General features: G+C 41.3%; 29 protein-coding genes and 2 non-coding genes across 56 annotated transcripts; 11 read left to right on the forward strand and 20 right to left on the reverse strand.

Annotated features, from left to right (window-relative positions):
• Window positions 1-2,764: 2,764 nt before the first annotated feature.
• LOC114432249 (uncharacterized) lies at window positions 2,765-4,710 on the reverse strand. The gene is made up of 6 exons (XM_028400143.1): window positions 4,543-4,710; window positions 3,733-3,889; window positions 3,491-3,627; window positions 3,288-3,413; window positions 2,877-3,207; window positions 2,765-2,772 (listed from the first exon to the last, which is right to left on the reverse strand). The coding sequence occupies exons 1-6, from the start codon at window positions 4,603-4,605 to the stop codon at window positions 2,765-2,767; spliced, it is 822 nt and encodes a 273-aa protein (XP_028255944.1). The 5' UTR covers window positions 4,606-4,710.
• Window positions 4,711-5,539: 829 nt separating this feature from the next.
• nup153 (nucleoporin 153) lies at window positions 5,540-18,443 on the reverse strand. 2 transcript variants are annotated; one of them, XM_028398258.1, is made up of 22 exons: window positions 18,315-18,443; window positions 15,618-15,837; window positions 15,207-15,482; window positions 14,894-15,033; window positions 13,948-14,076; window positions 13,663-13,779; window positions 13,530-13,571; window positions 13,354-13,407; window positions 12,630-12,770; window positions 12,399-12,451; window positions 11,597-11,732; window positions 11,323-11,490; window positions 11,110-11,208; window positions 10,939-11,023; window positions 10,527-10,628; window positions 9,798-10,430; window positions 9,469-9,645; window positions 8,392-9,327; window positions 7,899-8,306; window positions 7,555-7,773; window positions 7,299-7,479; window positions 5,540-7,164 (listed from the first exon to the last, which is right to left on the reverse strand). In XM_028398258.1, exons 1-22 carry the CDS (start codon window positions 18,441-18,443, stop codon window positions 7,077-7,079), a joined length of 4,533 nt encoding a protein of 1,510 aa, XP_028254059.1. In that variant the 3' UTR covers window positions 5,540-7,076. The 2 variants fall into 2 exon arrangements, with proteins under 2 accessions (XP_028254059.1, XP_028254064.1); XM_028398263.1 differs by having other exon boundaries at window positions 15,618-15,840; window positions 18,315-18,433.
• Window positions 18,444-19,330: 887 nt separating this feature from the next.
• LOC114432545 (phosphatidylserine synthase 1-like) lies at window positions 19,331-24,863 on the reverse strand. Of its 3 annotated transcripts, none has more exons than XM_028400611.1 (14): window positions 24,829-24,863; window positions 24,551-24,749; window positions 24,373-24,464; window positions 23,696-23,740; window positions 23,485-23,609; window positions 23,160-23,318; window positions 22,548-22,699; window positions 22,187-22,328; window positions 21,982-22,094; window positions 21,700-21,765; window positions 21,136-21,235; window positions 20,844-20,903; window positions 20,613-20,691; window positions 19,331-20,525 (listed from the first exon to the last, which is right to left on the reverse strand). In XM_028400611.1, exons 2-14 carry the CDS (start codon window positions 24,727-24,729, stop codon window positions 20,428-20,430), a joined length of 1,410 nt encoding a protein of 469 aa, XP_028256412.1. In that variant the 5' UTR covers window positions 24,730-24,749; window positions 24,829-24,863; the 3' UTR covers window positions 19,331-20,427. The 3 variants fall into 3 exon arrangements, with proteins under 3 accessions (XP_028256412.1, XP_028256414.1, XP_028256411.1); XM_028400613.1 differs by having other exon boundaries at window positions 24,842-24,861; XM_028400610.1 differs by having other exon boundaries at window positions 24,551-24,835.
• A 223-nt stretch (window positions 24,864-25,086) lies between these two features.
• Window positions 25,087-27,736, forward strand: mterf3 (mitochondrial transcription termination factor 3). The gene is made up of 8 exons (XM_028399291.1): window positions 25,087-25,157; window positions 25,563-25,912; window positions 26,018-26,170; window positions 26,261-26,450; window positions 26,661-26,808; window positions 26,909-26,980; window positions 27,060-27,221; window positions 27,320-27,736. Exons 2-8 carry the CDS (start codon window positions 25,570-25,572, stop codon window positions 27,512-27,514), a joined length of 1,263 nt encoding a protein of 420 aa, XP_028255092.1. The 5' UTR covers window positions 25,087-25,157; window positions 25,563-25,569; the 3' UTR covers window positions 27,515-27,736.
• A 268-nt stretch (window positions 27,737-28,004) lies between these two features.
• Window positions 28,005-29,410, forward strand: uqcrb (ubiquinol-cytochrome c reductase binding protein). The gene is made up of 4 exons (XM_028399496.1): window positions 28,005-28,077; window positions 28,734-28,802; window positions 28,955-29,121; window positions 29,207-29,410. The coding sequence occupies exons 1-4, from the start codon at window positions 28,005-28,007 to the stop codon at window positions 29,282-29,284; spliced, it is 387 nt and encodes a 128-aa protein (XP_028255297.1). The 3' UTR covers window positions 29,285-29,410.
• On the reverse strand, window positions 29,401-32,256 carry lrrc14b (leucine rich repeat containing 14B). Its single transcript, XM_028399493.1, has 3 exons — window positions 31,782-32,256; window positions 31,024-31,652; window positions 29,401-30,552 (listed from the first exon to the last, which is right to left on the reverse strand). Exons 1-3 carry the CDS (start codon window positions 32,055-32,057, stop codon window positions 29,874-29,876), a joined length of 1,584 nt encoding a protein of 527 aa, XP_028255294.1. The 5' UTR covers window positions 32,058-32,256; the 3' UTR covers window positions 29,401-29,873.
• LOC114431839 (protein naked cuticle homolog 2) lies at window positions 32,143-36,756 on the reverse strand. Of its 2 annotated transcripts, none has more exons than XM_028399495.1 (10): window positions 36,612-36,756; window positions 36,502-36,528; window positions 36,356-36,429; window positions 34,183-34,237; window positions 33,884-33,954; window positions 33,684-33,782; window positions 33,466-33,601; window positions 33,249-33,377; window positions 32,666-33,150; window positions 32,143-32,276 (listed from the first exon to the last, which is right to left on the reverse strand). In XM_028399495.1, the coding sequence occupies exons 1-9, from the start codon at window positions 36,634-36,636 to the stop codon at window positions 32,693-32,695; spliced, it is 1,074 nt and encodes a 357-aa protein (XP_028255296.1). In that variant the 5' UTR covers window positions 36,637-36,756; the 3' UTR covers window positions 32,143-32,276; window positions 32,666-32,692. The 2 variants fall into 2 exon arrangements, with proteins under 2 accessions (XP_028255296.1, XP_028255295.1); XM_028399494.1 differs by having other exon boundaries at window positions 33,884-33,969.
• A 593-nt stretch (window positions 36,757-37,349) lies between these two features.
• gatad1 (GATA zinc finger domain containing 1) lies at window positions 37,350-39,796 on the reverse strand. 2 transcript variants are annotated; one of them, XM_028400241.1, is made up of 6 exons: window positions 39,672-39,796; window positions 38,999-39,186; window positions 38,389-38,511; window positions 38,251-38,310; window positions 37,951-38,134; window positions 37,350-37,766 (listed from the first exon to the last, which is right to left on the reverse strand). In XM_028400241.1, exons 2-6 carry the CDS (start codon window positions 39,176-39,178, stop codon window positions 37,576-37,578), a joined length of 738 nt encoding a protein of 245 aa, XP_028256042.1. In that variant the 5' UTR covers window positions 39,179-39,186; window positions 39,672-39,796; the 3' UTR covers window positions 37,350-37,575. The 2 variants fall into 2 exon arrangements, with proteins under 2 accessions (XP_028256042.1, XP_028256041.1); XM_028400240.1 differs by lacking the exon at window positions 39,672-39,796 and adding an exon at window positions 39,254-39,456.
• chrac1 (chromatin accessibility complex subunit 1) lies at window positions 39,762-41,563 on the forward strand. Its single transcript, XM_028400245.1, has 3 exons — window positions 39,762-39,996; window positions 40,161-40,287; window positions 40,672-41,563. The coding sequence occupies exons 1-3, from the start codon at window positions 39,838-39,840 to the stop codon at window positions 40,749-40,751; spliced, it is 366 nt and encodes a 121-aa protein (XP_028256046.1). The 5' UTR covers window positions 39,762-39,837; the 3' UTR covers window positions 40,752-41,563.
• LOC114432315 (uncharacterized) lies at window positions 41,462-44,214 on the reverse strand. Of its 2 annotated transcripts, none has more exons than XM_028400242.1 (3): window positions 43,833-44,214; window positions 42,865-43,407; window positions 41,462-42,072 (listed from the first exon to the last, which is right to left on the reverse strand). In XM_028400242.1, the coding sequence occupies exons 2-3, from the start codon at window positions 43,398-43,400 to the stop codon at window positions 41,931-41,933; spliced, it is 678 nt and encodes a 225-aa protein (XP_028256043.1). In that variant the 5' UTR covers window positions 43,401-43,407; window positions 43,833-44,214; the 3' UTR covers window positions 41,462-41,930. The 2 variants fall into 2 exon arrangements, with proteins under 2 accessions (XP_028256043.1, XP_028256044.1); XM_028400243.1 differs by having other exon boundaries at window positions 42,865-43,411.
• Window positions 44,215-45,227: 1,013 nt separating this feature from the next.
• pip4p2 (phosphatidylinositol-4,5-bisphosphate 4-phosphatase 2) lies at window positions 45,228-52,762 on the forward strand. Of its 3 annotated transcripts, none has more exons than XM_028397584.1 (8): window positions 45,228-45,457; window positions 48,171-48,319; window positions 48,651-48,757; window positions 48,924-49,047; window positions 49,477-49,551; window positions 50,032-50,084; window positions 51,265-51,355; window positions 51,428-52,762. In XM_028397584.1, exons 1-8 carry the CDS (start codon window positions 45,352-45,354, stop codon window positions 51,569-51,571), a joined length of 849 nt encoding a protein of 282 aa, XP_028253385.1. In that variant the 5' UTR covers window positions 45,228-45,351; the 3' UTR covers window positions 51,572-52,762. The 3 variants fall into 3 exon arrangements, with proteins under 3 accessions (XP_028253385.1, XP_028253392.1, XP_028253398.1); XM_028397591.1 differs by having other exon boundaries at window positions 48,195-48,319; XM_028397597.1 differs by lacking the exon at window positions 49,477-49,551.
• A 978-nt stretch (window positions 52,763-53,740) lies between these two features.
• Window positions 53,741-70,226, reverse strand: necab1 (N-terminal EF-hand calcium binding protein 1). Its single transcript, XM_028399483.1, has 13 exons — window positions 70,104-70,226; window positions 68,729-68,753; window positions 67,069-67,177; window positions 65,852-65,877; window positions 65,485-65,582; window positions 61,045-61,181; window positions 58,645-58,766; window positions 57,958-58,034; window positions 57,373-57,420; window positions 55,984-56,096; window positions 55,187-55,264; window positions 54,574-54,665; window positions 53,741-54,144 (listed from the first exon to the last, which is right to left on the reverse strand). Exons 1-13 carry the CDS (start codon window positions 70,191-70,193, stop codon window positions 54,116-54,118), a joined length of 1,044 nt encoding a protein of 347 aa, XP_028255284.1. The 5' UTR covers window positions 70,194-70,226; the 3' UTR covers window positions 53,741-54,115.
• Window positions 70,227-72,931: 2,705 nt separating this feature from the next.
• LOC114432494 (focal adhesion kinase 1-like) lies at window positions 72,932-112,996 on the reverse strand. 11 transcript variants are annotated; one of them, XM_028400537.1, is made up of 36 exons: window positions 112,829-112,996; window positions 100,698-100,724; window positions 96,939-97,183; window positions 95,973-96,142; window positions 95,267-95,354; window positions 94,985-95,064; window positions 94,609-94,671; window positions 92,815-92,869; window positions 89,880-90,020; window positions 89,628-89,705; window positions 89,415-89,522; window positions 88,939-89,056; window positions 88,766-88,796; window positions 87,913-87,977; window positions 87,563-87,649; window positions 85,931-85,948; window positions 83,903-83,959; window positions 83,019-83,039; window positions 81,328-81,425; window positions 81,165-81,249; window positions 80,969-81,069; window positions 80,755-80,870; window positions 80,585-80,685; window positions 80,236-80,325; window positions 79,937-80,141; window positions 79,704-79,815; window positions 79,517-79,591; window positions 78,353-78,460; window positions 78,001-78,105; window positions 76,062-76,124; window positions 75,515-75,554; window positions 75,126-75,229; window positions 73,819-73,974; window positions 73,644-73,724; window positions 73,457-73,542; window positions 72,932-73,370 (listed from the first exon to the last, which is right to left on the reverse strand). In XM_028400537.1, exons 3-36 carry the CDS (start codon window positions 97,137-97,139, stop codon window positions 73,244-73,246), a joined length of 3,234 nt encoding a protein of 1,077 aa, XP_028256338.1. In that variant the 5' UTR covers window positions 97,140-97,183; window positions 100,698-100,724; window positions 112,829-112,996; the 3' UTR covers window positions 72,932-73,243. The 11 variants fall into 11 exon arrangements, with proteins under 11 accessions (XP_028256338.1, XP_028256339.1, XP_028256331.1 ...); XM_028400538.1 differs by lacking the exon at window positions 100,698-100,724; XM_028400530.1 differs by lacking the exons at window positions 100,698-100,724; window positions 112,829-112,996 and adding an exon at window positions 97,960-98,813.
• Window positions 112,997-113,908: 912 nt separating this feature from the next.
• Window positions 113,909-113,980, reverse strand: trnah-gug (transfer RNA histidin (anticodon GUG)). Its single transcript has one exon. It is a non-coding gene; the product is annotated as a tRNA-His (tRNA).
• A 249-nt stretch (window positions 113,981-114,229) lies between these two features.
• On the reverse strand, window positions 114,230-114,301 carry trnah-gug (transfer RNA histidin (anticodon GUG)). Its single transcript has one exon. It is a non-coding gene; the product is annotated as a tRNA-His (tRNA).
• A 433-nt stretch (window positions 114,302-114,734) lies between these two features.
• Window positions 114,735-129,876, forward strand: dennd3a (DENN/MADD domain containing 3a). Of its 4 annotated transcripts, none has more exons than XM_028420304.1 (30): window positions 114,735-114,955; window positions 117,309-117,422; window positions 117,514-117,669; window positions 117,780-117,915; window positions 119,131-119,246; window positions 119,328-119,458; window positions 119,584-119,695; window positions 119,779-119,898; window positions 120,007-120,105; window positions 120,187-120,306; window positions 121,244-121,359; window positions 121,455-121,610; window positions 121,723-121,819; window positions 121,917-122,020; window positions 122,551-122,756; window positions 122,829-122,988; window positions 123,138-123,294; window positions 123,503-123,725; window positions 124,696-124,775; window positions 124,928-125,107; window positions 125,205-125,375; window positions 125,783-125,912; window positions 126,206-126,313; window positions 127,301-127,398; window positions 128,531-128,685; window positions 128,807-128,873; window positions 128,984-129,056; window positions 129,142-129,260; window positions 129,353-129,490; window positions 129,645-129,876. In XM_028420304.1, exons 2-30 carry the CDS (start codon window positions 117,342-117,344, stop codon window positions 129,837-129,839), a joined length of 3,804 nt encoding a protein of 1,267 aa, XP_028276105.1. In that variant the 5' UTR covers window positions 114,735-114,955; window positions 117,309-117,341; the 3' UTR covers window positions 129,840-129,876. The 4 variants fall into 4 exon arrangements, with proteins under 4 accessions (XP_028276105.1, XP_028276098.1, XP_028276090.1 ...); XM_028420297.1 differs by having other exon boundaries at window positions 117,326-117,422; XM_028420289.1 differs by having other exon boundaries at window positions 117,337-117,422.
• Window positions 129,877-132,768: 2,892 nt separating this feature from the next.
• On the forward strand, window positions 132,769-168,321 carry slc45a4a (solute carrier family 45 member 4a). The gene is made up of 16 exons (XM_028420325.1): window positions 132,769-132,906; window positions 133,965-134,047; window positions 144,706-145,913; window positions 159,285-159,473; window positions 161,245-161,424; window positions 161,509-161,699; window positions 161,782-161,968; window positions 162,091-162,546; window positions 162,617-162,888; window positions 162,975-163,136; window positions 163,268-163,367; window positions 163,474-163,554; window positions 163,640-163,770; window positions 163,880-163,948; window positions 164,034-164,188; window positions 164,372-168,321. Exons 3-16 carry the CDS (start codon window positions 145,613-145,615, stop codon window positions 164,553-164,555), a joined length of 2,658 nt encoding a protein of 885 aa, XP_028276126.1. The 5' UTR covers window positions 132,769-132,906; window positions 133,965-134,047; window positions 144,706-145,612; the 3' UTR covers window positions 164,556-168,321.
• Window positions 168,322-169,731: 1,410 nt separating this feature from the next.
• On the reverse strand, window positions 169,732-172,531 carry LOC114432138 (G-protein coupled receptor 20). Its single transcript, XM_028399955.1, has 5 exons — window positions 172,326-172,531; window positions 170,996-171,198; window positions 170,652-170,908; window positions 170,438-170,570; window positions 169,732-170,356 (listed from the first exon to the last, which is right to left on the reverse strand). Exons 2-5 carry the CDS (start codon window positions 171,161-171,163, stop codon window positions 169,775-169,777), a joined length of 1,140 nt encoding a protein of 379 aa, XP_028255756.1. The 5' UTR covers window positions 171,164-171,198; window positions 172,326-172,531; the 3' UTR covers window positions 169,732-169,774.
• Window positions 172,532-173,717: 1,186 nt separating this feature from the next.
• LOC114431670 (cilia- and flagella-associated protein 20) lies at window positions 173,718-175,669 on the forward strand. 2 transcript variants are annotated; one of them, XM_028399246.1, is made up of 6 exons: window positions 173,718-173,863; window positions 174,122-174,201; window positions 174,492-174,603; window positions 174,685-174,873; window positions 174,945-175,058; window positions 175,165-175,669. In XM_028399246.1, exons 1-6 carry the CDS (start codon window positions 173,780-173,782, stop codon window positions 175,168-175,170), a joined length of 585 nt encoding a protein of 194 aa, XP_028255047.1. In that variant the 5' UTR covers window positions 173,718-173,779; the 3' UTR covers window positions 175,171-175,669. The 2 variants fall into 2 exon arrangements, with proteins under 2 accessions (XP_028255047.1, XP_028255048.1); XM_028399247.1 differs by having other exon boundaries at window positions 175,168-175,669.
• Window positions 175,670-176,682: 1,013 nt separating this feature from the next.
• On the forward strand, window positions 176,683-191,696 carry LOC114431581 (E3 ubiquitin-protein ligase RNF19A-like). Its single transcript, XM_028399129.1, has 10 exons — window positions 176,683-176,821; window positions 183,724-184,588; window positions 186,468-186,676; window positions 186,833-186,977; window positions 187,089-187,251; window positions 187,366-187,480; window positions 187,599-187,757; window positions 188,494-188,713; window positions 188,789-188,932; window positions 189,095-191,696. The coding sequence occupies exons 2-10, from the start codon at window positions 183,981-183,983 to the stop codon at window positions 189,867-189,869; spliced, it is 2,538 nt and encodes an 845-aa protein (XP_028254930.1). The 5' UTR covers window positions 176,683-176,821; window positions 183,724-183,980; the 3' UTR covers window positions 189,870-191,696.
• A 307-nt stretch (window positions 191,697-192,003) lies between these two features.
• Window positions 192,004-198,048, reverse strand: spag1a (sperm associated antigen 1a). Of its 2 annotated transcripts, XM_028399306.1 has the most exons (8): window positions 197,648-198,048; window positions 196,566-196,665; window positions 196,122-196,274; window positions 195,671-195,828; window positions 194,186-194,327; window positions 193,751-193,877; window positions 193,529-193,666; window positions 192,004-193,450 (listed from the first exon to the last, which is right to left on the reverse strand). In XM_028399306.1, the coding sequence occupies exons 1-8, from the start codon at window positions 197,994-197,996 to the stop codon at window positions 193,445-193,447; spliced, it is 1,173 nt and encodes a 390-aa protein (XP_028255107.1). In that variant the 5' UTR covers window positions 197,997-198,048; the 3' UTR covers window positions 192,004-193,444. The 2 variants fall into 2 exon arrangements, with proteins under 2 accessions (XP_028255107.1, XP_028255106.1); XM_028399305.1 differs by having other exon boundaries at window positions 192,004-193,666.
• Window positions 198,049-199,142: 1,094 nt separating this feature from the next.
• On the reverse strand, window positions 199,143-200,066 carry polr2k (RNA polymerase II, I and III subunit K). Its single transcript, XM_028398614.1, has 4 exons — window positions 199,951-200,066; window positions 199,671-199,738; window positions 199,340-199,432; window positions 199,143-199,249 (listed from the first exon to the last, which is right to left on the reverse strand). Exons 2-4 carry the CDS (start codon window positions 199,729-199,731, stop codon window positions 199,227-199,229), a joined length of 177 nt encoding a protein of 58 aa, XP_028254415.1. The 5' UTR covers window positions 199,732-199,738; window positions 199,951-200,066; the 3' UTR covers window positions 199,143-199,226.
• A 209-nt stretch (window positions 200,067-200,275) lies between these two features.
• On the forward strand, window positions 200,276-205,095 carry stk3 (serine/threonine kinase 3 (STE20 homolog, yeast)). Its single transcript, XM_028398613.1, has 11 exons — window positions 200,276-200,438; window positions 201,146-201,226; window positions 201,314-201,442; window positions 201,640-201,754; window positions 202,072-202,236; window positions 202,365-202,532; window positions 202,641-202,778; window positions 202,876-203,001; window positions 203,083-203,284; window positions 203,407-203,600; window positions 203,757-205,095. The coding sequence occupies exons 1-11, from the start codon at window positions 200,416-200,418 to the stop codon at window positions 203,913-203,915; spliced, it is 1,500 nt and encodes a 499-aa protein (XP_028254414.1). The 5' UTR covers window positions 200,276-200,415; the 3' UTR covers window positions 203,916-205,095.
• Window positions 205,096-206,672: 1,577 nt separating this feature from the next.
• On the forward strand, window positions 206,673-209,692 carry rida (reactive intermediate imine deaminase A). Of its 2 annotated transcripts, none has more exons than XM_028399067.1 (6): window positions 206,673-206,809; window positions 207,430-207,535; window positions 207,788-207,842; window positions 207,938-208,006; window positions 208,921-208,976; window positions 209,427-209,692. In XM_028399067.1, exons 1-6 carry the CDS (start codon window positions 206,682-206,684, stop codon window positions 209,481-209,483), a joined length of 471 nt encoding a protein of 156 aa, XP_028254868.1. In that variant the 5' UTR covers window positions 206,673-206,681; the 3' UTR covers window positions 209,484-209,692. The 2 variants fall into 2 exon arrangements, with proteins under 2 accessions (XP_028254868.1, XP_028254869.1); XM_028399068.1 differs by lacking the exon at window positions 206,673-206,809 and adding an exon at window positions 206,917-207,057 and having other exon boundaries at window positions 209,427-209,578.
• A 199-nt stretch (window positions 209,693-209,891) lies between these two features.
• Window positions 209,892-214,916, reverse strand: LOC114432541 (skin secretory protein xP2). 2 transcript variants are annotated; one of them, XM_028400607.1, is made up of 5 exons: window positions 214,734-214,916; window positions 214,522-214,618; window positions 212,376-212,657; window positions 210,580-210,624; window positions 209,892-210,481 (listed from the first exon to the last, which is right to left on the reverse strand). In XM_028400607.1, exons 2-5 carry the CDS (start codon window positions 214,610-214,612, stop codon window positions 210,468-210,470), a joined length of 432 nt encoding a protein of 143 aa, XP_028256408.1. In that variant the 5' UTR covers window positions 214,613-214,618; window positions 214,734-214,916; the 3' UTR covers window positions 209,892-210,467. The 2 variants fall into 2 exon arrangements, with proteins under 2 accessions (XP_028256408.1, XP_028256407.1); XM_028400606.1 differs by having other exon boundaries at window positions 214,522-214,650.
• Window positions 214,917-215,892: 976 nt separating this feature from the next.
• On the forward strand, window positions 215,893-217,889 carry rpl30 (ribosomal protein L30). Its single transcript, XM_028400608.1, has 5 exons — window positions 215,893-215,989; window positions 216,101-216,148; window positions 216,635-216,780; window positions 216,982-217,112; window positions 217,786-217,889. The coding sequence occupies exons 2-5, from the start codon at window positions 216,128-216,130 to the stop codon at window positions 217,836-217,838; spliced, it is 351 nt and encodes a 116-aa protein (XP_028256409.1). The 5' UTR covers window positions 215,893-215,989; window positions 216,101-216,127; the 3' UTR covers window positions 217,839-217,889.
• A 1,387-nt stretch (window positions 217,890-219,276) lies between these two features.
• Window positions 219,277-228,888, reverse strand: laptm4b (lysosomal protein transmembrane 4 beta). The gene is made up of 7 exons (XM_028398198.1): window positions 228,647-228,888; window positions 227,634-227,751; window positions 226,142-226,215; window positions 225,948-226,070; window positions 225,616-225,714; window positions 223,849-223,944; window positions 219,277-221,459 (listed from the first exon to the last, which is right to left on the reverse strand). Exons 1-7 carry the CDS (start codon window positions 228,737-228,739, stop codon window positions 221,385-221,387), a joined length of 678 nt encoding a protein of 225 aa, XP_028253999.1. The 5' UTR covers window positions 228,740-228,888; the 3' UTR covers window positions 219,277-221,384.
• A 1,576-nt stretch (window positions 228,889-230,464) lies between these two features.
• Window positions 230,465-236,184, reverse strand: mtdha (metadherin a). The gene is made up of 12 exons (XM_028424348.1): window positions 235,790-236,184; window positions 234,862-234,960; window positions 234,617-234,722; window positions 234,281-234,439; window positions 234,151-234,201; window positions 233,812-233,985; window positions 233,538-233,597; window positions 233,349-233,420; window positions 233,107-233,231; window positions 232,911-233,018; window positions 232,695-232,794; window positions 230,465-232,551 (listed from the first exon to the last, which is right to left on the reverse strand). Exons 1-12 carry the CDS (start codon window positions 236,135-236,137, stop codon window positions 232,484-232,486), a joined length of 1,470 nt encoding a protein of 489 aa, XP_028280149.1. The 5' UTR covers window positions 236,138-236,184; the 3' UTR covers window positions 230,465-232,483.
• A 97-nt stretch (window positions 236,185-236,281) lies between these two features.
• Window positions 236,282-239,265, reverse strand: rrm2b (ribonucleotide reductase M2 b). Its single transcript, XM_028424359.1, has 9 exons — window positions 239,087-239,265; window positions 238,434-238,598; window positions 238,082-238,198; window positions 237,869-238,002; window positions 237,643-237,737; window positions 237,401-237,534; window positions 237,077-237,181; window positions 236,808-236,921; window positions 236,282-236,709 (listed from the first exon to the last, which is right to left on the reverse strand). Exons 1-9 carry the CDS (start codon window positions 239,135-239,137, stop codon window positions 236,557-236,559), a joined length of 1,068 nt encoding a protein of 355 aa, XP_028280160.1. The 5' UTR covers window positions 239,138-239,265; the 3' UTR covers window positions 236,282-236,556.
• A 370-nt stretch (window positions 239,266-239,635) lies between these two features.
• On the reverse strand, window positions 239,636-242,750 carry bloc1s4 (biogenesis of lysosomal organelles complex-1, subunit 4, cappuccino). The gene is made up of 5 exons (XM_028424370.1): window positions 242,368-242,750; window positions 241,767-241,838; window positions 241,578-241,679; window positions 241,314-241,448; window positions 239,636-241,200 (listed from the first exon to the last, which is right to left on the reverse strand). The coding sequence occupies exons 1-5, from the start codon at window positions 242,695-242,697 to the stop codon at window positions 241,102-241,104; spliced, it is 738 nt and encodes a 245-aa protein (XP_028280171.1). The 5' UTR covers window positions 242,698-242,750; the 3' UTR covers window positions 239,636-241,101.
• A 1,636-nt stretch (window positions 242,751-244,386) lies between these two features.
• On the reverse strand, window positions 244,387-268,665 carry pard6gb (par-6 family cell polarity regulator gamma b). The gene is made up of 3 exons (XM_028424353.1): window positions 268,337-268,665; window positions 264,539-264,761; window positions 244,387-245,936 (listed from the first exon to the last, which is right to left on the reverse strand). The coding sequence occupies exons 1-3, from the start codon at window positions 268,406-268,408 to the stop codon at window positions 244,888-244,890; spliced, it is 1,344 nt and encodes a 447-aa protein (XP_028280154.1). The 5' UTR covers window positions 268,409-268,665; the 3' UTR covers window positions 244,387-244,887.
• Window positions 268,666-277,695: the final 9,030 nt, after the last annotated feature.

The raw sequence follows: 277,695 nt of genomic DNA on the forward strand, positions 1-277,695 counted from the left end.
TGCCATGTGTCCTGCCCATGGAATTGAATGTCCTAACTCCATTACTCTCTGTCTGAACTGCTGTGGCAACACTAAGGCCTCAACATTGCCTTTACACTGGTAGAGAATACCCCCTTTTACACTATAGGTGGCATCTTCTAAACAGCCTGGGTTGCCCTGTTTAACCCCCTCAACTTCAGTGACTTTCTGAAACCACGGCTGTAAAGTAGGGTCTTGCTTCTGCAATGTACCAACATCTGCTGGAAGATCTACATCTAGTGGTTGACTTGGCTTAGAAATGTCCTCTATACCCTTTTCATATGTGCCGCTCCATTTTTCTCTTCTTCTCTGTGCTTTTGACTTGGGGACCCGAAGTTTCCGTGTCTCTATCTCCTCCCCACAAAATGGCAGCTCCCTAAACAAATCTTCAGAAGCCTGCGCCCTAGTGGTTACCATAACACATGGGTTAGCTGTAGCTGTGTTTGTGTGTAACATTACCGGACCAGCTGCACAAGCAGATCCCATGCCCTCATATTCCAAGCTTCCTAGTTTCTCACTAGTCCCTAACCTTAGCTGGATAGGTTTATCATTGTCTATCTGCTGCAACAAATCCAAAAGAATGGGAACATCATTACCCAAAATGACCGCATATGGCAGTTTTGGAGCTAAAGCTACTGGCAAAAGGAAAGTCTGCCCCCCTGCCGTCAAATAGACATCAGCTGTCGGATACAAATGCTCATCCCCATGTACACAACCTATCTTGGTCTTCTCATCACTCCACTTATTCCTTGGCACTAGTGTGGACAGTACCATTGTTTGAAACCCCCCTGAGTCTAAAAGAGCCATTTCTTGCTGACCATTCACAAGAACTGGTGTGGTGTGAGCTATCTTTTTGACTGCTGGCAGTGTAGCCGGCCTTGGGACTGAACAAAAGAGGGACGGCTTAGTTTGGTTTGTAAGAGGACAAACATACTGAGTATGACCTACACCATTACACAGGTAACATCTTAACTCCTGCTTGGAGGCTTTAAAAGGAGTACTTTTAGCAGCCATTGGCTTATTGTTACTACTTGATGTAAACTGCCTCCCACCAGAAAAAACCCTAGCCTGTGTCTGACCATAGCCCCGATCACCCCCATTGGACTTACTCTTCTGGGCAAAGCTGTTGTCTCGACCAAAGGTGGTGTGTCTAGTTCCTCTTCTGGCAGCAGTGAAAACTTCAGCCAGCTCAGCTGCTTTCTCTGCAGTGTGAGGGTCATGTTCCCGGATCCAAACCTCCAACTCGGGATGCATCATCCTGAGGAACTGTTCCAGAATCATCTTCTCTGACAGCTCTTTCACTGTAGATTTCTCTGGCTTGACCCACTTAGAGAACAAGTCCTTTAGGCGAACATACAGCTCCCGAGGGGTCTCTCCTTGAAGAATTTCCAGGGAACGAAATCTTCGGCGGTAAGTCTCTGCTGTAATTTCATATTTTGCCAATATTGCTGCTTTCACTCTTTCATAATCTTCAGAATCTGCCATGTCCATGAGTACATAAGCACTACGTGCTTTACCTGTCAGCAGAGGGACCAAACGAACAGCCCACTCATCTCTTGGCCACCGACAAACTTGGGCCATTCTTTCAAATGTTGTTAAAAAATGTTCAATATCGTCCTCAGGAGAAAGCGGAAGCAGCTTTGGTTCTCTGCGAGCCGTTGTTTCTCTCTCAGGTCTGATGTTCATCTGGCTTGGCCCCTCGCCTGGTTCCTCCGTTTCACCATCTTCATCCACCATTCCCTCACGTGTGTAGTCTTCTTTCATTTCACGCAACTCCATTTGCATCTGATGGAACTGCTGCTGCATACTCTTCCATCTTTGTTCTTGGCGGGAAAAGTCCTTCTCCATCTGTTGGTCTCGCGCTGCTTGAGACCGAACAAGAGATTTAACCATGCCTGCCAGCTCGTCCAACTTTTCACCTTGGGTGGCCGACGCCATGGCCCCCTGCTCAGTGGGTGCACCTTTGCCCTCACTTTGTTCTTCTTGTTGGTCATTCTTTTTTCCACCTCTTGTCATTTTCCTCCTGATTATGTAGGCCCCAGCTTCTGACACCACTTGTTAGGATGACCGTGTAGCGGCTTGACTTTCCAAGTAGAAGGCTTGAGACATTGGTGGAAGTTAAGTCTAATAAGATATTTATTTCGGCATGTACGGTACAACATCAATCAATTGACCCACATGCTGGGACCCACAGGCAGCATGTGGTCCCAACAGCACACAAAGAAGCCCTCATGAATACAAAATGGCCGCCTTAAATAGTTGACACCACACCTGGAGTCCTCTCCCATTCCCAGATGGGTGATCTCATTCTCCTTCCATTTTACCTTCACCCCACCATACACCTTACCCCAAACACAAAGCAATATATATTTACAATACATAAATGGAATTATTTTTATTAGTTTAAAAGCTAGTTTAAAACTCATCACTGTAATTGTCCCTCAATCAAACACTACAATCCCCCTGCACCTATTTCCTCAATGGACTGGCCCGGAACTATAAATAGCTGCCTGTTCCAAGAGGGACTCTTTTGACCGTCACCCCTGGCCACAACAAAAGGTAAGAGCTCACACATTAGCACTTAAACAATCATTAAAACACACAATCCAATCATTGTACTGCTAATTTAACAATCTATTTCTTTGTGTTTTGCAGATAATGCTTCCACCCAAATCCCACCAGCAAACGCTAAACAACAATAAACAAGTACTCTATGTTGCTGTGTGCTGTGATTTTATTTTATCACTCATCCCACTGCCACAAACAAAAACCATACTCCCTACAAGGGTTAAAGGTGAACCAAAGAGGAATAACTGCTAACAAACACTGATAACGGTAATGAAGAGGCCATTCATTACAGTCCTCCACGTGCTGAAAACTGGAGTCACTCTCCAGCTCCCCTGAGGCTGTGAGGAGCTGCCCTGCTGCAAGCTCCTCCACTTGGGTCGATTCATCTGCACCTTCCCCTCTGTTACTTTTTTCCCTGCCGTCACCTCCAGCCATTCTCACCCACTCTCCTTCCTCACCAGCTTTGCAAACAATCTGTCTGTCAGGACTGACAGGTAACTGCAGCGGCACCACAGGGGTAATGGTTGCATCTTCATCCTCCTCAGTGGTGCAGACAGGAGCGGGGCCACGAATACGTGCAGACTTGACTCTTAAACGTGTTTTGAGCGTATCTTCCTTTGACTGAAAAATCAAGCACGTGAGAGAGAAGACATTAGAAGAAGTATGACAGAGCAGGTGGTTAGTATACACACACACACTACCTTGCGTCTCTCATGAGCGAGCCTCATCTTCTCATCAATCTGTTCTCTGCTGCGGGGAGCTTTTTTGACACTCAGAGACTTAAGTCTGGCAGGGTACCTTCGCCGGAACCCTTCACTGTCATCCAGCTGACACACACACACAATGTTACATATTTTATCATAGCATTGATAATGTGAATGAAGCATGCTAACAAGGTGCCCACCATGATGATGTAGGCCTCTCCTGCGCCACTGCCGGCCTCTCTCTGCCCTTCTGGGATGATTCCCTGCTGACGCAGTTCCTCCAGAATCTCTCTAGCCTTTGGACGGTTCTGTTCTGTGCTGTTTTGCAGCAGCTGACCTGGAGCAGCAGACAGAACATAAACACATTTTAAGACACAGGTTTTCTCTCTCCAGCCTGTGTGGAGCACATCCTCACTGTGCTGTGTTTCTTTGTTCCCCTCACTTTCTGTGACGCTCACTGATGTTAGAGGAGGAAGGTTACTGGGCACTGTGTCGGGTAAGTTGGGGATCTCTGTGTTCTCCATCACCACCCCGCTGTCCGCAGTGCCCTTCGACACAGCAGAGTCCCTACGACCGCTGAGTTTAGTTGTAGTTTCCTCCTGGCAGCACACACACACACACATTATCACAATTTGACAGCATCCTGAATCCCAGACGTGACGTTGTCATGGTGACATCATCATTGTGTTGACATATTGTCATGACTACAGTAACTCAGCACCAACAATGATACACTACAAAGAGATTGAAGTAAATTTTGCCAATTTTTGCTGGTGTAAATGTAGAACCAGAGAAAATCTGTCACTCTTCAGAGGACAGGTATAATTTATATTTAACTAAATCTAACACTAAATTCATTTGTAGTTTTTTTAATTCAGTTAGTCTACAAACATTTTAAGGTTTATTATTAAGTATTAAATTGTTTAATTCAACTTATCCTTTTGTCATGTTTTAAAACATAAATATTAGCACTATGATTTGATCATTTTAAGGGCCATTTATTCACATTTATGTTCCATCCTTTTAAAAACTTAGACTATGTGTGCCGAATTTGCAAAGCCTAAAAAAGGACACATTTTCTGTATATTTCGATATATTCGATTGATTTTATTGATAGTGTTGTATGAGTTAGCAGAAGTTTCTCACTTAGAGTTGCTAGTTTTGGTTAATAATGAATGAGAATCAGCAGCTAAATCATTGGTAGGATACAGTACGTAAATCTCTGTAACACGTCTCCACACACCGAGCCTACCTCCTGCACCTCCGCGCCTACCAGCGGCTCAACCGCCGTGTGCGTCGAGTTTAGGCATCCCATCTTCACCTCACAGCAGCGGTATGAGGTGAGCCCATAAAAAGTCCTCAAACATGCAGTGTAATTAGATTTCTTTCCAAGTGCCTGTTGACCGTGCAGCCCAGCATTCCTTCACTACTCGGACTGTTGTTCGTCTCCATGGACCCGCCTCGTTGCTAAGGGCGCCGTTGCCACAATAAATCTGACGCCGGTTAAAGAGGTGACACCCGGAAGAAGCTCATGGTGTCACTGAGGGCGCCACATGTCACACTAGTGGTCACATTGGTCCACCTTATCAGAGAGCCCTGCTTTTCTGTGTCCTGTCCCCCCAGTCACAAAAACTGCTTTCCCATTTTTGTGCATTAAAAAAACCCTCCTAGCAGTAGGTGTCAAAGCTGCACCAGTGGCCTGTGCTAATGTAGGAGGGGGTGCAATCTGCAGATCTAAAACCAGACCTGCCAAATCATCAAATAATCGACTGAAGACAATCCGCCCAAAACTGCAGTGTAGTTCCTACAAACAGTGAGATCAGACTCTAGACTCTTGAATAAGGGTTACACATGAGAAACAGCACAGCTGACAGTAGCAGTCCCCTGTAATGAGGGCTGCAGTGTCCTGGGGAGGTAGACAACTGATGCATGGCACTTCAGCTCCACCTTCAGGGTGCACCAAGTCCTTCCTCCCTTACTTTTTTAAGCTAAATATGTCCCAACACATCATACCGTGTAAATGCCCGTTTCGAAAATACATTGTCAACTTTCTTATTTTGTTGGTTATGAGTCTTTGACAGGCAGAGGATACACACAGCTCATACTCCTCCTGCAGCCTTGACCAGGATCTACTCCTAATTATCATTGGTGTAAAAAAATAAAATAAAAACCTGCACTCACACAGGTAAGCGGAGAAGGGTGAAAACTTTCATTTTTTTGCCTCAATGATCAGCAAAATCCGAGGAGACTCATTTTTATAGTTTTATTGATGGTAATCACCCATGGTTTTAATTTTATCACTCATCCAGTAATAATCATGGCTTTAAAATTAAACTTACTTCCTTATCATCCAAAGTCGCCCATGTCCATTTAAACACACAATAGAAAAATATATACTTAATACTTTGTACAATACTGGTTTTGGTCCAAACAAAAGTGGATCAGAAAAGCCAATACACCTTTAGTCATTAAAGGCTCTCCAATTTGCATTTAAGCTCCTTTTAAATGGATTCGGGCAACTTTGAATATAGGAATTTACATAATAAATTCTAAAGACAAAAATTCTGAATGCAGAGTTTGTAACACAAAAAAAAAATTCAACTTCACAGATTAAAAAAAAATATCACTATTTACAGGTTTTTATAATAATATTCAAAGGCCAATTATAAGAGAGAGAGACAGATGAAGAGGGAGAGGCAGAGAGAGAAAGGGAGAGTATAAGGAATCAGGTGGAGGGAGGGATAAAGAGGGGGGAGGGGGTGGGGGAGCCACAAAAAGCTGAGTTGTGGAGCGAACCAGAGAGAACTCAAACATGTAACAAGAATCTTGAAACTATGCATTTACAAATTCCTAAAAGGAGTTGAACGAGGGCGCCAGCCTCCGGCCCGGTCCATCCTCCACAGTGCATGGATGCCTTTTCCCCTCTCCCAAACCCTGCCCTCCTTCCTTTCCTTCCTCCCCTGGTTGTTTTTAAACATTCATTTGCTTGCTCACCTGTGGCGACCCTTGCGAGCTGCCCAGGCGATAACTGTCATTTCAGTTTTCATACGCACAGACACGCAACCTCAGCATGTACAAAGAAACCAAACACACCTCAAGTCTGTACATTAGAGCAGGGGAAAAAACACAAGCACTCTGCATTCATCACAAAGATTACACACTCATCCCTGTACATACAGCACGCTGCACTGACACCGTGGCAACATCTCCAATGGCACCTCGAGTCCTGTAAAGTCTCAACAGTTGGCAGGATTACCGCTGGAGATTTACCGCACAGCTCTCACTACCTCTCTGTATATCACAGCTCATAACCTGAACAACCATACTAATTATTAAGTGTACACTCGCAACTCTTTAAATTTGACGTTTTTGCCTTTGTCTTTTTATTACAAAAAGTCATGCCTAAAGTCTAGCAGACATTTGCCGGTGTTGAAAATATAGATATGACCATCTTGCTTAGGTTTCCTGTTGAGCAAGGGACTCTTTGCTTGATTGTTGTTTTCTAAGTCAGTGTCAATGTTGGGTCAACAGTTTTTTAAGATGAAGTCCTGTGGAGCAGTCTCACACATTAACAACTTTGTCTAATTATGAAAACCTCCAAATAACTGGTGAAGCCTACAGTTAAAACCTGCCCACCCTTGCACCCGAAGTGGCCCGAGCCTCAGCCCTCTTGGTAAGTAATTTCAGTGTTTGTCCAGGTGAGACTTTCCAGGACTTCATTCAGCCTTCAGTGGGGATTCAGTCAAGTCAAAGTCAAGTCCAATGTCATACTGAGGCCATGGGGGTCTACTTTCTGCGCCGCACTGCTGTCTTGATCTTCCGCCCGGCAATTGCTTGTTGTCCAGCTGGAGAGGCAGTGAAGGACTTATTTGACCTAGAAAAAAAGCAGATTTCTCATTTAATGAAACAACAAACTGCGTAATACGTAATAGCATACAGATCTGATTACTGGTCCATCGATTAATATCAGACACCTATCACTTTTTGATTGGACAAAAAGCAACATACCCAATATTAAATGTTGGGGTTTGTGAAAAGCTGAAACCTCCGGGTGCTCCTGCCTGAGGTGCAATAGAGGGGTTGGCAGAGGGGGCAGGAGAGGCGGCTGATCCTGCTCCAAAAGTAAACACAGCCTGGGTGTTGTTCGTGGCTCCAAATGCACTGGCTCCACCAAACTGAAAGCCTCCACCTGATTAAAAAAGTTGCATTCAATTACTGAACTCTGCTGTACCTGAAAACAAGACAGGTGAGGAGAGTCACTCACCTGGTGTAGAGTTAGCAGCCGCCCCAAAAACAGGCGTGGAGTTGGCCTGTTGTCCAAAGACGGGGGCAGTGTTGGGTTTTGCTCCGAAGGATGGGGTCTGGGTGGGTGGGGCTGTGAAAGGGGATCCAAAGGAGGATCCGAATGAAGGAGTCTGGTTGGCGCCGAACCCGCCAGAAGGGGCTGAGCTGAAAGCAAATGGTGCAGGAGCTGCAGATGGAGCTGTTAAGAAAAAAAGACAGTGAACATTTTTAAACAAAGATGCTAAGTATTTTAAATCTGTTCATAAATATGTTTTTTTTTTAATAAAATCAGCAGACCGTGGAGTTGCCAGAGCAAACACAAACCTGATGAAGAGGCAGCAGAGGGTGCTGTTGCTCCAAAACTAAAAGAGGGTGGAGCAGCAGCAGCAGCAGGAGGAGCAGCATTAGTAGGAGCCCCAAAGATGAAGGGCTGAGATGGAGCTGGTGCAGGAGCAGAATTCAGAGGAGTCACCGAGGGGGCAGGAGGCTGGCTGTCCTGATTCTGGCCAAAGACGAAGGCTTTATTTGAAGCACTGTCACCAGAGTTTGCAGCAGGCTGACCAAATATGAAAGTGCTGGGAGCTGGAGGAGCTGGAGCCGGTGTTGCACTGCTGTTGGTGGTACCAAACAAACTGGGAGTCGCGGTGGAGGACGATGAGGTGGTGGAGGTGGTGGCATTGGTGGGATTATTGCCCATAAAAGAAAAAGCTGGTTTTGAAGCAGCAGCAGTATCTGTTCAGGGAGAGAGTGTGTTACAGAAATCTGTACAACTCATGTTAATCTTAAATAACATAACAGATAACAACAAATTAAATACCTGTAGCACTTTGTCCAAAAGTAAAGGAGGGCTTTGGAGGCTCTGGAGTAGATGTTTCGCTCTTGTCTGCTGGCTTGCCAAAAGTGAAAGCTGGAGGAGGTTGTTCTGTTGGCGCACTCGGCTTGTTAAAGGAAAAGCCTCCTGAAGCAGCTGGTGCAGGATCAGCATCCTTACTAGCAGCACCAAAGAGGAAAGTAGAGGGAGCTGGAGAGGCAGCTGCTTCCTTCTTTTCCTCTGGTTTTCCAAAAGTAAACGTGGGAGCAGCTGGCTCCTTAGCTGCCTGTAAGGATCCAAACGTAGAGCTCCCTTGTGGTGTAGTGGTTGCTAAACTTGGCTCACCCAGTCTCCCAAATACAGACCCAGTGGTGGTAGTTGTGGTGGTGGTTGAATTGGTGTTTGTTGATGTGGTGTCATTTGATAGTGCACTTTCACTCTTCTCTTGAGAAGAAAGAGGAGGAGTGAAAGTAACAGAGGATGCAGAGGTTGTGGTGATGTCCAATTTTTTGTCTTCAGATTTTGACAATCCAAAGCTGAAGCCACTCTTTGAAGAGTTACTTTCTGTGCTAGATGATCCAGTTCCAAATGCTGTCCCGCTGCTGGCTCCAAACTTAAACCCAGAAACTGCTGCAGGCTGGTCTGCTTTTTTATCATCACCAGAGGCAGCCCCGAATTTAAAGCCCTCAGATGAACTGCCAAATTTGAACCCTGATGGAGCAGCAGTGTCTTTAGAGGTGGCTTCAGATGAGGGGGTTCCAGATGGAAGTCCAAATTTAAATCCACCCGATGAAGAAGATGACGACGACTCAGGGAGCAAACCCCCAAACTTGAAACCTCCAGATCCAGATCCTGAAGTACTATCTGATGTGCCAAACTTAAAGTTAGTAGCGGAGGAACCTAAAGTTGCACCAGTTGAGGACCCAAAAGAAGAACCTAAAGCTGAAGAGGAACAAAAGACAAGAAATTGAGGAAGAGGGAGGAACCAGGTGCATCAACATATTGCCATTATGGTGCCCATGGTCACCACACTTTGTGAAATAGGGGGGGAAATATCAGAAAGCCTCAAAAACAGACAGTTACCTTTGGGTTCCAAGTTAGCTCCAGGCTTAGCTGCCTGACAGGCAACACACTGCATATCAGCAGCCTTATTCTGCACAAGACAGACGTCACACTCCCAGGCTCCCTCTGGCTTCTTGAACTTGTCTCCCAATCCAAACACTGGAGCAGTGCTGGCTAAAGAGGCTCCAGCTGAAGCTCCTGAGAGGCAGATGAAAAAGGAAAGATGTTTACCCCAAATATAATCTTTTAGTGAGTGGCACAGTACAGATATACAGACTGATAAGAATCACAAACCAGGGTTCAACAGTTTGTAAAATAGCAAACATCAATATAAGTCTCAACTTCGTTACCTGGTTTAGCACTTGTGCAGGCCACACACTTTGTGTCCTCTGCCTTGTTCTGTACTAAGCACGTATCACATTCCCAAGAACCTTCAGGTGTTTTAAACTTGTCTCCAAATCCTGTAGAAACGGGGGCTGTAGGTGCTGATACAGTCTTAACAGCCGAGAAGGCAGAAGGAAGAGTCAGTGAGGGTTTAAGTCCTGTCCCAGGTTTGGCTGTTTCACAGGCCACACACTTGACTGCTTCAGGTTTGTTTAGAACAAGACACGTGTCACAATCCCAGGTTCCTGCAGGTTTCGAAAACATTGTGCCAAATCCTGTTGTGGTAGAAGAGGCATTTGTGTTGCTGCTCTCCAACCCAACAGAGGGGGAGGGTGATGGTTTACTGTCCATAGGTTTTAATGAAGATTTGGGCTGTGGGGCCGTACAACAAACACACTTTGCATCTGATGGTTTGTTCTGAACCAGGCAGACATCGCAGGCCCAGCCTGGTGGGGCCTTGAACACACCACCAAACGCTGTTGAAGAAGAGAGAGAAGTGGCGGTTGTAAAGGGGGAGGAAGTGGTAGTGGATTGCGTAGACGTCTGCTGGGGAGTGGTGTCGGGCACTGTGGAAATCTGAGCAACAGGAGAGGCAAAGCCTAGAAAAGACATGCAACAATGAATTTCTAATCCGATTCTTGTAAATTGTATGACCATACAAAACAAGACAAAACAAAGGCCATATTGATTCTAACCAGGTGCTTTAAGAAGATCCAGCACGCTGCCCTGCTTCAGGACCTTGGCTGGTTTGAAAGGTCCATCAAAATCCTCTGTGCTTTTGCTTGCTGCAGGCTTCACTGTAAAAGAAAGACCGGTGTTTCTCATCAATTACCTAGACTGTGGCAGTCATGTCATGTAATTTATGCTGTCAGAGTTTTAAAATACACTGAAAGTATTTTTAGATTTCTATGGTGAACGTGAAAGATCTTTCTCTGCCCAGCCCCTCTTGGCACCAACATGCCTTCTGAAAAGCCTTTTCTCCCCAGCACACTTTAATCAACACCTGACTTATTTTGTCAGTAAAAATGGTCAAAATTTCACAGTCAAATGACTCTCACCAATATCTATTTAAAAAACCAAAAAGGCCAACCGTAACAAGACTTTTACCTGCAGCTGTTATGGGTGACGCCAGCTTTCCATTTGACATGGTGGGACCTAATTTTGCTACAGGTGCACTGAAAGTAAATCCAGCCTGCAAACAAATAAATTTAAATAGTTACCATTAATATAATAGTTGAAGCTGCTCTTTAAGAAGCGCTGGTGTGAAAAAGTACTTACAGAAGGGGAGAAGGAGGGTGGGCTAGCAGCAGTGGCTTTTACTATAGGAGAAGAAAATGTAAAGGGTACACAAGGGGGCGTTGAGGCCTTTGGTGGCTCCTGAAGAATGTATGAAAGAATAAAAGGAACAACATTAACAAATTATTACTTATCTTACTACAAGATGTCTATATAATTATAATAGAGTTGGACATTAGACAGTTTAAAACTGACCTTATTTGTGACTGTTTCCTTTGCAGGAGTTACAGCTGGTATTTTGGGGATGGAGCTAATGGAACTGGAAGTGGTGAGGGGTGGCATGGGAGTGGAGAAGCTGAAGGTGGGAAGGGCAGATGTGTTGATGGGAAGTGAAATGGATGGAAGGTCTGGTACTTCAGCCACCTAAAGTCGAAAAACAAGCACATTTATCACATTATGTATCAATTACAGTGATTGATTATCATACATAATATTAAAAGGATCCATTTCGCAAATACAAAGCTCTCACCTCATCGTCTTCTGGGCGTTTGGAGGAGGGCCGAGCACTGGTCCTCTCTCTCTTCATTTTGCCCCCTCCAGAGCTCACACTGCTGGCTGCCGGTGTGCTGGACAGAGGATAGGCTGGGCCACTGGAACCCATTGTGCTAAAAGGAAGAAGAACAAGCTTTTAATAAGTAGAAATTACCCTGTTTGAAAACAAGTCAAATAAAAAACCTACTGTCTAACCAAGCGGCAACCTTCGGGGCTCAAAGTGGAAGCCCATGCGGAAGTGTCAAAACTTGTAATTCACGCTGCAACAGCTGGGGGTTGGCTCCAAAAGCGAGTAATTTCCCATAGACTCCCATGTTAAAATGGCCGACTTCACAGCAGAAAAAAAAATGTTTACGGCCTGGTACAAAAAACCACTCTGGTCTCAGATGATAGGTTCTCTTCTAGTGTCAATTGTAGGGGGGGGTGAATTTTTTTACAACCCACTCGTTTCAATTGTATTCGGACTTAAAATTACGCATAATTATGGGCGTTGCCGCTTGAGTGACAGACAGTTGATGTATCACAGCGTGAGTTTCCTGCTCCCACGATCGCCCGCCCCCCTAAACCCCGCTCGTGCTCCCCCTCTTTGTCCATATTTGAGAGTTTTGGCGGACGTGACGCTGTCAACATGGCGGCGGTCATCACGTCCCGGAACCTCCCACCGAGCCTCAAAACGGCTCTTCAGAAACAAACGGGTGACGTCACGGAAGCTCTGTCCATAGTTTTTACTGTCAATGTGTCTAACACATAGCAAATCAATTAAAGTAAGTGTGTTTTACCTTTGAGATGGACCTGGGATTGCATCAGGTAATAGTGGTGATTGTCTTCTTGGCTATGGAAATAATGCAGAAATTGTTAGTTCACTATTGGGCAACATTTAACATAGGAGAGTCATCTTAAGATAAGATAAGATAATCCTTTATTAGTCCCCCACAGGAGAAATACACAGTGTTACAGCAGGTAGTGTAAAACAATAAATAAAACGTAATAAATAAAACACTTCTACTGACTGTCTCTTTAACGGTCCTGTCCAAGGTTCGGTTCAGTCCTCCGGGGGTCAAAGTAGGCCTGAAGGACACAGAGCGATTTCCTGACACAGAAGGTGCGACAGGAACTACTAGTTTCTGCACAGGTGGGAGGGCAGGGTCCATCTGAAATTAACAAAAAAATAAGAATGAACTATGGTGGCAGAGCTTCTGAACGTAAACAGAGGTCTGTTATTGGCTCAATAGAAGCAACCTTAAAAAAAATAATCACTAATGGACTTAACCCTGCCAGCATCAAGCACTCATGAAAGCTCTACTTAGATTGTGGGTTCTCTTGTTTTTCTCTTGCATGCCCAGCTGTCACAGCTGGGCATGCCTGCCAGTTATTTCAGAGGTCTAATCCAGGCATAATTTAACAATGGACTACATTTAACACGCTGCACATTAACACACTTTCATGTGCCAAATACATCAGGCAGTTTAGCTACATTTTGCTCCCAAGTGCGTATACACACATGTACAAGAGGGACAGACACAGACACAGAATGTTAAACAGCTGGACAGGACATGAAATGACAGGAAGACAAACCGCAACAAGTGCTGCTTGGTTTGTACAATGACAACACTGTTCACATCACCAAATACACTGGTCAATATTTCAGTTCTGCGTACATAAGCTTTAAGCGATTTGAGGACATGCAACATATGAATATAACTTGGTCACAAGAACACTAAAATCAGTACTCACCCGTTTCTTTTTGGATTGCATATGTGAACCATCAAGACTTATGCCATCTATTGACTGTAAAGAGAACTCATGTGAAAGATGTTTTTTTGGCACATTTGTAGACAGTAGTCTTTTATTATTTTTTGTGTGTTGTACTTTAAAATATGTCAATGCATTAGAGCATTAACATTACTTACTGGTGACAAGTTGGCTGAGGCTGCTGGGATTCTCCTAGCGTCCTGTAAGAGGACAAATATCAATCAATGATTTTCGGTACAAATATGAATTAGCATAGTTTCATGGGAAAATCTGGTATATGTGTGTACTCACAGCCAGTGGGCTCGACATGCGCTCCAGGGACTGCAGGACGCGTCTAGCTGTGGCGCTGGTCAGACCACAGGGCTGAGCACCGGCAGGCTTGGCCTTGATCTGTCTCCTTACTGGGGCCTACATATCAGATGAGCCAATTTAATCTTCAATTACCTGCATGCTAAGTCGCACTGACACTATAATATCAGTGTTGGAAAACAACTGCTTATCTACAAAAATCTCATGACACTAAAAGCATATGTTGGAGAAACAATTAAAGTCAATATTCGATCCTCAGGAGCTCACTTGGTATGGTGTTCCAGGACGAGTACGGGAGCTCCTGACTGAAGCTGCCCCACCATATGTGGTTTTCCCAGGATAGAAAGGTGAATCTCCAAGCTGGCTGGAGTTTAGCACTGTGCTGTGTAACGTTGCCTGAAAGAGAGGGGGATTTATTAAATTATGAGGAGTCCAATTTATTCTTCTTCTGTAGGTGTACAAATTATTTAAGACAATATGTCAATTTACACTCAACAAAAATATAAACGCAACACTTTTGTTTTTGCTCCCATGTTTCATGAGATGACTTGAAGATCTAAACTTCATTCCAGATACACAATATTACCATTCCTCTCAAACATTGTTCACAAATCTGTCTAAATGTGTGGTAGTGAGCACTTCTGCTTTGCTGAGATAATCCATCCCACCTCACAGGTGTGTCACATCAAGATGCTGATCTGACATCATGATTAGTGCACAGGTGTACCTTAAACTGCCCACAATAAAAGGCCACCCTGAAATGTGCAGTTTTGTCTCACAGCAACTGCCAAATTAATTTAGATTAATATTAATCTTAAAAGATCATAAATAAATTAATCTGTTGTGGGAACCCACACACGTTCGTCAAGCACAGACTATTAGGTGTCCCTCTAAATTTTTAACCCCTTCATTGGTAAAATCTAAGCGACACTGCACAGAAAAGTAGGTTTCTTATAATGAACTGAACTGACTTGTTCTACCTGGTAATCTGCAATCAAATGTACAACATCTGATCACACAAGTAACACTGAATAAAAACAAGACAATACATAGTCTGACTGTTCAGAGGTCCTGCAATAACACTATATTAATGACATGCAATAAATAATACAGCACTGTTATTAGCCATATGTAGTTGTACATGAGTTATCAACATTAAAATTATATCCAAAAGAATGAATTAAGTAGCACTGAGAGACAGGCAATTACTCACATTAGAGGAGGTTCCAAAGACAGACAAGTTGAAAGCAGGTTTTTTCAGACCGGACTGTGAAGGCTGTGGTCCAGAGTTTGTTCTGTCAGTCTCAGGGGACCAAAGCTGAGGCAGTGATGCCGTTTTAGAGGTGGGAACATCTGAAAAAGGAGACATTGTAATCATGTTAATTCACTGGTAGCTTCTATAGTGGTCACCTATTAGTATAGGTCTTATACAATTAACACGTGTTGTGTAACATGAGAAATATGTTAGCCATTAGCCTTTAAATGTACAACTTTGTTAGCAAAGACAATGGCTTTTGTTACTTTACCCTTATCAGATGCGCGAGAGGAGAATCCACTTGTGGTGGAGATGTTGTCATCTTCATGCTGTGAGAGGTTGTCTTTGATTTCTTTAACCAAAGAAAACCCTGTGGAAAAGGGTCCAGGAGCTGCGGAGGTTGAGGGAGGAGAAAAGAGGCTGCTGGATGTCCCCAGAGTTGGTGAGGATGCATCTAATGGAGTAAAGTGAAGGTGGGATCGACTAAGAGGCGGTCTTGAGAGTACATACTCCTGAAAGTTCAGAGATGCACGGCTGGTTGACGGCTCTGTGCAAGAGAAAAAGACCACTGGTAAAAATGATAGTACAGTTGATAAAACAAACAATCTGATAATATTTAATTCGAATGCAAAGGAGAGAAATTAAACTGCCAGAGGAGATAAGAAACCAAATGGCTTGTCACCTGTGTTACTGGTGCTTGGCTCTGGGGAGTCACGTCCATCAAGGGGAGGAGGTCCCTCTTCACTGCCATTAGGAGGAGGAGGTGGAGGCTGGCAGTTCTGGTCTGTCCTCTGTACAGCCTCCCCTCCTTCAGGAGCATCTCCATTCTTGAAGTATTTCTGCAGCCAGGAAGGAACGATGCTCTTTACTGTGTCTGTCACTCGACTGATGAGGCCTGTCTGCTGCTGATAAATATGAGAAGGGGAGAGGAAGTCATGAAGAGTGGGATGCAATGAGACGCAAACCTATACTGATAAAACAAAGAACATTCAACTCAAGACATTAGATGTTAAAATATCCCTTCAGGATTGGCACCAAATAAAATTCAGTACATGTAAAACCAAGACAAATAAAACAAATAAAAATAGTAGTTATATTTGTGATTCTCCAAAATAATAAACATAAACTCCACGTGATTAGTAAAATGCAGGATTTAACACAGAACCTTATTTCAAAAAGCGCTACAGCCACACTTGCAACGAGGGGCTATTCATATTCCCCAGTGCAAAACAAAATACAACCTCAGTATGACAGAAACTGGGTCAGGCACTGTGCATGCTTCCATGAAACACTGAGCCAGTGACACTGGTCTACACTGTACTGAAGTCTAATACTGGATGAACTCCAGTTAATAAGGATGGGTCTCATCTCCTATGCCCTGCGCAGACAGGATTCAACTAGATGAGCAATGATGCAATATATGTAAAATATTTGACAGGTTTGTGAAGACAGCTGTAAGTACTACTGTAAAGAGAAATACACCAATGTATTCATGTCATTTTGTTGACGCTGTGTACCCCATCGTAGCTTTCAAGACCTGATAAGAACCATGTGCACCTCTTGCTTCCTGCTAATCTATGATATACACCTGTGGGCCACACAGTACTTTACCCTATGTGGAAATACACACAATTAGTCAAGAACAAATGTAGAAGCCACAATCAGCTATAAGCTACAATCATAACAAATTAAGAGTTGTATCTATTCTATTGAACTGTAAAGCTCTAGTTTTTTGACCAAAGATGCCACTGAAGTTTAGCTTTTAAAAAATTAAAAACAAGAAAAAGGTTTTACTGTCACAATATGCAAATGATCACAGAAGTTCTGAGAGAATGAAGACAGGATTACTGCCAACACTGCATGTCAAATCGAACATTTTTATCTTTCCAGGCAGCAGTATTGTGAAAACTGTGCTGCTGAATTTTTAAACAACTGTAAATAAAATGAGAAGTAATATTGTTTTTTGTAGTCTGAACTTTATTGGAAACTCATTATTTGCTTTTTGTGCATAAAACATATATCCATGACTTGAAAGAGGCACTGTTTAGTTCATATCATAATCTATTAAAACAAAATCTTACAGTATACTCTAGGAATATGTGAATGATGTTAGTGTATTTGTTTGTTGCTGGCATGCACACACTCTCTTCTCATTACAAGGCCGTGTGCAACCGCATGTAAATATATTTTCATAGATAGTGAATGTGATAAATAGTAATGTGTGGTCTGTGAACATCACACATCACTGTGTGCATCACTGCTTAATGTAAGACCTGCATTAAAGTAGAAGGTTCTATTTTTTTTCCAAAATAGCTATTTAAAGGTGTTGGTCAAAATTTATTTTGGAGATGGATGTCAATTAAATCTGTACTGTACCGATAGTCAGATGTTTGTTTGTTTGTACCATTTCTCCAAATAGTGTACACTAGAATTATATCTATCTAATTGGTGACCACTTTTAGACACAACTACCTGCTATCTGAACAACAGGTAGACAGGTAAAAAAAACTCGCTTTAAGAACTGCGTGATAAATCAGTCTGAACCTATAATTAGGCTAACAAACTTACAAGAATTTACCAGAATGTTAAAAGAGATGGCTAAAAGAATCAAAACACGGGCCACATAAAAATACACTTATTGTCCACTGGTACTTTATGGAACATTTATAAAGTCATCAACAGTGATGTCCAAGCGGCAAGTGAATCTACTCAAGCAACCATGTGGGTCCCTGATCAGCCAACGCTTCCTGCGCAATTCAGCTGGCCGAGATTTGGCTAACGGTAGCTAACATCTAAATTGTTTCAGTTTTAGTCCAGCGACACAACATTAAAACGTGTCTGCATAAAAGACGACTACGTGTAGCTCATTGTAGATTAATTTATAAGCAAACGCCCATGTCACTTCTATCCACAACTGTGTGATGCCTAAAGAAGCCAAGACAACACAATGAGTTGCTCGCCGAATGCTAGCTTGGTAGCTTCGCAATAGCTACACTGGCTGATACCTAGAATTCCACTTCCTTGCTCTCCGTTAACTTCACTAACGGCGTGTAATTGGGAGCAGGAAATTGAGCTAACGTTAGCTTTGTGGCTTCTTGTACGTATACTGGGACTTCAACTATTATAGTTTAGCCACTCTAAATGACATGCTTAGCCGAGATTTGACCTGTCAAGTCCGCCTGATTTTGCTTAGCAAAGTTGCTAGCTCATTAGCTTTCCATGGACATGCTAGCAACGCGTGGAGGCCACGAGCGCTAACGGCAGGCCATAAAATGTCACCAACCAAACAATAACATAAGCTGAGGAATTGTAGCACAACAGTCACTGTAACGTCTACGACACTGGCTTTTAACGCACAAAAAACTTTCACTCGATTTACCTGTTTACTCTTGGCGTAAGGTTTAGAGGCGATATGATATCTCCTGCTTCTAATTTTCCCTCCACCCGTGGCCGCCATGGCTCTTTCGTCTGAGTGTCTATCGGTGTTTCGGCGCCGGATAGCTGTCATCCAGCACAGTGGCCACTCACAGAGGAACTCTGGGAAATGTAGTAGCTCAACTTAACAAAGGAGTAGGATTGACCTCTACTTTACCCCGCATGGTGCTAATATTAGGAGTATTTTAGGTCACAGATAATCCTTAAATAGCTAATATATGAGCAACAATCATAGTTTAGTCATTTTAATACAGCTTCATGAGAAAATGAATTAGCAGTTCTTAGATTAATTAGTCAGCCAGCCTGATTCCATCTTTTTAAATGTGAAAATTTCACATTTATTAGTTTGACTCCTGTTCTTCACCCTCTTTTTCTTCTATCTTATTCTTCCGTATGTTTTTTGGCGCAGCGTATCTTCAGCATACATTGACCGATTTCAGCCATTCAACTATCAAAATGTTCATCTCACAAAGGATATTCCGGGTCAACTTCAACATTTTTTCAAAAAATTATAATTTTTCAAATATTAAGCAATTTCTGTGTCATTTTTAACATGGGAGTCTATGAGAGAGCCCTTCATTTTAGTCTTAAAACGCTCATTAGATGCTGCTTTATCAAACTTGTATTCAGAATTTTCTAATTCTGAATCGTTTCCGCACGCCAGGCTCTCAAATTTGGAGTGGTTTTTGAGATCTTCTCTGCTGTTACCATGGTGACAAGCTGACACACAGAGGCATACAAAGCTCTGAATTGCTCTGATTCTCCAGCAATTCAGAGCAATCCTTCACATCAGCATTCAAAGCAATGCTTCAGCTGCAGCAATCAAACTTGCATTTTCTTCAGTAAAAGCCCTTTTCTAGGTTTTTTTTATTACGTTTTCTATAGTATCAGTATTTTTGAAACCAACATTATTGTGACACAGATAGATGTCTCCAGGACAATAAAATACCTTTGAAACGGTCCATGAAAAACTGTTTTATTTACACACGGTCATGTAATGATGTATACAAAAAACAAACACACCAACCCTTTAAATACATACACGAGTAACACCAAAGAAGTGTAACAGAGGTTAAATCACCACACTTTAAACATTTGATAATAAATACAGAACGATCTGCCCTCCAGTGCTGTGCATTTTCAAAGGGCTGGAATCAAGTTAGTGCAAAAGAAGTTTAGTTAATAACACAAACACTATATAAATAAACTACACACTCAACAACATTAAGAACAGCTTATGTGGCCCAGTCACATGCTGCATTATCAATGTCAAGCTTATCACTCTGGATCACTAAGAAACTTTCTTTGCATATGACTGACTATCCTGTGCTATATGTCGCAGTATTCTCTGGTTTGTACACTATACACATACAGTGCAGACAGAATCACATGCACAAGGCACTGTTGGTTTACTTGTTCTGCGTGGCTCTCATTTTAAAAAGACATTTTATTTTACCTAAAAAAAGGCCTTTTTAATTAAAGAAAAGCAGCGTTCTCTTCACCAGTAGTGCAAAAAGTGGTCAGTAATAGCAAATATCATGTAAACCCTAATACAATACATCAATAAGGTTAACAAGTAATCAATTCAAATGAATTCAAATGATCAAAAACACCAAATGCAGCAATAATAATAATAGTTTTTCTTGTAAAGCCCTTAACCTAATAATAAACCTAATTCAAAGACATAACAGTTAAAGAGTTTTTGTGCAAAGTGTCTCAAACTGACCTTACTTACCTACATAGGAAGCAACATTAATTCTCCTGTTAAACGGACTAGACAGGACCATTCTCTCTTTTCAGTGCATCATGATTTGGTCTGTTAAATATCTTTAACACCACAATAAATTCAGACCCCAGTCTTCAGGTCTATAAAGCTTTGGGGTTACGTTGTGTTTTGCCTATGACGTTTAGAACTGGAAAAATTTTGTTGTGATTTTTGGAAAAAGCTTTTTTTTTGCATTTTGGATTCAATAAAATATTAATGCAATGTTAAAGTATTAAGTAAATAACCATATGCTGTCTTCTTTAGAATGCATCATTCTCTCGGTGTCAGCAGTTTACTGTCTCTTTCCTCCGTGGCCGTTCATAAATTTGTTTCTCCCTGAAGCTCTCTTTCTTTTCGTAGGTTGTGAAGTTCTCAGGGAATTGCTCTGAGCTGGGGAGCAGGAAGACATGAAATAAAGCTGTTTAGAATGGAGTTTTATGAAGAGTTGTCACCAGTCTGCCTTGTTATGAGACTGACCTGCAACACCATCTGGGATGAAACCACATGAGTCAACAACACTGCTGTCATTTAGGTCCTCACTCTGCACAGAAATGTTCTGTCAAGAAGGGAGATCAACAGTTAATAAGCTGCACAACATTCAGTAAAAACCACCAACCCTAACTTTACCCTTCACTTTAGGAGTCGAGGTATTGCACATAATGGGTTACTGTCACAAAAGGTATGAAAAGGTTTGAAGCAGCATCTCACCTTCATTTTATATTGCTCATACCACACCATTCCATACAAACACAGAAGTGTGATGAGTGCCTGATGATGAAAAAAAGATAAGTCCAGAACAGGATTTAAAAGTCTGTTTAACTGTTAAAAACATATAGCATAAAACCAGAAAAGCAACTTCTGCTCCATGAGTACCCAGGAATTAATTTGTGGCAGAGATGTATAATGTGCATAGCAAGGAGCAATCAGATCTGTTACCATTTTTACACAGAAAATACATGTGCATAACAGGAATGTATTTGTTGTGGATTGACACACTTACCAGACAGAGCAGCCACAGAAGGACAAAGCGAATTTGTGTCTTGGAAAACAAGTCATGGCCGAATTTCATACAAACAAGAGCCTCCAGGAAAGCAATGGCTCTAAAAAGAAATGCAGGAATAGATCCATACTGTTTGATTTGAACATTTTATCAACAAACTCCTCTATTTAACAATGCCCCCTCTCTTGGTAAAGCCTTTCCTTTGCAATATAGCTTCTCTGTGTATGTAAAGTACTGCAGCTGCATTTCTAAAGGTTACACTGCAGGGATAAACGTCATGCAAGAGAACCGTCTCAATGTTATTTTGAGCTGACAGAAAGTGCTCAACTCGTTGCTATAGCAACTACAGCAGACTGGGGTGTCAGCAGCTTTGTGTGTGAGATGAGGTCAATAACTACATCCTGTTATTAATTTTAATTGACTAGAAACTAGACTATTATGTGAATCAGTCTAACTATGGCGGCTGTTAAAAACTGGGAGGACATTCAGAAAAAAGTTATTAGTTTGTTTTCTAGATCTGTTTATGTGATTTTGTTGTGATAAGAAAAACTAAAATATACATACCCAAACACCCAACACTGCGTGCCAACTCGTTTACACTGAGTGTCTGTCAGGTATGCATAATATTGCCTGAAATAAGAATAAATATAACTGTTACCACCAATGCAAGCATTAAAGGTCACCACAAAGACAAAGCATTTGAAACAACCCACCTCATTTTTACACCAGAGTATTATTTCAACAATTTTTAGGTACTACTACTACCTATTCCTAAAAGTACGTAGTATATCATAGTTACTGCTCCTCACAGGTTGCTCCAATGTGAACTTGAAATCCTGAACATACCGCACTGTGGGTGCAGTGATGATTCCGACAAGCAGGACCCGACACCAGCTAAAAGGATGTGAGGCCTGGAAGATGAAGATGTGCTTGAGGAAGAATGTGTTCAATTCTGTCAGCTGTGGAAATAAAGGAAAAACACGTTGAAGACTCTTTTTGATGGATGTTCTATTATTGTCTTGTTATTTGTCTCAGTCAAAGCAAACACTACCTGCCAGAGGATCATGAAAAGATAGATGCCTGCTAGCCTCTGGAAGGAGGACTTTGGATCAAACCAGCGCACATACGTCCAGCTGGCTGGTGTGAACTGAAGCACAGCTCGCTTTATCTTTCCTGTGGTGGTATGGATTTCCCTAAACAGAGAAAGTACTGTAATCATAAGGATACAGTCACATATCATACATATCAACAGGCATACATCCCTGCCTCACACAAACAGGGACCGTCATCATTAGGGTTGCTAGTTCCACATGTTTTCTGGCACTTTTGAACGTTTCAGAGATATCATCTGATTTTAAAGTTTGACATTTCAAAGTAAAGGAAAAAAAGAGTAAAAGAAATGCCCCACTGACTTGATGCTGGCCCAACGATATGTCCTCATCTCCAGAAAGCGGCAGAGTGTCATACCAAGCCAGATGCCAACTCCATTACACAAAAGTATGTCCAGTATCACCTGATCCCACCAGCACTCAGCAAAGTTTGGCAGAAGGTGCATGAAAAGCAGCTTTGAAAAAAGTGAAAAAATATGTATTTATGAGTAAAAATAGACAAAACAAAAGCAGTAAAAGGTCAGCATAGTTGAAACACTTTGTTTGAGCACAAGCTCTGTGACACAGTCCATTTAGTGATGTGTAAATCTGGTATTAGGCTAAATCCTATAATCTAATCTCTAGAGTCAACAGTAGGCCTGGTTCATGGCAGACACTTTGACTTGTCACATCAGGGAAAGCACAGTGACTCAGAGAGCAATGACAGTCATCACCACATACATAACAATAAACCCCTCTTCTAAGAGGTCAACTGTCACTTAAACTGTGGTTAAATATTCAAAAATGCATCTTATGCCTTTTTCCTAATATTTTTCCTTGACCTCAGTGGAAGGAAGTTTGAAGGCTGGAGCACTGCAAATGTTAATGATGGCAGACCAAGACTGAAATCATCCTACATATACACATGGCTGATACCTCTGTGAGTTCCCAGGTGATGCTGATGGTCCAACACAGGCCGTAGCTGCGGATTAAAAGAGCCTTCATGACCCACCCTGCAAAGTGGGCAAATGCAAAGATGTCGAAGTGGCTCAGGATGCGTTCCCACGTTATCACTGTACAATTTACAGCATATTCCTGCAAGATGGTAACCAAAAGTAAACAAGAACATTATCCAGATATTACTATTATTGTTAACAGACATTTTCATGTAATGAGATTATTTTACAGTTAAGTTACAGTTTTGTTTTGTTTGGCTGTGAAAGCTTTACATCCCTCTGCTGAAGTGTAAAACTATCCATACCATGATATCAGCTTCCCGTTTGGCATAGCGTAGATTTGGGTCCAGCCAATACATGAGAGTCTTCACCTGGTCCCAGTTAAGAAAAATGAGGAAGACCAGAAACAAGAAGTAGATCACACTGAGACCTACAACAAGGTAGGCCAAAGTGAGTGAAGATAAAGACAAGTAAAAACCGCTTCCAAGGAGAAAGGGTACTGCTTTAAGCACTCACCAAACACCATTCGCCATATTGCAGGGTGTGGCCTGGTGAAGGGTCCTGAGGAAGAAAACATCTTAAGTCAAAAGGAAATAAGCAAACTACTGTCAAGATTTTTAAATCACTTGATTGGATCCATCACAAATAATAACTCTCAAAACATGTACGACACACACACATTACATACGAGTAAACACATTTTTAAGGAGAGCCTCAAACACACAAATAACAGATAAACAGATAAAAAATTTAAAAAAAAAAACAAACAATATAGCTGCAAGCAAAGCACTGCCGAGCAATGAGCTCCCTTCCTGTTTGGTGGCTTCACCATAAAACTTGAGTAAAATATGTGGCCTGTAAAAAACTAGTTTCAGTTTTGACAGAATGCAACATGGCGGCCAAATTATTATGCTGACATGAAAGGTTGGGAGGAGGAAAAGGGGACTATGAACAGTATGATGAGAACTTGGAATTCAGTTTTAACCCAAACACATCATGAGAAATAAGCCAAAACACAGTTTTCAATCTAAATATAGCACCACCTAGTGGTCAAAGTGTACCAGATTTGTTGTGGCCCACAGTTGTGTGGTGTCTAATAAAAGTAAACAACTGATATGATGAACAACACTGACTGAGTCAGAACTTAATCACACTTAATTTAGTGAAGGATTGTGTGTAGTTACATAGCATACCATTAGGAAAGGCCAGGACGCTGATGACCAAGAAGAAGGAGACAACCACCAACAGACCGACTCGCAGGTTGTTGTCCGACTGCTGGTCGTTTCTGTCCGAATACATATTTTCACGTGTTAACAAAGGAAACCCCTCACAAAAAAGTAATAGTAACGAACACAAAACTATTTCATTTACCTGGTGAAGGCAAAGTACATGAGGCTGAGCACAGTGACGGTGAGCAGAGTGATAGTGTGGGGCTTGTAGAATAAATCAATACAGATATCCTCCACTTGTTGCTCGTTTATCATTCGGAAATGTAACTTATAGTTGGCGTCATCCCTCCGCGGTGCTGGAACACGAGCAGCCCCTGCCATGATGCTGCTGTGTGCTGCTTCTGTCAAAAAAAAAAAAATACTGCTGAAAATGTACAATAAAAGTACACGTAAAAGGTCTTAAATCTAAAAGACAACAACTTTATGTGCGGACCAGTCGGACAGCAGGAACAGGAACTTTGACGGTGGGCGGAACCACTAAGATTCAGGGGGGTGTTTTAATACTAACATAAGTGTTGCAGTATCTAGCAAAGCAGGTGTTGTAGACTACAGGCCATATATATTAGCTTTATTCCCCTTAGATTATTCAGTCAGTAAAAAAACCTCCATGTTCATTAGAATATTAAAGCTAATATTACAGTTTTGATGGTACATCCCATACAGTGACGTCGCGCATGCGCCTGTAATGTGCACGTGAAGGTTGACGATAATGGAGCTGTGTTGATGTGATAAAACTTTGATTCTCAACTGTGAGTAAAATTTTAACTCTTCAACAGTTATGTGCTAGTTTCTGTGTGCGTGGGTTAAACAGACGTGTTAACTTGCTAGCGCTTAATGTTGCGTCTGGGTTACGCTAGCATCTTGTATGGTGACAGTTCAGTCACTTTTATGTTTACGTTTTATTTAGCCTAGCTAGCTAATGACAAATGGGAATCCCTTTCTAGATTTGGGACTTTGGAGCTTCACGTTTCCCCTTTCTCTACGCTACACACTACAGCTGAAATACTGTGAATTAACACTGCGATGGCAAATTAGCTATTTGTACCTAATGCTATCGTTTTGTCAGGACGACTAACCGATAATAGATAAACCTTATTATGAATGAATGATAATGACTACGACCTGTCTGGTTTGTTTTGTATTTATTTTTACAGAATAACTATGGCCTCTACCTGTGCGCAGCTGTGTCTGAGATGCAGAATTCCTTTATGCTCCAAGGCAGTGACCAGGAGTTTGCAGAATTGCACTCAAGCTCAACATTATAATACAGTGTCAAAGGTACCAACCAAAATCAGAGGTGGATTATTTGTCAGAGGATCTCACATAACACTTCAAGCAAGACGAGGATGGAAACAACAGATGTGCTACTATGACGTGACAGCTAAATATCTGACAACTGAGGCTCAGGAAAATAAGTTTACAAATGAGTTGTCAAGAAGAGATGTTGCATCTTTGATGGCAACCGGAGATGCTGTACCACTCACTGAAAATCAGACGTCATTAGGTAGATATGGTTTGCTGTTCTTATTGAACATTCCTCCAGGGTACTGGATATATTGCTTTTGCTGTGAGTGTTATTTACTCAGTTTGTGCTTTTTCCACATTGCAGATTTGGATGCTGCTGGTGAATTTTCAGCCTTAGAGGAGATTAGCGATGAAGAGGCTGTGAGCATATTTGTTTCCTCAGACATACCTCCAGTGTCCATCTCACTCAGAGACTATGTTGACAAATCTGAGACACTTAGCAAGCTGGTACAACTAGGTAATCTGTTGGAGAGAACATTCTGTTTATATTTCACTCACACTTTACCCAAGTCATTTTTAATCATTCAACATTTTCATTTTACTGCAGGGGTGAGTCTGTGGAAGCTTGAAAAAAGGGCCAATGTAGGCTCCATGCTGCTAAGACTTGACTTCAATACAGATGTGGCCCCACGGCTGATGTTTCTTAAAGGCATTGGGGTGGAGGACTCTCGCCTTGGCTATATAATCTCTCACAACCCTTTCATTCTCACAGAGACTTTGGAAAACCTACAAACCAGGTAGTAAGAGGGACTGTCAGTATCAATATAATATAATAATTGTGTTATATTAGCTAAATTTTGTTATTCTAAGATTGTCAGTCATCCAGGTCATTTTCATTCATAAGGTTGAAGTCTGAAGCTCCTCGTCAATTCAGAACTGATGAGTGTGATCTGCAGTTGCACTTGCTATGCGACTGGCTTCACGGTGTTGTCTGTTGTTTGTAATAGGGTGAACTACCTCAAGTCAAAAAAGTTCAGTTCTGAGACTGTTGCATCCATGGTGTCTAGAGCTCCTTATCTGCTCAACTTCAGTGTGAAAAGGCTGGACAACAGACTGGGTTTTTACCAGGACCAACTCAGCCTCAGTGCTGCAAATGTGAGTAATTGTTAGAGAACATGTCACTGGACAGCTGAGCCATGTTTGAGTCCTAGTATAATAGTGTTTTTGATAAGGCTGATTTTCTATCTCTCCTCAGACGCGGAATGTTGTAGCTCGTCTTCCCAGGCTACTGTGTGGCAGTTTGGAACCTGTTAAAGAAAATCTGAAGGTATTCAAAGACAGAAAAATCATTAACAAGCATTGTTCGAGGTGCAGTGATAAATATGTTTGGTACATTTATTTTACAGATGTGTGAAATAGAGTTTGGCTTTAAGAAAAATGAGGTCCAGCACATTGTTAAAGCAGTCCCCAAAGTGCTGACTGCCAATAAAAGGAAACTAATCCAGATATTTGACTTCCTCCACAACACCATGAAGGTGCCCCACTACCTGATCACCAAGTTTCCACAGGTATGTTTTTAGATGTTTCTTTAACCAATTTAGGATGAATATATCTTTTTGTTCACAAGAAGAATTATGAGTCTAATATATGATTAATGTTCTCACAGGTCCTCAATAGTAAGTACTTGCGTATCAAAGAGCGCCATATGTTCCTTGAATATCTTGGAAAAGCTCAGTATGACCCAGCACTACCCAACTACATCTCTCTGGACCGCTTGGTGTCTTTACCAGATGAGATATTCTGCACTGAGGTGGCCCTGGCCACAGTGGAAGACTTCTGTTTGTTTCAAAAGACACTTTAAATCTTTAAGAAGGAATCAAAAAGGACTTCAGAAAAGATGTGGTCATGTACATGGGATATATACCATAATGTCACATATATGCAGATAGTAAAGTCTTTACATGCAGGTATCAACTGAAAGAAAATGTTAACGTTTAATGCTTTGTATTAAAATAAATGTGCATAATATATATCTTGTCTTGATTTTTTTTACAGAACAATGGGAATAAAGATGAGTTTGATATTTACTTATTATGTACTTACAAATTTAATTGCAAAAAATGTATTAAATTAAACATTGAGATGAAATAAACACACAAAACAATAAGCATATGCAGTGTGATGTACGATGATGTGCTTGTCTTAATATTAAATCACATTCCTGGTTGAACATTTAAAATAGCTAGTTGTTGATTTTCTTTCTTTGTTTTTTTTTTTTAAATATTAGATTTCATGTTTTCATATTGATTGACACGTCCGCGTTTTCCAGAGGTTACGTATGCATTTGCTCGATGACCCCTATTCTCATAACCCACAATCCACTGCGCTCACTCTCAGTGATAAACATGGCGTCGAGGGCACCAGGTAAATGAGCATTGCTTTTTGCTGATATTTCTTCAGACAAACTTACTAAATGTATTGTTATATGGCGTTGGAGCCACTCATTGTGTATTGTAGGTTGTTACATTATGTTGTGTTTATTTTCCTTACCTGAATATGCCTTTTGAAGCGTTTGACTTGTGTGTCCTCCAGTGTCCCTATGCTAACGGTTGCTATCGGAAGCTATACGGCTAACGTTAGCTTAGTCCTTACTATCGGTGCTAATCACGTTAAAATAAAATGAGATGTGGTACAGCCAGAAAGTCGTTTAACATCGTTGTATATGATGACATATTTCCTTGTGTGTAGTAACCAACTGTCAATCGTGCCAGCTATTTTTTGGCTTTAAATAATACATGTTTGATATGGCTATCAGCTAGCTAACGTATGCGCCTTGCTTTAAAGGTTGTTCCATTTCATTTCAATGCGATTTCAATGCGTTATCTCAGATTAATGTATTGTTTGTTATAGGAGGTATTTAACTCGGTTAATCCTAGGTTGACCACCTCTTCATGGGAAGAAAGCGTTTATCATAGTTACAATAACACAGTACTGTACTTTCCTTACGTCAGTGATTGGTTTGTATTTCCCTAAAATCAAGGCTGTGCTGATGGTATGTGTGTTTTATGACATGTTCACAGTGGCAACAGGCAGGCTCCTGCTTGGGTTCCGCAAATGGTATTACAACCTGTGTGGCTTCAACAAGCTTGGTAAGACTTAAGACACTGGTTAAGATAACTCAGATATGTTACCAGTTTAGAAGCTACTACAGTAATGACAATGTCAATAGAAAACACAGTGAAATGTTTTGGATCATATATGCAGGTCACTAAGATTAGTATATGTGTTTTTTTTATTGCAGGATTAATGCGGGATGATACCCTGTATGAGGATCAAGATGTGAAGGAGGCCCTGAGGAGGCTTCCAGAGCATGCTTACAATGACAGGATGTTCAGGATCAAGAGAGCCTTAGATCTTTCTATGAAGCAGCAGATTCTTCCTAAAGACCAGTGGACAAAATATGATGAGGTATATTCTATGTGCAGATTTGAGTTACAATTTTAATTTACTCTAAATTCAGTTCTTGACATCAGTTTTTTTCTGTTATATTTAGGATGTCCAATACCTGACACCGTATTTGGATGAGGTGGTCCGTGAAAGGAAAGAAAGAGAGGAGTGGATGAAGAAGTAGACAGTTCTGAGTCGCAGCTTTTAATCTTGTCTTGGGTTGGTGCATGGTCGTCCCCTGGTGTAATATTTAAAATATGAAGTTACCTGTATCAGAGTGCTCATTAAAAAAAATGTACATTTTCAAAGATCTGGAAGTATCACTTTTTATGTCATATACAGGTTTGAAGGCATTGGTATGACAAGAGAAAACACATTTTACCTGTTGCAAAGATGCTAATTTTTACAAATCTAATATACATGTATATACAGTTCTAAAACCAGAATATAGACAGGAACATATACAGTAGATGCAGCACATGAAGGACAGTGTTTTAGTCCCCAATGATCACTAAAACTACACCTGTTTGATTTAAGGTTCTATGAGCTGGAAGAAAAGAATGACCCTCTTCATTCACAGTGCTGGTCTTTAATCATAGACCAGTTTGTTAATAAAATATAGCTGACCAATTAAGTGTATTCTAACAACACTTTGCAAGTTTGTCTGCAAAATGCCTTAGAGGACCATGAATATAAACATTTACCTTTGTGTACAAAATCTCAGCTCACACCCTTTTTCTGTCGGCTCATTTATCGTGTGGCAAGAAACCTTTTTACCCATCCTTCTGAGCTTGTGATCTCCTGTTGTCTACATCAGTTATAGTACCAATAAAGTTCCCAATTACATTATTAAAGGACTTCAACATGGACACTCCGAGCTCATTGCTGGTTTCATTAATATCTGGATCATAGGCCCCCATCAGGGGGGTGCACACTTCCACACTTCCTCTACCAGCTCCTTCAAGAATGCTTCTCAGCTGGCTTGTGACATTCTGAAACAACTCCCTGTCATAATGCTGCAGGACTGAATCATCTAGAGGATAAGTGACATCATCAGGGTAGCATTCACGGGGTACAGGTGCCTCTATGTACCTTAACTTTGGAAACCCTGCAGACAGTGTGGAGAATAATCTCCTCAGGGCAACAGAGGTCAGAGGGTTTCCCAGGAGTTTGAGCTCCTTCAGGTTCTGACAGCAAGCCAACGCGTTAGTGAAGGCGTCCATGTGCTCATCCTTAATGTTGCATTCTTCAAGGGCTAGGATAGCCAGTGTTGCTGAACAACGGCTCAGCAGTTTGTGGACAGAGGTGGAGAAAGAGCCAAAGATGTCATGCCCACTGATGTCCAGGTGAACCAGGGCCTCACTGTGGAGGCTGTTGGCCAGGTATGTCATATCCACACGGTTCAGGCAGCAGTTGGCCAGCTCCAAGTACTGTAAGGGTGTGTTGAGGGGGCTGGGTAAAGAAAACAGGAACAAGTATGGGATAACGGAACCACCAGCATTTCAATCAGAATAGAAGTCGTCTTCAGGCAGTCCTGGTTCCAGAAATGCTTACTATAATTCAATTATAAATCATGATAACCAGCTTTGTTGTTTTAGGCTAATGGTCCAGTTCTATTTACATTTGAAGATGGATAAATGTCCAACAAATTTCTGTCTGACTAGCAGCTGTCTATCCTTACACACTGGCACCATGTCAGATATTTTAACAACAAAATATCTTCCATTGTTAAACAAGAGCCTTAAAGCTGGAATGTGCTGTGGCTCTGGTTAAGGTGATTACTCTGAGCTATATTAAAGCTCTTGATGCTGCAATGAACATGTAGTAGTGACATCTGAGCCATCATCAGTATCCATCATCTCCTTTACATAAATACACAGACAAATAAAGGCACTCTTTCCTTGTCGTTGTTTGTGCACTTACTTTAGCAGTCTTCTCAGGTGTCCCGTGAGAGTAGAAAACCCGACATAGAGCTCAGTGAGGTTTCTCAAGTGTGCCAGTAGATTTCCAATTGTGGCCAGCAGATCATCATCATCAGAGCCCAGCCTCCTATAATCCAAAGCCCCAGCTGGCAGAGTTAGAGACTGTAATTTGGGGAATTCCACCCTGGACAGCAGCACCTCCAAGTGAGTGGCCTCCAAGGGAACATTGTGGACTACCTCTAGCTTTGTAATGGACTCAGGTTCTGCCAGGCGGAGGACATAGAACAGCTGCTTGAGAGCGAGAGAGTCAGCCCTAAAGCTAACAAAACGAAGCTTCAGCGGACAGTAGCGAAGGAGCATGAACGCCTGGGCGACCATCTCATAATTGCGACCTGTGACAAAGCCATGCAGATGGATGTCAATGGATATTTCAAAGGCAGACGGGGACACGCTGCTGCCTTGCATAGCCACCATAGTCTCATAGCACATCTGGGTCAGGAGCTGGGTTCTTGCCCATCGACCCAGCGTGGACTGACAGGGGCAGACCTGGCGCTCAATATCCTTAAGTGCAGTCAGGTCCACTGAGTGCAGGATCTTTGCATATGTTCTTGGAGGAGACAGCACGTAGTCCTTAGAAAATGAAGTAATATCATTATTAAGTCTTCTGTGGTGACAATTAACCTTTTTAATACACCTCAAGCACACAATGAAGATTAGGTATAGTGACAATCTTTCATACACTAAACACCAGTCAGGTACCTTTAAGCCAGTCAGAACTGCTTTCAGACAGAGCCGGCAGGTGCAGGAGGTCAGGTCCATCTCACAGTCGATAGTCTTCCCCAGGACTCTTTGTAGGTCAAGCTCAGGAAGAGGCCAGGACTGGACCAAAGCGTGCAGCAGGTCAGCCTGCTCATGGAGGTAGCAGGCTTTGAAGAGAAGTGGGTAGAGGTTAAACGACACACAGCCAAGGTTCTCCAGAGCACTTGACCCTGTCTGGATGAAGCCCTCAGCAGCAAGAAATCGCAGAGACTTCATGTTTGCAGGTTGAGTCCCTGGGGTGTGTTGTTTTTAATTAGAGCTGCTTTCAGACAGCTCTTCGTCAGTGTTTTGTCTCTGTCACTGCTGCTTTGTTGATGTCCTCTGTCGCTGTCTGTCTAGTGTGGCAGGAGCAAGGCATGGGGGTCCCGTGGTAGGTAAGAGGGCTGTGGTTATTAATAGGAACAGCTGTCTCACGTCCTTCGTCGGGCATGGTGTCTATTTGCAAGAGAGATAAGTAGGAACAACATATGAAAGCTGTTAGGCAGCTTTACTACACCACTCAGTGAGGCATACACTACGCACAACCTGACAAATCCAACCATCATCTGAGATATTATCTTTGTGATATTTAGCAAATATTCCAAGAATTCCTCCAGTCTTACTTTTAATTTAGCAAATGTTCCATCAAAACACACAGCATACACCTGCTTGCAATGTATTTTGAGAGGTATGTATCGATCCTTATGTAAACAATGACAACTTTTGTTTATGTTGTTTTATGTTGTGTGTCACTTGCCCATAAGAAATAATTCAAAAGAAATTGAAATATTCCTGGGATGATTTATCTAGTACGACAGCAATGAAGCTGCACCAGCTCCTCTCACCTGTTTCCTATGTCTGTTAATATGCATTTATGAGGGGTGATAGTGGTGATGATGATGGTGATGCTCATGGTGGTGGTGATGCTCATGTCTGTGAGTTGAAGGAACCCCACAGGAAGGCTGAAGGTTAAAAAATATATCCTCGTCTCGCCCTGGAGGGGCCTGGAAGCCTGGATGTCTGAGAGGCAAGGGCGCATCTTGCAGTCTGGAGTGAAGCCTCTTGCTGTGGGAACGCTGCAGGTGACTATGTGAGGCTGGAATGTGACTCTGGGTGGGATGGCACCATGAAGCAGGGTGCTGGCCTTGTAGTCTAAAGGATTTAGACTGTCCTCTGTTCGTCTCTTTCCCTGCTGACATGGACTTGGTTCTGAAGCAGTGTGCAATAGGGCGTCCTCGGGGAGACTGAGAGGACATGCAGTTCTCTCTGAACATCACTGGGTGGTGCTGAGGAGCAGGGGCAGTCTGCCTTGCCTCTTCAGAGGGTGAATCTATAGAAAAATGAGGTAAAGAAAATACACTAGCTTGTTAAATGACATATTTCTTGACTGATAAATACATTGACATTAGCAGAAAGAAAGTTTTATACCGGTACAATCAAACTTGGAGGTAAAGTTTTCAACGCCAGCTAGATCCAGGTAGTGGTTTCTGCGCTCTATGTTTTCACCCACACAGTACAGCCTCCTCACAGTGTGTCCTGCCTGTTCTTTCTCTGCAGCTGTTTGCAGTCAGATTAAACCGGTTAAGCAACCAAGAAATTACATTATGTCTACAGTGATAGAGCCACAGCATCAATGTTATTGAACCTGTTTGTGAGTTCTGGCCAGAGCAAAAAGAGGGGTTTACAACCAGCTTGATCCTTAAGGGTGTGCTGCCACCTTGAAGCTGCTTCACTGAGGTCTCTATAACTTCATACATGGAATGGATCAGACTGGAAATGTCCTGCAAAACATGAACAGACACACTTTATACAAAGACAGTTTAAATGGGTCTAATTTGAACACACAGCACAGTATCAGGCTACCTCCTTTGCGACCTTGCCGGTGTTGTCAAGATTGTACAGCGTGAAGACCCACTCCTGCAGAGACTCATCCTCAAGCACCATGTGGCACACTGTGTCATTCTGTCAATACAATTCATGAATCACACAATGTATGAGTCAACCTTTAGAGAATTTAAAACAACATGTGCTACAATTATGCAAATATACACGTAAACACTCACAGCAGCATGGCTGTTCCTCTTCCTTGTTTGCTTTCTGATCAGGAAGTCTTTTTCTTTGTCAAGCGTCCTCTCTGGTGCCAAAACCACTGAACAAAAATGTGCTTTATAGTTATTATTATTTAGTAGGTTGAAGGTTGGTGAGGATATATTAACTATTTCCTTCTCTCCAGGGGAAGCAGTAGGGTATAACTTGACAAATCAAGCCTTTCATGCCTCTGTATTGTACTAAATTGACAAAAGTACATTCATGTCCACAATAATTGACAGAACAATATCAATATATATGAATCTCTACACACCTTTTAGGTCGCCATTAGGTTCAGGGTTGTTTTTCCTCAATTCTACATACAAGTTCTGTTAAACAAAAGCAAAGTAGTGTAAGTTACACAGGTATGGCACTGAGGAGATTTTTATGTCCCCATGAGTGTGAGGATGGACCTCCAGATGTGAGCCACACTGTTTGAGATCTGTGGATTTGGTTGTGTGTTTCTTGAAATGGAACAGTGAAGCGAAAGAAGCTCCTCTCTATAAACTGCCAACATCTTGACCCTTTCCTTCTGATCAGGTGTAACTGACATGTTCCAGACGTTTAATACGCTCTCTTTAACCATCTGAGTGAAAGGTGCACCAAATAAATGGCAGGTAATAAAAAAATCTAAATGACAAGTGAATACCTGCGAATTATTCAACATGTTTAAAGCCTGTAAATCAGAGTTTCGTGTAACAAACACGAGCTTCTCCCATAGAGGTCCTGAGGTTTAAGGTAATAAAACAACAAATTCTAACCACTGAAAATGTCAGGAAAAAGAAAGCTTTAAGGTGTTGACAGGCTGTATATTTCACTCGTCAGTCAGCTCTCCTCTTGTCCAAGCTTCAAACTACTTCCTTAATAAATCACATTCTTATTTTTGGTTTAGATAAAACTCTTTGTGATAACGCACCAAAACAAAAGAAGACTTAAGTAACAAAACATGTCTGTTTGGTTGTCTCTCTGCCAACTTAAGATGACTGAACACACCCACATAAGTGTGCAAACAACACAGCCAGTGTTTCTAAACACCCTGTTCTCTCCGTCCTCCATGCTTGGCCTGCTGTGGAACTGATGATTGGGCTGATTTCCACTGAAAAAGGGGGTGGGACTTAATGGAAGAGTAATGATGCATGAATTTCTCTGCTTCCTCGTTACACATCACACTTCATAACACTTCAACTGGGTCTTTTATGAGCAAGCTTAAAAGTATTGCTATTATTGCTAAGTGTATTGTAGTATTGTTAAAAACGGATTACACTTAAAGTCTGCCTCCTTTGCAGACAGACAGAAAAAGTCAAATCAAAGTTTTAGGATTGCTTTTACTTCCAAACATGTAACTTTTTAAAACTGTGACACTGTTGCATTTAAACCCTTTAAAGGCCAGACGTCACAGCACAGCAGTGGTGTCATAGAGGATGAAGCTACAGTATATTAGGCTGGAAAATCTAATCGCAGGAAGTGCTCGTGACTTTAATGAGTGCAGACACTCCACCACAGGTCTTTAAACATCTTGGCAGAGGCTTTTTCCAAATGGTAGAACTTTCCAGAACATTCATATAGTGCTGTACAAATATTGTCTCGAGCTTCTGACTTCATCAAGCTCAAAATAACAAGCTGTGCTCGTGCACTTTGAAGAGATCAAACACAAGTAAAATGTTTTACGTGGCAGAATAAGTGCATTTACTTTTCTTGAATGCAACCCTGCGATCCCCCAGCAAACACCTTCACCACAAAACCTGGTCACACAGGTTGAATCAGTACATTTTTTCAGGGTTGTATGTCCCTATGTAGCAGTCATTTGAGCATTAAATGTAATAAAGAAGTTTCTCTTTAAAGTACACAACATGGCTGCTTCATTAATGCCAACAAACTACACATGATGCCATTTAAGCAACATAGCAACTCCAAACACCTCATACCCCCCCCCCCTCCCCTCACCGGCCGTCTGGCTGGAGCAGGAAAGCAGTAACAGATGTTGACTTTTTTTCAGTGCAGTTGGGTATAAAGACCTTGCTGTCTGGACAGGGTGTGTATGTGTGTGTGAGTGTGTGCAATGCACTTCACAGACTTGGAGCTCTCTTTATAGGGATGGAGCAGGAAGGGTGGAAGAATAAATAAACGGCCAATGTCCAAACATCTTTTATGTCTCCTTGATGTGATGTGAGCGAATACTGTTTGTCCCCTGACTTAGACCAGCATGAAGAGGCTGATCATGACTGGGTTTTTAAAAGCTGCCATACTAGAGTAGACCTTTTGGTTCAATATAAATTGAAAAAAAAAGAAGTGTTGTGATGTTATAATTTAGTCCATTTGTTTTACACCTTTGCACAACTTCACACTTTTGCAGTTTTTGCTGGGAAAAGTAAGACCTCATTAATATTTACTATATACTAGGTAATTGCTATATGTATGGGGAAGCAAAACAAAGCCAGCTTCTTTACCTCTGTCAGCTTTGTTTTGTTGCAGCGCTCCATCTCTCTCTGACGGCTCAGCACACCGGAAACCAAACTGTCACCTGCAGAACAGTAAATATGGGAAACGCATACACATTTTAAATTATATACACTACATGTGTTCACTGTCTTACCTTCCGGACTCTGTCTGCGTTTTGAAGCTGCGACAATAAGAGGAAAGAAAACATCAGTGATAAGTTGTAGTTTTATTTTTTTTGAATGTTGATTAAATGTAACATCTCACCATGTTTGGACTGGAAAGCGCCCATAGTTCCATCAATGGGAAATCTTAATGTCCAAATGCGTCCAAACCAGGAAGGAAAATGAAGTTAGTGCGTCCATGTCCCCGTAGACTTCTGCACACAGGAGACTTCACAGAAGTGTTTGACACGGGGATGTTTATCAAAGACCAAAGAGAGAGAGGGAGAGAGAGAGCTCCCTGACACGCACTTCCTGCTTCGGTTGACAAAGCCGCTTAATGTACCTGAAGACAAACAGCGGGTCACAGCTTCGTGTTGTGACATTTACTAAACTTAAGACTACGTATGTATTTTATTTGTTTTCGCATTTACGCACGTATAAATAACACGGTTAGTCTACATTGTAGCAATGGTGGCTAAAACGAGGACTTCCGGTGGCCCCTGAAAGGTGAAACCTTACGTTACTATTACATTAATAGCGCACTAATAATCAGTATCTACAATTGTAACGTTATACTATACTTGTATCGCTGTTACTTCCAATATCACTGCGAGGGGCGCGAAACAAGGTTAACAAAGTACATTAGGAGATCTCACATATATTTTGAAAATAAAAAAAAAATCTGAATGACCACATTCAATGATAAATGTAACATAAGTAATAATAAAATAAACTTTAATTAAAGAGTTCCTGACATACTGTGCTTACAGGTCAGCAGAAAAAACGTTTGGCTTTCAGATTGTTGTCGTAATTCAGCAAATTCATGAAAGAGAATAAGGGATTAGTAGAAAAATGTTTTATTTATTCTGAGATACAAAAGTATGCTGCAGCTGTGTAAACAACTACCTGTGTGAAAAGTTGTCACATCTGTTTTTTTTCTGTATGAAATTACAACTTCACAAGAAAGCAATGACTATAGTTCGCACATTTTTTTTTGTTTTCATAATAATACATAAATGTACATTTAGGGTGTAAAAGTAACAGATAAAGTTCATATTGCAGTCCTGTTAACTGCTGCCGCTGACAGACTCTTTAAAAGTGAGGGCTGGTGTGGGTCCTATGTGGGTCCAGATATAGCCTTTTTCTGGTCGAATGGGGATGGTGGGGAACGGGGAGCTCCGTGACTTGAAGTATTCAGAGGGGGCGTGGCACACAAACTCCAAGTAATCCATTTTTCTGGGCAGATCCTCCTCCGGACCTAATGCAACACACATGATCTTTATATATATTTTTCTATTGCAAGCTTTTTTTAAGACCTGTTTTAAGACCTGTTGTTCCCCTTCAGGGTTAATAAAGCATATCCATCTATCTATCCATGACTGTTAGAGTCAAATCAAACAAATGACATTCAACAAAACATGTGATTCTGCATAACTGCTCACCAACAATGTACGTCCCCGGATCAAAATGGTCCTTTGGACTGGCTTGTGTCGGGATGAGCCAGGTAAGTGCTGCACTCTTTTCACAGTATTGGTCCTGTACAAAGCCGCGGATCTGGGCATAGTATGGCTTCCCATCTTCCTCGTCTGTAACCTTGATAACATCTCCTGTTTGAAAGTACACACCCTGTGGATACAAATAAAACCATGGAGGATGAAAGTCCTATATCCTGAAAAAAAAGCTCCATAAATGCAGAAACCAGACCAGGAAATGTCTTATATTGGATTTTTTTTTAACCATACCTTATAAAATATTGATTCTGAAGAGATGATTGTTGACACTGATTCTGGTGCTTTGATTGGCTGAGGAAAGAAATCATACACAAGGGTTATAATAGCAAAATTAATCAGGCAGAAAATAAATGTGTATCTGTAACTTACATTTTTGAGTTTGAATATGTGTCTTCTTCCCTTTCCTTTTGTTGATACTTTTTTCTCAGATGCAGGAGCTTTGTACTTGGTGCTCCTAAGCCGTGCAGACCTTCTATGGATCTCCTGCTTGGACTACAAACACATTAACATTCATTAGACCAGTAGCAGCTTTGTGTGTGAAGAAACATAAATCATTTGTGTTCCAAATAAATGATTTACTTTTTAATCTGGTATGAAAATATGAAATATTTAGCTCTGCTTGTGCCAGCTACAAAGTCATTCTCCACAGAAAAAAAAAATATACAGAAACATTATGAAGCTGAGCTATTATTAATACTAAGATAAAAGTCATTATAAACTGACAAATGACATTATTGCCCTAGCTAAATATCCCTGTGCTGCTCCAGTGCCTTTAGAAAATACCTAAAACATCCATAATGTGATACAAATCAGAGCAAAGAACCCACACCCCCTTATCACAGTCAAGTCTTAGGCATACTACTGTTGCCCTGAAACGTAAATGTCTGCAGATGCAGCTTGAATCAGTGGAATCTGAGCTGTAATAAGCAACAGCAAAACATACATTCAACACTCAGCTCTAGTTCACAGTGCAACTGACCTGCTTCCCACCGCCATTGCTGGGCTGTGTGTTGGAGGACATGGAGGGTCCTGATGTTCCGCTGCTGCTGCTCTTTCCTGTGCAGTTGTTGCAGAGGATTTCTCCTTGGTTTCCCTTCTTCCACATGGAGGAAGAGTTCGTTTTGCAGACAGCGCAGCATGGTTTCAAACCCAGCGGCATTGTTTTACCTACAAACGACGCGAAGATTGAATGCAGCGTCTAACAATGAGATGAAGCTGCTGCCCCTGTTTTTACCATCAATATCCGAAAGATGTGGCTTCAGAAACAGACACCGAGAGAGATGCTGATATCTGCTTTATAAAAAAGAATTCACAACACTAACTGAGACACAAAATATTTGTGTCAAATACGTAACTGAATAACTACCAATGTTGTTTATTTGTGTAGCCAACTTAACGCCATTGCTAGCGCTACTGCTCTTCTTCTGCGCTGGCGGCTGACATCCGTTCTTCTTCTGTGGTGGCTGTCACCGAAGTCAATTGCCACCACTGGACTGGAGGACACATCTGTTTATTATTAAATCGGATCATATTTTACCATATTTACCTTGTTAAGAAAATACGTTTACTGTATTGGCGATATATTTATACGGGAAACTTGTACTTCTTCTTGTGTTTCATTTATTTGACAACAAACAAAAAGGCTTTATTACCAATTTGATGATTTTTGCGGGCCTCAAAAAGTTCTTCCACTCCAGCAGGTGGCGCTGATGCAGCGTAAAGGCCGCCAAACAGCTTTAACTTTAAGAAGATGAAGAAAAAAATGCGTCACCATTCAAAACAATACTTGAAGTTCCGTCTGTCTGGCGCCGTGTCCACATGACGATGTCTCAAAATAATCCAGACAAAGACGATCAAACCTCGGGTAGCAAAAAGACGATCTCTCTGCCGCTATCCAGGGTTAGGTTGATCATGAAGAGCTCTCCGGATGTCTCCAGCATCAACCAGGACGCTCTCTTCCTCACCACCAAGGCTACAGTAAGCTGCACTTTCATGCGTTCATTGAGCTACGTCGACTTCATTCATCTGTTGCTGCTAATAGGAGTTAGCACTGTTAGCTTAATGGTTAGCTCTAAATGTTCAAGCTCCCGCTTCCGTTTCGGTGTCTCGTAAGTTCTTGACTCTGTCCTGTATTGTTGAAGGAGCTGTTTGTCCAGCACTTGGCTCTGTCCTCGTTCAACAACGGCTCCGGGAAGGAAACCAACTCTCTGTCTTACAGCGACCTGGCTAACACCGCAGAGGAGACCGAGACTTTCCACTTTCTCACAGGTGAGTCCCATCAGTGCCGGGACACACCTGCAGAGACTCACTGCATCCTGTGAAGACGCCCATAAAGACATGCTGAGGCATCAGTGTGAGCTGGAGCTAAAGCTGAGTTATTAGTCATGATGTGTAGTACACACACTTCTCATTACATCACCATATAATTTAACAGCATCACAAACAGCTGCAGCTACAAATTACAAGTATAAACCCCCCAACATTAACTTAACTCTGTAAGGATTTATAGCTTTTGAGGCTGCCCAGGTTTTTATGTTGAATTTTCAGGAGTTTAGCATAAATTGCAGGATGTACCTTACTTTTCCAGGCAAGTTGCAGCCAAACCAGATATTTTTCAATGTCTTGTGCTGTTGTTGTTTTCTTACCTGACAGATATTCTGCCTAAGAAGATCTTAGCTCGTGATTACCTCAAGTCTTTGGAGCAAGTGCAAGACGAAGAAGCTGATATTTAAAAAGGATGCATTTCACCTGTCTGGATAGATGATATGTAAACATGTCCCTCCTATCATGGAGAGCACAGGTACAGGTAGAAGAGACACCCTTTCAGTGCTTTTAAAGACACTGGCAGAGTTCAGCATTAGGACCTGAGAGTAAACCCTCACAGGATTTATGTAAAGACTCAGAGATCAATGTAAAATGCAGATCCATACATATATGATTTGAGTATATTTGTAGTCATTGCACCCTGAGACAAATTGGTTATTCTGTGACCCCTTTATTAATCTGATGTTTAAAGCTGCAAGTCCTGTTATTGCTAGTATGTGGTACCACTATTTAAATTTGGCTAGTACACCTTCACTGCTTTCAAACATGTTCTTGTATCAGTGTCTTCTGCTTGTTCTGCATGCCCTACTGTCAGGAGGAGTGAAGACTTACTCCATGTCAAAGACCAAAACATGGACGTCCATTCCACGAAGTTGGAGCACACATGTCTGCTGACTCATTGTTCCCTTTAAAATATGATCAACTTTATTCTAGAGATGCTGTCACACTTTGAATTCAAAGAAACTGTGTTGATAAGTTATGCATGATACTATTGTTTTTGTTTTTTTAAATTGAGCATTACCTAAATACTTGAAAGTTGTAATTAAAAGTACATATACCTCTGCAAAACAGCTGAAGCCGCTGTGGGTTTCCAAATAAAATTTCACAGTCAGCCTAATAGATGTGAATATTTAATACAGGTGGTTAAAAGGCATCCTTGTCATGTATTTACATAATAACTGGTTTAGATTTGATATTGAAATAAAGATTAATGTTGTATTAAATGTATTCTTCCATTTGTGTGCCCACACAGACATGAAAGTACAATTTATGAATGGTGTGTTACAACAACTTACTTTGTTCCATGCTTCACAAGTGCCTTGCAGTTTAATAAGAGTTTTTAATGTGACCATGAAATGCCCACATGGAACCTATTTGCAAACAGCCAATATAAAATTAACAGCCAAGAAGTCCAGGTTACACATTTAGTTTTAGTATTTGTGCTTTTTGCTTATTAAGGTGCGTATCGGTCAAATGTGTTTTGTCCTCCTGTTATGTATGTAGGATCCTCAGCATGCATGTGTTACCTATGATGTACATACACTGTATAATACGCTTCAGATAAGGGGTTGGTGGGTCCAGCGTTGTCACTGTTGGATGAGTTTGCTTAGTCGAAGCTGCATACTGAGCAGAGTCTTCTCTAATGTTGAAAACTGGCTCTCCAGCTGGTTCACCATGTGTTCTCTGCCATCTATAGCATCCCCTGTGTTGGCAAGATGCCGCTTCATGCTGAATAGGAAACAAAGCAAAGTAAATGTCAGGACTTCTTAAGAAATATCTTATTTTTTACAGAATGTTCCCTCGCTTCCATGACTGTCCAAATGTCCTCACTTCAAAATGGCCTGCAGAGAGTTAAGAGTTAATGCTCTACAATAGTTTCATTGCCAGAGCTGTGGCTCAGCCAGATGTCCCGACAAATGATTGCTGGAAAATACTTGAAATGACTGTGAGGTATTCCCACTCAGGCTGTATATTATGTTTGGGCCAAACAAGCAACACTGATCCAGGATTCCCGAGTCCCTACTAATAATGATTTAGGAGCAGCCCACACAGCTGGTCAGAAACTGATCCAAATGTACCTAAGCAGCTGGAGACTGTGTATTGTGACAGTAAAGTATAGTGGATTACATTTGTATAGAGATATAAGTGTGCCAAATATACCAAACCCTGCATTGTTGAAGAAGAAATGGGGATATAAATACTTATTATCCCCACATAATCAGTCACTGCTCCACTGTTTAGATTGAGGATGGACCTGTGAGCATGAGATCATGGCCTTTTCCTAGTGACAGCTGAGGATCCCATTGTTAAGGGATTATATGAAAATTATTTGGTAAGACAGAGGGGGTCAGACATGGGGAAGTGTATTTTTAGGCAGCCTCTTGGTCCAAACTGCACAAATCAACTCCTGATGTGAGTCAGTGACTCCTAAGATCTACACCATCATACTGAATACTGTCAGACTGTTAGCAGTCTGACAGACTGTTGGACCATCACATGTTACCAAACAGTTTGTCTCACCTTGTAAAAATTCCCTGCTCCTTCCCTTCTCTCCTCTTCTCCTCCAGAGAGACAAACACCGTCTCCATGCTCTGTATAGTCTCCACCACATTCTGGTGGTCTGAGCGGATCCCCTGGACCTCCTCTTTGGCTTGATGGTCATAGGAAACCCCCCCCTCCTCCACCCCACTGGAGGTAGACACAGCCTGCAGGGCAGCCCTATTCTGCAGAATTAACAGACGGGACTTGGCAAACTCCTTGGGACCGGCTATGTTTTCCCAGCAGATCGGAGGGGATGGTGGCAACCAGAAGCGCTGAGTGCAGTTGACTGGTTTTCCTGGGGATTCTGTTATGAAGGGACTGTCAGCAGGGAAGCTGTTGAGCAGGTGCAGGAGCGATGATCCAGAGCCCCACTCCCAGTCCTCTAGATCTGCTTCCCCTGACACTCGCTCAGGAGGGAAAGTAGGAAGAGGTCCTGCAGGTCCTGCATCCTTTGCCTGGGAGAAGACACCCAACAGAAGGCAGAGCCAGACACCGCTCACTGTCCTCTGGAGCATCTCCACACTGGCTGAAACATGGAGTTCTATAAGCATTTAAACAAACCCAACCTTCTACATTTACAATATCATTAGGTACTAAATTACTTCATATCACAAACACGATAAATAAACATAAATAAATAAATAAACATGAAGTTGTACAAACCTTTCAGACGAAAACCTTCAAAATAAAAGCACCTAAAGTGTAGGCTAACAACATGTTCAACCCATACAGCCACTACTTTGTAAAACACGCCCCGTGTTATTCGTAAAAATAAACTGCCCAATTAATTGCATGCGTTTTATTTCTTAGTTTTACCGGAAGTTTGAATTTTGGTAGCTTCGTAATTGCCAGCATAAAGAAGAAGGAAAACTATCACTTTAGTAACTGTGACAAGTCCCAGTAATTTTATTCTAAAAGGTTTGTGTAGTCTGAATAAATGATCTTACCTTGCAAAGAAAACACAGCGACAGGACTGGTGCGTCTGTCAGTGTGTGTGTGTGTGTGTGTGCAGCGACGCTCCTCAGCTGCCTGAAGTCGTCGGAAAAAGTGAGTCGTTGACTGCAGCCTGTTACATGCAATCTGAATCACTTTTTACTGGCCCGGTAACAGCAGAGTCAGGAGCTCAGGAGTTTCTCTCACAGTCTGTGAAGGGAACAAAAAAACTCACCTCAAAGAATAAAAGAGTTAAAGTTCCTACAAGTGCAAATGTATTGATGAGAAAGAAAAAGGTCTGTGGTAAGCCTTTTCCGCGCTAAACTTCTTTTAGGACTTTCTTTCTTTCTTTCTTTCTTTCTTTCTTTCTTTCTACTCTGCAAGGGAAAATCTTTGTGAATGGAGTGGCAGGAGGAGGAGGAGGAGAAGGAGGGGGTGCGATGCTCCTGGTATTTATGAGCCATTTTAGTGTGTCCTAAACAGGATCTTCTATGAGCTGATTTGTACAACCCTCCTTGCACATTCAATTTTCTTTCTTAATTACACGTGAACATTTGGCTCTCTTGGACACACAGATCAGGTTTTTTAAAAGGTACTGAAAGTTTTTAAGAGCAGATAAACGTGAACTTGCTCAGGGCACCATCTGTGTTTATTTAGTGATTATTCTCAATGGCCAGAGAATGGAGTGAGTGTAGCCCAGGGCTTCCACCCTGACATAAGCAGTGAGGAATGATTTTGGCACAAACAACGGAGGGTGTTGTAGTTTGGGGGGAAGAACAGAACAAGATGGACACAACACCAAGCTCGGACCATTTCTGTAAATCTTCTGCGAAGCATGGGACTGTAAATAAATACATTACTGACTTATTATTAACTGTGAGTTAACTATTCATGTTCTAATAATTTAAGGTTTATAAGCTGAATCGGTTTAAACCCTGTTACTATTTTCTTTTTTCTGTTTCAAAATCATTGGAAGTTCTAAACATGTAAATAAATATTAAAAAAAAACAATATATGTTCTATACTGAAAAAATCTTGGACGTAAAATGACGCCAGTATAAATCATAGAAATATCTCTGCAGTGATGCTGCACTGACATCTAGTGGTGACAACTGGAAATTGCAGCTTTTTCTACATCAAAACACTGAAACTTGAGCTTGTTTTGAATCTATATTCTGATTTTTGGGAGATCTAAATGATCGTGTGTTCATGCCTACGTGGGTATAACATATATTTCATATTATATTATATTATATTTCAGTTCATTTTTTTAATTATGATTTAAGCCAAATTCCTTCACACAGCCCTCAGTGTTTATTTGTATACATGATGATGAACACTGCCCAGGCCCCGGGCCATGTATGAGAGGGGCGGGGACCACCGCGGAGCTCCTCCCCCTACAGCCTGCCGTCACTGGGGCTGCTGGACCGGAGAAACTCGGCACCAACAACAACCAGCCGCTGGCTGCTCCTCCGTGCTGAGGCAAGACTCAGTGCAGCCAGGAGCCTCCCGTCAGTCTTCACGGTTAACGACATGGCCTCCGACGGCATGGACGAGCGATCTCCTCTGCTGTCGGGCCCCAACTCGGAGAATGTGACCCCCACTGCTCCCCCGTACCTGCAGGATTCAAGCCCCCGAGGTAAACACACGACACGCAGGAGCCCCGCTGGCTGCACGCAGAATCTTTTTTTAAAAAAAGGGCGTATCGAGTTGTGCGTAAATAAAAACTGCAATAAGGCAAGGGCATCGGTGGAAGAGCAGTCAGCAGCCGAGGGAAAGGTGGAGCTTGCACTGTGAGAACTGGAGCAGTGGGTTAGGAGAGAGGGGCCTACTATAACACCAGTCTGGTTTTAGTGTAGAAACGCAGCTTACATCACGATTCACCGGGGCCTGTAGTGTTCTGGATGAACAGATCAGACCGGTTTAGATGTGATGTGATGATGATGATGTTGATGGAGGAAAGTGAGGCACTGCGGATGAGAAGAGGCGAGCAGGCTTTTGTCCCAGCTGCAAAGCAGGAAAATGCCCAGATGTGCCCTTTGTGGATCAATAACAGGACAGGATTTAAATGGACACTTTGCATGGGAATGGGACTGTAAACAAGTATCCATGTACATGTTGTGCATCTTTCCTGCTGTAGAAAACTGACACAGTTCCCATATTTTGCTTAGTAAACAGCAGAATGTCAGTTACAGTGCATTGATGCAGACACAGCCTGACCCAGGCAGCTACACCTCATCAATCCTTCCAGACTAGAAGGTTCTGTCACGGGTCAGAGCTGAATTCAGTCTGATCAAATTCAGGTTTTCTGTAGCACAAAATGAGACATCCCAGTTTAAAGCTGAGAAATACACTTCACATTTTTTTTTAACTTTAGCCGGTCCTCAGAGAAGTTCCTTTTTTCAGTGTTTCTACAGACACGGACCTGATTCTCCTGTTTCCTGTTTGTCAGAGTTCTGGTCATGAGCTTATATCTTTTCTTTGCAACCCTGCAAATGAATGGCTTCATTTACTGTGTAATAGTCTTTTAAGGAGCCTTCGGGTCAAAAGGCTCATATCAAACAAACAACATAGAAAAACATGAACATATTTGCTGTTCTGATCTAATCTTACAAAATTCATATTTCACCACTGGGATTAGTCATAAAGACTTTAACGCTATTAATCTACGAGGTGACGGCCTGTTTGGATTTGACTGAGTACAGTCAGTATATTTCATGGCCTACTTTCTCCCTCCTCCTCCTTCACTGCAGTCTGGATTATTGGCTAATTCCAGTTGTTGGTCGACAGTCAGCCAATTTGTAAAGTGGATTAATTTGAGCTAAAGACACCAAAAATCTTTCTCTGTCCTAAAACACTGAGATGGTGCTCAGACTAATAATCACTAACCAGATGATTAGGATATATATATTTTGGAGCTTGAATGAGACTCGTCATGGTTCAACACCTGAAAATAGTCCAGACAAATAAACAATTTGAAGAGATTTTCAGTCACATGACACACGGGCAACTGGAAACAAAATGGACAACTCTCCTGAGCAGCTGTTGTCTGCATACCAGCTGTTCAGCCATGCTACTCCTCAGACCACAAGTCCCACAGTCAGTGAGCGTGGTTCCGGATGTGACGGTGGGCTGTGTGTTGTGGTGCTGCTGCTGCTGGTGGTTGTAGTGGAGCGTGTTCTCGTCTTACCTCTGGCTGCTGTATTCAGTTTCAGACATGCATTAGGAGCAGGAGCAGGGCTCTCCAGAGACTTAGCACCAGTGGATGATAACACAGACAGAGGAGGCCTTTTAAATTTAAGCTGTCAATCACAATTTCACATCAACCACTCATTGTTACATTATAGATTGTCAGAGCCCAGTAGAGGATGCACACAGAGTGTCCCCCGTCTTTGGCATGCTGTGGTTGTATTTCTAGCTAGGTGTGTCCAAACGTAGAAGACGGGTGTCCCATCTGTCCCTGTGGTGTCAACTGAGTCAGTCTCTAAATCTCAGAGCCAAACACGTTTACCTGTTGACTTGTCTCATTATCTCACCCTGAGAGAGACGCGAGTGAAGTCAGTATGTTTTCAGATTAGATGACTTCCTTGTGTTTGCCCAGTCCAAAATTATATTCCAATTACAGTTAAATAAATGGTTCAGGGATTAGCACCATAGTATGTGACAGAATGTAAAGTATGCCTGAATACTACTGTAGTAGTAGTAGAGGTAGTGACTGGTCCGAGTCGATTTAGTGTATTAAATCCCTGAAAAATGGAATGCAGACTAAATGCATGAGGTTAAGGTGGGATTAAACAGTACACACAGTCATGTGGCTGCTGTATTTAGTTTTACAGTAGTTCTTTCAGACATAAAATCTGTAAGTCTGTAAATGTTGCTGTTTAATCATGTTGAGTAGGCTTGTTTATGGATCATAAAAAGCTAATCAATGGCAGAGGCATTTTAATCCAGCTATCCAGGCAACTGATGCAACAGTATCCAGGCTAATGCTGTTTATTTAAGTTATTGTCACACTTCCGTATTTTACAAATGGTGTTAAACAGTTTACAGATGTTACTGACTCATGCATGTTGGCAGCAAGTGGATTTCTAAATAGATCCATTGTTTCTTTCTGAAGCCTACAGTGGTGCTTTGACCCCCCAACATAGAGGAGTCACGTGTTGAGCAGTCAGGGCCTGTCATGGGTTTACATACAGTGTGTTCAGCAGCTAAGCTAAGAAAATGCCTTTGAAACTGTCATAGAGCATAAGATCATCTACAGGAAGTCTGTTTATGTAGCTGCTGTATTCCAGATGCATGCCATTAACAGCTGGCTGTGTGTTTTTGTGTGCTTCACCTCTCTCTTCTCAAAGCCGAACTACCTCCTCCTTACACAGCCATCGCCAGCCCTGATGCCGGCGGTGTGCCTGTCATCAACTGCCGTGTATGCCAGTCGCTCATCAACCTGGATGGCAAGCTGCATCAGCACGTGGTCAAGTGCACAGTCTGCAATGAAGCTACAGTAAGTGGAGGCCATCGTTTTAATGCCTGGTGCTGATATCCCTCTCCTCCTCTCTCCTCTCCTCTCCTCTCAGGTCTATAAACTAGCTCCACAACTGAGTGCCACACAACTGACTGACAAATTCAACATGGAGGACAGCATAGATATTTGAAGCTGATGGGAAAACTAATATATATTTCATGGCCTAGATTAATAGCCAGGCTTTGCACAGCACTTTACAACTGTTGTCAGGCCAGCAGAGACCTGATGTCTTACCTGGTAGAGCCTCTCTCTCCAGCTGTACAAAAACAGGCAGTTTCTCTGAACTGATGTTAATATATTTGTTTTTCAGCCTATTAAGAATCCCCCAACAGGGAAGAAGTATGTGAGATGTCCTTGTAACTGCCTGCTCATCTGTAAAGACACGTCCAGGAGGATAGGATGTCCTCGACCAAACTGGTAGGCCCAAAATGATGCGTTTTTTTTTTCCAAAACCAAATGTGAGGCTGAGAGCCAAGTGTCAGCATTGTTGAAAGTTGTAGAAGACAAACAGACAGACACCTTTTTTAGGGCCCCAGAAAGTTTTATAATCCTGTCAGAAACCTTCCATTCCGTCCCTCAACAGCAGACGCATAATCAACCTAAGCCCTGTGATGGTGATCCCAGAGGAGCAACCTGCCCAGCCGGCTCTGCCCATCCAGCCAGAGGGGATGAGAGTGGTCTGCGGTCACTGTGGCAACACCTTCCTGGTTCGTAAAGCTACCAGCACACTGACCAATCACTGTCTTGTTAATGCATAATCGTGTTGCTGTGCTGTTGTTGGTACGTGCATATAGATGATTTTGAGAGCCTCGTCATGTTGTACGATACCTGGAGTGTTGCAGAGTAGTAGTGAGGTCATTGTGTGTTTCACTTGGTCCTGACAGGTGTGTGTTTCTGCATGTTTTCTTTCTTTACCTGACTGTAGTGCGACCACACTGTGCTAACCTGCAGCTTCCTACACTTATGTAGAGGAGTCCCTTCATTATCTTACTTAATTCAGCATTTCAGACAATAAAACGTAAGAAAATGAGGCATAATGAGACCCCCACGGAGAGAGTGACATGTCTTTGCCTTTCTACTGAGTCAGTGTGACTCACATGTTGCCCTCTTTAACATCTGCACGTTGGCATCTGTAGGGCTGTGAGGACGCCAGGTCATCCCAGCCAATGTCTGGTCTCCCCAATGATGGCTCTCCTCCAGCACAACAACAGGTTGAGAAAGCTGGTCGTATTGGTGGACATATTAACAACAGCCTAACCCGCTCCAGTTCAATCCTTATTCACACTGGTGATAATATGACTTTGTGCACATCTGGATTTCAGCAGAGCTGTGTTTTTTTTGCAGCTTGCTTTTTGGAAATATGAATGATATTTTCTGAAGTCAGATGTCACATAGGAACTTTGTTAATTATGCTGATTTGTGTGTGGTGGGTTAAATATTTTGATAACACTGCTTTCTTAACACCAGATGAAACCCCAACTAATGCAAGAATCAAGTTAATACTTAGGTGCTAATGTAGCCACATATCTAAAAACCACAAGAACTGATCATGGAAAATCATCCCCAGCAGTTTTCGGCTGATTGTTGCACAGTGCAGTCAGATAGCTGTGTGTTGCTGTTTGTGGGTTTGTGCAGGTTTCTTAATACTGTAAATTAACAATACACTTTTCTTTTTTTCTGTTCCTTCACAGTGGGTGGAGCTTCGGTTTAACACGCTAGCCAAGTGTCCCCACTGCAAAAAAATGTGAGTTCATCAAATGTTCACAGGTTATGCTACGTTTCTACCTGTAAGCATTGGTTAGCATTTAATAGGAAGTAAATCAGGGATCTTTCTCAGTGGTGTGTCTTTGTGGTGTAATGTGACTCATCATACATGGATTTAAATACTCAGTTGTATCTGCAGGTTTGCTTTTTTTGCTACAATCAGTGTAGTCAGATGCTGAGCTTTAGAGGTCTGGATTTGCAGTTCTCGGAAGGTGAGGGGAGGTGGAGGTAATGGCGGCTAATCTAGACGTGTGACAGGAATTAAAACTTGGCTCACATGTAATGTTAATGGGGAAGGAGGGTCACAGGGTTGAGGAGTGGTGGGAGGCTCGAAGAATGATGTGGACAGTGTCTGCAGCAGGGAGACAGCAGACACTGCCTGTGTCAGGATAACAAGCTGTAACCAAAACATGTCTCTGCACCTGTCTGCATCTATACCTGTGTGCCCGCTCTGATGATTCTCTCTCTCTGTCTTCTCTGTCATCTTTACCCACAAGATTTGCTTCTGTCTCCTCTCCTTTCCTCCATATATTTTCTTCCCCGTCTTTCTGTTTCTCTCCCTTAAAAGAGAGAATTGAGATACGTTTGTATCATGTTATGACCATGATGCTGCAAGAAGAAATGAAACCTCTGGTGTAGTCACACCATGTAAACAGTGAGTGGGGGAACTGTAGAAGCAGGGAGAGACTAGCAGCAGAATGTAAAAAAAATCAGGTGATCCAGCACCCCTAAGCCATCTGAATAACCAGCGATCCCTGAAGAATGCTTGAGTCTCGTCACATGAGAGCCATGTGAGAGCTGAGAGGGGGAGCAAAGTAAAGTTATAGTAAAAAAGAAAAGCTGACGCCAGCCTGCTGCCTGAGGGTGATTTGTAGATGTGTGTTTGTACGGGGCGTGGATGGAGGTCAGGTTCATGGGAGCTGCACTTGTGACAATCCTGCTTTTCATGTGTAACTTGGAAAAGAGAAGTGAGAGTTCTGACTCACAAGATTGTCAGGCTGCACAGGAGTGAGATCAGTGGAATGATGATCAGCATCATTACACATTACCGCTGCTTTACAGAATACAGACACACACAACAGACTGTGATGTCATTCAGCATATTTTTCCTCTAACAGTCTCTGTTCCCACACTGACTTCTTTCTTTCTCCTTCCTGCAGATCCTCTGTTGGCAGTGCGCTCCCTAGGAGGCGCTGTTGTGCTTATATAACTATAGGAATGATCTGCATTTTCATTGGAGTGGGTTTAACAGTAAGTATGTGCTCTGTTGTATTTCACTATTAACGAGGTTGATCCAATAATGATCATAATGTGTATTAACAGGTTGGTACTCGGGACTTTGCCAGTCGTTACAACGCCACCTATGTGTCCTGGGCATTCGCCTACCTGCTGGGTCTCATTTGTCTGATACGAGCTTGCTACTGGGGGGCCATCAAAGTTAGCTACCCGGAGAACAGCTTCGCCTAGAGTGGGAATGTCTTTTGCTGGGCTGGAAGAACAAACTCCACTTTTGGTTTTTCATCTTGTTCTTTATTTCAATCCCTCATGTTCAGTGAAGTGGAACGTCTGGATGGAAGTGTGTGTGTGTGTGCGTACTGGGGGGTGTTTGTGTCTGGAATGTGTCGGACTCACTGAACAAAACTGCTGCCTGTCACTAAATCTGGTCCACAGAGACTGAAATCCTGTCCGGGTTTTTGCCTACAAACAGAATCAGGAACTTTAAAAACTGTGATTTTTTTTCTTGATGAATGCCAAAATGAGTTGGCTCATACGCTGATTAAAATAATAATAGATTAGCAGACTGGTTGGATTCAGTGTTTCTGGGCCAGTTTTGCTGACTGACACGATGGCACCCACTTGATTTTTTTCTCTCGTTACTGACCAGACCAAAATGAGAACCGTTTGCCCCATTGCACTACGATTTTATGCAATTGTATGTGTTGTTTTTGCTGCTAGTAAGTTCAGCTCCAAAAAGCTGCATATTCATACTGTAACCGTTTACCTTTGCCTGTGAACATCGACATAGTATTGCTATATGATTTTAACTCTGGAAATGATCAGTTTTAAATCGTCCTTAAATACCCGTGTGCCAACTTTTGCTGCCCAATATTAGTCAAGAACAGTGTCAGATCAGCAGATCAGAGTGTTTTTTTGTTTTTTTTTTGTGCCATGCCGCTTTAAACTCACTACAGCAATAACCCTTTGAGTCATTTTGAGCCTCCATCCCCGGCCAGAAGGATCCCAGAACACATGGTGACACACGTTTGCATGTTAATGTTCATGTCACTGCTGCAGAGAGATAGCTGAAGGGTACGATGTTCCAGTCTTAGCTCCTTCTGCCTGTGAGTCAGAATGTAAACCTTCCTACCCTGCGCTTAAACTACCGCCGCCACCCTCTGACCTCCTGTGAACTCTGTGCTAGCTAGCATCGCTATACTCAGCTAACTCAGCATCCTGTCTCTTGACCTTGACCAGTGGGCACAGTTTGAACTTCTAACCTTGTTCTGAATGTGATGATAATGAAGCAGAAAATAATATTCAAAAAAACAAAATTACTTTGTACATAGTTCAAATTCAGTTAGTGAGTAGTGAGAGGTGGAAGGAAAAGATGGCTCGTGGGTCTTTTTAAAAATGATAATTTATCAATAAAATGCACAAACTGCCTGTTTTGGTCTTTTTTATTGATCAACAGCTTAAACTCGGGATAAGATTCATGGTGGTGATGGGACTAATTTGTCCGTTTCTCTTTCTGAGAAGCCTGACAACTATATAATATAAGAGCCGTTCCTCAGTTCATGACAAAGCTTGTTTACATGAATATTAGTGTAGTAAGTTCTACTTGTCATACAGCTCAGTGTTAATTGATTTTCTTTCAAGTCAAAATGTGTGGTGTAAAAAGGTCTATTAGAAGCAGGTTAATAACTGTGAATGTTAAAAGAGTTACTGATCAGTCTGATTAAGTGTTTTATGCCAGAGACACTGCAGCAGCATGGCTCAGAGTTGAGTTGCAGGTTTGATTCCTTAGCATTTTAGTGGCTGCTGGAACAACTAGCAGCAGCTTCAGTGCTCCTCTGCGTCCACATGGTGGCACAATCTGCAAACCTAAACCTGTGGTTTGTGCGTTAGAGTGGGGCAGACCAACAGTGAAGAAAAAGCATCCATTATTGATTTTGCTGCTATCATTTTAAAATGATTTCTCATTGAGACTGTAGGAATAAATTAGGGCTTCCATCCCTGATGTTTTTACATCTTAGAATCATCATAAATAATTAAAGCAATAAACAATCAGAGGTGTTACTTATGAGGTATCCTGCTGGTAGAAATAACAGTTATATAACCTGAGAGTACGCAACTTACACAACAATATCATCTTTATTTAAGACGTCTCTTAAGTGGACACATTAAATACAGAAACAACAGAATGTGGATTAATGAGCTCCCAGAGCTGCTACAATTCTATGATTCTCCATGCCACTTTCTCACACACACACACACACACACACACACACACACACACACTGTTGTCTTTGTGAGGATTCTGTAGCTGCTTCACAACTAATGTGAACCCTGATCTGAACCTAATTCTAGCTTAAAGTCTAAATCCAGAAAGTGAGGCCACAGAGTCCTCACTGTCCTACAGTGGTCCTCACAAGGATAGCTGTACAGTTACACACACACACACCTCATGAACTACCGTACTGCCAGTGATGTTACACAAACACAGTGATGGTGTCAGATTATCAGATGGGCTTCATGTCAGATGAGGTCATTGCTTTTAGGATGTCAGAGTGTAAACAAACACATGTGGGCTATTCCAGCTACCACCTAACTATGAAAGAACATAGAGGTCATAAAATCAATACTAATCACCATGACTTCACAAGTTGTGTTGATATTTGTGTGTCTGTATGTGTGTGTGTGCTGCTGTGGTACACTTCCTGATGTGCCGACAGGTGACTGTTTGCTCTTTGCACCCATCAGTGATGATCAGTGAGAGGTGCTAGCCCTCGTTCAGTTGTTGTTGAGGACCCACCAAGAGGCTGCGGAGGAGAGAGGAGAAATAAAAGAAAGACTCACTGAGCATCAAATCAATGAGACTGTGATGATACATGTATTCTCCATCTGCCCTGAGTTCTAAAAGTGACCAATGATGCTTCTTCATCAGCAGGCTCAGTTTTTTCTTTATCCGCTCATTGTAGAAACACTCACATAAAAAGCACAGTGTGACATTTAGATGTTGCAGAAAAAGCTGATTAGAATGTTAAAAAGACGCTCTATGTGTCAGAGGTTTGTTTGTTTGCTGCACCAAAGAGTGTTTAAGTGTGTAAGATCAGATGATCAGACATGCTCGTTATCTGCCAGCCCTCTTCTTTGTGAAGTATTGAAATGCAGCTTTTTGGCTCAGGCACATGTGACGTGAGTCTGTGTTGATCTCCCTTAAATCAGAGTATAGAAGAGGATGATGTTACCAGGAACCAGCATGGTGGTGATGATCTCAGGAGTTTCCAGGAAGTCCACGTTTCCCCTCTGGAAGGTTTTGCTGTAGTTGGTCTGTAGGTGACTGAACAGAAAAAAAGACTCACTTGGCTTCAGTTACCTACTGTTTATAGCTTTTGCTGTTATTTATTTTCATTTATTATATTTAAGACTATAAAAAACCAACGAATTAAAGACAATGTATTCAATCAAAAAACAGAACAAACACTGTAGTTTCTCCCTCACCTACACTAATCCCAGTGTTTTTGCAATCTTGTTATTAGCATCTTGTTTCACACAGATTAACCAGATTATCATGCCATTTTAGCAACATATGAACATTTTCTCTGCGCATAGTAGCTGGTGTGTGATATATTAGGGATATTTTGTGCTGGTCAGGTTGGAGAGGGCGGAATTGGTCAGGATCAATCAGAATTAATAACTGATGAGAATCACACACATGACCTTCTGCCATTTATTCTGCATGTTTTCCTCATTAGTCTAATTCACACAGAGCTGAACTAACACACCCGAACATAATTTTGGATTGATTGTGTGTGTGTGTGTGTATAATCACGATGCATATGTAGCAGGCAAATATCTTACTTCTTCCACACGTTGTTGTGCTCCCAGAATTCATAGAGAATGAAGCGTGATTCATTTGCCAGCCGCTGCACTGCGACGCTGCCAAATGCAAAACAAGAGAGAGCACAAGTCATGCAATTACTAATTAGTGTGCTCCATCTTGTCCCCCCAACAACAGCCTCTCTGACTGAACTGTTTTGCACTGGCTGGCTGTGTGCAGGCATTGTGGAACTGTCAGAAACCACTGTGAGGCTTCATCCTCCAATTAGGATTTTATACAACAGCGGTTTTTATTGGAGGCTTTTAACTTAAAAATGTGATAACAAACATTTAGAGAAATAATTATGACAAAGCATATAAATGTCAAGCTGTCCCTCGGGCTGTGTGCGACAGTTCAATGTGAGAGTCAGCTCTGATTAAGAGTTAAGCACTGAGGGTGACAGAGCTGAGCTGAGATATGTTTCTCTCGAGCCCAGAAGGGAAACAAATGCAAATAATTTTCATATGGTGACACAACATGTTGTGGCCAAATGCAACCCCAGAGTCAGAGCCAACTATTCTCATACAGCTACAACAGTGAAGCTGATTATTTCACTTTTGCTCATAATCTCATGAAGATATATCGATGTGCTAATGATGCTATGTCCTAATTTACAATTATGATTATGATGATTTAACACATATTTTATTCACAAGTAAAAAATTGCATTATGCTAAATTATACAGTAAGGAGTTCTACTTGTAAAGTAGTGTAGTTTGTAAAGTAGAAATACAAATACTGTTTAATACAAAGTGAAAAAGGTAGAATATCAACTGACTGTAAACATCCAGTCTGGGCACAGGCACACTCCATGTACTGTCTGAGTGCCAAACGGAACTCCTCCAGCTCCTCCTCTAGCACTGAGAGCTGCCTCTGCACTATTAGGATGTGCTGTGGAGACAAAACACACAGTCAGAAGGTCAGGTTCTGCTCCTGGTGTGTCTGTTAAATTCTGCTGAAGGGATGTTGCCAGCGGTCTCATGACCCCGCAGATAAAAGTACATCCTTCTTTGGAGGAGGAAAAGTGTGAAAGCCTCCTCTTCTTCAAAGGTGTGAACAGCAGGGAGAAACCTGGTATAATCATGACAATAGACAGGCTGCTAATCATTTCCTCCAGCTGATGAGGAAATGTTGACAGAGGTGGAGTGGATGACGGTAACAGGAAGTGAACGGTCCGCCTGCTGGGTATGGTGTTATAATGAGGGCGAGCCTCCAGAAAATGAATGTAAGTCAGTGTGATGTCCACAATGGTGATGGAATCATGACTCTCTCTCTCTGTGTGTGTGTGTGTGTGTGTGACTGATAAAATGCCTCAGGGCATCTCTCTCAGTGGCTAATTTGAGCGAAAGACACTCACATGCAGCACAGTGTACACACACACACAGTCACACCATCACTCATCAGTCCTGTATTGTGGGTCATTATTGGTTTTCTCAGCATCCCATTTATTCCCAGTGACACTCAGCATTAAGCCAGTTACACATTGATTAATTCACACACAGACTTCTGTTTCAAGTCAGTGAGGAGACATGACAGCGACGAGTAACACACTTACACACCATTTCACTTGAAACACTGCGTAATGACACTCTGAATGTGCACACTGTGACACCCCAACACAAACGAAAATAATGAGTCCACAGGAGGACCGAAGGTTAATTACTGATCGGTCAATTATAAACAAACAGCAGCAGTCGTTTCATAATGAGTTCATTGTTCATGTATCGAAACAACCATCACTCTTCTCCACTCTGTGTTTGAAATCTGTCTTATAGCTTTGAATCATTTTGTTATAAACATCTTATATGTGTAGAAAACAGGTAAGGTTTAATGTGTTTCAATGTGTTTAAACCTGTACACACTGTATGTACAAACACAAAGCCTGGAGGAGACTTACATCATCACTTTTACATAATAAATACGTCCTCTGAATGATTTTCATATAGGATTTTTTTTTGAGCTAATAATAAAAATTGAGGGGTAAACCGAATGATTAGGGATAAAGAGCAAAGGAAGAGACGGGAAAGGGGAAAAAAAACCCTGCTGTTGCTATGACAACCACTGACTGCTATTATCAGTGTGATCTTCCTCTCTTTGTTACGACACTAACAAAGTGGCCAAAACGCAGTGAGGAAACAAACAAGAAAAAAAAAGTCAGTGAACACACCGATTTGCTCTCCAAGACCTCCTCTTCAACAGGCTCCAGACGAATATCCTGCAGGACAACAGGAAGCACACTTTAAAACACTGTGGCACATACCACAACAAGCAGCTGAAAGTCACCACTCAGTTTCCTATCCGGATGATTAAATGCACGATGAAGGGAAATTTAACAACACAAACTGATACTTTTTACAGATTTTGTTCATTGATTTTAAGGGGAAAGAACTTGGCTCACACTCTGTTGTGGACCTCTCGGTTAATTTACAACACATTTTATGCTACATTCAGCACAAACAAACAACAGCTGTGAGAGTCTGTGTGCAGCTGATATTTCCTCTATATGTGCATATGTGTATGTGTTGGCATGTGGGTGGGTGTTGTTGGGCCGAGTTAATTTGTTAATATTATTGTATAATCCACTCACGTTAAATTGTGGTTAATAGATAATAAAAAGAATAATGTAGGAGTAATGTAGGAGTAAGAGCAGGTAGATGGGAGGGTAAAGCAGGTAAAAAATGAGGGAATGCCTGATAGATGAAAGCAGGAAGGAGAGGAGGGAGCAGTAAGGTTAAAGGAAAGGTCAAGTAACCTTTTGTTCTAGACGGTCGATAAGCTTCTGCAGTCTGTTGACCTGAATCATCCACTGGCTGTCTTCTTCATAAACACCTGGAGGAGGGAGAGAGCGAGAGAGCGAGAGAGAGAGAGAGAGAGAAAGAAAGAGAGAACAACAAAGGGGAAGGGATAAAAGGTGCTGCATACTCGACTGTATTTTAAACATTTTCCTCCATCGATTGCATGAAGCTGGTCCTGTAATAGTGCCAGGAGACATTTCAAGGTTTTCTTTCATGTCATACTAAACACTAATCAATTGGAGAGCTTTGAGGCCCCTGATCGAAGTTTATACGGGTGCTGCAGTTATTTCACAGATCTCCTAGCAACCACAGCCTGGAAGCCATCATGAGTGTCTAATGGAGAACTGACAGTTTACCAACAATGGCTGAATACATACAACAAAGTCCACTGACATTTTGTTTGTAGTTTTTATAGACTAAATCTCTGTGAACACTGTAGCGTGTGTACATCCACCAACATCAAACCTCCACCTGGACACCAAAAAAATTCACACGGACACAGCTCCCCACCTCTCCCACACCTGCCTGACTCCCTCCTGACCTCCCGCCCTGTGGAGACAGTCGGACTATGTCAGGCAGCTTTTTTCTGCAGCAACAACAATGATGCGGGAGACATTCAAACTCAGCAGAACATAAAAACCCACCTGAATTAACGAGGCTGAGGAGAGGGTTGTTGGGAGAGAGGCTGCTGTTCCTCTGCAGCCTCCGGTTAGACCGACGACCCGACCACTGGATGGATAAAACCTCTGGTTTTAACGGGCCCTGTCTGAAAAACAAGCAAACAAACAAACAAACAAACAATAACATGATAAATATTTTGATATCTTAATCAAAATCTATCTAAACCATTTTTTCAGGCTAACTGAAGTTCACATTTGTGTCAGCTAAGAAGAAATTGAGCAAACCTGAAGCTGTCCCGACTTATTTTTGTGTGCTGTATTGGGCTGACATTGATGCTAATTCCACTGACAAGGTATGTGCACCCACAGGCTGACATCACCTACAATTTATCTAACTGCTGTCAAGTTGTTCAGTACCGTACTTTGAAGAAACCTCAGGGATGTCTGTGAGGAAGTGTATGTGATCACGCATGACTATATATATATTTATACATATATATCCATACACGAATCAGCATGGTTGTTGAATTCTGATCGAATAGTTAAGTATTTGCTTGATGCCTTCTCCACTGTGAGGAGAATCATCCACAACATGGTGCAATTACAATCTAAAAATCTTTGAAGGCTGTTGCTTTTTTTAAATAACTAACCAGCTTACCCGGAATGATTCATCTAAGACAAACGCGGCTGTGGTTTATGACACAGCTTGTAAGTTATTTTAATTTAAATGCAACCCTTTCACCTCTGAGAGAAGATGCAATGTAATTAATTCACAAGCTGCAGTCTAATTTCCCTGATGCACCGAGGAAGAGGAGGACCTGGAGGGCGGAGGGCCTCTCTCGGCCAACAAGTGAGTCATTTTCTCAGCTTTGTAACAGTTTTAATAAGCAAACTAATAGAGCAAATTCCAGTAACCTTTCTATTGTCATGTTCCTCCTACAGCTTTAATGCTCAACTGAGAGGGAAGAGAAACTACAGTGAGAGGCCAGAATTAGCAGAGGAGGAACTAATGTGCAGGATTCTGGTGCATCAAACAGCACAAAGCTCAAGTTCACATCCTTCACGTGTGCATCCATGTGGGCTCTTTTATGCATTTATAACACTGACCATTTAAAGCCACCAGAGAAACAAGCAGATCTCTGGATATTTGGAAAAACAGTGAGATTGCATTCTGATGCATGGGGGAATTTCTCAAGTGAGAATGATGCTGCTGGAAGAGAAGCTGCTGTGGGAGTGAGGGGCAGTCACACATTGAAATGACATGAGAGGGTAACTGAGAGAGACATTTAGAGGTTAGGGAAGGGGAGAAAGGAAGCGTTTGTGAAGGTCGCTTCGACTCTAAAAAACCCACCATTTCATCATTTCCTTCAGGATAAGAGCAAACATGACACAGCTGCATTTAATGAATGCTTAGACTGAAGTGTCCACATATGGTATCTATGTGAGAAAGACTGGACATTTAAACTGACTTTACACCCATGTGTAAATATCACTGCAGGTAAATGGATTCTGTCTGAGTGAATGTGACCAGAGAAATGTCTTGATGTGTTGAAGTAGGTTAGGTTGACACCAAATTACTGCTCAGAGCTCAGACAGGTGACAGGACGCAAAAAGACTCAGTCATTATCGTCCTTTAAATATACCGTCCTTTAAATGGACACAGCCATTATCCGCAGGGGAGACCCACATACACTTTCACACACACACACACACACCACATATGAAATCTTGTGTGCTGGTGAGTCATCACCACTAATGATCTGAGCGCACCAGGGGCATGTCTGATTTCTAAATGCACACACACACGATGGAGGCCCCTAACAAGAGCCTCAGGTTGAATCATCAGTGGTCCACTCTTTTCACATGGAGGGCAAGCGTATTTCTAATTGTTTGGCACCTGCTGGCTTGTTATAGTAAAGAAATGCAGATTTAGCACAGTCTTTATCGGGCTGGTGAGAACAGGCTGGATTTATAAACCATGTAGGCAATCAGACCGGGACTATAAAGCCAAAACAGAAAGCTGAAAGATGCTAAAATGGAGCGTATCTCATTTTGACATACCAAATTATTATGATCATCATTCTTGTTTTGGGTCTCTTCTTCATTCCTCTCTTTAATATGATCCACTTCGCCCACGTGCCCCCATAGGAAGTGGGCTTACATATTAATAAAATAAATAATGAATCATTCTGTTGGCTCACAGGGAAGAGCAGGTGTTCCTAACAAACATGGGGTAAGAACCTGTGCTGGCACACAAAGCATCATTCGAGTTTAAACTGTGGGATGTAAATTAGTGTGTGTGGTTTGGACTGAATTATTTGACTAGCTGTGAGAACTGTAATTATGTTTGTGGTCGGACAATACATTTTCTTTTTGTGTTTTAAGGACTAATTCTGTGTGTGTGTGTGTGAGGTGTGTTCTTACTTCTCTTGGCGAGTCTGCTCGGCTGTGGTTTCCATGGCGCACTCCAGCGAGCTTTGAAGTGAATGAAGCTGATTGGTTGTCTCCTTTAGCAGGAAGCGGGTCACAAACTGCTCCAGGTGGGTGGACTCCTGATAATCCTGTCAGTCAAGGCAGGGAGGAGGAGGAGGAGGAGGAGGAAGAGGAGGACAAGTTAGAGTAGGAGGAACGATAACAGAGGGTTGAACGAGGAGAGCTGTGACACGTTTCACATGCCAGCTGAGAGTCACTCAATGTCCGGACTTCTTCTGCTAATTAAAATATGCCCACAAGATTGTTCATTTATAAAAAAATGATTACACAACACTGCTGCTGGGAAAAAGGAGAGAAGAAAAGGAGGAGGATGGAGATCCGATCTGCAACAATCCACCAGAATGTTTGTGTTCAATCAATCACAGCAGTCTGATCTGTGCGTTGGCTTCCATTTGGAGTCATGTTTATTTTTTACCTGAGAAATATAATCTTATATTTACTAAGCATTCTTCAGTAGGCGAGTTGTTCCCAGATTCAAACTACCAAACCTTTTTTTCCAAACCTTGGAGAGTCTCACTTTATTTTTTTTAATAATGATGGATGCAAACAGACATCCCTGATAGTTAATGAAAGCATAAGCTAACTCAATTAGCTTAAAGACACTATAGCAGCTGATGGAAGCTGCAGCCATTTGATACGATTGAAACATGGAATAATGTAGCTTTAAATGATGGTGTGACATTTTTGGGCTTTCAAGCTGTGAAAAGGTAACACTAGCTTTTGATTGTCGCAACAGGTGTCTGAATAATTTGCCTGAGATGATGTTTAACCTTCTATAACGTTGAGAAATATTTCAAAAATAACATATCAAGTACATGAGGCAGTTTTTTTGTGAGTCAGTGATGCATTTATTTATGGCAGCCTGTTGTGTTTGTTGGCTGATGGAAAAAAAAGAAATCAAACTGGATGACATTTTGGAGAGATGTCATTTGCTATGACTGGAATGGAGCAGGAGGCCTGAGTGCTGTTTTGGATCTAATCAAAGGGGAGTGAAGGATGCTCGGCACAGCAGAGTTTGCTGTTTGCTCACAGCACCTGCTCCCATAGTTTTCAGCACTGTGGCTGTTTGTACACTCAACGAACAATGAGGGGTTTGAAGGCAAACGCTAATGTGAGTTAGATGAGGGAATAACTAATGCATGAGTGTGTGTGTGTCAGAGCAGAATGGAGGGGAAATGTATTTCTGTCTATGTGTAATTAATGTGTTTTCAAAGGCACAATGAAATGTGTGTGTGATTTTTAAGAATCTGGATTTGTTTATCACACACACGCACTAATTACAGCATGTTGAGCTGCAGCCCTCCTGTGAGAGAGATGAACTCTTAGCAGCTTCTCTAGAATACAGAGCAGATCATTAGTCTCTCTCATCCACTAACATCTCTGACAAAAGTTTGCAATGTAAATTGCTAACACACACACTCTGGTGTTTTCAGTATTGCGTCATATTGTTTGATCCCATGTACGCACACACACACACACACAACTTTGCACATGCATGCGCATTCCCTCAGTGAGAGTGAGTCACGACAAAAATGGTAAAGGTCAGTCTCCAGTGATCTGAGCATAGATTACCTCCTGTAGTCTGCACCTTTGAGTGAGTGTGTGTGTGTGTGTGTGTGTGTGTGTGTGTGTCCATCTCACCACTCCGAAGGCATTTTACACAGCTGAAGGTCTGCCCGGCTTTCCATTTTTTTTGCCTTCCCCTTGATGTTTTATAGTCAGTTGTACAAAAGGTCAAGTGAGTGCTTTGTTGGTGGCCTTGCCCTGTAGTTTTTTAAATCACACCATTTGACTGACTGAACCTGTGCGTGCACACACACCTCAACCCTGCACCGCAGTTACACCTCACACTGCCTGTGTGAAAATGGCTCTACTTTAATAATACTGAAATCCTGATTGGAGGTCACCATCAAAACACTGATGTGGCTGATTATCCCCAAAAAGCTCCAAATGGCCCATGGTCACTGGCAGATTCAACAACATGTCAGGGAATGATCTGCTCTTGGATTTGTTAAATTGTGTTTTTATTTGCAGACGATTCTGCTTTCTATTGTTCTGGAGATGACCTGCAAGAGCTTCTTACAAAAGCATCGACAGAACAAAACAGAATAAATCAAATCAAATTATCTTCAAACATAGTAAAACAAAACATGATATTTACTTATAGACACATTAAGGATTATATAAAATTGATGACAGATGATGTGGTCCTAAAAAGGGTAAGTGAAAATACATTTCTAAAATTGTTAGCAAATGAATTTGGGTTAATGGGTTTATTTAGTTACATTAATATTTTGTGATGTGGCTGAAATAAACTCAATATATCAAATATTTTTGAGCTGGATTCAAAGAGATTTTATTAGCAGTATGTAACCATGGGTCACACATGGGTCCACCACTTTTACCAGAGATAAATAAACATTAAAATAAACAGTATCACTATAATGAGATCCACAGACAGGGGGGTCTCGGTTGAGAGTGCTGCTTGTGGACTGCTGGGAAAATAACAGCTACGGTAAAAATAAGAAGAAGAAAATATGAAGCAGTGCCGACAAGAGGTTTGTTTTCCACCAGGACAACACTTCAGCCCACAAGTGCTGATGGCTGCTTCCCTGTTAATGTGGAGTTTTAGTTCATCTAACACCTGTCAGTGGACTTACAGTGGTTCCCATTGATGGTGATTATGATGTCCACTCTTGCTTGACCATGACCACAGCACTCAGTATTTACAGGTTTAGATGTACCAGCAGCAGCACAGACTGCATCACCTAACCTCGGTTTGATTGTGTTTGTGTAGTTTCAAACCTTGCCTGTGTGGTTCAGGCTCTGAATTAGATGCACAGTCTTGTTCCAGCTCCCCCGCACATGTGCATGGGTATTTGATGCATACATTCATTAGCTTGTGCACGCACCTATCATCTTCCAGCACCAAGACAAAAAGGAACACCTTGCAAAGGCACAGACATGCAGTCAGCCCCCTCACACACATCCACAGCCAGAGACCACCCACTCAAACACAAATGCAGTTCAGCAGCGACGGCTAAGCTTCAGTCAGTGACTAATGCAGCATCTGTTCTCCCCCTTGCTCAGCCAATACTTCATAACAGTCAGAGAAATCTATTGCGTCACACAGTTTCATTTTTTGTGCTATGATGACGCAGTTTTAGGGTCGGAGAAATCTTCACATAACAGTGTTAAGTTATGCTCTTCTCTGCCAGCCAAGTGTAATCATTTCATTTCGAAGTCTCTGCACTTCTTTCTGAGTCTTGTTTTTTTTTTTTAAGTGGGAACTAGAGGTTTGTAAAAGTCCATTTTACATGTTTATACCGCTTCTGCTGTTCCTCCCCTGGCATCACTTACCGCTCACAACTAGTCTCTACGAGAACAGAAAATGATTTGAGGTGCAATTTCATTTTCGCACCTCAGCTCGAGACTTGAGGGCTCTGAAAGATTGCACAGGGGTTGCACAAGTGTCTGCATGTTTCATTTCCCTTCTAGAAATAAAAGGCAGAATTTCAGGCAGGTAAAGTTCACTGCAACCCTTTTTAACCCACAGATGAATATGAACTGGATTCTCTTTAAAATCTCCTCTGTGTTTAGATGTTGGAGCTGGGTGTCATTGTGTGTTACCCCTTTCTGTGTTCATGAAAAGCTACAACTGACAAATGAATGGTGTGACTCCCACACAATGGCCACGACAAGCTGCGCCTGCCTCAGTGCAGATCTGAGGGGCGATTTGAAGCTTCACAGCATGTCATATGTGCCAGATGAGATACTACAGGCAGAGTGCTGCGAAGAGAAAAAGAAGCTCCCTCTGCAGATCTAATAAACCACCTCTCTACCTTCCAACATCCCATTTCTCTTTATTATTTCTCCCATCATTTTTTTCCTGCTCTTCATCTCCGTCTGTTTGGCTTTCTCTCTCCATTGCCACCCTCATCTTCCTCCTTCTGATAACGTTAATGGTACTCGGCTCCAGACAGCACGATCAAGAGGACTTAATACATAATGATCAAAAGCCATGTTTATAATGCAGCCACAATCCATTTAATTTGTCATCAACATTGGCTGCAAGTCCAAAAAGAACTACAACAAGGTTTTGTTCTGCAGGCTTCATCAGCAGCATGGATGAACACACAGGAGTGACTCTGTAGTGGAAATCTGACTAATGGGAGATCTGAGGGAGCACGCTGAGCAGCAGAGGGGCATGCTGGGAGGGTAACGCAGCAAGAAGGGCAAAATCAGCAGTGTTTAAGCATCACATTAGTCAAAGATGAGCTGCCTTTAGATGACTACAAATCTAACACAAAAATCACACACACAAGAAAAATGTCCAGGTTGTTATGAATGAGTGCCATTTGTTCATTTTACCTTCTTTGTTTTGTCCATCGCCTTCAGTATGGACATGTTCAGGTCTTCTAAGGCAGCAAGAACATTCTCATATTCACCAAGATGCTGGGAGAAGTATTCTTCATGACGTCACAGCCAAAAAATAAAAAGGAAACATTTTGTGAGTTGAGTAAGTAGGACAGGGCTGTAGGTGTTTTGTTGAAACAGCACTGGTGTGACACCTCAGTCTCAGAGCCTGTAGGGGTTTGGTCACCGAGCATGTGACCACATGTTGCTTTTCTTATGCTGGGAAAATGTCAAATTAGATTTAAGTCTGTGGCGCACCAGTGAGTGTGTAAGGTAACATTTTAATGTTACAAGTTTTTACATATGCAAAGATTCAACTTACCACAAAGTTCATCCGTATCCACATTGCTGCAAGATAAGACAATAAAGAGTGAGTAACAAAATGATCTCTTCAAGGTTAAAAGGAGGGTGCAGCTTCATCTTTTATCTCTGTGGAAAGACTTCCTGAAAACAATCAATCAGATGTGACGACAAATGGAAGCAAAATGTCTCTTAAATAAGAATATTGAGTTCTTCTTTTTTATGTTTGTGATAGGAAGCAGAGGAATTAACTGTGCACATGTTCCTCTCCACACAAGCTGCAGCAAACAGCAGAAAACACTCAGAGAGCAGAGGTCAGCCCTGAACATCATGGCTCACAGCGTCTTTCCAGTGTGATGTGAAGCTAAAGTGTGACATCTGTTACACTGATTCTTCATAAATGACGATGTCCACATCAGCCTGTGCTGCTTCTTGACTTCTTCCTCAGGCAGACCTCACAGAGTTGTGCCTCATTCTCTGATCAATACAGAACTCAATTTCAGACTTCCATCAACTTAGTGCCTTCTTGTTTCCCCACACAGAGAAGAACACGTTGTTCACTTTGGTTTTAACATGGAGTCATAATTTAACCTACAGTATCATGCATTATTTTGGCAACACTTCTTGACAGTAAACTAGTTTTAGCCTGACAGTTCAACCAGCAAGACTTCAGACCAAAATAAATACATATTTTAAAGGTATATGGCTTGGTATCAGCTATTTCACATCACCTCTGTGTTTTTACTGTAAATGAGTCCACACACCTGAGGCCTGCACAGAGGCAGGAAGGTCAGGAAGTGGTCTGACAAATATCCGTCCAGGTGACGCTCACCGCTGTGCTACTGTAAGTAAAACAAGCTGCAATTCTAAGAATGTTATTTAGCTGAAGTGTCTGCAGTGTTTTGATGGATCACGGTGTGGTTCTTATGATTTTATGTACAAACAGTTCTCATAAGTGGTTTAAACTTACACTGACTCACTGACCACATAACTGCAGCTGAGGACACAGCTGTGTGTGAACACATTTATCTGCATCCTGATTCTGCAGGTGAGGCTCACATTAAAACACAAGTAACCTGGTTCTCCATACATGACACATCGGTGCAAACCACCAGGTCAAAACAGTGGAAAAAACAGCGAGCTATTGTCTTTTTGTTTGAACATTTTAACCATATTTGTCTAGAGCAAAGACGTGTGTGAGGTGAATAAATAGTCTAATGAAATAGTTGATGGACTCACTCTGTGTTGTGGGTATCGATCGTGTGGAAGAGCTCCTTCAGTTCCTCAGCTGTCAGGACTCCATCAGAGAAATAGGATTTGAATTCGTCAAAGGAGAGCTTTCCATCATCTGAGGACGAAGCACAAACCACATCAACCTGACCTCTGGATAAACCTCCTTTGTGTCTGCATGTGTGACACACAGTCTGCATCTTTTTATTATAAAACAAAAAGAATGAACATAAATGAAGATTTTATTCCAGAGATTAAGAGCCTGATGACTTGTGCAGACAGCTCAGCTGCATCTGAAACTGAGCTGAGTCTGCAGAGACATCATGTCCTCCATTAAGACAAGTGAGCAATAACACAAAAACCCTCTGCAGTGGAACACTGTGAGTCTGCACAGCCAGCAGCCCCATTTATTTCATCAGACTAACTTGATTGTAACCTGAAACAATCAATCACGTTCATTCTTTGAAGCTCTGCATGTATGAAATAATCATGAGGGGAAAATAAATTGAACTTCAAAATGTCCTCCTCTGAAATGAAGACAGAAGGACATGTTTTTCACACTGCTCTGCCTCCGGTGGTGCCTCTCTGTTCGTGTGACATGGGGTGGCTGATCTTTAACTCTTCGCTGCTGACCTGCTGTGGTGCTGATGTTCAGTGCAGCTGTCACCTTCCTACAGATGGTGGTGAGCAAGCAGGAGCCACTTCTGGAGGAAACCTCCTCATAAATGGAGTGCACGTTGAGTCGGTGTTGATGAGCTCAGAAATAACCTTGGAACAGACATGTAAGTGCTGCTGTTTGTACACTGAAAACAAACATGTGGGATGTCTGCTTGTCTGCCTGCATGACGAGGCCTCAAATCACAGCGTGGGACGGCTCGTTCATAGATAATGGAGCACGTCAGGCCATATGAATAATGAATTCTGATAGACTATTTTGGGTCATTTATATTAAGGGAACATATGCTGTCATTGGAAGAATGACATCTGTTAATGTTTTGGTCTTAATAAGCTAAGTTTTGTGTTACAGAGAAGACAGGCCAGCAGCTGCACAGAACCCCAGACTGTTCGGGGTCTGGACCCTGAGGGCTGAAAAACATTAGTACAAAGCAATGTGGCAACTGCAGCACGCACACACACACACACACACACACACACACACACACCTCCCTTAAACAACTAATGAAAGATTTACAATAACTATCTGCTGCCACCTTATTGTCTGAGTGTCCAGCAGCTCATTCATTGACTGCAGCACAGTCTAGTTTGCAGCACTCTGTAGCAACTCATGTCTAGGCTCAGTTAGCATCAGGAGACACTTTCTTAGTCCATTGTCCTGCCATTTATATGTTTACAGACTAATAAAATAAAAAGTTAGCATTAGCTTTTCTCATGCAGCAATTCACTTTGAACTTCCAGTTCTGAGCACCTGTCGGTCATTTAGTGCGAACCGCCAAGATAAAAGTGTTTGGAAAAATTTCATATTTTTGAGGTTTTTCCATCATTAATGCTCTGATGCTGAACCTCAGTGGTCACTTTCCTGTTTCCATGGAAACTGAAAAAGTATCAGCAGAGAGTCATGATCAGAATTTCATTGAGAAAGTACATCTGTTTTGGTGCATAAAAAAAGGGGTTTAAGTTCGCAGCAGGAGTGGGATGGCGCAGTGCTTACCGTTCTTATCAGCCCTCCGTAAAATCTGTAAGGAGAAAGGAAAAGGAGATTACACATCATCAAAGTTAAACTCAGAATGTGTGTGTGTGTGTGTGTGGTGATCATTGATCACACTTGCGAAAGCAGTATGTCATTAAATTATTGATGGAGCTGTCCCAGAGTCCGGGGAGATGAAAGGCAGAGCGGGAATGACCACATCAGCTTTTAAAGGCTCGAGCCTCAAAATAGCATCAGCCAACTTGAAATTATTTTACTTTAAGCAGAAACACAAAAAAATTTTGTGGACAAAAAACATAACAGGTAAAAACATAGATTGCTCAACTTGGAGCTCTTGGCCGTCTGCACTGTGCTCTAATTTACATTTTCCCCTCTTCTAATCAGTCTTTGTTTCTCCTTCTGCTGCTAAAGCAATAGATGCCAATCATTAATGCTCTTCCACAACTTGGCCCTCTTTCTGATCTGATCCCTTCATGTATGAAAATCCCTCCTGTGCACATTACATCATTTAAATTCATTTCTTGTCCTAGCAGGATGATGCTTTGTTAATACCTCAGCTCATCATAATGAATCTTTTATGTGTAGTGAATGAAATAAATGAATGAAACTGAGATTTTTTTTTGTTTCTAAACTAACTAAAGGAATTAGTTTGGGAAAGATTGGCACCAAAACAACAGCAGCGTGAATAAAAATAACCTGTTCCAGACTGACAGTCTGCAGTCAGAACATGTTTTAATGCAGGATATGTCAAAAAAAAGAGAAGCAACATTCTGTCAACCAGCTCAACTCCCTGTCACTCAGGGCCAGCAGAGAGAGCACCTGTCAGACAAGCAGACATTTTATTTGGTGGATGCAGGCTCCACTCGTCTCTCCATGTTTTCCATCAAACAGCAAAGGCAACAGGTTCATCTATATATACAGCGCACAGTGAAGGGAAGCATGGAGGAATGAAAGGAAGTAATGATGGTGGTGGATGCAGACAGAAACTGGGACATGCATCAACAGCAAAGGCAGCACATCAGCTGTTATTATATAAACACAGTAAGAATTTTAATCCTTATGCTTTGTGGGAGGGATGTATATATTTCTACAATTCAAATATTTCCTGTGATAAATCAAAGTGCAGTTATCTTTAAAGAGGCAATAAACACTTTGAAAAATAGCATCACGTTGTATTATGTGTCACAGTTTCTGCTCCTACAGGGTGTTTGTGCAGACTGAAGTGATTTCTTCAGGTGTAAATAACAATGTTTCATGTGGTGCATGACGCCGTTTCTCTGATCAATAATTCGCAGCCCATGTGATTAAAACTAATCCTACAAGTTTTTGCAAAAGCAGGAATTCCACTGAATTAAAAGTAAAAGCAGTAAATACTCACATCAATGAAAATGGACATTCCCTTTTTGAGCTCCATCGGAGCGCTGGTCTCCTCCGGCACAGACTGAACCTCATCTGAACAATCCATCATCCACAACGCGGCTTCGGTTGTAAACTGCGGAGGACGGTCTGCGCTGGGAGCTCTTATCTGATCACTGAGCAGTGACACGAAGGAGGACGCGACTTCCGGCCTAAAAGTGTCACAATCCAACCTTTGCTTCACAACAGAAAAAACGATGCAATTATTTCTGTCTGCGTAAAAACATAAAATCTATTATTCCTTATTTTTGCTTCTGTATTTTGAGACTGACAAAAAGTCTGGAATAAAAGCCTGTAAGTATGCTTTTATTTTGACAGACTTCCGGTAGTGGGCTGGCTGTTTTTGTCTGTCTTGATATCAGCTTTAAGACGCACGTGTTTAATTCTCTTATAATTAGACCGCAATCTTTTAAACCTCAGTAATAGATACCATGAATCACCCCTGTATGCGGCTAACATGCAGTGTAATGTTAACTGCCTTTAGTAAAATGTACAAAGGCCAAATAAAAGGTCACTTCAGCTTGAATGACGTGAATCCTTCCTTATGCCCCCCCCCCCATTTCTTTCAGAGCTCTGTCACTGCTTTGCTATAATTTGCCAGTGATAATTAATACGCCTAGCAAAGATATTATATTTGTTATTTCTTCAAAGTCTCAACATAGGCACATTTCAAAATTTAGAAATAATCTAATCTAATCTCTGCACATCTACCAACATATATAAATATATAAAATGTAATTCTATCATAAGATGACACATTTTTACAAACTGACAAATGAAATGAAGAAAGACCAAAGACCAAATAAGCCTTAAGATTTACATAAAAACTATGATTCATATTACATGCTAAATTTATTAATCTGTGCAACAGTTCCATCTAGTGGTGAACTTTGGCAGCACACAAATATAGTTTAAAACTAAAACCACTAATTTTAATCTGAACATGAAATAGAATGAATAATCCAGGGCTTTAATGAGGGGAAGGGTTTTTTTGTACACTATCACTTTAAGGCTTTCTTTACCCACAGCTGACACAGGCAGGCTGTGAGTTCTGACATGAATGTACATATTATCTGCTTTTTTCCCTTCTTTGTGAATTTATACTAAGCATTCTAAAGCAGGGGCAGTCCCCTCCAGGCTTCTATATGAGATGGTTTGTCCTCAAAAATACAGGAGTATATTTATACACATTATTCAACAATAAGCTGTACAGTATGTTCAGCTTTTCAGCAGCAGCTCATATCAGTGAAGGCATTTTATGTCTACTGAGGAACGTTTTCTAAGGTAGTTGTACCTTATATCTGCCTGCATAGCCACTATTTAAAATACTCCACTACATGTACATAATCTTCATGAAAGATCTCACTTACATATAAGTTGATCATTTGCAGCAAACATAAGTCTAGAGGATCAGCACCAGCCTGCCCTGGATTCCTGGGTGCAGTATTTTGAAGATGCCTCCTCCAGGAGGAGCAGGGTGCAGGATGTCCTGCTGATCCACTGTGGAGTGTGAAGCTCCTCCTGGATCTACACCTGCAAAGTTCTCACCAGCTTCACCAGCTCTGTAGGGTAATGGTGTCCTGATACAGAATAATTCTGGATATTGTAAATAACAAATTTAAACAGCTATCAGTGAAATAAGAGACAGAAAAGACAAAAAGTTTTTATACTTCATAATAACAATAATAGTGTTTTATTTGCATGGTTTAGCAACTGTACATGTGTCTCCTTCCTGAGAATACTCCTCACCTCAGGGGGGAGAGGGAAGAGCGAGAGGACCAGAGAGGGAGGCGAGGAAGACAGAGCAAGAGAGAAACAGGTGTCAAGAGAAGAGAGGGAATAGAAAGCTATAAATAACTCCAGTGGAGGGTAGGTAGAGGAAAGATAGGAAGAGGAAGACAGGATGTAGGACTGAGCCAGATTTAAAAAGGAGAAACACAGTTGAATATTTCCTGGGCTTGTAACTGCTCCTGATTTAGAGTTTCATTTCAAACTATGAGGCCGACACTGAGCTGAAATTAAAATGAGAAAATTCCCTGAAACTTCCATTCCTGGCTCGTGCTCTGAGACTACTGTGAGAAATGACAGGTGAGCTGTTGCTAAACAAAGCTGCAGTTAAGCTATTAGAACAAAATGTTCCTGTTCGGTCAAAATGCAGTTTATTTGGCACAGAGAAATGTTAATGTAATTAAAATACCTCCACCTCCGGTCCCTTCCACTCTCCTCCCTCTCCAACACTTAATAACAAATCATGCCTCACTCATGCCTTTTAACGAGTTAAAAATAGAACTTCTTTGTATATTTACTATGTAAGTTAACTTAAAAAGTGGCCTGTGGCAGTTTTTATATACTTTTTCATAAAAAGACATTTTGTTTTTTCTTCAAAATTCTGCTTTCATGCCATCTCTGGGTGCCTGAGATTAAGAAATCTAGAAAGACAAAAAGATGATGTGATGACATTTATGAGCAGCTGTTGATCATTTCTGCTCATATAAACATCAAGAGGAAAACCTACCAGAGACATACTGCAAGAGTCAAGGCTGAACATAGCAATAATAATAATAATAATAATAATTAATGATATAAAAGCATGTTTAAACAACATCATCAAATTCACCCCCCTCTTCCTCCTCATGCTGGCTCTTCAGTTCCAGTTGTTTCATCCTGCATAATAATGGAGAGTAAGTTGTGTGTTTATGTGGCAACCACTGGTGTGTCCATTCACCAAAACACCTGCATCGTCCTTCAAGTGAGCTGCTAGATTTCTTCAGAAAAAGTGAGTAATCTGTGATTTTTTTAAAAAAAAGTGTCTTTGCGGATAAGTGATGAAGAGAAGAGCCATTCTCTGCATACAAAAAGCCAACGAAGCACAAAGACAAAGCAATATGAACAAAAACATGAGTGTTCCAGAGAGAGAGAAAGGTGGGTGTGTGAGGGAGGACCGATTGTTTCAGTCAGTCATGTCAGCTGTCCATCAGCTCCTCAGCTTCTGTCACAAGACCCATTCATCAGTCTCCTAATAGTCACCAGAACCGCAACACTCTCCGCCCCTCTTTCTCCTTCCTGCATCTACAGAAACTTCTGACTTGTTTGGATCCTGGGCTAATGTGGGCGGGTCTGATTGATCATCTTGAGCCGTGATTGGTCGATGACATCCAGTAGGTTCTTGGCATCGACTGCAAGGGCGTGAGCTGCCATCAGCATCTGTTTCTTGTAGTCCTTTTGTAAACTGGAGGACAGAAAACAGTCAGCATGTGATGCAAAAAATAAAACATAGAAACATACAGTGTGCGTGTGATTGTGTGTCCAGTCCACCTTGTCATCACATACTGCTGGGCCAGTTTCATCTTTGCTATCAACTCTGCCAGGTCTGAATTGAGCAGCTTCTGGGCCATTTCAATCTGTGAGGATACACAGACCATCAGCACAGTGATATGATCAGCTCTATACAGGCACTCTCAGTTAGAGGCTACATATAAACTTGTTTTGTGTATTTGTTTACCTCTCTGTGTGTGCTGGCTGGCAGCACAGGAATCGTCTCATCCACTGTTGCTAATAGAGTCCTCAGAGCCAAACCCACCTCCTATCCAAATACACCAACACACCCACATGTTAGGCTGTAGTTTATGACTTTATTATACTTTCCAACCTCTCTTGACAGTTTTAGTGTGTTGTACCTTCACCATGGGGACGTACTCCTCTGGTGCAGCAGGCTGAATCCTGTTGGACATCTCAATCACAGCTTTGACCAGCCCCGTCACATTCTCATACACCTTGTCGTTGGAGCGATCCAAGTTGGCGGTGGGGGGTGGGCTGATCTCCTGAGGCTGCAGCTGTACCAAAGGATTTTTTTGAGTAAATGATTTTATTTTCTACAGAGAATATTTTCACAATTGACTATAGACACGGTGAGTTCTACACTCAGACTGACCACAGCTGTTTGTGCTGCCATGGCTGAGCGTGAGTGGCTGCAGGTTCAAAGACCAGACACTAGGTGGGAGTATTTGCAAACACTAAAACTAGATAACACGTATTTCTACTTACATGCATTTGTCGCTACATATTAGATATGTCTGACATTTCTACATTAAATGAGGAGAGTATAGGAATGTTAGTACATTTATCAGAATCAACCTGCATTAAGTGATTTCTTTAAACCAATACAATACAATACACACAAAACACTGATTTCCTTCTTTAACAATAGTGTGTTTTTTTTCTTTTTTCCTATTGGTCAAACATCACTTAATGCAGATTTAATGAATGCTTTTTTAAAGACTATGGTGCAGAAAGACAGTTACCACAATGACAATGATGTTATTACATATCAGATAAAGTCAAAGGTGACACTCTAACTTTAATTTCTTTTACATAAAAAATGTTTAGTGCCACCCAGATATATCAGGTAGCCATGACTTTTGATGGAAATGAAAACAAAATGTTTTTCCTGTATTGTCAAGTAAAAGAAACTCGACTAAAATTCAGACTTATCGAGCTTCTCTACACATGAAATTGATGGTCACTAATAGGTAACTAACTCTATGATGATAACAGACACACATTGATCAGCTTACCCTCCATGGCTATAGGGAGGATGAGGGGAGGAAAAGGAAGAGGGGAGTTGGGAGGGAGGGAGTGTTGGTTGGATAAATGCAGAAGATCAGGTCAGAAAATGTGGATAAGGAAAAAGAGAAAAGTGGCAAGGTGTTAAAGATGTGATGGATGGACATTAATGGCAAGAAGGAGAGAAGGAGAAGGAGGGGGGGGAGGAACAGAACGTTAGGCCAAAGCCCACCACAGGCAAGGCATGACATGACAGAGCATGCAGCCATCATCACAATACCAATTCAAAGAGTAATGCCACAGCGGGAAACCAGGCATGTTAATTAAAACACAAAGCAGCAGGATTTTAAATGCAAAGGGAGAAAACTGTTCACAGAAATGATCTTTATCAGATACTCTAGACTTGTGTGTTCGTATGTACCTTGACCCCTTCATTGTAGCTGTCTACAGGGCAGAGACTGGCCAGGTTGCCAAGGTGACCAGGAGCTCCAGGGCGTGGTGGTTTCTTAGGAGGGGCCACATGTTCTGTAAAAAGCACCATTGTTACTATGGAGTATCCATACATGTGGAATACACAGCACATTTTAAAAACTATATAGTGTAATTTTTTTTTCTGCACTACTTTCCAAAGCATTGGCTGATCAGCCTGTTAGCATAGCCTGCCCTACCTAATGTACAGACTGTATAGAAGGGAGATCAGGCAGATTCTAACATACACATAACATATATACCCACCTAAATACTATATGTGAAAATGAATTAACAATCCACTGACAACCTCTGTGCATACTACTATAGTGGTTCTCTCACCTGGTTTCCCTACTGGCTGGTAGATATGTTGGCTTCCACCCTGTGTAAAGACACACACGTTAATATTTGTGAATATAACATTGATCCTACAGAAGTAAATGTTATGAAATACTCATTATATTAAGAGATACTGTTGCAGCAATGTCTCTGTTTAACTACAGTCATTGCTGTGGGAATATCATAAGGCTAAAACAGGGATTCTGTCTCAGCTTCAGGATCGTTTACAGTAAATGTGCAGTGCTGCTGGGTTTAAAGTTCCCATGAGTCCTCTGTGGTCAAGTGGCTGGTATGCAGGCAGTGCCCTTCATGGCACACAGACAGAAATACTTTCTCTTCTTCTCCCAGTGTCTGCATTTCCTCTCTGTTTGTCTGAACTTATTCCTGCTGTTTCCCTTTCTAATCTCTTTCTTTCAAAGCATTCCTCCATCCATTCATATCAGTGTCTGACTTGAAACATAAGCCCAACATCCTTGATGCTCAACAAAACCACACGTGGATCTATTTTTATTCTAAATACCAAGAAAATATTCACATGCACAAGACTGACCAGTGCTTGTAGTGTGCCGTCCTCTTTGTCGATGCTTCCTCTGCTGTTTCTGGACTCTGCTTTCTGCAGGGGAAACACAAGCAGACTTAAGTTAGTAGCAAAGTAATAACACAAAACCCAAGAAGAAATTTCTAAAAACACAAATGCAAGTTTCTCCAGGGAGCACCAGCCACCCGTGAGTTACAGAAACAGAAACACCTTAAACACAACATTTAAAGAGAAAACTGTCAACATTAAAGTGTGTTTGCAGAATATAAATTCCACCTGTGACTCCCACCTGTAGAACTCCATCTACACTGTGCCTCAATAATAATGTTACAAAACACTTCATTTGCACTCAGTAACTAACTCCATCTCTCCCTCTGTTTCAGTACCGTTTTGGTGAAGCACGCCTTGAAGAGATGCATCCTGGGAGAATATAGGTTGATGAAGACAGGAGGAGGAATGCAGAGAGTGGAGGCCATCGAAAGAAAGGCAGAGATTAGGACTGAAAGTATAACAAGAAAGAGGAATGGAAGATGGAATTGCTTAAGGCATAGAGAGTCAAAATGGAGTCAGAAAAGAATGGAGTGGGAGGAAAGAATGGAGAAAGTTTTTCCAAAGGAGGAAAAGCTCCACTGAGCCACAGAGACAAAATGCTGGAGAAAAAAGATCCAACTCTCCTCTCTGTTTCTCTCCTTCTGCTGGTTTCTCCCTCCCACTCTTTCCATCTCTGCAGCTCCCTGAGTCTCTCTCTCTCTCAGATGGGTGAGTCCTTGCTCGTTCCTCCCTCTCTACTGCTGCTGCCAATCCCACTTCCTTTCTCCCTCCCTCTGTCCTCATCTGTTACGTTCCTCACCCCTCTTTTCTCTTCAGTTTCACAAGTTAATATTCACTGTTATTCCCTAAAATTATTCTGCAAAAGCACATCTGATTAAAAACTAGAAACTAGAAAAAAAATGTGATCCATAAAAATGTGAAACTTGTTGGACGTGCATAATGGAATATTCCATGCTTATTTAAGTGTACTACAAACATCCTGAAATACTGTCTGTATGCTGAGTGACACTTAAGATGGTGAATTTTTTTGGGATTTGACAGCAAGCTACAATTTACTGCCTTTAAAAATCCATTTTTGTGGTTCAACCATCTGTCATAACTGATGGTCAGTGATATGTGATTGCTCCATTGCTCCATTTTCAGCTGCAAGAACCGTAAAATTATCAGATTAGAGGAGGATCAGCAGAGGATCTGAATTCCCCACACTGTTTGTATGAATTCCTAACATGGTAACAGATCAGAGGAAAGAGTTCACTGGGCAGCAGGCTGTCTTTACTCTATCAGGTGTTAGGAATCTTTTTCTTTTAATGTAAAAATTCACAACGTACTGCGATCAGCTGATTTGTGCATTTCCACAGGTCACTGATAATAAATGAATCAGAAAAGCAGTTTGTCACAGCCCAAACAGAATAATGGGATAAATCACTTGTATGATTTTCCATTATTCTACACTTGGCTCAAAACAAACTAAAAAATGTGCCCATCAAGACAAAACAGAAACAATCTGACCTGAAGAGAGAAGAAAAACAGACTTATTTTGCAATGAGCTCAGTCATACAAACACTGAACTGAGCCAGTTCAATGATCTGAAAAAGTTATTCTGCAGCTCAGCTGGCAACAACAACATGCACTAAATTTATTATACTGAAGGAGTGCTGACATAAAACAATTTTTCAATTTTTCATCTACATATTTTTTCTGTTTTCTGTCTGGTAGCATTTTGAGGGGTTGGTTTAGGTAAGTTAGTGACATTTCTCTGATCACATTTAACCACAAATCTTGTTAGTAACTTCATGATTTTTCTCTATGATGACACAAGCATTTAAGATAATCACATAACACATGTTCTCCAGTTTGCTAACTGTTTGTTTTGTCCTGCATGTGTCTGTTTCTAAATTACCATGAAGCTCTCCTCCTGCTCCAGCCACCGCTGGTCATCCTCCATCTGCTGCTGCTGAATCATCAGCCTCTCCTCCATCATAGCGTGACCCACACATCCACTGTCCTGTAGAAAAAAAAATATTTAATGTGAAGTGATGCTCTTTGATGTTTGACAGCTGTTAACAACCATTGTCAGCCCCTCACCATTGTGAAGGTTAATCCAAACAAAAAGGAAATTACACAAATGTATAGAAAGCTGAGACTTTAGTTAGTGTTAGTTTCACCTGCTAACTGAATAAAACTTGGAATGAAGGATGCAGCTTTGATCTTTGGTTAGAGGTGAAAGCACTGGAGGGCGTGTGTGTGTGTACCTCCATGTTTGGGCTCCACAGTGCAGTATGTTCAGGTCTGTGCTGACTCCAGGAATCAGTAGGAGGGAAGCTGCCTCCTACTCCTCCTACACCACCATGAGCCGATGGCTGGATGTGGACAGATAAAAATGATTTGTGATATAAAAATCACCCTTCCCTTTGTATAGTTGTTTTCCCTGGCATGTGTACCTCACTGCACCATTTACATGACTGGAAGATTTAAGATTTAATCTCCAGATTAATTTATTATATATAATTATTAATTCCAGTATTTGTGATACATGTATATGATTGATAATAGCATGTCTGCTAAGAATTTTAGAGGCCTTTTAAAACTTTGTCTGGTGTGTTATATATTTTTTTACTGATTATATATTCAAGTTGGACCTTAATAGTAGATAGAGTCCTTATAAGGATGAAAGACAGAGAGAAGCTGTGAGAGCCATGCAAGCTGGAGAGTGGCGTTGATTTGTGTAAGTGCAGGAGCGAGCGGCCTTTAGCGCTACAGGAAATGCCTGCTGTCTGCTGGGTTTATGAGCAGAGGAATGACTGAGCTCAATGTCTCGTTTTCTCTGCCTTCACTTTTCTCATCCTGACTTTGACAGCACAACTGTCATGAAAGTTTCTAGGTTGTCCATTATTGTGAAAATAGCACTCACACTCGGGGCGATCAGAGACTGAAACAGTTTTACAGTGATTTTACCAGTATTAATAAATAATTGTTTGTTTTTGAGAATTTTGGTTACATGAAAATGTTCCATTTAATATATTTTCCCCCGCTTTATTGCAGAGCTTAGTTTCTTCACCGGACTTGATGAGCTGTTTTCAGACTTTGTTTTATGTGGATTGTCTGCCCAGGCCCTACCACAGATTTGTTACCAATAGTTCACAGAAATAATAATCACTATAATAGACAATAACAAAAATTAAATTAAATAGTTGATAAGGTACTTCTCTTAATTCGGTACAAGCAGTATTAGGTGTACTTGTTAAGGGATTCTAATTAGGTCAGACTGCTTTCTGAATTCCTTCATCTTTCTCTGCCCCACTGCACAGTGCAGCTGCTTCTACCTAAAGTCAGAGGAAAACACTGCCGAGGCCACGGTGAATGAAAAGGAACAGAGAAGTACAGTTTCCACATTGCTTGAGATGTGTGTGGCTTACCGGGAAGTGGTTGTGCTGGGGGCTGGTAAAGAAGCCTTCACTGGACCGAGGACTGGGGTACCCTGGTCTGCTAGGCTGGAAGCAGAGAGTCAGTTTGTGTAAGTGCCAAACACTTGAATGAAATACAAGAAATAATGAAAAAGTGAAAGAAAAAACATGATCAGCAGTCACAAGTATTAATTCTTACTTTAGGTGGTGCTTCATCAGACCCCCCAGAATCCCAGGAAACTGTGACCTGTCTCCTCATCTCCATCCGGAGTCTCTCCTCCTGTTGAAGCTTCTCTTCCTCCAGTATGGTGCTACAACAGTGACAGACTGACGAGTTAATAATACTGAAGGTAGTGTAGTTCTTTACCTCGACAAGTCAACAATTAAGAAGACAAAGGTAAAATATGACTTGGTATTTTTTTTTTTTTTTACCTGAGTTGTGTTTTGAGTTCAGTAAATCGTGGTCTCTTGCTGGGATCATATGACCAACACTTGGTCATCAAACTATAGAGAGTAGGAGGACACTGGGGGGGCATAGCCAGTCTCTCGCCATTCTCTATCCTGCCAATCACATCGTTGTTTTTCACCCCCTGGAAGGGCTTGATGCCGTACATCAAGATCTCCCACATACAAACACCTACAGAGGACACACACACACAGGCAGAGGTGTTTACTATGAAATGCACCCATGGACACAGTTGAAAGAGAGACAGAAGAAAACCGTTTCTCACCAAACATCCAGACATCACTGGCAGAAGTGAATCTCCTGAAGTTAATAGATTCAGGAGCCATCCATTTGATAGGAAGTTTTCCTTTAGAAGCTGAGACACACAAACAAGGATATATTGAAATTATTACCACTAAAGATTCCCATCATTATTATTCAATATCATTATTAGATTGTTCCTGAATTTAATCCCCAGAAAGGCACAGATTTAGTAACGTTCAGGTCGAACAGGTAACTGAAGTCACCAGTAGATGGTGGTAAAGTACTGGAAACTAAAAACAGAAAAGTGGAGGTCTTGAATGAGTCTGAAATAGTTTTCAGTATCAAAACTGTGCACTGTATATGCAGATTACCTTTGTAGTAGGAGCTGTCCTCCATGTATCGTGACAGACCAAAGTCTCCGAGCATCACACAGTCGACTGAGGATACCAACACATTGCGAGCTGCAATGTCCCTATAAATCAGAAGTTGTGTTAAATTTATCATATAATCTAATCTAACCTTTTTGTGTGTCTGTGTTTACCTGTGTACAAAGCGTTTGCTCTCCAGATAGGCCAGCGCTGTGCTGAGCTGGTAGGCAAACAGAATGAGCGAGGCTAAGTCGAGACTGTACTTCCTCACCTGAAGGAACGAGCGCAGCTAAAGACCCAGAGATACAGAAAAAAAGATTGTTTCAAATCTGTAAGATTCCTGCCTTTGCCAGTAACAGAAAACAATATACACTGCCAGAGGTTTACCTCTCCAAGAGTACAGAGCTCCATAATGATCCACACTGGGTTCTCTGTGATCACACCGATCAGTTTAACAATGTGAGGGTGGTCAAACTGACGCATTGTCACTGCAAGAGAGAAAGAAAAAAAACACACAGAGCATTCATGAAGTGTTGATCTGTGAGGATGGAAGAGTTGACACACAAACAATATGAGGTCTTACATGCTTCTTGCAGGAACTTTTCTCTGACGCTGTCGGAGGTACAGTTCTTACAGGTCTTAATGGCGACATTGAGAGAAGGTTTGTCCTGCATGAAACGGTCCACAAGGTCAGGTTTAAAATCACAAAAACGACATCAAAAGATTTATTGTGTTTTTCTACATACTGGACTGTTGTAGACTCCTTGGTGCACATCGCCAAACTGACCCTCTCCAATGCAGCGACCCAACTCTATCCTGTCCCGCTGGATCTCATAGTCCCGCGCTAAGAGGGAGGATGAGTGAAGAAGAGGGAACATGTGAGATACATACACTGACCTGATGTATTTCATACTCATCACATCTGATGTGCTCTTAATAACATATGAGAGCTGTGAAGCCAGTGTCAAAACCCTCAACACCTCTAACTACAATTACAAGTAATTAACATGCACTCATATACACAAACACACCACATGAAGCAAAAGCATGCACACTAGAATCCCACATATTTCAGCATCTTCCTGTACTTACACAGGGGGAAAAGGAGGCTGTGGGGTCAACATATAAACAAGGAGCCCTTAATAATAAGATTGACTGAGATAAAAACATGATGGACTCAGTGCATGTAAACACCCACATCACTAACGGGGACTGGGTGTGTTGAATAACATACTGATGTGTGCAGATGTACTGAATCTGAACTGTCTTTGTTATGGTGTTTGCCTGCAGTGACCTTTTTATGCTCAGTGAATATATCCCCCACAAAAAAGGAACTTCTAGGTTCCGCATGCTTTGACATTTATGTGTTATCAACATTTCTGCCTTGTTGAAAAGGTCAGCTAACATTTCTGCAGAGGTGTATGAACGTCAGCTGCCAAATAACCCCAGAGACAATGAACTAAAACAAAGTGTAAAAACGGTTCAACGGTTTAAGTAGGAAGATGATCATCAGGTAAATATTCTGTGAAGGTTTATGTATCTCTGAGGCTAAAGAAATAACTGACATTTTCACATCAACCACACACCCAAATAATTTAACAGTACCCAATACACATTCCATTAGAACAGATTTACTGTGATTACTCCAAACTGAAATATACTTGAAGAAATCAATAACTGCTTCAAACATAAAAACACCACAGAACCATAAATCAGGAAGACAAAAAAGACAATGTATCGACAGCATGGTGTCATGAGAACCAAGCCAACAAACAACAAGAAGACTGTGAGGGTTTTATCTTATTAACTAATTAATAATTAAGTTTATTGATTGGCTCTCCATTCCATTTCAGTTCCGTCACCTGAATTCACCTGGATGAACTGTGGCTATAAAAGACCAACATCCACAAATAAAAACAAACACACCATCAGTCTTGAAGTTTTTCTTTGCCAGGTACAAATAGTAACAGAAATGTTCTCACATTTGACTAGATGATTGACAAGTTTGTGGCCAACACAGGCAATAGTTTACAAAGGTCTTGTTACAGGCATGCGCACTTCAGCTTTTAGTCATTATGCAGAAAAATTAATAACTTTTGTGGCATTTTGTGTTAAAGATTCACACATTTATCTAGCTTCTCTTTTTTAACCACTAAGCTAGGAACATAACCTGGAAAATAATCTCTGTCCTCGAAGTCACCACACAGGAGATCATTTAAAGATCAACCACACAATGTGCTATGTTTTCTAAATTTGACTTCTAGCTTTGACCACAAACTTATCAATGGCATGATGGGGGAAGTATACCAAACAGGAAAAACACCTGCTACTACAATTACCCTAGAGACTATATAAATAACAAGAACCTGGAAAAGAAAAACAAAAGCTCAACGCATCTCACTGGGACAGAATGAGAGAGACAGGGAGGGACTTTTACCTTCAACTACTCCATAGCTCACTGTGTTGGCGATGGGAAAAAGAGGAAAAAATAGAGATGAAGAGAGGGGGAGAGCCAGACAGCTGCTTTAAGATTGAAAATAGCTCAACACACACAAACACACGCACACACAAACAGACATACAGCAATAATTGGCTCATATTCCCCTTTATCTGAAGTTCAGTCATAAGTTAGAAAGCAGGCATGTTTTATAGCTTTTACTATTTTACAGCTGCATGCAGTAGACATGTACACACATACAATGTCAGACACAGGGTCGGAAAATATGTCAGAAAGTCTGCTTAGAGGAAGTTGTAGAAAGAAGGAAACAAAAAAAGGCAGAGAGACAAAGAAATAAGGACAGACAGGGAAAGACTGAAAAAGGTTGTGGCAGGAAAAGGAGTCCATTTACAAAGTTGGCCACATAATCAAATACATGAGTACGTTGTACTGGCCAAAACATCCACATTAAAAGTACTGGAACAGAGCCTGAAAGTCACTATTACTTAGAGAAATACAGATTTTGACAAACATGAATACATGAATGAATCTGACAGATGTGATGTGTCTCCATGTACCACATGTGTACAGTATAATTCGTAGCCTCTGGCCAGTGTCTCTGCTGTTTATAGAAAATGGAGAAACTGGCCTGAACTTGATAGCTGCTGCTAAGCTGAGTGTGGTTTAATGTAAATTCTCTGGTTTGTTGTGAGAGTGTGTCTTGGAGAATGTCACATTTCAGATCATTAGGTAGCAAAACTAAATTACCATTTGTCTAAGAACATAAGTATTTTGACGATGATTAACAGAGAAATAAAAGGAGAAGTTGATTTCTTAAAATTAGCCGAGAGGCATCAGGAGGATTGAAAAAAGTGTTGACTTACTGGAGGGCATGGTGTATGTGTCCTCTTCATCAACTATCTCTGCATAGTCATCAGTCTCTGTAACATTCAACAGACACAGAGTAAAAATATAGATAGATAGATAGAAACATACAACAGATTATAAACAATGTAACACATACAATAACACATGCACAGGACTGGATTACCAACTAGATTCCCTGATACACGCTCAAATAGCCAAAAACTAAAGCATAAAGCTAACAGAGCTACCAGAGTTTCAACAACTCCTGCGCAAAGCAACACCCACACAGCTACTCTCTATCCCGCTTCTCTCTCGCTCTCTCTCACACACACACACTTGGCAGAGAGTGTCAGCTGAGCATGTGTTGTGAATATCTGTGTGAAAGCAGCTGGATCGCAGGAGTTACTGCAGCAGAGGACGAGTACAAGAATGGAGACAAAGACAAATAGAAAACAAAAGACGAAAAGGAACGTTAAGTAGTGGAAAAGGTGGAGCGAGATATGCACAGAGAAAAGAGAGAGAGGGAAATATAAAGGCACACTGACATGTAAGCAGATGATAGCACTTAAGATCAAATTTGCTGCACAATCAGACAGAGTCGGCAAAGGAGAGAGCCAGCAGGAAAAAAAAGGAGGGAAGATGGACTGTGTGTATCCTAGCCAGATGGTGGTGTTTAAAATAAAATCAGTGTGCAGACTCAGCTGTTGGAAACAAGAGTCAAACATCTGCTGTCCTGAACACTCTGCTCACAGCTCTGCTCAGGATTCAGACTGTGTGAACGTGTTCCTAAATTTATCAAAAAAAATAAAAATAAATAAAATAAATAAAAAATTTTCTAAACCCTGTGACTGATTCTCTCAGGAATCCAGCTGATGCTAAATAATACACTGAACAACTGTCAATGCAGTTGTACTAGTGCCAAAAGAGATAACAAGACTTTTTAGGAAATGTTTTTTGTTGCTTTCTAGGAGACTTAAGGAGAAAAAAGTGATTTAACCTCTGTCTAAAGATAAAAACCAACACACACTGCTGCTTCTCTTTATGTTCCATTACTGCTGTACATGTGCGATAGCCCAGAGGAGATGAGGTTGGAAAATATTTGTACTAAACCATTGCTATGTGCGATTTATGTTTCACATAAGAGGAAAGAAAAGCTTTTATGGTCTTAATATCCTCATATGAGCTGTAATAAAAACAACAGTTCTGTTTATTCTGTTGCTATTCGAAAAATTATTGGGTTAACAGATCATAAACAGCAGGGTATCACAGCAAAGGAACTCTTTTATACTAGCTTCCCTTTGTTGTTGTTTTTTTAACACTGCAGCTTAATAAAATGACTTCTCCTATGTATAATAAGAAATGTATTTAGGAACATTTGTTAGTTTTTACTGAGAGAAGCCCTGTTTGTATCATTCTACATATTCATGTGGTTTGGGATGTGTTCTAAAGAAATGACCATTTCTAAGTTTGACTAGTCTAACTTTGTCTTCTTCTGCTTTCAGTAGAGTGTGTGTATGTGTGTGTGCAATCTAGCTAGCCCATTATAGCCAGGAATGCACTCGCTCTTGATTCCAGCAAACCTCTCCCTACTCTGCTGTGTGTGTGCATGAATGTATGAGAGTCCATGTGTGTGATTTTGCATGTATGTGTGAGAGAGAGAGAGAGTCGGTTGCAGAGGTTTCCTTTAGGAGAAAAACCACTTAACTTACAAATTCTGCTTCGCAAGGTTAAAAGTTGGTGAAAAACAACTGTAGTGGTTTTTAACTTCCACAATTATCAGGAATAGGCAGACACAAACACACGCAACACGTCTGCCACTCTAGCTACTAAAACAGTCACATAACTACATAACTGCTTACCATAACATTCTATATGATTTAAATCGCACTATAATAACATAATAGAGCACAATGTGCCATTGTTTTGGAAGCAGAAATGCATGCATAAACATCAATCCCCACATGCTACACTTCCCACAAAGCGTGCAGCCTGTTGGTTGAGCAGGACAAGAAAGACATGATAGATAAACAACAGCATAACTTTACCATCCCCACTAAGATCTTCTGCAGGGTCCCGGAGAGCATGCAGGAAACAGGACAGCAGAGGAGGAGGACGGTGAGAGAGAGGGAGAACAACAAGGAGAGAGAGAGAGAGAGAGAGAGCAAAAGAAGGCAGAGCAGACAAGAGAGGGAGAGAGAAGAGAGAGGTTAGAGCATGACAAGCCATGAACAAACATGAAAGATGATGCAGCATCTGCAAAGCCAGTAAGCAAGCAGTTAGTTCAAATCCAAAAAACTTCAATTAATGCAGAGCGGACAGTTTGTCAAAATATGCAAAGCAGTGTTTGAACTCTGGTGTAGTTTGACTGAGGCGGGCTGTGTGCCAAACTGTAAATTTATGTGGGAGTTGAAGAGTTAAAACTGTATATGGTTTGCAGACAGAGGATGCAGCTGTGTTAGCGTAATGGAAACAGGTTTGTTACACTGGATCACCTGATCTCTCATGTCTAGCCAACTTACTTATAGGAGGCTTAGAGTGCAGGAAGGACCACAGATTTTATTGTTTTTGTTCATTTTGGGTCTTTACGAGAACACACAGAGATCCATACTGGAGCTTCAAAGAAGTGCACAGTAAGAAAATTAAATTCTCAAACAGTATGTCAACCATGCCTGCATATCACATTTGGAACCTCCAGCAGAAAAAAAGTTTGGATAGTTGTTTAAGTTCCAGCAAGGAAGCAGCTGCTGTCCAGAACTTTCTCCAAGCAGTCCTCCAAGCTACTGTCGACAGCTGCCAAAGCCACAGATGGAGACGCAAGGTCACCTAGTGTCCCATTTATCAACCAAGTGACACGTAGAAGGTAGCATGTGCTTGTGTTTTCATTAACATGAATCATTCCTAAAGAGCAACTGTTTTCCCAGCTACAGAAATCCATCACTGAGCTGGTAGTGGCTGGTTGCTTGAGGGCTTTAACAAGGCATCTACTTGGTGGTTGAAGCCTGATCTTTTAATGGAACAACAACTTTTTTGAAAACTTACCACACTGCCACAAGCTAAGCCGTGCAATTTTTAATGAACTTACACAACACATTGAAAATAATGATTAAAAATAACCTAACTGTATCTTTAGCAGCAAAACCAATTTTACTCTGGTATCATTATTGATGAATAAACGATGAAACAGGAAAATATATATGTTTAGTAGCCTTTGTCAGCAGGCTGGGTCAACCACACATACGCCTGCTTTTAAGAGAGAGACACCTCTCTGTCTTTTTTATTTGTGTCCCAGAGTTTTTGAGTACTGGTGAATTTTATGCAGCAGCACACAACCTGTTATTGTGGTTAAAATGTGTGTGTCAGACTGAACAAGTGAAAGCAACCAGGCAGTGAGGACAGTTTAGTAGAAAAGAGCATATTTTAAACTGAGGCAGATTGTGATGCAGTAGATAAAAGTGTGCCAAAACTGGACTACAGATCAGTCAAACTCAAATAACACTTAACAGCATACAGTATTGTGGGAGACTTCCTCTGAGGGTATTCTACCCACCATCTGTGTGTCCTTATAGGAAGTGAAGTTATCCAGTAAGCATGATCATCAAATCAGGAATTTTACTCCACCACATCACAATTTTGTGGATATGCTCCTCTACTAACTGTCCAATGAGAGCAAGGGATACCATTGGGTGGTGAATCTGAACAGAAGACAAAGGGGAGGAGGAAACGACGCGCCTTGGTTGGCTTAGGAGGTGTCGATGTCACTAGATCTTCAGCCAATCAGATGGGGAGAAAAGGACCAGAGTGTGAGAGGAGAAAAAACACAAGAGTGAATGGATGTGAGTGAGTGCAGAGGGAGTGGGGAGGAAGTAAACAAAAGAAAACACAACTAGAGAGACAGGGTGGTAGAAACAATCCCAACAGAGGAATGAACAATGAGAAGAAAAAAATGATGGACAGAATGGAAAGACGTGCTCATCTTCCTCCTAAACCATCTGTTCCTTGAACTGATGTGCATGATTTTAAAGCTTACCTGAAACGGAGATCGCTCGCACTCCACTCCTGACTGCTTCTAACTTTTTCTCATTATTAGATAGTCTAAAGAAGAGAAGAGAAGGCAGCAAAGTGGGCATCAGTTACACAGCATTGAAAGGGGTTAACGCTCCAATAAAACAAGAAGAAAATATCAAACTGAATTAATTCCTCCTTGTCAAAGTAAGATCTCATAAAAAGAACAAACAGTGGAAACTGTTTCTCACTTGCAGCTCTTTGAAATGGAAAAAGCACCTCACAGTGACTGTGAACTATTCCTTACTGGTTCTATTATGTCTCTGCCTTTGCCGTGGTCTCTTTTTCTGTGTCAGCTGAGTACTATCTTTACATCTCAGACCACAACGGGCAGAGGGAAAAAAGAGAGAGAGAGAGAGAGAGGCAGAGACTGAGAGAGAGAAAGAGGTGGGGACTACCAGAGTGTTTAAAAACCCTAAGTGGAAAGTATTTGGCTCCTAAACTTATCTCCTTATTTGACCAGCAACACACACACACACACACAGATAGAGGAAGGAAAGAGAGAGAAAGATTTGAGTTGAAATGACCAAAAGTAAGCAAAGCTGTCTGAATTTAAACAACTGACAGTGAAATGAGGACACACTTAGGTCTGTGCTGCAGTTATAGATAAACAAAACACAGTGAACTTTCAGAACTTTTATATTGCAGTTTGCTGATTGCTGATCCTTTTAAAAGCTATTTGTCATGTGGGCATGAAGATAGAATTTTGCACTTTACTGTCACTAAACATATACACTTTTTCGACCCTTTTAAAATTATTGTAAACTCATACATTTTAAGAACTGTGCAATAAGAATTTTATGGAGACGTGCACTTACTTTGGGATGGAAGGCAGCGCTCTCTCTCCCTCTAGAGGACAAAAGCACACAACATATACCAAGTTGTCTTAAATGTATTTTTTCCCCTCAGTAAAAGTACTTGAGTACAAGGAAATATAGAAAAAAAAGATTTTTATTTAAATAAGCGGACAGACTACAGCTTCTTACTTTACCTTTCTGAACTCTGACAATGAAGGAGTGAGTTTCCATGGAGAAAAGACGACAGTAACCATCAATCAAGTCAGCCAAGTTCTCTGCCATTGTTAGCGATGCTGTCGTAACTGTGAGAGGCTGCACACACAAACACAGTGACAAGCCTGTGACAGAGAACCATTGTCTCAAAAGACACCACACACAAACCTAATAGATAAAAACACCGTGGAGGTTTCCATCTGCTTCTTACATGAGGGGAGAACTCATCTCTTGTACACACGACTTGTGCGCAAGTAGAAGTACACATTTGTCATTATACAAAATAAAGCAGCATGACAATTTTGGTCAATCTATTCAGCTATTGTTTTTCCACAGATTACAGTTCAAAGTAACTTTCAAGTTCAAATAAAATTAAAGTCTAATTTTGATAAAGAATATACAACATGACAGTGGAACAATGTTAGAAAAAAACATGTGACAAAAAGTTGAGTAATACCTCAGCAGCTCCAGCTACATTCAGCTGTAGCATGCCTTTTCTGTCCTTCTCCTCCATAGCTGAGTACTGGATGGACTGGACTTGGTTAAAGTTTGCTAGATGGGTAGGCTGCAGACAGTGAAAGGCAACAAGCTTATGAATAAATTATTTTTTAGCTTTGTTGTCAAGCCTGTTATGATCTAATTGGTGGCTGCATTTGTGGAAGAAACTCACCGTGGATCCCTTATCTGTGAGGTAACTGATTCCTTCCTCTGGCCCAATGGCTAACTCTACCTGGATCACCCAGCTGGACTGTTAGGGAGGAGCCAGACACAGGTTAAATGTGGAAAGCAGGAGAAATCGATCCAAAGTGAAATGAAGAAAAAAGAAAAGGAGGAAAGGCTGGGTGCATACATGACCTGATGCTGCCAAAAGGGGTCGCCCTGACACAGTTAACAAAAAAACCTGAGAATTGCAGGAACCTACCCCAAGGGCACATTTGAAGCACTCCTTGTCATAGCGGTAGATTGGCCCAAGTGTCTCCAGGAATTTCAGGATGCACTGCTCATCATTGAGATTGGCCACCTGCTTAAATGTCTGCTGAATCAACTTACGAAGAGTTTTGGCCTGAAGACAAGAGGGAACAAATGACCTCTTAGAATATGTTATCAAGCCGATTCAGCAGAAAATCTCACTGGGACAACAGAGTGGAGGAAGTGTAATAGGAGGGAGGTGTGTGTGTGTGTGTGTGTGTGTGTGTATGAGACTAAATAGACATTGATTGACTAACAGTCCACTCTGCGTCCAGTCAAACTGACATCAGCACTTCATTCTCAGTACAGATCAATATTTTAACAAAGACATGTTGACACTGTTAGTTAGTCAATTAAACATCGAAGAGCCTGCCCATCTATCAATAGTGTATGTAACATGCTCTTCCGAGTGATCTGTGAGGTGCGTTTGTCCTGCTGGCACAACACTCTGTTATGTCACTGGACAGATGGGACAAAAGGGAAAGAAAATCCCTCTCAGAACATTACACTGTCATGTAAAATCCTCACTGAGGATAAAGATGAACATACATATATACTGTACTTAAATACAATCTAGTATAGTACAGTGCAGAAACAACATACACACTAAAACAAACACAGACTTTAGGGACAATCCCTTTCTATAAATATCTAAATATATAGATTAAGATAGAGATTAGAGGGTATTAAGTTCAGTATGGATCATAGATTTATAGTAGACTGCTACAGCACATTAAGGTCATTCGGCACAATTTAAACGAGAAGTTTACCAACTACAACCAAGACTATATAAGGTGTATTGATTTATTGACTCCTCTGAAGTCCTAAAATGTGTTAATTATTTAATCAATTGCTTAACTAGACTTAAGTGTAAACATCACAGTAGCCTGCAATCTACCTATGTGTATGTGTCAACAACAGCACATATAACACTACTGATTACAGAATAAATCTGTTTGAGTGTGTGTGTGTATGTGCTCTTTCCACTCCAGATAGGACGCCTGTTTTAATTCCTAGAATTCCACACACACGTATAAACACACAAACAGGGAAATTATCAGTTTAAACTGTCCACCCTTCCTGAAAGGAAGTACTGAGAGTGGCTTTCGGCTTCCCTGTCGACATGTCCACTGTCACTATAGCAACAGTCTGGACAGTTAAGGCACTCTGTGATTAGTAGAGGCCACTTAACAAGTTTGCAAAATACAATCAATATAATCACAACAGCAAAGGTACAACAGTGGCTGCGTGTATAATTTGTGTCCCTTTTTTGGATTTATAGTGATACGTTTTTTTAATTCCTTCCTTCCCCAGTCCTCACTTTAATATAATGTGACATTTCAATATGGCATTATGACAAACAAGTGCCTTGACTCAAGTTGGGGCTGGCTGTTCAAACTTTGATCTCAGAAGCCACCAAAGGTCAGTTAGACTAAACCTGCTGCCCGGCCTGTCAATATAAATGAACAGACTCTGCTTTTTATTGCAGCTAATTTCAGTCACTGTTTACTACCACAGCCATCTGCTCTGTGTGGTGTGTGTGTGTGTGTTAATGTGTATGACTGTGTGTTTGAGTGAAGTCCACTGAGGGAGAATAATCCCATTAAATGACTACCATTCTCGTTCAGCAGTGTGAACGTAAATGACAGCTGTGCTCTCTCTGCCTTACACACTGACATGTGTGTGTGTGTGTGTGTGTGTGTGTGTGTGTGTGTGTGTGTGTGCGTGTGCGTGTGCGTGTGCGTGCGCCACAGAAAGAGCAGAATAAACGTATGTTTTGCTAACCACCACCAGGCCATATTTCTACTATTTGCTTTGTTTAGCCCCATTAATTTAGATGAGATTGTTACATATTTTATATAACAGATAACAGTTCAGTTCAGACATCTCTAATCAAGTCAGATTCTGAATCTATTGATGTTTGACTGCACATGTGTGTCACAATAAAAATGGCCTTGTGGGACCACATCTCATATGGAGAGAAGAGAAAGAGAGGTGGGCAGCTGATGAGAAGGGAGTCAGCAGAGCTTCACAGACACAAAGGTGGGGAGACAAGGAAGGAGACGCACACTGACACATCCCCCTCCCTCCTTATTGTTAAAAAAGAAAGTGGGTTTAAAGATGACCTGAGGGTCGTACACACACATACAACACCCATACACTAGCATGCAAAAAAACCCAGTCTCCCTTTGCAGAGCATCTGTCTGCCCGCCTGCTGACATCAAGACCTTTTCGGGTCACTGGGCTTTTCACACACACCCTCAGACACATGCACACACACCAAGACCCTGCCCATAAACACGTGCCGTAAATTTATCACTGACACCGTCACTCCTCATTATGCAAACACACTCACCCATTACATACAAATGTACACATCTGCTTGGGAACAAATGTGCTATTCCATTGTGAGTTATTTGCTAAATACTGTTATTAAATATTGATATTGCTTAAACTGACTGAATTACCTTGAAAGATGCATTGTTATCTGAATAAAATCTGTATGAAAATTGAATATGGAGGCAAGCAAAAGAGTATGAAGCAGCTCCTCTTGATAACAACATAATGAATTCCTAATTACCAGCTCTGGTCACACATGGCTAAACAATGACATTAACTTTTGTATTTTGGAGGTGTCTGAATAAAGTCTGGCTTAACTGGTTGCTTATGTTATAACAACTCTTCACATGGAGGTAAGGACAACCCTAGAGCCTGACAACACATCTTGTAACACATCCAGACATTTGAAAACCCTCTCTTGCACTAGGAAGAGCCAATAACACATCACCCTTGTGGTAACAGATGCAAGCAGGTTCTTCATTGTTCATCAACAGGGAAATGTGAATACAGTAGGATAACTCTCTATAGTCACAGGCACTTCATCTCACCTTGACTGAATCCAACAGGTCTTTTGGGAAAAAACGCCTCAAACCAACATCTTTCCTAAAAAGACAAACACAGAGATACAGAAGGAAAACATCAGAATGTTTATTATGGTGAAATTACACTAAGGAATGTTAATTGGCAACTATGGCTGAATTTATCTGATTTGAGCTCTGTATTTTCCCCCTCTCCTGAGATGCAAGAACAACAACTACAGACAGAAACTGTTAGGCAACTGAAGACATGAAACAGAAAGCTGTGACTAAGTGCTGACTACAGAGCACTACTCATCTTTTCCTAAAAGATGGGGTTGAAGAAAAACAGAAAAGGCAGAAAGGATGAGACAGAGAAAGGCAGAGAGGAATACAAAGAGGGGCGACCACAGAATAAAGAAAGATGTGTGGAGCTATTACAGGAAGCTTGCTAATGACTCATAGCCCTCTAGAGAAAAGACCAGTACAGAGGGAGAGGAAGAGTAAAGAGTAAGAGAAAGGCTGGGAGCTTACATCATCGTTTCTGCCTCCTGTTTCTCCCACAAAGGTCAAATCTCAAGTAATTATTGTAGTATCATTATTACAGATGCCAAATGTGTGTGGTCCACAAAGTTGTAAATCCCACAAAAATACAATAAATATTCGTTCTTTATAATCGGATTAAAGATGCGATTATTTCAGTCAAACAAAGGAAAACATTCTAAGTCTTGAGGCTGAGGCTGCTTGTGTGCTACTGTTGACAGTTATTAACACCAACTAAAATCATTAACTATTTCAGACTTGTCTAGCAAAGTATAACTAACATCACAGCAAATTGTTGCAGCCTCACATAATGTGGATTTAAATAAGGATTTTAAACCTCCTGCAGTCCAGCTTAATGCTCTGTATCTAATTACTATATATACTGAGACTACAAGCGTTTTTGATACCTCCCCCTCTCTTGTCTTTATAAATACAAAAACACAAATCTTGCTCTTGAGGAAAGAAGCAATAATATCAGGCACTGATGGTCGACTGTCAACATGCTGTATCAAAGCACTAACAGCACTTTCGCTCTTGTTGGGTTTAAAATATGCATGACACAACATCTTTTTCCAATAAACAGGGAGACGTGCAGCAAAGTAGAGGCAGAAACAAAACAAAAAGGAAGAACAGAACAGGAGGAGAGACAGGACGAAAATAGAGACGTGAGCATGGGGAAGAGATAGACAGACTAAGAATGAAAAAAGAGACAAAGAAATACTAGTGGAAAGACAGGAGGCATTATTCTCAGTTAATTGGAGAGCTCATTATGCTGATGGGCAGAAAGAAAGACTTCATTGGAAAGGGGCAGCTCATTAGAATCAAACCATGCAAGGGCCAAGCCTCATTTAGAGTTTAAATTCTTCATAGACTTCCATCTTTCAGAGAGCACCAAGTGGCACACCACACGGAGAAAACAGGAGTGCTAACATAAGCCGCTTCAACTGTCAGCATCATATTTAAATGAGCACTACAGCCACTTTCACAAAGTTGAGGCAATATCAGAGGGAATGTGAGAAGAGGGTTTGCAGAGAGACACAGGAGTGTCATGAGTCTCTGCGTCTGTTTGATTTTGAGTCACCCACAAATGCAACAACATGTCAAGTTACAGTTGACAGACACGACTGAACTGTAATTTGTGGATGTCAGCAATAGACTTTTAGTCTATTAGTAACTGTGATTGCTGAATAAGATTGTTGTGGTCGCAAGCTGGACAGTACAAATCAGTCTGGCCCCTACCACTATGTAAAGCTGGGACTCTTTGCTTGTAAAGGAAATACTTACTCGAGTAGTTCATAGTTGGATTTCTTGTCCAGGGCGTTTCCTCTCATCTCTTTGAAGAACCGCCTGGAATGGAAACCAGTGGGGCAGAGAGACAAGACACAGAGTGGGGTCAGATCTAATGGCTGCAGACATTAAAATTATATCTACAACAGAAACGGCTGTTGCATTGAATAATGGATAACTGACTAAGAAGCAAGAATTATCAGTGCAGCTGAAGGGCAGACCCAGTTTGTTTCCACTGATGAAGTAAACAACTACAACTGAACATTTAGTTGCAAGCAGAATTATGATATAATTAAAGACATCTACCAAGAAAAATATGGAATCCATTGTAAACAAAATTAATGAATTTGTTTTAGCACTGCAAGCACATCACCTGATCTCTAGACAACCTAGTTTAAGAGCTACATCTTGTTCCACCTGATTCCCAATTTCGGTCATGTAGTCATTCTTCACCTGAAAGACATAAAAACACATCACAGAAATCTGCCTTTTAGAACATGTACTTCAAGTCATCTATCCCACATACAAACACACACACAGTGCCACTGACCTAGATTACCCAAACCCAAACACACTCAGTCCCCTAGCAGTGCCATATGTCTTGGGGCTAGCAGCTGGCAGAAGAGGAAATGTGTGTTTAGGTGTGTGTGTGTACCTGGTGGTAGTAGTAGTTGAGTGTAGGTTTGTCTTCTGTAAACTGCTGCACAAAGCCCTTTGGTAGATACCGGATTCTTAACTCATACCTACAAAGAAAAGGCAGACAAGAGGGAAAGTAAGTAGAGATAAAAAGATAACATAGATGCAAGCATAAGTGAGCAGAAGAAAAGGAAAGTGAGGGAAAAGCACAATATGCAAGAATGCAAATTAGATGAGTGATTGTAAAATGAGTTTAATAGAAGCTGACAGAGTCACAGAGAGAGTTGTTGACTTAGTCAGACAAAGCAGGCATCTGGTTCTCTCCCTCTTTATGTCCACAGTGCAAAAGGTCTATATCTCACAATAGCATTAGCACCAAGACTGCCACAATAAAGATAATATATACTCCAGCATTAAACTACCTAGCTAACGTAGCCACACTGCAACAAACACCCGGCCTCTCATCAGCATACAGCAGACGGGTTGCACTATTTTGCATGAGGCTGTTTACAATAAATCACTTCTACTACTTTAAAGCACAATACCACATACTGCTGAAGCTGGCTGCTTTGTGAACTGCTGACTTAAGTCATGTCTCGCCAAGGCAGTTTAAGAGCCCCTTTGAAACATACTACATACAAGCACCTGCTGCTATCTGAGCTGCAAACTAACTACACTTTAGGAAAACCTGATATCAATTAGTAGGAACACTTGTCTTTTCTTACCTCCACTCCTCATTTAGCCGTGCTTGTTCATATTTCTCTCTGATGCTGGACACACCCAAATCCGGGTGAAGCCAGTGCACTTGGTCTTTTGATTGGCTGTTACTGAGACGCAGGCCGAAACACGAAGTCCAACGCACTTTGTGGATGTCCAGAATTTTCTGTATGATTCCCTGAAGGAAAAGACAGAAGGAAAGTAGACACGTGAAATAGTTTGAAAAGTATTCATTCAGCAGACATTATTTTTTGTTAAGCCAGTGAGGTTAAAATTAATAATATGAAAAAAATAGCCAATCAGTGTAACCTCACTGTGCTACCTACACTAATGTTTATGTCTGGCATTTGATATCAGGTCAATGAGGGCATGCATCCTTGTCTGCGTGTGTGACTTCAAGCAATTTAAATGACGTTCCCACCCAAACAAGTTGACAGACATCATACACACATGCACAGTAATGCTCACAGAACCATGTGTGTGTTACCATGTAAAACGCTAGGGGGTCTGACCTAGATACTGAAGAAGAGCAGGATGAAAGGATAAGAGAGGAGAGGATATCTGCAGTGAGTCCTGTATGACCACTAGGATGTCAGCAGTGTTAGGTAGTTTCTGCACCGTGGCAGTTCATCTAAAAGCAGACTGCTAAGTAAACCTACACATACACAAATATAATGCCCCGAGGTTTATGTATTAGCAGGCAAAATACTCTCATTGTAAATATCCTTCATCAGAGCAGAGAGCAAGGACCTTGAGCTGTGGACAACCATCAAAACATTCAACTCTAAATCAACAGCTGGGTTTAAAGTGCACTATAAGCCTGGGGGGTTTGATATGGACACTAACTAATATTACAGTGAAGGCCATAATGATCTGATATACCATAAGGGTTTCTTACAGTTATTAAATTCCATCACATCAAACAACAAAGACCTACACTTTAAGGCTAAAGGGTATCATCTGTATTTACTTACCCGGACATCAGTTGCATCTCCATATCTGATGTTGGAAGACCAGCAGCTGTTTTCAGTGTTGGTTTCAAAGTGATGGAAGACTTTCAGAACCCTGTCCATGGAGCCTGCCATGGTTCGGTCTGATCCACCTGCGCTAAGCCGTGACTTGGCACCTCCAAGGAGGGCATGATTAAGGTTGGGGTCCAGGTAGGCTGTTGCCATGGTTTTCCCTGCTGACACTGCCGCTGCTAGGTGTCTGTCATATTCTATGAGAAAGAGAGGAGAAAATAATGAGTTCAATCAGAGAGAATTCTGCCCTCTCCCATTTTCTTCTCAGTTACCGGTAACTTTGTACAACAAATATCTATTCTTCTTCTGCGTCATTGTTTGGTAAGATGAAATACAATGAACAATAAGATATTAAAGAGAAATAAAGAGAGAAGTGCAGTAAGGGTCAAGGCTGTTTATGTAAGCACCGTGTCTATAACACAGGGAAGACAATGCTCTACTGGCTGCCATTTTTCCTGAATAAGACATTCTGACATTGACACACTTCCTGGAATTTCATGGTAACTTCATCCGGAAATGCCCAGCAAAAACTACCCTCTCTTTATCACTGTTGTTATGTGTTAGCATAGTAATTCTCTGTGTGTGAGTTGGTTGCCCCCTCCATGTGGTATTTTTCTGCTACCCTTTCTTCCTGTGATTCTCTTCTCACATTTAAAAAAGGAAAATGGATATTTTCTAGTCGGTAATTACACCTGAGAGACTCACACACACATGCAAACATAACTCCAGAGAAAGTCACAGCTACGATAAAAAATGTGCTTCCAAGTTGTGCCAGTTGATGACTATCATATCTTTTATGCCAAAAATGCAGCAAACACTGTCTCACACACACAATTCCTGCAAAGTAGCTTTGGCTGTATACCAACTATGTTCCCATGGAGTCAGATGTCACACTGTGAGGAGTGGCTTCGTGCTACTTGTGTGTGTTTCTGTGTGTGTGTGTGTGTGTGAGTCAAAGAGTTTTCATTCATACCTCTGTCCCAACACATGGGGAAGGGGCTACAGCCACTTGTCACCATGGAAACACATGTCTGTCTTTCCCTATATCTGCCTGCATCGAGGACAGAAATGCAACTCGCAGCTTCACAACCACGCATTGCATGCACACACAGTAACCTTGAAATAAATAGCGATTCTGACACTGAAACTGCAAAGAAAACTCATGCACACATAAACACACACACACACACTGTCCAGCATTTGCCAACAATTACTTCCAGAGGAGTGAAAGCAAAAAAATTCAAAAAGTCAGTTTCTTCAATGTCTGTTGACACTGTGTGTGAAGTATGAAAATTCTCCCGACGTAACATCAACCGAAAAATTCCAACATCCTTTGAAGACTTTTGTCCTGTCCCGTCTTCCTAATCTTTTCCTGTTATCCACAGTAACACAAAATAAAACGGATCCCCAGAGATCTGTTGCTTTCATCCACAAACTTCTGTCCACTTACTCCTCAGTGGCTCCTCTCTGATGAGAACACACTGTTTGTTTTTTGAACGAATTCTGCCCCATGTCTGCACTCCATAGTTACAGAGTTGCCTTGGAAGTGTCAAATAACTGTCGCTTAGGAGACAATTCAGGTTATAGAGTCGGTGTGAAGGGGTGCTCCTCCAGCAGAAAGTTCAAATCCAACTTGTACAAAAGGCGATCCAGAGGACCTTCAGTTAGTTAGTGGTCACACAGAGAGGAAAGACAATTACTGTGCTCAGTGAGAAACAAACAGAAAGCCATCTTCTCTTGGAAACACAACACAAGAAAAGAGATTGAGCAAGAAAAACAAAGGAAACAAAGACAGCGACAGAAATATAGCAAATGTTTCAGGGCGAGAGGGAAAAGGAGGACAGAGCAGCATAACTGAAAGTTGAGTGGGAATGAGAGAGCTCAAGAGAGGGCTGCTGGAGGCGCAGGAGGAGCTAGAAACCATTAATATGCTAATCTGCTCTCTTCTATTCAATGAACACCCCTCCCACTTCTGTTTATGAAGCTGATCTCAGAACAGCCCTGTGATAAAATGATTATTACTGACGCTGTGAGGAGAGGAAAATTAGACCCTCTAAAATTATCTTATATACCAAAAACAAGTACTTAAGAATTGAATATCCTTGATCATTTAGCAAAAAACTAACCAAGATTGAATCACCAGAACATAAACATCCCTTTTTCTGACACAATGTCTTACACCAAAGCTAAAATAACCAAGAATCTCAACTGGCAGCTGCAACCAGTCCTCATTCACATAACAAAGTACCAATCAATCACACATCATACGCCACGTCCATAGACACCCAGGGCAAGCACCCAGGTATTTATCTTTTAGAATCTGTGCAATACCCTCCAACAAAGTGCCACTTTGTAACTCTAACTAGATGCCAGGAACAATTAATCAAACACATATTCATACAGTTGAACACATCCTCAATTAAACAACTCAACCTGATTACTGTAAACACACCAACAATAACCAACACAGAAAAATCGCCAGTTAGCTTCAGACTTAACTGAGCAGGCATGGCGGGTGTTTGAGTGTGCACGTGTGCATTTCCAATAATTTGGGGTCCATCTCAGTCTTTAGTCATTGTTATGAAAATCTGGAGGGAGGAGGGAAGGGGGTTTTGGTGTTTGTGTGTGTGCGCATGCATGTGGGAGTGTACATGTGAGTGTACTATTGAAAGCCTTTTGTCAGAGGACCGGATGTTGCCATGAAAGGGAAGAGCTCTGTGGGTGCAGAGCCAAAGTCTCTCTCTCTCTCTCTCTCACCATTTTGTCCAAAACATATATTTATTTTTGCACAGGAGGGAAGCCCATCATCCACTATTGACTGAGTGCAGATAAAAATTTAAAACAACAGGTAAACCTTAGTTATGCATTAGTTACTTTGATGTGTTTTGCATAAATGAAACCACTGATTATTTTTCTGTTTGTATTTCAACACTTGCCATTGTTGTCATGTTTTATTTAACATGCATTTTGCTTTACTCCAGTCAAAAACAACCAACATTAAAACTTAAAAAACAAACAAACATCTGGCACTGGTTTTACTCTGAAGTGACACCTGAACAGATTCAGTGTTCAAGTAAAAATCCTATAATAATATAGGTAATAATTAGAGGAAGCTAAAACCCTGACAACATGTGAGTATAACAGGCATTGGCCTGATTATTATTAATCTGCAAAGCTAAAGCCAGGCCCCTGGCTACCATGGTACCCTGGCACATTCATTTTCGGAAAGCAACCTCTTTTATACCCTCAGGTTCTTGCTGCTATATTGGGACTCTGTAAGAAACATATTTTGTGTGTGGTATCTGTCTGTATCTATATTGTGAAGATTGTAATTAGTCACTCTTCTATCAGCATCAATAATATTAACATATTATTATAACACAGAGACATCAATTTTGTTGGATTGTTTGAGTATGTTGCCAACATTACTCTATTTGTCAGAATGTCACCATTTCTACATAACATTACTTTTTCAGCTCTTTGTTTTGACTTAAAGTTATTTTTCCTTTTTAGAGATCCAGTGTGTAGGACTCTAGCAGTCACTTAGTCTCTATCCATAATCAAATTGGACTTCAGTTAAAATAACTTGAAGTTTATATAAAACTATTATTTGCTAAACTATTATTGACTTCATATTGTGTCTGTATGAGTGAATGAGGCAGCTAAATGCTGTTGATGGCTGCAGCAGGTGTTTAGGGGTCAGCTCCTCACCTGTGTAGTAGGCAATTCGGGAAATATCTGAAAGACATATAGAGAAAAAAAAATAACAGTTAACTGCTTTGTTTAATTTTGACTGACTGAGCAAAGAAATCAAGTCAAAAACAAAAAAGTAAGCCTAATTTCATTACGCTGCCCAGCAGGTGTCCTTAATTGTGTTACTGGATGCAAATTGAGGCAGAGAGGTCTGGACCTGCTACACAATATGTGTCAAGTTAAATAGATTAAAAATCCATCAATATCCTGCTTTCATGTACACTTTTAACAGGGGTATTGACTTATTTTTCAATCAATATGCCATTGTTACATGAATTGTTCTGACTCCTGATGTATGCTGAAGCTGTATTGTTTAAAAAAAGAGTAATGACACAGAGCAGCCCTATTGTTCAGGTGTTCTGGTCAAGCAGCTGGTAGATGAGGTTAAAACGCTGTGACTTCTGTGGTTTTACACATGGTATTTTAAAGTAGTAAAACATTTTTCTTTTCATTTAGCACCCTTCCAGGAGACGTTTCAGGTAGCAGTGTATGTACTTTTTAAAAAATACCTATGTGAATAGAAATCATGTTTTCAAACACATGTTTTCCTGACTGGGGTGATACTCTACACTAAAATCGATCAAATAGCCCCCAAAATCCCACAGGAAGCTCAGGAGAAGCCCTATGGAACCTGACTCTGACTTAGAGCAGTGATAGTGGTTATCTGTGGGAGGGGGTCAAGAGGATAAGTGCATAAGTGCTTTAGACACCCTGATGTACACACAAATACCGGGCAAGCATGGTCAAGGTGAAATTAAAGCAAAGGTTGCCAACAAAGATGATGTAATGGCAAGAAAAAAAACCCACACACCAAAAATGGAAAAGCTCTCAAGATGATTGATTGTGTGTGAGAGCTATCGACAAATTCTGTGCAACGTGAAACCAGGACATTACAGGGACAAAGTTGACAACTCTGTTGAATTTGCAAGAGTAGTCATTTTTAGACTTTACTGTACTCACAATTCAGCATATTTTTTTTACATTCGTTTGCCCTTAATTGCAAGGACATACATTTCATATGAATCCCCCAGCTGGCTTGCATCATGCTTCCAATGACGTAACCAAGGACAACCATCATTTTATCATTTTATCATCACACTATGTGGCTAAAAGGAACACCAGTAAACTTGATGTGGACCAGTCTACAATGATTGACTCTGCTATAGTGTCTATAATGACATCTAGATAGACCTAAGACCATCTGTCTCTCTTGGACACTCTGAGAGCTCCACTCTGCCTCCATCTGTCTGTCTCTGGTTAGAGTGTAGTTTGAGATCTGCAGCTATATCAATACTGTTGCAGTCTCGACTAAAAACCAAAGGAGACTGTGGTCTTTTCATGACTGAGGCTGATTAGAGAGCACCTGGACAAGAGAGAAAAGCTATTGTATCAAAGATGGTTGCCTCTCACGCACACATAAACACAAATGGTCTTGCCAGTAGATCAGCTATGAGCCCCAAACACCTTCTCAAGCTGTACTCAAGAACAGCACACAAAGGAGAAAGGATTGCTTTTTCAGGTTCATGCATAAATGCTGTTGTATGTTCCACAAATTATTTAGTATACTCCAAAATGAGATCTACTGTAAAAGGGAATTCCTGATATTTTTAAACCTTGGTCCTATCTTGCCATCTTTGTGTATCTAAATAATTAATCGGAACAAAAAAATGTTTTGACATGTGCTTCTCACAGGATGTAAGTCTTTGCAGGAAGATAACACTGTAAATGTGAGTGAGAGTAAGAAGAGTGGAGTGATAGTGAGAGATGAAGAGCAAGAGTTTTGGCTTACTGTAATCTAAAAGATTTAAAATAATGGCTGTAATTGTGCTTTGCAAACACTTTCACAGATGTGAAATGTGAAAAAAAAAACTTGTGGCTAATTGTGCTATAAATAGCTGTTTGTACAATGCATTTTGCAATCTAGTCTGCATATAAAGCTTTTGACCATGATGATTAATGCCAGTGACACATAAATCTTACACTAAGTACACTGGAATCATCCTTTAAGTCTGTATTATGTGTTAGTGAAGTTAGGCCATCTTCTTACAGTGACCTACTACACACAAGCTGCTGTGAAAGAGTTTGAGGAGAATAAATCCAAGTCTATCTGCAAGCCTTATGCCAAAATACATGCCCTCGAAAAATAGATGAAAATAAAATGTGTTTCCACAGTTTTGTTGAATACTGAAACCATCCTCGTGGATTTTTGCGTTGTTAGTAAAGGTAAATATGTTGGACCTTCATCTGAACTGTTACTAAACACAGTAAAACATCATAAACACCAACAGAAAACACACTGTGAGCTGCCAAAACACACATTTACTGACAGATATATCTCACTAGACATGCACACACAGCCACTGTCTCCAAGTTGTGTATAACTGCATGTTACCCCCAAAAAACACAGGGGTTATGTGACTGTAATTGGACTGAACTATCAGCACAGGAGAGAGTCTGCTGTCTAAACTACCAGTGTTAGGTGGGTAGTTACACAGAATCCACAGTCTAAGAGTAAGGTAAAGTAATAGAGGGAAATTAAAACCCTAAAACTGTGTCCGTCTGTTGAAGTTACAAAAAGGTCACACGACTGTGCTACAGTGACAAATGAAACCAGAAGAGAAGTAATAAAAGAAGATTCGCTAAAAATTCGCCTTTGCAAAAACGACATTAAATTAACCTTAAGGTAGCAGTCAACTGTTCTGCCTCAGTGCTCTGTGCCTAATGGTTACACTTCAAGCTGAGCCGGTCCATAGCACAAGTGTGTGCCAATCTGGACAATGGTTTATTACTGGAGCGTGCAGTCTTACAATGCAACAACATAATGCCAAGGCACCAATCACACCTGCCACTCACGTGCGCTTAACACACACAGACTAACTCAAAAAAGACCGCTTTTGTCCTTTTGTAGGTTTTTTTCCAACTGTTCTGACCTTAGATTTCCTTGACTTAATGTTGGCACAAAAAACTAGGACAAGTCCTAGTTTTTCCCATGACATATACTTCTGGTTAGCCTTTTAGCTAAAGGGTCTTCAATCAGAAGCACAGGTGCATTTTCTCATGTTGTTATTTACATTCAGATTAACATCAAACTATTATTCAAACCTGTCATATGCTAAATAAAATGCATTAAACACATACAGATGACGCCTGCTCTCCAGATAACTCCTACATGCATGCAACATAATAAGGTCAAATAAATGCATGACTGCTCATACACATTTATCTGCAAAGCACACACACTGTGACACACACATTCACTCCAGTGCATATCTTTCAGGTGCAGTGATAAAGCTAACAGGCTTACTGAAGCAACACACATGTATCACACTCAGACCAGAAATACTGTGTATAATTCACCTCAGATTTAGGCCGAACAAACTGGAGAGAGCTTAAAAATATTTTTCAAATGATGCCACTCTTTGTGGTCAAAAAAAAAGCTGATCTACCTGACAAAATGAGGAATTACAAAATAAGTTTAAGTTGTGACTTGAGGCATATATTTATACTTGCTTATCCACAGAAAATCAAATGTAACATTAAATATTGAATTGAAGAGCAAACACTGGGGAACCGCTTTACAAGAGTAAAATGAATTCTCAATTCTGATTGAACTAGACTCTTAAATGGTTCAGCTAGGAGCTAGTTGTACTAATGCATCCTAACATGTATAATTAACAGCAGAAAAATAAATAACACACACAAATCCAGTCTTTAACACAAAAAGTACATTATTTAGGGTTTAGAGATAAAGCCTACTGATGAAATGAGAGGTGGGTGCACTGTATGTGTGTGTGTCTGCACTGTATTGAACAGGAAAGGTGCAGGCTTTGGGATATTGTTAAGAAAATTTCATCATCATCCATTATAAGCTTGGGCCAACATATTAAGACACACTGAAATATAGATGATCTAACCCAGAAACAAAACCCTGCTGCAGGGGAATTGGTTCCTGTCCACATTTACACACAGACATATAATGTATGTGTACCCAAATGCACAAACACACGCGCTACACCTACACATAAATGTGGGCTATACTGGGAACTATATTGGGATGCACACTTGTATTCAACCAACCCAATAATTTGACATACGTAACAATCCTACCTCCTACACACACAAAAGTGCACACAGGCGGTGTTAACCCCCTTTGATGCACATGCACACTTGAAGTTGAAGCCTCCTACACACAGGCAACCACGCAAGTCCATCTCCTTTTATACGCCAATATATTCCCTCATTACAAGGGGCAAAACAGAACAGTATAATGCTCCAAATGTTTAGTTATATTAGGGCTTTGAGTAGCCTGCATTCATTATTTTGTCAATTAAAAACTAGTCACTTATTTAATTTTGTCCATACAACCAGTAAGAAGCAACAAAATGAGAGCGATTGAGAGTCTAAAACAAAAATAATGTGTAGTAATCTAATAACAAATTGTTTTGCAAGTGTGTTTCTATGTGTATTTGCCAGTTTGTCACCTTTTTCTGCCTCTCCTCTCCTCATCACCAACACAGTCACTACTGTCACCACTGCTTATTTACACTTTTTCTTATCATGAAAAAATTACTTCATCATGTAAACTTTTAGTCACAGTAATGACATCAAGAAAATAACTACTTTGAACACAGACTGTTCAGAAACTAACACAACTGTTAATAACAAGTATTTTTGACTTTATAGAAAGAAAGAACAACATTACTGATACATGCAGATATGCAGCCACTCATATTAGTAAAGCATAATAAAAGCCTCACCATGGTATAGTCCTTCCATTTATAGTCCCAAACAGGGAGAGGAGAAGAGAAGAGAGAAAAAGAGGAGAAGAGAAGACTAATCCTCTTCTAAAGACTGCTAAATTAGGAAAAGCCAAAATCCCAGGATTCTGTGGTCTTTGGGCTAGCGTTGTGCTACCCAGCTAACTCAATAATGATGTCTAAGGCCGACTTAAGCTTGTAGCCCAGCTTCCTCCTTTCTCTGCTACAACCACTGTGACTACACTGACCCACAGATACACACAGCAGTGCGAGCAGTGGGAGTAGAGTGTAAAACGAGGGAGAGGAGACAGGGAAAGACAAGTAGTAGGCAGCCTATGATCAAGGGGGGAGGGAGAGGAAAGAGAGAAAAGGCGGGGGGAGGAGGAGGAGGGGGGAGGGGTGCCTTTAAGTCCCACAAGAGAGTAATGGGGGGAGAGGGAGGGAGCCAGATGTATATGAGACACAGGAAAGGCAAGTGAGGAAGGAAGGACTTGAGATGGAAAGAAATGATGCAACAACTGCAAGAAGAGAAGTGTGATGAAAGAGGAGCATAATGACAATAACAGAACAATACTACATAAAAATCTGGTAAAATAACAAGGAAATAATGCAGTGGCACAAAAGGCACAGCTGAGAATGACATAACAAGAGGGGGTGAGCCTTTAAACATTGAGCATGTGGGTGTGTGTGTGTGTGTGTGTGTGCTGTGTTGCCTTTGGCTATTCTGTTTCAACGACACAAACGCCCCCCTGAGGAGCTACTCAATTAGTCATAATGTGATGTTCACAACTCAGCACCGTCCCACAGAAATCATCCATCTTTGAGAGAAAAAAAAGATTGAAGACAGTGGGACAGTCAGTTGTTCCACTGACTTTACACACTTAATCCAATTGTAATCTAATCAAAATGCACAGAGATGAGGTGGGGAATAAACCCAACCTCCACTTAATTTAGTGTTTACCAGCCATTTGAGCTTAAATTATCATTTAATACATTAAGAACAAATGGTTGGTTAAAAAAAACAAAAAAATTACAAGTACTAAGATTATATTATAAAGAACAGTGAGGACAAATTTATCTTGCCATGTGTAAAAAATGTTGCTGGAAATGTTGGCAGTTACAAAATGTGCTTTAATTAGAATAGAATAGAATATACTTTATTAATCCCTTTGGGAAGGTCCCTCTGGGAAATTTGGGTACCAGCAGCACTACAACACCGACAGTCAGAGCAAGAGTTAAATAGAATAAAATAGAATAAAATAGAATATAGTGCAGTTAAAAAAAATAAAAGATAATTATACTGTCTTTAATTTATTTCTTAACATTACATCCACTATTTTAACGGTACATTTGTCATGGAAATTCTGAATCTATGAATGAACTGTAGCAGTTTCTCCCTCTCTAATGCAAAAAAAAAACAAAACAAAAAAAAAACACACAACTAGGCAGCCAGACAAGATGAGAGTTGCTCAAGAGTAAAGCAGATTAATGGGCCACTGGATTAGTAGGCCAAGATGTCACACATGCACACAGTCCCTACTGTGACTCATTTGGAAGGTGGGTCTAAGCTCTCTCCCTATATCTCTGCTTCATTCAATGTGAGCATCCTTGCTGCATGAGATGGTGTGATAACATCTCCCCCTAGTGGAAAGTCTGCATGGTCCTCCCTAAACATGTTTACTACTTGTCTGCCTGGCCTCGATGACGACTCTCTACTTAACCATTTCAATTCATATGTTGCACTTCAGGACAGCAAATTATTACACTCCCTAAAGCCATCAAACAACTTTACAGTTTCTCTTGTTTTCTACCTGGCATTTCTCTATGATGATGCTGGAAGAAAACATAACATACATTGAATAAACTCTCATTGAAATGTATGCATCTTATAGTATTTGCAACTAAGACATTATATTTAAACTGTCAAAAACTTCTCTCCAGAGAGAAGACATGCAGACAGCCTCAAAACAATTCTTCAGTGAACCTTTGTTAACCGAGTGCGCCTGCTGGTGAGTAATCACACAGACAGACACATATACATTGACACACAGACAGACACTGTGACATTATACCCACATTTGCCTCTGCACACCAGTCTGGGTGGGTGTGACATCATAGCTATGGCTTGTGTCCAGGTGTTCCACCGCAGATCACTGTGTGTTTCTCGCTGCAATCTATTATGACTGTGTTTTTTTTTGTTTCTGTGAGAGTGTTTGTCTGTGGCTGTGCATGAACCGAGAAAAAGAGATGAGGTCATATAATTGGCCAAGCAGACACTGATGACTGCTTTGGTCTTATTGTTTCTCACTGTTTTTCACTCTTAATAAAATACCTTAGTTGTGCAATGTTGGTTCTTTGTGGGCAGGTTGACCTGGAAACCAGACATTCTATACTTCTGGTACTTCTGAGATGTATGTGAGAAAGAAAAGTGTCTGTTGCTGCAAAGGACAAATCTGTACAACAGATACGTTGAAAGAATGAAAATCTGTAAAAATGTGTAACTGTCCATATTACCTTCTGGTTGGAGATGAAAGAAAAAGGGCACACTACTATAGTAATATATACAATGAAGTTATTGTTTAAAGCTATGTGACCACAATCTTATTAGTATAATCAGTGTCTAATATGCATATGTAGACTTAGCTAAAATGGGATACCTCTGCTAATGTGCAACTGCTTTATACCACAAGCTGGAAGAGCGAGTTATTCATCAGCAACAAAACAGGCCATTCATTAACAAATGCAGGCACACAGCAGGACGTAAGAGAAACCTACCAGGAGTTCTTTTCATTAAACATTCTGCAGACAACACACATACACAAAATGTTCTTCGTCTTTTCTCCACCCAGCTTTCTCCACCTCCCACATCTTTTCTCCCTGTGTCTATACGACAAAGCCCAACAATTACTTCTTTCTCTCTCTCTCTGACTCACTGCAATGTAATTACGCTGACTGTCCCCTCAAACATGGCACACACACAAACAGAGGGAGAGGGGCAACTCATTTACAATCTCTGTGGTTTTAATTGTTCTCTTCTTGACTGCAGTTCAGTCCCTGCTTAGAGAAAGAGAAACAATGGGACAAGAGAATCAACACTGTCATGTTGCTACATTTAAAGAAGGTGCACTGCTTCTTATGTGCACACAGACACATCTTAACACCAGGGAATCACTGCTTGAGTTTCATTCATCACTGGCGCACCAGTGACCTGCATGAGCGAAGGTAGCTCACTGCAAGTGTGTGTGAGCGTGTCCGTCCTTCTGTGTGCATGCCCCAAGAGGGACAAGTCATTAACTATGATGTCATTTCCTGCCATTGTAGCAAGTTCATGTAGCAAGAACATTACACTGCACAATGGCTACTAATGTGCATGTGCGCACACACATAATACTCAACAAAACTATCCCAACTTCAGAAACCTACTACCATGCTCTCTTACACTAAATACATGATGATGTTTTATCACCCCATCAGGGTGAAACAAAATTCAGTAAGTCGGCATCTGGTTGATCCACCTGGCACAGAGTATGTAGTTTCAGGTTATGAAATAGAAGTAAGGATGCACCAGAAGTTTGACAGTTGACAGACTCTATATCACATTACACTGTCCACTGTTGGTAGTTTAATGAACGACTGAATGAATGAATGAAGCAGTTGTCTCTGCTTTGCTAAATGCCAGCCAGCTCTTCCATTAATCTTACTCTCCAATGATCACTCACCAAGAACTACAGCCAACACTACTCTCAATGTTTCTCTCATACTTTTTTGTTGTTGTACTTGTACTTGTATCTGAAGCTTTGTAAACTAAAACTGTTACAATTTGTACATACAGTCACTTCCCTGCTGAGGCAACACATATAAAGAACAGTCACACATCTTTACAAATGCAGGTGTTCATCCATGTCCTGCCAGGCATTATTGTCTTACTGCATACTTTAACCTCGGTTAGCAGACATATAAATGTAACCACAAGACTGCATTGCTAATCCAACTTTTAAAAAGCACAAAGATATTTTAAACTGACAAAACAGAGATACTGTTTATCCAAGTTATCTTGGGTAATCATAGTCATCAACACACAAACAAGCACACACAAAAGACACACATACCAACACACATAAACACCAGTAGAAGCCCGAGTAGTCCTGCTGCTGAGAGGAAGAAGGCGTTTTCCTTTGAGCTCCTGAGGGACACAGCATGTTTTAGGATGTACAATAAGTGCTCCGAGTGTGTGTATGTCCATGAAGGGGTGTGGGGTGTGGGGTCTGCTTCCTGATTGCAGCCAATCTAGATGCAATGGAAATGGATGTTCACTTGTCTGCAAAATGCTCAACACACCCACACTCGTTTTCCTTCACGTGCAGGATGCAAGGGAATACATTCCACAGAAGATGGAAGCTGAGTTTATATACCGGCACTTACACAAACACATACACACACACATGCACACCCACACACAGTGTTAGTCATACATGCAAATAATTTTTTTGGAATTGAACAAAGAACACTAGTTGCTCAGCTAGACTGTTCATTCATGATTTTTTTCCTTCCTGCGGTAAGTTTGCAAATAGCACAACCAGATCTGTGCAGGATGTGAGAAAACAGTGTAGACCTCCAGAGGTGGTTATTTACACAGTAGGTACAATGGACAAATACAGCCACCGTGTATGCCAGACAAAATGGTACAACTTAGGGAAACTGCAGAGAAACATGTTTAGAGTTGCATTTTTCCTTCCAGACAAATTACTTCATTAGGTATCATGAACTCCTCATGACACACACACACACACACTCTTATTCAGGACCTCTACATACCTTTACACACACAGTATGTGTCTGTAATGACTATCACTGGTTAGAGTCAATGAGTCATACCACACACTGACACAATACACTTCTGGCTTTGTTACAATCAGGTCAGAGTTGATAACGGAACAGAACAGAAAAACTAAATGGACCAAAAGTGAGCACACCCTTGCAGGAAAGAAACAGAAACTGTTCTCTGCACTGTAGTGGACGGCTCCTGTAAGATCTCTGAGTGTAGTCAAGTGCTTCTATAAATACAGGCCTCCTGCACTGCTCTGCAATTTACACACACATGCACACACACACACACCACTGCCACGCCTGTATTAGCCTGCTGTAGACCAGCCACAGGAACAGTTGAGTCAGAAAGGTGTAGCAATAACTCTGTGTGATTTGTTTCTACCAGGTGGCTAACATCTATCATAAAGCCCTATCACAGCAACTATTCAGTACTGGAAAACACTAAAAGCATGAGTACTATATAATGGTATTCCCCAGAGCCATCATCAGGTACAGTATGTCTGAAAAAAAGAACGGCTGTGCTGTACCACCACTAGCTTCAGAGAGTCATGAATGGGATGAATATCAAATCAAACCGGCCCCCTATCTAACCTGATTGTGTGTCATCAGTTGTATAAACAGGCAAAATAACCACTAAAAGTGATTGCTGTTGCAGCGAAAGATCACTTTTCATGTGGTGCAGCACACAGTCATGATAAGGCAGCTTAGCAAGTGCAGCTGGAGATTATTGCTGATTCAGAACACTATCATAAAGCTCTTATATATAAGTTGGAACGCACTTATATCTAAATTAATAGGCGAAAATACAACAGACAGCATTTGGAGATATGATTTCTGGACAAGCCACTAATTAAACAAAGCATTAACACTGTGACTTGTAGTGTAGGAAGCAGGACGTCTTCCTGTCAAAACCTTTTGTTTGATCTGGAAAGAGGTTCTTCACATGACAGGAATTTATTGTCAGCCACCTAATAGTGCTTGACAGTAACCAATATAATATTGAGCACTGAAACATGAAGGCAAACCAAAATATATTCTATGATAATTCACAGTCCTGGATAACATTAGTATACAAACCACCACTTCGATTGAAAATGTAATGTGCAGGACTGCACCCCTATTAGAATGCTGTAGGTCTGAAGCCTCAGTGGCCTCAGGGTACTGCAATTCATTAGCATTTTCTTGCATCTGGAATATGAAGTAGAGACAACTCAGAAGCATAGCTCTTTCATGCTTGGCAAAAATGCAAAACAGATCACCCTGCTTCCTATGATTTTATTTGAAAATTATGTTGTACACTAATAGAAATATACCTACTAAAATGTTATCTGCAATACAAGATTAAAGCAAACTGTTACTGCACCAATGATCTTGGTGAGCAGTTTTTAAACAGAAGAAAAAATGAAGAATATACACACGTATATATTATAGTTAATTAGCATGTTTGTCATTTGCAGGTGATTTTACCTTGTAATGTTACAAAGCAGCCAATGGCTGCGTAATCAACAGAGAGCTGGCTGACCTCATCTTGCTTGCTCACTACTGTCATAGCTTGATCGATTGCTTGCACACATATGAAGTTTGCACATGTACATGAGTAAGAGGCTGCTACCGACTGCTGCTGACCTATTAATATAAGTGTTTTAGTATTTAATTTAAAGGCTTTAAGATGCTCCAACATGCAAAGAATATGAAACTACACTGTCAATGTTAGGCTGCCCTATGGAACAATCCATAGTCAAAATTGCTAAAAGACTTTTATCAGTATGGATGAAAAACCAGCAAATGCAAATATTTGACACCTGAAAAGAGTAAAACAAATAAACAGTTGGTCTGGGGACCAATCAATAAATAGACTACTTGATGACTACTCTGACTTGTCTTAATTAAAGTTTGTAGGATGTTTATTCTCTGATCGACTGTATTAATTTAACAGGAAAATGAGAGAGGGCAGACACATCAATTTACTCATCTGATGAGTCATGTGGCCAATAATCATAAATACCTGGGCCGATTACATCGATTTATGAGTGTCTTCAAATCAAATTTGAGAGAGGAAGTGCACTGCTTCCTTAAAGGTAGAAAGTAAGAGTTCAGTAAGTTCAGTTTCAAGGTAACCGATCAGCCATGAATCCGTGAGAGGGAACAAACTAAACACTTGGTGCAGACTTTACGGCTAAATGTAGGTTAATCCGGTGCACTTATTTACCGTAAACTAACGTTAGTCCCCATGCACTCCATGTGACTCTGGCGACGAGTTTTGTGGCAGTAGGTCAGATTCTTTTCAACTATTCCAAGTTACTTAAAGGAAAACTACGTTCCTAGTTATGGTGCTGCGAAGGTATTCTAACTTATCCTGTATTTTTCAATGAATTCGGAGTTAATGTGTCCAAATATTTGAGAGAGGAAACTGCTACTAATGGCTGCAACAGCCAGGACGAACGAACTGCATCCCATAATTTCTTTTAGCTGTTGAAATAATCCCAAAAACACAACATCACTCACGTCGACTTGTTCCAGGTGACGTCCGAGAGGTTTGTGATGACTTTACCGGCGGGAGAGGCGGTTAGCAGTCGTTAAATAATCCGATAATTCACTTGTAGAAGTGGGAGTAGTAACAGAGTATTTTCTCTCTTCTCGCTCCTGCCTATCTCCCCCCTTCTCTCTCTCTCCCTCTCGTCGCCTGTTCCTGCCCCCCCCCCCCCCCCTCTCTCTCCACATCCAGCATTCCAATATGGCTGCTGCAGCGCGAGCGAGCGAGCGAGAGAGAGAGAGAGGGAGGGAGGAAAAGCCTGGCCTCAGGCACAGAGAAGCAGCCCTTGAATGAATGGATGTGTACATACATACTATAATTGTTACGACACTACAGTAGTGTGTGAAGTAGCAGCGTTGTTCTGTTCATCTTATAGTAATTAAACCAATTTATGGGGTTGAAGAAGTAAGATTAGACCTTACATGCAGAAGTATGTAAATATTATTAGCAAACTGTTAGTGTTATTTACACAAGTATCAGCTTTGTAAGTACTACTTCCATGTTACTATAGGATTATTTTTGCTGATGCACTGACATGCTGACAGTATTCAGATATTATAGCTGGCTGAGATGCAGTTTACATTATGTTATGTTTATAATGTTATTATGTTATGTTAATAATTGACTCCATAGGCTACTGTCACTTAAGTAAAGTCTTAAACATGTTATCATTTATTTGTAGGTATTAGGCTACTTTTATATGAACTTACATCTCCAATCGTCAGTGCGTGAATAAAGTTGCAGAAAATGGAAAAGCACAGACGCGGTGTCAAGACGACACCTAGTGGCCACTTCAGTATAATTTGTATGGCTGCATCTGGGCTACATACATAACAGACTGAACAGGAGTTATAAACAGTTGATGCAATTATACAAAGTGATTAAAATTATGCTGTTTATAGATATATGTCTGATTTAGTGTTTTTTTATCTAGATTGCTGATGATACAATCAGTCTGAGTTCTTATACTGCTTAGTGTCTATGCTATATATAAGGATTGTCTCTATACCGATGGTCACTCAAGTGTGAAAATATACATCATTGGAGGAGACTGCCGTGACCCGGATTCGAACCGGGGTTGCTGCGGCCACAACGCAGAGTACTAACCACTATACGATCACGGCTCGCCACTCCTCTCTATGATATGCAGCCGCTCTTAGCACCAAATCACGGCACCATCTAGACAAAGGCCTTCATATATTCTAAAGTGAAATTCAACTTCTAACAGCAGGGCTGGTCTCAGTGTTTTAATCTTTGACTGTGTATTGATGGTTATGCGCCCCTTCGTATCGGTTTCACCAGTAAATTATCAAACTTACTTAAATGACTGACTTATGAATATTACGGTGCAACATTTGGTGCAATATAAAAGCTACCGTGACCCGGATTCGAACCGGGGTTGCTGCGGCCACAACGCAGAGTACTAACCACTATACGATCACGGCCGGCTACCTGTCCGTCTGCCGAACCCATCCTGTCTGAATACATCTGTGGAACAATCTGCAAGAGGCTCAGTTTCAGAGTAATTCATAAACTGCATAAACTCATTAAAATGTATACGCGCATATCGCGTGTTTCAGGTTTGTATGCTTAGCTCATTATTATCAAAGTATCCGCCCACATTATCATAATATACCAACCATCATAAATAATCATAAAAAAAGTTATATAAAAAGAGCAGGTCAAAATTGCCATGACTAGTTATTTTGTCTGATTGTAATATGCCGTAATTCAAATTAAACTCATAGTGGGTGCAGTACACCAACACATACAGGAGATGGCGCCACTGAAGCGCTCAACACAATTCAATCTGACCTGTGAATGAAAAAGCTTTTATTCTGAAAACTGACTACAGGAAGTCAAACAATACAAGTTTGACAGTCCAGCGGTAAACTCGTGTGTGTGTGTGTGTGTGTATGTCAGTAACCTCTGAATCACAGCGTAGGCTACTGTAAAAGCTGGCCGCAAGTGTTGAAGTCGCATCTGTTGATTTTGAGTTTTTAACGTCTTTTTTATAATCGTGAGCTGAAGCTGTGTTAGCGGGACTTGCTAACCTCTCTTCTTAACCGTCAGCGGTGGAAATGAACGAGTAACTTAAGGTCAGTCTTTGAATTTTATCACTCCAGTGCCAAAAGTTTTTGAACATCTAATTTCTAATGATCTGAATGTTTGCAGTTTAAATCTGTTGATTTGCTTTGCTTTGAAAGTCTTTTTTTTACACACATTGAATTTGCATTAAGTAAAAACAACTCAATGTGGTCAAACGCTTTATAATGTCGTGAAAATTAGCACTTTTGCACTGCTCTGATTCGTTTGGACTGTTTTTGATAACTGTAACAACGTCTTTATACATTTGGTGCTCATTTGTTGTGTTTTATAACCTAAACGCCTAAAGTGATAAAAGTAGTCTACATGTCAAGTTGTATAGGAATTTATATGGAATGCAGTCTTTCTAGCACAGTGTTGCTAAGTATAGAAGGCAGAGACTACTCCTGGCTACTACTGCTTTATTGTGTTTACTGCTACAGGTGTGTGTGTGTGTTTTGTTTTTTTGTAACTCTCCCAGGCCAGGCAGCACCTTGTAAACAGTGTCCGGTGCTCATTAAAGAGGCATCTCACCAGTTTTAGGAGTTTATCCCCTTCCTGTGTCCCCAAACAACTCAATAAACACTCCTTGCATGAGTTTGCTTTTTTGCTGGGGTGTAAAGGTAGAGCTATTTAAGATAAAACTATAAATCTATATCGGCTGCAGGGTTTTTTGTATTGCCATGTTGATTCGGGCAAAGAAAATCCTTATTTGTGAAGAAGAGAACTTGCACAAAAACGATGGAGAGTCTTTGACTCTGACTTTTATGCATGGAAAGCATGGTGAAAGTCTGTGCACAACACACCAGGCCTGTCCTGCAGCACTGAAATCACATCCCAACTAGAATCACTCAGTACGTTTTCCTGAAAGTACTTACCGGTACTTAAGTTCCATTCTGGAAGTAATCTTACATAATGTGTTTTCGTTATTTTAAATACGTGTCAAATGCATGTTGAAATTGCTGTCGGCTGCATCAGAGGAGCTTCTTCTTCATCAGATACAGTATGAAGCCAAACTTGTTTGTTAATGGGCCTGGATTTTTGCCTCTCACAGCATGAAATTACCTCCTCAAAGCTACACACCCTAGTCTTAATTATAATGTTGTTAGGTGTATTGATGGTACAATGTTTCCATTTAGTGCTGCTTTTCTACTAAAATCTTACTAAATGCTGTGGGAAATTTTATTCGGTGAATCACTCAAAACATGATGGATTTTCTTTGTTAAAATATTTAAATGAATGTGCAAGAAACTGTCCCGGCAGTTTAAATGTGTCATTTAAGATGATTTAATGCTGGACATATAAACACACTTCCACCAACACAAGTGTTACTAATGTAAAGGTTTTTTTGGAATAAATGACGTAAGTCTTTCCATGACACAGCAGGGTAGTTAGTCAGAGGCTAGAATGGCCTAAAGTGTGTAGAGGAGGAAAAGAAACAAACAGATAGAGATACTAATCAAGAAATGTGAAATAGGAAGGAAAAGAAAGGTGGAGGTGATATGAGACGAGAAAGGGAAAAGCCTTTACACAGAAAGAGCTGCTAAAAAAGAAGGGCCTTTTAATAGCATGCAGTGCACTGGGTTCAACCTGTAGCAGTAACTAATGCAAGTCAGATGTTTATTCTTAGATCTGCCCGACTCATACCAATAGACAGAAGGATGTGCATTTGAGTTTAAGGGAGATAGGTCGCTTAATAAAGCCTTAAATATAGTATCTGAACAGCATGTACCCTGCAGTTCATCCAATTAAAATCAATGGAATTGTTATTTTTCAAACTTTCTAATACCTGTTTAGGCTGCCTATAATTCTTCCAAACCTCGGTCTAGAGAACAATTTATTTGAACTTTATCAGTTGGATCAATGCAGAGGCCTGTGGCAGTATGTCAAAGGAAGGGGGGGGGCAGTAAAAATGTAACTTGGTGTGCTTTGTGGTTTTCACGCTGATGATAAAACTTGGTTTAGCACACCAGTGACCAAACCCTAACATCTGTGTGTGTGATTCACTTGTCTGAATGTGTCTGCATGCGTACAAAGCAGTGTCTACGTGTGACTGCATGCACCTGGAGGAAATTGTGGGGAATCGGTCTGTGCATGTTAAATTTACATATTTGATTACTCAAGCTGTAGTTTCATCATTTACTGAACTCTCAAATTTGGATAAGAAGGATGTTTGGTCTGGGAATCTTTCATTAGTCATAGGAGGTCATTGAACCATTGTGATATTGCCTTCTTCTTCGTCAGTTATTAGCTGCGGTTATTTGTCAGCACAGCAAGAATTTTAACTCTTTAAAACACAAAATGTGTAGTTTTGAGATGTAACACAAAATATAATCAATAAATACCAGTATATTGTGTCATGTAAAGGCACACTGTGTGTGCTTCTTGTGCTTAGGTGTAATGGCTGAACTCCCATCTGGATTGCTGGAGGCATGTGTGGTGGTCGGAGCCCCCAGTGATAAACTTCGAGACGTATGTCAGGTACATACCAGCACAGAAAGAAAGTCAGAGTAACGTGGTCTTTTAATGTTTAACCCTGTGAGTACAGTCATGTTTCTAAACATTTTTGCAGCCTCATCAGCAGAGCAAGTCATTTGAGCTCCCTGTGCTGGAAGCTGAGCTACTACATGTCCATGCCCCACCCTTTGTCTCCAAAGAGACCAACTCCAGTCAAGTGATTGGCCCAGCTTTCAGCCGCGTCCAGAGAAGGAGGAGCTTCATCAAGAAGGTATTTTTCATTTTAAAACTAAATTTAGTTTCTGGGAAAATGTTTAGCTAGATGTATTGTACCACCTGTGAAGAAATAAACTGTGACATTAGTCTCTACTGTTTTTGCAGAAGAGGCGAGATCAGGCTGCAGAAACACTGTCTAATGGAGACGCAACCAATCGTGCTGAAGTGGCATCAGCGACAGAGGACATCAGCGTTCCAAAGGATCTGGATCTCATTGCTTTGCCACAGCTCTGTTTCCCTGGTAAAGTGTGTTTCCTCTGTGACAAATTTTACTTCACTGTGTTATGAAGTGGAGAACACACAAAGCCTACAGTGTAGTAGTATGATCAGATATATAAGATTAGCTACATCTTTCCCTATGTAGAGAAAACTTGACTGGATTAGATTTTTTTACTTGATCTGTTTTACAGGAAGTAAGATTATTATTTTTTAGAGACATTAAAAAACACAATTTGCATATTGTACACTTCTGTGTTGTTGCTCTTAAGCTGCAACACATGATTTGGATGGTAGAGACAACAAGGATTTCCATGTTAACAACTTGTGAGTGCTCTTGTGAAGTAAAATGGGAGAGTTGGTTATGAAAGTATGTTGATGAAGATTCTCAGTCATCCAGGTCATCATACGTAGAGAAAATTGAAGCAAGGCGTCTGGACTTGTAGAGTTTTCTTGAAGACGTTTCGCTGCTCACCCAAGCAGCTTTATCAGTTCTAACTGTTTGGTGGGGAAACGGGGTTTATATGTGGTTACAGACCTCAGTGGGTGGGTCTGGGTAAAACTTAAAAACAATAGCACTAAATGTTTCCATAATTACCTGTCAAAGACAACAATGCGATCAGGGCCTTCCTTTAATCAATGGAGAGGTTGGATGGCGGTGCTTTAGCAGTGGAGAGTGTGGCTGTGACCTTCAAGCGGAGTTGTTCAGCTTCTGTGTCTGTCAGGTTGTTGTTCTTGATGGCTGACTCTGTGGCTGTGATGAGGTCCACCACTGGAATCTGCTCTAGAGAGATGGCAAAGTTGAGTCCTTTGGCCAACACTTCTTTTTTCGGCTGGCTCAGTTGTCTGTCTGAAAGGTTCTTTACCCATTTGTCCTGGGTGCACATACTCACAGCAAGAACAAAGGGCTGTCAACCAGTGCCCCTCTGGCAGTTTCATAGTCGTTAGCCAGTCGTTAGACACGCCTGGCCCAGTTAGCCAGGTAATTATGGAAACATTTAGTGCTATTGTTTTTAAGTTTTACCCAGACCCACCCACTGAGGTCTGTAACCACATATAAACCACGTTTCCCCACCAAACAGTTAGAACTGATGAAGCTGCTTGGATGAGCAGCGAAACGTCTTCAAGAAAACTCTACAAGTCCAGACGCCTTGCTTCAGTCTTCTCTAGGTTATGAAAGTAGCACCTAAGCTCTTTATTAATAAGGGTCTAAGGCTGATAGAAAGTTTTCTTTATCTAGGTGGTCTTCAGTTAGCCAGTGAGCAGCAAGAAGACAGCTATCACTTCCTGGTGTTTACTGACCTGTTTGGCAATCGAACCCACGGAGTTGTTGTGCAGTACTACAGGGCTGTACAGGTACAAACACACAAACAGAAAACACATGTTGACACTAATAAATCAAGATCGTTGTTTCTCATTGGCTCTCTGCTCCATCAGCCTTCTCATGTAGGCTCTGTCCAGAATGGCCACCGGTGGAATTCCACCAAGTCTCGTCTCTATGCACCCTTTGCTGTGTGTATCATCTCTAAATTTCCCTACTACAATGCCCTGAGAGACTGCTTGTCATGGTAATACTTCTGTATGAAATACAGCTCACTGATAACCCATGATGTTGATTGTGATCCACACAGTGTAATCAAATTTAACCCCTTCTTCATACGTCCCTCTTGCCATCCCACCTTCAAACTCTCAGCCTGTTGGTCCAGTTGCGGCCTGCGAGACAGGCTGATGTTGAGGAGACGATCAAAGAGTTTTCAGCCAAGCTGTCCCTGGTGCCTTTACCGCCTCCTGGACAGCTGCATGTGGTCAGAAAGCACTCCTTAATCAAATGTCTCCACCATGTTTCCCCTCTTTGATTCTTACAGTAAAATGTGTTTCTGTATCTTAGTCCTTTAGTCTTCGTCCTCTCCAAGTGGTTCTTCCGTCAAGGGAGGATCAGGACAGCCCAGTTATTGACATCGACCTACATCTACCTTTCCTTTGCTTCACACATACAACACTGCTCCAGGTAATAGACAGTAGAGTTGTATTTAGATTATAAAAACAAGATGAACTCAAAATAGTAAATATATACAGTGTATAGACTATAAAATGAAAGTGTCTTTCTCTACTCCAGGTGTTGTCCGGCCTACTCCAAGAACAGAGGCTGGTCTTCTTTTCATCTGATTGGGCCAGACTAACTCTGGTTGCAGAGAGTCTGCTGTTGTTCCTGCAGGTCGGTGTGGGGAAGCAGTAGTGCAATATTTTTGAAAAAATGCTTGTGCCTTTCTTAATCTGTCTTGTTTTAATTTTTCAGCCTCTGTCCTGGCAACATCCTTATGTTCCTGTTTTGGCAAGAGGAATGTTGGACTTCCTCATGGCTCCGACCGCCTTCCTGATGGGCTGTCACATCAGTCATTTTGAAGAGGTTGCTGCAGTGAGTATACCAGTACAGTTAGAGCTCTAATAGTCAGAACCAGTGGAGTTACTAGAAGGGAGCATGGCTCTTCTGTGACATCTACATCATATATACTACAAGTTCTAATGTGCAGAGTGTGATTTCAGTTGAGTGACATCACATACAGCAAGGACACAGGGGCCATTCATTTTCTGTTGTATTCATCTTTACTCAGCGTCTTACAAAAGCTGAGTTCACATATTTTTACAGTAGCTGCTTGTTTGTCACATTAAGACCTCCTCTGTTAGGCTGCATAGTAATGAATTGTACCCATTGTATTAATAGTGTAGTGACATATTCTGCAATACAGGCTTAAACATTGCAAACACATGCACACCTCCCCATGTCGAGAAAAACTTAGTGGCATGTGTCTGACATAAAGACAAATTATTAATGTACATAAGCTGTGATTGATTTTAAAACAATGTTCATATTTTCTTATATCCTGCTGATACTAAGTAAGTCAGATAAGTAATATTTAAACTTCACAGATATCTAGGCTGCAGCACTGCAGCAAGTACAGGGCAACATTTTCTTGCTTTGTGTAAAGAATTTGCAGGAAAACTGTATGTAAACAGCTTCCAAATTGTATCGGATGAAAATGAAACTAATAATAATATCCCACATCCCATGTTCCACTCCTTTACTGAAGAAGCTTTGAGTTCCTCCAGTGTCTTCTGGAGCAAATTATTCTCAGCAGGGACTTGCACGTATTTAGCCTGAGACTCTTCCCTGCTCTGACTTGCATGTCTAGAGATTGTTGAAGCAGGGTAATGCCTTTTGTTCTGTCACTATTCTCTCCAGCTCAGCTGATGTTAAAGATAACAGCTGGTTCTGACATCTGTCAGGAGAGCAGTTCTTTGGCTATGCAATATTCTACAAGTAATCCTCTGACCTTGGTTCTCCATTTGTATAGGAGACAGAGGACCTAATCCTTGTGAATGTTGATGAAGGGATCATTCAGTCATCATGGTCTGAAACAATAGAGCTACCTGCCATCCCTTTGGCTGCAGCTGAGAGCTTTATTTCAAGGTTAGATACACACACACAACACTGTAAAAGTAGTGTGGAATAGACTTTCAAATAAAGTGCATTTGGTTCCTATATACCTGTGTGTGTGTGTCCAGGGCTGAGTGTCTGCAGTTTCACTATGACTTGGAGCTGTGCCACCTCGGGGCTGCCACCGATGTCAATGCCCTGCGATCCCAGCGCAGAGACTGGCAGAGACACCTTAACAAACAGATACAGAATATTGCTCTGGAACTAGTGGTCAACATTTTCAGGTAGGGCTCAACAAATGCTCACTACAGGGAGCCGTGTGATGCATAAACAGACCAAAGTTCTTGTCTGCTTGCTATTTTTGTACTTCAGTCCATTTTTGTGTCATTTTGTCAGAGGAGTCCAGGACTTTCTAAACCATGAACACAGAGTTTTTAACAGTGAGGAGTTTCTGAGGACAAGGGAGCCAGCAGACCAATCATTTTACAAGAAGGTACACTCACAAAAATTTGCAAACAAAGGTGCAGAAATGTAAACACACACACACAATCTCTGACTCTCTGCTGTGTGTGTCTTGTTGTTATTACCAGGTCTTAGAAACTCATATCTTCCACTCATTCTTGCGAGACAGGCTGAACAGGAAACTGGATGCCTTCAGTCGCATGGAGCAGAACACGCGTAACCATGCATACAGGTAAAATGCTGGCATGATGTCATAACTGAGGGACACAGGTAACCAGGTGAAAAGAAGTGCACAATGGTAAAATAATAGGAGTTTCTATCAAGTATATTTTCATTTAGTGATAACTAATTGAAACACAAAAACATTTTAGCTGTTGGCAGTAGGTTCTTAAATAGTTCTTCATTATTCACCATGAATTGCCGTATTAAATTAACAGGAGAATAATGGTGATGATCGTTTTCCTGTCCTTCCTCTTCTTACACAATAATGGATATTTTATTAGCCAGTGATTCAAGGGACACTACAGAGCGGTTTTACCTGTTAGGTAAGAGCAGGGGAAATCACCACTGACAGAATCTATGAATATTCCTTCAAAGAACTTTGCCCCCTAGAGGATATGTATATCATAATAGTTTTAGTCTGTCAGATAACATAAAGTCACTATGTAACATTGTATTGTCTGTATGTCACAATATGAATTGCCTAGGACTAAAGTTTAACTATTTTAACCCAATTTACCTGTGCTCTCTTTTTCTTTACAGGAATCGTGCCATGACAGAGTCGCCCCGGCGTCCTCCGATGTCTGAACTGACCAGGACGGGTTACAACAGCTGCACCAGTCCACACAACAGACTGAGTAAGAGACTCGGAGCCAGTCTACCAAATCTTGAGCAGCCTGTCAATGAGAGCATGAGTGGTATCAGCTCCAACAGACCAAACTCCCTTAGGAAAATGACTCCTGATATTGGTGAGTACCAGTTAATAAAGGGAAGTAATTTAATGAAGTGCCAATCAATTTCTAATTTTAGTCTCCTTACAGGGTTGAAGTATCTTCAGAAACCAGTGAAGGTTTTCCGTCTCCCAGACTTCCCCCCTCCACTGGCCTATCACTATGTCCAGAACTATTACGCAGACATGGTTGCTCTACTAGGAAAGGCTATTAATGCGATGCCACCTGAAGAATCTGCTTTGCTGGCCAGGTATTATTATTAAAATAGAAAAAATGTCTTCAAAGAAATATGTTTCATGTATTTCATGTAAGTGTTTTAAGTTTGTTTTGATTTCATTTATTGGGCAGTTGCATTACATCAGATGGTAAACTGGACCTTTCATCTGTCTCTCTGTCCAGGTACCATTACCTGCGTGGTTTGGTAAACACAGTGTCCAACAGGCGTCTTGATGCTTTAGAGGACTTCCAGAGTCTTTACAAGACTGATGCAGAAATCTTCCCTTCTCAGATGGTCAAGTCCTTAGTTGACTCCCTTCCAGACAGTGAACGGTTACAGGTCAGTTTAGGTTATCATGAATGGGACACTGCTTTACTCTCCCTCTTTCTGGGCTGGCAAAGATCTGCACAGCACCTTGAATATCATCTGACAAAGAAGTACAATTGTCAGTATCTCATTTTACAGTAGCGAGATACAAAGCTGACGATGCTGCTTATAATTGATTGTTTTTACCAGTGCTGCACCAATAAGTGTTGATAATTAACAGGCAGACAGACGGCCGGAGCTCAAACGTCTCATCAGCCGGCTGAAGCGGGACCAGGAGCGGGAACGGGCCTGCCACGGCAACGGACATGAGGAGGGTAGTGTAAAGCGTTTCCAGCTGCCGAAAACATACATGCAGCTGGAGGATTTTGTAAAATGCGTCCAGGAGTCTGGCATTGTAAAAGACCAAGGGACCATTCATAGACTCTTTGATGCTCTAACTGTAGGTAAGTATTGTACATAAATGTGTTGTATTATATATTTGGAGACAGAGAACCTCTATGCATTATTATAATGCAGATATTATTTAATGTAATTCTATGATCCAATAAATGTAAAAACACAAACGTTGTGAGAGCAGCTTGTGAAGGCTGCCTTGTGTTGCAGTTGTTGGATTCACCTTAGAACACACACACAGTCACAAATGTTTCTGCTTTTCCCCTTCTCTTCTCTTCAACCAGTCAAACATTTATTACCTTGTTTAATCATTACCTTACTCCTTCTTGAAGATTGTGCCAAACAGCTTTGTGGGCATCACTGAACAATCGCTGCCCTTTGACTTGTTGTGTTGTTGGGAAAAAACCCTTACATCCTAAGGGATGTTATAACATGCGAACGTCAAGTTTTCCTTTAAATTTCTGATGTGCTGTGGAGATAGAGAATGTTGATCTTGCTAAGTTATTCTGATAACCATTTCCTGGTTTTACAAAATATTGGCAAGATATTGATGGAGGGCCATTTTAAAGTGGCATGGGTCAGACAGTTACTAACCTACTGATAAGTGTCTAGAATAAAACTAACTAAAGCTTAATTTTTAATATTAAAGAGAAGGGCCCTTTTCTTTAAATTCTAATTGTGACTTTGCCACTGCTTCTCAGTGGCTGGATGGTTGTGTATTTATGGGATGTTGTGCTGGTGTGGACACACACAGCCACTGTATGCAGTCATTGTTGTAATATAGTAAATCCTCCATCTGCTCACTCTACCTGCATGCTGCTTGAAAAGAGAGAAAGGATTTGGCTACAAAGTCAGCTATCTGACATCTAAGAATGTGAGGCAAAGCCGTTCGAAAAGAATGCTCAGTCAAGAATACAATACAAGTTTTGAATTCTCAAGTCATGCAACTCCACATGCTGACACTACAGTAATACAGGATATCCACAACTTTTCCTGAAATAATTTGTGGATTTGTTGCAGGTCATCAAAAGCAGGTTGGGCCGGAGTTGTTCAGAGTGTTTTACACCATCTGGAAGGAGACTGAGGCAGAGGCACAAGAGGTCTGTACTGCACATGGAAGAGAAATGTGGGCCAAAATGATCAGCTACCTATTTACACATGTTGGATCAGGACAGTTTCCTTGATTCAGTTTGTATAATAAATGATTTGCTGCTGCTCTGTTCTGCAGTGATTATTTTTCTTATGAATCCAGGTGTGTCTGCCAGCATCTGTGTTGGAGCACATTGAGGCCAGCGAGTGTGTCTTCAAGCTGTCCTCCTCGGTCAAAACAAGTCGCGGTGTGGGGAAGATTGCCATGACCCAGCGACGGCTCTTCCTGCTAACTGATGGACGTCCAGGATACGTGGAGGTGGCACAATACAGAGATATAGAGGTGAGCTAACAAAAACAAGAGCAGAGTGGTTGTCTTACTAGAACATAAAATGATCAGTCCCCAGTAGTGGTCGTGATCTTCATGTCTTTCCCTCTAGGAGGTGAAAGTGTCCTCAGCTCCCTTCCTGCTCCTGCGCATCCCCAGCCTGAAGATTCGTGTTCGGGGAAGGAAGGAGTCATTTGAGGCCAATTTAAAAACAGAGACTGAACTTTGGAACCTTATGGTCAAAGAAATGTGGGCAGGCCGGACAATAGCTGACCAACACAAGGTAAGGCTGGGATTGTGTGAATGTTTGTATTAATAACTTAAAGATATAAAACCAAACGCTCATTTGGCGAGTTATCATGTGCCTCTTTTACTTAGAATGTGTTTTTAATCCAATTAGAGGCTGCTGTGTGTGTTTTTGTGTTCTGACCTTTGAGAACTTCTGTGACTTTGGTGGGTGTGGTTGAAATTCCAGGCGGACATGAGCTTAAATATACAAAACAAAGACAGTGGGTTTCTGTTTCTGTCTCTCACCTCTCTTGCTCTCTTTTATCAATATAAAATTGTATTTCTCACTTCTTCTTTTTGCCATTTTATAAAGTCAGTCAGATATTATGAGTATTGAGTAAGCTCAAGTTCAGGTTAGATATTTATGATATTTTTAAAATACAGTACAAGCTTTCTCTACAGGACCCTCAGTACATGCAACAGGCCCTGACCAATGCTTTGTTAATGGATGCTGTTGTGGGCAGCCTTCAGAGCAGCAAGGCCATCTACGCTGCCTCGAAACTGGCTCACTCTGACCGCATCAAGATGGAAGGTAGACGAATGATTTTCATGTTATTTATGTGTGACATCATTCACTTTGCCTTGGTTCTAAGTGGTAGATAATACTGCCTTTTCTGACTCACACTAAAACTTTTCTGACTGTGGAGTCTCTTATTTTCATATTAGAGAAACAGATGATTTGGAGACTTTATGAGCCGACCCACCCTTTATGACTCATAGAGCATGCAGAGATTTGTATTGTTGTTTGGGGGTTTTTCTCTGTTTATTTTAGAATTCAATGCCCAAAAAGGTTACTTTCCTGTCATCTCTTTTGCATGTCTCTAGTCCCGATGATGGTTCCCAAGACAACTGCAGAGACTCTCAAGCACAAAATTAACCCTTCACTGGAACTTGCTGCACCTCAGGCTGTTGATGTACTTCTGTACACACCAGGTAATCTTACAAATGTACACACTGTTTGTAAATGCACCATAAATCCAGGCACCATCTCCTGCACATTTTGTGTATTTAAGCAAATATGGAAGACTTGAACCACATAACAAAGGCACCAAATAATAGTAAAAATAGTATATTTTGAGAGAAAAAACATCCAAGATACATTGATGTTGTCATGTACGATTGTAGTGGCTGAACTGACTATCTGTCTTGGAAATTTCACTCACTACTTGTGACTTCAAAACACAGTTGTTTACTGTTGTTTTGCTTTGTGTACAGTCTTTGGGTTTTATTAGGCTGGGCAGACAGACTGGCGCATTACGTGGCAGGAAGCTTAAAAAGAACTACAAAGCCTTGGCCTTTAGTGGACAACCATCTGGGACCACTTAGATACCCAGCTGGTAGCAAACTGACCCCCACGTCTAACACACTCATACTCAGTGATCCACACAAATACGAACAGCTCAGCTCTTCTGCAGCAGCAGTCTGCTCTTTGGGAGTTCTGTTGGTGAAAAGAACAAACCTAGCTATTCAGAACCTCCCTGTACGCCCCTCTCTGACTCTGGCTCTGTCTCTGGTTTGAATATAGGTCACTGAATTGAGTTCCTGGCATAGGGCCATTTCACTCTCCCTCCCTTCTACCCGTCCTCACCACTCCCTTCTCTTTCTGCATTTCTGTCGTTTTTTTTTTAATCTAACACACACCAACGTCCTCCTCTGCTTCTCAGATGAAATACAGGATGTGTGTTTTTAAATAGCGGTGTATACGCTGAAGGAAAGCACAACCGTTAGATGAAGCCTGGGTGGAGTCAGTTTGAACACTACTGTTTGCATACACACTACTGGGTTTTCACTCTGGGGAAACTGTGGTACAAGCCATGGATTTTTTTCTGACTGCCTGTAAAATTACAGAAGAGTAAACACAGGCAGCTGTTGGTCACATGGTTATAAGGTATTGAGAAATGACGTGTGTGTGTGTTTCAGGTCAATTGTGGGTGTCTGTGAGCAAGGGGAAGGTGATGGTGTTTGATGCCTCCAGCTGGTCACTCACACACACTTGTCAAGTTGGGAATGCAAGACTGGTGAGAAAAACAATGTATATTCAAGCACACGCAAAGTATGTGACCAGGGTCCAACAGCTTTTTTTTATGGACAAAAATAATCTCTAAGTAAAATCCAAGGTAACTCAACCCCTTATATTTGTAGCATTACTCTTTTATGTTTATCATCCAATACAAATGGTTGAGCAGATGTTTGCGTTACATCCCTCAACAGATCAGCAGATAAACAGAACATGCATGCCACTGACATCAGATACAGATAAAACAGTTTTCCACAGGTTTATTTTTTGCACTTCAAACATTGCCAGCATTATCTCAAGACTTGCAACCACATGTTTTAGGTAGTATACTCCCTGTTTCTGATCGTTTTCATTCCTTTTCAGACCAAAACAGTTTCTCTGCAAACTTTCACAACAAAATGTAGAGAGTTGAAAGGAGAACGATCTTGGTAGAAAAGGTCACGGATGTGTGAAGTTTTAAGGCTCGTCTTAGAGTGGTGCTAATCACCGACCTCTGCTTCAGGCATTCAGGTCACAGTCACATGAAGTATGTTAACCAATCTGTATGTGTGAGAGAGAGGGAGGGAGAGAGATAATGTGTGTTTTCTTGTCCCAACCACAATATTTGCACACAGTTGACAGCCAAGTCATGTATTAAACATTTTGACCATGCTGCTGTTAGCTTGCAGCAGCACACAGAAAATTCCTCTGATGTTACTCTGTTCAAATTGTGGCATAAACCTTTATTGACAACAGTTTTACAAATTGTTTTGTGTTGGTTGGGGTTGAATCTGTAAAAGGAAAATGTTATTAGAGGTGTGTTTGTTGGATTGTGTGTGTAGTCTATGCCACCTAGTGGAGAATTTAGGCATTGAACAAGAAGTACACTCCTATAAAATATTCTGTATACTTTAATCTCATGCATAACCTGCCTTACCTACTAGCAAACCTTTTATAAATGATATACCAAACTTTCTTAATGGTGATAAAGAGAATTTATTGCACTTAACCTTAAGAATTACCTAATTAACAACTGGTTTATTTTCACATAACATGAAGAAACATTGCTCCATACTTCAGCTAAAACAAGCAAACGTTTAGCTTGTTGATTATCAAAAAAAAATGTTTTCACATGACTCCTGATCTGTGTTCAGAACTGCATGCTAGAAGCTGACAAGGATCAGTTGTGGATGGGCTCTGAGGACTCTGTCATCTACATCATCAGCATGGTGGCGATGGTGTGTAACAGACAGCTGACCGAACACAGGGCAGAGGTCACTGGGCTGGCACTGGAAACGGATAAATACAGGTTTCATTCTTTCTTTTTGTGTTATTCATTTAATCTAATTAATAAATCAATAGTATATAAATTGTTAACAGGAGATATCTACAAAGCATCTTATTATTGTCTTCCCATTGTACCATTTTAGCCAAAAGGTGGCGTACTCCTGCAGTGCAGAGGGAAGCATTATGGTGTGGGATGTTTCAACACTACAGGTCAGTTTAACCTCGCAACATTTTTTTGGATTTCTAAACATATGCTATACTGTTTAAAGGGTAGAAATGTTATTATGTAGTTATTTTAGCTTTAATTTGTTTACCTTTAGGTGAAGAGACAGTTCCGACTCTCGTGCGATCGTCTGCAGTCTGTTTACAGCAGTAATGGAACTCTCTGGTGCTGTAAGTTTCACATTTGCCTGTTATAAAAATAGATGAAAGTAAAAAGGGAAATTAGAGTACACACACCCTTACACTCTTTTTTTAGGCTCCAGAGACAGTATAATGGCCGTGTGGAGGAATGGTTCCTTAAAACAGCGTATGAATTTGCCAGAACAGCATCGAGGATCCACAGCTACATTCAGCTCCATACTGCTCCTGCCTGAGGTATCACACACATGCATGGTTTAACTTGTTCATTTTTGTAGATCGGATTATATAAAAGTTTGACTTTTCCCCCCCTTGTGTGTGTGTTTTAGAGGGAGGAGCTGTGGAGTGTGTGTGTAGAGTCTGGAGAAGTGTGTATTTGGCATATAAAAGACACTACCAAGCCGTTCCACTGCATGGATTTACAGGACTGCACCGGATGTTACTGCATGATTAAAGTTAAAAATCAGGTTAATATACAGTACACAAACACACATACCATTTTAATGAGTGTGAAATGAAATATACATTGTGTTTTAACAGTACCTTTGTTCTTCTTCTAGTGGATTACAAGTGATTTAAGAGGAAATACAGCCACATTACGTGTCCCTTATTTCTCTACAGGTGTGGGTTGGTGGTGTGGGCCGCAGTTCAACCAAAGGGAAGATTTACATCCTGGACACAGAGCGCTACCAGGTCCTGAAGGAGCTTCATGGTCACAGCGACAAGGTGACAGCCCTCTGCTCGGCTGAGGATCGGTATGTCCTTAGTGGAGCTGGAAAACATGATGGAAAGATCGCCATCTGGAAAGTGGAATAGACGGGCCAGGTTTGAGTTCTTTCTGTTGAAACAACTTCTGGACTTCCTGTGGACTGTGAAGGCCCACAGAACAACTTGGAAAATGGAAGGACTGATGTTTGGAAAGAGAAAAGGACCTGTATGTCAGTGATATGAAGGAATCACATGTGAAGCCACATGTTTACATGAAGGATTGCCTACCAGGAAACTTTTGCTACGTGTTAGAACATTGTTTTTGTTTTTTGTGTGTGTGTTTTTTTTTTAAATCAAAATCCAAAGCACCTGGATTTTTAGTTGTAGTTGTATTAGCTGGCAACCTGACCCCAGTGGTGTAAAATGTTGTGAGACTGTGAGTCTCTTCTCCAGCTGTGTTTCTGAGGAGTCACACTACTGTGAAAATAAAACTGTGCTTGGAGATTGCAGCATCACTGTGGGAAAGTCCCGACAGAACGTTAAGAACCATGGCGATGGGAACTGGACTGAAACAGAGGTGTGTGTCAGAACATCTGAAGAAAAACATCTTTAATCCTTTAACAACTGGATTATGTTGAAACACAACAACAACATTTTTACATGATTCCTTTCTTACTGTTTTACCAGTGGTGCTGGCAGTAGTAGGACAATTAGCATTAGCAATTTCACAGATATTGAACATTTGGTTATTTATCATACTAAAGCTTTAAAGTACATATTAAGACATATTTATATATTATACATAAGTTATATTCTCTGCACATTTTCTAATTATATGCTCACAGTACTGTTGTTATTTGTGTTGAGTAAGTGAGAGCAGATGGACTGACATTATTGATTTCTTCCTTTACTAGTCCATGACATAGTCTTGTGTCACTGGGATCATTTTGCATAACTTACTTTTTTTTAATGTACTTATACATTGTATATATCTAGGAGAACATAAACATAAATAATTCCTTTTGATGACAATGCAGGATTTCAATACTTCTATTTATGTTCTTCACCCTGACATTTGTAAGATTTCATGAAACTTTATGTTTACACATTTTTAACCAGAAGTCAATACATTTTTAAACAGCTTGTTGTTCAGTTTGTCTTTATTTTCAAACACTCTTAAGTAATTGCACATCAAGACAGTACTGTAAAATACAGTAGGTACTTTGTGGTGTGCTGAAGCAGTTTTGTAATCTTACAGAATTTATTACCGTGTCAAATTCAATCCCAGAAGTACATGAACATGAGTTTCTCTGATAGAACAACTTATTGTTTTTATGCACTTTCCGGGGTCTGTCAGGAGAGGGCGCTGTTTGACACCAAGAAATGAAAAGTAAAACTGCAGATGAAAGATGACAGTGCAGTTACATAGATAATATAATAGGTTCCAGTTAATTTCATGGGCTAATCAATTAATTCAACCAATGAAGGTCACCTCGACAAGATAAAACAAATTCGGACAAAAACAAACAAGCTGCTTGACTCTTGATTCCCAGCTTGGGCCGCTGGGTGGAAGACATAACAAAGTGTTGGTCCACGCTGCTCATGTGTCTTTGAGCAAAACACTGATTCCCTGCAGGGCGTGCTGCTCTGAGAATGACCTCTCTGTGGGCAGAATAAGGTGTTGTCACATCAAGGTCCCACTGAAAAGCTCTAATGATGTGTGTGTGTGTGTGTGCTGGACATTGTTTTGTAGCATATAGAGCTATAGGCAGCTGTTGATCTCTCTCCATGCTGGCACATTCTGGTGTAAATAGCTGATTTGTTGAGAACTATTTACAGACGGGGATTAATACACATTCACTGATTGTTTACAGAAGCAGCACGGTGTGTGTAGGATGATGCCAATAACTGTTCACCACTTTGTCAAAACAGTCTTTGTCACAACAATGTGAAGTGTTTCTGACAAATGCACATAGATTTACTGCAGATGACATCATTTTAATGCTGAATGTATTTATTGTATTTATTTAGCCTTTATTTAACCAGTAAAATCCCATTGAGATTTAGAACCTCTTTTCAAGGGAGTCCTAGCCAAGACAAGCAGCAGCAAGCACAAAACATGGTTAAAAATGCACAGTAAAAACACAATCAAAAGACAAACCAAATAAAAAGATTAAGTTTACAAACAAATTGTAACAGCTGATCCACAGCAGTAAATCACTGCCATCAGCATCTGACCCATTTAGACCCAGATCACTGATGGATAATTTATAGGAGAGAACCACACGGCACCACCTTGTGGACAGACACAAACCATGTTAATGGTGTTAATTAATGCAATTAAGTGAATCCTATTATAGATAAGTTTTGAACTGTGCTCCGAGAGTCCAGAAAGTGTAAGTCTAGGTTTTAAAATATCATGGTCAGTGTCATACACTTTTGACAAATCAATAAACACGAATGCACATAGCTGTGTCCTGTCAACAACAATAATGTTATTTACACCAAAGAAAGGTCCTAAAAACATATGGCAGTGCAAGTGCATGACAAAAGGATTCTGATTAATCATTACTATAGTACACAAAAGTAGTTCTACAGTACAGGAATGACGAGCATATCGGATCATAAAGATGATACTGAAAGCTAAGAACCTTTGTATCAGACTCCATCAAAATACAAATTACTGTAAGCTTATGATAACACCATGGAGGCAACAGCATATGAGAACAAGAGGCTATACTTATATTCACTTGACATTAGGGGAACAAGGAAGAAGCAGAAGGAAGTTTAGAATGCATCCTTGGTCTTTTGTATTGTAAATTGCATAAAATAATACAGAAAACGTACTAAAACTTTGTTGTATTTCACTACTGCAGCAGCTGTCACATAAAAGTATGAAATTATTTTGACGGCAATATCCCTTTAAAAAGAATTCATCTCCTTTGTATACCACCGCCACGGCGACGCCCCTTTATGCAAATACGCAGTGACGTCAGCGGAAGCCATCGCTACGCTCCCTCTTCCGACAGATATTCCTTTAAAGGCGTATTTAAAGCCCTGGCTTCAGTTGCAGGAGCAGCGGTCAGCCTATGCAACAAAAGCTGCTGCAGAGCCGAGCGACCGTCCGAACGCTCAGACAAAAACACGGAACCAGCGGCTTGACACGGCCGGCGAGGTGAGCTCGGTGCTCGGCTGATATATTAACGACAAGCAGGAACAGATATTGAAGATTTTCTATTCGCTGTTATTCGGCTCCGGCAAACGGAATACACAGCATCTCAGGTTGCTGCTGCAGAGGGAGCAGGAGAGGAGGAGGAGGAGGAGGAGGACCGAGAGACATTTACAGTAGTTTCAGTAGGCCTGTGTCAAAAACAAAAAGAGAGGAGAGGCTGGGGGTGCAGGCAGCAGAGGTTAGGTCAGGTTACATTTAGGTTGTGCTAATTATGAAGTGTGTCTAATTAGCGTTTCTGTAACGTGTTATAACAGGTAAAAAAATAGGCTAAGGCAGGATCGCTGTTGTTGTTTTTGCAGTAGAATAATTTAAATTTCCTTCATCACTACTGGAAGCAGCAGTGTAGCCTACTGTAGCACAGAGAAGACAGTGGGACCAGATCAAAACAATACAGCTACCACTGTGTTTGGGCTTAAAAATAAAGTGTGATTGTCGTCAGTGTGATCAATAATAGTGGTGTGGATGGACTTAAATATCATTATCAGTTGTCTTTTTTCACCTGGATTAAAATTGAAACATAAAAAAGGTAAATATGGCACCATCTGATTTTGCTCTCCTGTTGATGAATCAATGATCCTGAGGTGTCAGAGAACTTATCGTGGGTGTAAGATCACTTTTTATTTACAGAATTAAGAGACCAGTTGATTAATCCAGTATAGTTTGTTTTATGCTTAAAGGCATTAATGTGGAGTCCCATCATATTTCCTCTGCCAGAAAAGAAGAACCAGAAGAGTCACCTTAGATGACGAAACCATCTTCCACAGGCATCCGTTATATATTAAATTAAGTTTCCACATGAGACGGTGTGTGTAAATATTCCTGCAAACCAGCAGTAATTAAGTAGACAGTGTCAATAATGCTGATGTGGGTTGGGATTTATTGGCAACTGCTGATTTATTTGTGTGTTTTTGTGCATGAGAGTGTAAGAGCGCATGTGCGGCTATATTGATTACATTTACAGTATATGCTGATATAGTGTGTGTGTGTTTGTGTGTCCTCAGGTACAGCTACGGGGCTTAAGATTGCAGCCTGGACCAAACAAGAAACGTCTCAGCGACATTTATGAAGCTTTCAAGGCCTTTTGGTGAGTCACACACGCTGCAGCCGCAAGACTTCACTGTGTGTTTGTTTCTTTGCTGTTGGGGTTAGTAAAACTGGAAAGAACGTCTGGAAGAAAAAATAGCCAAAGAAAGATGTAAATAGTCACCAGATGTTCTTCTTTTATTGTGTCCAAAAGTTTAATTCGAGGCAACTGGACTCTAAGATGAACTGGACTCACATGAATAACAACCCTCTTGTTGGTTAGTGGTCAGTTAACGACCAGAGACTGTGTCCGGGCCCTGTGCAGGACTAGTTATCGGCCCATTGTTAGGGTTTGAATGGGGGTGAAACCTGCTAGAAAGGGATGAAAGGACAGAGCTGTAAACAGGTGAGAGTTGATGCCTCAGCCCTCCTCTGTTCAGAGAGGGTTTTTCCAGTTTCACACAGATGGCTTCTTGACTGACTCCTCTTTCAAACCACCTGTCCTCTCTGTCTAGAATGTGGACTTTCTTGTCGTCAAATGAGGGACCACTCTCTTTAAGGTGTAGGTGAACTGCCGAGTCCTGTCCTGAGGAGATCAGAGCATTCCTCACTGCACTGAACTGCATAGACTGCATTGCTCTGTCTTTACCTGAAAAACCAGACTTTGTCTCAGGGTGGAGCTGGGTTTAAAGTGTACTGAAAGTTGATGTGTATTGAACATTCTCAGAAATGCCTGATATATATGGGAAAACATATAGATTGGTCCTGTTCCGATTGGTCTGCTGTTCTTTCTTTTTGCCCGCTTTCACCAGGGTTCAGTAGCCACACATTCTAAAAGCTTTGTTGACTTGTTTTTGCTCCTTGGTTTTTTTTCTCCTGTCTTTCACAGGATATCTGTTGTAGGGCACTGATGACACCCAGCATATGCTTTTATTGTCTTGTATGTTTCTGTTCTGCTGAAAGCCACAATCACCACAAATTCAACTCTTCACCGTGATGTGATCTTAGTCTCGGTTTGGATTAAAAACAGACTGATGGGATGCACACTTCTTCCTTTGTGTCTGTGTCAGCCTCTTGGTTTTTGTTGCGATGCAGTTTGAGTTTCAGTTTGCATGCTGAAGGCCAGCTCAGCTGAAGTGAAAGCACTCGACTTCCCCTTGATGAAATGTTTGCTGACTATCATCTGGTGCTGCTGTGTCAGCAACGGGTTATTACCCACACACACACACATACAGAAAAGTAGCCAGACACAAGTGGTCACATGTAGATAGTCACATGAACATTAATTTGCACAGATGTTACGCAAACAGAGAACCATCCCTATCAGCCACCTACTAATATCTGGCTCTTTGCATGCTGAACTGTTTGTATTTCCATAAACAAACTAATATGCACAGACAGGTGCAGACACAGTGAATGTGTACTTATTCTTATTATACAGTGTAGTCTCGGTGGAGAAGATATTTTGATCAGAAATATGAAGAATTTATGCGATCTTCACTTCTCAGGATCGATGTTGCAGCTTTGGGTTCTGGCTCAAATGTACAGATGGTCCTTAAAAAATGCAAAAATGTCCTGCACCAAAGGGATGATCAAAACATGAAGTGACACTAAAATCTCTAAAGCAATCGAGTATATCCCTATAAAATGGTATAACAGGTGTTCTGATATAGGAAGAATGCAATGAGATCTGTCAACTTTGCAACAGTTGGCACTTTATGTCAACGTTTGTGACGTTTAAACTACATTCATGCTATTCGTGTTTCTGCTCGCCTCTGTTTTGCAGCTTTTCGTTTGTTTAACCAAATTCTGTCACACCAACTTTGTCTTTCTCCTTCTATTACACACACACACTCACACACACACACACACACATAAACAAACAGCAGATCTAGCTTTGTATCCTGAGCCCTGATCCTGTGTCTAGATAACCCACTTCCTACTGGTTTTATACACAAACCTGAGAGGAGAGGGGAAAGAAAGGAGTAAGCTATTATGTTTTCCCACCTATGATCAGAGCGTAAGACTGTTTGTGTGTGTCTGTGTCTCACTTACATCAATAGCCCCTTTTATCTCTACCAGATCTTAGACACACAAACACACATGCAGCCATAAATGCTGATGTGTTTTTTGGACACATAGTATTCCACAGCTGAGGGTTTCCTGGTCTGGTTTTAAATTTTTTTCTGCCTCAACAGGAAAATCAGGCTTTTTACATGTGTGGGCAGGTGTTTACTTTTTAGGTGGCTAAAAAATGTGCTCTACTACTACTAAATTTGGTCTTAGCTCTGCAAAGTAACCATCAGTGACATCTTTTTCAGACAGCAGAGAGCAGAAGAAGCTGCTGGCACTTTGGTGTTGTGGTTTGATTTGCTGGCAGCCATATAAATGTGTAATGAGGGAGAATCTGGAGGCTTGTTTTTGTGTGTGGGGCTTGCATGGCTGGCTGATATTCTGGTGTTGTAGGACAGTTATCAAACTCAATATCAGGTCACTGTACTGTATTTAGCCCTGGCTTTGAGTTGGAGGACTCACACTCTGATACAATCTGCTGGAGAGACCCATCAATAATACAAAACGTCTTCTGAGCTGTTTCTGTCTTCTCTGCTCTCTCTTTTTTCCATTTTACAGATAAACTACAAATTTGGCTCTAAATAACCTCTTCAATTCTATCTTTCTTTCCTCATGTTTCACATTCAAATCTAGTACCCACAAATAGTCATGGATTACTTCATGTACAAACATACCTATGTACCTTTAGCTGTTTTCAGAGCAGTACAATGAGCTGCCAGTGCTTTTGGGTGTGAAATCCTGTTTATAAATCTGTTCTTAATGTGCCCTTGAAGTACCATTCTCCTCCAGCATGCCAAAGCCAGGCACTGTGCAGTAAGGTCTGTGCTGCACCTTACTCATTTCCAGACCACTTGGAGCTGTGGATTATCTTGGCTGGATTCTAATTCAGATTATCTTTAAAACCTTTACTGATGTCAGATGCCTGCTGATGTTTTGACCTACAAAATGTACGAAAAGGTCAGAATTTTCCTTTGGGGCAAGCCAAGTCTGAACTGGGATGGCATGAATAGCTTGAACAAATTTGGCCCCACCACAGCTGTTTGGCTGTTTGGCCTCAGCCTGCATTCTGCCGTTGAACATCTGCCCCTAGAAATGCATTTAAAAGTTTATTTCTCCAAACTTTTCCCAAAGTCATTTAGTCTCTATTTAGTTGAGAGTTTCCCGAGTCACGGTCCCCATCTGTACTGGCTTGAGGACTAAGTGATGCCCCAACCTCTAATTAAATTACTAGATACCTGACAGGCTGCCAGAGATGAGTGGCAGAAAGTCAGATTTGTTTTGTGTGGTGCAATTTCCGTGCCTTTAGTCTTGGTTTGTGAACCACAACACACCACACCGCTTCTCACACACTTATCTGTGTCTACTGTTTGCTGTGTCACAGGACCTGGAGTATCGTGAGCGAGTGCATTTTGGTTATGAAAGTAGGAGTGACTTGATGTTTTGTTCCAACACAGAAAGCAGGCTAATGTGCTTTGATGAGAACTGGTGAATATTTGTTTTTCTCTCATGGATTATCAGCAGTCAGCTAATCGTTCGAGCACTTGACTACCTACAGACAGCACTGTGAAACATGGCTGCACACAGTCCAGTATCTCTGGTGAAGGAAGAGAAACGAGAAGTGGCTGTGTGCCAGTGAAGTCATTAACATTGTTAGTAATACTGCACTCTAAGTAATGGACTTACACACAGACACAAGCTCACTTTGAGCTCATTTGCCTGCAACAGAAGAAGAAAGCTGCCCTAACCTGGGATCCTTTTTAACTTTAAAGTTGATTTGTAACAGAAGCAGACAGACCTTGTAGTGTTACACTGATACTGGATAAACTGGTCACAAACACTGTTCTGAGCCAGCATCATTCCTGATCTGTGTGTTTGTTCAAAAACCGTTTTACATTGCATCATTTTATCAGATTGTGGAACTTAATACAAATGCGTTAGTTATCCCTACCTCTGGAATACCTAATTAAAAAATATCAGACTATTTACAGTATGTGGTGCTTGATTAAAAAATATCATGTCAGTATGGCACAGATCCTGCTGGAATACTTAGACTGATATGTTTCCAATATTCAAATAAACTGTGGTTATGGCTTTAAAACGGTTTTTGTAGGTGTGGTAAGATGTTTGAATTCAGTTTGGTTTGCATGCAACACAAGCTAAATGTGTTCCATGTGCTAGTCTTCTTGCCTGATAGAGAAACAAGCAGATTCATGAGAAAAAACTTGACCTTATTTTAAATCCATTGTAGCAAATAAAGCCAAATTAACCTAGCATCTTTGTCTTCTGGTAAGACATATGTGTCAGAAAGAGAAATGCAAGTCAAGCTGTTTGGTGCTGTGGCATTCAGTTGGTCTTTATCAGCATCAAGCAGTATAGAGTATGGTTGTCTGTGTGTGTGTGTTTGTCAGCACTGCAGTGGAATATTCCATTAGAGGCATGGGCGGGGTCAGAATGTAACATCTTGAGACCCTGAACAGGTCTGAGCAAGCTGTCATTTTTTTGGCTTGCTGTCAAATGTACTGAACTGATGAAGAACAGTAGCTCTGCTCACTGGACAAAAATAGAAAAACAGTTTTTAATCTGTGCAGTAATTTGTGGATTATGTTGTAAATTGAAGTTCCTGGCAAGTTGAGGTTTGAACAGGATGTCATTGAGCAGTTAAATCTTGCAGTTTGAAAGGCAGTTGGTCCCACTGATGGCAAGAATTGAAAATATGTGCCCACACATTACTTTCACCTCCTTGCATGCTCTGTTTTATCTTTTTCTGTCTCCTGTTTGACTTGCAACTCCCTTGTGGATTAAAGCCTCAGGGGGCACACACAGACAAACACACACAGTCACTCCAAAAGGGGGCAGGCCCCCTGGGTCAGAAAGACAGGATGCAGGTGGGGGTGCAGAAATGTGATGTTGGGTAGGGGGTACTGTAGTCAGGAGGCGCACAGACAGAGTTTGAGGTTGTGAGATACAACGGTGTGTGTGTGTGTGTGTGTGTGTGTGTTTGTGTTTGGTGAGGGTGACACAGGAGTAACGTGACTCTGGGGCAGAAGTAGGCCAAGGCTGCTGTCAGCAGCTTGTCAAAGCCTTGTGTATCTAGCTTCAAATATTCAGACCTGCAGGAGATAAGGAAGCTTTTTTGTATTTTATTGTTATTTGTTTCTATGCAAGCTGAAAAAGTTCATAGATCAGCCAATTTCACAAACATAAACAATTAATTTATGAGATACCTGGCATAATGTTGACATCTGTCTAGACATGCCCAGATCAACAGGCCTTAAAATAACAGTGTGTGTTTGTGCTTGTGGACTCGGTGTTGGCAAAGTGTCTGCTCCTTTCAAACATGTAATAATATACAACAAATAAAAATAGTGTGGTGTTGTTATAAAGCTTGGGGCCCCTTCAGTTTGTCTTGTGAGGTGTTATTTTAGCGCAGATGTACTATTTTTACTTTAGCCTGAAACCTCCAGTAGATCGTGCATGTGAGACAAGAAGCCAACTAGCTGAAGGAGCAGGTAGACAGAGTAAAAGCTAAAGAGCAGCGTTCCGCAGCTTTTGTTTCCTAGCTGTGTTAAGTGATTGCAGTGTATGTATATGGGCCAGCCAGAGTGCTAACTAGTCTAGCTAGCTGGGCTATAAATAAACATTAGGATGACTGGGCTATAACTGGCTGCTAAGCTAGCGGGACACAACACAACACACAACACAGCCGTCTCTCCTTTCCTCTGTTCTAACACCATTTGTATATTTGGTGAATCTATTTTCTAGCGCAGCGCCACAAAAAAATACATCAACCCAATTATAGACTGGAAACTCTTAACAATAATGACCTAAAAAACATGTGTTAGTGATGTTACATAATTTAGGTCATATTCGTATTTTATGTTATGTTATTAAATGTATGTGGATGTCAAATACTAAACTGATCAAGTTTTGAATATGCATGTCAATTTATGAGTCTCTGTTTGAACTGATTTATAGAGGAGTTAGAGGAGTCCTGCATTAGCCCAGCTTGTTTTGTGGTACTGAGCTGACCTAGTCTTATATGTGACAATGTCAGTGTTAGTGTCCTCATGTCATTACATGGTGGTGATGATGGGCAAAGGTTAAATTCTATTTTGAGAGAAAGCAGCTGTGAGGTTCAGGTGAAACTGAGATTGGAGCTGGGACGTCAAGAGGATAAAGACTTATCAGTGGGTGGTTCTTATGAATTCTGTTTGTGTGTAGAGGGGGCTCATATGGGAACAGCACTTATATTACGTCATATTCATACCAGCCGGTATAGTGATATAAGCCCCGTGTTATGAGTAAGGGATTTGTCATTGACGCTAATACACGTTGAAACACATGTGCCCCCCCCCCTGTACTCTCTGCACTGCAGCAGCGCTGCACCATAATGCACACACTGTTTACCCCTCTCTCTCTCTCTCTCTCTCTCTCTCTCTCTCTCTCTCTCACTGTCTTGCTCTCTTATCCCTGCCATCTGCTTCCAAAAGCTGGGAATATGGTTATTTTCATGGGAAAGCATCATCTAAGTGGGAAGTGTCTTGTGTGCATCAAAGCTTTTTTTTTACAGCAGCTTCCGTGTGTACATTTCTCCTTTGTGGGATGTAAATATCTCACACTGTTCACGGTGTGACCACAAAGGTGCGCGTGTTTGAGAGTGTACCTTAGAGGGAGGAGTAAAGACTTAAGTGTCTTCGTTTGGCACACTGTGTTGGTAAAAGTCAGAGGAAGACTCAGAGGATTACACACACACATGTACATTGGTCAACACGCACAAAGTTTTACACTCTGTCTACCAACAAAGGTGTTTGTGTTTCTTTCTAACACACATGTCCAGGTAAAATGTTTTTTTATAACAATCAAGATGGGAGTCATCACGATGGTAGCCAAGAAAACTGCAGAGAAGCTTGTTGTAGATGGAAGAAATTTTCCTTAATGTGTTTAAAGTTGTGGGAGTCTCACAACTGTGTCTCATCTTGCAAGTAGTATTTTAATGATTAGACCTAACCAAACGTTATCAAAAGTAGTGAAAAGTGTTTTGACTCTGGGCATAAATCCAAAACTTTGTTAGATCAAAATGTAGACTTGGATAAATTGCACCGTCTGTCACTCAACCCTGACAGCTTATTACCCCAGGGGCAGGATGAACTACAGTGACCTGGCCTCAATTTTTGTGAGTGCTGCAAATAATAAAGACAGGACTCGCCTTTCTCCCTTTGACGTCAGCATATCATTTTTACCTGAAGGCATCTCTTGAGTTTCAACATATACTCAAACCAAATGAAGCAGCCCATCGGGTCATTGGTTTTGTGAAAAATTGTCTTTTGTCTCTCAGCTAGTAACAAAATACTCAGCTCTCTGTATATTTATTGACCGTCTCTTCACAAACATCCATAGGCCCCAGCAATATGTGAACATGATCCTGAAGTCTTCAGCCTTGTAATCTATATCTAACTCTATATGGGTCAGCACTATGTTGTTCTATGTTGCGATCACATGCCTCGCTCAGTGTGTGAAATTCATGTTTGCTGTAATAGTGTTTTTGAGATCCAAACACACACAGTTGATTGTGTCTCTGAAATTCCTCTGAACAGGTTTTGGTTGGGTGTTGATGGTTGATGGTGCCACAGGATGAAGTGACCAGTTTGGATAAAAAAATTGACTGGTATTAGATCAAATCACTTCCTAGTGTCCTCCCCTTTCTAAACTTTTTCCATTGTGACTTTATCAGGTTAGTTGCCCTCAGAATTATCATGGTTTAAATGCATCTAGCAGCAGTCTGTGGTGCAGTGCAGACACTGACGCTTAAGTCACAGTGAGTTTAGTTTATGCTAGATCTGTTCATAACACACAGGCATTTAACATAAAAAACAGAGATTGAGCTCTTAATCATACTTTGTTTTTCTTGCTCACAGAGGATGCCCCCTTACAACTTTATTTTTTTACAGAGGTGATATAAAGAACGTCAATTGGGACATTGGACGTGCAGCTCCTGTCCTTGTGGTTTAAACTTTATGCCCAGATAAGATTTTCTTGGCTTTACATAACTGATAAAATGTTCATATTTTTCATGCCTGAAGTGTCTTTTATAAGGTTACTAAATATTTTACCACTTGTGTCGCTGCTTGCTTTGCCAATTTGCAGCTATGAGTCATATATAGGAAGTCATGTCGCCTGCACGTCAGAGGGGAGATGGTGCTAAAGAAGAAGGTGGATGAAGTGAGAAAGACAGTGCTTGCCGTGTTTTAATGCCGGTGTCACAGGTAATCTGGTCTGTGGCGCAAGAATAAACACTCACTAAAATAGACTGGGTTACGTGTTTAGTGTGTAGGCTACTTGCAGAAGGAGAACCCTGTGTGTGTGTGTGTGTTGATCTGTGAGACACAGGAGATGACAGACTCTTAATTTGTCCATGACCTTGAACTTCACAGGCATCTCCCTTTCCCTCCCTCCTGCTCTCCCTTATCTGTTTTCTATACTGTACTTACTGTTTTCTAACTCTTCCTCCATCTTTTTTATCTTCCTCTAACTCCTCCACCTGTTTTGTGTCCTTCACATTTTACCTCCTCCCCCTCTTCCCCTCACGTGAGATTGTATTTTGTTAATGTTGGCTCCCAGAAACGCTGAGGTGTAACTCTATATAAGCTGAGCTCATGTTACAGACACACACATGCACAAACACACACAGAAACAATAGGGGAGCTGACTGTTGCTACATGTGTGCGGACCTATAATCAGATAGCATTCACTGCTTTGTGTGTGTTTGTGTGTAGTTTACAGCACCGAGAATTGCAGATGCAGGCTAGATAGTGTTGTCAGCTGATGAAAAAGAGATGCACCGACCTTCACGTGTAGTTTTTAGTGTTGTTTGTTTACTTTGACCTATAAATCTAGTCACAAAAATAGATGTGCACATACTTGATGGGTTGCGTTTAAACTCTGTTGTACCGTCAGAGCAGATGAATAATTGCTCCTCGTGTTTTACAGAAGTATTCAAATGGATTCAGCGCCTCAGTTTGCACCGTGACAACTAGTGCTGTTTACCATTTCTTTGGTTTATGGAGTCATCTGGCTCATTGTGCCAAGCAGGTGTCCTTTTCAGTTTCACAGCTATGAGCCACCTTCTGAGCGCAACATGCTTGATTAATTATGTTAATATTGCATCATGATAAACATAATTAATTTTATGCGTTTTTGCACATGAACTCATGCACAGAGGTTTTAGAAGCCTTTACTGGTGAATATTACAATACGTTGGTGTCACAGTATCAGGAATGGGGAGTGATCAGAACGTTTTTGGGTACACCAACATGAAACTTTACACTTGCTTATTGCCTTTGATGGGATGTTGGTGTGCACCCAATGAAGAGACATTGCTTATTAAGGCCATAATTTCAGCATCTCCACTCTGCTGAGACCTCATCCCTAACCTAACCATGGCTTATGTTCCCATCACACATTAAGTATTTAGAGATATCTGGTTAACCGAATCGGAGCATATTGTAACATGAGTTAGTGCGGAGGCTTTTGGAGCTTTGGCCGGTGCACATGGTGGAGTTTGTTCTGTTGTTGTGCTCATATTTGAACAGATTTTTAGGAGAGTAAATATGTGTGTTTGTGTGTTCCTGTAAATGAGAGTGCCTGTTATGTAATCTGCTGCAGCGTGTGAGGTCAGGTGAGGAGGGGCTTCTGTGTATGTGTGTCATAAAATATTCATGACCATCTTGAGTGCATCATGAATGTTAATGGAGACATATGAGAGCACTGCAAATGGAAAGTAGATATGTACCAGAGAAAGTAACAAAGCTCAGGAAGGCAAATATTCTCCACATATGCCCTCATCCATCTGTCCGTCGGTCTTCTTGTCTCTGTGCGCTATCTGACTCACCTTCATCTTCTTTGAACTCTCCTCTCCTTCCATCCCCGAGTCCTCACCATCCACCTGTTTACACCCTCCCTCCTCTTCATTTTGTTTTCTTTCTCAGTCTCCCCACTAAGAGGCTTGATGAAGGTCTTAGCACTATTATGATGTCTGTGTGTTGTTCACGTGGCTAGCATTAGTGTGTGTTGGGTGTGACGAAATAGGCCGTCTCCATGGGTTATAATCCAGCAGGCTGCTGCACACAAAAACACACACTGGAATTTAACTCTGTGGGAAATTGTATTGAGTCTCTATGCAGACTGTTTTTCTTTTTCTCTCTCTCTATGAGGCGTTTTATTAGCTGAAGGCCTTTAGTCCTTGTACTCCCTTCTCTTTTTTTCCAGCCACATATCTGTTGTTGCTTCTTACTGCACACACAAGCCCTCTGTTTGAAACAGTAGCTCAGTTTGAAAATGTTTCAGCTCATAAAACACATTGCATTCTTTCATCCTCCCTGTCCACTTTGTAACACTGTCCGAACGTCTGAGAGGATGAATCATGTGCTGTAACCATTTATACTCGGTGTACAAATTGACCCTTTCAAAGTTCAATATTTGTGCATCAGCATTTTAGAAAACCACTTTCTTCCTCTTCTCATGTCAGCTGATGCACACCAAATTGTGTGACACAGACTCATTCCTATACATCGCATGCTGGAGGAAAAAGTGTTTGAAAGTGAAGTAGCTGTAACTCACATTTTTTTTCTCTTCTCCATCTTTCTCCAGATTAATCAGCCAATCGATGGGGATTTTCAGAGGAGCTCCGCCCACTGTCACCGCCTGCCCTCCTCCTCCCCCCTCCCCCAGCGGCCTCCTGATCGCCCCCACCCACTCCGTCATTCAGCCTTCCATCCAGCCCCCCCTTCACAAAATGACTCTGGAACTTACTGAATGGTTTTCTATATGGATTTTTACTGCTTCTAATAGACAGTAAAAAAATAGAGGTTGTAACCTCAATGAGAAAAAAGCCATAAACACCCACCACACACACACACACACACACACATACACACACACATATACACACATACAAACATACATACATTTACACACAAACAAACATTGTCATACAAGTGTACCAAATAAAGCTGACAGAGGTTTCGAGGCAGAATCTCACACACAACTGACAAACGCGCACACAAAGAAGCAAATGCACAAAATCACTCTTGGAATGTACTGCTCACTCTTCCTGTGAAAATTCAACTGCTTCCTTTATTTTTTGAGAATTTCTTTTTTTTCGACTTTGGGTGGATTACCAAACAGGATTAAAGTTTAAAGCTGCAGTGTTTATTGTTAAGAGGATAACTTGCTGATTTTTGTTCAGATTTATGCTGATCTATTGATTTTTAGTTCCATTGTTTAGTGTCAGTAGGAACCATAAATTTACCTCACATGCTGGGACACTATTTGTTTTTATTCTCAAACACGTAAATAACAACTATATAACCAAGTTACAACCACTGGTTCCATTTTGTAGCTTGTAAAGATTGTAATGTAGTTAGTTTTAAAATAACTACATATTACAAGAGGTTTGTGAAAGCAGGGAAATAGTTTAGTTGTTTCTTTGATAGCTACATGTAATTGTTAAGATTTTGAGTGTTAGAAGGGGTGAGTTTGTTTTCTGGTTGCGTGCATGCCCTCCACCATGCCTCCCCAGAACACGGAGGCTGACGCCATGCAGGTCGCATCTCTGGCAGGAGGGGTCAACACAAAAAACTCCACAGCATCAGGCTCAGATGAGGAGAAAGGAGGAGCGGGAGGCGAGACAGATGGATCGGGAGGCAGAGGGGGAAAAGGAGAGGAGTCGGCGAGCGAAGGATCGATTGAAGGCATTCCCTTGAAGAGATGGGTGATGCACGGTGCCGTGATGTTTGGCAGGGAGTTCTGCTATGCCATGGAGACGGCGTTGGTAACACCTGTGCTGTTGCAGATAGGTGAGTAGGACTGATTGTAGAGTCTGAAACCAAGACCTGCTATTGTTATTATTATATTTGTCCTGCTCTCCTCTGACATGCTGTGAAAACCAAGCGACACACACCTCTGGGGCTGAGAAATGAAGCCCATGTGGAGTTGTTGCAGTTCCCCCCATGGCCTCTGGGGGCTTGCTCCAAAGTGAGTCAGTCCTCATAGGCTCCCATGTTAAAAAAACATTTAATTCTTACCTTCTATATGAAGCAGCAGTAACATAAACAGTCTTGTAACTACATACAGTACACAGCTCAAAAACCTTTTGTTTAGCAAATCTTCACACTTTGCATACATGCAATGTGTTTACACAGAGTGTCATTTAAGACAGCTAAAGTATCCGAGCACATATCCTAACTCTACTTCACCTTGTTCGGAGGGACCTTCACCAGATCTGCTTGGAGATTAAGTGGCTTGCACTCTGACTCACAGCACACATGCACACACACACACACAGGCACACACATACAGAGAGCATACTGTCATTTGCACCCAGCGCCGTCTTTGACAGCCTTTTAAAAATACGCCAAGTCCAGCTCTGTCTGGTGTGCAGGGCGACGGAGGGAGTGAAGAGTGTAAAAGTAGAAGAGGAAGAAAAGGAGGAATGTGACAGCAAGAAAGAGGGAGATAAAAGGCTGAAGCAGCCGTAACTTTATTCATAATTCAGAGTAATTTCCCATTAAACCCCACTCTTTCTCCCCCTCTTTCCGAGTCTTTCCTTCTCTCCAGTGACACAGTGTGATCTCCTAGCTTATATAACCCAGGCAACATGAATAGGAGGTCGCTCTGTGGCCACCATGACTCCTAGCTGGCTCATCCAGGATGAGTCGCCACAGGGAACCAGGCTTTAAAATGCTTGCTTCCAATTTTCTGAAGGACACTGTGTAGACCAAGTGTTGAAGGATGTCAGCTTTATGCACAAGTTATTATAGCAGAAAAAAATATTAGCAGCCCTAGAGAATACTTGTAGGGCTCATGAAGGTTTCTTTTTATTATAATAACTCTAACTATCAGTCTTGCCTCCTGCAGAATCCTCATATATGGGAGTTGCTGCCTGTTTTTAAGTGTAATTTTAGCCTTGATCTAGCTGCCCTAGCCTATTTTTTAGATCAGGATATGTCTGATCCCCTCTTAGTAGATTTTTAAATCGCTGGGAGGTAAAACTGCTGCAGATTAGTCTGAAATAAATAAAACTGAAGCAGACAGAAGGGTGACTTTAGTGTCTTGCTGGGATTTATCACTGATCCAGTTGTTGTTTCATTTTTCCTGTCAGGCTAATTGACTGGCTTTTACACTGACCTTTTTACTAATCATATTTGAGAAGGCTACCTTTCATCCAGATTAATTATAAAGTAGATTGCACTTACTGGAGCGCAGACCTTGACAAACAACAACAATTTTCTATCAATCACTTTACCACTTTGTGGAGAAAACGCAAGGCAAGGCAAGCTTTATTTATATAGCACCATTCATACACAAGGCAATTCAGAGTGCTTTACATAAGATTAAATCACAGAATAAAAACATTTTAAAACATTAGATTAAGACGGAAATTAAAATGATAAAAAGAATAAAATCATAAAAACATCAAATAAAATTAGGGTGATTAAATGAGAAGAGTGCAGTCAAGTAATTAGGAGAACGCTGCAGTAAACAAATGTGTTTTTAGGCCCGACTTAAACGAAGTGACTGTCTGAGCAGACCTCAGGTGTTCAGGAAGGCTGTTCCACAGGTGAGGGGCAGAAAAACTGAATCCTGCTTCACTCTGTTTGGTTCTGACCCTGGGTACACACAGTAGGCCTGTCCCTGATGATCTCAAGCGTCTGGATGGTTCATAGGGAACCAATAAGTCCAGGATGTATTTTGGTCCAAGACCATTCAGTGCTTTGTAGACCAGGAGTAAAGTTTTGAAATGTATCCTTTGACTCACAGGAAGCCAGTGCAGTGATTTGAGGACCGGTGTGATGTGGTCCATTTTCCTGGTGTTACTCAGAACTCTAGCAGCAGCATTTTGGACCAGCTGCAGCTGCCTGACTGATTTTTTGCTAAGACCTGTGAGGACGCCGTTACAATAATCTAGCCTACTGAAAATAAATGCATGAATAAGTTTTTCTGTGTCTTGTTTGGACAGAAAGCCCTTGATCCTAGCAATGTTTTTCAGGTGGTAATAGGCAGACTTAGTAATGGCAAAAGAGGTGTATAGATCATTATAAGACAGCCCTGTGCAATGAGTTCCCACAGACTAATTTATAGAAGCATCTGCTCAGATGATGCATCAATCAGTCTAAACGATCTTCTGCCAGTCATTTTTCTCACACTGAAGTTTGGTGCAGGCCTGGTAGTCCTCAGTTAGATGGGCATGAGCCTGCAAAGCCAAACCATAAGGTGAAAGATATTTACTGGTGCTAAAGACTTCAAAGTAAGTTTAAGTTGGAAATGAACTCCATGTATAATTTGGTCTGCGATGGAGAGTTTTTGTCTTTCCTCTGATTGGCACCATGGACATATTAATAGAGCTGGATATGGCCTGTCACTGTTGCCTTGTTGTCAATCTGTCCCTCTGGCAAAGCACATAAAAAAATCCCATGTGGACCAAAATGATTTTCCTCATAAAACACCATTGTAAAGTGTTGACAGGACCATTGTAGCAGAGTTGAAAAACTGCTGACAGAACAAGCAAAGTGGAAGAAACTTAAGAGCAAAGTTGGAAGAGGGAAATACATTTTGGTATATATTTTAGGCCGACAACTTTGTTATGAAAGTTCCGGTTCTCATTGTGTTCATTTCATTAATTATATTCACTATATTTTAAGTCTGTATATGAAGCTGCTCCGACTCCATTTCCACCACCTCTTCCCGACCAACTCTTACACACAGGTTGTAGCAGTGTATATTCATTCACATTTTCAGCCTGCTGTAGCAGACAAACAAACAAACAAACATACTGAGATGCACCCCCCCCCCCAACCAGTGGGCAGACTCCCAAGTTTTGGGATAACAAATATTGAACCCCCCCCCCCCCTGGAATTAGCTGGATAGCTGCTGGTAAGCTGGCTGGTTGGCTCGGCCTGTGTGAAACCATTGTGTGTGTAACCCCATAACACCAGGGTCAGAGAGGGAGTGTGTGTGTGTATGTGTGTGTCCCAATGTGTGTGAAGCAGACAGAGTTTGGTCAAGAAGTCCATATTTACACAGCACAGTGAAAGGATAAGAAGGTCTTATATATATATATATATATATATATATATATATGCCTGTATGTAGGTACTACTGTCTTCTAGCTCTCTGAAAGGACGGAGCTGGAAAACATGGAGGAGGAAGAAGCAAGTGCAGACAGCATGTTGTGTCGGTGTTCTTTTTGGCACGTTACATAACGAGCTTTCTTAGAATTCTGCCCAAAGTGACACAGAGAAAGCTGTTAGAGCACCATGATACTCACTGAAGACAAATTAGAAGGAAGAGTACTGTCAGCAGACTGAAGAATCTAACTTTGTCTTTGTCAAGTACATTCATGCTCCGCTGCAGCAGTTCCATATTAACAGCAGAGCAGTGGAATTATGTATTACAGGGATGGTTTCACTAATGTTGGTTATCAGGCACAGAAAGGAATTTCTACTTAATATTTTAACAGCAGAGATTGGAGTAGGACACTGTTTGAGTTGGGCTTACAATGCTACATTTGGAAAGCAGTGGTTTGTTAGATGAAACCTGAAAGTTCAGTTTTTGCACATAAATCTTCGAGTTGTTTGTGTTGTTAAGCAGCCTAGTGTGTGATTCTTTCTTTTGGAAAATTAACTGGAATATTTTCACAGCACCAGCAGGTTTTTTTTTAATGAATATTGCAGCCTCCATCAGGACTGAAGCCAAACAGCCTCAAGAGTGGCACAGTCTGACTGAAAAACCTCTAGTCTTATTCATTGCTAATCTGGTTATTTGCTTGTTTGACTGACTAGCTTTGGATGGTGCAGTACCCCAAACAGTGGCAGCTGGCAGCTCTGCAACATTGTTGTTCGTCTTTGGAGGCATTCTTGGCTTTACTAAAGGAGATTACTGCAATCCAACAGGAAATGCCCGTCTGTTTATTCAGATTGTTCAACTGAAAGGTGCAGCTCACGGCTGTCACCATGATCAACACAGAATCAATAACCTTGTTTTAGCATCTTTGACTCTGTGTTAAGACAAAATGCCATTAAAATAGCTATAGCCTCCTCTATTCTGCTGTACTGTGCATAAACTGTACGATGATGAGCATGAGTATTGGTATAGTATTGTTCCTGCTTGCGGCTATTGTTGTTGTTTGGCATTTCCTGCAGATCACCGACAGTTTTTTTTGTCTTTTACAGAATCCAAATATCTCCCACAAAGGCGAGCTTTGTGAGGGTTAGATTGTCTCTCATCTCCTTCGACACAATCTACTCATTAATAGTAGCCTCACCAGATTTGCAATCTGCACAGTATTTGTTTTGTGAAGTGGGCCAATGAAATGGCTCTGATCTCTCATGCAGCACATTAGCTTGTAGCCTCGTAGCTAATCTTGCTACCAAATGAAGCATGTCTTGCTATTTGTTGTCCTGCAGATCAGCTTGATCTTGCGTTGTTTATACCAGCACACCAGGTAAACTAATCCACTGAGTGATCCCATCATGTTAGCTAGTCTAATCTAGCTGATGACCTTGTAGACTGGATAATACAGTGTTATATAAATGACTGGCTTGATGTCAGAGTGAGTAATCACATTAATCTGACCGAGTCATTCGTGGGACAGAGAAGACACAGAGGACAGAGGTTTAATAATGTCTGTGACAGGTTGAAGATGGATGAAATATGTGAAAGAGAGAAAAACATCTCTATGGAGAAAAGGTGAGAAATAGGAGGCACTGACAGTGTGAATTGTGTTCTTGCCAGGCTGCGAGACCTTATAAGCACAATCTTCAGTCCTCAGTTATCTTTTGACACTTCTGGCCATCTTCACAGAGAGGGGGCGGCTGTTGGAGACGAACCTGGCAGTCTAGTCGGTTATTTAAAGCCTTCCTATTTATAGTGTGTGAAATCATCAGTGCAGTAACTTTCCTTTCTCTTTTCTAAAGTTACCACTGTACACACACACGTCAGCGGTGCAGGATGGGCTGATCAGTGTAGCTTCAAAATGTTGGTCCTTTGGACCCAGAGATGTTCACAAGTCATTTTTCCAAGTCAAGTCTCAAATGACTGAAATGAACGTCTCTCATTAGATCGAAAGCATCCTGTACCATCATCTATTATTATACAGTAATATCGTTTCCCAAATGCAAGAATTGTACTTTTTTGAGGTGCCTGATAAAGTTAGACATTGTTGAGCTGGCATCGTTCATCCTGACGCCACACACTCTGCAGGTTGCCGTTCGCTTGTTATCACAAACGGCACAACTACAGGAGAAGCTGCCATCGCCATAGTCTGCGTTGATTTGAAACCTGTATGCGTTACATTGTGCGTACCAACACATTGTAAAACTGAAAGGAATTAAATAATGAAATGAATAATTCCATGAAATGAACATTGTTCATTGTTCAGTCTAAAGTCTTGAGTCATTGAGGGCAAGTCTAAGTCCAGTCACAAGTCTTTGTTTGTGCGACTCTAGTCCTAGTCTCTGACTCAAGTCCCCATCTCTGTGTGCACCCCAAATGTTTTTCTACCATGTTCAGAACTGCTGTACAGGTTAAACTTACAGGTCTCTGTTTGTGTTTGTGATGTTGGGTAAATGCAGAGTCAGCAAATACTTTAGTCTTTAAGACAAAGCCATAGAATGCGTGTCCATGTTTTTCCATGCAGCGGGCTATAAGCTAGGTATGTGTGTGCTATTAGTGTAAGATATGTGAGGAATGCAGAAGTGAATGTCTGTGTGTGTGTGCAAGCACGCATGGGCACATGCATGTATGTGTGTTTGGTTTGTATTTGTTTGTCAGCACATTGTCGTCACCCCCCCCCCCCCTCCACCCCTCCCTCTCCAGGAAGGTAAAAGTTGTCAAAAACAAATGGTGTCCCTCACCATAACCAGGTTTAAACTCCAGTTTTAATACATATTCAGCTGGTTATACAGCAGGGTGTATGGGGTGTTATTACTTTATGCATATGTATATGAATATGAATATTTGTAATTTTTGTAAAATTCTTTCAGTAATGAACAAAGCTAAATGGAGCTGAGTCAGATGTGCAGGTGTGGGTAGGTCACTTGTGTTATCCAGCTCTAAGCACAAATCATTTGTTTAATAAGATTCATGTTCATTTAAAAAGGCCCAATATGGAAATAAACCAGCTGTAAACACAACACCCCTGTGCCATAGTTCTTAACCTGCAACTCGCCCTTAGCACCCTGTAACCACAGACTAAAACGCGTGGCGCTGACAGGCTGATGTGTGTGATTAAAATAAATTCTTCTTTCTTTTTTTCATGCTGTAACTTGTGTCTGAAGCTGTAATCGTCACCTGTCACTTCCTTACGCCTGGCAACACACACCCTTATTTTCAATGTGGTACATACTCAACAGGTCTCACTTTTCTAATGCACTCAACACTCATTATGAGTTGATAGGACCCCAAACTGAGGTTGTACAGTAGATGTATAAACTAGAAAATCTATAATAGCATGACACACACACAGGCTTAATAGCAAGCGCTGTCACTGATGGCTGGCCTCAGGGTAAAAAGCAGAGTAGAAAAACATCTGCTCTGTCTCCATCCCACTCGCTGCCTTTGACAGTATATTAATGAGAGGATGGATAGATGACAGACTCATATCAAAAAGAAGAAGGTGGGACTGAAGTTCAAAGGTTGTGTTGCTGTTGACTTGTTGGTGCACCGTGTTTACTGTCAGAAATATATTCTCTATTAGAGAAGTAATTGTAGAAGACTGGCAAAAAAATGGTGTTAAACCCTCTTTTTATTGTGGTGTGAGAGTGTGTTTGGAACATGTGACTCTCATCAGTCAAATTCCAAAAATCAATCATGGCTTATAGCTGAACTGCTCTGTTCTCCTCTGTTTAATGCTGAATATTGCATCAGTTTCTAATCTTACAGAATGATCACGTGACAGGCTGTTTGTGAACAATTGTCATTCAAACTGAATGTTGCCGAAATACTAGTAAATGTCTGACATTTGGCAACAACTAGAATGCCAATCACGACATGGCTGACCTACTGTACTTGTGGTTATGTAAGATTTTGGACTGATCACTGTTGATTGGCTTAATTGATCACTTCTATGGAAGTTAAAGGGCAAGAGCATGCATTGTCATGTGCAGCATCCTGCATGTGATAGGTCACTCCCAGCCGGAGAGCAGCATCCCTGCTGTTGATCACATATGGTCGTATATTAATGTAAATGTTAGGTGGAAGCTGCTCTGATAAATCCAGGACAACAAGAGACTCAGATTTCACACTTAAAACTGGTTTTTGGGGTAAATTTCTTCTTCAATCACTCTCTCTCTCTCTCTCTGTCTCAGTAGGAGGCAGCTAGTTTACTGCAGTGCTGTTACATAACTCTGCTGACTCAAAGCAGCTGTGTGTGTGTGTGTGTGTGTGTGTGTGTGTGTGTGTGTGTGTGTGTGTGTGTGTGTGTGTGTGTGTGTGTGTGTGTGTGTGTGTGTGTGTGTGTGTGTGTGTGTGTGTGTGTGTGTGTGTGTGTGTGTGTGTGCTGGCTTAATGCAATTTTAATAGCACCTTTTATGTAGAGAGGACGGTTGTTGGTGGATTAGACCCTATGTGAAGCCACACTCTCTCTCTCTCTCTCTCACACACACACACACACACAGGATAATATCCACCATTTTACAAGTGAAACAGGTCGACTCTTAGAGCAGAGCACTTTTCACCCAATAGTGATGAGGTTTGTTTATGTGTGCGGAATAAAACATTTGGGGCTGCACACTGCTGTTAATCCGTCCACTTTCTTTGTTTCTTTTATTGATTGGATCTTCTAGGCACTTTGTTAATGATGATCTTGCTTGTGTCTGCATTTGCTCCTTGGTTGTAGAGACAGTGTGTGCCCGCTGTGTGATTGATGCTCTTACCATTCTTTGCTGCTGGGAAAGTCCTGTGACTCACTCCCGTCTCTCCTGCTGTCTCCCCGTATCTGTCTCAGCCCTTTTGTTCTGCCACCCTACAATCTATGTGAGCAGAAATGTTCACTGAAATTGCTTTTAGCTTTTAGCTAGTAGCCTATTTTTTTATTTATTTGTTTGCTATTAGCAGTGTTTGGTCACTAGGATTCACAGACATCTGAAAGACGGTTGAGATGTGCTAAAAGCTGTTAGCTCCCCATTTACAGTGCCTATAAAACATTTGTGCACTCTCTTAACTTGATCTAATTCTCTACAGACTTACAAACTACAACAAAATAATGCCGACAAATTCTACTTGATCTCTCTTTCTGCTTTACACTCACTCCTAATTGTAGAATAGGTCGAAGAATCAACCTTAAGCAAATATTGGTTATGTAAACACATCTTTAAAAGCATCGGAAATCAATAACTTACTGAGGTATTGATCAGCTGCAGCACCTTTATGTTTGCATAAGGTCATTTATTAACACAGGAGGACAGTTTGGAGACAGAGATGCATCTATGGGTGCTTTCATTTCACAGAGAAACTCCTCATTCCTGGCATCAAACCTACAGCCAGAAGCTTATCTATAGTAAAATATTGATGATAGTATTTTAATTTTTTAAATCTGCCGTCATAATCCATCTGCTTTGAACCACATTTCTTTCCTTTCTTTCTTCCTATGGAACACTACACCTGACTTCCACCACCAGTCCACATATTTTGTTTATTCAAACACACCTGCTTCCTCCTTTCCTTTCGTCTCCTCTCGCTCTCCCTCCTTCCTTCCTGCCCACTTTCTCCCTTCACGACCTCTGCCCTACTCTCACTTTCACACTGTTTCTCTGACTCTTTTCAGGACACTTGTCATTTTTTCTTGTGGTGTTCTCACGCCAGCGCAGGATATGAAAGGATTGTTTTGTGTTTATGGGAGAACGGGAGCAGGAGGGATGGGAACAGGGAGACAAGGAAAGAGGGAGGAAAAAGAGTGTTAGATTGTATTTTGGAGTTTAGTTTTTTGTGTGAAAGAGGAGGAACAAAAAGAAGTGAGCAGAAGATGTTTTTCTAGCATGATGATGTTGGAGTTTATGAAGATTCGTGGATAGGAATGAAGGAATTAGAGGAAATATACTTTACATCCTTTGTAGGACATGATTATAGAGTTTAAACGTGCCCACTATGTAATTAAAATTACCCAAAATAAAACTTAATGTGTTGTCACATAAGGGTGGATGCTAGCTCTACACTGGACAGTAAACATGAATGTCATTACAGCTTCCCAGAAGTGGTGACGAATTATAAAAGGGGAGTTGCTATTTATTTTGAAACTGTGTTTTTTCACCATTATGTAGCTGTAAGGGGAGAAACATTCTGCTTCAACTTAATGTTGTGGTTCAGTCTGTCTTATATTGATGCTTTGACGAGACTTCATCAAATTTAAATTGACAAAATTGTGGCCAAAAACACAATTGGAACCACAAAGTTTTGTATTTTTCCATGCAGGGACGACGTGGAGAAACTCATGCTGTGATGAATGGGCAGTTTGTCCTCCTCTCTCCCTCTCTCTCTTTGTGTGTGTGAGAGAGAGAGAGAGAGAGAGAGGAGGAAATGTGCATAGTTTAAAAACACACTTTGATGATAGATGGAGCAGATTGTTCATTTTTCTTTCCCACGATCAATCAGCATCCCTGAACGGCCACCTGACAGCACAAATATGAACCTCGCCATCCTTCCGGTGTTCTCACTCTCAGTTCTCCTCATTTTCTCCTCCTCTCGCCGTATCTCTGTTTTCTGTCCGACCTCCATGTTTGATGTTAATCCTTTCTCACACTCCTTCTCTCTCTCCGTTTCCTCCCTTCCCTGTGTCATTCTGTGCTCATTCCCTTTTTCTCTCTTTCTAAAATGCTTCCTGCATCATGACTCTCTCAGTATTGTTCCATGTGTATGTGTGTTTCTGCACATACAGTACAAGGAGTGTGTGGGAACTCAGCTGTTTTTTTATATTTTGGTAGAGGTGTGTGTGTGTGTGTGTGTGTGGGAACAGAGACATGTCTTTATTTACTATGTGTTGACTGTTTTTTTGGTATTGTGTGCTTGAAGGAACTGTTTACTAGAAACTGTTTCCTGTTTTGATGTTGACAAACTGACAGACAGACCGATTCCTATCTGCTGCTTTGTCTCCCACTTTATGACTGTACCACTGTTTGAGTTTTAACAGGTATTGTGTATGTGTGTGTCTTTTGTATATACTATATCTGTGTGTGTGTTTTTGTATTCTCTATCTATGTGAATGTGTGAGAGAGCGTGAAAGGAGTATAAAAAATACAGAAACAAACAAAGCTTTCCTTAGTCTGAACAAACCTCACAACAGGAAGTTCTGTATGAATGACACAGCCATATTAGGAGTCAGGAAGTGAAGGTGATGGAGTCTCCGTGGTGACAGAGTTCCCAAGACCTGGTCACGGTGACAGGGGTCATGCCCAGTTTATGGCTCCCCTCATGAGAAAGACAGAGACAGGCTGTCTGAAGTGATGGCGAAGTGCTAACATGGTGCTCCTGTGTGATTCCGTCAGAGTCCAGGTTTATCTCTTAAAAAACACAGATCCTGAAAAATTCATGTGTGCAAGTGACTCAGTACAAGACAGTGGATTCCATACTTCAAAGCTTAGGCTAGCTCTGCCAGTTCAGGCAAATAATGCCCCTTTCACACTGAACAAAAACCCACTAACATCTGGCTTAGTCTGCAATGTTAAAGCAGACCTTTCAGATGACTGTCCACCATCCAGGTGGACTCATCAATATAGCATCCTTCTCGTGTGCAGATCTAACATTAAACCAAGACCAATGAGTCAAATTCCTCTCATGTGTTTACAGTCCGCAGATAAACTGTCAGGGTGCATTCAGGTGCTGCACTAATTTAAAGTTCTGTTAATGGGTCTGTGCAGGAGTGTGAGGGACTTTTCAGACCAGCTCATGATAAATCAATATTATTTCACTCAGTTATTGATGTCTGAGAAATCTGAAAGTGCATTTTAAATCTAGAGGAGCCTAATCTCCTCTTAATTGAATTAGATGTCATTACATCACTTTCACTTCAAGTTTCCTTCATATTTCTTCCATTGTTCACTCAGGATGAAATCTTCAACCTTGTATTGATCTGCAGTGTTTCCAACCCCTTTCATTACTGCAGATTTAATAAAACAACAGCTTACACTCAGAATCACTTAAAGGGTTTTAGAAGCTTTTCCTACGGTGACATTTTTAAGTTTCTGTTTCTTAATCAACTCTATTATATTACAAACTGTCCCTTTAAGCAGGGTTATTGATCAGCCTGCTTTGGCTGAAATATCTTCAGACTGCAGGCAGACATTACTAAGAATGACCTCATGAGTTGGATAGCGTCAGTGTCTCCTCGTCGCTCTGTATGGGAAGGACAGTGTGGCCGGCCAAGTGGCATTTATTGCATTTACAGTGAGCTGCATCAAGTGAAAGTTTATCAGTGAGGCAATGATAAAAGTCTGATTTGATTACTTACTTCAGCTGACTTCACTTAGCTAAAAGACTGTCTGCTTCCTCCCCTTCTTCTTATTCTCATCTGCTCAGTGAAGTCATTTTTCTGTGTCCCAGGGTTTAGTCAGATGTTATTCTTCTTACTTTGATAATAAATAGATGCACGATGATGCAGAGATATCGCTGTGTGAATTCATGAATGTGTTGCATTCATACACAGGCTGTGTGAAACAAGATTTCATTGGTTTAGTGAATTAAGACCCACTGCACGCTGCATCCATATTTCAATCCATTTAAACCCAGTCCAGCATTTTTCAGTTTTCAAGTTTTACATTTTCTGCTGTCTTTTGTGTGCACTCTTGGAAAAGGAAACATCCTTGTACCTCTCATGTAATCTCGTAATTTTAGGATTAATACGAAAAAACAATAAATAAATACTTCAGTTTCATTTTTTACTTGATGATCTGATGATCTGTTTTAAGTGTTATTTTTATCATGCAGGCTGAAGCTGGATTTGTCAGTGACAGGTTGGTTTGATAGTTTCCACCGGGTGCTGCATTGAAAGCATGTGTGTGTTTCCACTGAGATGCTGCATCCTGTGTGTCTGTCAGTTATTTCCAATATTGACCCTTCATAATTTGAGACCCTGTCCTGTAGCAGGTGTGTTTGAAATGCTCATCCTGTCTTACGGTGGTGGAAAATTGTGGTACAAACATATATGAACAAAAGTATGTGTTTAGTAACAAGGTCAGCTGCGGAAGTGGATAAAACAAGAGAAAAAGGAGAAGTTCACATACTTTTTGATGAGCTCCTGCTTCAAGGTTTGCAGAATTACTTAAGCACTATTGGCCTGAAGTGACAAAGAGACTTTGTAGCTTTTGTGCCTTTAGGAAAAGCAACACAAATGTTTGATTCAACCATTTATGAGTTCCTAATTCAAGTGTTTCTGCCTGACAAAAACACAGCTGAAGCTGCGGGTCTGTAGCTCACAAAGGCCTCAGAAACCTGATCACACACTTATTTTCTGCTCATTTTCTCTGCATTAAGCGACACGCAGGAGTTGATGTTGCTGCCCTTTGTGCAGTAATCCAGGGTAGGTGTCCACAGAGACGCTCAATAGACCTGAGATAATTCCTCCTGATGGGTACGGTTACCGAGTCTTTCTCTACATTTACCTTTGTGTGGGACTTGAACTGAAGGTGTTGAGACAGTCAGCCTCAGGACAGCTCTTAGGTAACAGGAGTGACAACACAAACACAACGGCCACTTCATGTTGCTGTGTATGTATTTCACTGCTGACTTCAGTAATGCTGTATCCAAACCAGCTAACCAGCTTTGGTCTGAGCCCAGGTTATTAGTAAAAGCAGCTGCATATGTGTCTTAGAGCCTTTTAGAAGATTGTCTGTGTCCATGTGTATAGCATTTGTTTATAGCATTGGGTTTGAATCATGCTGCAAATGGGGATTATGAAGTCACATTTCTCTTTACTCTTTATGTCAAATGTGATTTCTAACAAAATAAACTTCATTTATTTGAGGTTTTGCATTGCATAAAACACACAAAGGGTCCATTTAAATAATAAATAAACTGTTTATCTTAATTTAAAATGATGATGCTGACTTCTATAGTTAGGATGCTACTTGCACCCCCTGGTGGTCGAGGACAGAAAAACTACAGTCCTCAGTGAACATGTTTTTATCTTCCTGTCTGTATCTCCATCCTCAACTGTCTGTCTGTCTGTGTGTCTTGTACAGGTCTTCCAGAGCAGTACTACAGTCTCACGTGGTTTCTCAGTCCAGTTCTTGGCCTCATGTTCACCCCTCTGATCGGCTCAGCCAGCGACCGTTGCACCCTGCGATGGGGCAGAAGGAGGCCGTTCATCCTGGCTCTCTGTATTGGAACACTGTTGGGAGTGGCACTGTTTCTGAATGGATCACTAATAGGTCAGTGTGTGTTGTGTTAATTTATTTAGTGTGTAGTTCTGTTGTTATAGAAAAAACAGGTCATTTAGAAAAATCAAAGCAGCTTGACAATCACATAAACATCATTCTGTTGCTTAAAATTACATTTTATAAAAAGCATTAGGTTGTTGCATTATTTCAGCTGTGAATACAGATTTTTACTTTGTCCCATCTGTAAAACACTGTTACCCAAACCTCCCAAGACTATTACAGCTCTGCTGGAAAAAAAAATCTGATTTGCGAGTGCTATTGCTTTACCCAGCATGTTCTTGTCCTCCAGAGGAAAGAAAAGGACAGAGAATCATTTCCAGCAAGCTGTGCCCACTGAGGCTTGTGTTAGCCGCAGTCTAACCTTTACATCACACAGATGTCATTACAAGGTCCAGTCCAATCAAACAGATTGATTGGCTGTCAATAATGCAATACACATATTGATCTTTCAGCTTTCAGTGTCAGTGTAGTTCCGCTTGTATCATACTAAACATACTCTATGTTAACGCTGATGCACACTGTTTGGTCACAGGCATGTTATTTGTATAGCACACATAGATACATTTTTCCTCATTATTTAATGTTGGTATATAAATAATTTTACTAGTAACCAGTAAAAAAAAGTTAAAGTGACTGTACATGCTCATGTGTATACCAAATTTAAGACAAATGAACAGTGAAACAATAGTGAAATGACTCTTTAAACGTCTAAATATAGCAGTGAAATTAAGTCTCAGAGGAGTTACAAATAACAAGAGCTGTGTGAACTGTTCTGTCAGCAGTTGGGCTCACTCCTATTCTCTACTGCATTCATTCTTCTGCACAGGGGTTGGCACTCAGGTCAATTTAGGGCACCAGTGTGTGTGTTTGCACACCCCCGTCCGAGAAAGCACCTTGCTGGCAGGCTTGACATGGGAAAAACTGTGACCTGTATCTGTGTGAGAGAAATGGATGAATGGTTGTATATGTGTGTGTGAACAACACAAACCAACATGGGAAAACTGTAGTAACCTGTACATTAGTGTGTGTCAGTGTGTGTAGCTGTGTGTGTGTGTGTTGACATGGGAACACAGGAGCAGGCAGTTCACAGGGAAATGCTTCCTGTTTGCTTCCCTCTTTCCACCAATCCCAGTTCACTTCCTGTCTGGGTGCCTGGCTAGTGAGTACTTTGGCTCCATTGTCCCCCCCTTACACACCCACCCACACACACACACACACATACACACACTACTGTTCCTTCTATGAATAATTTTATTTCCCTGACAGTAATGAATTTCAGTTTGTGAAGTCATTCTGCATCACGGATATTTCTCTCTCTCTCTCTCACACACACACGCACACTGTCCAGTTACGTTATACCACCCGGGCCCTTTGGACACAAAGGCATATTGAGTGGCTTTAGGGCAAGACCGGGTCACAAATGTAATGAGACACAAAAGGTCACACGCAACATGCAAAGCAGTATGGGAAATGTGCAGTGACCTGTTTGTGTGTGTCTCTGTGGCTATTGACTTCATGTGCAGCTCCAACCACTCGGGTTACATCATTGACAACAAGTCCACATGTTGAATGATTGTGTGTCTGAATAAAAGATAATGGATTTATTGTTTTTACACTTCTTTATACTTTATATATATATATATATATATATATATATATGTATATATATATATATATATGTTTGCATACAGTGTGCTCCTAGTACAGTATTAAAGCATTTTAATAAACACTTATTAAAACCTATTGCTGTCTGTGCTTTCAGGTTTGTCGCTAGGTGATGAACAGGGGAGACAACCAATAGGAATTGTTCTAACTGTGCTTGGTGTGGTGGTTTTGGACTTTTGCGCGGATGCCACAGAGGGACCAATCAGAGCATACTTGCTAGATGTGGCAGATGCGGAGGAACAAGACATGGCGCTCAATATCCACGCCGCCTCCGCAGGTAGATCTGTCACTTAACTGTACAAAAAGATCATGTGGGAACGTAGATTTCACTGAGCTCACCTCCCCATGTCTATGTCTGCAGGTCTTGGCGGTGCTGTTGGCTACGCTCTCGGAGGTTTGGACTGGACACACACTTTCCTTGGAACAATTTTCAAGACCCAGGAGCAGATCTTGTTCTTCTTTGCTGCCATCCTGTTCTCTGTATCTGTGGTGCTGCATCTCTTCAGCATCGAGGAGCAGCAGTATTCACCACAACAAGACAGGCTCAACCAGGTACTACACTGAGAAGTCAGTGTTTAAAAAAAGGTGTTTGGGTCTCCGTGGTGTTACAGAACACGTTTATTTCTCTCACTAGGAGAGTCCAGATACCGTCCACCTGCAAACATCAGCCAATGGGAGGGCTGGGCTGCTCGCCCCGAAGCTGGAAATGATAGGAGAGAATGATACGATGGAAAGTTACGACCTCTATGACCCCTATGATGATGACCAATCAGAGCGTGGGGACATGGACATGGACTTCCTGGAAGTGGAGCTCGTGAGAAGTAAGTTTACAGGCTGACCAGCAGGCACCCATTAGGAGGAAAAATGTGACATGACCCTTTCTTTACTATCTCTCATTTTTAATGTGATCTTTTATTTGCCCCCTTATTTGTTCTCTCTTTAGGTAAAAGTGACAGTGTTCTCGCCATGGCAGACGCCACTCTCGACCACCTGGACCATGATGCGTTGTTCTTGTGCCACATCGAGCCGTCCATCTTTGCTGATCGCCTCTCACCCTATCACAGTTCGCCTCCTACAGCCGCTTCCATCTTCAACCCCAATCGCAGCACTCCGCCTCCTCGACTTGCCAACATCAGGCGCAGCAGCAGCACAGGAAGCCAAGATTTGCTCCGGTCCCAAAATAACAGCCATCAAACTACCGCCCCCAGGATTTGCCGCCTCTCGGCTTTCCTTCAAGAAATGGAAAACGATGATGGACAGGAGGCATTGCTGAACAACCAGCTTAATGAGCAACGGACTCTGAATGGAAGGCTATTGGCCAGTGTAACTAATGCAGATAGAGTTAGTAATAACAGGCTGAGCTCTAAAGGACAGGCACACCGTGCGGGAATGGTCAAAGGTCAGTATATTTATATATTTCATTTTATTCCTCCAGGTGAAGATAATAATTAGATTTCTTCTTCCTCCAGCTGCCAGTACTGGAGCTCCTATGAGGCAGTCACGCCACCGTCACACTTTCTACCGCCAGCCTTCCTGCACTTTCTCCTACTACGGCCGCGTGGGAAGTCATAGGTATCGCTATCGCCGGGCTAACGCTGCTCTTCTCATCAAGCCTTCTCACAGCATGAATGACCTGTACGAAGTGGAAGCCAGACACAGGAGGAGGAGCAGACAGAGGAACAGACACCGCAGCGGAAACACCAACTCCTCCAGCGGAGACACAGAGAGCGAAGAGGGCGAGGTGAGGACCATTACCATTGTCATGATGGACATGATAATCCATGTTTCTGGTGTGATGTGTTGGTAAACCTCTTGTTCTCTGACCAGGTTGAGACCACTGTGCGCCTGCTGTGGCTCTCTATGCTGAAGATGCCTCCAGAGCTGTTGCGGCTGTGTGCCTGCCACCTCCTCACCTGGTTCTCCATCATCGCCGAGGCTGTTTTCTTCACTGACTTCATGGGACAAGTCATCTACCATGGAGATCCTACTGTACGAGCTGCTAAACACACAAACCGATACACCCATTCCTTTTAAGTTTATGCACTTAATATCAAATATGATATATAATACATCACACATCAGGGTTTGTCAACTCTCGATTTGCCCGTTTTCTCTGGCAGGCTGCTGCTAACTCCACTTTATTGGAGAACTACCACAAAGGAGTTCAAATGGGATGTTGGGGACTGGTTATATATGCTATGACTGCTGCTACATGTTCAGGTAACTACACGCAAGCTCATGTATACAGATGTTCTGTTAATACCGAAAGAACAGCATGTGTGGACATAAAACTCTGGATTAACCAACTGAATAATCTCTCTACCAGCTGTTCTTCAAAAATATCTTGACAACTTTGACCTGAGCATTAAGGTCATCTATATCCTCGGGACACTTGGATTCTCTATAGGTAAAATTTACATTAACGAAACACAATAAAGTAAAAAATAAATTGGGTAGTAAGTATGTAACTTTTGGTTTTTTTCCCTTATCAGGAACTGCTGTCATGTCAATCTTCCCTAATGTGTATGTTGCCATGGTGATGATCAGCAGCATGGGCATCATCTCCATGAGTATCTCTTACTGCCCTTATGCTTTGCTGGGACAGTATCACGAAATGAAAGAGGTGCGGTAAACACATATACTATTATGTAGCAGCTCGCTACTATAACTGGTAGAATGTGTGTGTCATTTTACTTAAGATGAGTAACTGTAACTCTCTTTGCCTCCTGCAGTACATCCAACATAGCCCAGGAAACTCCCGCAGAGGCTTTGGCATCGACTGTGCCATCTTATCCTGTCAGGTACATGTTAAAATGTTCTTTCTAATGTCTCAGAATAAATCCAGACACTACAACGCAATGAGACGATTGTGCTGTAACTGTGCAGGTGTACATCAGTCAGATATTAGTGGCCTCAGCTCTCGGCTCTGTGGTGGAAGCTGTCGGCAGTGTTCGTGTCATTCCCATGGTGGCCTCTGGGGGCTCCCTGCTTGGATTCTTCACTGCCTGCTTTCTGGTCATTTACCCAACTCCAAACAACGGGTAAGAAAACCACCTGCTCTTTATATGTGTGACAGCTCAACTTAGCATAAAGACTGGAAGGCTAGCCAACAGAATGTGCTACCTAGCTCCTTTAAAGCTCGGTGTCCAGTCTGTATGCTAAGCTAGCAGACTGCTATATCTTAATAAGGATCAGTCCTAATAGATTTTAACTTTGATTGACAGAGATGGGGAATCAGCCAAAGCTTCAGAGAAACGGGCCTTGACAACGCTGGAAAATCCCAACCGCAGTGAAGGGACTGTTGCTGTGGTGATAGAGAAACCCAGCTTCCTGAAATTGAACAAGGAGGGCAAGGCCACCACAACAACCACCTCCACCTGTCATGCTGAAAATGAGTCGGCTCTGTGATTGGCTGGCTGAGTTGTCCTGCGAAGACAGGACAGCATTCAGGATGTAACGATGTGCCTCCATCCATCCCATGCTAGAGTTTACAGACACAAAGAACAGAGAGGAAAGAGCTGGAGTTACTCCTCTCGGCATCTATGCTCTAGCTTTGACAGGGTTTTTTTTTATCCTCATGACTCAATGAAGAAAACAATCTGCTGTGGGACCTGCATCACATCAAACCTATTCACCTATTAACCTATTCACGGGAAACTTCAGGGGACTCGCATACACAAACTTTTAAACCCTCACACGCATACACGTTTTCTTCTGGGGTTGACACCGTTGAATGAACACCTCAATAATGAACGCTGTTGATGAACATTAGTCCTTGAAGCTGCAAAAAAAAATACTGAAAATCGTTCTTCCTTACCTTGGAATCGACTTGACCGAATCTTCGTGATGCAGAAGCTGATTGATAAGAATGTGTGTGTGTGTGTGTCTGCTGCTGACTTCACCAAAATATCCCTGGGGACACACGTTAGGCTCTGTGGGACTTACACAACACTCTGTGACAGTAGCTTTAAGACTCTAGAGACTTTTGGAAGTGGAATTTCTGAAACTAAGAGCCCCAAGTCTGGTTGCTGGAGGAAATGATGGATCTTGAGCACCCGGGATTGATGGTTGTTTTGCATGTTGGCCACCCACACATGGCAGAAGTGCTTAAAATCTCTAATTTAGCCTTCAATGCCGACAAGAGGATTTTTATAGAGAAAATACTTGGATTGGATAAAATTACACAAAAGAAGGAGCATAGATGTGTGCAGTATGCAGGGGCATTGCAATCTCAAATATTACAAATATTACTTCTCACTTTTTTTTAATAATTACACTAACCAACATGCTGCATGATTTTAAAAAAAAAGAGCAGATAAGAGGAGGAAAGAGATGTGGAGTCTCTAAAAATGCTACTAGCACAATATTAGCTGAGCCATGGTTGTGTTGAAGGTGTGTTGGAACACCAGCATGTCAATGACACAAAGATATCAGAGCAGATCCTGGATGATTTGTTTTATACTTCCAGGACTTATGACATGGAAGAGCGGGAGAACTGCAATTTTAGGCTTGTTGCATAAAGCTTCAATGGAGGATTATGATCCTGTTGTTTCACTTTAATGGGCCAGATTTAATCAGTAGAGAGAGTAGAGTATTTGGATGCTATTTACGTGTGCGTTCGACACAGAGTGAGACAGCTGAGGCAGCATCATTCATTTTGCAATGGAAAGACTTTCGGATAAAATGGCTGCATCTGCTGATGAAGAGCAGCAGCGTGATGGCGGATGAGGAAATAAAACTGCTGACATCAGTTTTAGTTAAACCTCATTAACATCCACACAGAGTGGGGAGAACAATAGGCTAGTGTGTTAAACCTACTAAAAAAATTATTATTCTAATCTTTCGAATGTTTCCTTGGCAGTCGACCTTGAAAGGCAAAGTAAAAGATTATATTGTGTTTTCTGACAAATCAGATGTTTTGTTGCAATAACGGCTTTTTAATCAGCTGAGCTGGGGACTGCGTGAGGATTGTGCTGGCAGAGCAGGGTTGAAATCCTTTCTGAAAACCAGTTGTTTTTTTTTTGTTTTTTTTTTCTTTCCTCCCTGCATCTGTCAGGATTTTGGATTTGGGTCAGTTTTATTTTCAGCTCAGTCATGCAACTTGAAAGGAAGATAAATGTAAAATGTAGTGTGTTGATTTACTTATGAAAGAACATTTTATTTGAGCGTGGTAAGCATTTTGTGGAGAGCTTATTTTTAATTCTGGTGGGATTTAGAAGAGGATTTACTCACTGATTATTTGTTTTTTGTTTTCTGTCGAGTGTTTTTTAACCAATTAGATTCCTTCCATATTTTCAGGTACATTCAGTCGGTCCCAGAGCTTCCTGGGTTGGCTCTGCTCTGGGTGGGACAAATAACAGAAGAATACAGACAGGTACAGATTGGCCTCTGTACTTGGGCAATAATAAAAAAATGGACACACAACTTCAGTGGAGATTTAAAAAAAAAAAAAAAAAAAGCAAACAAAAAACTTTGGGTTTGGGAGTTTGCATGCTATAACAGCGATATGCATGTGTGGAACACCAAAGTAAGACTGTACAAATCACTCAAGCTCTTTTCTGTTTTTTTGTCCTTATAGGTCAGGGATGTATTTTCTAATGCATGGCTGGATGTTTGTGTCTTTTTTTTGTTTAAATGTGTAAAAAAAAAAAAAACATGTACTCTTTAAGCTGAAGCCTTGTGCTCGGACTGGGTCAGTACACTCTTAACAAGCATGTAAGTTTTATAAAACAAAAAAAAAGAAATTTGCACATGTTACGAGTTAGGTTTCACACAGCGTTCATCTTGTCACTTTTTAGCGTAACACACACATATGGGGATTGGATGGCGTTAACAAGATGTGTGTTAAAAAGTGTCCGGACCGTGAATACTTGAAGTGCAACTTGAGTGTTTCTGTTCCAGTGCAGTGAGAAAGTCGTTTATGTTCTTAATGTCCCAAGCCTTTTTAACCATAGACTCTGGAATGTTAAGCCAGTACGGCGGCTCACGCGGCCTGCTGGGAGATTGAGTTCTTAACCTTTGATTCCATCTGGTGACTTAAAATGTTTAAAGAAAATGTTAATGAATGTGAGTTGATTTCAGCTGAAATCACTTTTACTTTGACAAGTCAGGGTGGGGGTTCCTAACATTGCACAGAACTTGCACATGTAGACTTACGTTGAAAAAGAAAGAAAAAAAAAAGCTGTGGATATTTATTTTTTTGAGCTTTGTTGTCTATAAAGGACACTTTTCACTAAGTTTCCAAAAGAGTAAATTAAAGCTATTCTATTTGCTGTTATGGGAGATGTTACAGGAGTGAACTAGACAGTGTGTGTGTTAGTGCGTTTGTGGGAGAGAGAGAGAGAGAGAGAGAGAGAGCAGTCGTCTCACAGCTGTTCACATGTAAAGAGAGTGTGTTTAAAAAAAACAAAACGTCATCTCAGTGTTCATGTGTTTGGTTCTCTGTTCTTTGCAATCGCCTGGTTTACACTAACTCTGGAAACGATGGCTGCAATACCGGAAGTTATTTACAAGTCTCTTTGTTTCTGTTCTGTTAATGTTTAATTCAACTAGAAATTGTATTTTTCATTTTGTATTTGGTTGTTGATTTTTTTTTTCAGGCAGAGCCACATATAAAGAGTTTGGCTTTTGCACTTTTTTCAGTGGCGGTCGTGTTGGTTCCTCCGTCCTGATCACTGGATGAATGTGGAGACGCCGTCGTGCTGTTTCATGTTTCCAGTCAGCAGCTGTCGGTGGCAGCAGCATGGCTGCCATGCAGTTAGTCCAACCAGTACAAACTGTGTGTGTGGCTCTGCCTCTATTAAACTGTGTGTTAATGGCAGAGGAGAGAGAGAGAGATGCCTATATACTTTGATCTTCATAGAGATTAAATCAAGAATACTTAAAAAAAATGGGAAAGCAAATATACGCAGTGTACTATATATTATATGCCTTGTTATTTGAAAAAAAAAGATGTAAATATACAATTCTCTTTCATTTTCTTCTTTGCTGCTATAAAAAGATGATTATTTTTGTTAGTAATTTTGTTTTCTATGTAATGTCTGTATATATACAGTATATATATATATAGTATATATATATCTATGTTATGTATATATGCTTGAGCCTTCATATGTAGGACTCTGGATGAACACTGTAGGGAACGCACCTTTAAAATCTGTTCAGAAGTAAACCATCAATGACTTCTGTCATTCTTTCACATTTACATTCATGAGTCTAAAATGTGACAAAAATAAAAACAAAGAAAGTCCTCAACACATATTCAGATTGTGTGGTTAAACTTTTTTTAGTGAGCTGATTGCACAGCTATATCCATATAGCTCTATTATTAAATATTATGTATGTTCACATGTTAATATAAAGGGTTAAAAGGTAATTTGATAAATTACTTTTATGCAAAAATGGCCAGAAATGTCTGTGTTGGGACAGGTTTGATCACATGACTGCTGCTTCATCTGTAAATCAAGTTAACTCAGCATCTTCGAAGCAGTTTACTGGTTTCCCATGGTGCAGCCAGACCACAGAGAGGGAAGAGGAAAATGAGAAATCTTTGTACTTTGCAGACTCAGATCTCTCTCTCACACATGGGGTCACAGCCTGTACTCTTTCCATCTAGAGAAACCAGAGAAGGAACCTGAAACTCTGTATGTGTGTGTGTGTCTGTGTGTGCGTCTAACTCGGACTCATCATGTGACGGCAGGTCCAGCTTGATGGTATGTGTGTGTGTCTGATGTACTGAAGGATAAACTTACAGGACATTACGTTTAGTGAACTGTAATAACCTGCTGCCCTAGTGTCAGAATTAAAGGGAAATACCACTCAATTGAATTACCTGCATTCTTGCCAATAAAAGAAGAAACCAGTTCAACACATTCAAATAAAGGAGGGAAGCCTTCTGTTTTTTTCCTGTTTGATGTCACACACCCCTCTACTGGTGTGATAGGTTGAGCTGACCTGGTGGACACTGTCCTCTGCTGGTACAAACTCGCTGTATAATCATTCAGAATGGGTTCTTCTTGGCTTACATTGTATACACAGATAAAGTGATACACTGAAGGCAGCAGCTTCAGTGAGCCTGTACATACAGTGTGATTTATTTTATTTACAGTGAACAGAGAGAGGTGTTAGAAAAGAGTGTCTTTGACAAAATGACATCATAAGAAACATAACATAGAAAGTGTCACATCTGACAGCCTCTGTTAAATGTTTGGAAACACGCCAATGAAATTAAACCTATTAAAGATCAATACAAACAACAGTGTGTGTTAAAAATAGGACAGCGCTTTTTGACGAAGCTCCATTTAAACACTTTAAACACAGTCATTAAAAGAAGGTTACACTATGTCCTCGAACAAAGATAAATATTTTTGTGCAGAGAGCATGTTGGATTTATCCTATTGAGTGAGAAACTTAGACTAGTTTATTTACATGTAAATAGTAAATGCAAATTACCTTTACATAATACTGTATTTAAAGGGACAATACATAAAAAAAACAACCCATTCAATTGTTTGTATTTTCTTGTAGAGTATCCAAAAATCTTCTTTATGTGATTTGACCATTTCATAGTCCATTTACCAGCATCACAATCTTTTTCCAGAATCTCTCCATTGTTGGTTGTCGCCTGTTTAAACAGACTGGTCTGTGTTGGCTGCAGATAGGGGTGTGCTGGTGAGTGTCAGTGTGGCCACACTGTGAGCTATGGCCAGTGCTGTACCTGCACATTTATTCACCTTAATCCTCTCCCCGTCTCCCCCGCTTGTGTGCCCCACCTCCACATCCCATCCTCTCCTCCTCGTCCTCCACATTCTCTTAAAGCTGTCTGTCACCAGGCAGTAAACTACTGGATCCAGGCAGCTGTTCAGGCTGCTCAATGTCACCGTGATGTGATAAGCGAGCACATACCCCGCCCCCCGTCGCAGCCCCTCCTCCTCCTTGACTCCAACCCGGAAATAAACCAGCACCTGTCGGATGTGGAAGGGTGTGAAGCAAACGGTGAAGACCACCAGGACGGTGGCTAAAAGCCTGATGGCACGAGTCCTCCTCACCTTGCTCTGCTGGGGCATCAGGCCGTGACTGGAGGAGAGGAAACACGTGACTCGCAGAGTGAAGACCACCACAGCGAGCAGAGGGAGGAGAAACTCCAGGATTGTGAGGTAGAAGAGAGCAGGGAGGAGCACGCACGAGGAGCTGAACTCCAAAGCTGTGGTCTGGAGAGAAGAGGAGAGAGGTGAGGGTGCCACCGACAGGTTGTGAACCATTGCTCTGTAGATATAAGAGGGTGTGTTCACCTGGAAAGAGTAGGTGACCACAACTGCGATGAACCACACAGAGGCACTGACACACCTGGCTGCTCCTGTGGTCCTCCAACGATGGAGAGTGCTGGATGCATGGACCACAGCGAGGTACCGATCTATACAGATGCTGAGAGGTGGAGAGAAGAAGGGTGAGTCGAGGAGAGGGGAGGATGGACAGTATTTGTGTGTGGTCATGTGACTCACCCACCTGGTCAGAAACAGGATGCTACAGTACATGTTGACAAAGTAGCTGAATGTGTGCACATAGGAGCAGGCCATGCAGCTCCCTCCACTGTGGTACAGGGCGATACGAGCAGGCAGGGACAGCGCCACCAACAGGTCGGCTACAGCCAGGTTCATGGTGTAAACCACAGAGGCTGAAGCATGAGCAGAGGCCCCGCAGAAAACATAGAGAGCCAGACTGTTAAGGGCAACACCGACCACCAGCATCAGACAGTTACACACCTGAGGCAGGGAGAAATTGACCATTACATGGAAATGAAATAAAATGAAATCATCAAACTGTAATTACTAATAAATGTGATATCTTACAATCAGAGAGACCCAGACCGCGTAGAAGTCTTGGTACAGCTGCACATCCAGGTGTGCTAGCCGGTGCAGGTATGGCGCCCCCCAGCGCTGGTCCCAAGTGCTGCAGTTAGTCGGGTGAGGGGTGAAAACAGGCGAGAGAGGCTCAGTGGTGGAGATGAGGCTCTCCATTGGTTGGACAAGATGAATGAATGATAAACTGGCTTCTAAGAGGCAAGAGATGAGTGAAGATGAGAGAAAAAAGCATCGTCACAAACAACACAGGAGACCAGTGTCAAAATCCAGGACATTCAACAAAACTCTGATGCTTCACACGTTTACCCTGGAGACACTTATTATAAAAGCTCAATTATAATGGCTTAACTTTTGCTTGTCAGAGACAGCGATTACCTCTGTGGATGAAAAGTGGCCAACGTCAGCAGCAGTGAATCCTGGGTTAAATCCTCAACTTATAAACACAGTTCCCTTCGTCCTGTCAAGCCAACTAAATCCATCTTCATATGCTCTCTAAATGGACGTAACTCTTTCAACAAACTACATGACCTTGTATGTTACTGTAAACACAGAGTACAGTGTTAACATGAACCGTGTCGGTGTAACACACACACACTGCTAAGACTACTAAGATATATGTTTGTCTCGCCAGAGTCACATAAATATGATGGATGTGTCACATCCTGTTTGAAGAAGCTTTACGATCCTGATCCAGATCCAGGCGGAGATCACTCTTAAGAGGTTTAAAATTAAGCATTGCAGTGACCCAAGAATAGACCGTCCGGTTCGGATAAAGACTTTAGAGCCAAGCTGCAATGCACTGATGAATGCAAACAGATTATTGATGGATGAAGCGGTGCAGGGTGAGAAAGTATCTGAGACAGAAAGTCAGTTGCTTTGCGTCCCTGTTTGTTGGTGCGGCTCCAACTATTTTACCTAAATGTCTTTTCTTTTCTAACAATTAGCCGAGATGGATGATCCACTAACATGTCCTGCTGGTAAAGGTATTTCCAGTTTTCATCATCCCATTGACAGTTAGATAAAACACAGCAGAAGGTCTGGATTTTTTTTTTAAAGGTGCCTCATCATTAAGATTATTATTTGCAACAAATTTATTAATATATCCCCCACGTTCACATTTAAATGCTGTGATTAAAAAAGTCAGAATAATTTAAAACTAATGAATTCTCCTGTTTTTACATAATATTAAGTTAAACCAATATGATGCATTAATGAAATGAGATGTGTATATGAAAGTCTCTTTTACATTATATAGTACATACAGATCCATGGCTCCTACAATTATGTTAAATGATTAAAAATGGTAAAAAGTATTTACCTGGTAAAGACAGCAGCAGGCTGAAAACAGTCCACTCACAGCAGAGTTACATTAAACTTCTTGTTGGTTTGATTAAGTCTCCTATTTTTTTTCTCTCCTCTTCAGGATGGTCTTTGTGGAACAGAGAGAAAAGTGGGGACATGAACACAAACCTCTGGGCGGGTGGACTCTTCCTCCAGCTCCTCCTCATCTCTTCCTCATGTCACGTACAGTATTTTAGCCCTCCTGATGTTTCCCTCTCTTTCCTGGTCTCCAACATCACTTTTCCTACATTACATGTTCATATTCTGTCCATCATCCCTTTCCTGCTTTAGACTGATGTCAATCTCACTAAAAAAATTCAAAAAGTAATTTGGATGGAAAGCAGAAGAACAGAATGGTACAGCTTGAAAACATGACACAGACCAAAGCAGAGACCAGGTGGCCTTTTTATTTATATGGGTGTTAAAACAGCAAGAGTAGCTGTTAAAAAAACACAGATAAAAAGCCGCAGAAAAACTTGTTTTAGCAAAACAAAACAAAGGGAAAGGTTTCATTCAAGTGGGATTTCAATAAAGTTTATTTAATGCTGTCTTAAGGGTGGTCCCACACTGAAAGGGTCTGAAGTGAAAAATATACATTCTGTTTGTCTCTGTGTAAATACTCCACTCATTTAGAGAAGAGAGGGGCGAAAATCATAGCAAGGGACAGACAAAGAAGTATAAACTCTCTCTGCAGATGTTTTTACAGAGCTGCCAGCCAAAGCAATAACATTCAAATTTACACACACACACACACTTTAAGCAACTGCAACAGAAAGTGCACATTCACAAAAGACAGTGCCACATAAATCACAGTAAGATAAACAGCTTTAATGTTCAGCATAACCTGGTGCATGTGTGTACAGCACGTGTCAAAATGTCAGATAAGTTTATGTAACACACAAACCGGGGCTGAATTCTGGTAAATCATCTGAACTTCTGAAGGAGACCTTTGATTTATGTGTTGCGGATGGAGATGTCAGCGAGCAAAGAGCCTGGCTAATGTTTGATTAAATGTTCCTCACTTCAATTTGAAACCTGTGTCAGATGTTTGAAGAGCTGAAGGCACAGAGGAAGGACACCTTGATGGCCAAAAAGGAGTCTGAAATACAATTTTGAATATAAAATCTACTTCTAGGGTCTGTTGCTAAAGATATTTGGGAACAAAACAAAAACATATTTGCGTTTGAGAAAGAGTTTTGGCTTGTTGAAACGTTCCCCATATACCTCAAATAATAAACTGTACTTGCAGGACGTTCGTATAAATCAATTACGAATTATATAACGACACCTAAAGTGCAAACACGCGACACATTCCTTTTCAATTTAACTGTAGTTAAAGCGGAACCATTAAAATGTTCCACACGGAACCAGTAGCGGTGCACACGGAAATGATTTTTTGAAGTATGAATACAGCGACTGAGATAAACGAAGATGTTTAAAAACACATTCCAGAGCGGATTTCTGTCTATTCTATACAGTATCGGCAGCAAACCACTCCAAATATGGGACAAAAAGGTGAACAGAGCTTCGGAATGAAAGCCACTATCTAAATGGACTAACTTAGCTTGTCGTGCTATAGTTAGCTAGCATAATGTGTTTTGGTCTTGCCATTTGATAGTATAGTATCAGTCACTTCTCTAATGGGTATTGTGTGCATCATTGCTCACACAGCAGCATCTGAACTGAAGCCAGATTGATACAAGTATGGATCATCCATAAATGTAACAACCTGATTTCTTCATATGGAAATAAGAAACTTTTTTGTGTTCACAGGTGAGGAACGGTCATATTAAGAGAGTTGCAGACAATGACATACACTCAAGTGTGCTGGAGATCGAGGGAGCAAACGTCAGGTGAGTTCTGATGTCTCAGATTCGCTGATTAAAACATGACACTATATTTCATACAGTTTTAAACTGTGTTTAATGATAGATAGAAATAAGTCAATTTAAGAACACATTAGATTTTTTTGGCTATAGCATCATAATTTCTATACATGAGAAATGGCATCTTGTAAAATCATTGACAGTATAAATGTGTGCATATAGATAGGAATATTATTAATTGTTTAGTTGCTGTTTGGATTGATTAAACTATGTATTCAAGTCTTGTGAATCTTCATGAGTCTCTCTCTTTACTACAGTACCACCTACATAACATGTCCTGCAGACCCAAAGAAGACACTGGGGATCAAGCTTCCTTTTTTGGTTATGATTGTAAAAAACCTCAAGAAGTATTTCACATTTGAAGTGCAGGTACAAACACAGACACTTTTCATTTCATATTTATTCACTGTCAGTAGGATTCACTGTCAGTCACTTCTTTCCAAATCTCAGGTGCTGGATGATAAAAATGTTCGCCGGCGGTTTCGGGCAAGTAATTACCAGAGTACTACAAGAGTGAAGCCTTTCATCTGCACCATGCCCATGAGACTGGATGATGGGTGGAACCAGATTCAGTTCAACCTGTCAGACTTTACTCGTAGAGCTTATGGCACAAATTATACTGAGACGTTACGTGTACAGGTTAGTGCACAGCTGTAAATGTTTTGCCTGTGTTTTTTCTTTTGCTAACATCTGACGTATGTTCTCCTCAGATTCATGCTAATTGTCATATAAGGAGGGTGTATTTCTCAGACAGACTATACTCAGAGGATGAACTGCCAGCAGAGTTTAAGCTCTACCTGCCTCTCCAAAACCAGAAGGCCAAGGTGAGTATGCAGACAACCAGATTACAGTCACCTTTAGTAGATGTACTCATACTCATATCTGTTGTACACAGGTTTGTCTAAGACTTATATGTTTTTTTTCTTGCAGCAGTAAATCAACATTCCCTGAGATGTGATATAGAGAGGAGCTGTAAGCTTTGGATGTATGCTGAGCTGTAAACTATTGTTTAACTAAACAACTACTGTTTTTGTTGTTGTTGTTGTTTGCAGAATTATGCAACTCATGTTCAAGAACAAGATCTGACCCTGCTTTGTAAAAATGTATTGTCATGCCACTGACCTGTTTCCGCAGTTTTTCGTGTTTATTGCTTCAGTATTTTCGTTTAATACAGGGAACCACACCTTAATTTGTATTTCCAGAAAACATCAATTGGCATTTAGATGCACAAGTTGCCAATTTTGTTGTAAGGTAAACATGTTTATGCCAGATTTTTTTTACAGTGTTTACACTGTAAAGGCTTTTTTGGATATAACTATGTAAGATAGGAAGAAAAATATATTTTACTTTTAAGTGTCCTTACAGAGTGCAAAGTGAAGGTTTACTGACAATAAAGATTGGAAAGATAATCATCTTGATTATCTGATAAACGGAACATGTTTTCTTTTTCTCGTGTGAATGTAGTGCCCTTCAATACTATGGAAACAGGGTTGCAGGGTTAAAATCTTCTGTGTTTTCTGTGTTTGCTTATGGTTAACAACAGTTAAGAACAATACCAAACGACTTAGACTTAGAAACCTGATGCCTATTGCACTGGACAAAGTACACTTCAGTAATCTGATTCTTATGAGGCTGATTAGAGGTCAGGAAAGAGGTCAAACGCAGCCCCTAAAAATGTTACCTTCACGTTCCCTTTTCTGGGATAGCAGGTCCACCTTAATGTCACAGCTAATGCACAAAAATGACTGTTGTCACTGTTCTGTGTTTACTGCCCTTTTATAGCCGGGTTTCTTAGAAAATAAGATGAGCTGAAGGCACAGAGGTTGTACTGCTGCCATATATGAGGTACATTTGTGTTAAGAATCAGTGTTTTGACAAGTGAAAGTTAGGTAAAGAGTTTAGGTTAGGACAAGTCCTACAGGTGACCTACTCTTCAGTGGCCACAGGGGGGCAGTGTTGGTATTGTTAGAAAACACCATACTGTCAACGTGTCAAGTCAACACCTGATACCAGGAAGATGGTCCGTTTCACAAAACTGTCTCACAAACAAAAGCATATGTTTCCAATTCTGAAAACTACATCTAAAACAAAAATAGTAGCGGTAGTGAAATGACTATATACATATTATACTCTTATGTTGATTCATTAGTTTATTTTTAACTCTAATTTTATGTGATGGAAAGTAAGTAATGTCTTCATTTTATTCTTCTGTCTTATCTACTTAATCAAATTATATTACATAAACTAAACCCACACTTTCACATTACATATGTAACATTGGTGAAATAAAATGTATTCAGTAAGTTAACAATATGAAAATACTCTGTGTGATTTTATGTTGTTATTCCGAGTAGTCCTTCATTTTGGTTACTTCTATCGTTTTATTGTGAAAAGGTTACATTTCCGACCGGAAGTGTGAATGCTATTATATTTTGCTCCGTGGCTTGATATCAATAGTCCGAATGTACCTTCGCTGTCCTGCCAAGTTTTTTTTCTGCTGCACATTTTCAACTACGGCTTTCTGAGAAATGGGGACGACAGTCTACACCTCTGTTGTGAAGTAAAAAGAAATCAAGTAAATAATCCGGTAAGTGTGTATACAATATAGCTTTAAAGTCGGAACTAGCTAACGTTTGGTTTAGTATCACACACATCTGAACTTCCTCTTCTTCGTCGTAGAAGCTAGCAGTTTTAAGCTTTGTTAGCTCGTAAAGTTTGCTCCACGCTAAAGTCTGTTTCGACAGAAAACCTCTTTGGTTAACAAATAAAGTTGTATGAGCAATAAAAGCAGCCCAGGTACATCACAAAGTGGATTTAACACAACAACTATAGGGCTAGCAAACACCATAGCTCAGCTGCCCAGCAACTCTTTGGGCGATTAAAGTTAGTCACTAGCTTCATGCTCGAGAATGAGATTTCATGGCTAGCAGGCTAACATTGGTTAGCTAGGTAGGAAGTATAAATAAAATGTGGTCTTTCTTAAGCAGTTTTCCAGATAACAATTAGGTTGGATTGTCTTCCTTTGCGAGGTATCTTAATGTTGTCCCTCCTTATTAAACGAATAGTTGCCATAACGTGTTTAAATTCATTTCGTTACTTCATCTGGACTCACAGGTTAGTGTTAAGAGCTCCTAAATATATTTCAGCTTTTATAGGACTTAACTATGGCAATTCTTTCTATTTTGTGGTAAAAATCGTAGGATTGGATAGAGCATAGGTCAATGTGCTATAGTATATGCATGTATTGATCACCTATCATTCAGTTTGGGTCACTTCAACATTTAATAGTAAACCTTCGTCCAGTCCAGTGAGTTCTGTGAGTGTCTGTTTATCTGCGTTTACTGAGTAGATAACATATCAGCTGCGTAGTCCTGCCTTATTTACTTTGTTTGATTTTATTGCATGCCTGCTAAATTAACCCAAGCCATTCTCACTGTCAGTGAGTCACAGTGCTTGCTTTTGCTTTCTCCCAATAATACAGCCGACAGTCTTAGGCTTAAAAAGTTGTCCTGACCTTAAAATGTTATCTTGTCACTATAACAACTACTATGTCAATGGCATTTCCCACAACTTAGACATACACAGTTTTTCTTAGCTAAGAACGCAAGGCATTTATGACTGAGAATCTTGACAGACACATTTTCACTCCCATCTCCCACCCTAATTTATTAAAACATGGTAACTGGTTGGAGCTTTAAAAAGCGGGACAAATAATATCCAGTCTGATCTAGTTTAAGGTTAACTGCCCTAAACTGTGCCGACCAGCTGGCCAAATGGCTTTAACATTGTTTTGTTAATATCTTTTTTTTTCCATAAACCCATCATGGCTATGGAAATGTATGCTTGATTATTTTAAAAAGACATTGTTGTCCTGTGGACATGCTGTTCTTGACAGTGAGTCTGACGGACAGCCACGCAGCAGCCTGTGACAGAGACACACAAAGGTCCCCGCTCTGAATCAAAACAATTGGTTGATGATTTGTCTAGCAGAAGTTAGCCCGTTGGAGAAACAACTTTTAATCACTCAAATCAATTTCAGTCTTTGATTATGTCAGCATTCACGTTTGTGTGTTAACAGATAAAATCCAACAGTTTCACGTCCGTATGGGTGTAGCTAGTCTTAACATCACCTTTGTGATGACATTTATTGTAAATGCATTCAAATGGAGTCCCACCAGTGCACATCTGACATTTGACTTGAATGTACATTAATGTTTAGAATTTATTAGGTTTTTATCTTATATTTTTATTTTTATTTTTTACGCTCACTACTTTACCTTATTAGTATTTCTGTCTTTTTGAGTATACATGGAGCACCTGGAACGAAAACAATTTCCCCCCGGGGATCAATAAAGTATTTCTGATTCTGATTCTGATTCTGATCTCTGGCTTTGCTTGCTCCATTGGCCCGAGTACTGCTGGTGAATTGTGAGTAGCTGCTGGTGGGTGTCTCTTTCCTCTATTGTAGCAAAAAATGAAACAAGACAATCTTTCCCATCAAACCCCCCATCTGCTTCCTCCTTCCCTGCTGTTTGGGGTGAAAAGCCTTAAGCAGAATGGACAGACAAGTGAGCACACTGTTATGTATTGATCTAGAGTTGCATAAAGTCAAAGGCTGAAGGAGTAGACTAACCAAATGCCACCCATTCTGTCCTGAGGTGACATTTAAGTCAGTCCTACAAAGAGGTCGATCCAGACAACCTTACAATCACCATTTCTGGTTGGATTCAACATAATAAGGGACCATATTTGGCACAGTTCATGCTTTCTCACCACCAGTTCCAGTAAAACTTTAGCTTATTACATGTGCAGACACTAACGTGTTTTCTTGGTTAAGTTAGCTGTTAAAGTAAATTATTTAGAGGTGAGCTCATATTTTCTGTGCTATTATAAGCGAAGGATGATCAAATGTGTGAGAAAACTTCCCCAGATGATGCAATGTGCAAGTAAGTAAGTAACTGAAAGTGGAAAAGCTAGCATCCATGATGAATGCAGCTGGCCATGTCACAAAGGGCATATAATCTAAGTCTAGGAAGAAATGAATTATTGTCTAACTGGGACATCTAGCCCAGCTCTTACTCAGCATTCAGGGTGGACCACAAATGAAAGGAATGTGGAACAGCGTTTTGTAAATTCATTTATCATAGAGACAAGCTGTATTGTGGTTGTAATTTGGTCACAATTGGACATTGCAGATAAAAAGATGGTCAATCTTGCACCCACAGAGTAGCTACATCCCTCACTGAGCAGCACGAGTATCCCTGTATAAGAAAATCATATCTCATCTTGCTCACCCATGTGAGAGAACGCCTCCTTTATTGACTGTCTCCATTGTGCTAAAAGGAGATAACTATCAAATTGATGGTGTCGTGATAAAACTATTTTTATACATCAGGAGAAAATCTTGCTGCCGTATTGTTGCACTGACATTCAAATAAAGCTGTTGCCTCTTTAAAGTGTACTAGATGCAGTGGAAAAGTACTTGTCCCTATTGGCTGTGAATCAAACTGTTTACTAAATAGTCCTGAAAGCAGCATCAGAGGCTTTCAGTGTGCACTCTCCATTGAATGTTAGACATTATTATTATTATGCTTTGCCTAGTATATAAAAGTCTAATTAGTGATACAGGGTTAATATGACATCCAGCTGACAGAAGTTTGGCCCAAACCTGGTGAGTGCTAGACAGCCTAACAGTAACCTTTTTTCCACTGGGTATGTGCAGAGAATGGTGTGATGTTGTAGAAGTGAAGTGATGATTTTAAAGACGTTGGAAGTATTTCTTCTCAGTGTGTTGGTTAAACACAGTTGTATAAGTAGTTGCTTTTCTATAGTGTGTTGTTTAGTCCCTCTGGACTGTCCCTTGGTCAAAAGCCATGAAAACAGAATGCATTGTCATGATCAGGAAATCTGTCCTCAAGCTGGAATGTCACCGGAAATTAGCGTACGTGATGAACACAACAGAAGTACACTTTGAGCTAGTCATTTCCAGCCATTGGAAGCTGGTTATTGTACAATTAGAGAACGTGGACATTTATACCAAACTCAAAGTGCAAGTCATCTTTACCTACACTTAGATTTGGAGCATTGAGAAACACAGTTGACGCCTCGCAGGATGCACGTTCAGAGACTTGATAAACTGTATGTGGCCTGTTGTTATCAGTTTCAGTCCAATGGGCTAGTTCAGGAAATGCCAGATCTGTGTTGACAGTTTGTCTGTTTAAAATACAGAGCTGCTGTGACGTCTTGTTGTCTAAATCTTACAGGTATTTCTGTTGATACATCTCGTCTTACTGTCTGTATCCACTTCCAAGGTTGCATAAATGCTTATGATCACTGGAGTCTGTGTTGTGTCAGCGTTTCCCTGTCATTCAGTTTTGTTGGTTTGTCCATGTACCTGGGATTTTAAACTCCTTGTAATGCTAATGAACAAAGGAGCTTTTCAGGTCAGCTCTGATTATGTTTTTGTTGCTAAACAGTTACAGTGAAGGAATTGAATTTACACTGGGAGAGTATTTACTGTTGCCTCGTTTTATAGGGGTTCGTGTTCTTCTGTTTACCTCGGAAGTAGAGGAAACAATTTAAAACAATGGTAACGGCAGTTTTCAGGGAAGGTTGTTTCTGTGGGTTCTTTTTGTAGCTTACAACTGGTGAAAAAAATACTCCGAATTATTTAGGAAACAGGGATTGATGTGCCAGAGTGAGGTTGCAGAACTGTAACATAAAATGTTCCACAGCAGTTTGCTAGTGAACCTAATTGTCTCTGCAAAATTACAGGCAAGGGAAGCCTGGATTTATTTTGTTTATTGCTGTACAGGAGCCAGCATGTTATTGCTCTGTGGTCTCAGGGCCTATAGTTGTTAAACTGCTACCACTGCAGCTCAAAGTGACACTTCTCATTACTACTTTCCCCCTTCCCTTTTGACATGTAAATTATAGTCTGACTCCCAAAAAAAGGCTCAACTCATTGACCATATTTTGACCTGCCTTTTGCATTAGAAACCCGTTCTGCAAACTGCCATACCGTCTTAATCATGATATGGCATAAGCTAATGTAAACGTAACCATTTTTAAAACTTGACAGTCGTTTGAAACCATTTATTCTGCCGCAAAAGGCTTCTTGCCCTGGAGTTGTCTTAGGAACTGGGACACCGTCTCAATGTGTGAACTGCAGTTGCATGTGATTGCCCCTCAGCCACAAAAGTTGAATATGTTCATGTGTGTGTACTAGCACAAACACGCATACTGACCTCAGTCACATGGAAAGTCCCACTCAGTCTCAGTACATTGCAGAGGCAGGATTTTCCAGTTTAATTACGCCTTGGCAATGTAATTTCACTTGTGGGTTCTTGAAATTGTTCCTCTGTCTTGTTAAAATTTCCTCATGGTCACGTGACTTGGTTAGTTCACCCAGTACATCATCACACTTTATTATGTGGTGTTAAGGCATTGCTTAAGCTGATGCTAGATTCTTCACCATCAAAGTTCTATTCAGGGCCACCATTCTAATAGGTAGAAAACCAATTAATGCTTTTGTTGGTTGGCGACCATCCTACAAATATTTTTCTGTCATCTTACTCCCTGCTTTTAGTTGCGCATTTGTTTCGCTGACGGACCCACAAATTAAAACGTTATACCTTACAACTTGGCAGTGAGTGACATGTGACTGTATGTGAGCCGTATGCCTCTGATCAATCCACCAAAGACCTGGTTAAAGTGTTACGTTTAGTTAGTCAGGTATATTAATGTGTATGCAGTGACCTAGATGTCCCTGATAGCAGCAGCATCCACACAATTGCAATCTAGGCCCTAAACTGAATCTGGCTTCAGGCTGTTCAGCTAAAAGCCCTTTTTTAAGGACTCTTCTATCAACACTGAAGTATGTAGTAAAAGCTGGCTTCTGCCTACATGTTATGGTGAGGGTAGAAAAGCCGCAGCCAGTCAGACTGAAATTTGTAGGTTATGGGACTGAGCCTAGCTGAGATTTGCAGCAGGCTTGTTAATTAGTCACCTTTTGGCTCCCACAGGAATTTTCCTTAAATTAGTCCCCAATGACAAACGCACACACAAACACAAGTTATGACCCTGCCGCAGTGAAGGGAAATTTTACATTGTGGATTTAGCATAAAGCTTTAACATTTTGTTGATGAAGATTCTCAGTCATCCTGAAGCAAGGCGTCTGGACTCTTTTCTTGAAGACGGATTTTAAAAATACCCAAAATATGCAGGGTTATATTAAAAAAATACACAGATACAGTAAATTGTGTGTATGTCTATAACAATCAAATGACAGCATACAACTCACAGAAAAGGCTTTTTTTGTCCTGTGTAAGGACTCAAGGTACACTTGAGGTTGTGTGAATCTGCCACATTAGCCTTTGTATTTCTAGTGCAGTGTAGAAGCCACTGCATCGCAAGATGGCATAATTCTAAAGACTTCATTAGTGGTGTAATAATGCAACAACAAGACCCCTCAACTTTTAACTGAAGGAGTCAGACCACTGGAACTGAAGTTCCAGACTTGTGTTGTCAACATCTTCTTTTTTTAAAGGCAAATAAAAACCTGCTGTGTCTTTACCAGTGCGGATTTTCACATGTTTTTGTGATTATCTGCCAAATGTCAGCCTGAAAAGTCTTTGGAGAAGTTTGCAGTTTGGGAGTTAGTCTCATGAATCTGCATGTTATTGTTGTTAAAAGGATAATGGGGCACAGAATTGGGTGCCACTGTTGACCTTTGTGATTGAGTCCCCTGCTGGAATGCAAACGGTGAGATGCTAGCAGTACTCCACTCCTTCCCCTCAGTTGGACTCTTACAGAATTAGTCCAAAGACTAAGTTTTATCCAGAACATGTAAATTGGGATCAGGCAACAAAATGGAGATTAGCTCCTATTGCTTGAAGGTCTCTGTCACTGAACTGAACAGAATCTGAAGAAACCACTTCTACTTGTTTGGTTTAATCTAGTACCGCCCTTAATATATCCCTCACATCCACTACAAGTGCACTTACAGCACTGCCTTCACACATGATAAGTTATGCTCAAGTTGTTCAAACTGTGTAAATGAGCAGTGAAAGCACTTGAGGCAAGGTGCGGCTGCTCTAGAGGCACATTGACACAGCTGCAGCCACATCTGAGATCTGTGGTGGATTTTGTCTTGTTTTGCCTACACTTGACTAATACACACTCTGGGGAAAGCATGCAGTTGTTTATGTGAGCAGAATAACTCTCAGTTGCACAAAACATGCCTGAGGAAATTCCTTCAACCTATTAGAAAACTCTCAACTGTCAAAGGGTCTTGTGTTAACACAGCGGCCTGTGAACCACTTCTCCAGTTGTTTTCTTAAAATGTTGTAATTAAATGTCTAATCTTTAGTTGATAAATGAAAATATGTTGCTTTCATATGTCTCTGTTTTTGCTGCAACACATTAAAATTTAATGCACCCAGTGTTGATGCAGCACCTAATGATTTTCTGTTTTTCTGTATCTCTCAGGTTTGTGTCCTACTTCAGAACCTCTTCACAGAATCCTTTAATCTTTGGAAGTTAAAGCAGACGGACCACGTCACTGACATTCAGACCTCCTATACCAGCTTCCAGCCACTATGTCCTAGGCAATACCTGTCTCCCTTTGCTTGCCATAGTCTCCCTTAAACCTTAGTTTCTTATTTTCCTTATTCTATTCATCTCTTATCTTCTCTCCCAATGTGGTGATTTCTGGTCCTAGCACCAGTGGCGCCTATTCTGGCGTGATGAGCAGCCTGCCCCAGCAACATCATGGCAGCACAGGCTCAGAGCGAGATCTTCACTCTGCTGCCTCCTCCGTTAGCCTCCCTTCAGTTAGAAAGACTCCTAAAAAACGCCGTCTGTCCCTCCACTCACTGTTTGGGAGACGCTGCCGGCCTGACCGCGACCAAAAGCGCAAGTCAAGGCCTCAACAGGCTGGTGCTGGATTGGATGGCATAGTGAGCAGTGAAAGTGTGCAGGCAGAAACTTTGCACGACAAAAGTACAACTAACTCTCCACTGGATGTAGCATCAACTTCATCAGGGCTGGGGTCTTCATCAGAGCTGCTGGAGTGCCCTCTGTGCCTACTTCGCCATACACGTGAGCGTTTCCCGGACATCATGACCTGCCACCACCGCTCCTGTGCGGACTGCCTTCGGCAGTATCTGCGCATCGAGATTTCTGAATCCCGTGTCAACATCAGCTGCCCTGAGTGCTCAGAGCGCTTCAATCCTCATGACATCCAGATAATCCTGGGAGACCGAGCCCTCATGGAGAAGTATGAGGAGTTCATGCTGAGGCGGTGGCTGGTGGCTGAACCTGATTGTCGCTGGTGCCCTGCACCTGATTGCGGGTAAGAACCAGAGCTGGGAGATTTAAAGCTGGGAGTAAATAACATACTGGGATAGCTTGCTTTTGCTTTTTATAGAATATGACTCACAAGGTGAAAGCTTTAGGGATTTAAAGTACAAAGAGCATAAATGTCAAAAACATGAATTCAGTTACCTGAGATATGCTTGATGCTCTGCACATCTGTTAACCAATACACAAGTCCTAAAATAACCCAGCAAGGAACTATACAAACAAAAGTTTGTGATCTTACTTTGTGAAGTTCACTCAGCTTCTGCACTGATTCTGAAGTTAAAATAGATTGTAGCAGTAATAGATCTGTTTGTTCTGACAGCCTAATGAGTGGATAGTGTCACCTATTGCCAGGTTTCATGATTTTTTTACCTGAATGGCCACACAGGTGTAGAGGGACTTGTGCATCTACAAGTCTGTATGAGCACAGTTAGGAGTGATTATATAGCTTGCTATTTTTTTATATATTTTCTGATTTTTTTTTTTTCTTTTTCCCCCTCAGTGTGTTAACAGCACTGGTTAAGGTCAGGTCAGGGTCTTCTATGTTTGGTGCTGGGTGAGATTCAGCAGTTTGCTCACAGGGGCCTTAGCATACCAACTGTACTCATACTTGCCTCAGGAGCTGTCTGGACAACAATATTTATGTGTTGGTAGAGTTTTGGTTGAGTAGGTCACATCACTGTGTTCAGTCCGTGTTTGAGTAATGGTTTTACCCTTCACTCTTTCTTTGGCTTTGTTGCATTAACACTTTCATGAGATTGTTGCAACTGCTCAAACAGCTCAGTACTGGCTCGCCGCCACACTGTCCAAGGGTTAAAGCTTTTACTCTTCTGTTGTATAATTATAAAGTTATTGGGCTTTGTTGGTCAGCTCAGTGGTTTGGTTTATTATGTAGAAATCATCTTCACGTTTACAGCATTAGATAAATCATCTTTATGCAGGGATGAGTTTGACTTTATGCTTGGCTGCACTTTGTGTTATGTATTAGTGGTGGACTCCCATTAATTAGTATAATAATATAATAACATGTTTAAAGAATTTGTTCTGTTGTTAAGCAGACTGTTGGCAAACTGAAATGTATGTGTGAAGAAAACATAAAGCAAAAAGGTCCATTTATAACTGGTACACAACATGCTTTCAGTTGACTGCACTGAGGTGTCAGTGGAGACTGTCTAGACTGAATGGTTTACATATGTGTTCACAGGCTTTGCTCACTGCTGGGCCGTCAAATATGCCAGTTATGAGGGTGGACACAGTAAAATTAAATATACTAAAACGTACACTGTGTATAAGTCAGCTGATGCCGTGTCTGTTTAGTTGGCTTAAATGTTATTTAAAACTTTGTGCTGAATTAAATAGAGAGCTTGTTTCCACACAAATACATTTATAAATGTAGATGTGCGTGTCGCTGTGTTTGAGTGGCTTCATGCACGCCTTTAGTTCTTAGAGGTACTATATGCACCTAGCAGTGTCAGTGTAACCAAGAGCGGTTACACATTGTCCTGTTTGTACGTCAGTGTGTTTGTTTTTCCTTATCATTTGGTCCTAATGTCCCTGTGATAACCATGATGTAGCTTGCTGAATAGCTGACACAGCCTCTGTGGTTTTGTCACACTTTCCATTTCCATTCATAAGGTTTTGATTCACACTCACAGAAAGTGGAAGGACTGATTTTTTTTTTTGATTTTTTTTTTGAGTTTGTAAATAGTTGCTACAATTGATTTTGTACTTTATGGTGTCAATAGATGTATAGAAATTACTTCAGGAATCTTCAGTTATTTTTGCGCTCTTTACCACATCTGTACTTGACATTTTAATGAAACTGACCCCTAGTGTTAACCACCATTTCTACTGTACTTTTCCTTCCTTAGTTATGCAGTCATTGCCTTTGGCTGTGCTAGCTGCCCTAAGATCACCTGTGGGCGGGAGGGCTGCGGGACCGAGTTCTGCTACCACTGCAAACAGCTGTGGCATCCCAACCAGACATGTGACACAGCAAGGCAACAAAGAGCCCAGAACCTGCGACTGAGGAGTTTCAGGTCATCATCACTTAGCTACAGCCAAGAGAGTGGAGCTGCAGGTAACATGCACAAATATATTTGCACACAAATGAACAAAGACTAACTTGACCTGTTTTTTGGTATCTGCACTTTCAGCACACCCATTTAGCCTCATTATACCATGCACAGTGCACAATATTCTTTCTATATTATGACAAAAAATGTGTGTCCACTAGGTGATGACATCAAACCGTGCCCTCGCTGTGCTGCCTACATCATCAAGATGAATGATGGAAGCTGTAATCACATGACTTGTGCAGTCTGTGGCTGTGAATTCTGCTGGCTCTGCATGAAGGAGATCTCTGACCTGCACTACTTAAGGTGAGACAGATGCACAGGTGACAGCTGAAGTTTGTGATTTTGAGTGACATAAATAGTCGCATGCAGCCTTTATGTCTTTTCTTTGGAAAAACATTTCTCATGTCCTTTCAGTCCGTCCGGTTGCACCTTCTGGGGAAAGAAGCCCTGGAGCAGAAAGAAGAAGATCTTGTGGCAGCTTGGTACGTTGGTGGGTGCACCTGTGGGCATCGCCCTTATTGCTGGCATCGCCATCCCAGCAATGATCATTGGCATCCCAGTCTATGTGGGCAGAAAGGTAGGGGCTTCCATCAAATGTACTTATAATCTAAATGCAACATCTTGTAAAAAAAAAATACAGTTTGTAAACAGGTCATATGTAACTCTCCTCTTTCACAATTTTCCTCATCAGATCCATAATCGCTATGAAGGCAAAGACATCTCTAAACACAAGAGGAACCTGGTGATAGCTGGTGGTGTGACATTGTCTGTGATTGTGTCGCCTGTGGTCGCTGCTGTCACTGTCGGTAGGGATAAGTTTGTTTTATTGCACCATCTTTGTCTCAACTAAATGTAAAATGTATGGTGATTATCAGGTTTTGAATTTTATAAATCTTTGGATTTTCATTTTGTATGGTTGTGCAGGTATCGGCGTTCCTATCATGCTGGCTTATGTGTATGGAGTGGTCCCGATCTCCCTTTGCCGGAGTGGAGGCTGTGGAGTGTCTGCTGGCAATGGCAAAGGAGTGCGAATTGAGTTTGACGATGAAAACGACAACATAGGTAGTGGGGCTGCAGCCACAGGTGAGAACACTCCTCAAATGCACATATGTGTCAACATCAGCACAGGGTAACAATGCTACAGAGAAGAGAGACACTGGCATGTATTTGAAGTATGTGAGGGCGTTGTGTCTGAGTGTGATTGTCACTGTCACACTGGCAGCTGCGTGAGTTCATCCTGCTTTACCAGGAGGTGTTGAGTGAGGGACATGGATTATATTTCTCACAGCTTCTGTCAACACTGAGATTCAAAATTATGAATCCAGATGACAGCAGGGACTGTGACCTTTTTCGAGAACAGAAAGGTGTGAGACATGATGACACCCATTCACACCCAAGAATTTATCAATGTGTTATTAAAGGATGCACAGTAAAGTTATTGATACAGCTTAATAAAAGTCAGAGGAATTAAGTCGTGCTTTGACCTCAAATCCTCTTTGGTTTTGCTTTCTGTGTGGTTCCATTCTACTTTCTTAGATTACTTTCACTTTCAATCTTTTATACCTTCCTTTCGTGACCATGCCTTTTTTCACTATTGCAGCAAAAGATGGCATCCGTATCCAGTTTGCCCCACAAAAAACAAAACCTCATTGTGCATTCACAGACAAATAAGGAACAGATGTTATTATTTGAATGTTTCTGAGGCTGCCATTCTGTGAAATAGACAACTTTGAAATTTACCACTATCCTTTGTTAAATTATGTTTTCAGTCTTTCTATTATTTAGAGACATCCCCTGTGGTTTTAATTTTTCTGCTCAGACACAACCTCAGTGGTGGAGACTCGCCTCAACAATCCCAGCCTTGGAGATGGAGCGAGTGTTGGAGGTCTGACAGGCCTGAGCCTCAGCGTCAGTGGGAGCCACATGGAGCGCTGCGGCGTAAGTTCCACTCAGCGGGACAACATGAGCGACAATGCCAGCACCACAGCCCTCGCTGGAACTAGCATCACCGGCAGCCTGTCTGGAAGCTGCTACAACAGGTAATGGACCAGACCTGAGCGGTATCTGTTACAAAATATTCATGGTTTAAGTTAACTTTAAGAGTGTTTTCTCAGGATGGAAGTGCAGGCTGACGTCCAGAAAGAACGCTGCAGTCTGAGCGGGGAGTCGGCCACCGTCAGTCTAGGGACAATCAGTGACAATGCCAGCACAAAGGCCATGGCTGGGTCCATCCTCAATGCCTACCTGCCTCTGGAAAGGTCAGCAGTCGAAGGTTACTCATTGAACTTGTGCAGTAGAACATCGATTATCTGTAGTACCCAGTCCTTGTTTTATTGTACCCTGGTCCTGGTTAACACTGTCACCAAGTGGCAGTAGGATTAATACTGAAAGAGTTAAGTTTGAGTATTTTTATTTTGCAGAGACAACAGTCTGGAGGTGCAAGCTGATGTGGAGCCCAAACAGGAGAAGGTGAGACACTGCAGTGCCAGCAGCAGCATGGATGAAACCAGTTGTAGCAGCAGCGGTGCCGGCCTCAAAGGAGCAGACAGTGGCGCATATCCATGCTCGTGTCCTTCCACCTGCTGCTGTGCTCAGCATGGTAACCACTGCTGCCCCTCATCCTCGTGGCCAAAGGAGGCCTCCACTTCAGGTGGCAAAAAGAGCAAAGGGAAGCTTTGGAAAAAAGCCAGCAGCAGTAAAGGAGAAACAAAAACTGGTGAGACACAGGGGGATGTGGATGCTCAGCTTTTGGAGCAGCTCAGCACTAATTCCTCTGAGTTCGATTCACCATCCCTGAGCGGCAGCCTCCCATCTGTGGCCGACTCGCACTGTAGCCACTTCTCATCAGAGCTCAGCTGTTCAGACCCTGAAACCTCCAGAGCAGCACACGCTCCGTGCCCTTCCCCAATAGACCCTCATCCTCCTACCACTGCATTCAGTGAGGCTACAGTCACACCCATGCCTGAGGTGGAGAATGACCGCCTGGAGCATTTGCCATCTCAGAGTAGCAATTCAGCCTTCACCCACCGCCGGCTGTCTTCATCACCACCTGCTTCGCCAAAGGAGGGAAGCAGTGGGACATTTCTGTACATCAGTGAGGAGAGTGTGGGTGGCATTGCTGAGACGGAGACCACTAACAATGCTGCGCAGCCTGCAAGCCCAACAAGGAAGTGCTGCATACAAACGGACATGTAAAGGAAATCTTCTGCTGCGAGCTCAGTTAGCCTTCTTCACTCCCGTTCCCATGCATACTGGGAAGCTGGTGATCAGCTAAGGCTGTGTTTAATTACATCTTTAATCTGCTATTAAGGCAGGAATATTCTGTGAATGTTGGTCTATACAGTTACAGGGAGGTTTGAGGTCTAGGTAGGAGAACGATTTGAGGATAACGGGTGCAAATAAGATACAGGGGATCTGTGCAGGTTAGCAGTGTATGGAAATGATCAGCCTGGAAGCAGTAAGGCCTACAGTAAGTAGAGGAAATGTGCATGGAGAGGTGTTAAGCAGGTTATAAGTGTGGTGAGAAACTGCCGAAGACCTGTAATATATTGAGCTGCTATTGAATCTATTTTTCATTACATCTGTAAAAATATGGTTTCGTGTGACTCGGAGGGAGACGTGTCATCACTGTGGTCTACCGCTGTGCCGCCCGTTCAGATAGGATTTGAAGCATCTACTGAGCATATGAACCTAAAGAGGGACCAGTTCATGCAGATTTTATGTTGTGTAATCACATAAGAACAATGACTTTTGTTTGCTTTTTGTGTTGTAACTATTTTTATTTTCCATTTTGGGAAAGTTGGTTTTAATGTTGAAGCCCTGTGTTGGGTCCAGAACTTTTTCATACTAAATTCTTCACAGGCCCTTCAGTCTGCTGTGGTGTTAACCTTTTATTGGTTGCACCTGTGCAGAAGGAGTTTTTACTGGTGGAGTCATTATGAGAGGGAGTGATTCCTTTTAGTCTGAAACTATAACTTGCAAAAAAAACTCACATTTGAAACTGTAGCACTGTTCAAGTAATCAGTCACTAAAACTGGAAAGACAACCAAACAATGTATTTCCATTTTTTTAAAGCTTTCAAGTCACTAGCAGATCTTTCAGTCAGGAAAGAACTTTATATCAAAAGTAAGTTTGTCGTGCAATGAGAAGCTCCTCTTGTGTATCTGAGCACATACAGTACATCTTTAGTATTCAACGGTGAATGTACAGTAATAATGTTAAATTGTCCATCCGTTATGTTGAAATGAAAAACCTTTGATTCAGAGCATTGGCTGTAGTTTAACTACATGTTGTTTCTTAAATCATTGCAAATGCAGACTTTTTTATATATGTGGAACCTACAGTGCCTTTTGGGGAGAATATTACTTTGTATGGTGTTTTTGTTTTTAACTTCCTTATTCTTTGTCTTCAAAATGATGAATATTAAAGTCACGAGAAATGTATGCTTCAGATGCACAAAATCCTGATGCTCACCCTGCACTGAGCTCTAATTTTAACAGTCACGCTAGCTGGATTAGTTCACCAAAGACTGCTCTCAGGCCGCTGCGGCTGACACATGAATACTTTCCTTGAAACACATGAAGAAGGTTTGGTCCATAAAGTTGAAAGTAACAGCAATATACTTTAAACCAAAACATTTGCTTGATTTGAAAAAAGAAATCCCCTGATGTAGCCAAAGTGTGTGGAGTTTGTGTTGAATAATCAGCACATGTTGGCAATAAAAATCCCTTTTATCCAAAGCAGTCAGCATCCTCAGTATCAGAATGTAGTCCGTGACACTAACAGCTCCACTTTATGTTCTGCAGCTGGAGCAGCACCTCACAGCTCCACACACATCATGTTCCTTCTGTTGAAAATGCCTGTTGATTCCTCTGAGCTTGTATTATTTGAGGATTAATGCCAGCTCTGTTTTTTAATTGGTCAGTTTATGTTATTTGAAAACTTGTGTACTTCCTATTTACTTGCTTCATAATGTGCATGTAAATGCATATCCTTAAACAATAAAATTCTCAGTCAATCTTATTGCTTTTGATTGTAAATCTGTCAGGTTCAGTTATTGTTTAACTGTGCAACAGGAAAAAACACCATTAACGTGTAGGCAGCATAACAGTTACATTAAAGCATTCACATTGCAGTTTATTATTTACAGTTGCATTCAGTGTATTTACATACAGTACATGCTTTTACATAACTTGAAGCAGTACAAACAAATATAGGTTTTAAATTAGATTCTATGGGTTTATCTTTACCCCCCAAAAAACAATACAAAAAACATGGAGGATAAAGTGAATTAATAATTGACAGTAAATTTGAAATAAAGGTTGTGGAACATTGTGCTATATGTTGATTTACCTTTGGGTCTGATGTGAAATCAAACGCCAGACCTTTTTGTTTGCCAGGCCTCTGCTCTCTGAAGACATGTCACCACTCCCCCAAGTGGCTTCATCTGCCTTCACTGATGAAGCCACTTGGGGGGGTGAAAGAAAGCTACGCTATGTGCCCAGATGCTTCACATACAATCTGCCCCTTCTGAAATTAAAGAACCAGTGTACAGACTGAGGTGACACCAAGTGGGACGGGTGCAAACTGCAACCAACTGAACGTCCTTTATCAAGCAGTGAGAGGACCTCTAAGTAACCCCACACACTGGCCCTTTAACTGACTTTTGATTCTTTATCATACACTTCATTTAAATTGAAACAATGGGAAGACAGTGTTAAAAGAAATGTGTTTGGGTTTTGTTTTCTTGGTTGATATGAAAGCCCCTATAAGCAAAGCAAACAGAGAATGGATATCCGTATCTGGTTCCTGGTAGCAGCTAGAAGGGCTTAGAGGTGTGTGTATTAGCCATAACTTAAGCAGAGAGTGCACACCTATTCACACAAATGACACCCAGCCATCTTACATTCAAGGTTGAACCTGAGAGCTACAGTGAGTCTTCAGTAGCACAATGTTTATCTAAAACCATCTTACAACTAAGAGTGAGCTCAGAGTCACCGGCTTGCTGCTGTAAAGCAGCTGCCAGCACTAATGATGTTAATGGTTTATAGTCTGTTGTTGGCTTGTCTTTTAGATTGGTAGCAGCTGCTACCATAATACATGTAAACAATGACAAACGCCCTGTACTCCAGTAGATGGAACCTTGGATGTGCATGAATTTGTAACCTTTTAAATTCCTATTATGCCTGCATCTACAACACACAATGCTTTAAATTGGTTTCTGTATGTCTTTTTGAGACACACACACACACACACACACCACACACACACACATGCCTTCAGCATTTACACACTGACTGACTTCTGCTGCCATAATTCTTTTCAAAACAGTGAAGGATCTTTTTACCCACAATTCATCAGGCAAACAACATTTTTAAAACAAAAACAGAACCTCCTATCTTGGCATATTACATCCTTCACTGTAGTAGAAATCTCAATAAGGCACACATTATTCACTCTCCCATTCCCCAGGTTTTGTTCTCAGCCTCTCGCTTGAAACTGTATTTACAGTATGTCGTAATATGAATGATTTTTAGTGCAAGCAGCAGGTCACAAGTACCTTCACATGAGCCTTTTTGACTGAAGCATCCTGAGGCTGTGTACTCAGGGGTGTGTTTGCACACGTCGCATATGGTGCACAGCTGAAAAATCTGGTTGTCCTGGTAACTGTTGTCCTAGAACTTTACACCAGTCACTTCCATCTCTGCACATCATATTTCCTCCAGTAGGTGGCTTTCAAAGTCCTTCTCCTCCTGAAGTGTCCACAGCCATCACACCTGGTGGTAATAACCAAAATCAGCTTCTTCCTGTTATATATTCAAACAGTGAAGTCATGCTGTAGCATAATGACGTACTCTTGGTGTGTGTGCAGCGTTGTTCATCAGGCTCTGCCTCAGCAGGCCCGTCACCACCTCAAGCTCCTGCTCAGCCTCCCGGACGTTAGGATCCAGACGGAGGACTTCCTGGAGGTCAGTGCTGGCTGACAGGTAGTCCTAGGATGTAATCCCACACAAAATCCATCAGTAAGCAAATACAAGATAATAATAACAATAACCAGTGTGTTTGTGATGGGTCACCTGTAAACCTTTAAAGGCCAGGGCTCGTCTGTAGAAGGCTTTCTTGTTGGTGGGCTCCAGCTGCAGAGCAGAGTCACAGTCCTGTTTGGCCTCTTCGAATCGATCCAGTTTCAGGAGACAAATGGCTCTGAAGGAGATGATACCAACAACAGACTGGATTTGAGACACCAAGTGGTCATACAGCGCCCCCTACTGTTCCTGATTTTCCCTGAATGAGATTATTTTTTTTAATCATCTTTGTGCTACACCCTGAGCTCCGTGTTAGTATCTGTGCTAGATTCAACGATAAACTAAAAACTTCCAGCATGGGGCTTCTGGATGGAAACGTGATGAAGACGAGGACTCGGGGGACGAAGATGAAGAATGAAGCTCATTTCAGCATATCAGGTGAAAGGTTTCATTCATAATATGCTGTTGCAGAGATAAAATACTTACCTGTTTGTGTAGAGAGCACACTCATCAGGTTTCAAGGTGAGGCATTCACTGTACTTCTCCAGAGCCTCCTGATAGTGTCCTTTCTTCACCAGACTGTTGCCGTCCTGCTTGAGTAAAGTGAAGCGAGCTTCTTTTCTTCTGGCTGTTGACGGAAAAATTTAATACATAATCTAAGCTGCTCTTCAGTCGATACCTTTTTGATTTGGTAAAACAATTGGAAATAAGACGGTAATGGACTTGTGTCAGACAGACTGTATTGAATGGATTCAGCTGACTGTTTCAGGACTTGTCAATACATCTTACAGCCTGTCAGCAGGGGCCTGAAAGGAGCAAAGTGAGTCAACTCCTACTGAGGTAGCTGTCTGCCGGCCTGAGACACATCAGATTTATAGATGTATAAATAATCATTTATTTAAGGAAATAATGTGTCAACAGAGCTTATACATTTAATTCAAACCTTGTGGTAACACTCAACAGCTGTTGCATTCGCAGCGAGCCACTTTTTAACGTCTGCCTTCTGCAGATAAAATAAAATACATTATTTGGTCGGGTTGTACTGAGCAGGTCTTGCAGGCATCAAGAGAGCGATAACATTACCGTACACAACAACTCAGCCACAGAGCAATACTCTGCAACTTCTCTCAGCTGTTCAGAGTTAATTAGCCATGCAGCAGGCTGGAACACCAGAAATTAAACTGTCTCGCTTAATTGTTTTAGAGGGTTTCAATGAATTTTAACAGCAAAGGTTTTTACACATATTGTGTTTTTTTTGTGAGCTTACAAATTCTAATTATATACTAAAAATGTGTGAGTGTTAATTGTGTTACTGGAATTACAGAAGTCTCTTGAAAGCCTAAAGTAATTGTGCAACTGTTGCAGCAAAATGTGTGATGGGGGGAAACTGACTCACTGAACTACACCCCATCTGTTTCCCCAGCAACAGCAGCAGCTATTCTGAGATTAACACTGTTCTGCCTATATGCTACACTCAAACCATTCATGTACAGTATGTATTTGGAATCTTGACATTTGGAATATGAATGATTGTATATGTCATTATGTGTGTTTTACAGTTGTTTACCTCACAGCATTAGTAGTTAAATATATATTTGCATTTGTGGAGTTTTCTGGTCGTTGTGGAGCGGTTTAAGCAGAGGAAACCTGACCTGGATTGTTCCATTACAGCAGCACTACACTCCGTATGGATCGCCTTCCCTCTGCATTATTGATAGTCCACCCAGACACACACACACCATACACACACACACTGCCTCTCAGCAAGAATGCCTTCAACACTCCTCAGCATTTACACACTGACTCTCACTGCTGCCATAAATCTTGTGGAGGATCTTTTTACCCACAATTCATCAGGCAACATCTGAAATAAACCCCTAATTGGTTTGAGATGCAATCTTTGCACCTTGCAGTGAACACATTTCTATATTTAACAAGCCATTTAACCACTTATGAGGATGACTCACTCACCCTCCTCCTGTGCAGCCCTGGCGGCTCGGGCCTGGGCCACCTCTATGCTGATGGGTTTGTCTCTGTGCTGCTGCTGGACAGACAGAGGGACAGCGGGAATATCTGGAAGTTTCTCTCTCCACTCAGACCCGTCCTGTTCAATCAGCATCTTGGTGATCCTGGTGGTAGAACCACATTAAGTCAGACTTATTCTGCCAGGATTGTGTGCTCCACTTTGATGACTAAACCTCAGAGGAAGGTGCAGCCGAGCAATGTAAAGGCAATACGAACAGTCCAAAATGATCAGGTGACATATGGAAGACACATTTGAATGTCTGTGCATTAACTTTTATCAGCATTGGTTCTAGTGTAGTGTTAACCCCTTCACCAAACACAGCAAAGGCCATTTTCAATCACCTTCTTCAGTATAAAAACAATAAAACCATCTTCAGAAAAGCTTGGTTCTACTGACCTGTGGACGCTGTCATGAGCCGCCTGCACCCCTGTGTCAATCTGCAGGACCGTCTTATAGTCCACGTAGGCTTTTCTGTAGCGCTCCAGTGACTCATAAGCCATGGCTCTGCGTAATAGGGGCTTCAAGGAGTATGGCTGCAGCTCCAAAGCCCTAAGAGGATCAGAGAGGCACAGACACAGAGGATCACACCGGCTACACCTCCACACTGTTTTATATGTGTAACTGGGTTGATCTGAAGCTTTCCATTCACAAATATGTAGTAGTATTTAACAGGAACAGGACTTTTGAACCTCATGACAGAATCTGTCCAGGTGCATTGTGGGTTTTAAAGCACATAAAAAAGATGCTGCCTCTGTCCATTGTGAGTGCAACACTATTCTAGAGGTGCAGTGCCCCTATAAGCCTGACAAACACATCAGAACAGCCTTTACAAACACATACTTAGTGCAGTCCTGTATGCAGTCTGTGCTGTTTCCATCCTTCAGATAACAGGCAGCTCTGTTGGAGTAGAGAATACACAGGTCTTCTGGACTATCAATGCCTGCAGGGGGGACAACCACAGCCATTCATTTGGAGACCACTCAGAGACATCTTTTATCAGAAAACAGGTAATACAATGATTTTAGACTTTGAGACTTTGGCCTGAAATGTTCCAGGCTGAAGAGAGAACCAAACAACTGAGGCAGCTCACTTTCAAAAGTGCAGAAATGCTGAAGGGGCTGTAAAGCAGACAGATAAATGGATGTGTTAACGGTCTACTCTGTCCTTTATCCACTGCAATTTCACAAGTGCTAGTAGAGGATCAGTGCTTAAACCAAAACATCTTCATATAATGTGGTCTGTGCTTTCTGATGAGTCTGCTATGATATTACCTGTAGTCTAATTGTTTCAAATCTGTCTACACTGCTGCACTCCTGCCAACTACTAGAGTAAAAGTTGGCTAAGTGCTCTTAAAGGTGCAGAGTGACATTTAAGGCCCCTTCACAGCAGCACATGACCTCTATCTTGTGCCAACACTTGCTGCATTCACAAATCACCATTGGCATCCCGTGTCTCAGCTGGATGTCAGACTGGAAAATAAAGTGACCTGCACGTGACATATGATGCATTATAACTTGCATACAAGCAGTGGCATAATGCATCCTGAGGATTATAGAGCCAAATGACAGAGTCAACTAGTATCGGATACCCTCACAAGGGCTGACACACACATGCTTGATGGGGTTTTGTGTGAGTTTCTCTGCTACCCATCTGTTGTTGTTGGTGACACAGAATCTCACTGTGTAGTTTCATATAATCTGCATTTGTAGCATTTTAAGTATTATTTGGGTTTTTTGAGGAATCTTAAAGGACATTTTCACTGTAGTCTAACTATCTTTTATTTAAGACAATAATTGTAGCTGCAGCCTGGTTCTTCCTGTAATATACTTTGGTAAAGGGTTCTTAACATATACATACACATAAAAACATTGTTGAATTATAATTTAAAATTGCTGTTCATGATTAAAAAACATCTCCCCCACCTGCTTCAGCACATCCATCAATAGCCTGGGTGTACTTCTCCAGAGCGTCTCCAAACTGGCCGTGTTTAAAGAGGTGGTTCCCTTCATTCTTGAGCCGGGCCAAGTGAGGAGGCAGGGCCCCAGCAGGGGCGTCCAGGTAACTTGTGTCCACTGCAGGGCTGCCCTGCTCCTCTCTACCAGCAGAGCTGTTCTGAGTACCGTTGGCCACCCCCTTCTCTGGTGCTCTGTGAGTCTGTAGCTTGTCCCCACTGCCTCCACCCAAGCCTTTTGTCCGCGTTCCTGCTGTGGTGTGATCCGCTCTTGCTGCCCCTCCTCCGCTGCCAGGGGGTTTCTCCTGTGCGTTCCCCATCGCTGCACTCCCACTGCAGTGTGATCAAACTCTTCCTCTCTCCCTGCCTGCCTCTCCTTCTCGTAGAGCTGCGGCTACATCTGTGCCCGGCTGAGGATTTCTGCTAGACACACCTCCAGTGTAAGGCGTCAGCTGTGATGTCACTGAGGGGGGGAAGGGCCACAGTGCAATGCTGCAGTAGGACAGATCTGATGGGAAAGCCTCACTTTAATGTAACCAATGGTTCCACCGGGGTGAAATATAGGACAGCAGAATACAAACAGAACTGAAGGGAGGAAGAAATAAACAGCTTATATAATAATGGCTGAATTCCATTAACTGCTTTAGTCTAAGGTTACAATTAGTGTAAATTATTGACAAAATATTAGTAATCTTTTTAGATTCCATACACGTCTGCGTTATAATGAAAAAATTAGAAATAATTTTAAAACAGTGAAAATAATTAAATGCTGTTGTTGAGCTGAATATGAAGATATTACACAGCCCAATCCTGCAGTTCCTTACTTATCTTAATAGAATTCAACATTTTTGATGTCTATAAATTACACCTGTGGTTTATGACATAACACGTACCTACATGTAACATTTACAAACAGACAAAACACAACTGGGGCCCACTGGCTGCCATCTGCACACAGCTTGGAACACTAAATATAACTATAATATATAAAATAATTAGAATATTTAGGGATCACTAAAGTTTAACAGGTATTATTGTTGTAGATGTGGAAGGTGGATTTTTTCTGTGAGGAGCCAGTGTTTCTTTTCCTCATCATTTAACAATTTTAATCACCTCCAGGATGTGTTAAACAAGTTAAATCTCTTCATCTTCACACTGCATAGCTAAGAATGCAATGCTGCTATATTTGCTGTTTCAACAAACAATGATGCCCCCAGCTGAGTGTGGATCTCACACATACTGTAAGATCCACACTCAGCTGGGGGCATCTTTGTTTCTTCTTGTGTCTTGTACACTTACAGAATATATAACTCTAACCAAATGTATTTGCGTGTTGAATTTTCTATAAGAGTTATGTCCTTCAGAGCAAGTGAATGCAAAAACAGTCTGACCAGTGAATCAACATTTTTTTTAACAAAAAGGAAATTCTTTTGTTGACATGATATTGAATAACCAAGAAATCTGGAGCCAGGCCTCATGGTCTTTTTATTTACATGGTCATACACTAGTAAAAAAATAGACAACAATAATAATAAGAATGGTTCTCCTCTTTATCTGGCATCAAAAACAACCACTGAAAACAGAGAGTCAAGGAAATGTACAGCCACTGAGTACTCGTCTGTAAAAAGTCACCAACAAATATCTATTAGATTTAAAAGGATACATCTCTTTGTTCTCTTCTTATACATGATCCTGTAGCCACACTCTCTGCATCTGATAGGATCACGGGCCTTGATTTCATTTTCAGTGTGACATTCTGCAAGTGAAAGCAGAAAATCAATGCAGTAATTTTAATATGGTGCATATGACATGACAATAAAAACAGCAGTATAGATTTTTTGCTAAACCATTTAATGCCTCGATGAAGAAGCCCAACACATTGCCATTTATTAATAGTAGACTAGAATATAAAGAAGCAGATCTGCTGGTATCGTTAGCAGCATCGTTAGCTACTTATGGCTGTAGAAGCTGCAGTGTTGACGGCAGCGATTTACCTCCACATATGTAGATCATAGGCTGCTGTTTGGGCGGCTGTAAATCTTTCTGTGCATCCATTCTGATCCTATAAACGAAGACAAAAATGTTCCCATCATCACATCTTCGTAGCTATAGCATGCTAACAGAGACAGCATGGTGCTGCCGACATGATTTGCCTCAACCAACACAACTGGCAGACAAGGTGAACAATACATGTCCTTACTAGTTTCAAAACGCAGTAGTAATACATTAAAGATACAATATACAATCAAAAACATAACAGAAAAGGCATCTCACCGTTTTAGACGCTAACTGTTAGCTGTTTACCTCTATTTTCATATTACGCACGGCCTCCTGCTCGCACATGCGTACAACTGTCGATCACATCGCAACAAAGTGGTTTATGATTGGTCAAAATATGCCCTTTTTATTTTTACCGAAATAACCTAATAATGAGATATTTTCCCGTTTCTCTTACAATATATATAGATATTTGTTTTTTGTGCTACATTGCCGGTAATTCTTTATTTAAGGGAATATAAATTGCGAAGCTTTTGTTTTACACTCCCTCCCAACAGGGAGCGCTGTGGTCCATGTGTTCGCGCACACTGTCCATCATCTGACGAACACTCAGCTGGCCCTCCAGTTAGTTTTTGACAACAACGCCTCTGTCGACAATGTTCTCGTCTTGATTACTGGTCACAAAACGTCCATAACTTAACACTAGTTTGTTGTGTTTTTATTTTTTTGAAATAGTGCATAATGGAGCCGTCTGCGCCTAAAAGGTTTGTAAAGACCGGACTGCTTTCAAATCAAGCCATTAACAAGTTAGCTAAAAGCTAACGTAGGCGGCGGTAGCTGTCGCCCTGCTGGCTGATGCTAAGCTAATCTAGTTAGCTTTGCCGAGTTTTCTGTCAAAACTTTCTACTTAGTCAGTGATTTTAGACGTGTCTTTTGACCCACGGGCCGTCATATAAATGCTGTCTGGCCCTGGCCTTGTTGGATAACTTATAGTTTCTGCGTTAAAAACATTTTTATTGAACATTTTTATCTACGTTTCGATTTGAACATGGAATGGATATTAGGGAGTCGCATTTGAACTGAAAGTCTCACCTCCACTGAAGATTAAACAGCTGGTTACTATTCAGTTCTGGGTTGACAGAGAATATTATTGGTCATTGTGGTCGATATGATATAAATAATAGTAGATAAATAGTAGTAGATGATGTTTTATGTGCCTGAATATCTGCAGTACATTTGGGTAAACCTCAGTATAAATTCGATTATATATTGATTATTTCTTTAATCAAGTAACTGGGTTTACAAAACTCAGTTGTGTGCACCTTTTATGTTAGTTTCCAATAAAATGTTTGCTCTTCTTGCTGAACGAATATCTTCCCTGGTTCCAGATACCTTAGTTTTTAATTCACTAATATAAACATTGGGCCCACTATTACACAGAGCTTACATTTGTTTTATTAAACTTTTACAGTAAGCTGAAAAAGCTAAGCGAGGACAGCTTGACCAAACAGCCAGAGGAAGTGTTTGATGTCCTGGAGAAACTCGGTGAAGGGTACGTTTTCCAAGTGTTGTGTAATGTGTCAGTGTCTACGACGGTCAAGAAAAATTGTAACTAAGTCTTTTGTGTTTCTGTGTTTAGTTCCTATGGCAGTGTGTTTAAAGCCATTCATAAGGAGTCAGGCCAGGTGGTGGCCATTAAGCAGGTTCCAGTGGAGTCAGATCTGCAGGAAATCATCAAGGAGATTTCCATCATGCAGCAGTGTGACAGGTGGGATGGCAGCAGAGTCACAGTATAGAAATAATCACATTAGTAGATAGTTATTAGAAAGGACAGTATAGGTGACATGAGCGGCTGTATGTAAAACTCTGATGTCTCGATATTTTGCGGTCTTTGTAGTTTTCTCACTTCTGCTCTTTTTGAAACAAAGCTTCTCTTTTGATAATCGGTTTTGTATTTCCTCCTAGCCCTTACGTAGTGAAGTACTATGGCAGCTACTTCAAGAACACAGACCTGTGGATTGTGATGGAGTACTGCGGAGCTGGCTCTGTCTCTGACATCATCAGACTTCGCAACAAGACGGTTGGTGTTTATGTAGAGTTACAGATACAGGTGCAGCTGAAATGTTACGGTACACAGCATTAACAAGACATTCCTCCTATAGCTATGGGTGTGATAAAACAGAATAGCTCACCTGGCATTTATATACAGTTAAGCAAATATAAAAATAAATAAATCATTGGTTGATTTTAGCTACATACAGACAGTGACACAACTAGTTTAAGAATTGACCATACACACTGACATGTGGGAGGAAAATATCCAAGCTGACCAGCCCTTTTCTTCCCAGCAAAAGACTAATATAACTAAAGCCTACATTTTCTTCCCTCTCACTTCAGCTGACAGAGGATGAAATTGCCACCATCCTTAAATCAACACTGAAGGGTCTTGAATACCTTCATTTCATGAGGAAGATCCATCGGGACATCAAGGCAGGAAACATTCTCCTCAACACAGAGGGACACGCAAAGCTGGCAGACTTTGGTGTTGCTGGACAACTAACGGTATAATGAGATTCTTTTCTGGTCACAGCAGTAATCATTGCTGATATTAGACATAGTATTTATTAATAAAATGTGTACTTGTGCACTAAAAGAACAACACAAAACAGGCATACATTTTCTCCCTAAAGGACACTATGGCAAAAAGAAACACTGTGATTGGCACTCCGTTCTGGATGGCCCCAGAGGTGATCCAGGAGATCGGCTACAATTGTGTTGCTGATATCTGGTCCCTGGGCATCACATCCATAGAGATGGCAGAGGGCAAACCTCCCTACGCTGACATACATCCCATGAGAGTAAGTGTAAACATATTTCTTCATGTAGTGGGTGCTGGTGAGGGGTGGTATAAAGTTTGTATTTGTGTTACCTTAATTGCTCCTCATAAACTCACTGTGTTCCTACAGGCAATCTTTATGATCCCCACCAACCCCCCTCCAACATTCCGGAAGCCAGAGCTTTGGTCTGATGAATTCACCGACTTTGTAAAAAAGTGTTTGGTTAAGAACCCAGAGCAAAGAGCGACGGCCACACAGCTTCTACAGGTTGGAGAAAGAATGAAAATGAATCTACATTCACATATAAACAAATGCAAAATACAGCCTTGAATGTTTTTTGTTTTATGCCCCTGTGGATATTTAGCACCCATTCATCAGCCAAGCTAAGCCTGTTACAATCCTGAGAGACCTGATAACAGAAGCCATGGAGATGAAAGCAAAGAGGCAGCAGGAGCAGCAGAGAGAGCTGGAGGAGGAGGATGACAACTCTGTATGTATACTGAGATACAATCAGTAAAGCAAACCAGCAGACAGGTTGGTGCTGTGTCTCACTGTCTTGTGTTGTCAAAAGGAGGAAGAGACCGAGGTTGACTCTCATACTATGGTGAAGTCGGGCTCAGAGGGTGCTGGTACTATGCGAGCCACCAGCACAATGAGCGATGGGGCACAGACCATGATTGAGCATGGCAGCACTATGCTTGAGTCAGACCTGGGTACTATGGTTATCAACAGTGATGATGAGGAAGAGGAGGACGACCAGGGATCAATGAGAAGTAAGAAGAGACAATGTTAATCATAACTTAAATGCTGCCATATTGATAATGTGTGAATGGTACCATAAAAGCCCAATGTCTTGCCATGTGTGTCTCACTTCACTCCTCTTTTTCCCTCACAGGGCACGCCACCCCCCAGCAGCCCATACGTCCATCCTTCATGGACTATTTTGACAAGCAGGACTCCAACAAGGCAGCCCAGCAGCAGGAGAACTACAACCATAACCAGCCTAAGGAGCAGCCTGGCTACCACCTCCAATCCAAAAATGTCTTTCCTGACAACTGGAAGGTGCCTCAGGACGGAGACTTTGACTTTGTAAGTGTCCTCCATAAGTCACTGATTGTAGTGCTGTAATAAATAGTGTTATTCTTAGTGGAAAAAAACAGCAAAATGGAAGTGGTTCCTCTCAGTATCTATAATAAGAAAATAAATATGACTAATCTCTTCCTGTGTTTGTGAATTGCCACACAGCTGAAGAACCTGGACTTTGAGGAGTTGCAGCTGCGCTTGAGTGCCTTGGATCCCATGATGGAGCGGGAGATTGAGGAGCTTAGGCAGCGCTACACTGCCAAACGGCAGCCCATTCTGGATGCAATGGATGCCAAGAAGAGACGGCAACAAAACTTTTGAGTGCTCTAATTTGTCCTCTTTTCCTTCTTGTTCTGGGTTTTCCAAAGTCACTATTGCTACAAAAACTCTGGGGAACTAAGACAACTTTATTGCTCTTATTGGATGCTGTCTACTGTACTGACTGGCTGCCAGCTGGCCTTCAAGTGAAGCTGGATGCCTCCTTCCTCTGGTGACATCCCAGAAATGTCTGATGAAAATCTTCCTGGAACATTGTTTGCAGCCAAAAAGAGAACCAAGCCGAGACCATCATGTATCTGAAAGTCACAAAAAGCATTTCCTCTTTGCCTAAGAACACTGTGGAAATCAGCATCAACACACAAAGGAAGCCAAGCCTTCAGCAGTCGCAGCAGTAATCTAAGCAGCGGAGTCAATGACAGTCTTTTTCCTCTCTCAAACTTTTTACTTTAACTGTAAATATAATATAGAGCCTAGTTTGGAAATACCTGCAACAAAAGCTGTGGAGGTTTGTCCATGACCAAAGACAATCGAGATGATGATGATGTTGAGAATGCCTTAAAATATTTGAAACCTGGTTTTCAAAATAAGCAATGTAGTAAAACAACCAAGTTATGGGATGGTTTGATCCATCTTCTTACTCGGAGAAGGGTTGGAAGAGGTCAGGAGAGGGGAGATGGAGAATGGGGCATGCATGTTTTCAGTTTGTGGACCAGAAAATTCTAAACTTATCTCAGTTGAATTAATTTTGTTGTTTTGTAGTATGGTGTTCTGGGCCTCGTTATACATCCATTGCACTGTCTGAAGGGACAGATTTCATGCATCCTAGTGCCTCATAACACACTTACCAAGGTCCGACAGTGCTCCCTGAGCAAACACTGCACCTCATGCATTTAAAATTGAGCCTTTAGTCATTAGATTGATACACTCTGCATGCATGAGATGGCACTAAAATTTATTCCCAAATGGAAACAGCTAAAGCATTCCTAAAAACTGTACAAGACTTTATTCTTGAATGATTTAATTTTACAGTTCTTCTTGTTTATTCCTCATAATAATTGATTGACTTCTTATTCAAAATGAAGCTACAAAACATTTAAACCAAACGTGACACCATCCACAGTGAAAGAATTTAGGACCGGGCTCAATGGAGAAGCCAGACCTGAATTGTTGTATAAACCATGTTATTATTTTTGTCATGAGACTTTAGTGACTGACATACTTATAAAAGAAACAGAGCCGCTGCATCAGCCACACAGGGGTTTCAGATATATTTTAGTATTACTTTCCAGCCAAGTTTCTTGCAGCTTATATTTTTTAGCACATATGAGTGATAATGCTTTATATTTTCTGAAGGCTATTAATGAAGGAATTTAGTTATGGGGGCTGATTGATAAGTTCATGGCCTGAGAATAGGAGTCAGTTTTGGAAAATCTGATTTTAGTCCCTATATTTTCATACTCCCTCCAGCTGTCATGAAAATCTGTCTTAGACTTCTTGTGTCCATCTTCAGGATGAGTTGGTACCTGAAATTGGAAGTTGTTGATGTCATACTTAATGAAGAAGTGCTTAAAGCACATGTGCAACATGAACTGTATCTCCTGCCTGAGGCCACAAACGGATCATTGACCCCCTCGCACTGTGCTTTTTTTTAGAACTCTCTGCTTCTTTTTTGTGCTGAAGACACATAATATCAGTAATACCAGCGCATTGGCACCAGTAGGAATGCTAGAAATTTACTGCCGACATGTTTACCGTTGAACTGTAAAATTCCCTTTCAATAACCAACCTAATTTAAAAATGGTCCTTTATTTTGTCCAAAAACAAAACTCAACATTCTGTCAAATATCAGTAACGGTGTTTATGACCAAATTTGAAATCTGTATGGTCTTTTCATCATAGAAGCTGCTCTGGCTTTATTTTCTGTTCATGTATTTCTTTATGCTCATATTGACCCTTTGAATGAATTCAGCTTGTCTTAATATTGATTACATGTAGAGTATGTCTGCAGATTGCTGTTACATTTGAATGTGGTTTGGGTCTTAACTGCATACTGTTACACTCTCTCTGTCTGATGTGATGGACCGTGTGGCCAATCCAATCAATGAGTACTTTAGTTAGCTTGTGAATGATCATATCTGTTTGCTCTATTTTTCTTCTTGAAGGAGACACCTTTTAATTTAGTTTCACACAAGCATTCTATTTATTTATTAAAAGTTTCTTTCTGTGACACTGGTTTAAAATATGGTAGCTGATCGGGCTGTTATTATTTCCAGTCACAGAAATGTGTCTTGGTTTCTCTGTGTTTAGACTATGCATGTTTATAATTATGTTTGCTATGTAGTGGAATGCTCTTGTATTAACTGCACATGAAAGAGTACTGTTAATAACGAAGATGGTTTATATTAAGTTTGCTTTTAAAATTAAAATCTGAAGTTTGGAAAATGACATTGTTATAATCGGCCATAATGTGTACAGTTAGTTGAAATCACACTTAATGCTTTATGATTTACTTCATTATATATTCTGACTTGAGGGTGTAGAGTGGAATGTAAACATTTATGTTTGAACCATTTAATTTATTCTGTTCTGTTTGTAATACTTTATAAAACTTTGAAGAACTATTAAAGTTACTTATAGTTAACAAAACCTTCTTTTATCTTATCTTTTACTTCATAAAGCTGGAAAACTCCTCTGAGCCATCGTACCGAAACTTCCGGATTATGGGTGCAATTCATTTTCTTCTGTGCTCTAATTATTAACTACCACACTTTTGCTGCTCTTCTTGATGCAACAGTATGGTAGAATGTTATGACAGTGAGTGTTCCTCTTTTAACACAACCTGTTTTATTCATTCACAGCTTCTCTGAAAACATGTCTGCGCTCAACAGAAGGATCATCAACACCACATCAGCCCCGGCTGCCATCGGTCCATACAGGTAAATATGCACCATTCACATGGGCAGCAATAGGAGGTGAAAGGGTTTAAATGGATCACAAGGACAGTCAGATATTTGTTTGATCAGGGGCGGGTCTTAGTGTTCAGTGAACTCACATGTCAAGTGCCAAAGTTTAGCAGGAAGCATTGCAGAGAATAAATCTCTATGAAGCAGGCGGGCAGCATGGCAACTATTCGTCGACAGATTCCTTACACACCAAAAGCCCCTGTCAGACAGGGAATATACAGGTGAGAAGGCTTCAGTGTATGGACGGTGGAATGCAGTTTTGGGTTTATAGTCTGATATTTACAATCAAATAAACCACACCTTTGTTTTTAATGGTTAAAAACAGATCTCAATGACAAAATAACCTGCTGCACATGTTGATTTGTTGTTGAAGTAAGTCTGTGCAGTTGCATAAACTGAGGGGTGTTTCTACCCTGACCAATTGACAGTGAGTGGGCGGAGTCACTTTCATTTGGCTAATTGTCCATTTTGGTGTCTGATGGGGTCATTTTAAATGCAACAAAAAGGTGGCAAAAGGCATTTTGGTTCAGCTGATGTTTACAATTAATATACAAAGAGTCTGGCTGTAAAGTGTGTGTGTGTGATATCCTCAGCCAGGCAGTGGTTGTGGACAGAACCATGTACATCTCTGGTCAGCTGGGATTGGACGTGGCCTCTGGTCAGCTGGTAGATGGAGGAGTGCAGGCTCAGGCCAAACAGGTGAAACATCTATTAAAGCTTAAAGTCTGAGCCACATAATGAACAATAGAAAGTTGATCATTTAGTCCATGGGCCAGGTGGCAAAGGTTGCTTATACTTTTTGAAAAGATACATGTCTGTAGTCCACATTTTGGTATGATAACCCTATTGAAGTCACCGCTTCACAGTATAAGCAACCTTTGCCACCTTGAGTGGTACCAACATCTCGCCTGGCCCATGCACTAATTGTCCTCTTTCTCTCTTGTAACGCAGGCTCTCATCAATATGGGGGAGATTCTCAAATCTGCTGGCTGTGACTACAGCAACGGTGAGATTCCGCTGTGATCAGGCTGTTTTTTTTCCCGCTCTGTTTATCTTTCATTTAATCAGAATTCTCACAGCCAGTTAACTCTATCATTTCAGTGGTTAAGACTACAGTGCTGCTTGCAGATATAAATGACTTCAACAGCGTTAATGATGTCTACAAGACATGTAAGTCATTTTTCATCATTTTACGATCAGAAAATAAAAATCTGTTTTTATACTAGAGCTGTCTTCCCTTATAATTGTGAGCTTCTTAATACACCAGAGCAGCCACAAGGAGGCAGCTTCTAACCAACTCATAAAAACACCACTTTGTGGTCTTGTGTCAAAGTAATGATACAGACAAAATTCAGCGTTACAGCAAGGTATTTGTGGAGGGAGGCCTTCAGTGCACATTTGATCAGAGAAACTAATTTAAGCTTATCTTAAATAGTCTTTATTGGTCATGTAATATAAAGACCCTGTAAGTGTGCCAAGAGGACAATAATAGATTTGTGCTTAAACAGAAGTTCATGTTTTATTTATTTAAAGTAATTGTTCACTAAAAATGTGTGTGTAATGCATATCATCTTCCATCTTTTGTTTATTTCCTGCTTTAAAATGACATAATATCCAGCATCATTTGGTCACTGGGGGACACGCTGTCTCAAATTTCACTGACATGTCTCAGAAAATGCCTGCTGACAGGTCTTTACAACCACCTGACAGACAGCCTCACTCAGCTGTATGAATGCAGCCTCCTCACTCAGTCTGGGCATTTCCTCCTGGATCACAACAGTCAGGTGTAATGGAAGCTGCAGTGTCCAGTGAGTTGGTAATGGACACCGTTGTGCAAGCGCACAGATGTAACCCAACCCTTCTCCCAGCAGGCATTGCCTTGTGGGTAGGAACTACACGACCCTAAATGTCGTGCAGGAAACTTTCCCTGACCCTGTGATTCGTCAAAGTTTTGACACTTATCCATTCAGAAACACTTTATGCACTTTTTCATTCATTCGTTTGAAGTTGAAATGGTCCATACAAAGAGACTCGTGGATTAGCTTCTCTGATAATGCAAATAAAATGAAAATGTTTCCCCGCAGTTTTCAGCAGTTATTTCCCTGCCAGAGCTGCGTATCAAGTTGCTGCTCTCCCCAGGGTAAGTAAACCATTACACCACCGCTGTACCCTACGGTGCATCTATGTATTTATAGTGCCTACATCAGTACCCTTTGGTGGTGGAAAATAATGGTAGCTAGGTACATGCACATTCATCCATGATGTACATTTTCCATGCACCACATGCAGTGTACTAATTTAGTGAATATTTGTTGACATACATTCCACATATAATCCCATTGTCGAATAAGCTAGAGTGACATTGTTCCAGGTTAGAATGAGGGTAATGTTAGTAGATCAGGATCAGGGACGACAGGCATGCTTGGGATCAAGGTGAGGACATGGAAAGAGCTGAATATAAAGCAGCATGTCCTCACAGGGGAACAGAGGTTGAGTTTTCTTTCTACACCATGTTTCACAATCACTGGTCAACCTATAGATATAGGAATGTTTCTTTAATGTCTCTCTGTGTCCTTCTTTTTGTCTTCAGGGTGGACTGGTGGAAATTGAGGCAGTCGCTGTCCTCGGTCCTCTCTCTGACTCCTGACTAGCCGTCCATATTTCTAACAAGTTATAGCTAACAACTGTCCAAATAGAAGTTATATCATGTATTTCCAGATCACTTTAAATTCTGCTGGTTGACCGAGCTGTTGTTGGTATTTTGTCAATGAAAAGTGGTAAAGTCATGCCTGACTGTCTGTATACACACTAATGATAAAGTCAGATTGCATATGAACAAACAGCCTGTTTAACCGAGCTTCATTGTGATGCCTTTTCTGCTTTGATATCTTACTTTCAGTTTTGTTACAGGAAAAAGAGCAGCTCTCACTAATTAAAAAAAAAACTCACTCTAAAATCCCACATTTGCATTTACCCTGGATTAACTACTCACAGACCAAACACGTTTGTCATTTTTAATTTTTTGACAGTTCGTAGTCATTACAGATTTCAGGTTCCCAGAGAGAAATCATGACTCGTTAGAAACTAAGATGCTCCCAGGTTTCCTCTAAACTCATACATGCTCAATACAAACGTTTTTATTCAGATGCACCGTTAGTGGAGCAGCTTCATTACAAACATGGTTTTTAAATCAAAGCCAGCTTCCTAAAAAGCATATAATTCTATAAGTCAAATATACTTTGGCTTTGGGCTTTATTATATTATGGTTCTCTAGAAAAGTTTCAATTGAACCCTTAGCTTCAAGTAAAGACATGTGGTGCTATTATAAACGTCTATACAGATAATAAATAGAAATTTGGATTGATGATACAAGCTTCTCTCAGGTGACCCTGTCCCATTAAGTGCTGTGAAACTCTATGTACAGGTTGCATATAACAGTTGCAGCCATCAGGAAGAGAAAAAGGCACAGTAGTGACTGAGGACCCTGACTGAAAGTGGTAACCACAGGGTCTGCATCTTGGCAACAGGTCTTTCACAGACAAACACACACTGACACATACTTTCACACATGCATACAGACAAGATGAGACACCTCCAAGAAACTCATCTGTGCAGTCATTCATGTTGCACTTCACTCACTGGGAGCTGCAAACACAGAGAGCGCAAAGGTGTCAGGGTGGCAGATTCTAGTCTTTGGTTTTGTGGATCATGTGACATAATGAAGGAGCTGCAGCCCTGCTTACCTGGTGCCTCCTCTGTTTTGGGCTCTCCCTCAGTCACTGTGGCCTCTGAAACACACAAAATGGATTGAACACATGAGCAAAAAACAATCAGCATTAACTCTCTAACAACTCTTAATCTGTATGATTTACAAAACTACTGACATTGCCATCCCTCCTAATCTGTATTCTGTGTTTATTGACTGAGCTTACCTGGAAAATTCAGGTCAGTAAAAGTCCCTTCCAACAGAAATGTTAATAATTCAACCTCTATTCCATCTCCGGGCATGAAATCCCATTAGAGACTCAGTCTCTTGATTTATTTCCAGTTTTTGTGATCAAAGATGATTTACACCAAACCATTCCTAAAATCATCCCGCCTCAGAAGTGGTTGAGCTGCTTTGCCCGCTCAGCTTATGTGACACTCAATCCTCTCTCTCCATTGGCTGTGAAATGGAGGCAGGGAGGCTCATCAGCTGGCCTGACACCACTCGTCGCCAGTGGAAGCCCTGTACGTGTTGGCATGCTCTGGTTTCTCCGGTGGTCTCCTATTGCACCTTAATGGGACCACGGTGACAACAAAGTGTTGGCAAGACATGCAGCCAAACACTGCATACAGAACATGTATGCTGTGGTCAAGACTGAACTGTGGATGGGGTCAAGATATTAGACAAAGGTCAACAACAAACAAAACAAACACCTACAGTTTTGAGATAAAGGATCCATGCAGGTTTACATGACTGGAAGTTTGTTCAGGCTTTGACAATGGATCAGACATGGAGTCAAAAGAGAAGCTGGTCATGTGAACCTGCTGCCTGTATGTCATTTGCATCATAAAGAGAACTGATAGCAGTGAATGTAATGCTGCACTGTCTCACAGGATTCTTCCATGTAATCTTTTAGAGGCAAGTGTGCAGGGAGATGATCACACATGTGACCTGCAGTCAGTCTGAAGTGCTCTCACAGAATTCAGAGCAGATACGAATGGGTTTGTGCGTTCGCTTCTCCCCTCTGTGTAGTATTGCTGGTTTTTATTTGTATCGTTTTCACCCATTTCAAAAGCTGATGTTTGACATTATGGAGCTGATTCCAGTCAAAAATCACAACACTTATCACTTATCTCATTACTTAGGTGAAAGTACTTAAGTTATAGACTCAGTAAACAATAGTTATTGATCAACAGGCTGTTCATGCATGGGAGAAAACCACACATGTATCTACCCTCCCATAAGGGAGCAGCCTACGTACCACTGATGAGGTTTTTAACAGTGCTCAATCAATCAAACCAAAATCAAGATCAAACAGGCAGAAAATTAAATCTTTATAACCTGACAAGTTGAATATTGGTGGACACATCCCTTAACACTGACTAAACATTTAGACGACTGACCTAGACACATTTATTTTATTCAGCCACCCCTGTGTGTTCATTAAAAACCAAAGCCGTGTCCATGTGTTGTTGGATACTGTCTAGTTACTGTTATTGCAGAGGAATTAGGGAGGAAAAAGATGGCACCCACAGGTAGGCAGGTCATCATTTATCTGCTGTATAACTTTGTGGAGGGTTCAGTCAGTCTGATATGTGTCACATGGCTGCCATCGCTTTGTTTGGAGGTTTGCATAATGAATGTCATTTGTTTGAAAAACAAAGCTCCGAATGTGTTCAGCTTGACAGTCAGTCAAGGTGTAAAGTTGAGGATTTTCAGATTGTAACTCACCGTTTAAAGCCATGGACTGAATAAATCTTCATTATTCTTTTAGTATTTGTCAGGGAGGATTGTCATCATCCTGTCTCTACCCTGTTTCTGACTCCAACCTACCTTGCTCTGGAGGTGCAGCTGCTGTCTCAGTGCTGCTGTCAGCTGGTGCTGCTGCTTCCTCAGGTGCTGGAGTTGCTGCTGCTTCCTCAGGTGCTGGAGTTGCTGGTGCTTCGGCAGGTGCTGCCGCCTCTGCAGGTGGGCTGTCTGCTGGAGCTGCCGCTGCAGGGTGGGACTCTGCTGCAGCCGCAGCAACTTCAGGTGTAGAAGCGCTGACCTCAGCAGGGGTCTGGTCAGGAATAGTTTCACTGTCCTCCACTACTTTGCCATTCTCATTGGCCGCCCCTGATGGAAACAAGTGTTGACAAGTGGATTAAAGACTGTTTTATACTCATTTCAGTGCAGTGGATTGAATAAATGTGCACAATGTTGCAGCTCTTCATATAATAAAGGATAATTCTCACATTAATTATTTAAAATATAACGAACTAAAAAGTTACTGTCCCCCCAGTAACAGTTTCTTATGCAAGGCCCATGCATTTTATAACAGACTATTGCACAGTATGATGCTTCCAACCATCCATGATCTTAACCCACTTTCTCCTGTACAGGGTTGTACAACAGTAGGTTGTACATGCACCTCTTAGAAACTACAAGGTGGAGTTGATGCATTTGTGGCCTAAGGTATAGAGAGCAAAACAGCAATATAGCAAATATTTTAGACTTGCATAATGCATAACCATCGCAAAGAGTTGGACTTTAGGTGCATGACACACATCATCAGTTACATCTATGGATGTTTCAGTATCACCACTTTCACTCGTGTTAGTTATTTAGTGTATATAAAGGCTCAGGAAACAAGAGGTAGACTCTTGGTATTTAATGATGGATAGTTTGAAGTGCTGAACTCTTAGGTTTCTCTTGTTTGTGTTGCCTACGTGATGGCTGCACACTTAACCCAAAACCAGAGGAAGGAGTTAATATGTGACCAGTCTGCATTACTAATTCTTTATGGGCTCCATGCAACACTGACAGACAAGTTATTATTATATTTGATTAATCATTCTCCTGCAGCTCCTTATAAGGAGTAGAATGTGAGATCATAGTCTGAATGCTTAACCTTTCTGCAGATTGTTGTTAATAAACATTAACAGTGGAGTTCACACAGCACTATGAATAGATTGCTGTGTGCTTTGAGTGTCACTTCCTCGTAGTTTTTTTTTATTTGAACGTTTTTGCATTTCAGCTATTTGCATGGATTATTGACGCCTTGGCCCTCAACCCTCAATGTTCTCAAAGTTACTTGAAGCACAGCGAATAAACAAAATAAACAAAGTACTCCCTCAGGTAGAGGTGAGGGTGTGAAGGGCAGGTGGTAACAAAAACAAAAGAGAAGGCTCAATGAAAAAGAAAGTATAAACGCACTTAAGGTAAGATTGCATTGCACATTGCGAATGAAACCTGGAGTTTCACTTTTATAGAAGTTTTCCTTCACTGCACTGAATGCAAACAAGGATCCAGTGTTGGTGTTTTACTTTGAACCGTGTGCTATTTTTCACCACCATCCCTGACCCACTACAACAATGGAGTGTCCAAAGTGGCTTCTCCATTTCCTATTGAAACCATAGACTGTCACCAAATCTGCTTTCATGCAACTGTCTCTCTTAGGGTGGACTGAGCCAGAAGCCACTGTTAAATAATGACAGTAAACTTTCTCGTCCTGTCACTGCGGGCTTCTGGCTCATTAAAAATGGAGACATCAGATACTGTGCCCAGAGACATACATTTGGTAGCAAATTGCATATGGGATGTGTTATCCTTATCAGAAAAGGTTTCTCTACAGTATAATGAAATGGATGATCATGCAACTCTATATGGAGACATGACACCATTTTCACCACCATTGCTATTTATAGTAAATCCCTGAAATAATGATTAAGTGTTTTTTGGATTATCACAGCATACACAATTGTTTTGCTTTTACAAATGAAAGCACATGCAATTAATAATACTACTGGATAAACTATTTCCAGTGAGAGCATCAATATCACAACGTGTCATATTTACTATAATATTCTTGTAATTTTCTGTGTTTAGACTGTTTTAGCCACTTCAACTACTTGTAATAATTATCACATGACAGCACATATAACCACGTTATTTCTATTTTACGCTTTTCCCTTAAATTATACAGAAATATATGTCTCACCTGTTGTGCTGGCTCCGTTGCTCTCTTCAGGTTTAGCACTGGGTCTAGTCGTATCCACTGCTGAAGTTTGGGAACTAGTGGAGCATCCCATCCTGCCCTGTACACATAGATAAAGGACTGGAAGAGTTCCTAGTTAAGAGATGAGGAGAGGCTGTAACTGCACTGATGACGTCGTGTATATCGCCCTAGTAGATGGAGAAACTCGAAACTACCTGCAAGAGAATCAAAAAGACAGACTGGTCCTTAAATTCCTTTAGTCCCGTGCGTAATTACGCATCAGCATCCTCCTGTTAATGGGCTCAGGTTTGTGTGCTGTGGCTGCGAGTTAAAAACAGCTGGGCACGTTAGCGTGTGTGCTTTTGTTGTGTAGGCTACTGTAACTTAGGCTGTTTCCATGAGGCTGGCGCAGGGACAAAAATACATTATTCAGTCAGTGTGCAGCGGCCACCTCTTGGGGCGGGGAAAGTAAACCAGTAGGTGGACCATCTCAACAGATCATCAGACCTGCTGGCGAGGTGCCGCTGAACAAAACAGCCACAGGGGGAAAGCTGTAAATACCTGAAGATATTGTGCTGAGATGCAAACTATATAAGCGGTGTTTTTAATAAGCCTAAAGTTGTGCCCTATCTCTATTGAGAGCATTGCAAGAAGAATCATTGGAAGGCTTCATTCACACAGAACAGAACAGAACAGCGTCCTTCATTCCCGTTGGCTGTGCGTGACTGACCAGGGCAGGAATATATTCGAAATGTGTTGTGATGCCTGTGCAGCTGCACACACAAACACAAGATGATGTGATTGACAGTAAGGAGGAGCCAGCCAGGTATGAGCTGATTGGGTATGAGCAGGCATCAGTTTCTGGTGATGTGTGTGTGTTCACGTAAATCAAAACGTTTTTGGAGGTGGGCTGAAATGCCAAAACTTTTGTATATTTGGCCTATTGGTCGTATATCGCAGGTGCAGGTCACAGGACAATAAACCAACAACACCTGCCACAATATCTACAACAAACATGTGTCTGGCCCACTCTCCCGCCCCTCAGTGACACAGCCAATCACAGCTAACAGATCTCTTTGTGTCAAGTATGATGCGTTGAAATCAGCAACTTCAGAACTCAAAAACCGACATAACATGTCTCTGAGTCTCTTACAATACTTTTACTAATAATGTATGATTGTTTATATTGTGGAATCATCACGTTGTGGCCACTAAACATTGCTAAATGCTTAATTTCTCTTGTAACGCAATATGCTAAATAATTCCATTGTTTAATTTTAATGACATATAATTAAAATTTGTCTCGAATTTTACGGATGTTTTATCCACATGCGCGTCTCCTAAAACTTCTAAATCCATCCACGTTCACGCTTGTGCGCAGTTCTCTTGTGCGCAGGTTCGTCGGCAGATAGCAGCGCAGTGCACGCCGGGACTTCCTTTCTCTCCGAGGCCATATTGGAGTTAACTCACAGTAAGACGAGCTCTCGGTTTTCTAAATAAAAATAATAGTTTTCTAAATATATTACCATTTTATTAAGATCCAGAACTTAACGACATGTTTCTTCTGTGCTTTTGCCTTTAGGTTGGCCGGTCGGACTAAACCGCAAACATGGTGGCCGCAAAGAAGACGGTGAGTGTCGTTAGCAAGGGCCGGAGTGCACGCGCTGCTTCACGGCCAGGCTTCTCCTTCACGTGGAGTCGTGTTTGCGTCAGGGCCTGCTAGCTAGGACTGTAGCTGTCCGATAAAATCTAAATGTTTTTCTACAAGAGACGTATAAATTTACTTTGAAATATTGCTACTCTGCATAATTTGAGGCACATGTGATTGTTGTCTCCGTTAAATGATGTTCAACTCTCTGTCTGACGTCGGCTAACGCCTGTAGCCTGCCTAGTGTACAGCGCCGGCAGCGAAGCTAATGCTAGCTAGCTCAATTTTCCAGCAAAATGAAAATGTCAGTGTAATGTACGTTATTTTGTTATCAGTGTACGGTAAAACCTATTCTGTGGTAACTTTCTAGCGTTCGCGTGATGTATTTGTACGATTTTTGGGTGGTAACATGTGAGCTGCGTTGCCCGTGTGTTGTCACTGACTACAAATATCTGTATGTTCGTTCAGAAAAAGTCCATGGAGTCTATCAACTCCCGTCTCCAGCTGGTGATGAAGAGTGGTAAATATGTCCTGGGCTACAAACAGTCCCAGAAGATGATCCGTCAGGGAAAAGCCAAGCTGGTTATCCTGGCCAACAACTGCCCAGCCCTCAGGTACATAAGGATAATTATTGGGCATAGTATTATTGAGACCAGATTTTATTCATTTGTTGACACCAGGCAGTTATGTTGTAGGGTATCCCTTCTGTCAATGATGGTTGAAAAGCTCTGGAGATTTTTTCTCTCTTTTGTTTTGACAGTTTTTGATATTTGCACTTTTTGACTGATTAATGTTCTTGTTCTTTTTCTCTCTAGGAAATCTGAGATTGAGTACTATGCTATGCTGGCCAAGACTGGTGTCCACCACTACAGTGGAAACAACATTGAGCTTGGCACAGCCTGTGGCAAATACTACAGGGTGTGCACACTGGCCATCATTGACCCTGGTGAGTACCTGCCATGGTTTTACACATCTGTATTGTTCAGTGCAGAATATAAAATGCTACAGACATAAAGATGGGGACAAGAAGTGTTAAGAGCTGGTAATGAGGAGAAATGCTATTCCTACATGTTGGAGAAAAAAAATATGCTGATTCTGTTGCATCAACTTGCTATTGTGTAGTAGAATTTTACAGAACAGTTGAAGGTGAGATTTCTTTTTGTTTTGGGCTCAGATGAGTAGTGGTGGAGTAATTGGTGGAAGTGAAAACAGGGGTTCATGTGCATTGATTTGGGCATCAATACAGTGAGGCATTAGCAGAACACAGCTACAGCAGTGTTTCAGTTATTCAGAAGTAGTGAATAGAAAAGTGTCCAGGGTCATCTGTTTATATATAATATGTAGAAGATGGATTTTATTTGTGTTTTGTGTACTTTTTTTGATAATGTGCTGGAATTAGTGACCAGAAAGTGGATATAAGTGGCCTGATTGATCAGTAATAATTACAAAATCAATGCGCCCCCCCCCCCCCCCCCAAATCTCCTTTTCGCACCTGGGGTAGGGGGTACTAAACATGTGCTCTATTTTGCTGGTAATATAATGCCTTTACTGTATTTGCACTTTGTATGTTGAAGTATTTGATTCAGTCCACTGACTCTACTCATCGTGTTCCTCCTCAGGCGATTCTGACATCATCAGGAGCATGCCGGATCAGCAGCAGCAGCCTCAGTAGAGCTGTTCCCCCACCCCATTGTTATAAATAAAGTCAGTGCGAACACAACAACACTGCTGTTATGTTATTTTATTTCTCATTATTAGAACTTGCATTAACTGCCTATCCTAAGTGTCCATGAGAGAGCACTAGAGTCTTGTTATTTTCCAACTGTCTCTGAAGAGATATTCAGCGTGTAGCTGTAAGAAAAAATGTTGATGAAAGCAGACCAAATAACTGCAGCGTTCATGGACTTCATGGAACAAAGCATGACAACAGGATTATCACTTTGAGTGTAAACCTTCAGGATCTGGTTGGTTCTCACAGTGATAAAATTATGCAACAGCTGGTCGTTGAATTTTTATTTTTTTCCTCCCTTATGTAAACCTTGGGGATGACCGTCTGCTGCATTAGATGCAGCTTGTTGACTATAATCGAGTAGGGACGCTCCTTTGAGTGGCATTAGAGGCTTTACAGTATGATGGCTTCTGCTGCCATCAGACATACTACTGATGTCCTGGCTCATCCTTGACAGCTGCTGAGCCAAGAAATCCATTTGTTTTTGACTGGAGAGAGGCTTTGAATCATCTAATTTAAATGTTTTCTGACATGTCTGCTACATATTCTTGTTTGTTGCATGAAAGTTGTTTATATCAGAGGATTATTAAGTAAGAGACAAAGACAAAAAATGCTTAAAGCTCTGCAGGGTATATTATAAACAAATCCCATTGACATGATTAGATTTGACTGTTTTTGGTCTGAGTTTGCTGCTATACAGAAGCCTAAAGCATCCACCCAAAGAAATAAGCTGTCTATCATGCATCGAGTGGTTTGGCCTAGTTTTTTCCTCTCATTGCTTCTCTAAGCCGTTTCCCCAATTCCCAATTAAATCAAATGAATTCATAACTGGTAATCTGATTCACGTGTAGAAGATGCCTTGCATAGAATGAGGACCCTTCCTTCTAACATAAGGTGAAACAAACAAATGTTTCTCCTGCAGGGTACTTAAACTCGAAGTTATACACATTGTGCTGACAGACTTTTAAAAAGCACCGATTGGCTCTTGTCCTCTTTCAAAAGCTAATGTGAAGCAGCTGATGTCACTGTACAGCCCCTTTTCTGCCTCTTAGCAATCATTTCAGCAAGAAAAAAAAGAATGTGACCCACTTTTCCTGCTGCCCTGTCCCAGTGGCAGAAAGTAGGTGAGTGTGTCTGACTGTCTGGTTTCCTACAAGGTAATACCAGTCTCCATTTTGAGGGATGCAGCTAAATCCTTGCTGATCTGCCAGCCTGTTGATCCACTCTAGGGGAGGGACACTAAAAGTCTGAGTGACATGTCTTTTGCATCAGTCAGAAAACTCATACAGCAATCTGCTGTTTCTGCTTTAACAACAAGCAGTTGCTTTTGTGTATGCATAGAGTTCTCCAATATGCTTTTTTCTGTCCTAAGGTGATTTCTTTTGGCACAGTGATTCCAGTCAGCATTCTGAGGGTGTCACTGTTCAAATTTAGTTTGATGCATTGTTTTTGTGTTGAGTGGTGCTTCCTGGAATATCTTACCTCAAGAAAAGATATCATGTAATTTGATGAGTACAATGAGTTTGTGTATTTTAAAGCATCAAGGCCATCTAGTGATTGAGTAATTCAAATATTTTGAAACCTAACAACTCCATAATTAAATCAGACACTGAATGATTTAGCTTTTTATTATTCAGAGTAGAGGACATGAGCTCATGCAGATCCAACAACAGAAGAAAACAAGATAACAGTCTTGACTAATAAAATGAGGCCTCAGCCATCCACTGGCCCAGATACTGTGCAAGCCTTTAAAAGAAAACCCCATGAAAATCTGCCAGCTATGCGGCTTTTCAGACAGGTCGCACGATTTGTGTCATGTTTTTAGAAGCTTGTACCATTCAGACAAGACTAGTAGATCACTCTGAAATTCACTTATCTACAGCCTGACACTGTACAGATGGATAAAAGACAAATACATCAGCTTTCAATGAGCTCACATTGACTTTAAAGTGCAATTTTATTTTGTTGGATTTGCAAAAGCAGTGGTCGCAATTCATCATACAGTGATAAATGATGGGGGAGGCAGACGAATGGCTAGATTAATGACTACGGTGTTAGCATCAAAAACCTACAGTATGTGTATTTGCAGGTGAAATGAATGCATGTTGCATAGTTTCCATAATGAAACATAACTGGTGAAATAATAGGATTATTTGTTTCTATCTATCACAATGCTCGACTCACTGCCTAAACAACTTATGGCAAAAGCGTGTGCATTGTTTAACTAGCTTCATATAATGTACTGTGTGTATTGATTTGTTCTACTATAAGCCGAGCTAAATCAACGCTTTAGATTCAGGATGTTAAATTCAAAAAGGTCACCAGCAAAGGAAATACCGTAATATACTGCTTGTGAATTGTACTACATATAAAAGGAGCCGGGAGTTACAAGATAAGGTCACACGCAGGCAAAGACACACACACACACATTTACAGTCACTGCATGTACAACAGCATATCACACAGTCTTTATAGGAAAATGCCCTCAGTCCAGCTAAGTTAGCTCAACTAAAAATATTCAGACTGTACATTGTGTGATCCATAAAAAAAAAAAATGAAGACACACAGTTGATGCTACTGCAGCTGTAGCTCAACACATTTCGAAAATTTTCACTCGTTTTCTCATGCCTCTCTGGACGTGTGTCTATAAGTGCTTCACATAAATGCTTTCAGATCATGGGTAGTTAACAGGAAGGCAAACTGGAATATCACTGAAATTTATAGTTGAACAATTTTACTGGCAGTTGATGGGGAATAGGTTGACAGACTCTGGATACAAAAGGAAGACGTAGTTGTTGTGGGTAGGAGTGGCACACAAATTATATTTTATCACAGCCTTTCACTGTTCATGTATCTTTTTTCCTCTCAGTTTTTATACAAAAAAAGTCATACAAAAATACCAACATACATTCAATGAAGGAAATTTGACAATTTCTGAAAAAAAGTGCTGTTGTATCACTGATAATGTATGTCGCTTTCCTTCTCACTCTCTGTTGCTGTATGTCTCTTCAGGTAGTTTGTTTCTAGACAGACTCCACAGATAATTCACAGTACTGGGGTTTAACAGCTTGTGGCCAAACTGGTAATGTGCACTTTTCACTAATGAAAAGTTCACATTAAGTTGGGTCAAAGCATTCAGGGTGTGCAGGAGAGTTTAGATATTTCCAGGGTACAGCAGCTGCCAGAGATGGAGGGTTGGTAGGGGGGAAAACGATCTGAAAGTTGTGATACTGTCCTTGAAGGAGGACAGAGGAGATGAGAGGGAGGACGCGACGTCACAACAACCAGGAGATGGAGGAGGGGGCAGAGTTAGTAGGAATACTGCTTCAGAGTTGGCCTAATCATATCTAAAACTGGCAGGAATCCAAGCTGAAACCAGCATCAACACAGTTTTGTCTCATTTTTCAACATGTTGCAGCCAGCATTGGGGTCCTATTGATGGAGGGAGATGGAGAGTGTTTGGGGAGTTTAATCCAGCAGGGATGTTTCTCATGCCTCCATATACTGGGGAGGAGGGTCCTTTGGGGGGATGGCGACAGCTTCCTCGTACGGTGGCAGCAGAACCTGAAATGTAAGAGAAGCAAAAGAAGCTTAGTCCCAGCTCAAATCCTCTGTACAGCACAGACTTGTAAAACTGATGATAACCTACATCAACTTTAACATACAAACTATTCCACCATGTAGAAATTTAAACTAAATCATCACAAGCTTATGTACGAAGACAAAATATACTACTGCTATACAAGTTATGACCTCACTTCTTGTCCTGTGTGGATATTTCAGGCACTGTATCATGACGTTACACATATGTAGTGCTGTATATGTACTGTATGTTCTATACAACTGGCTATGCCCCTTTTCTCTCCATCTTTTTACATCCTTTATTCCATCCCAATATAAGTCACGACTAGCTGCAAGGAAAACATTCATACACATCCCTCTGCTTTACAGGCCAGTCTATGCTCTCTTCATCCTTCTCTATAAATGGTGTTATAAAACGAGCAGCACTGCTAATTCAGTGAGAGAGAGAATATGCTCTGAGGGGATGAAAACTGTGAAACAGTCACAGAGGCCCGGCGAACACATCACAGGGAGGATTTGAAATGAAGCAGACAAGCAGACAATTATGTAACATGTCCAGAAGAAGAGAGGAGGACGGACATAGAGAGATGACTTGTATGCATTTTAATGGCATTTATATAAAAGCATGGCAGATAAGCAGCTGGATACTTGATGTTCGAGGCTGTAAAAAGCCATTTAGACACACTGCCGGCTCTAATAGTAAAAATAGATGGACTAATCTATTCAACTGTGTGCAGAGAGGCGGATGCAGTTAAAAAGCATGTTACTATTCATTCCGGTATGAGAGCGGTTTAACCTGTTTCTGTGCCACAGATTTTTGCTGCATTTAAGTGCTCCCTCATACCTCTAATTAAAATTCACACGGCTTGTGTTGTGGCCTTCACTTTGACCCAGTTGCTTTAGCTGTTGGGTGAGGTTTTTTTGTGCCTTTTTGTTTCACAATTAATCTGAAGTCATGTAATCTCTATCTATGCTCCATCATATGGACACAGTGACTGGCCCCTTTCCAATATTTGCTGAAAGGCCACATGATACACAATATGACATCAGATCCTGTTGGATTAGCTCCTGGGTGCTGAAAAAAACGTCAGCCGTGCGAAGTTAGGACCATGGCAGCACAAGGACAAAGTGACAGATAGATGAGGTGCTGCTTACCGAGACAACAGCGGGTGTGAGGCAGATTAATGTCTTACGTATCAGCGCACTGGATTAAAGACAGGCAGACAAATGGAAACCATGACTATGTTAAAGCCTCTCACAAACACCCTGAGTCAACACTAAGGGGGCCAAAATAGGGATGAACGCTATGCGGTTCTACTCACACCTCAGGACGGCCTTACGGCATCTACTGTACTGTACAACATCACTTCACGACTGACTGTCAAACAACTGAGACCAACGGCCCAGAAACAGTGAGATTTTAAAACATAAAACATTTTCATTGTACTTTGTCATGTCCACTGCTACGATCAACAGTGTAAGTTATTCAAGACAAACATTACACGATGCTATTAACTACTACTCACTCAAATTACTGTGTAACTTCTAAAACAACTGGCTGTACTGAGTGGTATGTGTAGAATTTTATTTTTATTATTCACCTTGAACCATCACCTTTTCATTCCTAATTTATAAAAAACTGTCCAGTGGTTAAAATACTACACATAGCATCTTCATCCACTGCATAGAGACACCGAGACTGCTCACCTCTTAGAATTACCCACATTTTAAATCAGAACCACATGAACCTGAACCCCATCCAAATGTAAATAACTTGATCAGCAAAAAACATTTTTCTACAAAGACATTTAAATACTAAATGTGTGACTAGGTGTTTTTTGGTTTGACAAATAATAAGTAAATATATCATCAAACTGCCAATTAAATTGTACCTTCTTGATGTGTGGCATCTACAGATCCAAAGAGCATCAAATTTATGAGCTTTTAGTGAGCATCCAAGTCTGAGGTTAAGGCCAGTGAGGTTCTTCATCACTTACTTTTACAAGTTAAAGATCTATTAAACATGGTAAAACAAACTACACTATTACTTCCTTACCTTGTACAGTCAGCGGTATCAACTCACTGAACTGCAATACATATGAAAGTAATTATAGTCTATATTTTAGTAGTGCTAAAAACCCTTACTGTTGTTGTGATCATCTTATACTCTACTAAAGTTAAAATGCCAAACATTGTGATGAAAGCTACCTTTATCTGGATTATTTTAGATAATATAATGAACCTAAGGCTTCTAGGCCAAAAGAGTAAAAAAATCAATGTTGTGCAAATGCAATTTGTATTATGATCTGATGATGGAGGGATTGTTGTGTGTCCTTGAGGCAAAGCTCTACAGGGTGGCAGGAGGACTCACCGTAGTGTCGTTTGTTGTGACATAAACCAAGACCTCTGTGGTGCCCCTGCCGCTCACATATCTGTAGCAGTTCCATACGCAGCCAATCAAGTAGGCCTGTCCACAGGAGGTGAAAACAAAGAACACAACCTTTATTATTACCGACACTTCTCCCCTTTTAAGGTTAGGAATGAGGACAGCAGAGATCCATCAAATCACGTCATAACAGGTGACACATGATGATTAAATTCAGATGTAAACAGTTTTATGCATAAACAATTTCATGTAGCCTTTGACATTTTAACAAAAGCAACGCATCAGCCATCTCGCTTGCTTCAGTGAGCTTATGCCTGAACCGAGCTTTAGAGGTTTGTCTGACTTGGCAAAAGTAAAGGCCGTTCATTGTAAGTGTGAGTGTGTGTCAGTGTATGCATGTGTGTGAGTAGCCTGCTGATTTGGTACCTCTGCCAGCAGTAAGAGCTACCAACAAGGAAGCCAAGCAGAGTGCTAGCCAATCGCTTTACCATCTGCTGAGCTGACCTCCTCAGTGTGCAACACAAACGTTAGGACAATTTAGCCAGAACACAGCTTTCTGCGCATATGTGAAATGGTAACAAAGATAGCCATACTTCAGCCATTTTAATTTGTTATGTTTATCACATGTTTTTTTTTTCTGTTCACAACTCAATATTAGTCCATTTTGTTAGGCTGAGTGTGGCACACCGTGCTTTTGCCCTCACTATTTCACCAGCTTATTTTATCAATATACTTCAAAACTAGATGCAAATACGAATGTCTTTTATTATTCTTTTATCTAAATTCTATTTACTCGTGAGAAAAACACTATTTTGTATTAGAGATTTTATGGGCTGGCCTGCACTACAGAGTCTGAATTTTGACCATCTTTTAACTCCTTCCATTTATACATGTACATTTCTTTTCTGCTGCTGCATCTTCAATCCTCTCTCCAGCACTCCCTCTTCTATTCAGCCTGTGTCATCTATGCCAAGTGCAGTCAAGTGGGGGATGCTGGCTTCAACAGGAACTTTAGCAGGTGTTCAATCAATGTGTCCTTGAGGTTTCAAATCTGGCCTTTTCCTGGGGCCTTATATATGTTCTATACATGCCACGCAGGACATCAATAAAACAGGGTGCCATTAACTTTCTTGTCGAGTATCACACATGTATATGTGATATTTATTCAGACTTTAAAAACCCTAAGCACTCCAACTATCAGAGTGCACTGTCTAAGACATGACATTTATAACTCATGTGCGAGTCCAGCAGTTTGTCTTCCAGTGGCTGCTTCCTGTCATAAATTGTTGGCTATGACTTTGGATGTCTGCCGAAAACATTTCTAATCTCGGCTTAGAGGAGAAACAACTTGATTTGATTGTACAGATGACTGCTACTTCATGCCCCATCTCATCCAAGAGCCCCAGAGCATAGCTGAGCCTGGAGATTCATCCATGCATTAAGGGAGAATTAGTTTGACGGGAGTTGGTTTTCTGTTGTCCCTGACCCACTGCTCTCTGACTGTGTGATAATCTCCTGAAGAGCATTGATAATGGGAATGTTCACACTGCTAGATTAATTATACACGCCATATGGATCGTACGATTAGATGAGATGTGCACAATGTGTGACTTAATTGCCTTAATTACATTTCCATATGAGCAAATCTATAAAAGTCAGTGGCAGTTCCACAGTGAACATATGGTTATATCATTCTACCCTATCTGTTTGGTTGGGACAATTAGCAGAAGCATGGAGACAATATATGCTTACCTTGAAGGAGAGGATGCAGCCAATGAAGAGGAGGACTGCAAAGACTAGGCACATGTTGTTGGTGGACATGATGTCCTCTTTGTAAGGGAATGTCCCCGGCTGGAATGATGGGAGAGAGGAAGATAAATAAAGGACAACTTGAGCACAAACATGAGATTAAAAAAAACAAAACAAAGCCTTTTAGTCCTCAATAACCAAAATCAACAAATAACCTGCTTTCACTGAATGACTCTTGATAATGCAGAAGGTGACAAAAATGTAACCATTTCCATTAAGATGAAAATACAGAATAGGCATTTGGATATCTGTTTTAGCTGGGATAAGATCCTTACCAGCTGCTGGAGGTAGTCCTGCACAGTGTTGGGATAAACCACCACACTAATGGCTACCAGTGTGTTAAGGGCAAAGTCGAAGATTTGGTAGCAGAAGAATGGAATGATCCACGCAGCATGTTGCTAAATAGGGAGAGATACAGATTAGATGAAGAAATCCAAAAGAAGTCTGTATGTGTAATTTGTTTGCTTACCTTGTAAGCACCGTATGTTGCCATGCCACATATAAGAATCATGAGTAGGGATATTGCAGTGGCTATGCAGATATCTGCAGAGAGAAAAACAACAACAATGTAGTTTACTGGAGGAAACGAGCACCAAATACATGCTTTTCCTGCTACCGTCAAATCCACTGATGTAATCTCAACATTTATGTGTGGGCAAGGCTTAAGCTAATTTCAGCTCAGACTGACAACCCTGTTGTTCTTACCCTGACTAGGCTTGAATGGTATCACAGTATGTAATTATATTACTGCATTAAGTAGCATCTCCGAGATCATTAAAACTACCTATACTACCTTACCTAGTATATTTTGGAGACAACAAAGTCCTCTTGGAATGATATACCTTCTACAGAGAGTGCCACATAATGTGTGTTTCTGTTTATAATTCTTTTTAAGGTTACTCAGCCCTAAACGTTTGCTCCCCTGCAGAACACATTGACAGATCACATGGTAATGCCAGGTAAAAGATGACATAATGAACAAATGAGATGAAAATCACCTCACTATTTTTAGCTTTCAATCTGCCTAGGAGACAACATGATCAACATGAGAGTAATTGTTATGCAAGAGGTGCTAAATTTGACAAAATGTAACACCCTTATCGCATTCACATTACAGCTGTAAGATCTCACTGATGAGACACTTGTGCTGTCAGTGTAGTAGAAACAAAGACAATTGATTGCATTGCAGTGATTAAACTTGGTAGTAAATGACATACTTCAAATATTTCAACTCGCAAAATCTGTTCTACAGTCTGTGATACTGTGTTAAGACCCAGGAAATGATGATACCCTGCAATGCATTCTAATCCCTTCCCACATCAGCACACGTTCATGCTTATTATACACGTATCTATTTATATGATTGGTTGGTACTCTTGACATGAACTTGAATATTATTGTGTCCATGTTGTTCCACTGTTTCAGAGTCTTTGACCAATGCTGCCTAAGTATAAGTGCTACAGTATGTAATGGGTGGGTTTAGTCAAGATGACCGTTTTAATCCAATGGAGAATTAGAGCAGTCGTTTTTAATCAGAGTAGCCAGTGACAGCGGCTGTGGCCTTCCAGAGCTGACTGTGATGATGATCGCTGCTGGAGGGGAAGCACTGAAAATACACATGCTCTCTGATTTGTTCTCTATGGTGCCCAGCTTACTCAGCTATGTCTGTGCTGAGAGCAGCACTCTCAGAAAAGAAGTAGTGAGCAGAAAGGAAAGGTGGTTTTACAACTGAAAATACACACAGAGCTTTACGGACATGACAGGGAAATACATAAACACCTTTTGGCACAACCTTAATTTTTAATTAAGCTATGATGTAGTAGCTGTAGAGTCTAAAGTTACAATTACACATTGTATGTATTAATGTTTTCTCTCTTAAATCTGTCAGTTGATTCCTATTGCAAAAGAGATGGATATGGTATATTAGACTTCACTACATCACAGATGTCAGCTGCACTCACTTGCATCGTCCATGACATCGATGTCGGTTCCCAGCTCTGAGCTGGTAAGGTGGTAGCGGTACTGAATGGGATCATTGAGAGCCGACAGCAAGATGAGTAAGACCACGGCATTGATGAGCTGTGGAGGGAAAAGAAAAGATCAATATGAATATCAAATTCAAGTAACGTGACAACTCCGACCTAACTGAGTAGGATAGTAGCTGAAAGTGATGATGCACTGGGATCTTGGTGCAGTATTAAAATTATAAATCGGGATCAGGAAGAAATATATTTTTGTTTTTGATACGTGGATCAATTTACTGGATAGACAAGGCAACACGACAGGGAAAGATTACATATTCATAAAATGAAGATAAAATCCATTCTTTTTCCGACTAACCTGATAGTCTGATTGTTTTAACCCTGATGTAAAGTGTCATTTTTATAACAGTGACAGTGATGAACTGCTGACCAGGAGGAATGACCTCATGAGTTGCTGTTTAGGGCTTCAGCTCTATTTGACGAGCTTGTTGATTAGGAGTAGGGTCAAAAACAGAGTTGGGGGGACTAATGCTTACGAAAGGTCAGGGATTTACCAGGCTTACTGAACTATGTTTGAAACTTTAGGTTATCCCGTGGGTAAAAGCAGAAGCAAACTATATTTAAACTCGGTACAAATGTAGGACAAATCAAAGAAGGCATCAAACAAAACCTCAGCTCTGGAGTATGAAAGCACGGAAACAAACAGTGAGAGTTAAGTATTGATTAAAATGCTAATTAAAATGTGTTTACACATCCAAGAAATAAGTCTTAAACTGAAAAGTTGTGGTGAGATGTGCTGATTAATTAGCTAGCAAGGTTGTTACAATTAGTAAACAAAGGGCATCTTGAAGATGGCAAATCAAGTCAATGCAGTTAGCTAGCCAACTTAGCTGTAAAACTTGATATTGATTCAGTATATTAGCGCCTATAACCTATTTTTAGCCATATTAATTTAATTTTGGAGCTGACAAGAGATGAAAAATGTGACTTACCATGTACCATATTCCCAGAATAATGGTGCCCGTCCGTACATGGCAGCAAAGGCAGCAGCTCGTCGAGTACCACCGGTCCCACGGCGAAATCATCTTCGATCACGCTATGGATTTCAGACTATTTCATGAATGCTATCGAAAATAATTGATTATTCAAAGGTGCAGCCTTTTCAGTTTAAAAAAAACAACAGAGGGAATAGTTGGCGTTCTTGGTGTCAGGACCGCCGCCACATCCAGCGTCTGTTAGAAGCGAGTGGACTCCTGGCGAACAGAGAGGAGCCTTTAATCTGGCTCATCCCGGAGTCACGTGACCGCGGCAGGATTTTGACCAAGATCAGAGGGACGGATGATGGTGGTGGATTAAAAAATGCCTCATAATCACACGGAATATTTCAGGACGAGTCTCTCATGATGTGTTTTTTTTAGAGCCAGGTTTGGATTTTTATGCTGCGTTTAAAGATGTCTCTGTTTCTCAATAATCTGAGAATTTAAACTCCATCTTTTTATAAAGATTCATTTTCACCAATGTGCACATGCTACAGTGATCAGTAGGAAGTCATTTTTGAATTTTTGACTCAACGACAGTACCATTTTAGAAGCACACAGACTCTCATTTCCTTTTAATAATCTGATAATCCTGCAGATTTACACACGGTCCCTGTATAACTTTATATATAACAACAATAACATGCTGCTCACTCACTGGTGCCACACTTCATCATCATATGATGATATGTATTGTGATATTTCAGTCAGACTTACATATGGCCTTATTAAAATGTGATCTTAAATAAACATCATGATTCTTACGTGAGAAAAAGACTATTATATGACAACAGGAAGTAAGGTTCATTGCACATCCCTGTCTGTGTTCAAAGCAGGCCTGACAGATGGGCCAGTGACCACAGCACTAAGCTCTGGTGGGTGGACCGCATCATCGTCACATTAGGGGATTTTCCTCTCTTGCCATGACTTAATGCCGAGCAGGCTGCCACCTCTTAAAATGCTGGATAGCCATACTGAGACAAAATCTCATATTCACGGCCCATTTTCCAGCCTCACAGTGAATGTCTGAGCTATTAAACAGATGCACGTCTATACTGTGCAGAGGCAGTTCTGGCATTGTGACCAGAAAATACAAACACTACTAATGCTTTTCATCACAAGTCCCACAGTGTGTGTTTGGCAGTCACGCTATATTTTACTGACCTGTTTTATGGTGCAACTGTGTTTCTTTTTTGTTTTTTTTTATAGCAGGGCTTTGTGCATCGATAGTGCCATCCATTATAGAATGACCTTCACTATTAATAAATCTGGCTTTCATTCACACAAACAGGAAAAAATAAGCACAACAATCCCTTGGCATTAAAAAACAACAACAAAAAAACAAAAACGTGAGGTCCCACTGATGGGAGGTGAATGGACAGCGAGCCAGAGATTGTGACGGATTAAAAGCTGGTAGTCCTCGTAAATGAACTGAGAGATAAGGGATGGAGAGAGAGAGAGAGAGAGATGAGGAGAAGGAGGTCAGGCTGTGTAAGCGTGCCACGCGACTGCTTTGCCACATTGACTGAGGCAGCGCTTTAGCCCCACAAGGGTCACTGCAACTGTGGCCTAACACAGATCTGCACCATTGCATGGAGTGAATCTGCATTGCATTTATCACAGATTTGGGATTACTTTAACATGGAAACTAAAGCCAGAACTAGAGGTCAAAATGATTGAATTAATTTGAAATATATTCTTTTTGGTGTTGTTGTTTTAGCTTTAAGAAATGTGAACAACAACACAGCATAACAAAAGAAACCAATGAAAATGTGATATCAAGCACGTCATTTAATTTTCATCTGTACCAAATAAACATAGAAATATCGTTTCTATCGCCTCAGTAAACAAAATCATTCACAAAAACCATTTCCTACAGACAAGTAGTATATAAATACATTGATTGAATCATCAGTAAAAATTTAATAAAAGGGCACCTGAGGCCACAGTGACACATCACTTTGTCATTTGTGATTTATCAGGTCTACCAACAACTACAGTACCACCACCAGCTGATCAACGCCTTGATGCACTATAAGTCTCTTTGCCCACAGAAAAAAACATTAACGTCTTCTAAACTGGATGCCCACAAAAAGCTGCAATTTGTCTCCTTTAGAGAAAGCTATTACAGCACATATAGTGCTGAGTACTATTATCAAAATCATGCATAATGGAATTAAATTTGACATCAAAACTTGAATGGAAACTATAAAAATGACTCCAATGCGCTGCGACACAACTATAGGTTAAGGCAATAGAATTAGATTCCTTTATAAATGTGTAAGTGTTGTGTTTAGATTCAACCTGGACGTGGAATTAAAGCTGCTCTATGTCATATTTCTATCTTCGTTCTCATGGAAGTCGGGTACAAACTTAAAAAAGTTACACATTTCACATTCTGCAAAAGTTAGTAAAGCAATTCATCGACATCAAAGGGAACTTAGAACAGCCTTTTTTTGCACAGTGAATTACAGAACTGGAAAAAGCCCTTACAATATGTACACATGGCATGGCTTTTCCAGGACAAACTGGAAGAATGTGTTTTGTTTAATCATATCGAGTGTTGAAGGGACCATCAAGTCTTCTGAAAAATCAACATAGAGTCTTGTTAGGTAAAGATAAACAGACTCATAGTGATAAAAGTAGAGGCATGACAGTGACCAGTGCTACTCCTTTTTACTGTGGTTTCATCCCTCTACCATTATTTTCACGTTACAGTGCCTCCTGGTGGCTCATATCAGTTACTGCAGTCTATGTGTGAATCAGATACCCCTAGTTTTTAATGTCGAAATCTGAGCTTTGGCCTTCAATACATGCTTTTATATTAGCAAATTTTGATGCTGTTTCACTTTTTAAGTCCAAAAGCATAAGGAAGTTTTTGCAAATATGCAAGTGTTTGGACAAGAAGACGCTGCAGGAATGGTTTTAAAGACGTTTCGCAGGCTAAGATACTTTTCACACGACTGTAACCGATATGGACCACAGCTGCTATTCATCATCTAACAATGCAGCTGAGAGTGTGTGAAATCAAATGATAGAAAATGGGAATAGTAAATATTAAATAAAAGGACAGACAAACCTACAGTGTCTTGATACAGCACTCACATTTCATTTGGATGTTGACAGAGCAACACCTTCTTGTGGCTACATGCAAAGAAATTGGGAAATAAGTATAAATACATACTGAGTACAGTATATTGTAATATATAGAAATATAAAAATGTCACAATCATGGGCATTTGCACTGAATTAAAGTCATTACTTTGTACCACAGCAACCTTTGAATCTGTCAGTATGCATATGAACATGTGAGTGTTGAACAATAGAAGTCTTAAGTTTATCCTTTGTTCCAGAACAGTTTAGTTACTCACACAAGGGGCAGCAGCATCTTAAACAAGACAAAGTGCAACATCCTGGGGTTCTCTTTAAACATATGAGCATTAAAAAAAAAAAAAAAATTAAAAAACCCGTTTTGTATTTTTGGGTGAACAATTACATACAATCTTGGAGGAGAAAACCAAAACACTTGTGATATCATTATAAAGGTACCTCCACCTCCCCTGAAACTCCACTCTGGTTGCAGTGTAGCAAATAGTGCAAATTAATTAAGTTTCCAGTCCATAGGACCACATTTCATCACTATATTTAGCCAAGCAGGTGATATCTGCTTGTTTTACTTGTCTGTTTCTGTAACTGATAAACTGTTAATGGAACTCTGTACCTGGAAATTATTGCATGAGACACATTTAACAATCATTTTGCATATGCTGTGTTTGGACCTGCGACGTGACTTCATGTTTCCCTTCGGACCTTTTTCTTCTGGGAAGGCTTCAGGAGCTCCATGGCCTGCTCAGGCTTTTCTGCAAGGAAATGAGAAAAAGCTTTTAGACGGACTTTTAGGCACCTTCATTTTGAAATCTTTTCAGAAACTCTGAACATAAACTGCAGCGTTACATTATGTACTTCTGTTGCTGTGACTGTACACAGAGCTGTTGACACCTACTCTCAGAGGAGGATATGCTGGTGTTCTGTTTTTTGGAGGGCAGCATGGGAGGCTCTTGTAGTTTGGGTACTGCATTTGTTAGTGGCGCTGTGCTCACCACCTACGTTTAAAAAATGCAATTACACTGCATTAGAAGAGGTGAAACTCACATGTTTCCTGGATCTGAAGAAATATCAGTGAACATAAAATTATGTATTTTTTTTAAGAGTTTCCTGCCTGAGCAGCAACATCCTCCTCTTCAGTTTTCTTCTTCTTTTTCCTCCTCTTTTTAGATTTAGCTGCTCCTCCGGATGCATCATCAGTGTCTTTTTCATCCTCCGATATCTGCAACAATTAAAAACCCAGAGGCCTTTATTAAAGATTGAAACTCCACATTAAAAAAAAAACATGTTAATGTCCTGAAAATTAAAACCTTGTTGGATAGAGACAGCTCTTTCTGCTGAGGTGCTGGTGTCACCAATACAGGAGGCTCTTCATAGTTTCCCCAGTGCTCTACTGGTGCATTCCAGTCAGAGCTGGGATCTGCTGCCATACCATCTAAAAATGCACAATGAACAAAGGGAAGTTAGATATAACAAAAAACTCAGTGTTCCTTTGTTTTTAGGAGAAGTATGTTAAGGAGGGTGTGTGTGTGAGGGACTGGTGACTACTTACTGAATCCCGACCATTCATCATCAACATTAGGGTGGCTCCTCCACTGCAGCTCAATTGAATTTGATATTGGCTCTGCAAGACACAGAAGGTGATTAACCAGACATGACTACAAAACCACTGGTAGCTGTTGAAATGGAGTCACTAAAATATCCAGGAAGTAAGAGTATTGTTTGGGACTGCAGTACCAACCCGTGGTGTTTAGTCTCAGCATGGAGAAGGACACTGGGTTAAGGTCAGTCTTCATCCATGCTGTGAGCACAGCACACAGAGAAAGACACATTATGATGCTGGAATATGTTCTGTCAAACAAACAGTGGAGCTCAGATTTGCATTCAAAAGCAAGATTTCTTAAGACTAAATTTACTATGCTTGTGCCACAGGATTGCCATTTGTATGTACACACAAAATGCTGCACTAACTATGTAACACTATGTAAAATGAATTAGATCTGCCTCGATGGTACCTTGTGACTCTTGAACCCAGGGCTGGGGTCCTTGTTGGGCCCTGTAATGAGTAGCCCTGGAGATGGAACTCCATTTGTTCCCCTCCATAGCACCCATCTGATCTGGGATCTTCATGGAAATGTCAGTCCAGCCTCCGCCATTGACTGCTTGCTCCTCTCTCCAGCTAGAGGACACTGACAGAGCAGGTAGACAGAGCAGGTAAACAGGACAGACGCGGAGTCAGTCAGCTACTGTTCAGACACAATCTTTAGCTACAACTATATAACAATAATACAACTATGTATATGGTATAAAAACTTTTGCTTTTGCCCAAGAACATTGATTCAGCTGGCTTTTACCTGCTGCACTGGATGCATCCCCCTTCCCAGTGGTTCTTGGATGCAGAGACTCTGCAATAAATTTGGAAAAAGATGCTCTTTAAATCATTACATTTAACATTTAAACACATAAACTTTTATCTAAATGTACCTTGGTTTCCCCTGTTCTTCCTGGTGGGCACTGCAGCTACAGGGGCCTCTATGTGGGCTTTGGGGGTTTCCACTCCTGGACCACCAGAGTCCTCAGGGCCCTTGTCCTTCCTGCGCTGCTGTCTTTTTTCACGGTTACTGACTTTGGTCTCCCACACTCCTAGTAGCCATGCACACACAAAACAATAATGAATGTTTATTAGGTGTGGAACTACAGTGGCAAACTGAACGCCCAAGAATAGTGAATCTATCTATGAGAGGGATGTAATGTGCCCTAAATTGTCAGTTTGAAATGAGAAGCCGTTATGAAATTTCCCCTCTATTGATGGGGACTTACCACCATCAGGTTCCTTCCCATCGTTTGTAGACACATGCGGAACTGGTTTCACATCCGTTTTAGTTTTCTTTTTGTTCCTTTTCACTTGCACCTGCACCTCATGCACCTGCAGACAAAAACAAGTCATTATTCTACTGGGTACCGTTTGTTTTTCATGCAATAATAATATATACTTAAGACATACAAAACAAAATGTGTGGCTATCCTACCAACCAAGTTTCAGGTCTCTTAAATGCTGCCCTTACCTTCTCAGTTTTTATCTGTGGTGCTTGCTTGGAAACTGCCTCAATCACTTTAACTTCCTCTTGAGCCACAGTCACAGGTTGTCCGTTTGACTGAGTCTTCTGTAAGAGACAGACATCGTAATAAAAGAATGTAGTCAACCTGTTTTATTTGCAGAATGCAGAATACAAACAGGATACATTGGGGGGCATTTGGGGACAACAGTGGCGCAGTGGTATAGCAGGGTTGTCTAGTAACCGGAAGGTTGGTGGTTCGTGGTGCTAGTCATTGTATGACACTGCTTGGCAGCAGCCGTAAAGAATTTCCCTCTGGATTAATACAGTATCTAAAAAAATTACATCTATAGCTGTGTATAGGGGAATGTGAACTGAATGCTTCTTCATGTTTCTGAGACAGTTACCAACATTCCTGTCTGAATAACAGCTTTATAGCTGCTAATGTTCACGTAATGTGCCTTGCATTTTCAAGTCAAAAGTACAATTTATTATATGAACATAGTGAGGAAATAGTTAATGATACAGATGTTACCTTGAACGTGCTAGCAGCTTTTAGCCAGTGCTGGCTACACGCGGTTAGTTTGCGTCTCTGTCTGAACAAAACAGCATATTCAGTTAGCTAACCGTGGTATTTCTGTCATTTGGAAGTGGGTCATGAGCTGTCCCTAGATAGCTTAATTTATGTTGTGTAAACAAAGAGCTCTGTGATGCTAGCTTAAACCATTTCATGGTGTAGCCATGTTAGCTAGCCAACCGCCCAACCCGTACTGTATGTATAAAACAACAAGAGGGACAAATGTATAAATTAAGATGACTCAGACAATAGACACCTTTGCTTAGTATTATTTGTTTCTAGATACATCAATGAATTGGACACGCTTGTTTTTGACTGGCCCACCGTGATTCAAAGTCTCTTTGACGCTGCTTATGGTACCTTTTCAAGTGTTTTCTTTTTGTTCTTCTTCTTCGGTTCTTCTGGTTTGGTCGTTTTTAGAGAAACGGCCTTCACGGGCTCCCCACTGGCTTGGGTGACCGGGGATCCCCGCTTTTTCCCGACGAGCAGACCGCCGCAGACAGCGGCCCAGGACAGACCTAGCAAAAGCAGGAGACCCACCGCGGCCGTGGAAAGGATGACCCACGTCGGGTACAGCTCGGGCTTCAGACCCAGATCAAACCCGAACTGAGCCCGAACGTATCCTTGCCCCGAAGACATTAGCTCCTTCAACTGACTGGAAAGAAACTCGGCTTTTTCCATCGCGAAACCCTGCACATCGCCAGCCATCTTTACAAATGCGTAAACACTAGCTGTTAGCTTTCATTTCCACCATCCGTATGCTAACGGAGGAGTGGCTAATGACTGCTGGAAGAAACCTGTAAATATGCAATCCAGAGCATACAAGTAACTGAAAATAAGGTTTCATCAAACTCATTTCACACGTTATTTTTATTTTACAAAATACTTTACCATTAAAATTCCCCATAAAGTACAATCAAAACCACAAACTGAGCAAAACAGAATAGCCTGTTATTGCTATAAACCACCCTAAAATATACTATAAGGTACAGATCGTATTTTGTTCAACAAAGTGTCATTCTCTGTCTTCTTCACTGTATACTTAATAGTACTTATTTTTGCAACAATGCGTCATATAATAAATAAAATCAAATGTAACAAATATATAACTGAGCGTCATCTTAGTTTTAGAAGTCTGCATCCAGTGTGAATTCTCCATCCATCATGTTCGACATAACTCCGAATCTCTGATACTCTGCTACTCTTTTTTCAAAGAAGTTAGTCTTCCCCTCCAGTGAAATGGATTCCATGAAGTCGAATGGATTTTCGGTGTGGAAAACCTTGGATTAAGGAACAATGAGATGAAAAAAAAGAAGAAAGGGTCACTTATTTTTTGGCTTTTATTACATCAAGTTAGCAGTTGTTTAAATAAAATTACCTTGGCCAGTCCAAGGTCTGTGAGAAGTCGGTCAGCCACAAATTCAATGTACTGCTTCATGAGAACACAGTTGATTCCAATGAGATCAACCGGCAAGGCCTCTGTCAGAAACTCCTGCAAAAACCAGAGGACATGTCTATGTAAAGGCAGCAATCATTTGTTGTGTCGTTATAGAAGAAAAAAACAGACCTGATGCAATGTGAGTCAATACAGGTCAGGTGTGGGTGACACAACAATTGGAATGTGCATTTCAACTGAAAGTAGCTGACCTGCTCAATGCTGACAGCTTTGGTGATGATGTCCTTCACTCTGTCCTCTGATGGCTTTTTAAGCAAATAGCTGTACAGCAGGCAGGCAAAGTTACAGTGCAGGCCCTAGAAACAAAAATAACCATACATGTGTTACACAATGATCATGATCAGTAGTTTTTATAAGCAAGCTGTGTCCAAACATAGATAGAAACATAGATGACGGTGAACTGAAGAGTAAAACAAACGAGTAGTTACATCAACAGTAGGGTAAAGGAGGGCAGTCAGTCCTCTTCCCCTTCTATCAACAGACAAGACAACATTTTGTGTGTGAATTCATCTTACCTCATCCCTGCTGATCAGCTCATTTGAGTAGGTAAGGCCAGGCATGAGGCCCCTCTTTTTTAGCCAATAGATGGCAGCAAATGAGCCAGAGAAGAAAATACCCTCCACAGCTGCAAAGGCCACAATACGCTCCCCTGGGGGATACAACAGTCAGAACCTCCTCCAACCACAATTTCCTCAAAGCCAAAGTTTTTTTTTATTATATTCAGTTTTCACTGGCATGCTTTGAATGTCTTTCTTACCAAATGTGGATTTGCTGTCATTTATCCACTGGAGGGCCCAGTCTGCTTTTCGTCTCACACAAGGCATGGTCTGAACAGCGTTAAACAGATAGTCTCTGAAACAAACATATTGTAGACCATTAAATGTTAGAAGATACAAGTGACTGAAAAAAAACAACAACTTCGGCCTCCAGCTTGCCTGCTTATAAAATTGTTAAATAGTTCAACTATTAAGGAGGCAACTGACCTCTCCTTTAAGTCCCTTATGTAAGTGTTGATGAGCATGCTGTACATCTCTGAGTGAACAGTCTCGATGAGGATCTGGAAGCTGTAGAAGGAACGTGCTTCGGGGAGCTGCACTTCCTGACTGAACCTCTGCACCTGTTAGATTAACAAACACATCAATAGGCCATTCTAGATGGTGCTACTAGGCTAGACACCTGTTTCAGCTCCGACTTACTAGGTTCTCGTTGACAATACCATCACTGGCAGCAAAGAAGGCTAAGACATGGGAGATAAAGTGTTTCTCATCTGGCTTCAGACGGTCCCAGTGTGCCAAGTCTTTGGTTAGATCAACCTGGAAGACACAACATCAACGGTTCATGTGTCTATTTACATGTGTAAATGTGGGAGACAAAGGCTTTATTAATAGTGTGACTCTTCTGTACATTGTTGGAGGTCTGTGTGAGAACCAACATAAAACTGTACCATTAAAGTTACATTATTTAACTGACATGACTGTATAAAAAGTGGATTTTATTACTTTATGTATTTTTTTTGTTTTTGTGAAATGCTGAATTTGCAATACTTACTTCCTCTACCGTCCAGAAAGAGGCCTGTGCCTGCTTGTACATCTTCCAGATGTCAGGGTACTGGATCGGGAAGATGACAAACCGTCTGGGGTTCTCTCGGAGCAGAGGCTCTTCTTCAGTCTCTGAACTATTTTGGTATTCTGCGTCTTTTTCTTTAAAACCATTCTGCAAAGAGAAAAAGCCTAATTTGCTTTGGTTGACACTTTCTTAGTAGACATAGCTTTACGGACTGTTCCTTTAACCACACTGCGCCTGCGTGTGTATTATTATTACAAAACAAAGAACGCAGTAGTTACATGGTAGCTACAGTTTTGTAATACGTATATACACTGCGAGGAGTTATAGTCTATTAATGGGTTTTAACATTTTCTCCACATTCCCTGTTATGTCCAAAAACACAACACATTGTGTGACAGCTAACAGAAAGGCAGTTGTCCAGCTAAGCTAGCAGCTAACCTGAACTGACAGTGTAACACGGGACCAGGCTGAGTTTTAACTGTGAAGCTACATAGAGGGTTATAAGGGTTATAACCATAATAAGCCACAAAACGTAAAACAATAACGTCACAATACTTCACGTATACACGCCGACTGCTGTAGCTAATAGTAATCAGACTGGATAGCCTTTCTTCAACGGTATCAAGACGACTTACATTTATCAGATCCATTTCCTGATCAGACTTTCTTTTCACCGTCGGTGTCATTCGGAGGACTCAGGACAGTTCGGGGCTTCTTGGTAGCTGTTAGTACGCTCTGCCCCTTGTTGTAGTGAATGCAGCTGTAGCTTTGTTGGTTTTTAGACCCTTTAAACTGAAAGCAACTGAAGGCGAGCTGCACTACAGCGCCTCTAGCGTTCAGGAAATGATCCACGTTATCAACATAATAACACAGAATTCCCCATCAGACATCACAGCTGTAGCCCACACACTTACAGTATTAGTTATAATATTACAGTCTCTGCCACAGGGGAAAACACACTATTTTAATACACAGAGGACAAAATGAGTCGTTGAGTTGTACATCCTTTGATTAGACTGGAACAGGCGTTTGAGTTGCTTAAGATTATTACACAGAAAACAACAAAAAGACAAATGAGAAAATAAGGGTCTTTATTTTAATAAATGTTTTTCTTTTATAAATAAGTATGGAAGAAGGGAAGGAATTTAAAACAAACCAGCAGCTGTATCTGTTTATTCATCTGCCAGGCTGCTGCCGCTGTGTCTTCTTCTGCACCTGCTGGTTCTTCTTCTACTATTGTTCTTGGTAAACTAGCAAATAGTTCAAATACTGTCACCATTTCCATTGTGTCACAGCCAGGTCCATCATGTTTATCAGTCCCTGGAAGTATTTCCTTTGTCTTTTCTGTATTGTGGGTACTTGCAGTGCAGGTGTTGGCATATTAATCATGTTTTCTGGACTGTTTGCTGTTATTTAGTCAATGTACATGTGGATTTCTGGGTGGGCATGGAAAAAGTGAATAATGTCTTCTTGTATTTGCCCTGTTTTTATTAACTACTGAGCACAGATGTTCCCTAAAACAGAAATACCAACCACACACACTGAAGTTTGGACTGACCTATGACATCATTCCAGGCTGACCAATAAAAGTTTGATTGAGCTGATTTGAGCCCATCTATTTGCTAGTTAACTTATTACATGAAACACTCTTTCTAGGTAAATAATAAGGTGAAGGCATTTAGTTCAGGAGGATACAGGTTAAGGTTGCAGTAATAAGTCTCCAGATAGACCTCTGTGCTTTCATGCCAGCTGTACCTAAACACTAATAATCATCCAACAAATCTCGTCTCAAATAAATTTTAATTTCAATTTAAAAATGTAAAATCATGTAGTAAATGAAACGCCTCTGACAGCACTTTTGGCAAATAATCAAACCAATAATCACTTTTGACTTTGACTTATTGTTGACTATAATGTCTTGAAAGGATGAGGGCCACGTTACATTGTTTCTGATACAGTTTTTCCCCTAAGGATAAGAAAGGATTCATCATTCAGTCAGTGTGCCCTAAAGTGTGCTTTTGTTTCTTTAAAGATGTAGCCCCACCAGTGGGGATACTGTCTTCCATATCTGGAAGATGAACGTAAAAAATAAAGTGAATATTCTGAAATGGAAGACGTTAAATGCTTTACTATATAAGGTCAATATTGCTCAGGGAGAGTGAGGAGACATATAGAAGTACAGATCAGTTCAGCATGCAGGTCTTTACAAACACCATCAACAGGATTAATTTGTAATTCATAAAAAAAATTAGCTCATCTAAAGATCTGTACAGCGACTCCTATCGTACCTTCTTTACAGTGTCCTATTAGCACATGGGGTGACTGTCCTCCTGACATGTCACAAATCAAACACCTGTTTTTTTCACAATCAGTGAAAACAACATAAATAAGACCCACTTAGGCACTTTTAAAAATATTTTGTTACAGTCCCGTGCTTACTGCTGCCAGGAAAATGGCACCCAAAAAATGCAGAATGTCCACATCCTCTTGATGTCCAGTGTCTTGTTCAGAAAGGCTACTATTGCTCGGTTGACGCCACTGCACAGTTTCAGATCCTCTTGAAATGGATGGCAGTGAAAGTTGTCTGTACAGTTTCACCCTACAGGCCTCTGAGGTTAGTACCAAGTTAGGTTTCACACGGTGCAGCGTGTCAGTGTTCCAGCTGTGTTGTGAAATAATCATCTGTCCGAAACACGCTGGGAATTTCTTGGCACTGATGTGGTGCTGGTCTCCTTGGACTGGCTGGTTTCTGTTAGTCAGAGAGCACAAATCAAGCTAAATTTGTGGTGTCCTCAAAATACTACAATAGACGTAGTACTTTTATATCTGTACAATATAAAAGTATAACTTAACAAGGCTTACATTTAAGAAGCCTGGGACACTCATTGTGCGGAGGATCTTCTTGAAAGCGCCCGGTAAAGTTCCTAATTCCCCCTCTGACCGTGTGACCTGCTCCTCCATTGCGCTGACATTGGCTCCCACCATCTTTACAAAGGCCTGCAGGCAGATAAGAAAATACAGCAAAATGCTGATAATATGCTCCAGGACTTTTAAAGCTGTAGCACTGAATGTTTACATGTGTTTATTTCTTTTACTTTGTTCTTCAACATAAAAATGGCCACTTACCTCTAACTTGTCAATTCTTCTATATATTTGTCTCATTTCTTCTGATTTCTGCTGGATTTGAGGTAGGTTCTCATTCACTATCTGGGATGTATCATTGCGGATCTGGAGATAAAACACAAAACAAAGTAAGATGCCTGTAGTTATAAGATATACTAGTACATACAAGTGTAGACACTGGACAAAGCTTACCATATCCAGCATTCCCACAAACTCATCTACTCTTGTCAGCATCTCTTCCAAACTTTTCTCCAAGCAGAGGATCTAAAAGACAAATTATTACAAGAAGCAGATTTAACAAACGAACTGTGTGGAAAAGCTGCAGTTTTATATGTGACAGGGTAGATAAGCACATGGCCAAAACACAGAGGCCTTTGTTTCCTGCATAGCTGACTGGCCTCTGCCTGCCATCACGCATGACCAATTAATGTCAACCATGAAGTGACACTGAGCTGGTCGGGGATTGTTTTGCACTCCACCAACTTAGTTTAGAATCTTTCACAAATGATTCAGGAAATCATTTTATGATAAACTTGAGGACTTGACCTGGAGCTGCTGACTAAAAGAAGCTCAGTAATACAACTCGCTCAGCAACAACTTGGCGTGAGACGGACTCCTTTATTTTATATTCACTACGTATAGTTAAGAGGGAACGACTCAAACCGCCCCAGCAGTGTTTAACAACTTTGTTCATGGCCCACTGTGATAGTGGAACACCTGAGGTTTACAGGGACCAGGGGCAGCAACATTATTACCAAATGGCTACTTAGCTTACTTAGCCCGCATCACTAACCTCTTCTCCGGCCGTCGCCCTGATGTAGGAGGAGTAATCGAGCGCGGTGTATCTCAGGACTTCGTCGTCCTGCTCGGTGTTGTGCTGGTCGGTCGTCCGAGGCTCTGCTGCCGCTGCTGCTGCTTCGTTTAGGCTCGGGCTTTGGGAAATAACGTTAGCTGCCGCTCCGAAGCTGGGGCTCTGCGACACGGTCCCGCTGCTGAGGATTTCGCTCACCATGGACAAACTGCTCGCACTCTGAGAGACGATGCCGCTGTCTCTGCTGATCTCAGCGCTGGACTCCTCCAAGGGAGACAGCAGGCCAACCCTGTCAATCCGCTGATGGTCCATGTCGCCTGGTTCCTCTGGTGTAGCCCACTGCCGTGTTTTGCCTTGTCAACTGACCGACTGGATCACGTGATTTGCACAGTAGACGGTAGCGCGTAAGGGTCAAAACCTGATGTGGCGCAGGAGAAACAAGCGTTTTGTACGTGTAGCTCTAATAGTAAACAAAAAAAGACGCGTCTAATTCCTTAGCAAATCAAACATATGAAACAATATTATATATATTATATCAAACATATCATCTATATTTAAAAAGTTGTGTTATTATATGAAAAATGTATTATTTGCTTCACTTGCTCCTCATGTAGACTTCCTCTTCCAATTAATAAGTGTTTGATAAATGATTATCCAATCAGCTATGAACACCAGCTGTCAATACAAGGTAAACATTTTTCACATTTTGAGACTTGTTATTTGAATCTCAGCCAGTAGATGGCAGCCAAGTCAGACAGTTTTATTGGGCTTACCATGAGGCCAATGCGGAAGTGATTGATAGTGCAATATTGCTGTTGGCCGGCAGGGGCTGGCTCCAAACACTGTGGCTCCAATGGACTTCAAAAATCGCCAACTTATTTTATAAAATACACCACGATACTTACAGTGTCGTGGTGGTCCATCTAAAAATAATTTGATGAATACAAAATTATTGAGGCCCAAAGATCGGCAAATAAGTGCGTGCAATTGGCTTGATTGACAAGTCTCTCGTCGAATCACTGCCGATCTGTTTAAAGGAGGCTGCACTGATATTGTTTTGTTAAATGTTGAAGCCACCATCTGTTGATTGATGGTGAAGGCAAGTTGGGTGTCAAGTATCTATTAGCTGTTTGAGCATCTCGAGCAAACACAGCAGACAAACATTCATTAGCAGAGAGGTGAAAGGAGCGTGCTGCTGCAGGGCCTCTGACATGGCACAGCTGCATTCCAGTTGCAAGTCTACTGATACAATGGGTGTAGCCAAAAGCCAATGATGTTGTTCATGCCTAAAAGAATTCAACCTTCAGATAGTCTTCACTTTGTAATGTCTAGAGTAAATTATTTGGTGAAACTTGATCTTAATATCTTATCATTCCCTTCAGCCTGCATGCAGCCTTCAACAGGCACAGGCTTGTTGAATTAAACTTTAGATTTCCCAAGACTTAGTCATTGCAAGTAATAATTCATTAGCCATGAATCAAGGTCTTACTTCAGAATGGTAATGGCTTCTAGAAAGTTCCTGCATTTATAAGTCCCATGTTTATACAAGCTCTCCTCGATGGTTTATTTCTCTATGAGCTCTTAAGGGGCGTCTGACTTTTGGTTTTAATGCATTGAAAAACTTCACCTTGGTGAAACAAAATCATTTTTAACTGTCACTACATAATGAAAATAATAAAGTGAAACAAATATCCCTGTCCCCTTCTAATTTCTGGTCACCTTGCAGTTCATTAGCCACCATGTTACTAAACAACAACACGTCACAGGAAACATCCCGGGAATGTAAATCAGCTGGAATTACTACTTTCACATGAACCCCAGTGAATCAATGCACTGTTGTAATAGTGCACATGTTCACCTTTCTTTAAACTCTTTACTGTAAAATCAGCTTTATTCAACCGATAGTACTACGTTAATGAAAAGTACAGCTGTAAAGCGTGTTTATATTAGCCTTTGCACTAATGCTGTGTCCTTGAGTAAGGACTTTATAACCAGTCTACATTATTGTAAGACAGAATAATTTATTGAAACAGATACAAGGATTTGATCACAATCGTCAATGCATACAAGACCTATTAAAAACATACTCAACACAGCATTTTATCAGAATATAAGAAATATAGATTTACTCTTTAAAAACCTCCGTAAGCAACCCCAAGTTGGTCCCAGTAATGAGAATGAAAAGGATCTTAATAAAAGTGGTCACTAAGAAACATCAGGCTGTACATTCAGAACTATAGCATACAGTGGACTCACCTAAAAACAGTTATTTGTTCTGATGCTTGTTACAAACATACAAATCTTTTCATGTAAGACAAAGATGACTTTTAAAAATACAAGTAATATATACATTTTCCTTTTTTTGCAATTTCCTGTTATCAATGATCTGTAAAAAATACACAATTGGTATCTGATGGCACACACATGCTCATATTCATCTGGCCTGGTGCTCCAGTTAGTCTCTGAGCAGTTGGGATGTTTATGTCTCTGTGTTTGTGAGTATTATAGGGTAATGACGGTGCCATCCTCCTCCACCCCTCCCCGGGGAAGAGCAAGACTGTGTCGTGGGTCCGTTTTGAGTGAGCTGAGGATTTTGTGCAGGCTGCCGTTGCTGTGGCGGAGGGCTGGGTTACTGCTGTGATGTGGAGGCTGTGTGTGCTGGTGACTGTGCTGAAGGTTCAGGTCTCTGTGGAGTTGGTAGCTGAGGCTGCTGTGTTGGTGATGGTGGGACCCTCCGTTGAGACTTGGCTGGGAGTGGAAGGAGGCGGTGGAGACCACTGATAATGGACGTGTCGGGGGGCTTGGAGGTGCTGCTGGGCCTGAAGCTGTTGATGGAGTCTGCTGGTGTGTGCGAGACAAATTGGATGCCAGGGATGCATTGGACCGCTGAGAGGGGCGTTTGAGGCTGCTTTCAATGACGATGTCTGCGTCCTCATCGCTATCCAGGTCATCTTGATAACTGTGTGCTGCAGAGGACATCATCACGGCTGGGGCCACTGATGAACTCGGGTAACCGGTTGACCCACTGCTGTCAGACGACTGGCCTGAGCTGCCTGAGATTCTGCTGCTGCGCACCACATTGTTGCGCTGGTTCACCGGCTTCACAGTCACAATCAGGTTATGACTATTAGCGATCATCATATCTGTGACCTGGTCTAATGACTTTCCCGTCACCTCGATGCCATTCACCTCCAGCACCTCATCGTTAACTGCCAGCAGCCCGGTGCTCTCTGCCAACCCTCCAGGCACCATCCGGGAAATGAAGATTCCTGGGACTTTCTCCAGCCCGTGCGGTGTCACCCGCACACTGGTTCCATCTCGGATATAAAAGCCCAGCGGCTTGTCTGAGCCGTGGCGATACAGCCGAACACGGCGATGAGATTCAGGTAGAATGTCCACATCAATAATGGAGGAGACAGGTCGGAAGTCCTGTGGCATGCCGATGCGGATGTGAGGACGCTTGCGGGCGATGTCGTTGTTGCGCAGTGCGACCACTGCCTTCTTTTTACGAGTTAAGGTGTTGGTGCCAAAGTTAGTGTAGTCCACCTCTTCTGCAAAGACACAAGGGGGACAGACAGAAAAGAGTTAGGACGTGGTTTCAGAGTTATTTGTGTGCAAACAAAACAGGCTTAACATTCTTTCTGCAGCGTGTGCTGCTATCCTCCGTGTTAAGGTACCTACAGGCAGCTACAAAAAAAATGTAAATGATCTCTTTGGTATTTACCACACCCTTAAATCAAACCACCTGCCTTACAAACTCAGCAACCTTTTCTTTAAACTACTCACAGATGTGGCTGCAAATAATTTTTCTGTCAAAGACCTGCTAATCATTTATACAATCCAGATGTGACATAACTTTAAAAACAAGAGCTATAAATAATCACTTCAGAATGATGAATCCAGCCCATGTCAGAAAAATGACACTTGAACTGGAGTCACACCGAAAGGCTGTGGGTGTGAGTTTGTTCGTAGAAAACTGCTGAGTGTGCAGAGCATTCCTGTGCTGACAGATGTGTCCCACCCTTCTGCTACCAGGCAGCAGCTGTAGGGTTTCCCTGTTTGCATTTCTGCACCCACATACACAGGTACTCACACACAGTACAGTTTTGTGCATTTTAAAGCCAATTAAAAGTCAACAGTCCTGCACTTGTTTGTATTATCATCACAAAGGCATACGAAACAATACATGTGGAAAGAATGAGATCACTGTGGAAATCTCAGTTAAAACGTGAGGTTTCCGACCACAGAGTTAGGACAATCGATGGAACATTAAAGGCCTTCTTGGTAGACTAGATCACTCTCTTTGTCAGTAGGAGACATCTACACAATACCAACACCATTGCCAAATATGCACTTAAACAAAACAGAAGAAGTATTTATGCGAGTTAGAAAGTTAGAAGAAAAAAAAAAACAGTGCTCTGTGGTGGATAAATAACCCGATAGCTCTCTTATCTTCCATTTCTCATGCAGGACAGGAAATCTGGACACTGTGAAGCCTGATGTGACAGGAAGCGAAGCTCCCCAAGCGGGAGCATCAGCTCCACCACTTCTATGACAATGAGTCATGTTTGCCTCACTGTTAGGGACACTTTTTTTGTAATGAAACAGTTGTGTGTGAGTTTGTTGAAGGTAAACAAACACTAATATTTGGCCCCATCTTCAAACGTTGAAACAAATTTCCCAAGCAGAGCCAGCTGGCCTGGCCAGTCATCCCTCCGGCCTCAGTGGAGTGTGGACGTCTGCCATACAACTCCCTATGCAATGCTGACTCATCATTAATATATGTTGTTTTCCTTTAACACCTCCTTTTCACCTGAGCAGAGCTGTTGACTAAAGCAGTGGCATGTTAGTGGCTGCTACAGAAGAGAAGAAAAGGAGGGTCTGGGGTAGAACCAGGTTAAGGGAGGTAGCTTATGAGAGTCTGCAGTACACATGGGGCACATGAGCCAGGACTAAATTGGGGAAAATTAGAAACAGGACAAAAATAGGAATGATAAATGAGTGTTAGTGAAATAGTAGATTGATGCCTCTTGGCACAGCTTTAAGAAATGTTGTCAAGTGCTCACACACTCAGGCCAGGCTGCTGTGCCTGATAAACTGTTGCTGATTTAAAATTAGCCATTTTTAAAATGTCATTTTTAGTAAAACCTTCTAAATACCATCAAACTTAAATGCATGGTATTCTTAGTGCATGTTGTGACAGAATCTGATTTGATTGAATCCAGACAAGGCATTTGCTACAGGGGAATTTCTGCCACAAGTGCAGAGCTCCCTGATGGGATCCATATTGCTGGGGAGTGCAGCAGAGTCTCATTATGGGTCTTTTGTGGAACACCCTCTCTTACACACCCTCACCTCAGCCTAAAACCAATGCCTCACCAGGCTATAATGTATTTTTCAATCAGAAATCCAATGAGTACAGCTGTGTAACATCACACAACCCATAAGGAGCATATATTGCTGTACGTGTGGGTGTGAATGAATGATCATGGAGTGACAGCTAAGCACTAGTCACTACCTACATTTTAAAGAGCCTATATAGTAAAAACATACAGTAAAACCTAAAGTTATTGTATGTTATACTGACAGTTGATTAACAAAAAATTAACTAGCATTCATCAGCTTCAAAATGTGAGAATTTATGAGCTTTTAGCAGCAGTAAGTTAAATAAAAAGCAGGTAATGAAAGTGATGGCCTAAACTCTATGACATCACAGTATTTGGAGATGCTAAAAAAGATGCTAAAATGTGTTTCTATTGCAAACTGACTGTATAAAAGCAGGAGAAGTAGCATCTGGATCTGAAAGCTGTGAAGTGAATCAGGTCTGCACCTGTTCTAATAGCCAGCAGGGGGCACATTTACTGGTTTCACTAGAAGACCCTGCTTCTGACTTGATTTGTTAGTAAACCGTTTTCTAATGAGTTTATGGTCTAAAATTCTCTTCAGTACAGCATGTCTAATCACTGCATAATTATCTGTTTTACATTTAGAGCAAAACAACTGCAATGGTGTCAACCTCCTGGATTTAAAATCCACAAACCAGTGTGTGACATCATCACATTTTGTAGTCTATAATTTCAAAACTAAACACTATGGTCTCCATGAGAAAAGTTGTGTGTTGACTGTGTTAGCAGAACCTAAACTAAATGTGACTGCAGCCTGGGAGAATTATCATTATTATCATTTATTTACCCCCCCCCCTTTTCAAATTGTGTATGAAATACTGAGCTACAGTTTTTTTTTTTAAAAAGGTCAATAATTACCACAATAAAAGCCAAGTAAGGACCTATCAGGTGTCACAGCTTTATATTTCTAACGGCGTCCTGCACACATGTTCCAGCCAACCACACAATAGTTATTGTAACAATTCCTGACAAATCTAATCCCTGCTACACTGAAGCATCATGGGTAAGCCAACGTGAACCTGCTGATCAAAGGCTGCCGGGCCACTGCCAGGCATCTGCAGGATCAACAACACCTCAAAGCTAAAGCCTATTACAGGAACTTTGTCTCTCAGTTTGCTACTACACAGTATTTTCCCCATCAAGTGCAATTTAGAGATCACAGTATGGAATATATGATAACAATTACACACATTAACTGTGTATATGTGAGTGTGTATGCACACAGCAGCTGTTTGCATTTACCCTTAACTTTGCTTTGTTCTAAACTTAAGGTCAAAGAGTTCCACTAACAGAGCTGCTAACAGAGAGGCTAAATGCTGACAGAGATGGAAAAAACACTCTTTCACATAAACAACTGAGGATCAGAGGGGGTAATGGACAGACACATTTTAGTGGATAAAGAAAGAAGATCAAACCAGTGGGACGTCTTTTTAGAGATACTAAAGCCATGATGCCAGAGCCTTACATGGCTTCGACCCTTGCGAGGTCAGAGGGAGACGAGGTCAGAGGTGAAAAGACGGCTTCTGGATGACTTCTACATTCTGCTCTCTCTGTTGATGTGTGTGGCTGCACACATACCGACATTCAAGGAATGTGGTGCTAAATGAGGCTAGTGATATCTCCAAACAGGTTGAAGATCTGCACAACTTCACAGAACAGGCACCAAAGCAAATGGCTGTTTCAAGCTTACACTCACACTGCTGTGATGTGATTCATCACTGGCACATTATAAATCTACCTGCATACTGAGGATACGTGCTTAGAAAAACTTTGGTTCTGGTTTCTCAACTACTATCAAAAGCCCCATGCTGTTCTTAAGCTTACGTAGCAAAGGAAAAAAAGGCAAACCAGTCTTTGTTCCGCTGAAGCCCACCTCTAGTTAAACAAAGCTGTGAAAAGAAGGCGTTTTAAAGTCCTACTGCTTTTCCAGCATCTCCCATAAAAAGCAAGGACCTAAAGACTTTTATGATTTACCATTAGGCTCGCTGTGCACACTTGTTCCTTGCAGGTCTTCTTACACTTCCACCGAAGTGGATGATGACAAAGAACCACAAAGACAATATACTCCCAGATTCTTCATAATTTGTGATGTAATGTGAGTAAGACACAAGAATGAATGAAGGAGATAAATCAACAGGAATATTTGTATGAAACATGTGTGCGAGTGTGTATACAGTTCTGTTAGACCGTTACAGACAAACACCTCCTGGCTTTGCATAAGTGCATATGTGACACAGCGGCCACAACACAGCCAGCTACACTGACACCATAATTACTACATGGTTTAGACTAATGATGTTTGCAGAGGTGTTTGGGGCCTGCGTCATGTGTGATATTTCACACAGGGCTTTGTGAAAGTTGGCACACTGTGTTAGATATTTTGGTTGTACCTGTGTGAGAGAGCAGAGGAAACACCAGCTATGTAACCGAAACAGGGCCAGAAGTGATGCACATTTTTTAAACTTGTGCATGCATACAGTGTGCATCACTATACACAAGCCTTGTATGATTGTGAATCTCTGGTAAATGAGATGACTGGTAAAAGGGGAATATAATTAATTAATATAAACAATCACCTTAAAATGCACCTTTTCTCCTTGTACTTCAGCTTCCTCCCACATTCTAAAGATGTGCTTGTTAGCGAGTGTGTATGGTTGTTTGTCTGTGTATGTTGCCCTGTGATGGACTGGTGACCTGTCCAGGGCGTACCCTGCCTCTCACCCATAGATAGCTGGGATAGGCTCCAGCCCCCCGTGACCCTGTGCTGCAGGACAAAGCGTGTTCAGCTGATGGATGGATGGATACAGATGCCAGCAGCCCAGCTGAGGCAAACACATGTTCAAATATGAAATTTTCTTTTTGTAAATTATTTAACCATCTAGGTTATAAAGTATGTTCCGCACAGTCTTAGCTATTTCTCTGCAACAGCTCCGAGCCAAGAAGCCATCCGACTCAGTCCGCCATTCCAGCCAACTGTCTGCTCACTGTAGCTTCACATTTACTGTGACACCCAACCACTAGTATTTTATGGTTTGAGGAAATTCAATAATTTCTTAGGCTGAATAACTGAAAAACCCACAGGATTATGTAGAATGCAGGACAGTCATGATGTATGTCCACTGCTTTCCTCCTCCACGCCTTTACAGTATAGAATATAACCTCCGGCCTGTTGCTCGGTCGTAGCACATCCAACTACAGTCCCTCTATGCAAGTGACATTCCTGCGCCCCCAACAACCCCCTCCAGCCCCCATCACAGTCCTCATCCAAGCGTGACAAAGTGCTTAGTGACAGGAGAGACCGTAATCACTGGAGAGAGGGAGAGAGAACCGTGAATAGTGCTGCTAGACCCTGCTGCCTTTTGCATTAGGTCACTGGATGCTGTGGCAGTGGGCTTCATTCCTGGGCCCCACAGACACACATACACACATACACACAGCTGGAAGCTACTCACTTTCAAAACCACCAGGAATATGGCACAAAGCACGACAGGATGAAACATCACATGACAAGGCGTACAATAGAGTACAGTTAGCGTGTGCGTCCACTAAACCATTTCCAGTTGTGTCTTTTGCCCTTTTTGCATTAGAAAGGACATGGATTTAATGAAATGCAGAGACTTTGCATTTGCTTTTGCCTTATAGCGTGGGGTCAGACATAACTGGTATTCATGATTCTCCAGTGGTTTTAAGCAACGCGTCCAAACACAGAAGAATGAGCTGAATAGCACATTTCTCTAAGGGTAAAAACTCACACACATCTCTCCTATAACACCACATCTTTTACTAGATCAGTCAGGTTTTTATCTGTCAGTATAAAATGCAAGACACATGAACCAAAACAATCAGTATTAATGGATGTCTCTGCTCCTCCCCCAGTGGAGATGGCTGGGAAGTCTATCTGTGTATTTAGGGGTCCACTGCTGCCAAGATTTTCAACTAACACTAACATGGAAAAAGAATCCAGACAGAATAAAGACTTTTTTTTAAACATGCAAACATATTTCACATTCTTGCAGGGGTGGTTGAGGGAGAGCCTGAATGGAAATTTGGAGGAGCTCAATAAACCTATGTGGTTGTAATCGACAGCTGCACTGAAGGTTTACTGGAAGTTTCTGTGATCTTGTGTACGGTGTGGTGTTCTAGGTATATGGAGTAAATAAGCAGAGGTGGAAAGTAGGTCCAGTTAGCCGCAACTGTGCCTTACCATTCACATTTGTAGTATTAATTCTAGTTTTAGTAAAGGATTGTATGCATATCTGTGTTTACTTTAAACTTCTCAGTCCAGTCAGTGTATTAGCTTCCTTCCTGCTTCTGGTAAGAATCAGGTGAAATCATCTGCGAAACACTAGTTTAACCTCCTGCAAAATCCAAACAAATCCAGGTTCTAAAGCTCCTGCATGGACATTCTGCACATGCTGGGTAGCACACTGCACCACGTCCATTCCTTCACTCCCTTCACTCATTTTACTAGCAGTTACTGCGGCACACAGGGGCTGGGCTGCACATCTGGGACACGTTAAGTGGAGCTGCCTTGTCTGCTCTGTGCTGGCCCGGCCCGCGTGGCGTGGGGCACGGAGAGAACCACAGGTTCATGTTTTGCTGCAGGTATCAATCACACTACTGACTCCACAAACCACCAGTTACTTTATGCATACGCATGTACAACAAATGCTGGGCCAAATCACGAGGGAGGCAGGGGTTAAAGGAAGGAGGAGGGCATTTAAATGGGAGTATGTGAGTGTGTGTCGTACCTAAGCAGATTAATCTGTGTAGGAGGGGGTGGAGGCTGACGTGCAGGCTGAGGAGGGGAGGGTGAAACATGAAAGTAGGCGGGAGGAAGAAAGCGACGGAGTAGACAGGTTTTGCATTCCTCCAACTTTTTAAGAGGAATTCTCCATCAAGTGTTCCAAATTAAAAAGTGCTGCTGGGGGTTTACTAACTTTCCTTCCTCCGTCTTTCTCCTGCGTTTAACCAACTACTGCTTCTGGTTTTAATCCAGCTGCCTCTCTCTACCGCTTTCTGCTGAGCATATGCATGTTTTCAACCCCAAAAACACATGCTGCCGATTTAAGCTTCCCGAAGTCTCCGCTGCCATGTGGCTCACAGGTACCCGGGCAGCTTTCACTGCTCATGTGAAGACATAAATCTATGTGGAATATGAAGTTCAACTCTTTACTTACGAAAAGATGGTGAAGCAGCATTTAAAAGAGAAGAATGAATGTGGAGTTGCACAGCCAGATTGCAGAAACAGGAATGAGGGGAAGTAGATTCTGGCAGTGGATGGGTGACACAAGTCACAGCAGCAGACTTGGACTTGAGTCCTTGCCACCTGTCTGGCCTTCTGTTTGTGTGAGAGTCCATGTGAGCGGGTGTATGTGAGAGTGAAGGGAGGACTTAAGGATCAGACTGAAAACAGAATGACTTTAAATGCCCCCCAAACTATGAGCAGGAGTGTTTCCTGATACTAACCAGTCAGTTTCCTGTATGTCTCACACACAAACACAACATTCTCATTTAAGAGAGACACTCAGAGGACATCCTAAAGACAACTAAACAACATAAACTAATGTTTAATGAGCCGCGGTCTAAAGGGACTTACTCTTAACTGGATTTGCTTCACTTTTCTTAATAGAGAGAACAATGTTTATGAGTCCTGTGTGCACAATATTCATGAGGACTCACTTTAGGAGCAAGAAGAAGACGGCAGCATGGTTCAATAAACAGCTTGTTGAGATAGTTTTATACTTAAAAAAATGAATAAAACTCAAGTGAGGGTGTAGTGGTGTTCAAATTATTCATGTTATTTAAATAGAGGCCACACAGGCAGAGAGAGTTCTGAAAAAAACGAGTCCACATGTAAAAAGAATGCAGTGGTTGCTGCTGAGGGTGGGTGACCCAACATTTTCTTTAAATTGTTAAAACCACCGAGACGTGCAACAATGTATTTTTGTCAAACATGGGAAAGACTACACACTATGGAGATTTATGCTGTGATCAATTGACAGCTATTGATCACAGAAAGTGGTATAAAATTCACGATAGGTGGTGAAACAGGCGGAGTAGTTGCTGTTTTTGGTGACCTCCAGCTTCATGTTTTTAAACTTTCGGCTCCAGTCTGAGCTGAAGTTACTTCCTAATCTTTTATCACCTGCAGGTGACAGACAACAAACAGACTAGGAAGATTATAGTCTCTTTGGTACTCTCACTGTCGAACACACACACACACAGACTGTCACATGTGACCACACACAGGCCAAGAAAGGCCTGCAGGATGTCACAGAGGGGTAAGGAAGTGAGGCAACCAAGGAAGTAAACACACACACACGGCATTTAAACACAATTTTTTTTGTGTAAACAGCAAATGGCCAAATTTTAATATAATTTAAGCAGTGATAAACTGCCTACTCACAGGAAAACATAAGAGACTGTGGAAGGGTGAAACTGCCTGTGTTCACAGAAAACCTCTCGTCTTACAACAACTCACAGGAAAAGCGATCCTTTGTTATGAGGCCGTCTCTGGAGACATTTGTCTCATTCTCACCATGGGCAAGAAAAAATAACCCATCACACTAGTGCAGCTCGATTAATAAGAGGCCAAAGAAAATGTTGTTTCAGAAGCAGAATGAGATCAGCTTTATATCTAAGCACATCAGCCACACATCCACCCTGTCTATTGACAGGCTCAGCAGTCAAGTGTGCTTTGTTTTAAAAAAGAATCAATATGGCTGTTTTGGCGATATGCTTTTTAATTGTTAATCCAGTTGGATGACAAGGTGAGCAACCCCATTGAGCTCTTGTCACTTATGAACACGGGTCAATGAAAAGCCCCGTCCTGGCCTCCAGGTGAGGACAGCCCCATTCTCTGAATGTGACTGGGAAAATCCTCTGCAAGCTTGGACAGGCTTCTCTCCCATTATCCCTAGTACCTGAAACACCAACTCCCTCTCTTACACAACCACACAGCATAACTGAACACTTCCTGTGTGTGGTGACACATATCCTGCTCCTGCTTTGCTCCACTGACTCCATTTGTGGTTTACTTCACCCAGCTGGAGCCAAATCATTCCTCTCTCTCTCTCTCTCTCTCTCTCTCACACACACACACACACACACAGCATGTCAAAACTGTCTGTGGGAGTATTTCCACATGAGCTGTCAATGTCCATTGTTTCATGGAGTCTCTAGGACACAATTCACATCAGGACAAGAGTCAGGCTCGTTCCTCCCCTCCTCCATTCTTTTCCTTCCTTTCCAATCCTGAATTGCTGAGCTGGCCTAATTCAACCACCAACTTGTGGCCCACATGTTTAGAGAAGGGGGAGGGTGGGTGGGAGAAGGCGCAGTGTCTTCTCGTGTGTCTGTCTGTTTCTGGCCTATGAGTCAGAGCAGCTCATAAAATAGAATATTTTACTAAAAACAAAGGCTTCAGGTTAAAATTCGATTTTAATGCTGCATTCATTCAAAATTAGCTCAATCACACACCTGACATGTTTGTAACTAAGGCTAAGAGGTATGTAAGATGGGCTGCAGCAACTTTATAGCATCTTAGGTAAAGGACATCTCCATGCTGCTTGTTCATTCACTTGTTCTTAAGTCAAATGTGTGATGTCCAGATATTGCCAGCTCTGATGATTTGTGATGGCCAATCACAAAAAAACATTGCGCTCAGTTCTAGCCAATCAAGCATTTGTCTGTTGCATGTAATGGCTACAAGTGCTGTGAGCAGTGGGGGGCATGACAGCTTGTCTCATTGTTTTAGCCTCATGACCTACATAAGGCCATGGGGTTCTTTAGGAGGGACTCATTATTTCCTGTCATTTTTCGATACTATCTCTCTCTCACACACACACACACAAAATCAAATGTAACAACTTTAAGCTAGCAAATAAAATTCCAATTTAACAATTCCTTTGGAAATAAAAACAAAATATCCATGCAATGTGTCTTAAAAGCGACAACTTTAAAATATTCCTGTTTTTCCCCTTAATAAACAAACAACAAAATGGCCTCTCATTCTGTCAGTGTGGCTTGCCCACAAGGGGATGCAAGAAAAGTAAACAACTGCAAAGAAACAGTTAACTCCCTCTCAGCAGACCATTTCAAGGAAAAAACCCTGCACAGCTAAGAAATTAGATGTGGCACACAAGTAGGCCTTTTTAAATGCTGAAGGCGAAAAGTCTGTTCAAGGTAAACATGCATGTAAACATGTGTTTGTGAACTCACACTGGTACACACACCATGAGAGAGGCTCCACTAAACAAACAGCAGAAACCACACTAAACAAATAATAAACATGGAGTCTGACTTAGACCGACTGGTGTGTGGAGCAGCACAGTGCACATGTTTGCTCAGGCTTTATGTTAAGTGGATTTAGATGTAGATGCTTTTTTGCCTCTGGGTTAATGAACTTTTTTTTTTATCAGGGTCATCGAATAGTGAAAATAATTGACTTCACATGCTACATGGTCGGGCACACAGTTTCAGGGAACAGGGAATGTTCAGGACAGTTTATGTGCATCTAAAGCAGGAAACAGACTCATTTTAAAGGAAAAGGGTTAAGTTCCATACTTTAAATCTATCATCTACTCCTAAAGGTACCGTAGGTGATAGATTTATGTCTTAAGGTCCTACGTGTTAGCTTTATCTACCAGCATGAACCTGTTTCTGCAGCCTCCACATGGCTAACCTAAACTGAGCTGGGTGGCTCTGAGGCTAACTTTGCCAGTAGTGAGTGTGTTTGCTGTGGCTGAGCTGTTGAGAAGCAAAGTCAGTCCCTCCTTTGTAATTATGGACTCTGAAAATAACTCCTCGCAGAGGCAATGCAAGGTTGATGTTGTGCTAGCTTGCAAGCAATTCCCAGGGCTCAACTAAAATGCCAGAAAGCTGCCTGGTGTCAGATGAAGTATTCCGATTGTTTAAAAGATTATGAGAACTCTTGTGAGCAGTTTTGAGATTATAATGTGAACCAAAAACTCAAGACGAATTAGCGGACGATCACAGAAACCTCTAATGAAGAGAAAGCAGGATTTGATCTGATAATCACACAAACACACACACACGTTTGAAGCCACCTAGCATGCTTTGATGAAATCATGTAAACTAGGATATCCTCAAAGGACACAAATCCTCTGCTCAAACATGCACTTGTGATCACAACATCTACATGTGTAGATGAGTGCAACTTTTTCAGAGTTACACATACACATATTTCCACAGATGCACACTCGCATAGCATGCTTGGCCTTGTCCTTCAGCAGAGCTGTAATTAAGGAGGAACTGCAGTTAGCAGTCTCACAGTGAGCCGTCTCTAGACAAAACCAGCGGCTCCTCCCTCACAAACCCACTAACACCCACCCAGCATCCATATTTCCCGCTCCCTCTAACCCCAAGTCTTCACCCTCATCCCTCACTTTGCTCACGCCCCAGCCCAGTTTTGGCCTGGGAATTTCCACTGCATTTGTTTTTTTAGGCCAATTTTAGCATTTTATGGCTAAAAGAATACATTCCTACATTTACCTGCAATTCCCAACACATTACGGGAGATAACATGAATTTAAATGTGCCACAATGTTACCTGAATCTGGATGCATACATTAATCAACCACATACACAAAACAATTATTTTCTCTGATCTAGAGAGAAGCACTGGATCATGTATTACCATTGGTTGTATGGTAAGTGTGCCTAAACAATAGCTATATCCGTGTCAGCTGATCCCTCAACAAATCAGTGTTTAGTGTTTAGTGTTAAATGATAAATTAAATATTACAATAAGAAAATCAAATATAATGTTTTATATGGGCCTAAAACAACAAGGTAAAATCCTGGTATTTGGAGTGCATACAGCAGGCGTGTCCCAACAGCCTGCTTTAGTTTCTAAAATTAGGACAGAGAAATCCAAAACAAAGCTCTAAACACTATTCTGATGACAACATACAAACAAGCACATAAACACAGAGCAGAAAGCCCACGCACAGTCACAGGATCTCATTCCTCTTTCATCATAAACTGGGGGAAAGAAATAAGGCACTGAAGTATTTCAAGCTTGTCGTCTGTCTTTGAAAATTCATGCTGCTGAGGAGTGGCAGCGGCGGCGGCGGCTGTGGATGAGGAAGTTGTTTGTTTGTCCCTGAAGGACTGGCTATATTCATCACATTCATCACACAGTTCCAGAGCCTGAGTATAGATGCAGGATGCAGTCAATTATAACTGAGCCACTGAGTTTCTGAGAATCAGAGCTGTCATAACAGAAAGTCTGCTGAGGTGTGAAGGCATTGCTGAACTGGGAGCAGCTGTGTATAAAGTATGAAGAGCTCCAAATCAACAGCACACTTCAGGAAATCTGCATGTCAAATACTCATTCACATTTTTTTTTCCAAAACTAACTTTGACTCACTAGTTCAAAAAATAAACAAATAAATCCATGGGATGCCCTGGAAACCTGACAGACACATGATAGAAGAGGTGCCCTGGTGCAGACACTCCTGTCCCACAATGTCTGGAAACTTCATTGTGGGAGAGCGTGGGCACAGTTCAAAGCGGGGTCGTAAACCAAAATGAAAGCAGGAACTTAGGAAACACAAACACCAATATAGTTTTGACAAACACAACAACCCTTGAAAGTTTAATTAAAATTCAGGGCCTCCCCTCCCACGACTCGACAACACAAACAGGCACTGCTGATGTATGAACATGCTCTAGCCTGAAATGTTTAGTTAGAGGTTAAAAAGTGCTGTATATTCAGTGTGGATTGATCCCCTTTATTGCCAGCTGACATGATTTACAGCACCATCCCAGCTGCTCTGCTGTAGCTTTGCAGTCAGGAGCACAAAGAGAGGCAGCATCCCATCAGACGTGGCTGTTGCTGCTCCGTCCTGCCCGTGGCAGGAACCAGGCATCTCCATCACACTTTAACTACGGCGGGCTTTGTCTGAACTGAAGACACGCAGAGAAAAAAGGCCACACACAGGTTTTATTGAGCAGCCCACACACACTACCTAAAAGCTTTTTACAGCACTGAAAGTTTCCCCCGTAGAGACAGACCTCTATTCGGTATAGCATGGAGATACATGGAGACACACTGGACACAGTGACCACACATGTCTGAGAAAAAAGGCTGTGCATTTTCCTATGCTGCTGCCCCTTTATTGAGACCCAGATGTGTCACCAAAGTATCTGTTTAAATCTTACAAGAGTGCTCTATAAAAGTCTCATACATTGGTCATGCCACCTCTGCTTTCACAGACCTTCGCTCTCAGACCACAGGATAGAGGTAGACCTGCTCAGTCCACCTTCCTCTCCCCTCCCTGCCTGCCTGTCTGTCTTACTATCAGACTGACTCCCCATTGTCTGCTCTGGTTTTCCTCCCCCTTTGCCCTTGACTATTGAATCACGCCTAGCCTCCAATATGAAAAGAATGAGGATCAGTCTAAGCAGATACCCAAAACAACATTCTTGAATGTCTACCAGGATGGTTTGCATCATTTTGTTGCCATCTGGTAGAAAATGTACACTATTAGAAAAGAGAGAGCAAGGTGGGAGATGTAACCAAGAAAAAAAACAGCATGACATACATTCATTAAAGAGTAGGCAGAGCATTGAGTTGTTATATTATAGTGGTCCTTTTAAAGTAGGCTCTTCATAGCACAGCCTGGGGCCTCTCTCTGGTAACAAGCACAAAGACCAGATGTAAATGGAGTCACAAAGGCATACTGAGTCTAAGTAATAAGGCAGGGCCTCCACATTATGATGAAATTAGACCTTAGACTGAGGAAAAGGTTCTTTCTGCTTGCATGTTAGGTATCCATCAAACAGCATCCAAAATGGAATCAAAGGACAAACATGACAGGGAAAATCTGAGCGTTGGCAGGAATGATTTGTGAATTATCTATACAAATCAATAGATCTATTCTAATCCAGTCTCCAGTGGACTAACCCAGCTTAGCGAGATCTGACTGGGATAAACAGCTAGGACTAATTACTGACGTGGCTCTTTCTCTTGGATCAAATTCTTTACCATTAACCTACAGCTACCATGACTGAGCACTGGCTTCTGCCACACAACCCCATTTACTGAAGAGGACATGTGGACCAAAGTGCACGCAGTACACACACACACACAACAGCAGGCACGTGTTCTCAGAAGCCCTTTGGCCATGGTGCCAGAGTGACCAGATGTGCTGAGTGGATGCCTGCAGCTGGCCACTGGGACAGGAGCACAGCAGTGACTGTGGCTCTAAAATGTACAATAGCAGGCTTAAAGGACCTACACAGTGAAATCTGCAGTGTATTTCTCTTGAATTGTGAGGATAATTTGTACCTCACACTGCTTAAATTAAGTGTACAGGGTTTAGCTAGCGGTAAGTGAGAATTTCAGTGTCAAGGTAACACTGAAGAGAATGTAATATATTATATTACTGGATGTTATTATTCTAGGATATAAGATTCCATGAAAACTGAAGCGATCCGAGTTCAACAAAAGCAGAATCCAGACAAAACAAACCTCCAAACTTTCTCTCCATTTGAACATTTGGACTGGATTTCAATCAGAAATGAGACCATGGCCATGTTCTTTTACTCTTCGCTCTGTCCTCTCTTTGACAATATCTATATTCTGTATGGTGGATGTCTAATGTTTGACCAGTCAGAATGCCTCCACAGTTGGAAAGGTCTGGTCAGGTCAGAATAAGGTGAAACCTGTGGCTCACTAAAACCCCCTCACATCTGTGTGCACCAGATCCTCCTTTAGAAAGTAATATTTTCATCATGCTGATTCATCTGTGATTCATTTTAAAACGGCTACTCTGGAATGAAGGAAAGCGACCTTTTTATTCTCAGGCATTTGTTCTTGTTTCCTTAGTAAAAGGACTGGATCTCAGAACAGAGCCACCTCCTTATGGTCATTATGACTAATACACTGAAACTATTAATAAACTTGTCATTCATTCAGCATTAGGTTTTTTTGTTGTGACTTTTTCAAACTTAACAGGTCTGAGTGGAAGTGATGGCCACACTTCCAGCCTGCCAGACCTTTTTTCTGTTAACATTATACAGTATTTCTGCACTTTGCTGATGGAAGAAGTGCAGACATGAAACACATTTTCTTTGATCTTCCAGCAACTCTGCTGTCCAAGCTGTTGTGAAACAGCTCAGCATTAACTGGCTCGGCTGCCGATACATTTTGGTGTGTTTTATTTGTACCACATCCCTCTTTAGTTTGGCTGATGTTGGTATCTGAGCCTAGTTTTCACAGGTGTGGAAAGCAGTCGGGTAGCTGGAGCTGTAAACCCCCTCAGCACTGCTAGATATGAAGCCACGCAGACCTGACCTTGGCTTACCTCGACAGCTCTATTTATTTAAACTTTTAGCCCTCTGCCAAACAGGGGTCTCTTCTCTTTGTTGAAAGTTTAGTCTGTGTGCAGGCCACTGGCACTGTCTACAAAAACAACTGCATTTTCCCCATTAAAGCCAGCTTTCAAAAACAGGAATGTGCTTTGCTTGGATCAAGATGCTCTTTTGTCTACCATGGTGTAATTACAGGTAAAATTTCAATATAATTGAACACACATATCCTTATTTGAACCCTATTTGTCATCCAGTGTGCACAAATCTTAAAAGCCCATCATGAAGATTACAGCGGTCATTACTGCAGAGTGGAAAATTAGAAGCTATGAACTACTGCCTGCTTGACTGTGTCAAAGTTTGCCAGCTTTAAAAAGCTTTTCAGCACATTACCAGGCTTCATTCTCAGGCTCTATTCTACCCTAAAGATTAGTTCATGGGAGAAGCTTAACCAACATTTATATTTATCTTTGGTTTAATACCAGGAAAAAGATGGTGAAATGTGGAACCATTAGTGGCCAGTGGACAATTTCCTGCCTGACTTTTCTTTGCCTAAAATAATGAGGCAGTAGACGGAGCTCCTTCACAGTCTTATCTCCTAATTTGTATTATTTTGAGTCAGAATATTACTGAACAGCTCATAGTTTCCTTGAGCCAGCCACAGGACACCAGGGTTTAGTATCCATTTTTAAACTTCAAACACTGAAAAGAACATTCCTGAAATTTAACAATCAATCATCAGTTGACTACACAAGACATAATTGCCACAATCACACCCCCACACGTTGGACCAGCCGAGGAGTCCACATCCACATACAGAGCCGCTCTTTCACCACAATCTTTTGATGCGTCCCATTTCTTTTCCCATCGCACCTCCCCCCCTCCCGATTGCATGAGAAATCTAGAAGTGTCCCACAAGTACTTTGCCGTGTGAAGTGACAACCCTCCCCCTCCACACACACATACACTCAAGACTGCTGGTTATCCACAGTATCTTATGTAATGTAAAGTGTAAAATACCACAGAAGGAAAGGAAAATGAGCCCTGGCATGGCTTTGTATGCACACACAGCTGTTGCTCCAGCTTGAATCTTTGCAACAATTCTACTCTGTTTCAATTATCAGTAAAGAGGAAAAGTTATGCTTTAACTTCTGCTTGATCTGACTAAAGACACCCACCCCTGTAATTATCTGTCATGAGAAGCTACCATTCTCTTTAGAATAAACCACAGAGGGTACAAGTCATTAAATATTAAGAAGCTGCCATTAGTGCCCACAGGAGAGCAACAGGTATCATTACCAGACAACTTCGGCACGTGCTCAAATCATTTAAGCAACAATGGGAAGCTAAGCCCGGAAGAGGAGTGTCAGGTAGATAAAAGAAGCACACACAACCACACACAAACACAGTAAAATTCATTGTCACATGGAGGAAGAAAAAAGTACACACACGCAAACACGGGACAGTCCCAGATAGGTGATCTCATAGTGGAGGGGGTCGGTCTGACTGACAGCATGATAAAGTACACAGAACTGAGTTATTGGTCAACCAGGGCCAGTAGAGCAAAACACTGCTGTGTGTGTTAGTCTTTTAATACATCACTGAACGTCTGGTCCCCTTCTGTCCCAACTCTGTCCCTCTTTCATCTTTAACTGGAGACAATGTTTCAAAACTCTCGCTGGGCATTCCAATTGTATGACTGTTTAAACCTGACAAAAGGTCAAAAAATCTCTTCACACAGTTTGTATAGGTTTGTGTTTCATCTGGGGGTGTCTGCTGACCAGGAAGGGGGAAGATACACGGTGACACCACCACTGATGACCCACACTAACAGGCTGGTACTGACCGATGCATTATTATCTCACACAAACATTTTGTCATCCCTCACTGTGTGCAGGGCATCTCCTCAGAGACACGAGGTGCTCCTTCACACACACATCTTTGTGTGGCAACCAACAATAGACTACAGTGAGGCTTAGGATGATCAGGCTGCTTCAGCATCAGTCACAACAGTGCACATTCCTCTAAACCACATCGCCATGTCAGCGTTGTGTTTACACTACCGCAACGCTAAATAAGCCCTAGTCTGTGCAGCAGCAAGGATCGCTCTGTCCCTCTGGGGTTTCAGGGGATTTCTACTGTATTAAGTGTTATGGGTCATGGCAGACAGGCAGACTGGGATACAGAGAGAATGTGACATGAGAAATATAACCTTGGTTTACACACCAGTGGAACATCTATTGACTAGGACAAGGCAGCACAAAATAAACCTTTGGCACTTCTAATGGGACAGTATAATCAATATATTTCTCTTTACTAGAATAATGCCACATACAGGAATATGCCAATTACCTTGTACCTTTAAATTTCTGAAAACTGTCAAATAGGCGAAAAACTAACTTCTCATTTTAATTTAAACATCACCGGCAGATGTCTTATTAGTCATAAACAGTGAGTAACTCTGGGCATATCTCATGCTGGAAATCTGCAACAACATTGTTCACTGCACTGCGGACAGCTTTTGTATTTGAACCACTAGAGGACAATTAAAACAATACCCTGGAGCGTACATGTTCATTACACAACCGAGCCGGGGACATTCCAAGAAGGATTGAGGGTATGAATAGATGTGAATGGTGATGGATTCATTTGTATGCTTGCTGGCTGGACTGGCAGGCAGTCAAGACCCACTCAAGAGTTGGGATCAATGAGAGGCAGAGATGGAAAGAGAGTGGACTTGGTTCCCATTCAGGGTTCCACGGTGTTGTCTTTGAATAAATACACACACACGCACACACACACAAACACACAAACGGAGGGAACCCAGTAAGGAGTCTCTCTTTTCATGCAGATCTTTTGTCTCTCAGTAATGTCTGGTATGCCGGGATACAGGCTTTGCTCAATGACCTGATTTCTATGGGGCTGCTGAGGCACCAGTCTGTGTGTATGTGCGTGTGTGTGTGCGCGCATGTGTTCATCTGCCTGCAAGCCCTTCCTTTGGATAAGGCACAGGACTTAGCTGGGCAGACAGACACAGACGGAGACTGATCCAGCCAATAAGAGGGCAGGAAACAAAAACATACAGACACACACACACACAGAGGCCTGCATGAACTAAACAAAAAAGCCTTGAGACAGACATTACGGGATGAGGAAATATTTTGTGGGGAGACTTGATTCGAGTCAGTACGATAATTACAGCCTAAAATGCAGTTAATGCATTAGGTAATTGTTGTGGTTTACCAGTTACCAGTTTAAACTAAGTTTAAGATTAAGGAGATTAAGATTAAGAATTATTTTATTAATCCCTGTGGTAAGTAAGAGATTTTAAGTGTTTTAAGTTTAATCTTCAGACCTTTTGGTGAATAACAGCATGTTAGGAAAGTGATGCAGTTCAGAAAGCTTACCTTGTCTCTGTATGAAGATCCTGAGCAATGGGTGAGCTGTGGACACAGCTTTACAGAAGTTGTCATCATTGTTAATCGGCAGCAGGTCTCCGTGGACGTCAGCATAACCAATCATCACCTCCATATTAGCAATGCGGTGAATGTGCAGAATGAGTTTGTAAAACTCCTCAAACTTTCCAGGTTTGACCCGGTCCACAGAGAAGCGGCGGAACTCTGCCCCATACTGAAGAGGGAAAACAAAGAAAACATATTACAGGAACTGTCAGTGTGGCAAAATAACAAACAAGAAAAACAGGAAGAGGAAACCAGGATGCCACAGGCACACTTGTGCACAAAATGAACAGGGTGGAAGTCAGCTGATCATAGGGTCATCACCTTTGGGAAAGCCTGCAGCACTGAGGAAGCTGCTTCTAAGTTGTAAACAAACCAATCTAGCTAGAATTTTGCAAAACTGGTTTCAGCCAAAGAACATTCTGAGCATTTTCATTACAGTCCTTCAGGAGAAGGGCAAAGGTACTTTTCAAACAGCAAATAGCCAAAATGCTACAGGAAGGAGAACTAGAAGAGCAGGAACTGTTCCCTCAACAAGTGTGACTGCTGTTTAGAGCCATGAATTAGCCCATCAAGATAAGATGGCACCAGGATCCAGCTGAATCACTTCCTGCAGGAAACTGTGGCTGCCTGTCACAATCCTATCATCGCAAAGGTACATTTAACCTAAACATCACCTTCGAACAGCAGGGAAAGAGAAGGGGCTGCTGTACATAGAAGAATACAGGCGGATGAGTAAATAGTCTGCATTTTTTAAATGACAGTGGCAGGCAGCCACACCTCCTACCCACTGTTTATGCAGATAAGTGCAGACTTGAACAATTGTGCTTCAGCTTTCCTGGCTAGGTCACTGAACCACCAATGGGAGCTTGACTGAGGGTCACGATGAGGTCATCATGTGACTCACAGACAGCTATACAAAAGACGCACAAAAGCACAGCTCAATAAACCACAACAACAGAAAACTGCAGCAGCTCCGGTGTCTGAATCACAGTGGTAATTTGTAGACTAAGGTGCTGTTTGTTACTGTAATCATCAGCTCGCAGCGGAGGGAAGCTGACAGCAGAGGAGCAGAGAGGAGAGATGATCAGGGGAAGAGGAGGAGGAGGAGGGAGAGGAAAACTGCTGACAGAATAGCAGAAGAGCGCAGCAGTATACTGACTGGGAGGAAAGAAGAAGAAGAGCGGGGGATACATTAACCAGCACTGTAATTAGAAGATGACATATGAATTTAAGAGGAGGCGTGTTAGGAGACTACGGGGATGCCAGGCAAGTGTAATTTGCTGCTAGTTTCACTGAAGGCAGCAGAGGCACACACATGAAGCTGTGTTTAAAAGGCCTGACACCGAACTAGGAGCCCAGCTAATAAAACTCAACCTACATTTAAAGATGCTGACAAACAGGTTTGTCAGTCTGCATTAGGCGTTGCATTGCAGAAAGTGAAACCAACATATGAATAAAGTGCAATTAACTTTGCAAGAATTCAACATGTCACACTTGACTTACCAAACAATAATTCTATCTGCACAACAGGAAGCTCAGTCAGTGCTCTGACTGTGAATCTCTGCTTGGCACATTGTGTCAAGATCAGTCTGAACAATCTGTTTTCAGCAGCAGTACTGGGCCCTCGGGTACGAGCAAGTCTGAACACGGCGCGATTAATCACAGGCCTCAGTACTAACTCCGATCCTAAGAATACTTCACTACAAGCGTGACATCACCTGTCCTCCTGGCCTATCGGAGCAAAGTGATGGCCGACAAGCTGAAACATGTCTGAAGAACTCAACTGACACAGTGGAGAAAATGGAAGATAACTGACTCCTGTCTTTCACCAACACAAGCTTCAGCAGAACATTCTGGAGGCTCACCTGAGAATTCCTCTACGGGCTCTGAGCATAGATAGAAGTATGCATCGACGACTGCAAAGTGAACCACAGCAAATACTGAGGTACAAACTGAGAGATGGTGATGAATTTTTCAAACGTTAAAAGCTGGATGAACCAAAGGGAGTAGGGGGGGGGGGGGGGGGGGGGACTCCACCCAGCCTCCCCTCCTACATCCCCTCACACTCTGTGATAAGAGCTTTAAGTGAGTGAAACCAGCTCCTGGCTCAGGCTCTACGACAGGCAGCCAGACACCTCCAGTGTTATCCCTGATAAGCTTATCACTGGAACAGTTTCCCCCTGAGAAAACCAAACACGAAGCAGTGAGAACCAGAACAGAACATCAGATCACACACACACAAGATCCCTGACAACAGACACACAAACGTCACATCTGAATCTGCAGAACATTACCCGCTGTTAAACACATCTGTGTGTTTTCATACATTTTCTGATTGGAGCCTTGACGTATTGATTTTAAAATCCACACAAAATGACTATTATTATTAATCACCGTCACTTTCCATTACTTATTGATTTCAACGCACCGAGGTGCTCGTCAGCTACAACTCTTTCTGTGACAGCAGCTCAGAAAGTGGCAGGCCTACTTTTGTAGATAAGCATTTTGCTTTTTTACAACTATTCAAATGTGCTCAACTGTCACTTAGCTTTAGTCAGGTGAAACCAAATGGATTCACGCTGCTTAGCTTGCTTTCTGAATGTGGTTACTGTCGCTCTTCAGAGCACAAGAAACTGATCATAACAAAACCAGAGAGAGGACAAAGTGTCACGTAACGTGATGTAACACTAAGAGTGATGACGTTTGTCTGATCCAAAAATGGAAACATGCCACACGGTGTGTGTCAGTGAGTCAACTCTGCTGTGATGCTGATGATGATGCTGGTGAACCTGCCCGTTCTCGCCCAGCAGCTGCCGGCGTCTCAGTTCCACCCACAAACAATCTCTAGGAAACTGACCGCTCCTGTTTGTGCTGCAGAACTGACCGACCCTGCCTCAATGCACAATCACGACCCTTTGATGTTCTTGTGTATTTATGCTCACTGCAGCCCTAAAATAGCTGATCCATCTCACAACAAGTCACTGACCTGCCATCACCACGCCACTGAAACTGGGCAGCCAAAACTAAAAAGTGAAAAGGCCTCTGGGACCTAATGAGTCACCTCTTGTGACACATGGCACTCAGTGTGAGCTCAGAGTAAACACACATGTACCTACTTAATTAAAATGTTGGTTAGAAGATATTACTGAGAGATTTTGGCACAGATACAAACAACTCTGGTATTATTTATATGAATCCCACTTAAATACTTATCAAACAAAGATAGGATTTTAGTAAATAAAACTACCTTCTTTGCAAGTCTAAGGTGATCCCAGTGAGTGTGACTAGCCCTGACAAGTGAAATGTTTTATGAATAAGTGGTCTCCATTACATGACAGTAGAATTGTTGATGGTTAAAGTTAATTTATGCAGACATTAAACAGTTAGTTTCTCACAAACAGCCAAAAACAAAGAGCAGGCTGAAACGTTGTAGCAAAAAAACTTGCACTTCTGCGGCAAAAACATCCGACTGAACAGGAACATCAGAGCAGCTCCGTGACAGACCGGAGAGAGAGAAATCAGCACGTTCTGCACGATCAGAAAAAAATAGTCTAAAAGCAGCAAATTATACAGAAATATCCAGGAGCTGCGAGGAAGATCCGCGATGAAGAGTACACTGTGTGTCTTTAGCAGCAGACAGTGTGTCTCTACGAGCTCCGTTACGGGACGACCATGTGAACATTATAATGTTCTCCCTAACCCACATTTACGCGCTTTAAAAATCACCCATCCTTCCACACTCACCTTACTCTTCACTTCCACCGCGTTACAGTCCGCGTTACGCAGAGGCTGCGATTTATTAAAGCTCCGATTCATTTTTTTTCGTTGATTGGATTTTTTTTTCTTAGAAAAAGTTCAGCCGCCTTTGCCCGCAGAAAGAGGGGCTCCCAGTCAGTCCTGCTGGAGTTTCTGCTCTACAAGCCGTCCGCTCGCGTCCTGCAGAGGAGTTGGTGTTTTTCTTCTGATTATTGCTCCTCTTGAGTCTCTTCTTACCGCGCTCCGCCTGACATGAGAGAGGACTTCACGGGAGAATCAGAGGTGAGCGACTCGCCGCGTTGACTTGGGAGTGTGAGTTAAGTTTTGAAATGACATCAGCCCTCCTAAAAAGTGGGATCTGGTGGTGCGTTCGCGTGCAGCTCGTAATTGATAACGTCTGCTGACATGACTTCGGGGTAATCCAATTGTTACGGCATAAGCCAGTAAAACTGTACACACTTAAACCATTGTATTGCAATTATTATGCCTATAATTTACAGATCATTTAAGATTAGAAATATTATATATTACAATTATATAGCGTAATAAATCACGGTAACGCAGCCACCACACATCTTTTTATATGTTAAATGTCGACCTAACCATTTGCAGGGGAGATTTTATTTTAATAACGACAATAAATCTGGACTTAAACTTTGATTCGTATATCCATAGCTTCATATCCTTGACATTTTCTTAATGACTAGAATATTTCCAGTGGCCGTGAAGGCCTCACCACGCACACAGGACCTCCGGCGCGCCAGAGGACGCATTTCTCAACGTTTTCAAATCCTTTGGTTTAAAAGGCCGGATTCATTAATTCTAATGAAAGATGGTGTAAGTTAAACTTCAGCACTGCTCCCCACATAAATCCTACTTAAAGAACGTTTTAGTGGAGGATTACAAACTCACAATCTGCGGAGGAGCTTCGAAGAAAGTGAGTTTGACGTGTTGGCGCTTGTAGGCCCAAACATTTTCCACCATAAATGTGAGGAATATATCATCATTATCTCTGTATATAGTGATAATAATATGTAGCTTATGTGGACCTGAGCCTCATTTCTCCACTTTTTGCAAAAGAGTGTGATCACAGCTGGAAACGTATAAAAACATCAACCCCTCACTGACTAATTAGGACCTACATCAGTTAGACACTTGCCTGCTGCATACAGTTTATCATATTACATGTAAGGACAACACCGTGGTGATTAATTGACTTCTTTCTGATGCAGGTTATTAAAATGTGTAAGGAAGCATGTTCTAGAAACTGCTGTTACAGGACACCTTTGCTCATCAAGACCCGAGAGGCCCCTCTTTCAGCAGAAAGCTTCATGCAGCAGGCCCCCTCTCCAAGGTAAGAATCCAGTCCCTTCACCTCCAGACTGAGTGAGAACCAGCCGATGAGGGGTACTCATCATCATCAGCAGTGATAATGAGTATCCCTGACTGCTCTCCTGCTTTACAACATTCCTGAAGCCGCTGTGTACAACAGCTGCAGACTGCATGGCCCCCTCTAGTAGCTGAAAAGGTTGCTGGTTTACTCACCACAGGAATGTGTTGACTGGTTACAAACCAAAACCAAAGGCACACATACAGATACACATACAGGAGTGCTCTCTCAGTGTCATAGTTTCATTCCTATTTCTTCTTTAAAATGTTTTTTTATTTATTTAATTATATATTTCTAAACATCATATTTAGTCAAACGAGACCTGCATGTTGACAAACTCTCAGTAGCATGATTACAATCAATAAGACTTTGTTTACATTAACATAATACAACAGTTGTTAAGTAGTTATTTTTATTACTAATGAAAAACTTAAAATGATGCAAATGGCGTGGTAAGTGACAACAATCTACGTTCAACCTATACTTATTGCTCCCTCTATGGGTTAATATTTGGTACTGCGTACATCCTTCTTAAGTTTGTACCATGAATTAATCGGTACACTGAGTTTGTTAATAGTTTGTTGTGCTACTTAAGTATCTTGGGACTGAAGTGGTGCCTACAACAAAGCATTTTGACTTCTTGAAGTAGGGGATGAAAAGAACAGTAGAAAAAAGGGAATATTAACACCCACAGTCATGCGCCAAACCGAATGGAACTGCTGCTTTGGTCACTGCATCAACAAAAATCCAACATCTATGAATACAATTCCACTATAAATACAAAAAAGAGACCCCATTAGACCTTAAAGCTTAAATAAAGTAAAGAAAAATGACTGTGAAACTAGTCAAACCTTCCAAATATGACAGATTAGTTTGCAGTGACTGCAGTGACCAGCAGAGGCCAGCACACACCTATGTAAAACACAAAGGGCTTTGTCAGGCACAGAGCGCTGACACAACAATTACACAGCATGTTATTTCCCTAATTCATCCTAAATGTGTCTCATCATGTATGTATGTCTGCATGCTGGAAACACGTGTTGTTAGATGGGGAAAAAAGGACTTGGCCTTTTGAACAGACAGCAGCTGAATGTATTTTTAGAAATATGAAAAGAAAAAAAAAGGATGAAAATGAGGAGAGGAAGAGAAAGTAAGGAGCAGGAAAAGGTTTTTTAGAAGCGTCTTCCCCTTTATGCACAAGACGGTTGCCTTATACTCACAGTTTTAATCCTGCTAAATAAGTCTGGGTTTAGGTGGTCCTCTGCTGGTAATGTTAGAGGAGACAATTACAGTAAGATGAAGAGATACTGGCAGCCATCCATCCTGTGTGTACAGGCTGAAAAACATCCGGAGCTGGTTATTTAGACAGCAGGAGTGCCAACCTAAAACCAGCCAGAGCAGCGGAAAGGCCCCTGATTCGCCCCTGATTCACCCCTCCGCTCTGTTCTGCTCCACTCACTCTCTGATTAAAGAGAAAGCAGGAGACGCACAAACACAGATCCCAGGTCTTATTGAACAGACAGCCAGGTTGTTCTTTAGCATAAGTACGAGTATGGCCTTTCTTGTAGATCATGCTGACTCGTGACACGCTATCCGATCCTCCAGCCTCTTGACTATTTCTACCTAGTGGCATAAATTAACTGTAGTTGCAAAATGGAAAATGTCCTTTTCTGTTCTCTGCGAGTATGTCTGGGTATGAGACAGAGAGGAGGAGGTGAGAGTCTGTGGAGGAGGTAGAGAGAGAGACAGTGAAGTGAACACATGCAGAGTTGTTGGCAGCAGGATTTCACCTCGGTTATGGCTTGTCTAAGTAGTGCTGATCATACATCTGCTAACATTAGATCAAATAGAAAAACAACAGTACAGTTGATGCTGGTGATCTCTCCATTCTGGCACTGCTAATCCAAACTATAGAAGCAGACTATGTGGACCACGAATGGATGTTTTACATGATGCACTATTGACCCCTTGACAGTCGTGGTGTGCTCCAAGGCTCCGTTTCAGTTTCACTATTTTTTTTTAGTTTCATAACTAAACTGCTTCATTTAGTGCTTGAAATTTCCAGTAAATGTATTTATCTGTGTCTTTAAGCAGTCTGTCAATAAATGTGAAACCATTCAAGCCTTTGCGTACCATGACACTGAAGGTTTTGTATTGCTGTAGCTGTCTGATCCTTCATGGTGGTCAAAATGTGCTTTATTTTTAAACACATGCTGGCACATCAGGCCATTTTTCATCTTTGTGAGTCTACTTGTCGTTTCTGTTTATCGTTTGGGAGTGAGTCCTGACATAGACAGTGCAGAAATAAACAAACACACAATGCAGATACCCCCATATGGACCCACTACCAGCTGAGGGTGCCATTGTTGTACCATAAGCTGCACGCGAACATGCGCTCAGGCACGTACACAGGCCTGCATTGTCTCAGGCTCTTTCTCACAGTTCACATGCACGCGCACACACACACACTTTTTTTTTTTTTTAACAATGCCACCTCTCACACATCGCTGCCTGCTTACTTTCAATCTTGAGTGAACGCTGCCTCTTGTGAAAATCTTTTGATGTGTAAAGTGGCAAAGACCTGCAGCCTGGTCTCTGGACTTTGTCACCGTTGCAGGAAGTCAGCAAAGCCTTTACACCCGCAAGAGGAAAAAAGAGAGTCTAAAGGTGGCAAAGGAGTCAAAATCTAGACTTATGGACACGGTTTTTACTTGTATTACACAAAAGCAGTTTCAGTTGGGCCGCCTAAAGTTGGCTGCCCGATTTGATTCTGATCCCCCTGTTGATACAGAAATACCCAATCATCCTCCAACACTTGTCCTCCTTTCCTTCTCGTGATGCTCTGCAGCGTGGAGACACTCCTGGTTCATTTCTTCTCCCTCAAGAATGAAAACATCAACCATCTGGTACAGAGGTGAAAGGTCAAATCTCAGGCTGGTAATGAGGATGGCGTCGCTAGGGGGATGTAGGAGGTGTGTGTATGTGTGCCTGTAAGCCTCACTGAGCGTGTCCGCTTCCTGAGTGAGCATTAAACATTAACGAGTCAGCTCTGAGTCTAGAGAGAGGATAGGAGATCTGAGTGGAGGGAAAGAGACAGCGTTAGGACCAAGTCACAGAGAGAGAGAGAGAGAGAGAAATGTGAAAGTAGTTACACACACAGATAAACAAATGCACAGAAAGATGGACTGCATGTGGATACACTCTTCTTTTCAGTCACTCGGTCCTCAAAAAGCTTTTCCTCTTGTTTATTGACTCAGCCTTCCAACATTCAGTACATCGATAGCTCAGGTCGATGAGAAAGAAAAAGACACAGCGGCTACTGCTGCAGCGAAGGTGTGTGTGTGTGTGTGTGTCTGTCTGTCATGTGCCTCCATGTTTACCAACCTTTTCTTCCACCTCATCTATTTCATCCAACACATCCCATAATTTGTTCCAGTTATTTTCCACCATGACTGTAATAGTTTCCCCTGCATTTCTCCCGACTTTAACTACAACGTGCAGGTCTATAAAACGGTAAGCCGTTAGATAATAGTAACAGGTCTCATTTGGCCTCTGCGTCGGAGCTGCCTAATTGGTTGGAAATCACAATGGCGAGACTCAGCAGTGCAGTCAAGTGCAGAGAGCTCACAAGTAAACTGAGTTATACTCACCTCCTTTTATGCTCTTTAGAGACTATTATGTGTGTGTTGGTGCAGTTGCCATGGAGATGCAAAAGATGGTGGGAATAATGGAATACCCATGTCCTCAACAGGAAAGCACCACCTCTCACACTACACCAGTAGCCTCCGTGTGTGTGTGTGTGTGTGTGTGTGCATCACATTTTAGAGCCAACAGAGCACATTTGATGTAAGGACTGTGGAGGAGAACACTTGGTGTTATCTCCTAACCTTGTGGTTTTGTCAGAACAGAATTGTGTGTATAGGATGTTGTGAAAGAGGCTGTACAATAGAATGTGTACACCTAACAGAGCTGTATGTGTTTATAAGGATCATTTTACTAAGTTGGCCAGATTAAATGATCACTTTTGTGGTGATATATGGCCTGTTAACACTTTGACAGACCGCCCTTTAAACAGTGTGCCTTACTTTAAAGAAGTTGCCTGAAAGCGACTGTTTGCTTGAAAAAATCTGCATTAAAACTGAGGGTTAATTTAAACCCTTTACTTTCTGAACAGTTGCATTTTGGCAGCGCCACTTGTGTGATTGATTTTTGGTGTGTCACATCTCCCACAGGGTTTCTAAAGTAGTTTCTGGAGTTTAGTTTACAGAACATTTGCTGTCAGCTGTCGAAGCCATAAAATCTAATTCTGTGTGAGAGAATAGAGACGCGGCAGAAATTAAGTAACGCTAACCACCACACCTGGTGCTAATAAGCTCAGGTTGTTCAGATGAACTTTGTTTGTTCTTGTTTTTTTAACCCTTTGATAAAATTATATGCTCTGAAACTACACCTGTTGAATTCAGGTCAAACATTTGAACACTCTTGCCTACAGGAGTTGAAATAGATCCTCTCCCGAACTGCACAGAGACAGCTGGAGAGGAGAGTGGATGTGTAGTGTATTGATTACTTATATTTTCAAAAGTGCAAGCATGAATCTTTCACTCATGGGGGGCGAAAGAAATGAAAGGAATTCTGTGCTTCTTTGTTGCCTTGAAGGTTGTATGTGTACAGTTAGTCTCAGATTGTGAATACTAGGGACAGCCAGGGGAAATTAAAGATGTAATTCACAATGCGTTTCGCTGAATGTCTGCTAGAAGACTGTGATGGGAAAATTGAAACGCTTTTTTACAGGTAGACCTCAAGACATTTCATAACCTCATGCTCTTATTTTTACTGTATATAAGCCCTAAGGACACAGTCTAGACTGGTGAATGATTTCTGCCTTTAGACAGACTTCTCAGAGTTTTTGCAGTGGTGCGTGTGTGTGCATGCATACCATATTTTTGGTATTAATACAAATCACAACAGTTGTGTTGAGTCTGAATCTTATAAAGCTGTAAGTGGATCAGCTGCTGTATGTTACATCTGTTGCAGTATTAGATTTGCGACGTAGGTGCATTTTAATTGAAAACGTGCCCATACAGCCTCAGGTGTTGGTGTCCTACACCCGAGAAATATATTTGTTGCTCGAAAGCTGTAAGTCTATAAAAGGTTCCCATCAATCTCTCAGACGGAGACAGGGAGACATGCAGAGAAAGAGACAGAGACAGGCAGATGCAGACACAGTGTCTAGGCCTGTCTTCCTCCCTGCTAGAGCAGTAAAGAGTGTTTATGCGTGCAGTCTGCAGCATGAGCGCGTCCCACACGGCTCCTTGATTGAAAGAAAACAACATCAATCTAGCACAGGCCCCAAGGCCTTTAAATAACCGGCAGGCTGTTTAGAGCAGAGATCCCATTCCTTCCCCGCTGCTGCTGCTGCTGCTGGTGCTGCAGCCGACTTTGGACACACACAGTGACAAACCAACTGTACACCCGCACTCACTTCTTGCCCTCTATATAGATGGATAGATAGCTTTTAAACCTGGCGTGCTCTTTATAATTTTCTCCTCCTCTTCCACCTCCCCCTCCCCACACCCCCTCTCCCAGCTGTATTATGGTCATTTTCATTCATCGTCCCCATGATGCTCAAATGTCAAGGTTAGAGTGTGCCAGTTCTCACACTCGCGCTGACGCATACACACACATGGTCAGAGGAGAGGGAGGAGAAGGAACTATACCAACTCTGAATACAAGAATTAGTCAAGCGTGCATTTTGCTTCTCCTCCCTTTCTTTGGCCCTCTGGCTCCTCTGCTGCCCCCTTTCTTTGTTGGCAGTGGCCTTTAGTGTGTGCATGTGGAGTTGGAGAAGTTACAGGGAGTGTGAGGTGGGTTATCAGAAGGTTTGGGGTGGGGTTTTTCTAGGTTAACCCAAATGAAATTCTACTACCTTCTTCTATATAGCATGACCACAAGTGTGAATGACATGAAACGTGTGTCACAGTTTTTTTAAAAAAAGGTGTGTTGAATGTGTTTTATTTAGTCCTTCTGACCAAACCACCCATGGCAACAGCGGACTAAACAGCTTTCACTCCTCCCAAATATCTTTTTACCCCCACCACCCCCAGTGAAACTATTCCCCACAGCTCCCCCATCCCTCCTCTAAAGAACCACCCCTCTCCCCTTTTCCCTCACCCCTTCAACCCTAAAGCAGTGCCCCAAGAGAACAGAGGTAAACATGCCCCCATTCTCTTCATCCCACTCAGCTCCCACAGCCCTCACCTCCCTCCTCCTCCCCCTCTCAGTTTGTTTGCCGACGGGCTGCTTTCTGGACTTTTTGTGTTTAGTAAATAACAGCCCTTTAGCTGAGGTTTGAAAAAGCTGTCCAGAACATCACAATTTCTGTCTTGAACTAACTGGTATCATATCACCACTGTTTTGATCATTGCTGGTGATTAAATGTGAAGTGAAAGGTAAGCGTGGGAGTGACTAGAGGACAGAGCGGTGAAGTTGATGCTTATTCCAGGAACTTCTTACATGACACTGCACCAACTCACTGTCCCACCTTGTTTTACACACTGTTATTATTTTATGATACAGGCTGGGCGGTCAGCATGTTGCTGTATCAGCAGCAGAACAGCAGACACATCGCAGCAGTTATTTTTGTTCACATGTGTGAAAAATAAATGATTAAACAATCTTGAAATATATCCCTAAACCATACGTAAGTGTAGCAAGGTGCCACATGTGTAAAAAGGAGTTGTAGTCATGAGCTCAACTATTTGCATCTTATTCATCTCTAGTGACCCCCTTCACCCCCACTTCCTGTCTTCACTGCAGATGTGGAGATGGATGAGCCTGTGTCTGTCACCCTGTAATACAGTCCGCTGGGTCACCTAGTAAAGCAGCCCATATGGTATGAGCTTTTGAAAATCCACATGCATGTACGCATGCACTGAAGGGGAGAAGCTGCAGACTCTGCAGAAAATGTCTCCACCTTTCTTTCTTTCTTCCTTTCTCTTTTTTTAGAGCTGCAACATGATGCAGACCAGTCCCTCCTCCTCCTCCTCCTCCTACACGCACACACCCGTCAGCGTTACGAGGTGTCGCTGGTTGAAGACAGACAAGGCAGGTCTGGTTAGGATTACTTTGCTACAACCCTATAGCCCTGTCCCTACAGTCTAGACTTGGCTCTGTCTTAGTATCTTTCTTCCACACCTGTTCCTGCCCTGATTTGTACAGTAGCCCTCTCATTACTTGGCTATTACATTTCCTTTGAAAAGCTTTTTTTTATTTCATGTGTGGATATTTTGTGGTAGCAGATACACAGCAGGGATTTGGAGCATTAGAATTTATAACTTATCTGCTGCTGAGAAGTTACAGGAGCTCAGTGAGAATACTGTGTGCCCTTCAAAGGTCCCTGCAGGCTGAATTTATTTGCTCCAGAGCCTCCAGGAAACAGTCTCCATTGTTCTAAAGGTTTGCCCCCTGAAAGGCTCTGGGGGTACACTACCTCATAAAAGAGACTGTTAATGTACTCTGACCTGGGGTGGGATTATTATTCCACCAGTCTCCTGGCACAAGGGGAGGGTTGAGCTCAGCATATATAGGGTCTGCCTGGCTGGATCATTTAGAGCAGGTTGGACAAGGTGCCATCGACACACAGATGTAGGAACAGCTATCAAAGAAAGCTGACTGGCTGCTTTGGCTCAGCTTGTGACGCACCACATGAGCGTTGGAAATGAAAGAAAGGAAATATGTACAAAGACAGTCTGCCGCTGTCGTATGTGTGCGCATGGTCTATACAGACTGTATACATGCTCATAATCTTGCAAAGGCTTCACGTTGTCTATTGTGCCTGACTTTTGTTGTGTTGCTGTGTTTACCAGAGGAAGTTCTTTTGAAGAACTTCATTGTGTCATCTCTTCATCTGTAGCAGTAGGGGTGATGTGTGTTTTGGAACTGCCACTAATGCACCAAA

The sequence above is a fragment of the Parambassis ranga genome, chromosome 2 (assembly GCF_900634625.1).
Source record: "Parambassis ranga chromosome 2, fParRan2.1, whole genome shotgun sequence".
Lineage (NCBI taxonomy): Eukaryota > Metazoa > Chordata > Actinopteri > Ambassidae > Parambassis > Parambassis ranga.

Coding starts and splice junctions, on each gene's coding strand:
- LOC114432249 (XM_028400143.1), bottom strand. CDS start 4,605: ATGGGATGCCTAAACTCGACGCACACGGCGGTTGAGCCGCTGGTAGGC. Junction 3,628..3,732: donor ATCAGTGAGCGTCACAGAAA/GTGAGGGGAACA, acceptor CTGCTGCTCCAG/GTCAGCTGCTGCAAAACAGC. Junction 3,414..3,490: donor GAGAGGCCTACATCATCATG/GTGGGCACCTTG, acceptor TGTGTGTGTCAG/CTGGATGACAGTGAAGGGTT.
- nup153 (XM_028398258.1), bottom strand. CDS start 18,443: ATGACAGCTATCCGGCGCCGAAACACCGATAGACACTCAGACGAAAGA. Junction 15,034..15,206: donor CTCTCGCGCATCTGATAAGG/GTAAAGTAACAA, acceptor CTCCTTTTTCAG/ATGTTCCCACCTCTAAAACG. Junction 11,733..12,398: donor ATCCCAGGTCCATCTCAAAG/GTAAAACACACT, acceptor TCTTCCTTTTAG/CACAATGGGTTCCAGTGGCC.
- LOC114432545 (XM_028400611.1), bottom strand. CDS start 24,729: ATGGCAGGGGCTGCTCGTGTTCCAGCACCGCGGAGGGATGACGCCAAC. Junction 23,319..23,484: donor AACGGGAAGCTGATATCATG/GTATGGATAGTT, acceptor ACCATCTTGCAG/GAATATGCTGTAAATTGTAC. Junction 22,329..22,547: donor TATCGTTGGGCCAGCATCAA/GTCAGTGGGGCA, acceptor TTCTCTGTTTAG/GGAAATCCATACCACCACAG.
- mterf3 (XM_028399291.1), top strand. CDS start 25,570: ATGGCCTCTACCTGTGCGCAGCTGTGTCTGAGATGCAGAATTCCTTTA. Junction 26,171..26,260: donor TAGCAAGCTGGTACAACTAG/GTAATCTGTTGG, acceptor ATTTTACTGCAG/GGGTGAGTCTGTGGAAGCTT. Junction 26,981..27,059: donor CTGTTAAAGAAAATCTGAAG/GTATTCAAAGAC, acceptor TTTATTTTACAG/ATGTGTGAAATAGAGTTTGG.
- uqcrb (XM_028399496.1), top strand. CDS start 28,005: ATGACCCCTATTCTCATAACCCACAATCCACTGCGCTCACTCTCAGTG. Junction 28,078..28,733: donor CATGGCGTCGAGGGCACCAG/GTAAATGAGCAT, acceptor ACATGTTCACAG/TGGCAACAGGCAGGCTCCTG. Junction 29,122..29,206: donor AGTGGACAAAATATGATGAG/GTATATTCTATG, acceptor TGTTATATTTAG/GATGTCCAATACCTGACACC.
- lrrc14b (XM_028399493.1), bottom strand. CDS start 32,057: ATGAAGTCTCTGCGATTTCTTGCTGCTGAGGGCTTCATCCAGACAGGG. Junction 31,653..31,781: donor CAGTTCTGACTGGCTTAAAG/GTACCTGACTGG, acceptor TCATTTTCTAAG/GACTACGTGCTGTCTCCTCC. Junction 30,553..31,023: donor CACCTGAGAAGACTGCTAAA/GTAAGTGCACAA, acceptor TTCTTTACCCAG/CCCCCTCAACACACCCTTAC.
- LOC114431839 (XM_028399494.1), bottom strand. CDS start 36,636: ATGGGCGCTTTCCAGTCCAAACATG. Junction 34,238..36,355: donor ACAAAACAAAGCTGACAGAG/GTAAAGAAGCTG, acceptor TTTGTTTAACAG/AACTTGTATGTAGAATTGAG. Junction 33,783..33,883: donor AGAGGAACAGCCATGCTGCT/GTGAGTGTTTAC, acceptor TTGTATTGACAG/AATGACACAGTGTGCCACAT.
- gatad1 (XM_028400241.1), bottom strand. CDS start 39,178: ATGCCGCTGGGTTTGAAACCATGCTGCGCTGTCTGCAAAACGAACTCT. Junction 38,311..38,388: donor ACATATTCAAACTCAAAAAT/GTAAGTTACAGA, acceptor TTCTTTCCTCAG/CCAATCAAAGCACCAGAATC. Junction 38,135..38,250: donor CAGAATCAATATTTTATAAG/GTATGGTTAAAA, acceptor TTGTATCCACAG/GGTGTGTACTTTCAAACAGG.
- chrac1 (XM_028400245.1), top strand. CDS start 39,838: ATGACGATGTCTCAAAATAATCCAGACAAAGACGATCAAACCTCGGGT. Junction 39,997..40,160: donor TCCTCACCACCAAGGCTACA/GTAAGCTGCACT, acceptor GTATTGTTGAAG/GAGCTGTTTGTCCAGCACTT. Junction 40,288..40,671: donor GACTTTCCACTTTCTCACAG/GTGAGTCCCATC, acceptor CTTACCTGACAG/ATATTCTGCCTAAGAAGATC.
- LOC114432315 (XM_028400242.1), bottom strand. CDS start 43,400: ATGCTCCAGAGGACAGTGAGCGGTGTCTGGCTCTGCCTTCTGTTGGGT. Junction 42,073..42,864: donor GAGCAGGGAATTTTTACAAG/GTGAGACAAACT, acceptor TTTCCTATTCAG/CATGAAGCGGCATCTTGCCA.
- pip4p2 (XM_028397584.1), top strand. CDS start 45,352: ATGGCCTCCGACGGCATGGACGAGCGATCTCCTCTGCTGTCGGGCCCC. Junction 48,758..48,923: donor GGATGTCCTCGACCAAACTG/GTAGGCCCAAAA, acceptor GTCCCTCAACAG/CAGACGCATAATCAACCTAA. Junction 50,085..51,264: donor TGTCCCCACTGCAAAAAAAT/GTGAGTTCATCA, acceptor TCCTTCCTGCAG/ATCCTCTGTTGGCAGTGCGC.
- necab1 (XM_028399483.1), bottom strand. CDS start 70,193: ATGATGGATTGTTCAGATGAGGTTCAGTCTGTGCCGGAGGAGACCAGC. Junction 58,035..58,644: donor CCTCAGCCTCGTTAATTCAG/GTGGGTTTTTAT, acceptor TCCCTCCTCCAG/GTGTTTATGAAGAAGACAGC. Junction 56,097..57,372: donor AGGTCTTGGAGAGCAAATCG/GTGTGTTCACTG, acceptor TTGTCTCCACAG/CACATCCTAATAGTGCAGAG.
- LOC114432494 (XM_028400530.1), bottom strand. CDS start 98,083: ATGCGTGGTTGTGAAGCTGCGAGTTGCATTTCTGTCCTCGATGCAGGC. Junction 75,230..75,514: donor CCAGCCAGTAGGGAAACCAG/GTGAGAGAACCA, acceptor TGCTTTTTACAG/AACATGTGGCCCCTCCTAAG. Junction 73,371..73,456: donor CAGCAGTATGTGATGACAAG/GTGGACTGGACA, acceptor TCTGTCCTCCAG/TTTACAAAAGGACTACAAGA.
- dennd3a (XM_028420304.1), top strand. CDS start 117,342: ATGGCTGAACTCCCATCTGGATTGCTGGAGGCATGTGTGGTGGTCGGA. Junction 119,247..119,327: donor AGTACTACAGGGCTGTACAG/GTACAAACACAC, acceptor CTGCTCCATCAG/CCTTCTCATGTAGGCTCTGT. Junction 119,696..119,778: donor CTCCTGGACAGCTGCATGTG/GTCAGAAAGCAC, acceptor TCTGTATCTTAG/TCCTTTAGTCTTCGTCCTCT.
- slc45a4a (XM_028420325.1), top strand. CDS start 145,613: ATGCCCTCCACCATGCCTCCCCAGAACACGGAGGCTGACGCCATGCAG. Junction 145,914..159,284: donor ACCTGTGCTGTTGCAGATAG/GTGAGTAGGACT, acceptor TGTCTTGTACAG/GTCTTCCAGAGCAGTACTAC. Junction 161,425..161,508: donor TATCCACGCCGCCTCCGCAG/GTAGATCTGTCA, acceptor CTATGTCTGCAG/GTCTTGGCGGTGCTGTTGGC.
- LOC114432138 (XM_028399955.1), bottom strand. CDS start 171,163: ATGGAGAGCCTCATCTCCACCACTGAGCCTCTCTCGCCTGTTTTCACC. Junction 170,571..170,651: donor AGCATCCTGTTTCTGACCAG/GTGGGTGAGTCA, acceptor TCCACCTCTCAG/CATCTGTATAGATCGGTACC. Junction 170,357..170,437: donor TGGTCACCTACTCTTTCCAG/GTGAACACACCC, acceptor TCTTCTCTCCAG/ACCACAGCTTTGGAGTTCAG.
- LOC114431670 (XM_028399246.1), top strand. CDS start 173,780: ATGTTTAAAAACACATTCCAGAGCGGATTTCTGTCTATTCTATACAGT. Junction 173,864..174,121: donor TCCAAATATGGGACAAAAAG/GTGAACAGAGCT, acceptor TTGTGTTCACAG/GTGAGGAACGGTCATATTAA. Junction 174,874..174,944: donor CTGAGACGTTACGTGTACAG/GTTAGTGCACAG, acceptor TGTTCTCCTCAG/ATTCATGCTAATTGTCATAT.
- LOC114431581 (XM_028399129.1), top strand. CDS start 183,981: ATGAGCAGCCTGCCCCAGCAACATCATGGCAGCACAGGCTCAGAGCGA. Junction 184,589..186,467: donor TGCCCTGCACCTGATTGCGG/GTAAGAACCAGA, acceptor TTCCTTCCTTAG/TTATGCAGTCATTGCCTTTG. Junction 187,252..187,365: donor CAGTCTATGTGGGCAGAAAG/GTAGGGGCTTCC, acceptor TTTCCTCATCAG/ATCCATAATCGCTATGAAGG.
- spag1a (XM_028399305.1), bottom strand. CDS start 197,996: ATGGGGAACGCACAGGAGAAACCCCCTGGCAGCGGAGGAGGGGCAGCA. Junction 196,666..197,647: donor TGATGGATGTGCTGAAGCAG/GTGGGGGAGATG, acceptor TCCCCCCTGCAG/GCATTGATAGTCCAGAAGAC. Junction 193,667..193,750: donor TGGCCTTTAAAGGTTTACAG/GTGACCCATCAC, acceptor ATTACATCCTAG/GACTACCTGTCAGCCAGCAC.
- polr2k (XM_028398614.1), bottom strand. CDS start 199,731: ATGGATGCACAGAAAGATTTACAGCCGCCCAAACAGCAGCCTATGATC. Junction 199,433..199,670: donor TATGATCTACATATGTGGAG/GTAAATCGCTGC, acceptor TTTCACTTGCAG/AATGTCACACTGAAAATGAA. Junction 199,250..199,339: donor TAAGAAGAGAACAAAGAGAT/GTATCCTTTTAA, acceptor CTCTGTTTTCAG/TGGTTGTTTTTGATGCCAGA.
- stk3 (XM_028398613.1), top strand. CDS start 200,416: ATGGAGCCGTCTGCGCCTAAAAG. Junction 202,779..202,875: donor CGGCCACACAGCTTCTACAG/GTTGGAGAAAGA, acceptor GTGGATATTTAG/CACCCATTCATCAGCCAAGC. Junction 203,002..203,082: donor AGGAGGAGGATGACAACTCT/GTATGTATACTG, acceptor TGTTGTCAAAAG/GAGGAAGAGACCGAGGTTGA.
- rida (XM_028399067.1), top strand. CDS start 206,682: ATGACAGTGAGTGTTCCTCTTTTAACACAACCTGTTTTATTCATTCAC. Junction 206,810..207,429: donor GCTGCCATCGGTCCATACAG/GTAAATATGCAC, acceptor TGATATCCTCAG/CCAGGCAGTGGTTGTGGACA. Junction 208,007..208,920: donor TAATGATGTCTACAAGACAT/GTAAGTCATTTT, acceptor GTTTCCCCGCAG/TTTTCAGCAGTTATTTCCCT.
- LOC114432541 (XM_028400607.1), bottom strand. CDS start 214,612: ATGGGATGCTCCACTAGTTCCCAAACTTCAGCAGTGGATACGACTAGA. Junction 212,658..214,521: donor CAACGGAGCCAGCACAACAG/GTGAGACATATA, acceptor TGTTTCCATCAG/GGGCGGCCAATGAGAATGGC. Junction 210,625..212,375: donor AGCTGCACCTCCAGAGCAAG/GTAGGTTGGAGT, acceptor TGTGTGTTTCAG/AGGCCACAGTGACTGAGGGA.
- rpl30 (XM_028400608.1), top strand. CDS start 216,128: ATGGTGGCCGCAAAGAAGACG. Junction 216,149..216,634: donor TGGTGGCCGCAAAGAAGACG/GTGAGTGTCGTT, acceptor ATGTTCGTTCAG/AAAAAGTCCATGGAGTCTAT. Junction 217,113..217,785: donor ACTGGCCATCATTGACCCTG/GTGAGTACCTGC, acceptor GTTCCTCCTCAG/GCGATTCTGACATCATCAGG.
- laptm4b (XM_028398198.1), bottom strand. CDS start 228,739: ATGATTTCGCCGTGGGACCGGTGGTACTCGACGAGCTGCTGCCTTTGC. Junction 227,752..228,646: donor TTCTGGGAATATGGTACATG/GTAAGTCACATT, acceptor TTCCCTCCACAG/CTCATCAATGCCGTGGTCTT. Junction 223,945..225,615: donor GCTGCATCCTCTCCTTCAAG/GTAAGCATATAT, acceptor TCCTGTGGACAG/GCCTACTTGATTGGCTGCGT.
- mtdha (XM_028424348.1), bottom strand. CDS start 236,137: ATGGCTGGCGATGTGCAGGGTTTCGCGATGGAAAAAGCCGAGTTTCTT. Junction 233,421..233,537: donor GCTGAGACTAAACACCACGG/GTTGGTACTGCA, acceptor TGTGTCTTGCAG/AGCCAATATCAAATTCAATT. Junction 232,552..232,694: donor CAGCATATCCTCCTCTGAGA/GTAGGTGTCAAC, acceptor ATTTCCTTGCAG/AAAAGCCTGAGCAGGCCATG.
- rrm2b (XM_028424359.1), bottom strand. CDS start 239,137: ATGACACCGACGGTGAAAAGAAAGTCTGATCAGGAAATGGATCTGATA. Junction 238,003..238,081: donor GTATTGTCAACGAGAACCTA/GTAAGTCGGAGC, acceptor TTAATCTAACAG/GTGCAGAGGTTCAGTCAGGA. Junction 237,738..237,868: donor ATAAGGGACTTAAAGGAGAG/GTCAGTTGCCTC, acceptor TGTTTGTTTCAG/AGACTATCTGTTTAACGCTG.
- bloc1s4 (XM_028424370.1), bottom strand. CDS start 242,697: ATGGACCATCAGCGGATTGACAGGGTTGGCCTGCTGTCTCCCTTGGAG. Junction 241,839..242,367: donor GGGCGACGGCCGGAGAAGAG/GTTAGTGATGCG, acceptor TTTGTCTTTTAG/ATCCTCTGCTTGGAGAAAAG. Junction 241,680..241,766: donor TTGTGGGAATGCTGGATATG/GTAAGCTTTGTC, acceptor TTTTATCTCCAG/ATCCGCAATGATACATCCCA.
- pard6gb (XM_028424353.1), bottom strand. CDS start 268,408: ATGAATCGGAGCTTTAATAAATCGCAGCCTCTGCGTAACGCGGACTGT. Junction 264,762..268,336: donor CGGTGGAAGTGAAGAGTAAG/GTGAGTGTGGAA, acceptor TTCCCTCTTCAG/TATGGGGCAGAGTTCCGCCG. Junction 245,937..264,538: donor GATCTTCATACAGAGACAAG/GTAAGCTTTCTG, acceptor GTGTCTTTGCAG/AAGAGGTGGACTACACTAAC.